Source organism: Doryrhamphus excisus, linkage group LG15 (assembly GCF_037039965.1).
Source record: "Doryrhamphus excisus strain RoL-2023G ecotype Guam linkage group LG15, RoL_Dexc_Guam_v1.1, whole genome shotgun sequence".
Lineage (NCBI taxonomy): Eukaryota > Metazoa > Chordata > Actinopteri > Syngnathiformes > Syngnathidae > Doryrhamphus > Doryrhamphus excisus.
In genome coordinates this window covers 10991512-11269815 of record NC_136371.1, presented here as the reverse complement: position 1 = coordinate 11269815, position 278304 = coordinate 10991512, and the positions used below count along the sequence as shown (strand labels likewise).

General features: G+C 43.6%; 7 protein-coding genes and 2 long non-coding RNA genes across 12 annotated transcripts; 7 read left to right on the top strand and 2 right to left on the bottom strand.

Annotated features, from left to right (window-relative positions):
- Nucleotides 1-45393: 45393 nt before the first annotated feature.
- Nucleotides 45394-76781, top strand: LOC131104738 (Krueppel-like factor 7). The gene is made up of 4 exons (XM_058052235.2): nt 45394-45710; nt 61261-61861; nt 66778-66901; nt 72649-76781. The coding sequence occupies exons 1-4, from the start codon at nt 45609-45611 to the stop codon at nt 72698-72700; spliced, it is 879 nt and encodes a 292-aa protein (XP_057908218.2). The 5' UTR covers nt 45394-45608; the 3' UTR covers nt 72701-76781.
- A 7711-nt stretch (nt 76782-84492) lies between these two features.
- LOC131104558 (putative methyltransferase DDB_G0268948) lies at nt 84493-94601 on the top strand. Its single transcript, XM_058051870.2, has 6 exons — nt 84493-84672; nt 84782-84942; nt 85124-85337; nt 93843-93946; nt 94017-94154; nt 94514-94601. The coding sequence occupies exons 1-6, from the start codon at nt 84565-84567 to the stop codon at nt 94599-94601; spliced, it is 813 nt and encodes a 270-aa protein (XP_057907853.2). The 5' UTR covers nt 84493-84564.
- On the bottom strand, nt 89143-93697 carry LOC144901744 (uncharacterized). Its single transcript, XR_013629835.1, has 2 exons — nt 93354-93697; nt 89143-93246 (listed from the first exon to the last, which is right to left on the bottom strand). It is a non-coding gene; the product is annotated as an uncharacterized LOC144901744 (long non-coding RNA).
- Nucleotides 94602-96689: 2088 nt separating the features above from the next.
- Nucleotides 96690-99608, top strand: LOC131104551 (putative methyltransferase DDB_G0268948). The gene is made up of 6 exons (XM_058051857.2): nt 96690-96989; nt 97110-97270; nt 97384-97597; nt 98971-99074; nt 99154-99291; nt 99468-99608. The coding sequence occupies exons 1-6, from the start codon at nt 96768-96770 to the stop codon at nt 99553-99555; spliced, it is 927 nt and encodes a 308-aa protein (XP_057907840.2). The 5' UTR covers nt 96690-96767; the 3' UTR covers nt 99556-99608.
- A 1901-nt stretch (nt 99609-101509) lies between these two features.
- On the top strand, nt 101510-104496 carry LOC144901762 (putative methyltransferase DDB_G0268948). The gene is made up of 6 exons (XM_078796631.1): nt 101510-101649; nt 102214-102374; nt 102569-102782; nt 103521-103624; nt 103696-103833; nt 104291-104496. The coding sequence occupies exons 1-6, from the start codon at nt 101539-101541 to the stop codon at nt 104376-104378; spliced, it is 816 nt and encodes a 271-aa protein (XP_078652757.1). The 5' UTR covers nt 101510-101538; the 3' UTR covers nt 104379-104496.
- Nucleotides 104497-104998: 502 nt separating this feature from the next.
- Nucleotides 104999-105682, top strand: LOC144901763 (uncharacterized). Its single transcript, XR_013629843.1, has 3 exons — nt 104999-105150; nt 105229-105366; nt 105545-105682. It is a non-coding gene; the product is annotated as an uncharacterized LOC144901763 (long non-coding RNA).
- Nucleotides 105683-107308: 1626 nt separating this feature from the next.
- On the top strand, nt 107309-110555 carry LOC131104567 (putative methyltransferase DDB_G0268948). Its single transcript, XM_078796596.1, has 6 exons — nt 107309-107448; nt 108013-108173; nt 108368-108581; nt 109320-109423; nt 109494-109631; nt 110262-110555. Exons 1-6 carry the CDS (start codon nt 107338-107340, stop codon nt 110347-110349), a joined length of 816 nt encoding a protein of 271 aa, XP_078652722.1. The 5' UTR covers nt 107309-107337; the 3' UTR covers nt 110350-110555.
- Nucleotides 110556-117030: 6475 nt separating this feature from the next.
- On the bottom strand, nt 117031-120822 carry LOC131104478 (receptor activity-modifying protein 1-like). 2 transcript variants are annotated; one of them, XM_078796630.1, is made up of 3 exons: nt 120806-120822; nt 118612-118738; nt 117031-117940 (listed from the first exon to the last, which is right to left on the bottom strand). In XM_078796630.1, exons 1-3 carry the CDS (start codon nt 120819-120821, stop codon nt 117685-117687), a joined length of 399 nt encoding a protein of 132 aa, XP_078652756.1. In that variant the 5' UTR covers nt 120822; the 3' UTR covers nt 117031-117684. The 2 variants fall into 2 exon arrangements, with proteins under 2 accessions (XP_078652756.1, XP_057907690.2); XM_058051707.2 differs by lacking the exon at nt 120806-120822 and adding an exon at nt 120349-120517.
- A 2703-nt stretch (nt 120823-123525) lies between these two features.
- On the top strand, nt 123526-276155 carry LOC144901803 (receptor tyrosine-protein kinase erbB-4-like). 3 transcript variants are annotated; one of them, XM_078796927.1, is made up of 27 exons: nt 123526-123821; nt 200632-200783; nt 215864-216050; nt 230752-230886; nt 232405-232470; nt 233677-233795; nt 234326-234467; nt 236541-236654; nt 238934-239060; nt 239561-239634; nt 240875-240965; nt 241095-241300; nt 241784-241916; nt 246127-246220; nt 247708-247862; nt 248553-248597; nt 250162-250294; nt 255333-255455; nt 255562-255660; nt 257869-258051; nt 268276-268437; nt 269511-269586; nt 269725-269871; nt 271952-272049; nt 272114-272272; nt 273703-273985; nt 274857-276155. In XM_078796927.1, exons 1-27 carry the CDS (start codon nt 123758-123760, stop codon nt 275666-275668), a joined length of 4179 nt encoding a protein of 1392 aa, XP_078653053.1. In that variant the 5' UTR covers nt 123526-123757; the 3' UTR covers nt 275669-276155. The 3 variants fall into 3 exon arrangements, with proteins under 3 accessions (XP_078653053.1, XP_078653054.1, XP_078653052.1); XM_078796928.1 differs by having other exon boundaries at nt 257866-258051; nt 268276-268431; XM_078796926.1 differs by having other exon boundaries at nt 257866-258051.
- The last annotated feature ends 2149 nt before the right edge of the window (nt 276156-278304 follow it).

The following is a 278304-nucleotide window of genomic DNA, read 5'->3' as shown; positions in this document are numbered from 1 at the left end:
AGCTGTCAAAGCTCCTGGCTTAATGCAAGCTTCCCAAACACCATCGACAGCGAGCCCTCTGACACTTTGTATCCCCGTAACTCTCATGTGGCTCCAATATTTGCATATCCTTGTCACATGTGTTTTTAATCATATTGGAAGTAGTGATCCTGCATCGCATTATCGCCTGTGGCTCCTTTCCACACACTATTGAGAGTGTTCATAAGATGCCTGCGTGGACATTATAAACCAAATCATTTTAAACAGCATACCTGCCCCTCAAGGAAGGCATACCTGTGACCAAAGTGTGTCTTGCTGTATGCATGTTTTTCAGAGGAAGTTGAATTATCAGTCTTGTATATGAACACCTGGCAGGGGTTGCCATGGCTACAAGGCCCCACAGGCTGTCTGTCTATATCATCCCCCCTGCACACACACACATCCATAAGCTTGGTTTTCAAATGTGAAGACACCAGTTTGGCAAGATGTCACATTGTTGCATTGAGTCAAGCTGCTGCCGACAGGCAGGAAAGTTATCTAACGCAGTGAGATTGTGCTGACCTGGACCTCTTGTTAATCCATGCTGGAGGCACCGTGGCTTATTAGGCCATTTCAATCAATCCGTCAAGGCGTCTGCTCCGCCTACTTTCCACCACTTTTTTCCACCCATCTTCTAAATGTGTCTCCATCCTGAACAAAACTGTTGTTTCAAGTGTATCCAAGTGAGAGATAAATATGAATTTGCCCTCAGCCTCCAAATCTCCTTCGCCAAAATGCGTCAATTTAACTGTACACTTGTCCCTCCACACTTTGCGCTTCGAACCTCACAGCCTCTCTCTATCATGGCTTTTCCAAAAATATATTTATAGGCAATGCTGTTTTGTATTTGAATAGTCTGTGATTTGTCATAAGTCATATTTCTTTGACCGAATGAAGCATTTTCAAGCATAAAAATAGCTCAGTGAGCTCAAAGGCATTCAGAAGGAACATGCAAAGATGCTGTGAACAGTGTCAACAGTGTTCTGGCACTTGCAACTTTCCTTATCCCGATGGTGGCTTATTTTGAAGGTCTATACAATTAAAAATGTAGATATTTGTGGTGTAACTGTGTTGGTTGGCAAAGAACTACAGGTTTTTTCATACAAACACAGTTGGGTGACAGAACTGCGTCAATATCCACTTGATCAGATGAGAGCTTCCTGTGGAGTGTGTCAAAGCTTCGGAGATCCCAACGCCCTCACCCATGCAGCTTTGTGTAGTTCAGGCTATGTGATGATTGAACAGCCCTGGATATGTCTCTGAAAGAGAGAACTGTCAATCAACCCAGCCCCCACACCTTCGCATGTAGCCATGTAGGTAGGATGCGAGCACGACTGTGAGAGTGTGGTCCTTTCTGTTTCATCAGCGGTCCCAACATCTCAGGGACATGAAGGTCATGTTATTGCAAGCTATATGTTGTGTATGTGTGTGGGTATATACCTGTCTGTCCACAAATGATGCTACTTTTACCATGCTCACTCTCTTCCCTCGCCTCCTCTTGTAGTTCAAAGGTTGCCATGGTTACCAGCATCCCAGTGGGAGCACAAAGCTCTCTGCCCGGAGGCTACAGGAGCAAGCAGGCTTGGCAGGTGGAGAGAATATGCTGACCTTTGACATGCAAAGGTCTTATGCATGCAGAGGAGGAGTGGGGGTAAAGAAACATAGCTGCCCTCGGTTGTAAATGCAGCCATGCACGTGACCTCGTGCCCGCCATTGCCGGCATCCCAGCAGGCCGAAATTGTCGCACTCACTCACCTTGCTTCCCTCATGTTTCTCAGATTTCTTATCTATAAATATAACATTTTCTTAGAACATAATAACCTGTTTATCACGGTAATCATCGTCCACAAGCCTCATGTGAGGCATGAAACATACGTATGTCTTCCTCTCTTGACCGCAATGGGAAACACATTCTGCCAAAAAGCCTTCTGAAAAAGACTCACCAAAGCGGCAACAATGTGCCATTTACGTCTGATGTGACGTACATATTAACCATACTACAACAACATTGTTATTATTCTTACTCCAGTGCCTACAAGAGGGGGCAAATTCTGAAGGAGGATGGCACTCCTTCTCACACTCCAGCCTGTTACAGTAGCCGTTGTTGGGTATTAGTGTGACTATTGTGAGGTAATTCAAACCTGCAATAAAAGCCTGTTGTTTAGTGCTTGTGTGTCTCACCGAACATTACAGAAACGACTGACTCCCAGTGACCAGTGTAGAATACATATGCATCATCGTCTTTGACTTATATTTGAGCACCTAACAGGATATAATGTAAAAAGAAAGGAAAACCAACCGTTCATGCAGAACAGGACAAAATTTGCTTCGATAGGCATATTTCTTTGACTATTTATAGGCCGTATTCAACCGCAAAGCATTTATGAATATATGAAGTGAAGCTGCACAATTTGAAATGTGCAATGGGGAGGGACAGCTGTGTGGCACTTTTTCTATGACTTGTGTTATTGACAGTCACGGTAAATGAAGCATAATATGCTCACTACATGACATTAGTATGAGGGAAGGGCTGATACCCGTATTGGTAACAAAGTGCTGGGACAGCATCAGTATCTCTGATATTGGTAAGAAAGCCAATAGCAAGTATCTCTCCACAGAAAACCAACTTGCCAGGGAATATGTGCAGCCATATATGTGTTAACTTGAGCTGAGGGTAATCCTTACTTCTGCGTGTAATGACATGTACATAAACTCGGTGACATCAGGACCAATCAATGGTGCTGCATTTATTGATTGACACCTAGTCCGCCCAATGATTGCACAACAAAAATGCTGACTGAGGCGATAAAATCCAAGGTTTACACTTTTTGTAGTCCAAAAAAGAAGTTTGGTGAACACAAGGTTCCAATTTCCATTTTAATCTGTCGTACAAACTCCCCACTCCTCAGTTGTTCTCATGTTAAATTAAAACTAAATGTAGAAAAAATATATTTTTCATAGAGGTGTGGAAACTTAAGATGTGTTTGCATGTCTGCGTCTGCGACACTCAGGAGACACGTTATTTACTGCCAGGCCCGGGCGACCTGTCCGTCCTCACGTCCTGCCCCTGCAGATTAAGATGCAGCTGCTGGCGGCTGCCAGAGGAGCCTGAGATTGATGGGGAACACAGGGGCCGCAGAGGCCCCGCAGAATTCTGAACACATCCGGATTGTAGCCAGGCAGACGGGCGCTCCTCCAGTCCTCCCTTGTCACCCTTTTTTCCTCGTCTTTCCTTATCACACAGTTGTTCTTGCTCAAACTTCTCTCCCTCTGCCATGAAGCTGCAGGTGAGTATCAACTATCTGTGTGTGTATGTGTATGTGTGTGTGAGCGGGAATATTCTCTCAATAAATAATGCTGTGATTAAGCGTTTCAGGATGCCGACTGGAGAGAGTTTACCCACCGCAGATTCCAAGCTGTCTGAGCAGATGAAAAAACATTTGACTATGTCAACACATGCCCTCACTGGTTGCTCCAGTATAATTCTGCTGGTGATACGGAAGCGGAGAAAGATGAAGGATACATATGTGAGTGTGCTTGGGCATGAACACGCCGAGCAAACTGCACTGGCAGGGCTTTTTTTGTCAGAGTCCCCTGGGCAGAAGACGCATGAGTCAGCGGGCAGTAGGATTTATAGCCAATTGATTAAATTAGCATTTGTTCTGCTATGAGGGCAGCAGCCTGTCAGTGAGCATACACTGAAGCACACACACGTATGCGAGCCAGGCGCTTGCACGTGGAGCTGTGCAGTGAAACAGTGAGGAAAGAGCAAAAAATGATTAGCAATTATGTCAATAAGTCAACATGATTAACATCAGGATAACTGGGATGTAAACATGTGCAAACACACACTTGCCAAGGCGCCTATTCATATGCAGATGGGGAAAGGGGGTCGCACGCGCCAGCCTTGCTGACAGGCCTTTTTTATGACATTCATCAAAGCCATCTGCCATTTTCTGCTCAATTAATTTGTTATGGGAAGAGGGATCAATTAAGTGTGCACCATAATGGCTTTATATCCTTGTTTCCCTTTTATAGCCCAATATTTTCTGTGCTCCACTCTGGCATGAAAAGGCGAAATCGATATCCCCGGCTATTTTCCTCCGCCGTTGGTCTAATTTGTTTTTGCCACTCTCTTCCTGGCATGATAAACAGACGTAATGAGGGCTGGGGGGGGGGGGCTAGCTGAACACCATCCTGTGCCTTGAATGCACTAAAAGCTTTCTTCTGGGTTTCAGAAGTCCATCAGTCTATGGCTTCATAATGTCAGGAGGGATTGACCTCTGGCCTGTTATGCCCCGCCTCCCCGTGAGTGGTTTAGGTAAGGGGCGCGGGATTTGGACCGTTAAAAGACGGCGACAGGTGAAGCGATGCCAGCTCACAGCGGCCATTAGCAGGAGTGTCATGAGCCTTGCTCACCTCGACCCCTGCCATGTATCGAGCGCTTCGCCCATTAAGCCTGCTTATGGGCTTGATGATATGATGAAGTGGGTGTGTTTAAGTGTGTGCCTGTGCCTGACGTGGGAGCACGGCGAGGCCCCATCATTACTCCCGGAGCAGGCCTGGTGACATTGCCGTATTGATTTTAGCATCATTCGGTTGGGATGTTCTTTAGCGGCTGGCTCTTAAACCAGAGACACCAAAGTGTCACCTTGTTTATGCAAGCAGACCTGAAGGCCCACTGAGGTCCAGGACGTAATCGCATGTTGGGTTTGCGTCCTAATACATCCATTACAGAACAGCAGACAACTCCCATGCATGACTACTCCTCATCAAGACCAGCTGGAGTGGGCTTCAGACTGAAATCTATTGGTAGAACAAGGAAATGTTCCTTTTTGCAAACAAATGTCTTCTTGTTGTAAAAAGACACCTGTCAAGAAGTTATAGTGACCTTTTTCTCTTCCTTGGTAAATTCATGGGGTTGTCTTCTGTGATATCACCTCTTACAGCCGCAGCTTTTGTCAACATAAACGAACAAACCCAAGGGTGCAATTAACAGCCACGTTATGAAAAAAATAACTTATTGCGGGTGTACTTTTCCTCTTCTTTGGTGAATTGCTTGGCTTGTTACACTGTTGGACGTCTGTGATGTCAACCCCTCCATCTGACTAATGTCAAGATAAGTCATTGTCAACTTCAACAAAACCAAAACAAACCATTGCTTGCACATTTACCTGTGACTTTGGCCAGAGACATGATCCTAAAGGATATGATAAAGGATTTTTGAACCCATGGCAGTTTGTTTCCCTCCATTTGTGCGTATTATGATTCCTTTTTTTCTATGCATGGATGGTTGGGAGCTGTGATTCAGGGGGTATTGGGGGTGGTGGTCTTTGACTGCCCACCTTCTGTTAGAGCCAGCCCATCAGAAAAGAAGTGTTGCCAAGCAGCAGTCAGATATACAATGCTATTTTGCAGACACCAGTAAAAGGCTGAATTGTACACAGTCACCCTGCCTCATCATCATTCTGCCGACGTTACAATATTTCAGACTCTTATCTAGCAGATCTTCTGTGCCAATTTTGTGTACGTCTTAATGACAACCTTTCACACGCTTAACATTTCTACATTGCTATGACGCATTTTCATTAACATTTGAGTCACCTACCCTCAATGCAGACTGCATGAAGGACATGAAATCCAGTGATGAAAACATTAAATAGAGGAATTTAATGAAACGGTAATTAAAAATTAATCCTTCAATTTATCCTTTCAGCTTATTGAAGAGGAAGTAGAAGAGGTAGGAGAAGCACTGATTCTGGTCTTCCAGCTGAATCACTAGCAACCTTTCCATTTCATTATTAAGACCACTAAACTGCTTTATTATTACTATTGCTTTCATAGGAACAGATCCTTTAACATGTTCAAGGATACTGCATCGTCCTGGCAGTTATGGGTGGTGTTTTGTAATTAGGACCGTTTTGATGCTGTGAACTTGACAGGCAGAGTCCTGACTGTGTGACTGAGTGTAGGCCGAAGAGGACAGTTGAGTTGGCTGATGTTTTGGTGCCGTAGCAGTTGACAGTAGCTTGTGATGATGAGTGTTGAAACCAAAAGTGCATTCAATATTGGTGGATTTTCCTCCTCTTTTTTATGATGTTCATTTTCACCATGATGGCTTTGCACTGCCCTGTGCCGTACGTACTGTATTCTTCTATATCTAGTTCTCAAGCTCGTCTGGTGTTTGCGGACCAAAATTAAGCACATTCGTAACCACGCTATGTCATAAACCAAGGACCACCTGTAATCCGCCGAACATGCTGTCAGCACTTTTTAACAGCCTCGACAAACAATCACAGCAATACTTCATCCTCACTGGGAAAACAAAGCTTCTCCTGAGTGACAGAAGACAATTGTGATCCAAACTGATGACGTCCACATTAAGCCATGTGCGTGTGAGTGAGCTGCTCCCAGCTCAGCGCACGCCTCTCGCCTCTGCACTGCAATTCATCACTTGATGGATGACGACCCTTTTAATTTGGCCAAACAGGGTTGTGCTGCTCACTAATGTCACAATCATTTTATTTGTATCGGAAGTGACTCCACTCAGCTGGAACTGGAAGTGAAAAAAAATCAATGCACGATCTTAAGTTTTGGTTTTGATGGCTCATGGCCAGTGTGAATGAATGCATAGAGGATGGGGAAAAAATGAATTAGCTGCACGTCCACGTGGAAATGTATTTAATTTTATTGAGGAAAATTATTTTTCAATACCTTGTTCCAAAAAAAGCCCTATGGGGGTCTGGGACGATAATAAATAAATGAATCACACAATAAGTGTCTCTATAATTTTGCTGACTTCATCATATTGCCATGTGCACTTGTCGGTTTTCCTCGTCTGTTGCCTCCAAAAAGGCAAGAAGAGAGTACAGTCTGTGCATCGGTTTCATCACCTTGGCACGTTTGTTCCACAGAACAATGGCATGAACGGAGTGAGCTTTTTTTTAGTCTCTATCTCAATGGGTGGAAGCAGGACGGGTAGCATATGCATAGTACAAAAGACTGTGATGTCGTAGAAATGTTAAAATGATTAGATTGTAATTTTTTCATTGCACTTTTATAAGTCATGTTAAAATCTTGTCTCCTTCCCCTAGACCCAATCTCGCTTATCATCTTGTGACATCGCTATCTGTCAAAAGGGGGTTGTATCGGGGTATGTGTATAATCTGAGGTTTGAGCCAGCAACCATCAGGCTGGGAGACAACCACCCGCTCTGCACAGAGTAAGCAGAATATTACATTTACATTTTTCAATTTTTTTTCATTTACATTTCAAAAATATCTTTATAACACTTTAATTTGAAAATGATTTTATGTCCACAAAATGAATTATGTTTTGTTTATGATGAAAGTTATTGTATGTATTTTTTATTTCCAAGCTTTTCATGCAAGAGCCCAGTTTTGGACAGTAATACAGTGAAGAAAATAAGTATTTGAACACCCTGCTATTTTGCTATTTCTCCCACTTAGAAATCATGGAGGGGTCTGAAATTTTCATCGTAGGTGCATGTCCACTGTGAGAGAGATAAACTAAAAAGAAAAATCCAGAAATCACAATGCATGATTTTTTAACAATTTATTTGTGTGATACAGCTGCAAATAAGTATTTGAACACCTGAGAAAATGAATGTTAATATTTGGTACAGTAGCCTTTGTTTGCTATTACAGAGGTCAAACGTTTCCTGTAGTTTTTCACCAGGTTTGCACACACTGCAGGAGGGATCTTGGCCCACTCCTCCACACAGATCTTCTCTAGATCAGTCAGGTTTCTGGGCTGTTGCTGAGAAACACGGAGTTTGAGCTCCCTCCAAAGATTTTCGATTGGGTTCAGGTCTGGAGACTGGCTGGGCCATGCTAGAACCTTGATATGCTTCTTACGGAGCCACTCCTTGGTTTTCCTGGCTGTGTGCTTCGGGTCGTTGTCGTGTTGGAAGACCCAGCCACGACCCATCTTCAATGCTCTGACAGAGGGAAGGAGGTTGTTCCCCAAAATCTCACAATACACGGCCCCAGTCATCCTCTCTTTAATGCAGTGCACTCGTCCTGTCCCATGTGCAGAAAAACACCCCCAAAGCATGATGCTACCACCCCCATGCTTCACAGTAGGGATGGTGTTCTTCGGATTGTACTCTTCATTCTTCTTCCTCCAAACACGCTTATTGGAATTATGACCAAAAAGTTCTATTTTGGTCTCATCTGACCATAAAACTTTCTCCCATGACTCCTCTGTATCATCCAAATGGTCATATGCAAACTTAAGACGGGCCTTGACATGTGCTGGTTTAAGCAGGGGAACCTTTCGTGCCATGCATGATTTCACATCATGACGTCTTAGTGTATTACCTACAGTAACCTTGGAAACGGTGGTCCCAGCTCTTTTCAGGTCATTGACCAAGTCCTGTCGTGTAGTTCTGGGCTGATTCCTCACCTTTCTTAGAATCATTGAGACCCCACGAGGTGATATCTTGCATGGGGCTCCACTCCGATTGAGATTGACCGTCATGTTTAGCTTCTTCCATTTTCTAATGATAGCTCCAACAGTGGACCTTTTTTCACCAAGCTGCTTGGTAATTGCTCCGTAGCCCTTTCCAGCCTTGTGGAGGTGTACAATTTTGTCTCTGGTGTCTTTGGACAGCTCTTTGGTCTTCGCCATGTTACAAGTTAAAGTCTTACTGATTGTATGGGGTGGACAGGTGTCTTTATGCAGCTAACGACCTCAAACAGGTGCATCTGATTCAGGATGATACATGGAGTGCAGGTGGACTTCTAATGGGCAGACTAACAGGTCTTTCAGGGTCAGAATTCTAGATGATACACAGGTGTTCAAATACTTATTTGCAGCTGTATCACACAAATAAATTGTTAAAAAATCATGCATTGTGATTTCTGGATTTTTCATTTTAGTTTATCTCTCTCACAGTGGACATGCACCTACGATGAAAATTTCAGACCCCTCCATGATTTCTAAGTGGGAGAAATAGCAAAATAGCAGGGTGTTCAAATACTTATTTTCTTCACTGTATATGAGATACTGACGCCATGGCACTGCGTTTTACTTTCTAATAAAGAGACGTTAAAGCGGTTGTAATAAATTGTTTATTCACACTTAATGCCAATTTAGTGGGGGTAAAAAACGTTTGTAATGTTAAATTAAATGTCTGTAAACCAAAGCAGCATTGATTTATTGAGACATTGTGCAGGATTCATTGCCTTTGCATCCCAAGTCTGCTCGGTTGTCCGGGAGCATGAAATAAGGCAGCTTCATGAACAACAACAACGCAAATTAATTGCATTCTACATCAAAATGTGTCACTGAAAAAGGGCAAGTATGATTCGGATTGTGTCCACTTGGTCATATATTAAAGTAATGGATTCCTTAAAAACATTCTTCATTTCAGCCGCTTTAAAGATGCTGCACAGGTCTCCTTCGAAGTGGGCGGGTCTGCACGCTGGACAACAACTTTCATTTATAATCAGGTGGCGTGAGGGAGGAGTCGGACTTGGTCGCCTGTCAGCCACAGATTAAAAGTCAATCGATCTGACTGTAATTTATTTATCAATTCTACTAAAAATTAAACATTGACCTCCAACCCGTCCCCGTTCTTTTAATCTTGCAGCACATAATGACCTGAATACCAAGCATTAGTATGAATCCGAGGGAGCGATGCGGAGAAGGAGCTTTTTATTTCTGCAGGAAGATTTACAGGTTTGCATATTTTACTCCAAAGATTCCAAAGCACACTTGTTACAGATGTGTCTCTTAAAATCCCCTAAACCTGCTGACTGCAAAACTAAATAAAAACACATCAATGTGAAAGCTTGATCCTTGATCTTTGCCTTCCTGTTTGGACGGAGTAGAAGGTCACCGCTCATGGTGATGTCCTCCCCTGTCGCATCACCTCTGTCTTACCCAGCGCCCCTTCCTGTAAACCCCCTCTCTCCGGCACCAGCCCTGTAATCCAATTAAAAGCACATTAAGGGCAAATGAATAGCGGCAGATTTAATTAGCTGCTGACAAAGCCAGGCTGGCTGGCAGGCGAGGCAGACGGACGGGGCGCAGAAAGCTTGCAGAGCCACGTCGCCTCTGACCCGCCCGTGTCAACGGGGTGACGGACTTAGAATGCACTTTGCAAGCGCCGCTTCTCTGTGTCGAATTAAGTCCGACATCAGGCTGGAACAGCAGGAACCAAAAGGGGGTCGCCTGTGAGTTGGCAACATCCTCATCTCGGCTATTTGTGGATGAAAGTGGGGATGTCACGGTTCGTCATGCAGGTGTTGCGATGCGACCCCAGGATGCAGAGATGACGCGAATGGTGCAGGAAAAAGCTTAGCTTTTATTTCTTTGAAATACGGCGAATGCAGCACTGGCATACGACACGTTGCAAAGGACAAACAACAATGAACCAACAAAAGGCAAACGCACCCGGCTGAACTAAATAAGACAAATCAAATTCGAAACAGGTGCGCGTAGAAGGGAAAGTAAAGGTGACGGGACACAGGGCGGCAGACCAACACAGGAAAAACTACAAAATAAGAGCAGGAAAACCGGAACTAAGGCAAACAACGTGAAAAACAAAAACTGTCACACAGGAGGCGATGCAGATTGGGACAGGGGAGTCAAATGGAACTTCTCAGGATGTCCCTTTTGTGACCCTAACATACCATACATACTGTATAGATGCGTATGTCCAACACATTGTCAGTATTTTTGACCTATATTAAGCATTTTCGAGTCTAAAAAGGCCTAAATGAACAAAATAAAAAGGCTGAAAAAAACATATTTAGAAGGTCCTAAGCAGATTTTCTATGCTATTACTACAAAAAAATGTCATTTATGAGTAAGAAATCCTGCTTGGTGGAAATGTACATATCACTTGAACCAGTTTACCACAATGAACAAAAGATTGCTGTATTGCTAATGTAACACACCCAGTTAACCCGTTATCTTGTAAAGCATCATGACCAATATGAGAAAATTTACATTACGTTACCACCGACAAAAGTTGCTGTGAAATTTCCTGGAATATTGTCAAGCAACTCCAAAGCGCTACACTGCAACATCTGGAGCTGTTCCGAGTCAATATTTATCTAAAAACAGGACAAAAGCATCGAAGGCACCAGAGTATTGTAAGTTAGTTGTATCGCTCCTAAGCACTGATCTGGAAGTGGCGATCGAACTCTTTCCCAGACTGAGAAAATCTAGCGAGCTTTGGCTTTGGCCAAAATCACCTTTTCCGGAAAAGTCCATCTTGCAAAAGGCTACAGATTATTCAACTGGTCCAATTTCACTTTCTTTTGCTCCGATCAACCAATGACAGGAGGATAAAATACTGACGTTATTGCGGGTCTTTTGCCTGGGCTTGTGGGGAGAATGTGAAATCCAATTTCTGGTTAACAAAAACAGTCCCATGTCAAACAGTGTTTAAGTGACATGGGCCAACACTCCAGATTCTGAAGGCCCTGGGCAGACCATACAGACATGGCAACGCAAAACAGACTGTTGGGAATAAATTAATTAGAAATGAACTGAAGTTGTAAATGTAGCTTAGTGCTTCCGATGGTGTGTAGCCGAGCAGAGAAGGCCTTGCCGTCTCTGACAGCCCATCACGGGTATACAATGTAAAAATGGATGAGGTGAGGAAGTGAAATCGTCTGGGCACAACTGGAAAGTGTCTCATTTCCCCTTCTTTTCTCAGTCCCTCTTGCATGCTGGATGCTTCAGCCTCCCAATGTGCAGCATCAGCAGAGCAGTCAGTGTAATTTGCTGTGACATTTGCTTCATGCCTGTGTTTGTGTATGTACACGTGTGTGTATATTGGGTCCCAGGATGGAGAGCAATGGTCTTTGCCGCGTTCACCGCACTTTACCCAGCCATCGGGGTCTCTGGTGAGGTGGGTGGCTCCTACATGTACTTGTGTATATGTAACAGTTTGAATGCGTGCATGCATGCAGGGCAGCGTCTGTGTGCATCTGTCCACTTATGGTACTGTATGGGTGTGTGTCTATGTGTAATGAGATCCAGGTCCCTGCCTCTCTATTTCTCTGCAGCTAATAAAAATATAGAGTGCCCTCCAGATCCCTTTATAGAGAGAGTTGAGACCGCGGCGAAATCTAGGACAGGCTCCATTGATTTGGAGGCTGCAGTATTACTCGCCATCACCACCAAGGCAATATGAGAAGCGTTTTGAAAAAAAAAAATCACACAAGCCCAGAGGGACAGAAAGGAGCCATGGAAAAGGAGGATGAGGGAGGGGTAGTTGGAAAACTATCCTTGTGTTGTTTCCTCCTCTGCCATCGTTGCATCACATGCTGGACTTTGTCACAAAGAGAAAAAAACAGAGCATATGAGCGGCTTCAAATTGCAGCGTCACAGTAACTTGAGCGTGACACTGCCTTGGGCTTACAAGCGTCAGTATTGTGGTTTCAGTTGTGTCATTCCAAGTAAAAACATACAAGAGCAGGGTGCATCAAGACTCTTGTGTGGGATTCTACCCCCAGTTTGGACGTCTTCCAGCATCGCTGATTGGAAAGCCTTGCCCACTGTAAAAGCTATTTCTTATTTAAAGCTTTCCTTCCTGATTTTTGGTGAAGTTGTCAAAGATCACAGACAGAGCGAGGTGTTTGGTTCCATTTCTGGACTCGAGCATGAAGAAGGAAGATTGATGACGAGCCCATAATTATGGAGGGACAGTTGTTTAGGGGAAAGAGAAAGTGTTTTGTGTTTCGCTCTTCTCCCAGTCATATCTAAGTGTTGTGCAACTCTGATTGTGCTATGTGCATGTGTGTGTCAAGAGGACCTTCGATAACAAGCCATTTAACTGAATCTTTAAGTGTTATAATAATATCTAACAGAACCTTGCATAGAAGCGGGGGGGGAGCATTTTAATACTTCCTATGCCAATCCCAGATCTCAGTAGAGTGGTGGAGTGTCCCGGTCTGGGCCAGGAACTGACCCCTTCTGTCTGGCTAAATAAGATAAGCTTCAATCATTGTATTGCCTCACTCGGACACCTTCACCCCATTAAATATTCATGGGCTGCAGCCGTCTCTTAAGTAAACCGGCCAATTTGTTGTGGAAGACGTGCATTAAGATTAGCTGGGACGATATGCCACGGGCCCCCAGGGGCCGAGCCAGACTTCTTCTGCCATTTTGGCTCTCCCATCTCTATTGTTGGCAGCCGTCAGAGCAGAGAGCGACAGCGGGACAACATGCCGGCTGTCTGTGGGTAATGGGTGTGCTGAGGGTGGGCGGGGCCGAGAGGCAGGAAGCTCTGGATGATAAGAGGCTGCCTTTCAAGCGGATGTGTGCTGATGGCGAGTTAAGGAAGGGGAGAACAATAAACGTGGGGTCATGTTTGAATGACAAAGGGCATGAAATGGCGAGGGGCGGGAAGCATAAGGATGAACACATGATCATATGAGGAGGACAAACAAAGAAAACACACATGTAGACCCCCCCAAGTATAGATTTCAAGGATAGCTTCTTCTCTCCCTCAGGACTCTGTGTGACAAATCACTGAAGCACTTCCTTATTTTGCTTTATGGTCTCACAACTTGAGCGCTGGTGAGAGAAAGACAAAACTTTACGCTCCAAGATTCCCTGCAGGGTGTCCGATGGAAATGAGCTGAGAAAGCTGTCTGCGAAGAAAAGGAGGAAAAGGGAAGGAAAAGTCGATGATTCTCATAAAACCAAAAGTCGTAAAACTGTTGACTGGATCGGGAAGGGTTCCTTACAGGAGATGATTGGATGGTGGAGTCGGGAGGAGGGCCATACTCTTCAATGTCTGTGCAACCATTAGCTTACATGACATTACCTTAATTTGCAGTACTGCATCAGCCATCGATGCAAAGTGAAAAAAAATGCCTCCTCCCATTCCGTGTGGAAGTGGTCCCCATTTGGCTTCTTTGTCACTCTTCCCCACTCAGTTTCAAACCATTTCTTAAGGTTAGAATATCAAATTGGAGGCTAAATAGTTAGCTCTGTAGCTTGCTAATGCTTAAAGCGGTGACCGCCTGTGGCCCTGTAGAGATCCTTTAGCTTGTACATAAGAGTTGTGCAATGTGGTGTACAAGAGATGAGAGAGGATGGATGATAGACCCGTGTGGATGCCATGTGATTGACCCACATTATGTTCGAGATACTACAACAATGAACTTTCCCAATGCTATGTGTTGGTATGTCTTATTAGCACTTATCATGTCGACTATATTAGGTAATGGGGATGTTATTTCATGTCTAGAAAACTCTAATAATGTTAAAAATGCTTTTTATAAGGCCATAAACTGGTTTTCTTTGCTCTAACTACAAAACTATTCCATTTATCATTATTGAGTCCTGAAATTCACTTGTCGTCAAGTTTGGAAGCAATTAACTGTGATAAACTAGGGATGATGTAGATTATATCATTGCTTCATTTCAGAGATTGAGTATTTGCACCAATTGAAACTAATAAGGGAAGCAATATTTTATTTTATTATGATCAAAACACATTGAGTAACCTCAAGAAGCTTCAATTCGTGTGCTTAGTTATAGATAATCTTTTGTATTGAACTAAATAGACTGATGGCTAAGAGGATACACCTGGACAAGACACGAGAGGAAAAAGAGAGCTGACTGGAATGAAAGCACAAGGACCAGGGTAAGACACAGGTACACTAATGACCAGACCAGGTGTAGACCATGTCACAATGAGCACATTGAAGAGGAACACAGCGTGCAACACATGGGCCGTGACACATTTATAGCTAACTACAAATATTTATAGACTATTTTGTTCAATTGAACGTGTGACATGGAGTAGGAAGAAGCATAGCCGATGTGGGAGGATGCAGCGACAGGATCACCCAGCTAAAACCATCAGCATTTGTGGGCTGCAGTTGAAGGCTTTGAATCGGGACTTCCTACGGCGTTCAAATGGAACCTTGGAAGGCTGGAATCAATGAATTGGGCTTCTGTGCCACACCTGCGCAATTTCATTCAATGGGAAACAGTGTTTGAGGCCAAATGGAAATGAGTGTGAATAATAAGAATGTCAGCGGTGTGTGTGTGTGCACACGTGTACGTATTTGACAGACTCAGAGGTCATTCCCTGTAACAGTTGATGGGTTTTTAGGGAGAATGGAAATCCAATTAGGAGCACCAGAGCAGTCATGCTGGCATTTAACAAATAACTGGCCTCGGCCTCTGTGCCATGGCCGGTGAGCCAGTAGTGTGTGTGTGTGTGTGTGTGTGTGTGTGTGTCTGGGCACGCTAACAACACACTCACTCTAAGTTATAGTTTTATACTTCCCCATGTCTCCAATTTGCCCTACAAGAGTTACGCTTCCATTTGCACTTGTGATAAAGGCATTAGTCAATATACCTGTACACTGTAACGACCAATCATTGTTGCTTTTATCCATCATGTGATTATGCATCGACACATACAGAGGCACCGGCGTTGCCTGAAATGTGTGTATTATCTCAAGGCAAGGGGGAAAAAAAAATCAATGAAAAGCAATATTCCTATTGGATTTAGTTTATGTCATTGACCTTTTCTCTGTGAGCTGGTGTGTAGATCATGTGTCGCTGTGGCGAGGAGATGACCCTGTGACCTCACCTGGCAGTCACAGGATTAGGAACACTTGATTGCTTTGTATAATTTGGGGATGTTTTCCTCAACATGCTGCCTCATATTTGGCGCATCTCTAAAACGACAGCAGAGAGCGTTGATGATTATGCAGACAAATTTAACACAGATTGTCTTATGTCTTTTCGGTGAATATACACGCAGGGGAGTCCAATAATTATCAGATAATATCCCATAACATCAGCAGAGAAATGCAATATGGGTTGATATCGGTATCGGATTTTTCTTGATCATGAAAAGTGATATTTTAAAATGCTGTATACAACACATATGTCTTCATTGCCCCACAGGACATGTTACTGGAGCATATCGGTATTGGCTGATATCGGAAATATCGGAGAATTGGACAATATTGGAATATTGTTTTTTGTCAAAAAAGCCAATATTGGACATCCCTAATATATATATATATAGAGTATACAGTGAAATCGGCCGGTGCCAATACCAATACCAATCACATACATGCAGTGTTAATGTTTCCACATCCTACTGGCGATATTCAGGGTCACCAAGCGCTACTTATACAAAACAAAAACGGCCATGACCTACTGATTTTTGTAACATTTATTTTCATAGCCGGCTGCGGTTACACCAGTGGTTCTCAATTATTTCCTGTCGAGAATCTTTATTTATCTGCCCCGCTATTTGAGAAGCACTGTGTTACACCAATCCCAGCCCGAGTGTTTCTGCGGAGGCACAAGTGACACGGTCGCAGAAGAGCAAGTCGGAGAGGCGAGTGTCTCTGCATGCGTGCGACTTACCTGCTATTAGTGAGATAACAGTGTAAGTTAACGCCTGCAACCGCTAACTTCAAATTGCTCCACCCCCAGCAGGCTTTGGCTGTAATGAGAAATGCGTCTGCTCCCCTTCCGTCGGCTTCTCTCATCCTCTGTCTCGGCTCTCCACAGTTGATGATGCAGACAGCAGATCACTCCCAGGAGAGTGAATCCTAAAACATGATCCATCATGTTGACAGAGGCACAGAACAAGAGTTGAACAGAAGACACTATCATGTACAACACTGATAAACTCCTTCAAGCTCTTTTTCTTCTTTCTGAGTAGGTGGCATGGGAGCCCTTTTAGGTTCGACCACTGAAAGATCTTAAATTCATTGGCATACTGAAGTTTTTTTCCCATAGGTATCCCTGATTCAACACTACCTTAAATCAATATTTCACTGACACCCGCTGGAGTAAAACGCTTTAGGCTAACAACAGCGCAAACACTGCGGCACGAGTCAAAAGGCAATTGTTGGCAGTAAGTCACAGCTGCTGTATATGTCCTTGTAAACATAAAACCACACGCATGTGAGCATGCAAGGGGAAGCTATACGACCGCGTACGGAACGAGAGCACTGGGATGTTGTGAGTGGATGATATTGCTGTTATAACTTTAATTTTTATAGCTTCCCTTCTTATATTCCTCTTAATAGACAAACATAAATATCATCTGTCAAAGCGTGATGTGCAAGATCGTATGCAGACAAAAAGCACACAACTGAGCAAGATTCAGGGTGCATAGTGTTGTACCTCCATAAGGGTCTGGAAGCTGGGAGAGATGCTTTGAGCTCTGTGACGTCTTTGTATGGAATGATGAAGTGACAGACGGAGAGACTGCTGCTTGGCTGCAGCAAGGATGCTTGAATTTATTGCACATCTCCTCATTTAAAACTCTTGAGTTTGGCATTTCCAGCTTCATTATGTGTGGAGCAATACTGCACACCTGAGGATAGCTCTACCGCCGAATGCAGATCCGCGCTATAAATTATGTTTTACACGCTTGGACTTCATTTCACATGCTTGACAAGTTCACTTGCACATTTTAACACACACAAGTTAACTAAAGTCACAAAGGAGACATTTTCACTTGTAGAAAAAACATTGACTTCAGTATAGTTATTAGATCTTTTTATATACTTATATCTGATATATAGTAATCCCTTGTTTATTGCGATCAATTTCAAAGTACGATTCCTAACATTTTTGCAAAAACTATATTTTTTAACATGAGAGCTGGACGGTGCTTGTCACTGCCGTACTTCCAAATTAAAGCCATTTCTTTTGTGGCTGCTGTGCTGAAGGATTGAAGGAATTTGACTGCCAAGATGGAAGATTATACAGCATATCCAAGCTCACCTACAGGTGATCAGACTTTTACAACAAAGTATTGGAGCTTGTACTTCATATGCAAATGTATTTCAGTTAATAAAAAATCTTGTTATGCTCACCAGCTGTGAACCTCACCACACATCACTGTTGCTCTCTCAACGAACTGGCAGTACTAGTTGAGCGTACACTTTGGAATAGGCTCAGCCACTCCAGTAACAAACAAGTTCCAGACTGTCAGCCATGATGTGAGCATAATGAAGAGCTTAGACATTGTGGGGGAGTTCTTTTTCACGGCAGAGGGAGACAAAAAAGAATCGAGTATTCAGAATGTGACTGCGAAGTAACAACCTTGAAACCATAGGTGGGCGAGCGAGGATTCCGAAGGGGCTCAACGTGCACAGGTTGTGAAAGTGAGGGAGCATGGCTCTCCATGCGAGGACACTTCCAACATGACTACTTTGTGCTGATCCCCGCTGTGCAAGACTGGTACCACGCACAGCTTCACTACTCAGCCGCCTTGTCTGCATGCGTGCATAAAGCTGCGTAGCAAAACAGCCTTTTTTAAAAATGGGTTCTCATTATATTACATTTGTTTGCCCATACCAAGCCAATAACATCGAACATCCCTGGTTCTAATGTATCCTTTAGTTCCAGCAGCAATAACACGCAATAACATCTTTTTATGTATATACAGTATGTATATACAGTATCTACCTTTCAAAGGCATGTACCTTCAAAGCATGAAATGCATGTGAAATCATTTCACAAAGAGAACTGAATGGAGGTCAGAATGAAGGTACAGCTTATCGCTATATTGCGTTTTTTCCAGAAATAAATTACTAGCTAAATTATCGCTGTTTCATGGGAGCCCATGGTCTGAATGGTCAATGAATGAAGTGATATGTAGTATTCTGGTCACTAAGTGGTATATTACAAGAAGTCAGCTATGACAAGATAGCATGAAAAAAGTTCTCCTCCCATTACGTGCGGAAGTGGTTGGTTTTTAGCTTATAAAGATTGGAAGCAATGTATCTGAGAGTAACTATTTAGCTCGCTAGCTTACTAGCTAGCAACAGTCCCTGCAGCTTGAGAATTGCACAATATTTTGTGGACAAATTAATAATAGACGTGTAAAAGCTTGTTATTTCATGTCTACAGGGCTTCAATAATGTACAAAAAGAAAGTCATTAACGGGTGTTCTATGCTCAAACCATAAAAATATTCCATTTATAATCCCACTCACTTATCATGGTCAGGTCTGGAACCAATTAACTGCAATAAACGAGGAATGACTGTATATAATTTGCAGTGATTCATACACACGGACGGCCTTGCAAGCGCCAGACTGAGCTCATCACCGATCTATTCAGCCAAAAGTGCAAAAAACCCATATCCGTACAGTACGAAGAGCCAGGCTGTATGATTTTAGAGCACAGTGTTGATACACATACCACATGATGATCCAAGATTTGAGTGAAGTGTTGATCCTTCTGCATATGTAAATATTTTCCTGGTTAAGATTTGCTGATATCTCAGCACAAAGATTTCTTCATTTCCTTCATAGTAGCATCTGCTGGATGAAAGGTGATGCACCCCCACAATCCCTTCCCTCCTCTCTCTTCCAAGCATCAAAAAGACAGATGCAGTCTTCAGAAAGACTCAGAGAGGAGTTAAGGTTGGGGAAAGAATAGAAGAAGTGCCTACTGCCTTATTTATGCCTCATACACTCTACATGCGTGCTGGTGTGATGGAAGGCTTCTCCTGATTAGTATAGAATGACTTAAAGAAAAAAGGAAACCCCCAACCTGTTAATGAAATGGAGAAATGCAGTGATGAAGTCTTACACTTTTTGATCTGAGAGAAAAAAATACCTCCCACGTAGACACCATTAAGGAAGAGCGGAATTGGATTCAAGTTGGAGGAGGAGCGGCGGCTTTTTGGTTCATCATACTGGTGCGTTCTGAATAATGCAGCACATTTGAGAGAAGTGCCTGGGCAACCATAAGGGGTTACAAACGAATAGATCATTACACATTCATGTCTTTTTTTGTTTTTATTTGTCTACCCGTGACATTACTGGGGATTTAATTAATGCACCAGTCAAGGGGGCTATAAAAAGCAAAATTGAGGGTGTGCGCAGGAGTGTAGTTACAAAACAGGCTTCATGCAATATGTTTTTAGTACAGATGCTTGATACTGGCTAACTTATACTGATACTTTTTTCATAGCTTTTGAAGCCTGTGGCTTATAGCATTGTGTGGCTAATTTATGGCTAAATTTAATTTTGCGACATCTCCTTTACTTCAGAACTACTAATGGTTGATCCCTGTGTCATCTCACAGAACGCAAAACTCATCACACAGCTACTTAACACTCAACAGGTGTACCTAAGAAATATACAATCAGGCACAAATACAAGTTCATTAAAAACATTCTTTTTTACATTTTTTACATTGTCCCGTGCATCCAAGATGAGCATTTATTGGTGCTGTCATGTCGGCCTTCCTTTGGCTCCCACTGGTGGACAGAGGCAGCATTGCAACACCATCTGTCCATTTTGTATGCTGTTTGTCCACATACGTATTAAATGCTTTGCTCAGAGAAAAGACATTCAGAGAAAACGTTAAAGTTGTTGTACTTTTAAACTCATATTGCTACTTGTTTGTATATTTTTGGGTGTTAAGTTGCTGTATGATGAGCTTAGTGTGCTTTGTAGGATGATACCACAAGTCAGACCTCTGAAAGCCTATGCCTAACACTCAAAAGTTACCAGTGTGCCTGAACACATCATTAACATCATACATTGATCCTGTTCTGACACAAAGAATTACATTAGTGGTGTAGTGACACCTAGCCACACCGCCATGGATAGCGGTTAGGCCACTCAGGCCACCATAAGCTAGCACTATATTTTGGAGCTGCCACCATTGCTGCTGTGTTCGTTGTGTTAGGTCAATGCACTCAGACATTAAGTTCTTGTGATGCTTTAAATGACAAAAATATGATAAAACACTAAGTACAAGTACAAAGTACATTTTGTGGCTAAAGTATACGAGCTGCTGTTCTGTTTGGTGAAGACATGACTTTATTCAACTTAATGGTATTAACTGGAAAAACGTGGATGGAGAGGAGAGGACACAAAGTCAGGGTGCAATGCAAGAACAAAGAGAAAGACAAGGAGGTGAAATTGCACTCTTCACCGCTCTGCGCCTTGTGCCCTCTTCTCTGCACATAAGAGTGATGAGGTGTTGATTGCCTGTGGGCACAAGTGGTTTCTACAAACACTCTATAAGTGGCCCATCCTCTGATTAGACTTGAGTGTTATAGTGGCAAATAGGCCTCGACACTCAACTATACGTTATGGAACTGAGGCGGACCTCCAGGCGAGAGGCTTTCATTAAAAGCCCGCACAGACCTAAAGGTTGAGAAGGATAAAAGAAATAGTTATGGCGAGCCGTTAGCTGCTCGAGACAAAACATTGTGTTGGATTACTGCAGGCTCATGGATGTACACGGGTTGTGTGCTAAAGAAAAGCATCACTGAGCAATTTATTTATTAAAAAACACTCTGGGGGGGTTTCTTCACATGCAATGTGCTCAAATATGAGAGCTGAGGTGTGTGATAACGAGAGCGGGTTGCATGCTTTTACTGCTGACAGTTGAAATAGAGGAAGATGAATATGTGCAGCCGCACGGTAAGTAAACGGTCCTATCATGTGTCCGTGTGCACACAGACGGCCCAGACAGACAACTGCACAAGACATGTGAATGTTCCACGCTTTCCGTGTATGAATGTCACCATTAGCCCGGCACAAGCTGCTCCCAAGGCAGGGGCTGCTGAGTGGATGCGTGTGTGTCCGTGTGTGTAAAGTGGTCATCTTCATGTATCATGCCGCTCCTCCTTGCCAATAGCGCCGCTTCTGTCAAGTGTGTGTGATGAGCACTCACAAGACCTTTCTGCTCTTCACCTCTGTGTGTGTGTGTGGTGTGTGTGTGGAGGTAATAGCCATTTTGTGCAAATAACATGCTTTCGTGTTTTTTTGCATCTCAAACAATTTGTTGAGCTTCACCATAATGCAGGACAGTGACGCTTTAACTCAGGGGTCGGGAACCTTTTTGACTAAGAGAGCCATGAAAGCCAAGCTTGTCTGCATTTAGTAAAGGCGGCACTCTCGTGTCCGGCTTTCCAGCGGTGCCTCTGACAAAGTGTATCCGACAATGAGTGCTCCTCCTCGGGCAGGCAACTTTGGATGCAGTGGCCACACGTCTGGTACTGGTTGGAGCCCAGTTGTCATGTTGATGTCATTCTTTGATGTGGGGAGCACCATCCACTGCTAGTTCTTTCCACAAGGCCAGACGACCAACCAACACATCTCTAAGAGATCCTGCAGCATTGGACTTGTTTAGTGCACAAGAAGAGGCGAGCATTGTGGCTGCTTCACCATGACAACTGCTCTCAATGACCGGTTTAGACCAGTTCAGAACATTGCTATGCTGGAGCAACCTTTTAATGCACCCGACCTGCATCTGTGTGATTTTTTTTCCTCTTTCCAAAGCGCAAAAGGCTTGTCAAGGGCAACTGCTCGGAAGACATGGATGGCATCAAGATGGAGCTGCGAAGGATCCCTGAAGAATCCTTGCACTCCAATCCTCCTCACTCATGGTTTTTCAAAAATATATGACTTATACATTCATATTGTTTTGTGCTTAGTAGAGCCTATTATTATTACTAAAAATGTACATCTAGTCATTGAGCAGTCAAGCTCAACATGCTAACCTGGCTAATGCTTAACTACCAGATATCTGTTATGAAGCTAATGGATATAGCATCGGCAATTAGCTTCTGGACATGACTGTCAGCCCTCCGATATCATCTCCTGTCCCGTGGCACCGGAACACATTTACAGAAACACACATGAGCATGAGCATTATTTATTATTTAAATTAATTATTATTATTATTTAATTAATTACATTTGTTGTTATTATGCATATATTTTATTATACAAATATATATATACGTATATTCCCGCCCGAAGACAGCTGGGATAGGCTCCAGCACCCCCGCGACCCTCATAAGGAAAAAGCGGTAGAAATGAATGAATGAATGAATATATATATACATATTTATCATATGTATACATACATATTTATTATACGTATATGTACATATTTATTATACGTATAAATACATATATATATGTACATATATGTACAGTAAACCTTGGATATATCGGATTCAATTGTTCCCACTGGTTTTGTCCGATATAAGCAAAATCCGTTATATGCGTATACCAGAAAATGTCCGCCACATTCATTACACGGACGCGCAATGCCATGGGGGAATTTTCTTTGATCCATGTTCACAGCCAAAGCTGAAGATTATAACATCTTTGTATGAATTACAGACATGTACATGAGCATGTACAACGAAATAAAAAAAAAATCTCAAATCTGTAGAAATGCCTTCTTGTTGCTATTAGGGAGGTTTAAAAACCAAACTATAAACGTAAACGCAAACGATAATGACGTCACAGGCTATTGACAAGTCGGCAAGTTCCCATACATGTCAATAGCATGTGACGTCATTATCGTTTGCACTTACGTTTATCGTTTGGTTTCTAAACCTCGCTAATAGCAACAAGAAGGCATTTCTACAGATTTGAGACTTTTTTTTTTATTTCGTTGTACATGCTCATGTACATGTCTGTAATTCATACAAAGATGTTATAATCTTCAGCTTTGGCTGTGAACATGGATCAAAGATGGATCAAAGGCCACGATGCGGCCATCCGATATATGCGAGGGAAACTGGAACGGGACTGGAGATTTTGTCCGAAATAGGTGAAATCCGTTATAAAAAATCCGATATATGCAATGAATTTTTATTGGAAATGCATTACAGAAAAATTGGTTCTTTTTTATCTGTCCGTTGTGAGCGAATTTCCGATATATCCGAGTCCGATATATCCGAGGTTTACTGTATATATATATATATTATTATTATACTCTGTTATGTAATGCAGGGTGACAATGGGGATGTTATTCTAACACTTTTTCTTCATTACACAAGCCTAAAAAGAAGGGAATAACTGCTAATAATATCATGTCAATCCATTTACTTCACTAAACGCCCTGTGTATATTCTTGTACCACCATTCCTTTCTTGAGAGTTGCAAACAAGCCACAAAAAGCCAGAGAAAAACATGAATGCTTTGAAATGCGGTCGGCTTTGAGTAATCCACACGTCATACATGATGGCAAAACCACGATTTAGTTCCGAATGCCTACTGAATGCACTGCATGATGAAGAAACAACCATGCGATACATTGCCCTCACCCGCCAGGTGTTGCTGCCAGAACAATCTATAAGTACTAAGCTGCTGAGGAAATTAGCCGCTCCACCGAGTGGAGAATGGAGAAATCATTGCAGAGTCCGGTTCGCCCGTGTGCACCTGTGTAATTGTGTTTGTAACAAATGTATCCGCCATATAGGGGACTTCATACCTTTCTCGTACAACTCCTCACCCTTGACGGGAACCCCCCCCCCTCCCCCTCAGCCTTTCTCAGCGCGTTGTGGGCCGCCGCCAACCTCATTACTGTGTGATTATGCAAAATCAGCAGAGAGGTGCCAGAGAATCAAAGCAGCCACTGGAGTTGAGCGGATTGTACAGTAAGTGTCCCCCCCCCCCATCCCCGCCTTTTTGAGTTCATTGGGAAGAGATGAAGGAACCCAGAGATCACTTGCCTCCTCCTCTTGAGCGTCCATATTACTTCCTGGATCTATCCCATGGCGCCTGTGGGGATGCAAGAAGGGAAGATGGAGGAAATCCTGACTGTGATAACGAAAGAACTTTGGGAGCAGTGGGACGAAAAAGCCATTTATATTCAAGGAGCTGCAGACAAGTGGGAGTACAATCGATGTCGAGCTGTAACCTCTCTTCATCCGTATTTTTTGTTCATGCTCAGCCGTAGAACGGTGATGGCAAAGGTGCCATTCATACACAAATCCGAACACGAGTACAAGCAAAGACACGGACAGCAGACATCCATGCTGCACGAGATAGGGCAACCATACTGAGGATGTCCACAGGGCTGGAGGCATGTGGCGCAAAGACGGAGGGAAACAGTAAGAAAGTCACGCTTCACTTCCCGTAGCCATGTAGCTGCCCTATCTCTGAGCCGCACAGACCCTCAATACAACCAGCCCCACCTTATCAGCGCCCTCCTTGGTCTAGCTGCCTTTCTCCCCTGGCACCACGCGGAACGCCATGTCGGAAAACACCATGTCAGATATAGGTTGAGTCAGTCAGCGGCACTATCAGGCTCGGACACAACGCCTGCTGGCCCGTGGCCTTTGAGCTGTACAAGGTGCGACTTTAAAAAAGCAGATTGGTGTTTTCCCTTAGGCAGACAGACATGCTCTCATAGACAATGCTAACACGTAGTACAGTATACACACAAACATGCATCGAAGCAAAAAGCCAGAAAAGGTGTCCGTTGCTTCACATGAAAGCAGTGCCTCAAAATGCAAATGTTTGAAAAATGGAGTCATTGTTTTCAGGCAGGCAATATTCTTAGTAACCTTAAACATTCTTAGCAGCCACATGACTGGAGAAGGACGTTAACTCCTACAAGTCTGACTAAAAATATATTTGTAACACACTTCATCTGCCTCCCCTGACCGCACGTCACTGGTATTAAGTTTTCGTTGTGTAAACATACCCAATGACAGCTCACCAACATGCAGCCTCCAATGATGATTGAAGTCTCAGGTAGAGAGCTAATTTACATGCATTTCCTGAACCCAAAGCCTCCGGCTGACACACACTCATGCACAAACACTCTCGCACACAATAGCAACAATATTCATTGAAGCTGACAGGGGCCTCAGCTACTTAATCCCAATTTACATACGGCATTTCCGTTCAGAGCCCCCCCCCCCCCCCCCCCCCCCCATTCAAGAGAAGAGTGGTTAAAAAAGAACGTCTCTGAGCTCTATTTAGCATTTAGCCTTCCACCCTCCCCCAAAACAAATACAATAATCCTTCACGGCTTCACTCTATCACAGTTTAAAATATATATATCAATTAACTGACCCTTTAAGGTACACAGAATATTGTGTTCTATGGCTATATTAGCATATACCTACCACAAGAAAGATTTGACTGCCGCCTTTCACTGAAAAATTCATTGAAAGACGTTGTGATGTAGTATTCTACAATGATCACTCGGTGTCACCAATGTTTCAGTGAGACACACAAGCACCAGACTTGAGCTTGGCTTTTATTCAGGGTTTGGATAACCTCACAACAGGCACACAATAATCTCTAATTTGGGCTACTGTTGCGGCCATGAACTCAACTCTGAACTCCGACGTCGCTTCCTGTCAGCCCCCCACTCAGCTCCCTTCTTGTTCATTCCTGTGTCAACATGAAATATCCAGCTGAGTGGCATTCAGCCACTTCCTCATCTCGGGGGTTAGTAGAGGGGGCAGTAGGGGACCAGACTGCAGACTAGCACAGGAACACATCTATATTAACACACAGGCATATATACAGTATATATTATATGTCTTAAATGGCTTTTCTCTTATTACTGATTATGGCTACTATATTGGGTAATACGATGGTGAAGGTGAATGTAGGGGTGTTATTCCATGTCTACAAGGCTGTAATAATGTTAAATGTTATTTACAAGGTCATAAACAGGTTTTCTATACTCAATTTGAAAATATTAAATTTGTGAATAAGGAATCACGTCACAAAACTTCACTTATCATCATTCATTTGATAATAAATAAAAATACTTATCAAACACATCTGGCCACTCTGCACCATCAGTCCTTCATCAATGCTTGGCATGAATAATTTGGAGTTGTCAGTAGCCTTTGTCGGGATGTGCTCAGCGGGGGTGGGGGTGGCTGCCGAATCAATAGCCATAAGGATTCTGGCTCCTGTTTGCTTTCAAGATCTACAGCCAAAGGACCCGGTCATCAAAAGTTAATGAGCTATTTAGATCACGCTGCTTCCTTTGCTCTCTGCTGAGACAACAACACAGGAGAAAATAGCTCCTGTGCTTGTTTTATGTGTTTTATGTGCCTTTTGCAGATCCGTACAGGGAGATCAGCCATTGAAGGAGAGAACAAGGTAGCAAGAATTGCTATCATGGGGGTGTGGCTTTGCCCCATGAAACTGCTGGACATGAGTCATAATCTCCGTCTTCTGGACACTGATGTGCACACAAAGCCTCTCAGCCATCACATCTTTTTTCCATCAAGTACTCTAACTCGACTTTAAAAAGAAAAAAAAAACACGTGCTTTTTAGCACTTCAGTCTTGTCTGGCATGAACTTTTTAAAATAGCCTTGAGTTCAAATTGTTTTGTTTCTGTAATTTTACAGCAGAGTTTCCCATTTCGCAGCCAAGCAACGATAATGTAATTTTAATCACACCGTTAGCTGTGGGTACCATCACCGCTTTGTTATTACCCTGAAAATTACGAGCAGCCCCCCATTGCCTGCCTCCACCGCCATCGCCTTTATGCGCTCCTCTTCTTTGTTGTTTCCCATCTCCCTTCCTCCACCTGGAATTGGCTAACGAAGCCTGAAGCAACGTGGCTGACATGTCACAGAGACCTCCCGCCAGTTTCCTCTTACTGGCTTCCCAGCCACAGGCTTTGTTGAAGGGATGGCACATAAATGTGGCACAGGTAAAACTTATGGCTGGCCAAATTCCCTGAAGACTAGGGAGCCTTTATTGCCACAAATTGTGCAAAAGGATAAGCTAAGACCATTAAGAAGGAATAAATATATGTGCAGAACTTCATTTAAGACTCTTTTTGAGTTCTTTTCCCACTGTTGCACAAAAACAAATGAAAACTGAGGAAAGATCAGCAGTCATTTGTAAGAGGTATCAAGTGGTCTGTTCTCCACAGAAGAACATCAACATCCAACTTCCACTCTATCTAAAAACCCTGGAGGACTCAATCCTTAGCGGTGGCCATTGATTGAACCTCCATCAGTCTTTAGTCTCGGTTTGGCCATTCCCATCCCATCTCTCTATCAATGAGGCTGCTGTGGCTCCTCGGGTGCACAAGCAGTAGCAGCAGCTGAGGATTGAACTTAAAAAAAAAACCCTTGTATGCCGTCCTCCTTCAGTATGTACAGCGAGGTAAACCGCCCGTCGCTGATCTGGGAAAAAACGACCAACATCAGTACGAGAAGAGAAGTAATACTCCTCCTAAGTTATGGTCACCAGATGATTGGCCACAGGGATAGGTTGGACGATACACCTGATTTCAGTTTTTGATAGTACAGATGCATGAGATGGTGACTTAGCGGTCTACGGCACCCTCACCTTGGTACTAAGACCATGCTTCGGTTCATTTTTGTACAGGCAGGGAAAAAATTTTATGTTTTCATCATTTCGTTTGATAACTATAATAACGATACAACTTTCGGGGGTTGTTGGTTTCTGAGCCTCCTCTGGATGCTCATCGGTCACTGACGAGTACTGGCTGCAGAATTGCAGCAAGAGCCGTTGAATTATTGAAGACGTCATTGTCCCAAAGGTGAGATGGAGCGCATGGAAGTCTCTTTTCTCCAGCCGTGACAAGAAGGGAGGGCTTGATGAAACATGGTGGAATGCCTACAAACTATCCGTCACACCCTTTGGTACGGCCTGGGTAGGAGGGATTTGTCCTGTCAGTCAGGGGTTTGAACAATTGTCTCTGCAGGATGCTATGATAATAGATTCTAAAGTTTAAAAAATCACGACATTCAAAGGTAATATTTTCTAGCTTCACCAGTAGGGACATTTACCCATACGTACAATGCAGTATTTATTTGAGTCTGCTGGCCCTCTGTGTGCTATATTATTACATGCATACATGTGAATAAGTTATGTTTTCGAGCCTGCCTGACTCGTGGCTGACCCAGCGCACCAATAGTAATACCATCCTCTCTCTCCCGCCGAGCTCTTGTTTTATTGCATTACATAGCCATGATCCTCTAGCTGCATATGAAACCTGATAACAAGCCCCAACCTTTGATTTACCCACCGACGAGACCGGCTCAACCCTCACATTGTCACCAAGAGCTGGCCGCCCTGAAATCAATGGCAGTTTAATAGCGCCAGTGAGCTGGCTCCAATACATCAGCGACTTTAATGAATTCTCATTGATCTTATTGCACAATAAACATACTTTGCAAAATACAATGCATGCATCATTTATCAAAACATTATTTCTTGATGCAAACATTGGGATGCAGTTTTTGGTAGTGGAATAAATTCTGTCAAATAATGCGCCCTTGCGTTATCAAAGCACATTTCGGAACGGAAAGAATGGCATCTGGAAAAATGATTTTGGAGCGCATAATTTTGTTTTTTTATTTTATTTTGTTTTATTATGAAATAAATATTTTTATCGGTTATAGGTTTATTTTTTGACAGGTGGGCTGTGTTTTTATGTAACAATTGCCAGCTGCTGCTGCTGTACCAATGTACGTTAGTAAACCTCACTCCCTGAGCTAGTGAGTCGAGGCTAGGGTCAGCGTTAGGTAGGTTTGTTTCTCATTAACTACTGGGTTAGGGTTAGTTTAATTTGTGTATCTTAAAGTGTTACATAGATCGCGTCTTATAATCTGGTGCTCCAGATGGTGCAGAAAATACGGTAATAACAGAAAGTGACATAGCACTGTGCAGGATATGGGTCACCGGAGGGTGGCCAGAAATGGATATACGGTAAGTCCAAATTGTAATATACAGCCAGCCTTCATCCCTTCCTTCTTCTCTCCAACGTCTCCTGTGTGCAGTTGCGTCAGCGGCAGTTTGTCTGAGTGTTGTCATCGTGTGAAACCTCCATGTAACACCGTTGGGTTTCACCCCCTCCCCCCCTCCCGCGCTCCCTGCACGTGTAGGATGTGAGGCGCACTGCGACCCAGCCAGCTGCCCTCCTCAGGTGTTGGCAACAGACAGACGAGCACGTTATACCTGCTGGATTCAGCATCGCCTCGATTGTACTCAGCAGCGTTTCAAGCTGCTCAAGCCGTCACAGGTTGCTGAGCAACAACACCTGGCATTGTCTTTGTGACCCATGGGAGAGTTTGCTGCGCTCAAACACACACTTCCAAACGGAGAGCTACAGGGAAAGATTGCCTCAAACTTTCATGGTAAAAAGCGAAGAGTAAATTGAAAATAGGACTTTTGGTCAGCGAAGCGGTGCCTATTTGCACATTTGCTCCATCAACTCAGCGACAAAATGGTGCACAAAATATGAGGTGTAAGACTGCACTGAAGTGGATAGTCTCAGTCGGTTCATTTCAAAATGGCTCTGGCAGCTTCCTGAATTGTTAATAAACTCTGTGAGAGATGAGCTGATTGATTTGCACTGGCCTGTAACAATGTGCGGCTACTCAGTGAACTGATTTACCTTTCGGTTCCTCTTTGTCTGCACCTTTATCTGCCTTTATTGTCTTTGCATATTGGAGTGCAGCCCTTGTCAAACATTCTACACCATAACTCATGAAGATGAGTGTGCTGGCCATCTACCTACGTTTGCTATCAGCTTACGTTTGTGCTGCATTGCGAAAGAAAGATAGCATCGGTGTGCGTGTCGCATGTGATAAATGGATATGCATGTGTGCTTTCTTCCATATGATTTGGGTTAGCGGCTCACGCTCGTGGTAGATCCCAATCACTGGCAAATGGGTGTGTGCGCACGTTGCACTCTAGACAGACAGGTAGACATCATCCCCTTCATCTTCACTGTCAAGATACCATCTTGTTGACTTCACCAGAGACTCGAGATTGTATTTTGACAAGCGCCGATCATCGCTCTCGCAGACAGCAGACACTCAGCGGCGTCCCACCACCTCAAAGATATTAAGCACAGGGAGAGAGAAAGCGGCGCAGAATAAAAATGAGAAGATGAACAGACATGGAAAAGGTAGATTTTAATACCAGAGCGAGAACTGCTGACTTTTATATGCCAGTTGATACATAGAGCAAAAGATGAGATGGAGATGTAAAGCAAAGGTTAGAAGTGTAGGTTAACCAAAGGCAGAAATTGGATCACAACTGCACCAGTTCCTTTTTGCCTTGGGCTTTTTCTGAAGTACATTTTATGGCAGTCCACCCATCCAATTTCTGTACCGCTTACGCCGGTCAGGGCCGCAGGAGGGCTGCTGTTTAGAGAGGGAGGAAGTGTGGCTGAGAGGCACGGTGCTCCCTGGATAATCACAAGACTGAGAAGAACCACCACTCACTTTCACACAATTTAGAGTGAACAGATTTGAACCGGCAACCATCATTTTAACTACAGTAGAGGTAATAATGACTTGAGCTCCTGGTGATTTTTTAAGACCTATCCTTGTATTGGTGCTGAGACCATTGGTGCTGCCAGGAATTCTGGGCCCCATGAAAAAAGTAGTCACACCCATGCAGGTGTTACCACATGTATTTTTGGGGGCCCATGTCAGTCTGGGGCCCTTGGAATTCTCTTAAAATTCCCTCCCTGTATAGTGCCCATGGGTATGGGATAAAATGGAAACGATACCCATCAAAACGGTGTACAATATTTATTGCACGCAGTAGAGCAGTGTCAGGTTTGAAGGCCCCATCCCCCAAAAATCTTTTTTTGGTTAATGACATCTCAAGTCCCTCTCCATTTTCTGCCATTTATTTCCTGCTTCCTCTCTTGTGTATTAAAGCTGAGACCGATCCATCTCCTTCATCCTCCATCTTCAACCTCTCCTCTATCACGCCTCCATCTTCCGCCCCCGCCTTCTTCACTTTTACCTTTCTAATTTCTTTCTCTGTCTCGCTCTCTGAGGCGCCTGTTGCTGATCCAACATGGGAGTCTCTCTGAGGCAGTACTATCTACTCCAGTGGCCAGTTATTAATTACTCCCGGATACCTCATCTGTTCTCCACCTGCCAACAGAAGTAATTACGTCTCTCCCTATTTTCTCCCCCTCGTCTGCATCAGAAATGACGCGATAACCAGGAACCCAAATTACTCCCACTGATGAGACAATCATTGAGCACCAGGGAGGATGCCACAGATTTTTCAGCCCCACTGTGATTCGCCCGTCAGGATAATGGTGCCTCAATTCAGTTTTGGAGGCTTCCCTCACACATTTGCAGGGCGTTTCCAATTTCCAGCCCGTGGAACACTAGGAGATGAAAAGGGTGAGAAAGACAGAATGAATTAAATGAGTGAATGATTTCTGTTTGTTGCAAAAAGAGAGTGTGATTGGAAGGTGGTTCCAACTCCAATCAACAGTTTGCAGCTGCAAAGGAAAGGTAAAAGAGGAGGGAAGGGATAGTCAGACAGGACAGTTTACTGGATTTCTGCAGTTGCGCTTGTGCCAAGGGAGCAAATATTGTTTTTGCCCAAAAGCAATGGCTGCTTGCTATCACGTAAAGCAATCTGATAAGAGAAGCATTTTAGCAGTTTGCTTGTTTGACAAACAAACATAAGTCTACAAGAGTAAGTATCCCGAATCCAAATGTTATTAATGGATCAGAGAAAGTATCCACAGTATATCCAGCATTTCAGTCAAGATTTTTCATGGCCATGCTGGGTTATACAGTATGTATGATTGGAGACCTAGAATATACAGTGCATCCGGAAAGTATTCACAGCGCTTCACTTTTTCTACATTTTGTCATGTTACAGCCTCATTCCAAACTGTATTAAATTAATCTCTTACCTCAAAATTCTACACAAAATACTCCATTATGACAATGTGAAAAAAGTTTTTTTTTGACATGTTCTGAATTTATTAAAAATAGAAAACACAAAAATCACATTTACATAAGTATTCACAGCCTTTGCTTAATACTTTGTTGATCCACCTTTGGCAGCAATTACAGCCTCAAGTCTTTTTGAATATGATCCCACAAGTTTAGCACACCTATCTTTAGGCAGTTTTGCCCATTCTTCTTTGCAATAAGTCTCAAGCTCCATCAGGTTGGATGGGAGACGTCTGTGCACAGCCATTTTCAGATCTCTCCAGAGATGTTAGATCGGATTCAAGTCTGGACTCTGGCTGGGCCACTCCAGGACATTCACGGAGTGGTTCTGAAGCCAATCTTTTGAGATCTTGGCTGTGTGCTAATGTCTACTGTCTATATGGTTAAGGTACATGACCAGTCTACTGAGGTCAAGAGCACTCTGGAGCAGGTTTTCATCCAGGATATCTCTATATATTGCTGCATTCATTTTTCCTTCTATCCTGACTAGTCTGCCAGTTCCTGCTGCTGAAAAACATCCCCACAGCATGATGCTGCCACCACCATGCTTCACTGTAGGGATGCTATTGGCCTGGTGATGAGCAGTGCCTGGTTTCCTCCAAACATGGCGCCTGGCATTCACACCAAAGAGTTCAATCTTTGTCTCATCAGACCAGAGAATTTTGTTTCTCATGGTCTGAGAGTCATTCAGGTGCTTTTTGGCAAATTCCAGACGGGCTGCCATGTTCCTTTTACTAAGGAGTGGCTTTCGTCTGGCCACTCCACCATACAGGCCTGATTGGTGGATTGCTGCAGAGATTGTTGTCCTTCTGGAAGGCTCTCCTGGAACGCTGGAGCTCTGACAGAGTGACCATCAGGGCCTTGGTCACCTCCCTGACTAAGGCCCTTCTTCCCCGATCGCTCAGTTTAGAAGGCCGGCCAGCTCTAGGAAGAGTCCTGGTGGTTCCAAACGTCTTCCATTTACGAATAATGGAGGCCACTGTGCTCACTGGGACCTTCAAAGCAGCAGAAATTTTTCTGTATCCTTCCCCAGATTTGTGCCTCAAGACAATCCTGTCTCGCAGGTCTACAGACAGTTCTTTTGACTTCATGCTTGGTGTTTGTGCTCTGACATGCACAGTCAACTGTGGGACCTTATATAGACAGTTATTATATTTCCAAATCATGTCCAATCAACTGAATTTACTGCAGGTAGACTCCAATTAAGCTGTAGAAAGATCTCAAGGATGATCAGTGGAAAAAAGATGCACCTGAGCTCAATTTTGAGCTTCATGGCAAAGGCTGTGAATACTTATGTAAATGTGATTTTTTTGTTTTCTATTTTTAATAAATTCAAAACATGTCAAAAAACCCTTTTTTTCACATTGTCAAAATGGAGTATTTTGTGTAGAATTTTGAGGTAAGAGATTAATTTAATGCAGTTTGGAATGAGGCTGTAACATGACAAAATGTAGAAAAAGTGAAGCGCTGTGAATACTTTCCGGATGCACTGTAGGTATGGATATACAGGGTAAAATGATCTGACACATTTGTAGGTTAAATAAAAGGCAAATAAAGTAAAGAATCAAAAAGTGTTTTAATTTTTGTACATATAATGCCATTCTGTTTCATTATGTATTAAAAATTAAATCAGTTCTGGCGGTGCGAGGTCGACCGGTTGATTTTGGTTTCAATGCAGATCCAGTATCTCTGAAGTTGGTAATCCATAACAAGATGGTGTTTCCAGCTGTTCTTGGATAATGTCTACCGTTCTAATGTTCTAACGTTTCCACAATGAAAGCGCGATGCTCACCAGTCCAATTCATGCCAGCAACTGAAAAAGGAAACATAAAACAATGGCATTAGAAACAAAGCAAAATTGCATTATATGAAAAAAGGCATGATATGTACTTTTTGAAATTAAAAACTTTACTTTTTTTCATTTGTGGGTTTTATTTAACCCACAAATGTGTCAGATCATTTTGCCTGACTGTATTTTTTCGTAATGGTTTACTTTTATTTGAACATGCATCAAGTTACAATGGAATACATCATAATTATTGGACAAAATTGTGTTTAGATGAAGTGAAATGTTAAATGCCACATGTTAAATTTGCGCCACTCTTCCCTTGGAAAACAATTATTGTGGGCGTCTATCACACGGTAGCCAACCTAACAGTCATGAAAATCTACAAACCAATAATTTCCACCCTAGTGATGGTGAAAACAGCACAAAAAAAAAGAAGCACCAGAGTAATGCATAAGAACCGCTAATCCCGGTCCAAATCTTGGAATGGCTAGTCCCATCTGTAATGTTTAGATGTGTCTGGAAACCAGTTGAAAAACAAATGAAAAAGTCCTACCAAGGTACGACTGAAATCGTAGAGGCTTTACCACCACATCTCTACACTAGTTTTCAGCAATGAAAACTCCTTGTTGGAGGTACGTAAATAAACATAGACGTAAGGAATATATCCTGTGTGTGCATGATCACCCCGACTAATCCTCTCTTTTCGTTTCCTGCATCTTCAGTTCCCATCAGTCCTCATGTCTCCTCTTTGCTGCACCACCTTGCCAATGATTTGGCCCCTAATGGTCTTTTTACAGCTGTCGGCTAATGTTGCCACGGGAGGGGCGTAACAGGGCCATAACAAGACAATACTGTCCCATGTGCGACGCATACGAGAGTCAAATTTGTCTGCTTCAGTGGTGACAGCAACAATCTGTAGCACCGTTCCAGTGAAGAGCCCGGCGGAGAGACGAGGGGAAAAAACCCTCTTTGTCTTCAGGATTATATCTTAGGAGCCCATTGAAAGTCTAATGGACTAGTCACATCAAATAGTGTTGGTGGGAGCATGCTCAGATGGCTTCATGCACACCGCTGTGTGCACACACACACACACACAAAGAGAAGCCATTACCAGTAAGGGTTGGACCATTACTCTCTGTCCAAAGTGTGTGTGTGTGGGGCCCCTAAATGATTACCGCGGGTCTCGGCAGGAAGGCCGGAGAAGGCCATAAAGAGACCTGTGATATTGCGTTGGGCACATATTGCTGAGAAGAGCGAGAGGATGCATATCAGTTTTTCTGTTACAGCATTAAAATTCATCCAAGATGTTACGTCCCGTAGTGTGTGGGATGCTTCCCCCCCCTTCCCTTTTTCTCTGCAGAGTGTCTGCAGAGTGGTGACACACCTGGAAGGTGTATCCCAGGTGTGCCAATCAGGTGGAGCTGGCATATAGGAGGCAGACAGCAAGCACTGCTCTTTTGCTGCTCTCCTGGAAATGGAGACCCGGTGTCTGTGCTGTTTGCTGTGTGCGCAGCCATTTTGTGGAAACTATTTTTGTTTCGCTTGTTTCTTTCGCATCTTGGTGTGGAGGATTGCTTTTTGTTTCAGTCTCCTGTTTTGTGGGGATTGTTTTCCTTTGCTCCTGGAAATAAATTATTTATTTACATTGTCTGTTAGTGTGCTACCTTTACCTTTCCCTGTTCGGTATTTTCATTCTACACTTTTGTTACACCCCATTTTTGGCCTAGACACCTTTGGGACGTAACACAAGATTTTACCTGTACAGGTGTCGTTCATGACGAGTATCCGAATGTCTTTGCGCCAAAACGAAGCTATCAGGCGCCATATGAGGGCATGAAATGCAGCTGCTTCAGGCCAAGTCGCTCGGGATGCTGCGGCTAATTAGCAGCAGGTGTGCAAGGTGATGGTCATTAGGTTAATGATGTCAAGGCTCTACAGTTTGTAAATGAAACGTGGGCTTCGTTTAACATCTGTCATCAATTAAATCACATTGGCTGAATCACACACTCATCACAAAACAAAATACTCATTTGCGGATGTTTTTCCATTTCTGCTGTTTCAACTTTTGTCTTGTGAAATGTATTCTCATAAATATGACTTTTCTGATATGACTGAAAAAAAATGTTTTTTCTTATATTTCAAGTTCATCTCACTAAAATGATGATGTGTTGTGAGAATTTTCCGTTATTCTTGTAATATTATGACATATTTTCTTGGTAGGTTTCATAATTTTTCCTTTAATATTTTGACTTTATTCTTATTCTATATTCTTATTTTTATTGCCATGGGGCAATGTGGCTTTTGGTAACAACCCCCCGCACCCCCCAACAGCAGCCATTATGTGAGTAAGTCATCCTTGATTAACCCCTGCTGAATGACTTCAATTAGAGCCAACAGACGAAGCCACTCTTCATGCAGATGCATGTGATGGAGAGGAGTGGATGAAGGGACACTGTGAGGTCACAGTGGCGGTACGGAAAGCCAGCAACAGGAGGACAGGGAAGCCAAGATGTGACGGACAGCGTGAGAAATAATGGTGGCTGCGTGAGTTTCTTGCGCTCCAGAGAAATCCATCCTTTTGATAAAATTGATATTGATAAAAGTGCATTGACTCTTGCTACTCTACCTCTCCGTGTGTATATCCACATGAAGCTCGGAAGCCTACCAACCAGATAACGGTGCCAGCCTCCCCCAGCAGTCCCCCGCTATCAACCAGCACCAAGGGTGCAGAGGCCGTGCTGTAGAGCCCACTCAGCCTGTCCGATGATTGCCTCAGTCTATCATCAACCAAACAATTTCTATTATTGCAGATGCATGATTGGCCTGGTGAGATGCCGGCCTGGCAGAGCGAGCTCATTTTGGAGCAGTTTGAAGTGCGAGACCCACTGTACTCCGGGAAGAGGTTGGAAGGGGAACCAATGAAAAGGGGGATTTGGCATGGAGACAATGTAGATACCATGTAATGACAATGCACGCAGGACACGGTTGTTAATGCAACCGACTCTGTGTCCAACAGCAATTTGCCTGTTAATGGGGTGCACTTTCCTGCAAAATAAACAGACGCGCCTCTCTTAGAACAAGGACTTTGTTTACAGTTTGTATGCACTGACACCGGATGTCACGCTCTCGTCATCACTGGATGGGACATCAGACTATTTGGGGGCGCAGTCACAGAGTTAGCTTTTGCTGTAAGCAGCCTCTTCTGCACCAGAGCACACAAAAGATCTAGTATGCATCATGGCACAGTGTGAGGTCATCATCATATGACCATCACACGGCCTCATGTTGCTGTTGTGCATCTAATCCAATTACCACGACAGGGGGACATCTTCAATGTGACTATTGAGAGGCCTTCACGGTCCAACTTGGCCATGCTGCCGAGGCTGGCCTGAGGTCGGTTTGCACAGCCCGAATCAATAGTCTTCAGGGAACTCATAGCATCTGACTACATGGAGACATGCAACACTATGTGGTATTTTTATGGCGTATTGATCTCCTCAACCAGTGTTCTAAAATGGTCCATCACAAATCAGGTTTAATTATGCATGATGCCTTCCTTTAAGAAGCTTGACATTTTTTTTAAATAAAGCCCTACCGGAGTTTCATCTCTCTGCCCGACTGCACTTTGTCCCTTCAGTCATCCTTGCAGATGTAGGTTGAACTGTTGGGTTTTGGGCCTGCTGCCTTTAAGTGCCATCACATAGCCATGGACACGACGTGCCTGAGGCTTTTTGTGGCCCAAGATAAGATTTGGTTTGTGGCCAACCAAATGACACATACTGCTGCTATCAAGCAAACACGTTGCACATCCATCCATTTTCTATACCGCTTATCCTCATTAGAGTGGCGGGGATTAATAGGATTAATGATAATTATTCATTCAGTCCTCAGTCAGCTATGAGGTACAGCCTCTGAGACCGCTACCAAACAATCACATTCACACAGCAGTCTGGGCAGCACTGGAGGCAGGGGTGGGTGAAGTATCTTGCCCAGGATCGAACCACCAACCTTATGGTTTCTAGGCAACCTTCTTTACCTCCTGAAACACTGCCGCCAAAATTAACAATAAGCCACAAATCCAAACAAAATACAGAACTGATGTGGGGGAAATGTGAACTTCAACAAACAAAAGCAATAAATTCTTCTCCCCATGTAAAAAAAAGAACAAAGCTTTACATAAGTCCAACTCTGAAGGTCCTGCTTTTTATTATTCAATACTAGCAATGTAGTGGGTTGTCCATGCAAGTCTGCATTTGATGTGATCTTACAAGATGCTGAATTGAGCCATCTAAAGCCACTATTTCTGGTCATGTGGCCCCGGTCCTAAAGAGGGGGACCCAGAGTGTTTATGCCAGGAGCTGGACCTGTGCGGCACAGCTAAATTGAAACAAACCCAAATCCAAAAGTCTCAATAGGTGGGTCCTCACCATCCTTTAACAAATTAGAGGGCGTGACCTTATGAGGTAGCCCGACCTACCAGTAGCACTTGACCTCTGGCAGAGCTGAGGTGACCTGAAGGCACTTAACCCCAACCAGCTGCCTCCCTTCTGATCATGTGTGTATGAGGGGAGGGGGTTGTCCAAGGTGAAATCATTTTAAAGGAAGAAAAAGGCTCTCACTCTCAGATGATTGTCTATCAATTACGTACAACATTGTCAACATCATCATCTCACAATGTATCGCATGCATTTTCATTCAGTCCAAAAATCTGATTATAATAGCTCTGTCTCCTTAAGGAAAGGTGTCTATGTCCAGCATAGGTCTCCAGAAGATCCCTGCCCTTAAGGCTAAGAACCGTGCTACAGCTCCGCGGGTGAAGGGCCGCAAATACTGGCCCCAGGCAGTGGCAACACACACAGCACCACTGTACTCCAGTTCCTCGGGCCCGCTTTGGGCCATTGTTGGCTCCGACTTGAACCTGGCATATTAAACTCAAGTGAGTTTCTATTAGACCTAAACAACTGTGCTGTTTGTGAGACACAGCAGCTCCCATAAAACCATCACTTCTGACACAATTTGCATGTATTCCCAGTCAGGTTGACTTGCGTTTTGCCGCCATTCAACTTCACAGCGGTGAATGCAGCGTGCGCTAAGCCCTTACACTGATCGCTGATGCGGTGGGCGTGCTGTCAATATTGGCCCATTCACCGCGAGTGAGCAAATCTCCCCTTGACATGGCCAGCCATGCGCGTAATAGCTAGGATTAAGATAGGAAGGTACACACATGAATATACAACTCAGGGCGGAGGAAGGGAGCAGCCTAGGGAAATTAGCGTGGCCATGGGCATGTAGCTTGCATGGAAACAACATGGAGCAGGAGCGAGGACATCAGCTGTTCATTGATGGCGGGTGACACTTTTCCATTTGAAGTCATTTTGAACTTATCGACGCAATTTGATGCAACATGAGTCGGAAGAAAATCTGTCAGCCTCATTAGGACGAGCTGTATAGGTGCTTGGATTCACATAACCTAAATTCCTCCTCCAAGCTCGGTCAGCTGTTTTGCTATGGCGATGTTTGAAAATGTATTCCTGACCTTGTGGCTCTTGTTTTTTGAGCCTCTTTTCCTCCTGATGAAAAATAAAGTCTGAGGAAACAAAGATTTATAGCCATGCACACATGCACAAAGCTCCATTTTTCTTCTTATGAACTGCATGTCGTGTAATAATAGCGGGCATGAATTTGTCCATTCATCTGCTGCTTGTGCCAACCATTGTCCTTTTTCATGAAGTGAGACATGATAGCATGCTAGCAATTTAGTGACTCTGTGAAACCTTAGAGGGTTTAAGCCCCTTTTTGGTTCACTTCCTGCCTGCTTGCAAAAGTGCAAATGGGTATTTTCCGTCTCCCACTCGCGGTAGCCTAATTGGCACTTAACAGCCGCCTCTAATGGCTGCCTTGATGGCTTCGCCGCTGCTCGCTCGCCCCGGCGTAGGAAGCAGAAAATCTCTAAATCAAACCAGCTGAGGGTGCACCTTCTCGTTCACCCTCTGCTCCCATCACTTCCTCCCCCACTTTTTGTGTCTCAGGAAGGAGTTTGCACCACAGACAACCCAGAGTGCTCATTATCTTTTTCCAGAGCCAGCCTGTCGCTCATGAATTCGCCGCTCCTCCTATGCTTGGGTTGTATGCTTCCATCGCCACCTTCTCTCACATCTTTCACGAGCATGAAGAAGACGTCAGGAGATGCTCTGTATCCTGACGTTGAGAGAATAGAGGTTTTTTAGAAGTTTTTTTTTTTTTTCACCAGCAAATTTCTTGTTCTGTGCCGATGGCGAAAGGCGTGTTCGTGGACAGATAATTTTCTCCCAATGTAAAGGTCATCACAGAGGCAGTTTAAACAGGACGAACGCTGTGCAAATGCTCAAAGTCACCCGAGTGTATGCCTGCCATAGTGAAAATGTGTTTTTGCTGGAGGAAGAGACAGTGTCACCGCATGCAATCAGACGCCATATTAAATGTACTTTGATAAGACAGTCCGCAAATGTCAGGACTATTACAGTTTGACGAATCATGCAAAAAAGAGCAGAAAGTTCCTGTTAAATGTATAAGCCTGGCAATGTCAGCTAGCTGCATTAGCATTCCCACATGGGGGCTGGCTGTGAGTCGGAATAGAAATGGGCTGGTTCAGTGAGCAGGGGGAGTAGAGGTCCCATTCGTCTTGTCCTGTTTAAATACACTGGTTAACTCCTGCCAACAGGAGAGCCATTCAGCAAAAGGCCAAGGGCATCTGTCATGTGTTTCAGCACATTGATATTGTCCCAGGCTCTGCATCTCCCCCATTCGGACTCCCTCTTTCCTCCATCACCACCACCATTCTCTCTGTTTATCGCTTACTTTTCCCTCTGTCCTCCCCGTCCACCTCGGGCCGACTTCTGATGAGACAGGTGAATATGCAGAGCTGACATGATTAGCAGCCTCGTAGCCTTGTGATGAATGGCGCCTGCTCCATTATTAATATAGTCAAAGCAGTGGCTGCCAGGTAAAAGCAATCTCAGCATCCACAATATTATGATGCCTACCAGTGGATAACGACCCACACATGCGGTGTTAGGGTAGCTCTCTGCTACTTGCGGAGCTTACATTCACAGAAGAGCCAATAAACGCAAGAAATTGAGATGCCCATAATAATCTCTCGATGGGCAAACTGCGGCCTGCGAGCCACAGCAGGCCCGCTTTTTTTAATGCTTTAACATCGAAGCTGCATGACTTGGAGTGCTTTTGTGGGACACTTGAGGCGTTCAGGAAATAGTCACAGTCTAGCCTTTAGCCTGGTCGTCAGGTTAGCAATACAGCTGTGCTTCGATCTGCTGTGGGGCTACTTCCATATTCATATGGAAGTCACCGGCTGGATGGATCTTGTGACTTCTCACAAGGCTCACTGTGAAGTCACTGTCGGTCTTGGAAAAAGACTTCTTTCAAGGCTCACTTCCAAATGCACAAACTGAAACTTGTTATCTGAATCTTTGGCATTGTTGAACACTATAATACAACATTCTAACAACATTTATAGGTCAGAAGTGGAAGTGGAAAAAAAGTCCCCTTTAATTCCTTGGCATATGAGAGTGCAGTGGCTGCTGCAGTCGGGGGGTCATTATTTGATCTCCTGTGGCTTGTGTTAGTTCACCTCCATGCAAGACCAGAGACTGCTTTTGACATGCTTCCTGAGCCACTCCTTTATAGCCTTGTCTGCATGTTGCTGGAAAAGCAATCTATGACCCATCTTCAGCGTTGTGGCTGAGGCCAGGAGGTTTGCTTTCAATATTCTGCAGTCCGCTGCACTATTCATCTGCGCCCCCCCCCGCCCCCCCCCATGTGTTGAAGTCGCTTCTTATACGCTGAGCTGAGAAACAGCACCAAAACAAAAATATTTCCACCTTCGTCTTTGACAGTAAGGATGGTGTTCTTGGGGTCATATTCAGTATTTCTCTTCCTCCAGACATGATGAGTCTGTGAATCGACAACAAAGGGCTCATTTTTGGTCTCATCTGACCACATCACATTCCCTGAAGCCTTCCCTGGATTATTCAAGTGTTCATTGAAATGTTTGGCTGGCATGTACATGGGCCTTTTTGCCTACTGGTAACTATGTAACTGAGACGGTACAGAGGCGTACGAAATACCCACTACAGGTTAAAAGTGAAAGACAGGAAGCGTTTCTTGAGGATTCTAAATATCAAAGTGGACTCTGCACTCAGTATGCCGCCCTTGGTTGAAAAAGCGTGGACTGGTATTGTCCACAAAAGCAGTGAGCTGGTATTGTTCAGCAAAAAAGGAACTTACATTTCCTGAAAATAAAATATCATTGACATGGTTCAAACTCTACTCTTGCACCTACCTGCATCGTTTTACTCTGCTAAAAAGAAACCTTATAAATAATAATAGTTCATAATTCAATAATTGTATTTATTGGCTAAGTAGTTTTCATACCGTTACTGTACCGAAAATGAACTGAACCCTGCACCATCATTTTCTATGCCGCTTATCCTCACTAGGGCCTATCCCAACTGACTTCGGGCGAGAGGCGGGGTATACCCTGGACACAGGGGCTTGTCCAAAGTCATTGTGGGATTATTTTACCTTTATGTTTGTTGTTTATAACCTAATATTAAACTACATAATTCAAAAGTCATCGTCTTTCCTTCCATTGCCCTTGCTGTTACCCTCACCGCCCTTCCTGGTAATGTTAATGCTGGAATCTTAAGGCTTCTAATTGCCAAAATGGCGTTACGTTAAGGATGACACTGTAACCGGCTGTGGCTTTAGCATGCTGCAAATGCATTTTGTCATGGGTTTGTTTCGTAAATACCTCTAACTGAACAGTGAGGTACGCTGGTCCCCGACAGTTCCCTTTCCTTCATTTCCATTCGGAGCGGATGTGCACTTTCAACCACAGCTCTGAAATATCTTTGTCATCTCTATGATTATTTTCCTTTTCACGTTCTGCTGTCCACAAATTGTCTACTATTGCTCACTTTCATGTCATACGCCTTGTGGTTGTGCTGAACACACATGGTAAAATGCTAAATGTTATGCAGTATTAGAAGTGAAGGTGGCTGCTAGATTAAGTTTGTGATAGTCCTGGCAGTGAGAGACGGATGAGGGGAAAAAGCAGATTCAAAGAGCACTGGGGAGGAATAAAAGCAGAAGCGGCGAGAGGAAGAGGAAGTAGGGGTAGAGTGAGTTGTGTCAGATGGATAAATGTCAGCCGCAGCTTTGTCGTCCATCTGAACCAAACTGTCCCTCCCAAAATGCCATGCGGAAATCACATGCAGCCCTCCCTTTCACAGTGCAATGAGATTACAGACCTCAACAAGAATTCTGCTGCGCTCGTACACGAAGAGAGCAAATCATCTGAATCTCTCGCAACTAAAATGCATCTTTGTCATTCCCAGCACATCCAAACTGGAATTTAGAATAATACACTCCTGATTAACATTTTAACATTTTTCATTGTTGGGTCTTTAGGAGGTTCTAAGTAGAGCTTCAAAATGCAAAAAGATGAAATGGGAGTGAGACAAAAAAAGGAAAATGGCTTCACGGACGGGTCTAGAACAGATGACCTTTTTTGTAAACATCTCAAATGTTCTCGGTTGGATTTAGATCAGAAGAACACGCAGGACAGTCCAAAACAGTGAGATTATTCCTCTGGAAGAAGTCCTCTGTCAGGTTAAGTGAAGTGCAGCGTTCTCCTGGTGAAAAAAACAGACGAGGCCTTCAGTCATGAGGGACGCCCCCTGCAACATCTCCACATTGCAAACTGCAGTTTGATGCCCCCAAAACCTGAAGGATCATGATGGTGCCCCCTCTCCATCTGCTGTAGTGAAAACATCTGGTGGGATCTTCTTGTAATGTCAATAACGTTGGAAGCCATCAGGACCGTCAAGGTTACATTTTTTTCTCATCAGAGATAACATTTTGGTGTCACAAATACATTGGCATGATACTGATTGTATACAGAAAACCCTCCAATTTCAAATCAGGCTGTTTTGTGGTGGAATATGATCTAGGATTAGTCAAAAAATATACAGTATGTTTAAGCCAATTTTAAATATTCTTACATTTGTAAGCATAAAAATGGCAAAATGAACAGAAATACAAATAACTTTATAATATGCAGTGTTATACATAGGTCACTAGGTGTCAGTAATGTTACTGTAATGTTCGGCGAGACACACAAGCACCAGACTTCATTTCCGGAATGACAGACAGACTTTTAATGCCTGCTCACTGAATTAAATTTTGACGTCGCGTCCCCCTCTCCCACCAAGCCAGGTAATGCAAGTGTAACAGTGACTATAGGGGTGTTACTTCATCTAGAGGGCTCTAATAGTGTTATTTAGAGGGCCGTAGCAGGTTTTCTTCAAGTATGCTGTAACAAGGTAAATATTCCATTCCTAGATAAGGAATTTGCCTTTGCAAAAATTCACTCATCACTCATAGCGGCAATAAAGTGTTCTGTAACCATTTTCAGAAGCCTTAAGAAAGTTTAATTTTGGAAGAGGCAAACCAACCAACAATATAGAGACACATTTACATTCGAAATGGTGTTAAAGTCAACACACTAATGACTCAGTCTAGACTGCAAGACGTGTTTGTTGGCCTTCAACTTGTTCATGTTTGTGTATTGAAGTTAACATAGAATGAAGGCAAACTGGTGTTAATTAAACGTGGACTCAGAAGTGGGAGTCATGCAAAGCCTCACATCCTGTATCTCACTCCAATTAAATATTGACTCTGTGAAACAATACCAGCCAGTCCAGCTCAGCTCCCGTATGTTTACACCACCGCTTCAGCTTGCACACTAGCCTGTCAGACGGTCTTCCAAATCTAATATACCCATCCATAAATAGCGCACCTATCCAGCCCATAATGACCATGATTGACGGCGCACTGGAACCAATCCACCTGGCACAATCTGCTTAGCCCCACCTCTCTATGCTCCACTGCCGCTTTAATCGCCCTTCAACCGCCCATTTACCTTACATGGACAAACAAGGGGGTTGATTGACAAATCAAACCACGCCTCTTCGTTTACGCGCACCCCTCCCCTCCCTCCCTCCCTCCCTCCCTCCCTCTCCTCGGCGGCTATCAGTGTCTATTTTGGCAACAGGGATACGCATGGAGCCTCCATCATCTCCACTCTCTTTTACGCACCGAGTCCGGTAATGCGCGCAGGTACCGGGACATTCTGAGCAACCAAAGTGGACTAGTATGAAAAACGTGCACGTGTAGAGAGGCGCGATAAGGCACAGAGAGGCGGCACATTTCTTGTGGAACGGTCTTGCTTTCCCGACAGCGCGCGTCAGCATGGACGTCCTGGCGAACCACAGTATCTTTCAGGAACTTCAGCTGGTGCACGACACCGGCTATTTCTCCGCCATGCCTTCACTCGAAGAGAACTGGCAGCAGGTACGTGTCTCACTCGCCTACACGCTTGAGAGCTCAGGAAGGATAAAACAACTTATTTTTTCATCGAAGTGTAGGGAGGAGAAAATGAGGGGAAAATAACTCGTATTTGTGACACTTTTTTCAGCGGTAGTGGATGGGATGCGGACGCACGCCGGTGCGTAATAAAGCTGTCAAGTGCGATTTGGGAAGATGAAAATGCGGAAGCCATCACCAGGACAGAATTGGTCGTGAATTATACATCCGCATTACCGTGTTGGGAAGCACCCCCCCTTTCTATCCATCCACGTCTTATCTATAATAGATACCTGACATGTCTGTCTTTGCAGCATCTTTTAAATGCAATGCTGAAATAAATATTCCAGGAAGAGATGAACTGTCACCTTTTACGCGCACTTCCTGTATCCAACTTCAGCGAAGGGATGCGGAGGCGAGCATGCTGCCACATGGCATCTTCTCTACAAACCCACAATGTGGCTTAATTCATATGTATTTTCCAAATCTATCAATATTTTGGCTCACTTTTTTCATGTAAGCATCAGCACCATCTGCGTTGGTGATGATGAGTGCCATGCTGCATTTGACAGACCGACATAAAAAACATTAAAATATGTTAGTATTGTCCAGTTTTCTCTCCACTTCTCATGCATCCTCAGAAAAAAAAGGGGGGGGGTGCATGGCGTGTATCCATTCCTTGTGTCCAAGCAGCCTAATTGGCACCCCACTGTTAGCCACAGACTCATCTTTTCATGACAAGTTCTCTCAACTCCCTGCCAACACTGGATTTTGAAATGGCTCGCCCACATCTTACATCTCCAAATCAATACCTATAATGCACATGGAAACGAGTGAGAGCTCTTACCTCGACAGGCTGGAAATGCTTTGCAGCCTGTAAGACACCATCCATTTTGGAATGGAAGAAAAATATCTGCAACTTGTAGCGCCACGATGTGTGTGTTTTGGTACTGCCTGGTTTGTCTGCTTATTTGTTCGCTACTTGTAAACCTCAAAGGTATTTTTAGAATACTAATGCTTTTGCTACCTGATTGAAATGTGAAACAAGTCTTATTAAACGATAAAACAGGAGATAAGGCCTTGCTTTACACTGCCACAGTGCCACCATCACATTTTTCCTGAATGGAGGAATTATGAATTGTCCCAAAAGCTCCAGTTGTGACCCATGCAGTGTCCCCTATAGTGCAGCCACAATTCAGAATCGGATGTTTTAAAAGGCTCGACTGGCGAGATAGTAGGCCGTTGTTGTGGGACCTAAATGGCTCCCTGAGAAGCAAGCACGGCAAGAGTGATGACTGTGTCCCCTGTCGTAGTCTAAGGCGTGATTCAGGCGGTAATGGGGGGGATGGGGAGCAGACATGGATGAAAGTGTTTGGAGGTCTGCAGATGGCACATTTGAGACGTCTATTTGTTCCATTATTGGAGTTAAAAGAGCCAAACTGAAATGTCTCACATCCAATTCCCAGCGTGGTCGCCTGTTGAGGCTGAAACAAATAGCTGGACTAAGCCGGACTAAGTAGTCAAAGAAGCACCCAACTCAACGCCGGCATTTTTAACACTGTTTCTGGAATTTTCATCTTTGAAGCGATTATGTGCATAAAGAAACGAGACAGAACAAACATCAGGATGGGTTCCAAGCTGCAGTTGACTTTGCTCGGTAATGGGACACCACGTATGACTGTGTGTCATTGACCCTGCAGGACACACGCCATACCTTCCAACACATATACTATCCCTTATGGCTTCAACACACACACACACACACACACACATGCATTTGGAGCGAGTGCATGATGCCCACCCAAGCGAAATGTCTGCATGCTGCTGCAGTGCATCATGGGTGTCTAAATGTGGACACAGCTCTCTATATGCGGAAGCAGCAGCGGAGCGACCTGCAAGTTGGCGTGCTCACATACATCTGCTCTCTCGCACGCACATTTCAACGGCGCTGTCTGGGGAAGCTGGTGGTGGTGGTTGGGTGGGGGGGGGGAGCATGGCGGAGGAAGAAGTTGCCGAGCATGCACATTCTCCACTGCTGCAGGGTTTCGCATTTCACAGTCCGGTGGGCTTGAACCCCAAAGGGATGACGAGCGAACATAGACAGACAGATGAGGAGCTTGGGATTAAGATGCAGGGATGGACTCTGGAGTGTCTGGAAAGCGATCCACACGGTGTGACAGCTCTACCATTTACGGGAAGCAAAAGTGGCAAAAAGCAACATCTGCCATCAATCGGTGCAGATTTCTCAATCCATACATGTGAGCGCACATCTTGCCATCTTGTTATGTAATCCTCAGTAGGCCGCCGCTGTTTTCTCACTCATGGCTAACCTTTTTTCCTGTGTCCATCCCTCCTGTTCCAAGTACCTCATGCAGATTGTTCAGCAGTGCAACACGAGTATAAGCCTCCATTCATCGTAACCGTGCAGTGCCACAAGTGTGAAAGTTTGTGTTCATTCCAGGAGAGATCAATCATGAAATTGGAATATTTTAGTGTACTATGAGTTGGTTGGGTACTACTTTTCATATTCTAACTTGGTACTTTTCAAACGCTACAGATGCTTAAACAGTTCTAAAACGGGTACATAGAAAAAGGCAAACATACCCATTTTGTCCAAAAACAATGCCAAAAACAATGCCAAAACCAATGCGCTTGTGCTGACTGTGACTGTGATGGGTGGATCATTAGTAACAAGTGTTGTGGAAAGCATTGGAGAAATGTTTACGGTGTGTTAAGGTGTACTTTTAAAGTGGTTTTTTGTCAGGACAGTTTATTGAAGACGGTACTAGCACAATATTGCTGTCAAGCACACATTGCAGATGGCAGAGTCGGCATTGAAAATGAGGCACCAGTTGCTACTGCAGTCTGGGCACCAGAGAGTCTCGGTATGAATCCCTATCTACGCTTTGCGCAGAAACAGAAAGATGTCATATTTGGGGAATATTCCAAATTCCAAATATTTTGTTATGTGCAATTTTCCAACATGGTGAAAGGGCTGCAGTGCGATGCCTCGTGATGCTCAGATGGCTGATCAGGCTGATGTCTCCCTCCAGCCAAAAGCCAGTCAGGAGATCTTGGTCACGTCGAATCTATTGGACACGGCTTGGCCTGTGAAAGGCAGCCTTTGTGCAATCCGGTTATTCCTCAAAGTATCTGTTTGTAGAGGGGGGTGTCTCTGTTTAAAAATCTGTAAAAATCGCTGTAATTAACGAGCGATGAGTTTGCACATTTTAAATGATGTGATAGATGAGGCGTAGCTGCTAAAACTCAATTTGGAGCGGCAGTTAACTAGACAGGCCACTTGGTGTTTGTCCGTATGGAGGTGCGCTCATCTTATCTGTCGCTGAGGATCCCGTGCGTACGCAGGTTTGTGTAATGAGATGTTCAAGCGACCCCCTGACCTAGTAACATCTCTTCTGACATGAGAGCGCTGAGTGAACTCTGCCACCTCAGTCTCATCATTCAGGCGGCTGAGAGGCGATCACCAGTGATAGGTGCCTGCTACTGCTTTATGGCTGCTGATGAAAAGTCGGGAAGCGTTGATGAAAGAGAGCGCCGCGGTGGATGTATTCATTTGGCTGACATGCCACTGCCTGGCCTGTCAGAGGGAGCGGGAGGGGGCGCGGAGGCGTGTGGACAAGCACATCTTTATGTATAGCTTTCCGAAACGTTCCGCCGTCCCAGGTTTGATTAACAGCCAGCGGGGGAGTCAGTCGTCTTTTTGTCGCTTCACACTTGCACACACGTGGCTTGCCAATGACTTTCGCATCATTTGAGCCAAAATTGTGATGCTGCTGTGGCACCACCTGCTTGGCTGCTACCATCCGGCCTGGTAAGCGCTGGGAACACAGAGCGAGAGAAAGAAGACTCTGCATCAAACCAACTGTGCTGTATAATTCAAGTTGTCTTTTCCTGCTGCAGTACACGACTTAAAGTTGGTCTCTTTGGGGAAATGTTACAACAATTCCAAGGGCTGCAAAAACCATGTGGTGACAACAGCTATCAACGTGTTTTCTTTCTCTGGGACTCCCCAGCAGCAGCTCTGTCTCTCATTAAAGGTAGCATCGGCACACAGTTGAACAAAAGCAGTTGAACGTCTTGAAGGTGAGATTTTAACCAAAGTACGCTATGGATCCACATCCAATATGTACATACTGCATTTATTTAGATTTTTATATGACGTACATATGACATGCACAACCCCCTGAAACCCATGGTCCGTAGGTCAAAGGTTAAGAACTCCCTGTTTCCATCTTTCGAGCGATTTGAGCTTTGGGATGCCTGTGCACATTTGTAAACTTATTTGATTAATATTAACTCAAGCCGTTGTTCCTCGGTTTCTGCTAATTTCTTTAAAAAGTTAGAAGACAACTGAAGCATACGAAAACCGAGGACATTTACAGGAAATCATGTAAATCCAGTTAATCCATTTGAGACACCCAACAATAGTAATGAAAAGTATGGTTTTTTATGATCTGGGTAGCCTGACAGGTTAGGCTCATTCATGTGGCGGACCACATGAATGAGCCTGACACAACATGGTAGTGTTTTGTAAACTAAGTATTGCGGGATTTGGTGTTGGCCGTGTCATCCCAACAAGACGGCTGAACAAGCAATTGGTGGGAGTATCGTCCAACCACATCTTTCAAAGTACCAAAGGTTAAAATACACCATTTGTTATGCTCAATACTGAACGATAACTACGAGAGTGTACGGACACCCAGAACTACCAAGTCAATTTTCATAGAAAAGCTGTGGCGTTGGACTGCATGGCTGCTGCGGTTGTCTGCCTTATGGTAATGGTACAGCACCATATCTCATCTCACCTGTTGCTAGGCAGCCTTGGCCAGCAGTGCGATAAGGCATGTCACGCTGCATCCATCCATTTGCTTGTTTAGCTGTCCGTCCAGGAGGCTAATCCCACCCCAAAGGAAAATGAGATGCCCAGAAAGCAAACATCCAGCAGTACGGTCCTTCTCCCTAGGACCCAAGAACAAGGAAAGAGATGCAGGGCAGAGAGAGACAAGGGCAATTTGCCCTGAGTAAACACCACTGCTTGTTGCCGTCTGAAGCCAGTCATCAATCACATCCTTTTCCGTGCGCTACTGACGGCCGCAAGGACACGGCGTGAAGCCACTTGTTTATAAAGCAGGGTGAAGACGTCGTGTTGACTCTTGGGGGATGCATATGCTTTTAAAGTCTCTTTAGAGGAGATGTCATCCTGACCCAAGGTTGCGATGCTGCAGTGGTGCTGAAACAGTCGCCTTCAGCGTGTTATGTAAGCCACTTTGTGTGCGGTTTGCATGCTTGCTCCACATGCAAAGCGGAGGTGTTTTTCACCTGCTTGGATGACATCACTCCATCGCGTTTGACTGTCATTTGGAATATGATTACAATTGATCGTGTTTAGAAGGCTAAATGCTCGTCGGTATGTGGATTACATCATGTAAAAACACCCTTGAACAGATCTGACATGCAAGATTAAACCTGGCTCCAAATGAAGGAGGCCGGTTCCTGCAGCAGTTGCCTTTCCAGCCCCTGTGGGCCTGAAGTGTTTGAATGAGATACGACTTGCCAAGTCAAAAACGGGTGGATTCAACTCGAAATTGGGATTGGCCTACATGTCAGAACGTGAGATGCGATGTTATTTTATTTTGACATTCAGCCTTGGCGGAGGGAAAGAATGGTCATATAAGTGTCAAATTAGAATGATGACTTCCAACGGGCCTGAGAAGTGGCCTGCGATGATTTAATGAGACCTGCGGGAAGAGCCATTCGTCAGCCTAACAGCGAACTTCTGGTGCCTGTTCTGCTCACCTTGTGTATATGAGGAGTCCAGGGTGCGTTGAAGTGTTAATAATGGGGTGAAAACTCTTGGATTTAAGGAATCTGACCTTTTCTCTTGGGTCATCCTCATACTTGTTACAGTCTTTTAGGATCTACATAGAATTCAGTCAGAAAGGCAATACGCAGCGTCTCTGCTAAGTTGGCAGTTTTGGGGCAGTGGCCCAAGGTGCAGTGCGATCGCTCCTCCCTAGATAGATGACATTCTCCAAAACTGCAGAGCTCTTTACAAGGATCATCTATTCTATGCATATTTTGAAATTGTTAGTCGTAAGTGAAATGGAAATTCCATGGTTGAGGTATAGTGATGATAAGTCAATCTTGGATAACGTTTGATCTTTTCTTGATTGAAGATTTCATCCTGAATATTGGGGGGGAAAGGGACACAAAAACCTGTCAGGAATATCACGGGTTTATTGAATGGGCTCTGATATCAACTGTAATTGCATCTTGGAAAATGATTCATGTGCTGTTCGCAAAGTACGCTCACAATTTACTTTGCACAGATAATATTACAGAAGTACAGGAAATCTGGAACAATCTCCTCGGCAGTAGAACATAGGGTGCTTTCAGCGAAAACACCTGGGTTGAGGTCAGGGCTCTTGAATTGGTCCCTACCTAACTCATCCATCCATGTATTGTTGGAAGTAGGAATGTAGGATAGAAAGGATATATCATAGCAACCTATATCAATCTGGCATGTCGTTGTATCATAATGGAGAGTAAGAAGATGCAACCAACCAATGTCATGTGGTGGCTTTTAATGTCGTTGAACCGCTGTTCGATGCCGTTACTGATCCATCGTCATCACATGACCAGAAGAGAGATTTGACGACAAGCCAGCATATCTGAATCTTCCAACGGACATGACTCACCCCAGTTGACATTCTCATGATATTTTGTTGTCTTTTCCTCCTAGAAGTAATTCCACTTCGAGGACTAGTTATCCCGGTCGTATGCTTTGTTTTAAACGGTCTGATGTGTTCCTGCAGTGATCCCGTAGCCTGCCATTGTGGTATAAACAAAGAATAATAGGAGTGGCATGGGTACTATAGGGGTGTTATTTAATGTCTAGAGGGCTCTCATTGTATTTAGACAGACAAGCAGGTTTCCTATGCTCTAACTACAAAAATATCCCATGTATTTTTTTAAAATCCTATTTCACAGACAGCTACTTATCACGGTTGGGTCTGGAACCAATTAACCGCGATAAATAAGGGACGACCAGAAATGACAGAATACATTGCCAGCCAAAGGAGGAGCAAATATATCACGATGTACTGTATATTGTAATTGCAGTATGGATTTTGGGCCATATCACCCATCCCTCGTTGGAAGCTTGGCATTGGCATACGCTGTGTTGAAGATTAGACTAAGTGGCTTTTATACAACTGGATATATGAATTGAATAGTTTGGAGGTGTGTCTAAATACTAAATTTGTTCTCCCTTCATTCATTCCTGTTCCCAGTGAGGTTATATTACAACATACAACAACTAGAAATAATCCTCAATGGTGCCTGTGGTACTGCACGTACCCCACCAGTCAGTGGTTTTTCTGTCTTTAACTACACTTGTGGTGTCGTATAAATGTTTCACAGCCTGACCACCAACTCCACACATGCACACACACACACACACACACCTTCTGTCTGTATTTTCCGGCAGTATTTGATCAATTATGCCAACAAGATGGGAGCTCCTCCCAGACGTGTGCGGGGCTAGACAGCACATCCTCCCCTCTTTAGTTTACCACTATTGCGTCCCAGATATTATTTCATTGTAAAATGTTGCCAATTAGTAAAGCTAGTTGCCGGTGGCTGTGGTCTGGCTCCATCTATGTTCCGACGGGGAAAGTTATTTGGGTCGGCAGCTATTTTCAGCTTGTGATGTTGCCAGGAATACTTCGGAGACCAGCCACTGTTTTATAAGAGAGCACATCAATAATTTTCACTGGTGTGTGTGTGCGTGTGTGTGTGTGTGTAAGCAAGGCACAGCAACAGAACAAGCTCACAGCAGGAGTTTATTGGGTTTATGTGTGCAGCAAGAAGCGAGTGTGTGTTTGAATATTTTGACTAGCAGGTGCAAGCGTGTGTCTGCGTGCGAGCACAGAAACACTGGATAGAGCTTCCGATGCGTGTGGAGGTAAAGTTCACATGTCAAGCTTCCTTTCGCAGTGCATTCAGCCAGCCTTTGTTGTGGAGCTTTGGGGGTGAAATTGGGGTGCCCACAGTTTGCGCTGCAGCAGCAACGGGGTGACTGGGTTCATCCCGCCTCCGCCCATCTCTGAGCAACATCAACTCACTCCCGGGCTCTCTCGGCACTCTTGGCAGAGAGCCCGGTGGCAAGGAGATGTCTTTCAATATTTTAAGCAGCTTGGGCTAATCTTTCCCACTCAGGTTTGTCTTAAAAGCGTTGCCGTGGGAGTAAAGACGGAACGACAGCGTCCCACCTCCTGCTCTCACATGCTCGCACACACTGTTGCGTACCTGTGCAACCATGCACACGGCCGTGCACCTGAGCTAATCCAACTTGTGAGACTGTGCCACTGACCCGCTTTCACCACCCTCCCTCTTTTTGGCAGAGTAAGGACGATGGCAGCCCGCTGAACAACATTCAAAGTGCTTCCCTAATTCAGCAAGTATGAATGGGCCTTATCAGCGGTGGCACAGCGCCGGGGTTGCACATTTTTTGTGGACGTGATTGTGGTACTGAGCGGCCTTTTCTGCCGGCCGCCGTATGAGCAAGAGTTTTTCCGCTCCACTGTTCCCTTTATCTCTCGCCTCTGTTATTGCCGACCCTCCTCCCCACTCGCTCTCTTTCTCTGCTCACCGTTCTTTTGTTTGGTCATGCCTTTTGCAGCCAAGGCCTCGCTCTTTGGGCCTCGCCATTGTGTGAGGTAATGAAGATTAGCCAGCCTGCCGCACACAATGGGGTCCCCCACATCCGGAGCACAGACTCCCCAAATCCCGCCGCAAGCTGCTAACCCCGCTGTAAAACCGCTGTTGTCGCCGACCCCCCTCGCGTGCATGGGCCATGTTGGAGGAAAATGGCTGAAATGTCTCTTGATTAGATTAGGACGGTTTTGACAGCTAAGAGGGGGGCACTTGGCGACTCATACGCCAATAAACAGCAGCTCACCCAAATCCAGTTAAAGAGAGACAGACTTCCCCTCCTTGGCACGTGAAACACTGCTCTAGTCGCTGGGATTAGAAGTGTACATCCTCCGCATACAAACACCCCAGCCCCGCTTCCTCGAGCCTCCTCACTGCATCTTCATCCTCCTCGCTAGCCTTCCTCTTCTGTCTTGAGCTCTCGATCCGCTTTCACACTCACCTCTTCTCAAATCATCCTCTTTAATACCGTAACAAAGACATTTTCCACTCTGTCACGCGTCTTTCTGTAGGATTGGAGCCTGTCTTTATGTGCTGTGTACTTGTTGTACTTTGTGGCCTGTTATTGAACTCTGCATGCACGTCAAGGTCAGCAGAACCTCACAAGTTTTAATCTGTTTACATGTTGAGCCAAAGACGGATTATCCACATGTGATGTTTCCTGGAGTAGTAAACTAAACAGAAATACTCTGCTTGCATTCTGACATTTTTGAGGCAAAATTGAGGGAAAGGAGCATCTCGGTTTCGCAGCATAAGAAATGCTTATTTTTAGGGGTGGGACGGTACGATTGGTATTTTGCAGTTCCGGTCATTTTCGGTACAAAAACGATATGGGTCCTGGGTATGACACTAAAATGCATCCGGTGCTGGGTTTCAGGTTTTCAGAAATATTCTGTGCGCTATTCCCAGCTCCGTCCCTGCTGGGGGCCCAGCTCAGGGTTACGAGCAGTTGTGGACTGATGGAGTTTCACAGCTACGGTAGTTTGGGTACTCTATTGAGGAGAAGGACACTCACTCTGATAGAAAACCTGCGACCTGGGGCTTCAATGTCACAGTCCCAGCTGGCTAGACCATGGCAGAGGACCCCCAAGTGGAAATGGTCCTTATATTAAAAAGTCTTTGTGCAGACTCAAAGATAAGCACCACCAAAACCTCAAAGAGCTATCGGGATGGTAAAGGTGGAAGCCTCCGTTCCAATATGGCATCAAGCGGCTCGGGTGTATTGGTCGCCTTTCCATTGATCAGGAGATCAGACATCAGCAGTCCTGTTTAGCTCCGATGGTGAAATCGGTGCAGAGCTTTTTGGATTTACATTTTGCCACTACAGCTTCCGGGTCGGTACAGCTGCATATCGAATACAGCTGGTCTTCGATTTACACACAAGCCGGCGAGCGAGAAATAAGTCAGGCCCCATTGCGGTCCTGTGTGTGGAAACACTTTGGCTTTCTCAAACAGGGAGCTGTTTTAAAGAAGTCGCTCGCTGTTTGTACAATACGTAAAGGTCAATTAAAATACCACAGCCACACAACACATCTCTCCAACCACCTAATAAGGCACCGTGGAATTTCACCCAATGCTGAAGTGTCGGTTGCACTTTATTTTGATATTAATATTGAATTATTTTTATGTTGAAAGGCAAAAGCAAAGGTCGCAGTAAACCTACTGTTGAAATGTTGGTTGCATTTACTCTGCATGTATTGAAAATATATTGAAGATTGAAAATGAGAGCAGAAAAGGTCGACCTTCACTTGTTTGTTTACAGCCATAATTAACTGATACCTAAATACCTGCACTGCCGGGATCTGAGTATTTATTTCACAGTCACTGGTTGATTTGGTGGATAAAAGGTTACTGAATCATTTCGTATCGTATCCTTCCAAATGAACCAATACCGTCCTCGAATTGTATCTGCAACCACTACTCATGATACAGATCGAATCGTTATTAAAAGAAACCGTTCCACCACTAGTTGCTAATTAACATGCATATTTTTGGAATGTGGGAGGAACCGGACTACCAAGAGAAAACACACACTCGCATGGGGAGAACGTGCAAGCTCCACAAAGAGATGTCCTTTAAACCCCATCAGCAAATAGTGATTTAACAAGTGGCGATGTGTGTTATCAGCCTGGCGCCTGCACCGTGTGAAAGCGCCACGAGGCTCTGGCGGAAGGGTCTGACGTTGCCGCTGATTATCACTGCCGGGCTAATGTCGACTGATAAGGCCTTGTGTGTAATTAAGCTGTTTCCGCTGTGTTTTATCTGTAGCTAGGTGAGGCTCGGCTACGGCAGAGACGGAGCTGTTAGTCGATGTCTTCTTCGCTATCTTCTACTCCGATCTGCAGTGTAATGTTGGGAGATCTTTCACCTCGTGCGCTGTCCTTCTTTCTTCCTCCTCTACATGTCTCACCTCTCTGACGGCAGATAAATGAGCTTCCTCTCTCCCCGGTAGCTCTTTTCTCTTTGTGTCGTCCTTTTTTTTGCTCCTGAGCCCCATCAGGGCCTCTAAGATCCCTCCTGGCCAAATTGTGAACCTCCTGCCAGTGGATCTGTTGAGAATGGGGGTGACACAAGGGGCGCTCAGATCGACGACGGAAAATGAAGTGTTGCCTCCCTTGGTGCCCTGCAGGCGGGTTTGCCAACGATGACGCCGTGCTGCTCTCTGAGGAGGCTGCAGCTCACAGCGGGTGCATGGGAAGGAGCCTGAAGGGGAGCTTAGGAGGCGAAGAGGAGGAGGAGGGGCGTTTCTTTTGGAGATGTGTGCATGCAGATGGGAGGGGGAATCATCTAAGTATTGCTCAGCGAAGGTATAGATTACAGTCTGTCCGCTGCAACTGCCACCACTGATGAGCTCCATGCAGGCATCATCCCATATTGATTAGTCACTGCAATGCAAACACACATGGAAAGGTTGATGGCGAGATGGTCAGCGCCCAGGGCTGCAGGTCATTTAGCTGTCACCTCAAAGTGATGGCTTTGCCCAGCTCCCCAGATCAATGGGAGGCCTGTAGCACCTCGCCAGGATGAGACACACACAGCGGGAATCCATATCAAAAGAATACGAAAGTGAAGTTGACCCTGTATTCTTAAATAAATAAAACCAGCTGCTCAGTTTCACTTCCCTTTTCCCCATTTGTGGAAAACCGTCTCCAGCTTGCTGCCACAATACATGTCAGAAAATATCCTGTTTCATCTAAAACAACTCTCAAGCTGTTCAAAAAATGTTTTAGAAGAAATTATAGATCTGTGACTTGCCATTAGGAGGATGTCGCTTGTTATGCTAAATTATGTCTAATCAATTTGTCTCAGAATGTACATCAGGAAAAAAAAATCCATATTAGTCAGCAATAGTGCATCTTCTACAAGAACAGAAGAGAACCCCCCCCCCCATTCCATGGAAAGCTCTTAGCATTTATATGCAGTCCAGAGCTTTTTTAGATTATTCATAACACCTTGCCTCTATCACAGCATCTGTAAAAACTAAACATCCTCAAATTAATGAGGCGTATCCATCCCATTACATGTATCTGTTTAGTGGTGTTTTGGGTGCTCCTTTAGGGCATTATACACGCTCCTCTGTTCATATTTATAACCCAGGCTTTTTATTAGCAGCGTAGCGGGGAGCTAACAGTTGGGAGGCAGCCTGCGCTTTGATGGCGATGTCAGGCGGGTGGAGGGAAGCGGCGGGGGACGGGGCATCAGCTGCCAGGCCGAGGGCCCCGTGGAAGATGGGAGGTGAGGGTGAACACGGTTTGCAGGCTGTTTGTCTGTTGCCGTTGTCACACAGACTGGATTTGAAACCTGAGGTGTGGATGTAGAATGTGCCTGTGGGTCATATTTCATGGCTTTTGGAGCATTTGGGGGATTTATTATTAAAGAAGTGTTGCTTAAATGAAGTAAAATGGCTGGTAAAGAAGATTAAATACTATAAGCTATGCTAAGCCATGCACAGAAAAGGCTGGAGCAAATGTCCCACTAAACATTTCTCAACTGCGCACTCATTAATGAATATGCATCAAAGCAGATGAATGTGTTGTCAAAGTGTCCCTTTTGCAGAGCAAATCTTACATAGTGTTTTTTTTTACAGTGTCAAACGTGTCACTAAGTGCTGTCAACTGATGCACAGCTGCAGGTGCTCAAGATAATGAACCTGCTCCACCCATCCAGTGGAGCTGCAGACGACTCACAAATCATATAAATAGGACACAAATGTTGTTGCCTGTCTCTGTGAAAGAGAATGGAAAGCAAAGAATATCAAAGAACATCCAATTGAATCTCCATTTACACAACATGTGTGTTCGTCTCCACGCAAAGCCGAAAAACGACACATCACAGGGTGGGATCCCAAAACCAGTCAGCATATTGAAATACTGTAGACGCTGATCCAGAGAAAGGACTCTCGTAGTGAAAGTGCATGAACAGAAAAATTACTGTAAGTTGAAATAGTTTGAAAATACAAAAAAAAGAGTTTAAAAAGTTCATAATCACAAATCTGAGATGCGGACTATTTTTGGAAATAAAACAGTGTATAAGTATAACTCAATTTGTTATCACGTGGAGATATTGAAGTGTCCCTTGCATCCTTTCATTTTTCAATATATGGTCCTCGGTGCTCCCGTGTTGATGTACGGCAAACCCTGACATGTTGTATTAGTAGATGGATGTCATTGTGTGTTTTGATCAAATTTTTACTATCTGTGTAAACACAAACACAGGAGGATCTGAGGGTTAACTTATGCAAGGAAGTGGGTGCTGAACCAGCACTTGACACCTGAGCCACCAACACATTCTGTGTTTAGCAGCTGGAATAGCCGGCAGATTGTCCCGGCTCATCCTAGCCCTCAAGAAGGAATCATCCCAAAAGCCTTTGAGGAAAATAGAACTTGGCTTGGTGCAGAACCTGTGGACGTCAGCACTCCGGAGGGGCGCTGCGCCAAGGAGACTCAAAGGGGGGCATTAGAATTCCTTTATCTTGGCCATTTTGTGGTACTGCTGGCTCTTGATGCTGGCTCACACAAACACAAACACACTTCAGGGCACCAAATCAGCAAAAAGATTTGTTTATGCATGAGCGTAGGTGTTCACACAAAAACACGATCCCTGAATAATTACACTCGCAGCATAATTATGCTTCTCATACACAGACATGCAAAGTAATGTGCACACAAGTGGGGAGCCACCACCCACACTGAGTTCTCATCGACACACACGGGCTACTGATTAAAAACTTCCCGACCTGCTGTTCCAACAATGCTAGTGTCACCACATATGGATAGAATAAGTTGCCCAGGTTGCACCTTATGCACCATCAGATCGCTGTGGGTTGCAACCTTGTATTTAGCATCTGCTTTTGTACCCATGCATGCTCCTCTGTGTGTGCAAAGGCCCGGCTGACAGGATCCTCTTACACCAAATGTCACACTTACAAAGAGGATTCACTACTCCTTTCCCCCTGCGGAGAAAATGAAGTCAAGACCTTCCTCGGCTCGGCTTGCTTCACCTCATCCCCCCGCCACCCGTCTCATTCGCTCTGCACTCGCTTCTTCCTCCCACTTACTTCTATCCTCTTTTCCTGCCTGCCCGGACTAACTCACACACACACAAAAAAACACATTCACCTTGGTTTGTAGTTGGCGGTGCTTTGCTGAAGAAATTCGTCTTTAAGTGGCTGGTTTAGGCAGATAATTAGTACTCACCTTGGGAGAGGAGGAGGGAAAAATGAGGTAAAAGGGGCTGTTTGTGGAAAATCAATACTTAGAAAGGTGCAAGGAGGGAGCAGTTAGGAACATGGCTTTTTACTGTATGTTACCATCATGTTGGAATGCTTTACTGCCTTTTTATTATGGCCATTTTATGGCAACATCCCGTTATTGTCTAAATCGTTGACGGAGAGGAAGAAATCATGAAGGTGTGTGCTGGAGGGAGGAGACGGATGGTCTCGAGTTGCTTTTTAATTTGATGTCAACATGCAAATGATGTAAACAGTCCCAAAAAAAATCCCTTTTGTTCCTGGAAGACACATTCCCTTAGCAACAGACCCCACCCTTTACAAAAAAAGAAGAGAAATGTGTGACTTTATTTTTAGAAGGTGCAAACAAGGAGGGAAGGATGGAGGAGGGACTGAGCGGGTGGGGGGGTTGTAAATGTCTCTGATGTGTTCAGTGTGTTCAACCTTATTCCTGATAATGGAAGCAGCTACTCGGTGTGTCAGTGCCTATTTACACACAAATGAAGTGGGGAGTAGCGCGCACCCGCCAGAGCTGCTTGCCTCCATCTCAGCTGTCAAAACGGGTTAGTGGCTACAACCATCCCTGGGATCAAACTGGTGCCAGACGCTTGCACATAATAGCTTTATCCTTGGACATTGGGAACCTCTCCCCCTGGCTGGGTTGCCGGTGTGGTGTAGTGTAAGGTAATAGACTCCTCAGGGTGCCAGTGTGCACAAATCAGGGGTCTTTTGTTTGGTGTCTATGAGGAGGTGCGGGAAGTAATTGGGAGGAAGCAGACCAGAACTAAGGAGGAGTAAATCTTCCAATCTTGGCTCGCTTAGAAGCCGGTGTATGCACGCTTGTCAAAGCTCAATGAAATGTTGCTTGATAGGTGTTCCGTGCACTTTAGGACATCTCCTCAACCCAAGCAGTCAATCAGCTTGTAAGCACTGGAAGACATTTCTGGCCATGTGTGAGAGCGAGTGAGTCGAGGATGCTGCATAGGTCTTCCCAACGGTGCATGATGGCGTATTTGATAATGGATGTTGTCACGTGGAATTAGAGAGTGACTGTTCTGTTTTTGTGTCTTCCAGACCTGCCTGGAATTGGAGCGTTATTTGCAGACAGAGCCCAAGCGTCTGTCAGAGCTCTTTGACCAGGACTTGGAAGGCCTCTTGACCCCGGCCTACCTGAAGGAGGATGGCGAGGAAGAACTTGCAGATGTCTTGCACCCCAGCCTACCTGAGCCCTCAAGCCCAGCAACAGTGATACTCTGCCCCACACGCAAAAACTTCACTTTCACCGCGTCAATAAAAAGAGAACCAAAGGGCCCAGAAGCAACAGAAGGGGTTGAAGGGGCTCACCAAGCCCAGCTAAGTGCAGTTACCTCCCTGACGCCACCCTCGTCCCCGGAACTGGGCCGGCACCTTGTGAAACCCAGCCCGTCGCTGACATCCTCCACTGATGGGACGCTCACCCTCAAGCTGGTGGCCAGGAAGGTGGGACTCAGTGCGGCCCGGCTGGTGGCAGCACACTCACTTCCGGTCCGGGTGAAGGAGGAAGACGAGGGAGTACCGTGCGTGATGGGCGAGCTGCCAGAGAACAAGAAACGGATCCACCGCTGTCAGTTCAATGGCTGCAGGAAGGTTTACACCAAGAGCTCCCACCTGAAGGCCCATCAGAGGACACACACAGGTGAGGATTGTCTGCATCCAGAAGATGTTTTGGATGTCTGTTCCTCCTGCTTTCGTCACACATTCACCCATCCATTCTCCTCTGCTTATCTTGGTCCGAGAGAGCAATGTCAGTAGGAAAGGCCAGACTTCCTGGTCACTTCTTCTAGTTCCTCGTTCTCCTTAGTTCAGCCTCCAGGTTTGTGCCGGGATCTCTTCCCGGCCTGGCATGACCAAGCTCCTCACCCTATCTCTTACCCTTAGCACTTACCCTCACTCTTCTCGCATGATCATCTCATCATGGCATCTTTTTCAGTGAAGCAAAAGATGCCATGTTTGCGCAACCTGAAGGTAAAGTGGGTGGAGCGTCTTGATAAGAACACAGCATTGGTTACTGGAACAGACGAAGCAGAATTTTAACCACCGACACTCTTCCTACTGAATGACCCGTTCCACCTCTGGAACCACTGAAAAAAAACAAACAGAAAATGTTCTCTTTCTACCCAAACCCGGTGACAAGGCTGTCACCAAGAGGGGGAGGGTCCTTTTGCCATAACTCTCTCACTCCTCCATCTCAATCCCAAACCACTCAGACCACTGTCGGTGAGCTGTCCTCCATCTGAGTAACGGCTCAGTGATGGATGGATTGACCTGGATAGGCCGGCTGCCATTCCCTGCTTTATTTCCAGTCCCTCATCCTCCCAGCTTCTTGCAGGTCTAGGTCAGAGACTGGCCACATTTTGCAGGTGCTGTAATCATCTTGAAACTACAAATATGTTGGAGACATAACAGTTTATGGAGGCAGGTCATGGCACGTATGTCAGGGCAACAGCATCGCTTGGATGTCCAAGAATGAAATGTGGCTTGCGTTGTGTTTGAGGTGGAGGTTGTGTAGGCAGGATGGAGACAGTCAGTGACATCATAGCAGCTTGGCACAGTGTTCTGTTCAACTTCATCCAGCCATTCTATGCCGCTTATCCTCACGTGGGTCGCGGGAATCTGCTGGAGCCTAACCCAGCTAACTTCGGGCGAGAGGCGGGGTACAGCCTGGACTGGTCTCCAGCCAGTGGCAGGGTTCATATAGACAAACAAACATTCACGCTCACATTCTATGGGTAATCTAACATGCATGTTTTTGGAATGTGGGAGGAAACCATAGTATCTGTTGAAAACCCACGGACGCACGGGGAGAACATGCAAACTCCACACAGAGATGCCCAGAAGACCTCACCAGGGAGGCATCCAGACGAGATGCCCGAGCCACCTCAGATGGCTCCTCTCGATGTGAAGGAGCAGTCGAAGAGAGGTGTGTTAAGAGTGAACCAAGAGTCAAGCAAGGCAGGCGACACAAGGGAGGGAACAAGAGAGCGACCCTCTTCATGTAGCGACAGCGGTGCGCCGGGCTCCCCCATTCACAGTGCTATTATCCTGACACGCTTAAAGATGTCATTACTCAAATCCTCTTTTTCTTACGTGTTATTTCCATAAATTACCGCTGGAGAAAAGACGACGATTTAATCTGGAATTGGATGGGGCGGCATGGAATGGCGCTGCCCTGTCGACTTTTTTGTGAATAGGCTTATGACAGATAAGGAATGGTACAATTAGATAGCGGGCAAGTTGAGGGAATAGCTGAAACACAAGGCCACCCGACTCATTCTCCCTCGTCTTCCTCGGGCTCCTATTTGACATCCTCATCACCGTCATTGCTCCTCTCCTCTGACTTTCTTCCCGAAATACTGTGGTTTACATGACTCCCTTGTGGTTCAAACCTGTTAAACACATGGACTTCCAATGTTCAGGATCAGTTCGGGTCAACATTAGTGTGTAACCATGCCAACATCTTGGTTTTGGCTGCAAAACCGGGACAAAAGCATGACGGTTTGTGTTGTGGTTGTCAAGGTTATTGCCCCCGTCATCATTTCCATGGTCACTCCCCGGGTTTCTGGGAAAGTCATCAGCAGCTAAATGATGTCAGTATGCAGTTATGTTTTCTTACATGACCATTTTAAAGCAGTTTATTGAGAGAAAAACTGCCGTTTTGATATGTATGCGAGGATTGGAGCCAACTCTCTTATGGCAGTCTTTAACATGCTGCACCATCTCTCATCTTCCTAGCGCCATGCAGCCCTGACCCGACTCCCCCCAAAAGCTCTCCTTCTCACTCATATCAAAGGCTGAAGTGGTGGTTGCTGGTCGGAGCCTGTAAAGCGCTCTCTGAGAGCCTCTCTAATGACCTCTGAGACCCAGATGCCCAGCGTTGGCTCCAGTTAATGGAGGGAATGCAATTAAGATCAACACTGGCACCTGAGAGGCTGGAGTATGTTCTCTGTATGTGTGTGCGTGTGTATGTCGAGAGAGGGGGGGTGGGGAAAACGTTTGGAAGTAACAGATTACACATAATAAGATTACTGTGAATCAGGAAACACCCAGTTATCAGATTACGGATGCGAACTGTATAATTGCCTATTTGATTACTACACAAGGCTTTTGAAAGGGAAAAAGCTTTTGGACAGCCCGACATGCCGAAACACATTTTAACAAGGGAGATGCTTATTATTTAGGTGATTTATGTATTGATGGGATATGAAATCATCACCAATGTAATCCGTGACAGTCAAACCGCAGTTTTCACTCGCCCTCGTTGTCGACAAAAATGTTGTCACGCAACTGGGTTTGTTTGTATCAGTGGGTAAAATGGGATGCCCAAACAAATTATGGTTGGAAAATAACTCATGATAGCACCAAAGAAAGTCAATAAGGTGAGAAACACTATTGAATTCGATCCCGTCAGGATGTACAGGAAGTCCATATCAATAATGGCTCCATCCACAAACTAATTTGCATTGTTTGTTTGTAAAAATACTATTTTTCTCTATAAATTGTATTTTTGTGTGTCTCACTTTATAGTCTTCACTTTATGTACGTTCCTATTTCGGAAAAATTGATTCACTTAGAGTACATTTTGATTTTGTCAAAGCTTTTGGAACAAATTAATAATGAAAACTGATATAGTGCTACGTGTTTTACAGGCAAATTCATCCACACGGAACAGAAGATGATCAGAGTTTGAGCTCATGCAATGGATTCGATTACCGACTGGCACCCGGTCCCACCAGATATGCGTCCATGTGTATTTATGTGTGCGCACTTGTCTGTCTGTACGAGGGCATCTTGAGAAAGAAAAGAGCGGGGGAGGGGGCTGTGTTGCCAGGCAACGGGGGGCAGCGTATCATGGAGGATTTGGTAGCTGAGTGGTTATTATTGCTGCAGGCTCTGGTCTCTCAGTGCCCCCCATTCCTCTTTCCTTCCGCACCACCACCGCTACCACCTCTCACTATCACTCCCCCTTTGCCCTGTATGTCTCTACAGTTACCGTTGCTTAGCAACTGCCTCCGTGCTCTGCCGGCGTGCCTGGTAATTGGCCGGTGGCATGGCGCCGTGCCGTCGCCAGATCTAGGCAGCTGCACTGACTACTGCCTCCTCATGTTGCATGCACCCAGCATCCACACACTCCTCCCCCCTCAGCGCCGTTGCTAGGCAACACAGTCAGGCATCCCTGTCTCCCGGGGGTTCATTGACCGGAGCCGGATGGCCCAGACCTGCTGTTCGGAGTGTTTCTGAGAAGTGGAGCAGGAAGGATATGTGTTATTGCTTCTTCTGTAGTTCTTATTTTTATCTTATTGATAATTAATAAGCAGCACAGCAGCACCGTGATGAACACTGAAAGATGTTTCAGGTTGGAATCAAAGCCACTGTACGGATTCGCCGCGCATACTTTGCCCTCATAGTCCTAAAAACATATAAGTCAGGTCCCGTTCCTTCTAAATAGTTTTTTAGGTATGTATAGTCGTCTGCAGGTTCAGTGAAAACTGCAACTCTTGCCCTCCAGTTCCCCACACCGCAAAAGTACAATAAAAGCCGCATTTTTTTTTTATGCGCCCATTTTTAGAGCTCGACTAAAGATCACTAACCATACTAAAAGGTCAAAAAACTTTTGTCTCAGAATTTTTAGGCTCCTTTTCAGGCTCCTTTTTGGAATTTCAGCCTGGCCTTGCTATTCTTCTTGATGGTGTACTTCATGAAGAAGAACAGCAACAATCTGTTACTTCTAGTACTACACTTATTGTCTATGGTTAATGTTTGTGTAATATTTCAGATTACGTTTCCATCTTCTTTTAGCTTCATTATAAATGCAATCTACACAGGAAAAACCTATGCTACCAATCTGAAACTGAGTATTGACGGTTTCTTTTATTTATTGACTGATGAGGTGGCTTCAAACACAAGTTTTTATCTTTTAAGCTGTTGATCCAAGCCAGATGTAAATACATGGAAATAAAAGCTGAAATGTTGCTCTTGAGTCTCATATTCATTTGTTCATGTGGAAACCAAATATTTTCAATCTACAACAAAAATAAAGAAATTGACCAATACACTTTTCTCAGGGCATTGAATCGATCACCACCAGACTGTCCAGGTTGTCTTAGAAGATGTTTGGCCCTCATTTGAGCATACTTCATCATTCCATGCTCAAAGAATTGGTGGGACAAACACTAGTTAGACTAGAAAAGACAGCTCTAGTCTGACAACTTTGTGTGAGACCCAGTGTGATGGTTTCGCTGTTTTGTGGGGTCAAACGACAGTCTTTAGCATACCGTGGAGTGGGGCCTTAGTTAGCATTGCATTCAAATGTAATGCTTAGGGATGAGTGAGTACACCACTATCTGGATCTGGATCTGTAACTCATCTAAACAACCTGTATCCGTATATTTACTCAGGGAGGTAAAGTACATTAGTTAACCAATGAAAGACCGTTGGCACGTTTGCCCTTAGCGCGATTATTTCAGCACAAGGACAAAACCAAAGAGTTATGTGTGTTTGCCTAGCATTTTATTGTGAATGAAACAGGTGTTTTTCTCCCCCTCCCCCATGCAGGTGAGAAGCCCTACAAGTGCTCATGGGAAGGCTGCGAGTGGCGATTCGCCCGGAGCGACGAGCTGACGAGGCACTACCGCAAACACACCGGTGCCAAGCCTTTCAAGTGTAACCACTGCGACAGGTCTGTCAAAGCACCCCAATCACTCGTATCCCGCAGCACACACACAATTTAGCCTTTTTCTTTGTGCCACTCAAAGTGTTAATTGCCGCTCTCATGCCATGTTACATGTTGGAGTGTGTGGAGCTTGACTTTAATCAAGGGGGATGACAAGAAGATTGCTGGCCCACTTGGGGAGCGCATAGGCAGGATTGCTCATGTAACATAAGCCATCATTCACAAACTGTCCCCTAACACGACTCTTTTGATTGCATTTCAATTGCAACATCAAAATAGAAAAAATGTCCCCGGAAAATATTAATGGGCCTGCCTGTTGCTTACCTCTGACCTGGCTTTGTATCCTTGCTGGTTGCTTGCAGGATATGCACGGTATGGCCTGAAGGATGGGTTCCTGAGGCTAAAAGGCTAAAAGTAAATAAATAAGACCCCTCCCCTCATCGAGACCCATCCAGTCATATAACACTTTGGGCACAATATGGGCTTAAGGTTCATAATCAAGTGGCCAATGGCTTGTCCATTCCATCACCATGAAATTGCACAAAATGTTACATACCATAAATGGAACACTATCTGCGATCATGACCTGTCCAGTGATTTAACCATGCTTGCAGGCCCATAATTAAGTATGAGGACTGATACTGTAGAATGGTCTGCTACGCTGTGCTTTGCAGGCCCATAATTCATGTGTATGATGTCTAACAGATCTTCTAACACACTGAATTTGACTGTTGCTTGTTTGTGTGGATGATGCCTTATTTTGTATTTGTGGTGATCTCTCTGATGCCCAGGATGATCCAAAATACAGGTCAGTGTGTTGCTGTAAATACAGCCTCAAGCAGTAGCCCAACCCAGCAAACCTTGTGTGCTGCCCTGATCCCAAGCGTCCTTGAGCAGAGTGAACTGACCAGCTAAGCAGTATGCCCCACACGTTAATTCAATGCCTAAATATTTAATTATTTGCCAGATGGGTGAGGGGCCCTGGAATTAAGCTTTATTTTGTGCTCACTTTCATCTTTCTCTCCATGCTTCGCTATTGAAAAGGCATAAGATGTTTTGATCTGAAGCAAAGATTCTGTGATGACGTGACGTAATTTGTAATTTTGAATCCCCACCTTAATTAGTCACCGCAGCCCCCTGTTTAATTATGAAACACAAGCAAAATGTTAATTTGCAGCCCGGCTGGGCGAAGTCATCAGGCATTCAGGGGCCATTATTTGCTATAAAAAGATCAGGCTCGACTGTGACACAAAAATCTTTAGCCCTGTTTTAATTACAAGCCTCTGTCTGTGATAGGACCCTTGCTGACACCTCAGGGATCTCGCAGCAATTTTGTCTTCTGGGGAATGGCTTCTTGGATGGAAAGGTCATTTTTGTGATCCGGTTGAATTGCGCATCCAACAGTATAAATCTGAGAGAGCTGTAAAGCATCTGCTGCGTCATAAAGCCCGTTTTATGGGGCCATATTGGCCCGTATATCAGTGTCAATGACTATATTGAAAAATAACTGCATTGTTAGATAAGACTAGTCAACAGTATTATGTGCATATGCTGCAAATGTGACAATAAATTAGGCCGTTTTACATCGTGAGTATCAGCACGTCGTAGGACAATAAGAGCCTTTTTCCACTGGGGGGGGGGTCAACTGAAAGCATCCTTATGTTGATGAGAGTCTCATGGTCGTCAGTGCATCTGTCATCAGCAGGTCTCAGCTGGAAAGACTGTAAGTACAGTAAACCCCCACCTCCAGTCCCCCCACCACCCCCGCCCCATCCGAGCCCTCCCGCCACCACCACCACCCTGCAGGCGCATCCCTAATTTGGGCTCATCTCTGTCATGTTGCACAGCGCCCGACCCCTCGGGCCCAGCGCACATCCTACTGTGATGAAGGAAGAGGGGAAACAGAGAAGACAAGATCGAGGATGGGTCGGAGTGTGCTTTGGGAGATGAGTGGTGATGGGGGGTTGAAAGAACCATGGTGTGCCAGCTGGTGTCGTGCCCCCAAGTCGTGACTCATACTTTACCATCTGTCTTGCTGCTCCTAGACACACACAAAAACACCCTTGAGTGTCTCCTAAGTTGTTCTTCCCACGTGTTTGCTACACAGTGGCAAAAGAAGCAACACACACACACACACACATATGCATGCAGGTGTGACAGGAACAGATGACTGGTGGAACTCCGCCCTTCGGCCAAACACTGATTCATCCTGACAGCCCTCTCTGTCTTACTGGAAAGAAGCAGTCAGACGTGTTAAAAAGTCCTGTTTTCACATTATAATGGAATATAAAAAATCTTTTTCTGCATGTTTTAACAACCACTGAATAGCATCTAAATACAAAACCCACTCATACCTTTGAAGATCAGCCAAGACGACTAATGACTTACCTAACGCCAGGCCCATAGAGGTCTTAGTTGCAGACTTTTGAAGCTCATCCTAAAACAACAAGTGGCTCCGTATCATTTCTGGGACACTTTTTTTCCCGTAAGAAAAGATTAATTCCAGGGTCAACAGTCATGGACCTTAGTCTAACAAAAAAGACGTCTGAGTAGTGTCATAAGCAGGACCACCCCTGCCTTCACGCAGAACACGTGCCATGCATAGGCCCCCACGATCAGTGTGTGTGTGTGGGGGGGGTGGGGGTATTATACACAAGGGGGCACGATGCCATGAGGCACCGAGCAGCAAGTCAGCCGAAAGCAGGAGATAACGAAAGGCACTTGTGCCGCAATGATTGCCAGCACACAGCAGAATAAGGCAGAATAAGAGAATAAAGTAGTCCTGTTATTGTGATGTAGGTTCATTCCTAACACCCAACATTGTTTTTAACACTGTAATTTTGCAGTAAAATCATGAAATGAAGAATTTCAAATTCACGGTTCTAATATCACATCTATATGAATATAATCATTTTAAATCTTGCTGTTTTGTGGTTGAATACGACCTGTAGTAAAAATCAAAGTATGCATACTTGAGCAAATTATACATATTTGCTGACTAAATGAAGCGTTTTCAGGCAGAAAAATAGCTAAATCAGCTAAAATACAAACAAAGAAGACACATTGAAATCGTGATATGCGGTACACTGGTCACAAGGTGTCAGTAGACACACAAATGGCAGACACGATCGCTGGAACAACAGGCTAGGATTATCTCAGTGATACTCCTCCCAGGTTGTTGTGTTTTTTTTGGGCCACTAAATTCCTGATGTCACAGGAACATCTATTAGCAAACAGGTTGGAAAAGGCTTGCCAATTTTCAGCTTTTCGTCTGGATTCAAACACATTCCACATAGTTCAACCCCGCTTTCATGAAGAACATTAGGGAACTGTTAAGCATGGTTTCCAGCAGGGATTTTTGTTGGCAAATGAGAGGTGTCATCACACGTTATGTCTGCCTGTTCGTCAGTGTGAACAAGGAAGTGCGAATGCATTTGATTGATTAGACAGTTGATTTATGCCGTGACAGCAGAGAATGAATGGTGATACATAATTTCAGACTACATGCTGGAAAGTTGAGGAAAATAACAGCAGGAAAGAAAAGCTTTGATGTATTTAGGGACTAAATCAGTATAAACTACAACAACAAAAACGAGACGAAAAATCCCATCACTCGAGTACAACTCACACTTCACCAGAGCTGCACAGGATGTTCCTGGAATCCTCTTCCACGCCATGGTGGCATCACTAATTAGTGGACGCCTTGTCCAGTTTTCGAAAGGAGGAGATCACATTGTCCTTTTGAATGTCACAGTACCGTTTGGAATTTATGCTTCCCCCGATTAACCACAGCTCATGCAGTCCCAGACCATGACACGGCCACAATGCGTGACTATATCGGCAAGACAGAATTTGTGTGGCAATCTTGTGTTGAGTAATTTCAGTGGATAACAATCTATACTGCCTTGCAGTCTAGTATGTCTAGTCTAGTCTAAAGTATACAGCCATCCCTTCAGAAGGAGGAATGATGTGCTCAGTCTTTCCATGGAGCAGGACAGTGATAGTAATCTGCCACTTGAACTGCTCTTCTGTTGTGAGGTGATGCTGTGCATTGGAAGATGGTTGTTGTCCACGATGGAAAGGAACTTCCTCAGTGTCCTTTGCTATCTCACAGATGTTGGGCCGTCGAGCTCAGTGCCAATGCCAGTGTTTTGTGGTTGACTATGGCCTTTATTAGTACAAAAATGATTGAAAGATAAGTCATATCATGTATTCTGGTCAGACATCAGTAATGTTACATTGTTGAGACATTACCTTATCAGTGCATGTAGTCAGCCATAGCAGGTCCCAAATGTCATCTTCCCACTCCGTGTGGAAGTGGTACGTTTTTGTCTTCTTTCTTTGACCTTCTTCTCCACTCCACAAGCTACACTTTCGTAAGTGTAGCTCAAGTAAATTGGAGGCTAACCTGTTAGCTCAGTAGCTTGGTATATGCTATGAACAGCGGTCGTCTTTTATGGCCCTGCAGTGATCCCTTAGCCAGCACATTAGTCTAATGTGAGTGTTATTTCATGTTTACAGGGCTATAATAATGGTTACTAAAGTACTAAAGTCTTAAACGGGTTTTCTATGCTCTAACTACGGAAATGTTCGGTTTATTCATGGTGAATCCTACTTTGAGGAAATGTACTTATGGCGGTTGGGTCCAGAAGCAATTAACTGCAATAAACAAGGGATGACTGAATCCAAGTGTCCTTTCTATAGTTGTCCCGTGGGAAGATATATGTACTATACTGTGTGAAATGTTACAACCTGTAACCTTTAGTTTATGCTCTCTTAACACTTTATGTTGAGAATGGTTTTGGTAAAAGCCACACAAATCCACAAAAAAAAAGCATAACCACTGTTTATGCTTTAGTGCCAACTGAAATGAGGCTTTATGAAGTATGCTGAGGTCGCTCATGAGATGCAGTGCAGTGGTTGGAGCTTGACGTTTTGTTAATTTTGTTGTGGTTTTTGACTTTGAGTTTCCACAGAATTTGGGAAAGACTTAAGCTTAGCCAGGATTTTCCAAATAGTTTGATTTCTGTGAGCTTAATTTTCGCTGAGTGAGAACACAATAAAAAAATCAGTGTTTGCATGGAAATGCTGAAGCTGAAGAGAAGAGAGAATATATACTATGTTGACCTCAAATCTGCAATTAAATGCGCTCGACTCGGCTTGTATTAGAAAACAGCGTTACAATTTTCATGTTTATTTTTAGACTTAAATGGAATCATGCCAGCAGCATGTTCAACATCCCTATGTCTGAAATATTCCCCAGCATACTAATCACCAGAGCATACAGCCTGCAATTATCTAAAAGAAAGCACCACTTGCATCCCTCCCCCAGGAGTGCGGCATTAGTTGGGCACACACTCAGCAAGAATAGTGTTCGTCTTGCCGTAGTCGTGGAGAGTATAATGAATTAATGCATGCATGTATGTATGTATGTATATATGTATGTACGTATGTATGCATGTGTCAATATGAGGCTATTACCTTTGCGACACGGCCGCATTTCATCCAACTGGCACGTTGTGGGTTTTGCAGTTTGTCTTTTGTCTGCTGCCGGGAGTTGCTCAGCTCCAATCATTAGTAGAGGCACCTGAAAATGCTGATTGTGAATTTGCTACATGCGCACTAATTGCATCGACGCCCACGGCTCAGCGCTTGCTACGTAACAGCTACATTAGCAACATTGACTAAATAAACCTCTTTGCCGTGCCTCACTTTCAAGCTAACAGCCCGTTTCCCCCCTCTGTTGTTTGCAGGTGTTTCTCACGGTCAGATCATCTGGCGCTGCACATGAAGAGGCACATCTGAGGCATTCGAGGAGAGGTCTGAAGGCAACGGGGGCAGGGATGAGGGGAGAGAGAGAGGGAGCAGAATCTCAGATGTATGGATCTCTGATGACACCACGGGCTTGAACACAGACAGGCAACAAACGGGTCACACAAGACTCCATTCAGTGTCATTTGCTTCCCGGAATTGATGACCTTTAGTTGGCAGCTCTTTGTTTCAACTTCCGACTTTTGCCTCCCTTGCAATACAAAATGTCAGGCATGTTAATGCAGCATTGCTTCACGTGCAGCCAATTTAGCACTTGTATATTTTGGTCCCCTTTGAGCTCAACGCCATCTCACTGGGTTGCTGCAGCCTTTCTGTTCAGTCAAAGGTTACATCATCTCATATGATTTTTCCATTTGACCTCTCCCACCTACCAACTGGAGCTATTTATGAATCATTTTGGCCCGATGGCGCTTGTTTGAATCAGATTTGGAGACTTGACAATGGGAGCATGTTTCAGCCAGCGGAGGTTGACTGAGGCCATTTGTAGAGCTGTGCGGGTCTATGGCCATCATCCAAAGGGTGTGTCCTCTGGATGTGGTCAACTAATCTACTCCTAGGAAAGAGAGGCCATCTCCCGTTGAACCGAAGCATCGGAGACATCCGGAGAGATCGAACAGCTCCTCAGCGTGGCTCTTTGGAGCTGAAACTGTTGCACAATTGACTCTTTACAAACCTTTTGTTAAAAAGTAAGGCCCCGGTGCGTCAGACTGGGAGGCACAAGTCCAAGCATTTTTCTGACTGTAATAGCACATCAGACAGGATCGGATCGCTATGTATGTAAAGGCTATATGTTTCTAAGCAAAGATCTCCTATTTGTTCCGAATAGACCATTCTGAAGAACTCTTTGGGAATGGATGCAGCCAAATACAAACTGCAGATGCCTGAAATGATCTCTCGGGCCTTTGAGAGTGATTGGCATCTGACAAGCCAACAGATTGCTCTCCATGCAGAACTTTTCCAATTTAGCAGACTTCCATTCAAAATGCAGCCGTCTCAGTAAATCAGGCCCTATGCATCACCTAGGACTTTCCTGATGACTTCTTGTGAGATTTATCTCCAGCTGGACATAGAATGGACTCGTTGGAGGACAAATCCAATCAATTGGCGCCGAATCAATGTGAATGTATCTGTGTATGTGTCTGTGCACTTGCATCTGAAAACACAAGAATGCCGTTGCGGTCGCTTACGGTTAAAACCACACCTTTCCACTTTACATGTCATTGTTAAACTAGGAAGTCACGCCTGGTGGCTTGTGTCACGCATTGTTCCGGTGGAACGGCAGGGGGGCCGGGAGAGCAGATTTCTAGAGTGAAGAGGAAGAGAGGAAGGAGCAGATCTGCACACTCAGCAAAGATAACTGCCCTATCAGCTCCTGAAACGACAAAAGAGTAAGACCTCTAGATACAAAGACATGTAGTCACATTTGTTCATGGTGATCTGACTCCTGAATCCCACTCGCCAGCTCCGCGAAATGCCTTTCGACCAGGGAGCACAGACAAAACAGAGGCCATGCCAGGATTCAGGCTGACTGAAACTGCAATCCTTCACACAATTGTCGGTCTGCATTTGATTAGGAATTTGGATTGAGTCCAGCACACCCACGACTCTAGTGAGGACAAGCGATACAGAAAATGGATGGATGAATGGATGACTTGAGTCAAGTGAGGCACTTTTAGGACTAGACTGTAAATTTGGGCCAATGGAGCGCACTTCTAACCTATAAACCGCAGATGTCCGTGTTGCAACACAGAAATACACACTATAAACCTTGGTTCAAACAGTCCAAGCAGGAGTAATTCTAAACTTAATCAAACATACTTAAGATTTGTGAGATCAAAACACAATCTCTCCAAAAGACTTCAAAACATGATGTTTTCATCCACGTTACTACTCCGATACACAACTTCCTGAATCTGCGCCCAAAGCTTCATGGGTACTGAAGTTATTTTCATGTGGAAAAAAATGCCGCTTATCATCCAGAATTTACATTATGTACGACTCCTAGCGAGCAGTCCTACGCTACTTTCAGACTACAGGTCAGTCTCCATTTTCTTTGCAACCTGTATCTGATTTATTTATGTCAGTGCCAACAGGACAATTTTGTTATTTTTTTTCCAAGTCCAACGCAGGCCTCTTTCATATTGAGGTCATAAAGCTGATGTGAGTCCGATGCTACTGCAGTCTGAATGTCGATGTCGCCTACATCAGACTTATCGTTCATTGAAAGGTGGCAAACGTCACAATTCATTCCCAAAATAGACAGTCAGCGGCGAAAAGATGATGTTTTGGAACAGATTGAACTCGCAACGTCAATGTCCTACCGTTCCTCGGAACAGATGTCACGGCAAGTGCCCCGCAAACTGCCATTGCCAAAATTCTTCCCATCTTCCTTCTTAATCTTGAACACAGAGTCATTTTGTTAAGAAAATGTTTACTCTAGTTGCACTAAATTCTTGAAATTGCCATAAGTGCGGCAGGACTGAGACCACGAATTGAGGCCATGTCTACCTCTGCAAACACACTTTTGTGCGCATGCGTGTCACTCCCCGGATGCATTGAGTTCACATTCCACACATATACATATTTTTCGGTGATGTGAACGATCACGTTAATTGAGCGACGATGAACAAAAATCTGAATTGGGCGTCATACCCTAAAGTGTCACCCCCGATTATTTCATATGTAACTTGTATCCGATATTTTTATGTCAGTGTGAAAAGTACAGTGGGACCCAGGCCTCTTTTGGATGTGGATAGAAAACCCGATGGTACCGCAGTCGCAGTACGGGTGGCATACATCAGCCGATACATCATCAAAAAGCTGTGTGAGAGTTAGGGAAAGGTACTGACAGATGGAGGCAAAAGTTTCAGAAATCTGTCAGTGACCCACAAACTGCCACTGGCAAAATTCGTTCTGTCTTCCTTCTTAATCTCCCCAAAAAATGGTGACTCCATTTGCCACAAATGTGCCAGGACTGGGCTTGGTCATTTCCCGGACGCATTGTGTTCACGTTCCACACAAATATAAGTCACATTTGTTTTTGTAATGTACATAAAACCATGGGCTTTGAATACCCTGCTGTGTGAACACAGCCCGAGTGTTCAGTCCAGGTGTGGATTCAACTTGCAAAGCAAAATGAAGTGGTTTGAAGCATCAGTGGCAGCTCTATGTGTGTTCATGGTTGTGTGGCGATGTGGTTTTTGTTTTCATGGACAACCCTGGACTGGAACACCAGGATATTCCCCAAAAACCGGATTGTTTAGAATCGACTCAACTAATTCCTCTTCTCACCTGTACACCAGAACATGTTTGAAATGTGAATGTTTACTTTTTTAATTTATTTTGTTTCTGCTGTTCACTACTGTGTCATTTTAAAGAATGATTGTCGATTCTGCTGTGCCTGTGTGTAATTCTTTTGTCTGTATTTGCACTCATTTTTGGAAAAAAGTCACTATCATGTTTTCTGTCCACTCTTGCATATCACCCCTCCACCTCCACCACCCCACCACCACATATCTGTACAGTTGTTGTTTTATACACACACGTGTGCACATACATGCAAGCACGCCCTCAGCGCCTGCATGCATGCAGACACTCCCTATACATGCAGGCGAACACACACACACACACACACACACACACACACACTAGCTCAGCCTGAGGTGCAAGCTGCATCTCTCCTGAATTTTAAATCAGACCCTTTTTTTCTACCGGCGTCTCCTCTTCCCCTCCTCGCCCTCACTCTCCATCAGATACCAAGCCCTTCTGCTCATATAGTATGTCCCCCTGCACCCCGCCCACCATCCTCCTTTCTCCTCTGTAGTCTTTCTCCGTTTCTTTCTGCTGTATAAAGTGTTTCAAGATTATCATTTGTATATTATGATGTATGAGTACGATAATGTTCTTTATTATGGAAAAATGAGAAAGATTTATTTTTGTTACCGGTTTGTTTCATAATTCCTTTTTTTAAATTGGTATTGTACTATCTCTATGCAAGGAACTGTTTGTTTTTTTATTTAAGAATGTAATTATGTGTAATAAATGGTAGACGCAGTTTGGCATGGAGTATTTATGCTTCCTGGCTGGTCTGTTCAGTGACAAAACCATCTCATGACTGAAACTCTGTGTCATGATGGAATCAGTGCTAACACAAAGTGTAGGAACCAGACCAAAAGCATAATTTTGGTGATAACTTCATACAGTGCAACCTCAGTTTTCATCATGAATTTGTTCCAAAAGGTCAGACAAAAATCAAACCGTAAAGCCAAGGTAATATTTCCATAGGAAAATCATGTAAATGCAATAAATCTGTTCCACACACCCACAAATATTAACAAAATGTACATTTTATAGAGACTACTCATAGTTCTAATGCAGAAAACAAAGCAAAATAACTATTCATGGAAAATGAATGGAAGTTATTGTTCATGTACTGTATATCCTGGTAAGATTGAATTTCTCACCTTCATCAAATTGCTGGAACTCACACCTTTAGCCTCATGGTGCCAAAGTGCAATTCTGTTTAAAAACGAGTCATAATTTTTATTACAAGAGAAATCGTGAAAATTGGGGTGCACAAAGACCAAGTCGAATTTATTAGCACCAACCCCAAAGGTCGAGTGTGTCGTCTATTAACAATGAAAAACAAACACTATTACTATTACTATGACTACTATTTTACTCGTATATCATTTACTTTATAGATGTACAGTAAAGTCTCATTATATCGATAGTACTGCTTATTACAATACTATTTTCATTTCCCGGCAAATTTCTAGTCTTTTATGATATAATTAGTTCCGTTAGTACGATACCCGGTTATTATGATAATCCGGTTACTACGATGCCCTTTTCATCTCCCGCCAGCCAATTTGGTCTGCTTATATTGATACAAAAGCAGCTTAAATCAATCTTTGCTTAAGGATTTCAATACCAAAAAAGAACACGGCAAACGGCTGCTTCCAGTCAACTTTATTTTTCACACTTCCACCACCAGAGCACAGCACACACACCGATTCCCGCACTTCCTGGTTCACAGGTCATGCTCAACCCGCCCCACATAGCTGGCCAAACACATGCCTGCAACAGAAGAACCAACTGACAGCATACACACCTATTCCAACGAAGACACAAGTGTACAAATACATGTATTTAATTGTGTTGTATTCAGATATCTTTTTATCGCTTGCAATAATCACTGTTTTTCATATGTACATGCTGGCGTTTGTGGTTTCTCTCGTGTGTATAGATTCTATACACACGAGAGAAAGCACGAACGCAGTTGGTTCTTCTGTTGCAGGCATGTGTTTGGCCAGCTATGTGGGGCGGGTTGAGCATGACCTGTGAACCAGGAAGTGCGGGAATCGTGTGTGTGCTGTGCTCTGGTGGTGGAAGTGTGAAAAATAAAGTTGACTGGAAGCAGCCGTTGGCCGTGTTCTTTTTTGGTATTGAAATCCTTAAGCAAAGATTGATTTAAGCTGCTGGACATTGTTCTATACTATAGAACAATGTCGAGTGCATTATTGCCCACTTTTAATGCAGTTCGGCGCAGGATCGGATATATCGACAGTCCGGTTATATTGATATTTTTTCCGACTCCCGACAATATCGATATAACGAGATTTTACTGTATATATAATTTATTCATACTATATTGCTTAATTTTATCTTCTAAACATGCACTAACAAGCTTTATCCCTTCTCATCCAAATCACCGGTCAGGTCTTTACACTTTCACTCACAGCCTCATAACTGCCAGGTCACGACACAATACTTTGGATGCCACTTACAAGAGAACTGCACTTTTTTTATTTTGGCCATCATCCACAATCCTCCTTTTTTGTGTGCTCTAGAGGTGTAACACAGGCAAGGAATGGGATGCACCTAATCACACACCTAAAAAGCCACCTTTTAAGCCACCAATGAGGCTTTATTGTACTTACAGGTACATTCATGCTGCACACAGCAGCAGCAGCAGCTCCAACAAGCACTGTACCCCCCTTGTTACCTTTTGGTGGTGGCCTGAGGCACTGTGAGCGAGTGCGTGGTGAGGTGCCATTAACCCAGTTCTTTGGCATCACAATGTTAATAATAATAACAATGTTGCTGTAGCTTGGTTAAGATGCAGGTCACATTATGTCATTGGAACACAGTTGGTACTTTTTGGAAGTTTTTTCAGAATACTTTATAGGCCAATAGATCCCATTATATAGGCGTATTATGTATTATGCGTCCCCCAACATGTATTCATAGCTGCTTCTTTTTAGCTGTTGTTATGTTTTTACTACACGCAGAAAAGAGAAAGACACGTGTCTCGCATGAGGATTGTGGATGATGGGCAACATTTTTTAAAAATGAGATATTGTCAACTGTCATGACTGTCATGTTGCTTTGACCTGCTAAAAAGTTTGGTTGAACTTCAGCTCAAAATATGCAAACGCAGCTACGTGCAAGAAGTGCTGGAAGGTAATATTGTGCAAATGAGGTCCTGTAAGCAGGTGGGGGTAAAATGGATGGTGTGCCAGTGCCTCGAGATTTAGAGATTGTTTTCTTTTATTGAAACTTGTCAATTAAAATAACAGTACTCCACATGGTAAGATTAAATAAATGTATTGGCTTGTTCACACGGAACGCGAAAACCTCCAGGCAGACTGGTGCAGCATCTTCAGTGATGGAAACACTGCATCGGTCCGTTGTGGTCAAGAGCTAGACTGAAAGGCCAAGCTCTCAATTTATAGGTTGTATCTACAGGTTGATACAGGCTCCTACACTGAAATATGGTCACAAACTTTGGGTTGTGACCAAAAGACAAGATCACAGGTATAAATGACTGAAATGAGTTTCCTTCATAGGGTGGCTGGGCTCCCCCCTAAAGGTAAGGTGAGAATCAAGAGAAACAAAGGGTAGAGACCGGTTGAGGTGACAAGTGGTCTGGGTGCCTCCTGTTGTTCAGTGAATGTCCGATATGGAGGAGACCTCGGTCTATGTCTTTCCGGGATTCGCCGGGAAGAGCTGGATAAAGCAACTCGGGAGGTGGAAGCCTGGGCTTCTCCTCTCAGATGGAGGCATGGATGTGATCCTTCAATAATAAGGCTGTTGTCTGAGACTACCTACACCCACCGTGAGAGGATGCAAAATGGTTCATTCCACCTTGTAAGACTTGCCAACGGAAAGAGCTGCTTTCAGGGTTGATGTTGCTAAGCGACTCATCCGTGTGCTTTGCTTTGAGCGACACAAAATCATGTCCCTGCGAGGAAAGAAACATGACTGCCATAAGAGAAACAGCCAGGATACAGTAGAGGAGAAGTCAGTGAAGTTTTCTCAAAGAGGTTATTTCAATCCAAATGTTGAAGCAAATTTTGACTGATGGAATGCCATCGCATTACTTGATGTATGTGGCGAAGTAGCTAACGTGCACAAAAAATCCTTGCATTATTTTTGGACAAAATGTGTAAGGTTTTCTTCTGTAAGTACCAATTGGGCTCCGGTATCTGATACTATCGAAACGATGCCGGACCCTAATTGTCCGTCTTCTCACTTCACCTCTAATACCTTCTTATCAGGTCTTAATCGCAGACTCAGCCACATGGCCAACAATAGAGCGCGTTTACCAAAGAACTTAAGGTTGTGCCCAGAAATTTAATCAATCTGTCCTTTTTTTTGCTCCTTGCATCATGTATTCCGATTGCATCCAAGAAATGCTGAAAGCATCTGGTCTTCGTGTCTAATCACATCAGTAAGCAAACAAGGTGACGACTTCTCCGCTATTCTTGCCTTTTGACCATGACCAGCTGATAAAAGGGTAATCGAATAACTAATGGCTAATTAAGGAGTAATTACTCGCTGCTAAATGGTCCTATGCAGTGTATTAATTCTCCTCGGGTCTGGCACAGAGGAAGTCCCATCAGGGTTTCTTTTCCTTTTTTCGGGGGCTCATTTAATACTCACTAATTGAAACAGGCACCCTCATCAGGAAGCTTACATGTATCTGTCTAACTTAATGTGCTATTATCAGTAATTACAGACGCGTTATCTACCTAACTGAACTTACCGCCTCCGACTCAGGAGCACGTTTGTGGAATGAGAAACGATGGAGTTGTTCTTCAATAAAGGTCGTGTCGTTTTCATTAAACGTGATAAGAATGAGGCCGGCCGTGGGTTCACTGTAAAGCCACGTCCACATTACCAGCGTGTAGGGGGGGGGCTTCCACAGCAGCACAACAGCACGCTTTGTTATCCCGCTATTGCACCACAGATCCCAAGCGGAATATTGTGCAAATAATTGAAAGAGCATCTTGATAAACACGCTGTTAGAGACAAACACTCTTTGATCCATCCATTTATGATACCACTTATCCAGCTGCTCATGCACATCCCAGCTGAAGACGCCTTAGAATGGCCGCCACGACGTAGCAAAAGGTTTAGCTATGTGAAACACTACACCACTAAGTTGATAGTAGGCTACAGTTTAGGTGGATGCACTGGATACAAATTCAAAATGTTCTATGGCAAGATCCATAGAACAAAAGGCCATTCCAGCAGCAGGCCTGAGCAATTATTTTGGATCAAAAGCAAATTGTTCACCTTCATGTTCACTTCCTTTATTATTCTCATTCTCATTTATTTTTCTGAGAAATGCACAAGCGATCATGTGGGTTTTTAGCAGCATCTGAGTGCACCGATAGTTCCAATTATAGGGAATATGTCGCCATGGCCCTCTGTAATTAAAGCCTAATCACACTCGCGGTTGCAGAGAAGCATCCCCATCAAGCTTTCATCTATCAGCCTCGTCGTGCAGTCTCTCAGCAGCCTTGTCAGGGATTTCTACCACTCAGTTTGCAGTGTGTGTTTTCAGAGCATTTAGTGGCTCCTCTTCTTTGCAAACACGTCCATTTTGTATACTCCATTTTGTTGACACGAAGACCTTCAGTTGGAAAATGTAAAATGAGTATAATTGAGACTTCTGCGTAAAATAAGCCTGACAGAGGGCAAAGTGATAAATACAGAACAAGTCGAGCCACTCGTCTTTCTTGGAATCGCCTCCAGACAGTTGTTGGGCAAACAAGACCAGACAAAAACTGGATATGATTAAATCCGTAGAGCTGCAGGCGTTTGAGGGGTGTGGCAGCTGCTCTATACAGTGATCCCTCCTTTATCGCAGTTCATTGGTTATCCAGACCCAACCCCATTAAATGAATTTCCGCAGTATTAGATTCAGTATGAATAAATGGAATATTTTTGTAGTTACAGCATAGAAAAACAGTTTATTTCGTTCTAAATACAGTTTTTGTATTATCAGAGCCCTGTAGATATGAAATAACATCCCTAGAGGCATCTATTCATTATTTACATCACACCCAGGAAAAAAGGCTAAAGAGAATAAGCATCTTAGCTTATGTTGAGACTGGACATACACACACTGTGCAGATGTTCCATGTTCACAATGAATGTGCATTCAATAAAGACCAAAGTTTCAGTCGTTTTGTGCACATGTTGCATTCTGAGCCTGCAAAAAGTCCTGAAAGCTCCCTGATGACCATCGATCCGTGTCTAAGCCCACGAGGTCCCAGACTCCTCCTTCACTGCCAACCCGCTGCTAATTAAACATCAGAGCTTAACGAATTCACGTCGCTAACGAGGTTGGATGGAAAGGTCAGGGCTATCATGCTCGCTTTCAGCTGGACATCGTCAATAACGAGCGTGGCGAGAGAAGACAGGTGTACGGGGAGCTAATGGTGCAAAGGGTAAAGAGGGTGGGGGCAAGTTAAAACGCCGACAGCTTTTCAGACATTCAGATTCAGAGCCTCGCTGAGCTTGTCGTAAAAAGCAGTGTACTCATAGCACTTTACAAAAGCCCTGGCGGTGTTGCATTTTACAGGTCGTTAACTATACATTTCCAACAGCGATAAGAATTCCAGCTTCTTAAGTTTATTCCAGACTTCAACTTGGGAGACTTGATGGCGAAAGGAGGACGAAGAGGAAGTCAGGAAGGATGAAGATAATAGCTGGTGGAGGCCATTTGTTTGATTTGGACTCAGAAGTGCTTTCGGCGGTGTAAATGACCGCCCAACACCCCCATCAACCAAACCCCTCCGTGACCTATATACGCTATCGCCCGTTCATCAGTTATCTTATGGGCACAGAATCAGGATTGATTGGTTCAATTAAACTGGCCTTTAATATAATCTGTTTAATCCATTTCTGCCATCAAAGCCAATACTTACCTCTCTCAGCTGCAGAGCAGGATTACTGGCCTTCCTTTCATATTTGCACCTCAAGTGAAGCTTTAATGGATCAAGATTTGAGAAAGCAAACAATGAACTCACATCACAAGGAAAATAAATTGCTGGCCTTGTTCACAATTTCCTGAAATTCTCACATTTGAGCGGGCAGCTGCAGCACTGCTCTTATACCTCCTGAAATTTCCAGAGGGAAGTGGGATTTGATACTCAATACCATCCATCTAACTCCTACCACCACCCCCCAGCACCCGGCACGTCTCCACGCTCACATTGTTGAGAAATGGAGGAAAATCAGCATGCAGGCATTGTCAAATGTAGAGGATGCCTTTTAAAGGTGTATTGCACAGGCGCAGAAATGATCCAAAACCAAGAACACACAAACAGGAACATGCTGCAGTCACATAAATGTTGTAGGACGGGGGTCTCAAATTGAACTATGGACTGCTGGAGGTCGAGTCTGCGTTTTCCACAAAAAAAGATTTCAACTATTCCAAATGTTACTTTAAAAAAATGTAAAAATATAATGTAGTATTGTCCTTTTTAATGTTTCCCGATAATAGTAGTAGTACTTACCTGTTACATGTTGTGCTGTCATTTGTGTGCCCATGCCATTATTGTAGTTAGTGTTCTGTCTCGTGGTGCACCTGTTAATTCCATGCATAGTAGTTCAACTCTGGTTATTCCAAGCCTAATTAAAGAGCCTCTTCTTTTTAAGCAAGCTGAAGCGCCTCTGGCTGTCTCTTGTGGGGCCCATGACTGCCACAATATATATAATATTCATATAAAACATCCAGTGTGTGCAGACCACGCTAACACGGCACTGTGGTGTCAAGCCGGGGCCATGTTAAAACATCCAAAAGCAAATACAGAAGAAAAATGCTGAAATTGCCCAAACCACCAAAAACACAAATGCATGTTTGTCAGGCTACGGGAGGTGCTGATGATCCGAGGAATATCCGGAAAAATGCAAATAAAAAATGCATATCAAAATTCAGGCCCTCTTGACAAGAGCTGTGAAATGATTAAAAATGTTAATGATAAAACAAAAGAATTATTTTTAGCCCTTTATGCCCTTTTTGGGGTATTTTATGAACAGCAAAAAATGCATGATATTTGTATGTAGCTCCAAATGAACTGAAAAAATAAATCACACGTCTGAAAATCAATTTGCCTCCACTCGTCTCTTTAACACAGAGAGGTGATGATGTGACTGTACAATAGAAGAGAGCATATTTGGTGCAGTTTTAACCCAAATCGTATTGTTCACACAAGGTGCATAAAGGACACGTTTGAAGCGTTTGAACAACACTTTAAATATTGGACAAGTTGGCTATCCATCGTTTCCCCATGGCTCCACAGATGACCGCTTGTGTTAACTTAACCCATTAACTTTGTTTATCTGAGACCTCTTATGTTTGAGCAAACCGACATACACGCTCTTCTACTGCCATCTACTGTTGCTTTCATGCAAATACAGATGCAGGAGGAAGAACAAAAAAGAAAAGAAATCGCCAACCCACTCTTAAGGCTCATTTCATTGGCAAACGAGTCAAGTTGGAGGAGCAAAGGGATCAGTCCGGTGCTCCCGCGGGAATCATGGCGTTTAGAATGTATGAAGGAAAAGATCATGTGAAAGCCTATCTTCACTACAGAGTGACTCCCCAAGAAATGATCAACAGGATTATGGACTTTATGAAACCAAAGGTATGTTTGTCAACGCATGCCAATGGGCTAATGTTATGCAACACATTCAAATTCAGTTCAGCTGCCTTGGAGCTTCTGAGCAAGTTGCATTAAATGTCATCCTATTTAGGCGCAACAGAAATTCAACCTTGCAGTGGATGTTGGGTGTGGTAATGGTAAGGGGACCATACTCTTGGCCCCCTTCTTCGACCAGGTTGTTGGGACAGACGTTAGTCATGCCCAGCTGGAGTTGGCTCGGGCTAACAGTCTTTGCTCAAATGTGAATTACAGGTGAGACGAAATTAGGGCTTGACCAGGTGGACTGCAGTTCCTTAAGATTTTATGGCAAATGATGCCCCTTGAAACTGGTACTGGATATTCTGGATATCTATGTCATGGTGGTGAAACCTCACGTTGCTCTCCGCCAGACTTTCTAACCTCTCCCTACACTGTCCTCCTTCCCCGTCTCTAGTCAGTGTCCTGCAGAAGAACTCCCGTTTGAGTCGAGCACGGTTGACCTTGTGACGGCCATGACAGCGGCCCACTGGTTTGATCGCTCACGCTTCCTGGCGGAGGCCGACCGCGTACTGAAGTCCAATGGTTGCCTGGCCCTGTTCAGCTACACTATGGACATGGAGCTGGAGTATGGCAGTGCCACAAGTGCACTGAACAACATCTGTGATGAGGTGATTTTTCAAATCATCTCGACGGGCATCAAGAAGAGAAAGCTCTGGGGGTACGGCAAGTAGTGCATAGATAAGGAGTGCAGCAAATTGGAACCTCTAAGACTGGGGTGTCCATTGTTGGGAATGGAATATTTTGCCAGTACTTATTAAAAACAGTGGAAAATATTCAATTCCTAACAATTGTGATGGAACTGTATAATGTTTCATTTCACTCTGTTTTGAATAAGTATCTAACACAGTGGAACATATTCCATTCCTAACACCTTTTTTGGCATATTGTAAACGTTGAATTGGCACAAATTCACTCTTGATGAGATATATGTAGGAACTGTAGCTCTCTCCACGACAACAGACACAGGTCGGTTCTTTGAAACGGGCGTTTATTATATGAGCTTGTTTCTCATACATCCATGCCTTCACGCCGTGAGAACTGCATTCAACCGGATACAAACGGTACATGTCACAAATGATCCCGTCATATCAAACATATTCAAATGAAACTTAATATCATAAGACTAATTAACAACTTAAATATACCTCGTTGGTTGCTGGTCATGAAAAGAGGTCCTTGGAAAGTCTTGGAAATCCGGATGGCTGTTAGCTTCCCACTTAAGACAGTACGTGCAAAATACGTGCTGTGCGTTTATAACTTCCTCTTTTGTCCTTCACTTAATGCTGCCACTTAGCAGCACAAACAAGAATACTTAGTTCCGCCATGGGAACAACGAAAACATACACAATAAATTAATTAACTTATTGTCATTTCATGACAATAATGTACAATATTTTAACCTGTGTTAAGCTTCAATGAAATAAATTGTTAATTAACTAAATTCAAGAACTGATTTAATAATTATGCTTAGTGCATTTCTGTAACAGCACTTACACTCCCACCAAATCACTTGAACTGTAATTTGTGATTTTCTTGTAAACAAAACTAGGAATGACTGAAATGCTTAGGATGCGTGTGAATGTGATCTAACTAGCTTCAAGTAGTGTGACCACTTTGTGAATAGGTCTCTCAATATGTACTGATCTGGTATGTGATCTGCCTTTATCAAACGTAGTATCAGTGATCAGTAGTTTCAGTTTTCGCACCATGCCGTCTGGACTGGGGTACGTTTCCACAACTCTGGCGAGCTTCCACTCACTTCTTGGTGAGTTGTCATCTTGTACGATCACAATGTCATCCACTTGTGAGTTCCTTAAGGGTCTTTGCCATTTTTGCCGTTGTTGGAGGTTTAGTAGATATTCCCGTTTCCATCTTTGCCAGAATTCGTTGGCTAGGAACTGCACTCTTCTCCACCTTTTGTTCAGATAGAGGTCTTCCTTGCAAAACTGTCCAGGTGGGGGCAGTACGATCGACGATTTCATGGTCAAGATATGGTTAGGGGTCAGAGGCTCTGGGCCAGTAGGATCATGGAGATGTTCAACACTCAAAGGCCTGCTGTTGATTATAGCCATTGTTTCATAGAGAAACGTTCTTAGGGTTGTGGTATCAAGCCTGCCTGCAGACTTGTCCAGCATGACAGTCAGGATGCTGCGAATTGTTCGAATCTGACGTTCCCATACTCCACCCATATGGCTTGCAGAGGGGACGTTCATCACAAATTCACAACCCATTGCTCGTTGCCGTTCCTGATCCATTCCTTTGAGCAACTCAACAAACTCTCTCCTTGCTCCCATGAAATTTGTTCCCCGATCGCATCTCACTTGGCGGACAGGTCCTCTGATGGCTATGAATGTTCGAAGCGCATTCATGAACGCATCTGTAGTCAAGTCATCCAGTGTTTCGATGTGCACTGCTCTACAGCATAAGCATGTAAACAGCAATCCATATCGTTTCAATTCCTTTCTTCCTTCCTTTACGAGAAAGGGACCAAAACAGTCAATGCCGCAGTATGTAAAGGGAGGGGATGCTTCTGTTCGCTCCTCTGGGAGGTCTGCCATTTGCTGAACCTCGGTTGTTCGTCTGTATTTCCTACATTTAACACACCTGTAAATGTGCGAGGATACCACATTTCCACATCCTATGATCCATATTCCGTGCGCTCTTAACTCGTTCATGGTCATTCCTCTTCCTTGGTGATGTACACGCTCATGATGATGTTTGATGAGCAGGGTTGACACATGAGATTTCTTGGGAAGTATAGCAGGGTGTTTTACATCATAGTGCAGGGCTGACTGGGATAGCCTTCCTCCCACCCTGAGAACATTGTCGGTGTCCAAGAAGGGGTTTAAGCGATGTAGCTTGGTGTACTTGTTTGAGGTGCCTTCCCTTTGGAACTTTATTATGCAGATGTCTTCAGCAAAGGCTTCTGCTTGCACTAGCTTTATAATGAAGAGCTCTGCTCTTCTTCTTTCTTCAAGGTTTGTTGCTTCGTTGGGTTTTGGCTGAAGTCCTTTGAACTCTCTTACAAACCTCTTGAGCCTGGCCACAGCTCTTACTGCTCTGGACCAGTCAGAGAACTTAGTGAGACGGCTTAAAATCAAATTCAGTTCCTTTGTCTTAACTGTGTGGACATGAGTCTTGCGAAGCTCAGGATCTGTGATCTCTACTTCTCCCACCATCTGCTCTTTATATGGAAGAATTTTCTGCCAAAGAAAGTCCGGGCCTTTCAGCCAGTTGGAATCCTTTAGCTGAGCTGCACTTACTCCTCTTGAAGCGGAGTCCGCTGGGTTGTTGGCAGAGCTGACATATTGCCATTGTTCGGGGCTTGTACTGGATCTGATACGTTGGACCCGGTTGGCTACAAATGTATGGAACCTCTTCGCATCGTTGTTCACGTAGCCAAGAATTACCTTTGAGTCAGTCCAGTAATAGTCTTGAATGTTCTCAATCTCAAGCTCTCTGCGAATAACATCCGCGTTGCGGACAGAAGTCACGGCTGATGAAAGCTCAAGTCTTGGGATAGTCATTATTTTGGTAGGGGCTACTCTTGCTTTCCCCATGACAAGTGAGCAGCTGATCTGTCCTGCTTTACTTATCACTCGAAGGTATGAACAAGCACCGTATCCAGTGCAACTGGCATCGGAAAAGTTGTGAAGTTCATGTCGTGTGATCTCATCAAAACTTGCAGGGAGATAGCTTCTTGGGATCTTTAGGGTTGCCAATTGAGGCAGATCTCTTAGCCATGACTCCCATCTTGAAAGGATGTCCTCAGGTAGATCTTTATCCCAGCCTACCTTATCTCTACATAGTTCCTGAAGGATCTGCTTGCCGACTAGGATGAAGGGGGCTACAAACCCTAATGGATCGTAGACAGAAGCAACAGTGGAGAGAACTCCTCTTCTTGTCAGTGGGTTATCCTTGACGATGACCCTGAATCGGAATTCATCTGCTTCGACACACCACTGTACTCCAAGGGCTCGCTCGATATGCTCCCCCAGTGCTATGTCTAGATCCTTGGTTTGGGCACGTTCTTCTGGTGGTATTGTGGCAATGACGTCCTTATCATTGGACACAAACTTGTGTAGTCGCAATTTTCCTGTACTGCACAAGGCTCTTGACTCTGTCACCAGATGTATGGCTTCAGCAGATGACTTTAAGCTTGTTAAGCCATCATCGACGTAAAAGCTTCTCTGGATGAACTTAATTGATTCTTCGCTGAACTTTCCATGGCCCTGTGCTGCCAGATGTTTCAATGCAAAGTTAGAGCAGCCTGGTGAAGAAGCTGCACCAAAGAGATGTACACGCATACGGTACACTGAAGGTTTGGTGTCCAGATCACCTTTGTCCCACCATAGGAACCTTAAATAATCTTGATGCTCCTTTATAACGTGAAATTGATGAAACATTCTTTCAACATCACACATTATGGCTACAGGACCCTTTCTGAATCGACACAGCACACCCACTAATGTGTTCGTCAAGTCTGGTCCTGTCAAAAGATGATCATTCAGAGATGTTTCTTGGAAGCGTGCTGAACAGTCGAAAACCACACGGATCTTCCCGGGTTTGTGGGGGTGGTAGACTCCATGGTGCGGAATATACCATGTTGGTTGGTTATCGAGTTCGGACTTTGGAACTTTCTCTGCATCTCCTCTCTCTATTATGTCATTCATGAAATGGACATAGTCCTTGTAATATTCCTCATTTCTCCGGAGTCGTCGCTCTAATGAGGCGAGCCTGTGGACCGCACACGGTTTATTGTTTGGGAGACTGAGTTTTTCTGTCTTGAAAGGAAGCGGGAGCTCGTAGTGGCCATCTTCCTTTTGTCTTATTCCCTCCTTCACCTTTGACAAGAAAAGAAGGTCTTCCTGTGAGACTGGATTGTCATCTGCCGTGTGATCCACAAAGTCGGACTCTAGAACTTTGATTACATCCATTGGGTTGATCTCTTTAACTCGGTTTCTACACACAAAGTGCACTTTTGTTTTAAGCTCATCTGATGGCTGTACAATGGGAGTAACTTGTCGTATTATGATTCTGTGACTGGTTCCTATTGCATCACTATAATCACTCGCTGAATTTGAGCAACCCACAATGCTCCAGCCGAGATCTGTTCGCTGAGCATATGGATAGTTTTCTTTGCTGGATAGGACCTCTCTTGGAAGAAGGGCTTGCTGGCAGTTATAGCCGATCAAGAGGCCTACTTCACAGTCCAGTGGTGGTGGTATCTTGTCTGCCAGTTTATGCAGGTGAGGCCATTTTTGAGCTGTCTCTGAGGTGGGTATGTGCGTTCTATCAGCAGGAATGAATTCTCGAGTAAAGAGTGGTGGCAACGAAATCCTTTTCTGTAAGTTGTACCCTCTTACTTGTAGGTTTGTCAATTTCTGACAGGGGATAACTGTTGACCTTGTTGACATTGTAGATAGCCGCAAACTAACATTTTCCTTGTTTGTGTTTAGATCCTGGGCCACTTCATCTAGGATGAAAGTCGTGTCACTCTGAGTGTCCAAGAGCGCATAGACCAGGACTTCATGATCTGGTTCCTTTGTTGATGAAACCCAGACTGGAACTATGGAGGATGTTTGCGTGCTTCTGGCCCTTTGTATGACTCTATTAGTAGTCGCTGTTGCATCTATTTCTTTGGGGTCTGTTTCATCCTTTGAGTTGTTGTTTCCCTTAGGTGTCGACCTTTGACTTCCATTGAAGTTGTCATCGTGCAAACACGTTGGGTGTCTCTTCTGACACTTTTCGCATTTGTCCTTGTTGTCACACTTTCTTGAGTGGTGACCTGTCTTTAAACATCCAAAGCAAAGCTTTTCTGCTTGCACAAACTTGACGCGATCTTGGACAGTCCTTACACTAAACTTTCTGCACTTAGCAAGGGCATGACCTGTTCTTTTGCAGAAGACACATAGTGGACTGTCGTTCTGTGTCGTGTTTGTAGACAATGTCTTTGCTTGAATGGCTCGACCTTTGGTGTATTTTGGTTTCTCACCCTGTACGCTCTTAAGTGCATATATGGAGGATATAGGATCACAAGCCAGCTCTGCTTCCTTTGATAGGAAGTTTACGAACTCTTTGAATGGTGGGTAAACAGCATCGGCTTGTCTGACTTTCATTACTGTACGATTCCACCTTGACACTAACCACTCGGGTAATTTCATCAGAATTTTTTGACTCTCATTGCAGTCGTTGAGAACTTCGAGTGTCTTAATGTGAGGCATTGCAGCTTCACAGCTCTGGAGGAAGTCTGCAAGTTCTCTTAGCTCACATCCATCCCTAGAGCTTATTTTCGGCCATCCGTGCAGCTTATCTCTGAAAGACTTCCCGATAATGAATGGGTCTCCGAAGCGTTTTTCTAGCAGCTGCCAAGCAGAGTCGTATGCTGCTTCAGTGCCTACTAGGAAAAATCCTTCTACAGCTTTCCTTGCAGCGCCACCTAGGTACTTTCTCAGGTAATACAGTTTTTCGTTCTTCGGAATGTTTTTTCTGTCTATTAATGTCTTGAAAGACAGTCGCCAGTCTTTGAACTTCAAAGGATCTCCATCAAATGTTGCAGGCTCTGGTATCGGAAGGCGATTAGCACTTATAGCTTCTGCTAGCACGTTAACCAAATCAGAGTTGTTCTGCCCTTGACACATGGATGATAGAGCTGGTGAAGCTTGAGGCACAAACTGAAAGCCTTGGGAAATAGGAACTTGGTTTGTGACTGATTGAGACTGGGGAATGAATGGTGGACTTGAGGGGTCGAGATCTTGCGCTGTGGCTGGCAGAGGCTGAGGAATGAATGGTGGACTTGAGGGGTCGAGATCTTGCGCTGTGGCTGGCAGAGGCTGAGGAATGAATGGTAGACTTGAGGGATGGAGGCTGTGAGGTTCTTTAGTTTGTATAACGTCATGCAGCAGGTCAATTGTATCTGAATTTTCTTCAGCTTGGTGATAGACCTTTGCTCGAGCTCTTGCAGCATTCAACTTCTTAAGTTCTTCAAGACGTTCAAGCTTTCTACGCTTACCTTGCATTACTTGTTGTCTGGCTAGGTTCTCAGCTTCCAACCGTTGTAGTTCTGTTGCCTCCTTTTCCTGTTCTTCCAACACTGCTAACGCCTCCTGAGCTGCCGCAGCTTCAGCCACGGCCTCAGTTTTCTTGAATGAGTGGATGCTTGAGAGAGCAGAGCCACATTTTGATCGATGTGATGGTGGCATTGATAATGAACCTGTTGAGTCCATAATTGATCCAACGTCGGGCCAAGGTTCTTCTTCTTCACCTGCTGTGTGCCCTCTGAGTTGCCTTTCTGCTCTTTGAACCATGAACTCTGAAAGTGCTATGCAAGCATCAACTCTGCGTCGCAAGTCTGGCTCTGGAGTTTGTATGCGACGTAAATCTTCATATGCAGCCTTTACACTCGAGCAAGTACGTTGCATATTTTCAATCATCTCCATTAATTCATCTTCAGAGGCCTCATCAGTCAATATTTCCTTTCCTATTCTTGCTTGAGACTTCCATCTTTCATAAACAATTCTGTACCGACGTTGTACATCCTTCAACCTTTCCTCTTGAAATTCCTTTCCCTTTTTAGTCAGGGTTCGAGCTCTTTCACTTCTTCGCAACTCTTCCCTATCTTCAGCAGCTTGAATGTCAGCGGCATGGGGTTGAGCTGTTCCTTCCGTGTTTTCGTGGTGGGTTTTTGTGTTTGTGTCAGACATTTTAAGTGAATTGAATCACTATGTGTAATGTTAGTTACAATATTTCTTCAATGAGTTGTTATTAACTATGTGGAGGCTGTGTCAAGACTGTGTTTACGTGTGAACCTCAATTTATAGTGTATAAACTGATGTAAACTTAAATTACCTCAGTCCCTTTAAGCAAATGAGAAACTTGCTTTAGCACAAATATGCAAACGTCAACCTTAAATGCTGACCAAATGTGCTAAGAAATGTGTTAAATCACCTTATCTTGATGAAATAAATGTTTGTAGTGTTTTTAGTTTCACTGGTGTTACCCTTTAAATCTAGAGTAAATGCCTTCCTTTTACCTTTAAACCTTAACTTATTAGTTTGCTTGGTTAAATTACCGTTTAGACCTTATGACATGTAGCTACGAACATCTGCATACAAATGAATCCCAAACGTATATGCTTAGCACAGTAAATAATCAGTAAGTAGACCTGAGTTCTTGGCTGCAACTTCCGGGTTTAAGCCCTTCTCACACCACTTTAACTTTAAAACTTTGGTAGAGCACTTCTGGCCTCGTCCCGTTGAATTGCAGCCTTAACGCAGTCTATGATCACCGTTACTTGGAGTCGCTATGCCGATAATGCGCCGTGGGCTTGGTCATCTGACATGGTGGATGTTCGTTGCGTCGTCATCCGCTGTATGCTCCGGTCTCTCCTACCCGCGATGAGCAGGCGAGTTCTCACTGTAGCTCTCTCCACGACAACAGACACAGGTCGGTTCTTTGAAACGGGCGTTTATTATATGAGCTTGTTTCTCATACATCCATGCCTTCACGCCGTGAGAACTGCATTCAACCGGATACAAACGGTACATGTCACAAATGATCCCGTCATATCAAACATATTCAAATGAAACTTAATATCATAAGACTAATTAACAACTTAAATATACCTCGTTGGTTGCTGGTCATGAAAAGAGGTCCTTGGAAAGTCTTGGAAATCCGGATGGCTGTTAGCTTCCCACTTAAGACAGTACGTGCAAAATACGTGCTGTGCGTTTATAACTTCCTCTTTTGTCCTTCACTTAATGCTGCCACTTAGCAGCACAAACAAGAATACTTAGTTCCGCCATGGGAACAACGAAAACATACACAATAAATTAATTAACTTATTGTCATTTCATGACAATAATGTACAATATTTTAACCTGTGTTAAGCTTCAATGAAATAAATTGTTAATTAACTAAATTCAAGAACTGATTTAATAATTATGCTTAGTGCATTTCTGTAACAGCACTTACAGGAACACACCAGTCCACATTATTTCACTTCCAACCCGATCCAGGTACCTTTTTATGGAATTTATGGCCCGTACCTCGGTATTTGAGTGCCAGCTTACACCTTCTTGTTTTTCTGGTCTCCAATTTCTATTTATGTTCAGTTTTATACAGCTCTGCTACCGTTCAGAAACCCTTATCTGGGCACCTCCTCTTTGAAAATCTACTTAGACATGTTTGAATCCTGCACCTATCAGGACAAAGAGTGGTGAGTGTATCAGTCATATCGATCTGTGTTCAAGTTGTTCTCCCCATTTAAACTCCCTTTTTTCATCCAGGAATGGCTGTCTGAGAGTTAACAGGACGGTGACGGTAGACGGTTTCATTGGCATGGTAGAGACTTTCTCCAGCTATCAGAAGCTGATGCGCCAAGACGGCGCTGAGGCCAAACGCCTTTCTGACGACATCAGGAGCAAGTGAGACATTAACACCTGAGCTTGTCTGTGATTGAATATTTACTAACTCCTCCCCTCCTGTCCATCTGAGATGTCTGCGCTGGTCTGCTGTCGTTTACAGTGAATGACCGCTTTATTACTCGTGAAAAGCTTGCCGCTGTTTAAGGCTTTGATAAGATAATGGATATACATTGCCCTACTGAAGGGACAGTAAGACCAGTTTATGGAGGAGTGATGAAATAGGATAAAAACCGATGACCCAAGGTTAAAAAACTACGGCGCTGTTATTAATTATTAGCTGCAATCTATTCACAGTCCAGCACTCTCAGTGTGTGACATGACAGTACGTTGTAATGACCTGAAGCCATCTCCTTTATCAGGCTGCTGGCCGCCATGCAGGTCTCCTCGCCAGACACGGAGCTCACCATGGTGGTCAAGTATTTCTACATGTTGGCACGCAAACCTTGATGCGCAAAGACAGCCAATGAAGGGTCTCTGTGGTGGACACATAAGATCAGCAAGGAAATCCTGACCTCGACTGTAAATAAAATCTGAAGGTTGAGAAGAAAGTGTGTAAACTGTTGTTTCATGTGACATTATTCCTAGTCTTCTGTGTCTTTCTCCAGCTACTATTATATAGATCAACAAATGTCAAGTGTGAACACACCCATAGCAAAAAAAGAGCCATTGTGATAATTCCATTATCGTCATGAAAGAAACAAGCATCAAATAACTATTTCAATATCAACCTGGAGTGGAGTGAGAAGCGAGGTTACAGGCTCTCAATAGAACTTGGCACACATTTTCAGTGTTTTCGAAATTCTCAATTGCCAACATGTGAAGGGAGAACTTTGACAGGCGCTGTCTGAGATAAAATATTAGTTGTTTTTTTTTACTGAAATGATGAATTGACAAACCAAGAATCGGGTTTATTTGTAGTGCTAACTGTAATTAATGTGTTTTACTCACTTTTTTTCCCTCCTATGAGATTTTGGTAAGGTAAGGGCAAGGCAAGGCGAGCCACTGGTTTGCCCGCCCGTGCTTCCTCTGCTAGGCTTTGCGGTAGATGTGGAGCTGGAATATGGCAATGCGGCTGCTTGGCGCGCGAGCGGTTAGCGTACAGGCCTCACAGCTTGGAGACCTGAGTTCAATTCCACCTTCGGCCATCTCATGTTCTCCCCGTGCACATGTGGGTTTCCTCCGGGTGCTCCGGTTTCGTCCCACACTCCAAAAACATGCTAGGTTTGCTTATTATTTATTTATTTTATTATTTTGTGTCGTCCATCCTTCCATCTTCTATGTCGCTTACCCTCGGGGGGTATACTGCTTCCTCGGGGTGTTTCACAAATACCGCTTCCCTTCCCTGATCTGCATACTAAATGAACCACATTCCAGCGCCCCTTGAGTCAGCCAGTCAAGCACCTAGCAAGTGTCATTTCTGTGAATGCTAATCAGGCAATGACTTTATTTGCAAAACGAAGGTGGATAATTGTAGCCCACTGAGTTGTTTATTTTAAACCACCCAGACTTTTGGTCTTGTGTGCATTCGGGTAAGAACACCCGGGGACTTCTTTTAAATGGTATAAATTGTAGTTGGGCCGAATAAAATAACTGGAGTTTGAAAGTAAATGGCAATGCATACATTGCTGCAATTTTGCAGCATAAAGCCAGGCGTGATCATGGTTGAAACATGTCTTGCACTGCACTGTACTCCAGGTACAGCATGTCATACATTGCACACATACCTTTGGAGGGCTTCAGCAAAACTGGTTTACACTTTCTTGTTTGGGGTTTTTTTTTTCTTTCTCCAATTAAAAAAATACACATTTTCTCCACTTGGGTGTTAAAAAAATATTTGAGCCCTGCAAAGGCAGCCACAACAAGGAGACGGAAGACCAAAACTGCGGGTTGCCGACCCCTGCATGTGCTCAGGCCCATTGAACATTGCTTTAAGCAATGTTCACAAGAAACAAATATAGCTCCCTAATTGAGGTTGTGTTTGGTAAAGTACGGATATACAGTATAACTGTCACACCCTGTGTGGGTTCCCAAGTGACAGTTTGGGTTTGAGTTTCCTGTCTGGGCTTTGGTTTCCGTTTTGCACGCTCTTATTTTGTATATGACTTCCTGTTTTTCCTCGTCTGCCTCCGTTGTCATAGTCACCCACACCTGTCCCTAATTTCAGTGTCTATTTAGTTCAGGTGTGTGCTTCTCCCTGTGTGGGATCACTATAGATTGTCCTTCTGCTTCCTGAGTTGCTTCTTTCTTGCTGCTGCAGTTTTTGCAAGAAATAAATATTTTTACCTGCATTTGGTCCTGCTCTCTGCATCCTGGGGTCGAACAGCTCTCGAGACCGACCGTGACAATAAGCATGGGGGGTTTTCACCCGAGATGCATTCAGGGGGAGGACAGCAAAGCACCTCAAGTTTGCACCTCAACTGAAGCTTTAATGGATTTGATAAAGCAAACAAACTGTGAACTGTGCGTCTGTGAGTCCAACTGTGAAACATATATATATATATATTTTTTATCACAAAATGTCTCTGTTAGCAGCTCGTCAGCACGGAACCAGAACTGGAAGTCTCCGTTGACTGCAAACTACACGTTCTTATACTGCCATCTACTGTTCAGTTCATGCAAATGGAAAACAAACATGACACATTAACACTCCTCTCTTTGCTTTTCATCACTGGTAAACGTGTCAACTTGGAGCACCAACAACAAGTCCGGTGCTCTGCTGGAATCATGGCTATAAGACTATATGAAGAAAAAGATTATGTTGCTGCCTACATGCAGTACAGAACAGAAAATCCTCAAGAAGTGATCAACAGGATGATGGACTTTATGAAACCAAAGGTATGTTTGTGAATGCTAACAGGATAGTAATTTAACTCGCTCAAATTGAGCTTATGTGCTTTGAAGCTTCATTAAGTTACATTAAAAACACACATCCACATCTCATGTCATCCTGTTTAGGTGCAACAGAAGTTCAACCTTGCAGTGGATGTTGGATGTGGTAATGGTAAAGGGACCAAACTCTTGGCCCCCTTCTTCCATCAGGTTGTTGGGACAGACGTGAGTCCCGCCCAACTGGAGAATGCCCAGGCTTATAGCCTTTGTCCAAATGTGACTTACAGGTGAGACAAAATTAGGACTTGGCCAGGTGGAATGCAGTCCACTGAAATTTTAAGGTTACTTATGTCTGTTGAAACTAACACACTAATACTTTGTCCGGCCACTGAATCTCCAGGCAGTGTCCTGCAGAGGAACTCCCGTTCGAGTCCGGCCAAGTTGACCTTGTGACGTCCATGACAGCAGCACACTGGTTTGACCGCCCGCGCTTCCTGACAGAGGCCGACCGCGTGCTGAAGCCTTATGGCTGCCTGGCCCTGCTCGGCTTCATGTCGGACATGGAGCTGGAGTACGGGAATGCCACTAGTGCCCTTAACAACATATGTGAAGAGGTGATTTTTAAGTTATTAACACTCACATTCACAGCTATGGACATATTAAATTCTCCATTTAAGCTAACATGCATAATTTTGGGGATGTGAGAGGAAAAAAAGAACAGTGAGAACATTCAAACGTTCCTGGACCTTTTGCATTTGAGACTGCTAACAGTACATCCATCACTGTGCAGCCACACAATGCGTATGTGTATGTCAAAATATTCACATAAAGATACGGCCCCAAAAGACTAGCAGAACTGTAGCATATTTACACGTCATTTCTATTTATTTTTCTATTTATGTCATTTCCGCTCGCTCTTGTTGTAATTTTAAGCTGGGCCTTGTCTCTGGTTCATGTTGGGTTGACGTTTGGGCTCCTGTGAACCGCACATCACAGCATACCTGTCAACATTTGCATTTGAAAAGAAGGGACATTTTCCACAAAATCAGGGAACATAATGGACATTTCCGATGCAAGCGGGGAAGTTATGGACTTGACTGTCAATAAAGCATGGATACTGATGAAATGGGAGAGCAACGGGAAAGAAAGGCAAAATGTGGTTCTTCTCCAGTAAATATGGAGGTTGAGACATATGCTTGCAAGTGGACCGAGAGCCCTTTTTAAGCGTCTGGTGCACACGAGGATTGGGTGGATTGAGCCGAAAGAATTGAACTAGCAGAGCAAAACCACCAGCTGGTTTTAACGAAACCTCACATTACAAGTGCAAACACACCGATAGCAAACAAGAGGAGCAGTTAGGCAAATTTTAAAAACATAATATCAAACTATTTTATGGTTATTCATGAAACAGTCATCAAACAACTGTCCAAATATGATCCGTGTCTGGGGGCTCCACGGTGGACTCTTGTGTCTCTGGTGCTGGGGTGCTCCTCTGTGATAGAGCCAGAGGAGTGGGTGAGATCTGCCAGATGTTCCTTGGGGTACTGGATGCCATCTTGGTTGACACAACTCTGCAGCGTCACGTGGACATGCTACATAGTTGACTGTCGGAGGATGGCATACCCAACCAGATAATTCAGGCTGTTCACTTTCTGTTTGACCGATCTCAGAGCTTGGTTAGCATTGGGCTCTCCCTAAGAGATCGGCTGAGAAGCACTGTAGCTTCCAGGAGCTGGATGAAGCACCCCTGAGTTTCACATCGTTAGTTATTCACGAAACAGTCCTCAAACCAGAAAAACATGACCAGAGTTGATGCTGTGTGAACTTTGGAGAAGCTGCGGTCTTACTCCCTGTGTGAGGTTGTCCATGATTGTGGTTCAAGTTTGTATTGCATCACACTGTAATTACTGCAGTATGTTCTTACATTGTAAACATTGTAAACAAGTTTCTACCGTCATGTTTCTTTGTCTTCACTATTTATGGTCAGTTTTATGCAGCTTTGCGACCCTTCAGTCATCCTTATCTGGGCTCCTCCTTGTCCAAAATCTACTTCGACATGTTTGAATCCTGCACCTATCCGGACAAAGAGTGGTGAGGGGCTCAGTCATATCTTGACTTGCTGAAATTCCCCCCCACTTCCATCCCCATTTAAACTCATTATTTCATTCAGGAATGATTGTTTAAGAGTTAACAGCACGGTGACGATAAACAGTTTCATCGGTATGGTAGAGACTGCCAGCGGGTACCAGAAGCTGAAGCACCAGGAGGCCACTGAGGCCAAACGCCTTTCTGACGACATCAGGAACAAGTGAGACATTAATTATCTCATCGTTAAATGGAATAAAATGAAATGAAATGGAATAAAAACTGAGGACACATTATATAAAGCTGTGGTGCTGTTTTTTTAGCAGCAATTCAAAGCTGACCCCTCAGTGTGTGGTTGGACAGTACATTGTAACGACCTGAAGCTGTCTCCTTTCTCAGGCTCATGGCCGCCATGCAGGTGTCCTCACCAGAAACAGAGCTCACCATGGTGGTCAAGTATTTCTACATGTTTGCAAGCAAACCTTGATCCTTCTGACTGGCCCAGAGACAAAGAAGTGAAAGGTCTCTCCGGTGGACACCCACCCTGCATCCAGATTTCTCAATAAAATCTGAAAGTTGAGAAGAGTGTTGCTTCATTTAACATTATTTTTACTCTTAAAAACTCACTAATATATACATGACGAAGACATCAACGAATGCATGCAGTCAAAGTCTGATTCCTTTTCTCCCTTTCTGAAGACCGGAGTTGCTGATTGCCGACTCCTGCATTGCCATCAGCTTCAAGCAATGTCCAGCACGACCAATATAGCCTCCTTATGGAGGTCATGTTTTCTCAAGCCTACAGGCAAATGGTTGCATAGCACCTCAAGTTTGCACCTTAAGGCAATTGTGCCAACTTGGAGCAGCAAATGTGTGGAGACCAGTCTGGTGCTCTGCTGGAATCATGGCCTTAAGACTGTTTGAAGAAAAAGAGCATGTTGCTGCCTACATGAAGTACAGAGTAGAGAATCATGAAGAAGTGATCAACAGGATGATGGACTTTATGAAAGCAAAGGTATGTTTGTGAATGGAAACAGGCAGCAACCTGGCCTGGTGTTATGTAACTCATTCAAATTCAGTGTGTGCTTTGGAGGTTTTCCATCAGTTTTCTTCCAACATTTAAGTCAGAAAAGTAGATACCGGCTGTCCTAGAAGTTGCTAGATTACATCATAGTCAAATATGCATATCATTTGTATATGGTGATGTGAAATGCTGTAGGAAAAAGTACAACCTCATAGGAGACATAAAAGTAAGTAAAAACACCTCAATGGAGACCTTTTATGCTTTTTCTGATTTATGAATATAGAATGTTGTATTCTCATGTTAAATGATGCCAGGAGGTTTGCGCATTTGGAAGTGAGCCCTGAAAGAAGTTTGGGATGGCTCGAAACCCTCGGTTTCAGAGGGCGTTGTAAAACTGGAGGTTTGTGATGTCACACATGGGCGGTGTGCTGTCCTTACAACACGTGTCTGTATGCTGCTAGAAAGCCAGCGAACTAATGAAAAAAACATTAAAACATTAAAAAACAAGCATACAAGGCTTGCTTTTCTTGCTTTATGAAGCTTTCTTGTAAAAAATAGGTGGTAACTGAAACATACAGAAAAAATAAATTCAAATACTGGTCATGTTGCAGGCTGTTTATGAGGTTTCCCGTTTTGTTTCTGCCGTGAGGCCAGCCTGCTTTTCACCAAGAGAAAACCAACAAAGCTTTTCTAGATGTGAGAGCACTCTCTAGTGGCCCAAAACGATATCTTCTAAAGAAGATGTCTCACTCTGTAAACTTTCTAACCTGAGCGTTTTTAACAATATTTATTAGAACTTTTAGCTATTTATTACTTTCCTTTTAACTAATTTATGAAAATTGTGAATTATTAATGTCTTTGATCCAAAGACATGACAGGCAGGCTTCCTTATATGGGCGTGCACTGTAGGCCCGATAAGCTGGCTGCCCTCCCCCAAGCTCTGCTTCTGCGTTGACGTTGTTAGCAATGGCCTCAGCCTGCTGAAGCCAATGTTACTTGGTCGTGGGGAGAGTAAGAAGTAAGTAATGATTTATCAGTGTCCTACCTGGGTTTGTGCAGAAAGAATCAGCATTTTTCCCACTCGGGTGTTTAAAAATATTCAGGCTGTCCAACTGTGTAAGAGTTGATTTAATCACAAAACGTCCCTGTTAGCAGCCTGTTGTCATGGAAGCGGAACCGGAAGTCATTGTCTCCAGGATCTGTTCCCCTTCAGCGGTTGATGGCTACATGCCTTTACTTTTCTTTTGAAGTTTGGCTAGACTTGGACTTCACAGCTCATTGATTGTTCATTGGAACGTACCTTCATACACGTTATACTGCCATCTGCTTGTCAGGTGATGTCAATGCCGATGCAAAGGGAGCAAAAACAACAACCCTCTTCCTGTTGTGTTTATTCAACTTGGAGCAGCAAGCACAAGCAGACAAGACTGATGCTCTGCTGGAATCATGGCCTTAAGACTGTTTGAAGAAACAGAGCATGCTGCGGCCTACATGAAGTACAGACGAGAGAATCATCAAGAAGTAATCAACAGGATGATGGACTTTATGAAACAAAAGGTATGTTTGTGAATGGAAACAGGCAGCAGCCTTTGGTGTTTTGTAACCCATTTAATCCAGCTGATGTGGTTTGGAGCTTCCTAACAAGTTGCATTAAAGGGGACCTAATATGCAATTTTTTCAGCCCTTTGAATTGAGTTGTGGACTCCTATAGAGCAGCTACACACAATGAACAGCACAGAAAGCTTTCTACAGAAACTGTACCTATTCCAACTGTATTTCGTTGGATTTCGTGGTTCCCGTGAAATCGGTCTGTTTTAATGGATTCCACCCACCGCCCACCTCAAGGCAAGCACACTTCGCTGTGGTTGGCCCGTGTGAGCCATTGCGAGCAACGTAAACAGGGAAAAAGAGCTTGGGGAAGGGCAGGGGAAGCAGAGTTTGGAGGGGGGAGTGGGCTTATCTGTCTTATAGCCACACCCATATAAGAAAGTCTTCACCTTTGTGACACCACACCTTCTGAAACAGAGCGTTTTGAGCCATTCCAAACTTCTTTCATGGCTCATTATGGCTTTCATTATCTGGTCTGCTTTAAAATCACACATTTCATGTCATCCCTTTTAGGTGCAACAGAAGTTCAACCTTGCAGTGGATGTTGGATGCGGTCATGGTAAAGGGACCATGGTCTTGGCCCCCTTCTTCGACCAGGTTGTTGGAATAGACGTGAGTTCTGCCCAGCTGAAGATGGCGGAGGACAATAGCCTCTGTCCAAACGTGACTTACAGGTGAGGCAAAATTAGGGCTTGGCCAGGTGGAATGCAGTCTATTGAAATTTTAAGGTCAATTATGTCAGTGGAAATAATAATAAAAATAATACAAGGTGGTGAAACTTGGACTTCAGCTGGATTTGCAGTGTTGCTCTCCGTCTAACTTTCTAACCCCTCTCCTTAATTGTCTTCTACTATTACTAAACCTCTAGGCAGTGTCTTGCAGAAGAACTGCCGTTTGAGTCGAGGCAGGTCGACCTTGTGACGGCCATGATGGCAGCCCACTGGTTCGACCGCCCGCGATTCTTGACGGAGGTTGACCGCGTGCTGAAACCCAATGGCTGCCTGGCCCTGCTCGGCTTCCCGATGGACATGGAGCTGGAATATGGCAATGCCACAAGTGTGCTTAACAACATCTGTGAGGAGGTGATTAAAAAAATGTCTTCAGTTGTATCAGGTAGCGGGGACCTCAAAGGTAGCTCAGAGTACACCCTGGACTGGTCACCAATCAATCACAGGGCACATCACAACAAACAGCTATTAACACAACTACGGACAGTTTCAAATGCAGTTTTGCACCCCCACATTGTATGCTTATAACAAAAATGTGCCAAAAGTCCACCAGAACTGTAACATATTGACCCGAACATACAGAGACAGCGCTTGTGCCGCATTTTCTCTTTTACAATTGTCATTTCTGCATGCTCTTGTTGTAATTACAAGCTGTGTCGACGTTTGAGATCATTACATTACACTTGAAAGCATCGCACGAACAGAGCAAACACACCAGAGTTGGTTTTAAGCAAATCTCACATGGTAAGTGTGAACACACCCTTCACCAACAGGAGCTCATTTTGAGGTAATGGTTATTCGTGAAACAGTCATCAAAGAACTGTCTAATTGAAATATGCTGATGATCAAGGCACACATTCCCATGCCTGGGGACTCCACAGTGGACTCTCCTGTGTGTGGGTGTGGGGACATTCTCAGCGCTGTTGGTTGGGGGGGCCCTGGATGCTGGGTGGGTTCCCGTGCCTGCGTAATGGCATGCATGATTGTGGTTCAAACATGCGTCACACTGTAATTACTGTAATATGTTCTTACATCGTAACATGCCTTCATTACCTTTTTCTTTCTTTGCCTTCACTTCCTATTTATGCTCAGTTTTATGCAGCTCTGCGACCTTACATAAACCCTTATCTGGCCTCCTCCTTGTCAAAGATCTACTTGGAAATGTTTGAATCTTGCACCTATCCAGACAAAGAGTGGTGAGTGGCTCAGTTATATCTTGACTAGCTAAAGTCACCCCCACATATTTAAAGACACTTTTTTCACCCAGGAATGACTGTCTAAGAGTTAACCGCATGGTGACAGTAAACAGTTTCATCGGCATGGTCGAAACTACCATCGGGTATCGGAAATTGAAGCTCCAGGATGCTGCTGAGGCCAAACACCTTTCTGACGACATTAGGAACAAGTGAGGCATGAATCATCTCATCGTTAATCATCTCATCACATCATTTCTACTGTCGCCTTTTCTGTGATTTAACCTTGATAATGGTCTAAACGTAAACAACATCTCCCACACTTACATACTGTACCTCCACCTTTGCAATCACTCCTGACATTGACATTCCTCTTGCCTGTGATCTTGAATCTCAGTTTTCATTTTGCATCCCATCTTACCACCAGTCTCTGCCTCTCCTCTCCCCATATCTAACAACGCTGATGACAATGCTCTCCTCCTGTCTTAATGACATAGCACCCATCAAAGCCAGAATTATTACAGTCAGACACTCGGCCACCTGGTTCATGTCCACTCTATGACAGATGAAACGTAGAAAGCAACAACTGGATTGCCTACACAAAAAACTGGTCTCACTGCCCAGTGTAGCTTAACAGTTGTAATGACCTGAAGCCATCTCCTTTCTCAGGCTGTTGGCCGCCATGCAGGTCTCCTCGGCAGAAGCGGAGCTCACCATGGTGGTCAAGTATTTCTACATGTTTGCACGCAAACCTTGATCCTTCCGACTGGTCCAAAGACAGACAAGCGGAGTGTCTCTCTGGTGGTCACGAGATTTGCAAAAAAAACTCTACAGTAAATAAAATGTGAAGGTTGAGAAGAAAGAGTGTAAACTGTTGTTTCATGTTGTTTTTAGTCTTCTCTTCTGTCTTGCTCCAGGTGCTGTCATATAGACCAGTGGCTCTCCAATAGTGGGGTGCCGTAATTAACCACATCAAATTTTATGTAAATGTAATATATAAATTTTGCAAATTCCTTCATTCATTCATTTTCTACCACTTATCCTCACGAGGATCGCGGGGGGTGCTGGAGCCTATCCCAGCTGCCTTCGGGCGAGAGGCGGGGTACACCCTGGACTGGTCGCCAGCCAATCACAGTGGCCAATTAACCTAGCATGTTTTTGGAATGTGGGAGGAAATCGGAGTACCCGGAGAAAACCCACGCATGCACGGGGAGAACATGCAAACAGAAAAACATGACCAGAGTTGATGCTGTGTGAACTTTGGAGAAGCTGCGGTCTTACTCCCTGTGTGAGGTTGTCCATGATTGTGGTTCAAGCTTGTATTGCATCATACTGTAATTACTGCAGTATGTTCTTACATTGTAAACATTGTAAACAAGTTTCTACCGTCATGTTTCTTTGTCTTCACGAACTATTTATGGTCAGTTTTATGCAGCTTTGCGACCCTTCAGTCATCCTTATCTGGGCTCCTCCTTGTCCAAAATCTACTTCAACATGTTTGAATCCTGCACCTATCCGGACAAAGAGTGGTGAGGGGCTCAGTCATATCTTGACTTGCTGAAATTCCCCCCACTTCCATCCCCATTTAAACTCATTTTTTCATTCAGGAATGATTGTTTAAGAGTTAACAGCACGGTGACGATAAACAGTTTCATCGGTATGGTAGAGACTGCCAGCGGGTACCAGAAGCTGAAGCACCAGGAGGCCACTGAGGCCAAACGCCTTTCTGACGACATCAGGAACAAGTGAGACATTAATTATCTCATCGTTAAATGGAATAAAATGAAATGAAATTAAATGAAATGGAATAAAAACTGAGGACGCAGGATAAAAAGCTGTGGTGCTGTTTTCAATTCAAAGCTGACCCCTCAGTGTGTGGTTGGACAGTACATTGTAACGACCTGAAGCTGTCTCCTTTCTCAGGCTCATGGCCGCCATGCAGGTGTCCTCACCAGAAACAGAGCTCACCATGGTGGTCAAGTATTTCTACATGTTTGCACGCAAACTGTGATCCTTCTGACTGGCCCAGAGACAAAGAAGTGAAAGGTCTCTCCGGTGGACACCCACCCTGCATCCAGATTTCTCAATAAAATCTGAAAGTTGAGAAGAGTGTTGCTTCATTTAACATTATTTTTACTCTTAAAAACTCACTAATATATACATGACGAAGACGTCAACGAATGCATGCAGTCAAAGTCTGATTCCTTTTCTCCCTTTCTGAAGACCGGAGTTGCTGATTGCCGACTCCTGCATTGCCATCAGCTTCAAGCAATGTCCAGCACGACCAATATAGCCTCCTTATGGAGGTCATGTTTTCTCAAGCCTACAGGCAAATGGTTGCATAGCACCTCAAGTTTGCACCTTAAGGCAATTGTGCCAACTTGGAGCAGCAAATGTGTGGAAACCAGTCTGGTGCTCCGCTGGAATCATGGCCTTAAGACTGTTTGAAGAAAAAGAGCATGTTGCTGCCTACATGAAGTACAGAGTAGAGAATCATGAAGAAGTGATCAACAGGATGATGGACTTCATGAAAGCAAAGGTATGTTTGTGAATGGAAACAGGCAGCAACCTGGCCTGGTGTTATGTAACTCATTCAAATTCAGTGTGTGCTTTGGAGGTTTTCCATCAGTTTTTTTCCAACATTTAAGTCAGAAAAGTAAATACCGGCTGTCCTAGAAGTTGCTAGATTACATCATAGTCAAATATGCATATCATTTGTATATGGTGATGTGAAATGCTGTAGGAAAAAGTACAACCTCATAGGAGACATAAAAGTAAGTAAAAACACCTCAAAAACCAACAAAGCTTTTCTAGATGTGAGAGCACTCTCTAGTGGCCCAAAACGATATCTTCTAAAGAAGATGTCTCACTCTGTAAACTTTCTAACCTGAGCGTTTTTAACAATATTTATTAGAACTTTTAGCTATTTATTACTTTCCTTTTAACTAATTTATGAAAATTGTGAATTATTAATGTCTTTGATCCAAAGACATGACAGGCAGGCTTCCTTATATGGGCGTGCACTGTAGGCCCGATAAGCTGGCTGCCCTCCCCCAAGCTCTGCTTCTGCTTTGACGTTGTTAGCAATGGCCTCAGCCTGCTGAAGCCAATGTTACTTGGTCGTGGGGAGAGTAAGAAGTAAGTAATGATTTATCAGTGTCCTACCTGGGTTTGTGCAGAAAGTCTTCATGGAGCGTAAAGAATGAATTGTGAATGCATTACCCAATGAGGTTGTTTTTTTCCAACTACAGAACAGTGCATAAACCCAATGAGAATTGCATGCAGGCAAAGACCATTTTCTCAACCCGTCCTAAATTTGAACTCTTTAAAAAATCAGCATTTTCCCCACTCGGGTGTTTAAAAATATTCAGGCTGTCCAACTGTGTAAGAGTTGATTTAATCACAAAACGTCCCTGTTAGCAGCCTGTTGTCACGGAAGCGGAACCGGAAGTCATTGTCTCCAGGCTCTGTTCCCCTTCAGCGGTTGATGGCTACATGCCTTTACTTTTTTTTTTAAAGTTTGGCTAGACTTGGACTTCACAGCTCATTGATTTTGACATTGGAACGAACCTTCATACACGTTATACTGCCATCTGCTTGTCAGGTGATGTCAATGCCGATGCAAAGGGAGCAAAAACAACAACCCTCTTCCTGTTGTGTTTATTCAACTTGGAGCAGCAAGCACAAGCAGACAAGACTGATGCTCTGCTGGAATCATGGCCTTAAGACTGTTTGAAGAAACAGAGCATGCTGCGGCCTACATGAAGTACAGACGAGAGAATCATCAAGAAGTAATCAACAGGATGATGGACTTTATGAAACAAAAGGTATGTTTGTGAATGGAAACAGGCAGCAGCCTTTGGTGTTTTGTAACCCATTTAATCCAGCTGATGTGGTTTGGAGCTTCCTAACAAGTTGCATTAAAGGGGACCTAATATGCAATTTTTTCAGCCCTTTGAATTGAGTTGTGGACTCCTATAGAGCAGCTACACACAATGAACAGCACAGAAAGCTTTCTACAGAAACTGTACCTATTCCAGCTGTATTTCGTTGGATTTCGTGGTTCCCGTGAAATCGGTCTGTTTTAATGGATTCCACCCACCGCCCACCTCAAGGCAAGCACACTTCGCTGTGGTTGGCCCGTGTGAGCCATTGCGAGCAACGTAAACAGGGAAAAAGAGCTTGGGGAAGGGCAGGGGAAGCAGAGTTTGGAGGGGGGAGTGGGCTTATCTGTCTTATAGCCACACCCATATAAGAAAGTCTTCACCTTTGTGACACCACACCTTCTGAAACAGAGCGTTTTGAGCCATTCCAAACTTCTTTCATGGCTCATTATGGCTTTCATTATCTGGTCTGCTTTAAAATCACACATTTCATGTCATCCCTTTTAGGTGCAACAGAAGTTCAACCTTGCAGTGGATGTTGGATGCGGTCATGGTAAAGGGACCATGGTCTTGGCCCCCTTCTTCGACCAGGTTGTTGGAATAGACGTGAGTTCTGCCCAGCTGAAGATGGCGGAGGACAATAGCCTCTGTCCAAACGTGACTTACAGGTGAGGCAAAATTAGGGCTTGGCCAGGTGGAATGCAGTCTTTTGAAATTTTAAGGTCAATTATGTCAGTGGAAATAATAATAAAAATAATACAAGGTGGTGAAACTTGGACTTCAGCTGGATTTGCAGTGTTGCTCTCCGTCTAACTTTCTAACCCCTCTCCTTACTTGTCTCCTACTATTACTAAACCTCTAGGCAGTGTCTTGCAGAAGAACTGCCGTTTGAGTCGAGGCAGGTCGACCTTGTGACGGCCATGATGGCAGCCCACTGGTTCGACCGCCCGCGATTCTTGACGGAGGTTGACCGCGTGCTGAAGCCGAATGGCTGCCTGGCCCTGCTCGGCTTCCCGATGGACATGGAGCTGGAATATGGCAATGCCACAAGTGTACTTAACAACATCTGTGAGGAGGTGATTAAAAAAATGTCTTCAGTTGTATCAGGTAGCGGGGACCTCAAAGGTAGCTCAGAGTACACCCTGGACTGGTCACCAATCAATCACAGGGCACATCACAACAAACAGCTATTAACACAACTACGGACAGTTTCACATGCAGTTTTGCACCCCCACATTGTATGCTTATAACAAAAATGTGCCAAAAGTCCACCAGAACTGTAACATATTGACCCGAACATACAGAGACAGCGCTTGTGCCGCATTTTCTCTTTTACAATTGTCATTTCTGCATGCTCTTGTTGTAATTACAAGCTGTGTCGACGTTTGAGATCATTACATTACACTTGAAAGCATCGCACGAACAGAGCAAACACACCAGAGTTGGTTTTAAGCAAATCTCACATGGTAAGTGTGAACACACCCTTCACCAACAGGAGCTCATTTTGAGGTAATGGTTATTCGTGAAACAGTCATCAAAGAACTGTCTAATTGAAATATGCTGATGATCAAGGCACACATTCCCATGCCTGGGGACTCCACAGTGGACTCTCCTGTGTGTGGGTGTGGGGACATTCTCAGCGCTGTTGGTTGGGGGGGCCCTGGATGCTGGGTGGGTTCCCGTGCCTGCGTAATGGCATGCATGATTGTGGTTCAAACATGCGTCACACTGTAATTACTGTAATATGTTCTTACATCGTAACATGCCTTCATTACCTTTTTCTTTCTTTGCCTTCACTTCCTATTTATGCTCAGTTTTATGCAGCTCTGCGACCTTTCACAAACCCTTATTTGGCCTCCTCCTTGTCAAAGATCTACTTCGAAATGTTTGAATCTTGCACCTATCCAGACAAAGAGTGGTGAGTGGCTCAGTTATATCTTGACTAGCTAAAGTCACCCCACATATTTAAAGACACTTTTTTCACCCAGGAATGACTGTCTAAGAGTAAACCGCATGGTGACAGTAAACAGTTTCATCGGCATGGTCGAAACTGCCACCGGGTACCAGAAATTGAAGCTCCAGGATGCTGCTGAGGCCAAACACCTTTCTGACGACATTAGGAACAAGTGAGACATGAATCATCTCATCGTTAATCATCTCATCACATCATTTCTACTGTCGCCTTTTCTGTGATTTAACCTTGATAATGGTCTAAACGTAAACAACATCTCCCACACTTACATACTGTACCTCCACCTTTGCAATCACTCCTGACATTGACATTCCTCTCGCCTGTGATCTTGAATCTCAGTTTTCATTTTGCATCCCATCTTACCACCAGTCTCTGCCTCTCCTCTCCCCATATCTAACAACGCTGATGACAATGCTCTCCTCCTGTCTTAATGACATAGCACCCATCAAAGCCAGAATTATTACAGTCAGACACTCGGCCACCTGGTTCACGTCCACTCTATGACAGATGAAACGTAGAAAGCAACAACTGGATTGCCTACACAAAAAACTGGTCTCACTGCCCACTGTCCAAACCTATACTGCCTTCATCCACCAGTACAAAACTGCCTTAAACTCTGTCCGGTCTTTCCATTAGTCACATTTCACCCACTTGGCTCCTAAGACCCCTAGACCCTGTTCTCCATCATCAACAGACTCCTCAAACCCTGTGGCAATATCTCCTCCATTCTCAGTGTGTAGCTTGACAGTACGTTGTAATGACCTGAAGCCATCTCCTTTCTCAGGCTGTTGGCCGCCATGCAGGTCTCCTCGGCAGAAGCGGAGCTCACCATGGTGGTCAAGTATTTCTACATGTTTGCACGCAAACCTTGATCCTTCCGACTGGTCCAAAGACAGACAAGCGGAATGTCTCTCTGGTGGTCACGAGATTTGCAAAAAAAACTCTACAGTAAATAAAATGTGAAGGTTGAGAAGAAAGAGTGTAAACTGTTGTTTCATGTTGTTTTTAGTCTTCTCTTCTGTCTTGCTCCAGGTGCTGTCATATAGACCAGTGGCTCTCCAATAGTGGGGTGCCATAATTAACCACATAAAATTTTATGTAAATGTAATATATCGATTTTGGAAATAATAATACTTTTTTAAAAAAAAAAATAGAAAGACCATAGTTTTTGTATGTTAGGTACAGAAGAACTGCCGTTCGAATCGAACCAGGTCGACCTTGTGACAGCAATGACAGCAGCCCGCTGATTCGACTGCCTGCGCTTCCTGAAAGAGGCCGACCATGTGCTGAAGCCTGATGGCTGTCTCGCGCTGCTCGACTTTCCGATGGACATGGAGCTGGAGTATGGCAATGCCACAAGTGTGTTGAACAGCATCTGTGAAAAGGTGATTTTTTAATTGTCTTCAAGCACCTCTGATTACACCAATCGATCTCAGGGCACATAATGACAATCAGCCATTCACACCTGGAGGTCATTAAGAAAGGAATTCCAGTCTGTGAGGTCAAATCGGCCCTGCGGCGTTTCAGTTGCTTTATTATTCCAGACTCTGATAGTTTTTGTTAAAAAATTATGTAGTATTGAAGTTGTGACCTATACCGTATACGGGCAGTCGCAGGATAAGTGGTGGGCATGGTTTTGAAATGTATGCAGTGGGGATATATAGCATAGCATAAGTCCAGTTTCACCAGTCTGATTGACAGCTCAGTAATAACTGTCAGCTCTGTGCAGCACATTGAGATCAGGACCTGGTACATAAACTTGTGGTAAAAAAAACTTTGATACAAATGATATAGTCAGCAAAGAGCTTGTAGCTCATGGTCTTAGTTGCCCACTTACTGTTGACAACTATGCAGAGCCAGTCATGCATGCTTTACCACTGCTGCATTGGTTACTGTTCTTCGTTTCTCCTACTCTCTTCACATCCCTGGTTTACTTGGATGAAGGCAGACAAAAACCAAAACACAACCAGAGTTGATGCTGTCTTGTGAGGTAAGTTGCGGTCTTGCTCCCTGCATAACGTCGTACATGATTGTGGTTCAAACGTGCATTACATTGTAGTATAATTACTGTGGCATGTTCTTACATCGTAAAAATGCCTTGGAGGGCGTCAGTGGTTTGTTTTAGTTTCAACCTAAATGTTTCTTTTTCTTCACTCATTATTTGTTGTCAGTTTTATGCAGCTCTGCAACCCTTCCGATGCCCTTGTCTGGGCTCCTCCTTGTCAAAGATCCACGTCGACATGTTTGAATCCTGCACCTATCCGGACAGAGTGGTGAGGGGCTCAGTCATATCTTGATTATAGCTGAAGCCTCACCCCCCCTCCCCATTTAATCCCATTTTTCATCCAGGAATGACTGTCTAAGAGTTATCAGCACGGTGACGATAAACAGTTTCATCGGCATGGTAGAGATTGCCCCCAGTTACCAGCACCTGAAGCGCCAGGATGCTGCTGCGGCCAAACATCTTTCCGACGACATCAGGAACAAGTGAATCATCTCATCATCTCATCACATCATTCCAACTGTCGCCATAACAACCTGTCCAATCTTCGCTCTTTCCCTCCACTTCTCAGTCAACTTCAACTCTAATTCACCTCAAATTTATCAGACTCATCCCTGGTTCCAGGGGGATTTTTTTTAATTTCGTATTAATTTCTTATATTTGTGCCATTTTACTATCCATGGGTTAATTTAACATTTATATTGACAACTCTGACTCCAAGCCTGCCACAGACTTTCTGGATCTTTAATATTAATCAACACATCAATTTCCCCCACTCTCTGTCATGAACCCATCTGTATCTGGTCTGCTCAACTGGTTTCACTGTCAACAACATCTCCAGTACCAACCTCCACCTTTCCGACCACTTTGCTATCACCATGGACATTGACATTTCTCATGCCTGACCTCGATCCATCAATCACGGCATCCTCCTCTTTCGCCTTTCACCACACTCATGTCTCACCGACCACTATCAATTCATCCACATCAACCATTGCTCCTCCTCCACAGCCACCCTCACCCAAGGTGGCCCTCAGAGATTGGCGCTTTGCTCCCTCCTCTTTACTTGCTTTCTCTTGGTGACATCATCCAGCATCATGGTCTCCAGTTCTGTTGTTATGCTGACGATATCAATATAGCTCAATATAGCTCAATATACTGTATACCCCAATTCCATCACTCCAAAACTCAACTGAACTGTGATAAATCAGATATCATCATCACTGTTCCTAACATTGGTTGTTTCTCATGAAAAGCTCACCCCTGTTTAAGGCTTTGTGATAATGCAAAGCTCTAAGTAATGGCTTTAAGATAATGGCTATGAAGTGCTCGACTGAAGGGACAGTGGAACAACTAGTATATGGATATGGAGTGATGTAATAGGATAAAAACTATGGCCTTCCCGGTGGATGGTGGGGTCCATCGGTGGCCTTGCGCTGGTCTTAACTCCTCGGCTCTGGTGCTTGGCCTCCCCATGACTTGGAGCTATGGCTCTCCCTCACGGGGGTGAGCTGCCCGGCGGGTGTCGGCCGGCGCGGTGGAGCGCCTCACCACTCGCCTGCTCGCCCCCTCCGCTTGCTCATGTGCGGGCCTCCTCCTCTCACCCGCTCTTTTGGCGGTCTGTACCTCCCTGGGCTCGGGGCCTGGTTGTAGGTCTGGGACCCCTGGGTACCCCGCCCTGTGATGCCCCGGAAGCCCCATATTGAGTGGATGGGGTGTGCGCGTGTGTCTAATAATTATGTATTTATTGTTTTAAATACTTACATAAATAATGATTAGTTTTATTATAATTATATATAGTATATATATATATATATGTGGGTGTGGGTGTATATGGCCATATAGATATACGGGGGGGGGGGCTCTGCGAGGGTCTGGCGCAGGGCGTTCCATCTCTACCGCCCGGTCCTCCATGGGGCAGTGTGCCCGGGCCTCTTCTGTCCTGGCCAGGGCGGTCCTATGTCGGTGGTCAGGCCTGGGGTTACCTGGGGCGGGCCGGGTTCGGCTTCCTGGGGGTGTGTGGGGGGCGGGGGGCGGCGCCTCCGGCCGTGGACGGGCTCCCTTCCAGCTGGCGGGGGCGCCCCTGTGCCCACGGGTGTGTGGCCTTCAATGCCCTTCTGCCCTAGTGGGGTATGGTCTCCCGCTGGTCTCGGGGGTGCGGCTCTCCTCCGGCCTGCTGGCGCCCTGTTGCCGGTTGGGATTGCTCCTCCATGGCCTCTTGCTGGTCTCTTCGGGGAGTTGCTTCGGGGGCGGGTCTTGGGGAGTCGGCCCTGGCTTTGCCCACACCCACGGGGCCGGAGGATCTCTGGCGGTGGGGGCTTGACCTGGCTGCGCGGAGCGGGGTTTGCTGGGTGGTAGAAGGCAGTCTCTCTCCTTTTGTCATTCTCAGTGACAAGTACACATTCACACACTCGCATTCACATACACAACACACCTCCATATGGACACTCACAGCACATGTGTGCCTCTCTATACAATCTACCATCTTATCCCTGATGTTTATATGGTATTGGTATGCTATTATTACAGTAATAATGATGTCAAGCAGTGAGATTTTAATTACTGTAATTGTATGGTTGTAATTGTGTTTACTATCATGGGTCATGTCTTCATTGTTACTATTGCTACTGGTAAGTTGGACTGTTTCATTTCACTGATATCATCTCCAGTGTGACCCTTAGCCATCATTGACATTTAACTGTTCTGTTTGTCACTGTTGTTGTTATGGGAATTCTTGTTGCTGCTGTTTTTGTCTCTCCCTCTACTGCTCCCCCCACCCCACCTTTCTCTTCTTCTTTTCTGTTCTTCTTCTTGCTCCGGTCCAGTCGCTCCAAATGGCATAACAAAAACATCAAATAACGGCAAATAAAATTTAATGGTACAGGGAAGTTGTAGCCAACACCTTTCCTGACACAGAGCAAATCTGTCTAGCATGTAAGGGCATTTAGATCAACAATACTATCTGCCCCAATGGCTGGACGGGACAAAAAAAAAAAAAGTACTTCTACATGTTTGCACGGAAACCTTGATCCTTCTGACTGGCTCAAAGACGTCTGTCCCCTCAGGGGCATGACAGAAGATAAATGAGAATCACTCATACAGACAGATTAAATTTTAGAATTTATTTTCTGACATTTTAGGGTTTTTTTGCTTCTCTCCATTTCCAGAGCTTCTTGCATAATTTGCAATAATTACTCATCGCACTGTTCTGCAGAGATCAATTAGAGTTGTATGCATCCATAATTATGACACTTGCCTGGTATAATATTTAGTAAGTGAATGCAGCACTTCCTATTCTCCACAATAGCACACACATGATGTTGATTGGAAGGTTTGTGTTCTCCAGGTAGTAGTTTAACACGTTACCCCAGATGTTCCCCAACTTTTAGAAGCAATGACAAAAAAAAAAGAAAAATTCTAAATACAGTGCATCCGGAAAGTATTCACAGCGCTTCACTTTTTCTACATTTTGTCATGTTACAGCCTCATTTCAAACTGAATTAAATTAATCTCTTACCTCAAAATTCTACACAAAATACTCCATTATGACAATGTGAAAAAAGTTTTTTTTGATATGTTTTGAATTTATTAAAAATAGAAAACAAAAAAATCACATTTACATAAGTATTCACAGCCTTTGCCATGAAGCTCAAAATTGAGCTCAGGTGCATCTTTTTTCCACTGATCATCCTTGAGATCTTTCTACAGCTTAATTGGAGTCCACCTGCAGTAAATTCAGTTGATTGATCCACCAATCAGGCCTGTATGGTAGAGTGGCCAGACGAAAGCCATCAGACCAGAGAATTTTGTTTCTCATGGTCTGAGAGTCATTCAGGTGCTTTTTGGCAAATTCCAGACGGGCTGCCATGTTCCTTTTACTAAGGAGTGGCTTTCGTCTGGCCACTCTACCATACAGGCCTGATTGGTGGATTGCTGCAGAGATGGTTGTCCTTCTGGAAGGCTCTCCTCTCTCCACAGAGGAACGCTGGAGCTCTGACAGAGTGGCCATCGGGGCCTTGGTCACCTCCCTGACTAAGGCCCTTCTTCCCCAATCGCTCAGTTTAGAAGGCCGGCCAGCTCTAGGAAGAGTCCTGGTGGTTCCAAACGTCTTCCATTTACGAATAATGGAGGCCACTGTGCTCATTGGGACCTTCAAAGCAGCAGAAATGTTTCTGTATCCTTCCCCAGATTTGTGCCTCAAGACAATCCTGTCTCGCAGGTCTACAAACAGTTCTTTTGACTTCATGCTTGGTGTTTGTGCTCTGACATGCACAGTCAACTGTGGGACCTTATATAGACAGTTATTATATTTCCAAATCATGTCCAATCAACTGAATTTACTGCAGGTGGACTCCAATTAAGCTGTAGAAAGATCTCAAGGATGATCAGTGGAAAAAAGATGCACCTGAGCTCAATTTTGAGCTTCATGGCAAAGACTGTGAATACTTATGTAAATGTGATTTTTTTGTTTTCTATTTTTAATAAATTCAAAACATGTCAAAAAAAACTTTTTTCACATTGTCATAATGGAGTATTTTGTGTAGAATTTTGAGGTAAGAGATTAATTTAATACAGTTTGGAATGAGGCTGTAACATGACAAAATGTAGAAAAAGTGAAGCGCTGTGAATACTTTCCGGATGCACTGTAACTAAATCACATTTTATGTTAAGACATATCAATTTTAAAGTTCATGGTTCACAAATGTTGATATGTAACTGCATAAAAGTGAGGTCTCGTGACATTAAATTGTTTGTCTTGACTGTTAGTGTTTGTATTTATTTATTTAAAAAGGGACAGTGCATATTCATGAACACTTACATGTAAATAAGCCAGAATTATCTCAAAGGCTACTTTACATCTGTAGTCCTCTTGGGATTGAGGCGGGGTACACCCTGGACTGGTGGCCAGCCAATCACAGGGCACATATAGACAAACAACCATTCCCACTCACATTCATACCTATGGACAATGTTGAGTCACTAATTAACCTAACATGCATGTTTTTGGAATTCTGGGAGGAAACTGGAGTACCTGGAGGAAAGCCCCCCCCCCACACAGGGACAACATGCAAACAACTTATTAGATAAAACATTATCGTAAAATGAATGGCCACAGATTTGGTGAAGTCAATGTTTGAGATGGATTTGAAATGAATTGAAGCTAGCAGAGTCTCTTATATTTCTGTACCGTTGACATTTTGGGTGAATACATGGCAGATACTACATGGCACACATATCGTGTCTGCTGAATGCCTTATATTTATTCATTCATTTATTCATTTTCTACTGCTTTTTCCTCACGAGGGTCACGGAGGGTGCTGGAGCCTATCCCAGCTGTCGCCTTATATTTATGTTTTTGTTTATTTAATAATAATAATAATAATAATAATAATAATAATAATAATAATAATAATAATAATAATAATAATAATAATAATAATAATAATAATAATAATAATAATAATAATAATAATAATATAATATAATAATACATTTTATTTGTATAGCGCTTTTCAAAATACACAAAGACACTTTACAGAAAAATGGAGTTGAATAAAAGCAAGTAAACAGAGTAAGAGATACATTAAAATACAACATTCATTCGTTTATACACAGCTAAAACAAGAGTAAAAGCGGTGCACAGCAGTCAGGTATAAAAAGTTTGACATTAAAAACAGATTTAAACAGGTGGGTTTTGAGTTGTTTTTTGAAGGTGGGAAGGTCAGGGCAAGCACGGAGTGAATGGGGCAAAGAGTTCCAGAGGATGGGGGCAGCGATGGAGAAGGCTCTGTCACCCTAAGCCATTCTCGGCCATTTTTATGCTTAGAATGCATAATTTTTGCCAATAATACGTACAATTTGGTTAAGTATGCATTTTTTGTCACTGATGGTATAATAATGGTAAAATAATAACTCAGCCACAAAAGAGAAATGCATTCATTCATTAATGAATTCATTAAAAAACAGTATAGAGTGAGGGCGCAAAGTTCAAATTGCAATGTAGAATAATCCAGATTTACCATTCCCAAATCTTCAGTGGAAAGAGTAAGAGTAAAGAGTGGCCTTTTATTGTGGCCAGCCTAAGGCACACCTGTGTAATGATGAATTATACATTGTGAGTGCTCACTGAAGCAATATTTGAGGAAAATGCCCAAGAAAAATGGGAGCAAAAAAAGTGTTGTGTTGCGTATCTCTACGTTTGTCACTATAAAACGCCCTCTGTGCGTTTACTCCTCCACACCACAAGAGCAGTCACAAAAAGGGTGATCAATACCGGCACACCGATGAACGGCGCAAGGACACTGGCAGGCGGGTCGTGGATGAGCCGGCCGGTCAGCATGCAGTTGTGGAAGTAGCTTTGGTGGATTCGCACAAAGAAGTGGTCGACAATCTGATCCGGCCAGAAGCAGCCCATTCTCACTGCCACCTGGTAGGTACAATTGGTCAGTCCTTCGTAGATCCTGAGGCAAAGGCAAAAGCAAAAGCACAGAAAAATGTAGCTGAAAGGTGGCAGGTGGAAAATGCAACATAATTCAACGGGACGGTGGGGGCCAACATTTGTGCTTCCGCTTCTTAGACTGATTAGGAATCTACTGTCATGGTACCTTTCTGAGTTGACATTGGAGGACTCTCTGGACTTAACGCTGCTAAAAATACAAAATGCAAGAGGCATCTGGACTGGATGACTGAGCCACCAAAAAGTTAAAATATGATGGGAACAAAATAAAAATATTATGGGATTAAAGCCATAATATTGCGAGAAGAAATTCTACAAAGATTACTGAAGAAAAACAACAGCAAAAATGGGACAAATGGACCAAAGTTCACACTGTTAGGCTTTTTCACCGATATCACAAAACTGAGATGTTTTATTATTGAAATAGACATAATTTCTTAGCACTACAAAATATGAAAGGGGCCTCTGCGTCCTTTTATTTTTCAGCCTTCAACTCTCAGTGGAAAAGGTTTAGACACCCCTGATGTAGATGCAGAAGACCCAAAGGGTTCGTTGCATTGTTTGCTGCTCTAAAAGTTCCAGGATGCAACAAGGCCTTCACAAGCGTATTTACACTGATAACAAAACACTTCTTATTTTAACGTGTTTTTATACCAAACCGGTCAGTCTACTCACTTTCTGGTGTCCGGCCAGCTGCACCACAGACTGCGGTGCACTGACCCCATGTCGAACTTGAACTCATCCAGGCAGAGGGTATCAATCACTCTCTCGTAGAGCCCTCTGTTGCAGCCAGACACGGATGCTGCAGAGCAGGAGAAGAGATTATAATGATGACCAACTTGCTGTTCTCAACTGGTGATAGGAAGATATAAATAATTCAAGTTCATATCCCGGCTAGCCCTCCTACAGCTCTCAAGTATTCCCAGGAGCATGGTGCAAATACCTTGTTTCTGCAACCATGAAACACATTCAACCTGTGTCTGACCCGTGTAGAAGACCCCCCAAGGATGTTGCCATCACATCAATTCACACAAATTCAACCAATCCCCTCACATTACGGCCAATCAACATCATTTTCCCTGAGCAATGCTCAAACGTGGACGTGTTTCTTAGTAGTTTGTGCCACAGATTCACATTCACCCAAAGTTGGTATCAATTCTTAAATTAATTAATTAATTAATAAATTCTATATCATACAGAATATATATATATATGTGTGTGTGTATGTATATATATATATATATTATGCAAATTTCCTTGTTTTCCAAAGAACACATTTTCATGCATTTCACAAACAATTTTTTCCATTTCAGATAATTTTCAAAGAATGATCTACATTTTTGCATAGAGGCCTACTATCAACAACTGTCAGTCCTCTGCATCAATCTCCTGGTATGGCTGCTAATCCAAGTTAATCATTTTATAAGGCTAATAGATTATTAGAAAAGCCATCTAAAGATCTAAACTAAAACTAAAATATCTTACCATGCTGTTAACTACTCCCTTCAGAGAGCAGCATAAACTGGGTCTAAAAAGAAGTGGGAGGCCCCGATGCACAACTGTGAAAGAAGACAAATATCTGAGAGTGTGTAGTTTAAGACAAAGACGCCTCACAGGTCGTCACCTTGCAGCTGCACTAAATAGTACCCGTCAATCACCAGTGTCAGTATCAACAGTGAAGCGGCGACTTCAGGATGCTGGACTTGCCAAGAAAAAGCCATATCTCAGACTGGCCAAAAAAAATTCCAAGTGATCCCAAACTTTTGAGCGGTAGTGTATATGTATATATGCACAGCATATATGTAACACTGTTTAAAAAAAATCCCACTTTGATTTTAGAACAGCTCAAATATCCAAACAACTATATCAACCAAAGAAAGTCAAAATAACAATTTAAGTATTACACCATTAACTATTTTCAAAGTTGGAACTGGACTGTGTGTGTGCGTGTGCACGTGGGGGTGTGTGCCTATGTGTGAGCAGTGCATGCACTGAAACCTCCCTACAATGTGTAACCTTATGTAAGCTACATTGGCAGATGTGAAACATACAGTATGACTGAAAACATGACTGAGTTCATTCTGACAGACCTGCCAAGGATGTATAAATTCCAGAGAGCACTGCAGATATTATGTTTATTTTGTCAAATTAGCAGCTGTTTATGCCTGCTAAAGCTCCTCATTCTTCTTTAACAGATTCGGCGCTATTACTGTTGCTTAATCAAGTGAAGGTACAAAACACCAGAAATAAAAACAAGGCCTTATGCTTGTTTTATTTTTTTCATGCAGTGTCAAATGCTGCTGGAAAAGCCCCACACAATGACACAATGACTATGAAAAAAAACATTTGGAAATGCAAGATGGGCACCTTTTAAAGAAGTGAAAGTAACATCCTTTTACTGCAAATACGCACCAGTGATCACCATCACAACACAAGCTGCCCTCAGTAGCGATGTGCTCGCCATGATGAAAGGAAGCCACTCCAGCAGCCTGAGATCATCCACGCATATTTCCCTCTTCCTTTGTTTGTTCAGGTCGAATAAACTCCAATAAACTACCGGTTCACAAATGTGTCGTCAACAAGGGACGGGGCCAAGTGACTGTGGGTAAAAGTGGTTTGACCTTCTGCAGTGGAAACCCATCCCCAATCATAGCAGCCCTGACTGTCATTCGATTCCTTCTACGGCTGCCTTCTCCCTGGTGCTGCTCACAGGGGACACAACAAAGTCAGAAACTAAAATTAGTTGACTGCCAGTCATTGCCAACTACGAGGGGAAGTCATGTAGAGTCGCTCTACAATGTGGTGTCATGCAGTGTTTCATCTGAAAATGCCAGGTTATATTCCTTTGAAACATGCACATTTCAGGTACCTGGGTATAGTCCCATGTAGTCGTCCCATCGTTGTTAAAAGTTAAATTTTCACTGTTTTCTACTTTCCAAAAGTTCACCATGAAGAGTTAAAAAACACTTCATAAAAATGTCATTTAGCATTACAGAATTACATTTGTAGCCTAAAGAGGCTTCTTGTGGCTGTCAATGGTAAAGTTCATCGAACAACAGACTGAAAAGGTGTCTGGTATGTTAACGTCAACATTTTCAGTTATTGACGATGCAATAGCATAAAGAACATACTGTACCTGGGCGACTGAATGGGTTAAATTAACATAACGAGTCCAACAAGCAAGTTCAACAAGTTCACGAAGCTCCCGATCTCCTTTTGCACACTACTTTGTTACATGTAATTTTTGCAGTTTTCTTCTCAGCAGACAACAACTAACGAAGGGTGAGAGGAACAACAGGAAAGGAACTGCCACTTTGCTTCAAAGCTTCAACCTAAGACCAAAGGTACTTTGGTCTTTCACAGTAGATTTATTCAACCCCTTTTCTGCAATTAACAAAATGCCCCTGTCCAAATTTTGCACAAATGGAAGGACTCGACGTCGGTTGAAATGTCGGTTGCCCATTCAGTCCCTGTCTATTTTTGGTTATGTCAATGTGAGCCAGCCAATCCTAAAAGGGTTCCACTGTAATTAAATAAGCAACTGATTAGTTGTTTGTCTTGGTAAGGAGTGCAATGTAACAAGACAAAAAAAGAATAACACACATGAAAATGTACAAAGAAGTAGAGTACTGCACAAGTATAAAGAAAATATAGTAAGACTATTCTACTTACTGCCGTTTTACCATTCTGTGTTTGGAAGGGATACTGTGCCCACAGCCAAAAAAGAAATACATAAAGTCTAGCATTTTCTATCACTCGGGTCAAGTGCTGATGTCACAGCAGGTCACATGGACGCTCCTGTCTCCCAGCGGTGTACTGAAAATACTTGTTGAACCAGTAAAATCAACTTGAAATGTGTGTGTATATATTTACTGTATATGTATACAGTATCTACAGTATATATGCTAATCCCCGTTTACCACATTTAATTGGTTCCAGACCCCATTGTGATAAATGACTTTCTTCCAAGTGGGATTGCTTGTTTTCTGTTCAACAGAAAAAGTCAACACATGAACTAACACCCCTATTTTCATGTTTGGTGTTTGTTACTCGGCTGCCAGGCTACCACAGGTAGGAATGTGGGTCGGAATGGTTGTTTGTCTATAATTGGCTGGCGACCAGTCCAGGGTGTACCCTGCCATCGCCCGAAGACAGCTGGGATAGGTTCCAGCACCTCTCGCAACTCTTGTGAGGGTAAGCGGTAGAAAATGAATGAATTAATACTCTGCTGCCACCTGTCTGCCATTCTGTACACTCCTATACTGCAGAGGCACACCTGCAACTGATTACTCTTTTGGCCTTCATAACCAGGCAACGGCACTCAGTTGACGCCAGATTGTTGCTTGCTCCTATCCTCCTTTGTAAACATACAAAAAAAAAAAATCAGGTAGGGGGCAACCACTTTTGCACACCATTTATTTAAACCTGCAATAAAGGCCTGTTGTTGCTGTTGTCAAGGTTGGCCATCACAGTAACATTACTGACACTTAGTGACCAGTGTAGAATACTACATGTCACTGTCTTTGAATGGCTCTTCTGTTATAGTTGAATAGTTGCATTTTAGTTCATTTAGCCCCTTTTATTGTTAAAAGAAATTACATTTATGCAAAAATGGTCTTTAACATGCCTGTTTGGACTACCAATAGGCCCTATTCAACAACAAAACAGTATGATTTATGAGTGGATGTATTTTTGATAGTGACTGTAAATAATTCTAGACATGTATTCATGCATGAAGTGCTGAATAGGATATAATAAGAAAGTTGTCTTAAATTTAGAATCAATGTGAAAGCCAAGCACAAATATGAATATTATTTATCATTGCAACAAAAGATGGATCACAGTAACAGTTCAACTTAAATCCTTTAGGGGGCAGCGGAGGACAAGGGATGTGCTCACATTTTATTGAGGCGCCCTCCTCTGTTCGTAATACATAACAACACCGTGGGGTGGTTCTTTCTCCACTAGATAGCAGCAGATGACAGTAGATTATTGATGCATTATTATTTCATAGTCTGGACCTTGGTGAATTGAACTGGAGCCACACCGGATGTGGCACCTCACATGGCTCACACATCAGTGTGGTTGGACCGGTTGATGTGCTAATGAGCTCAGTTCTCACCTCACTTCCGATTTGAACATTAATATTGGTATTATTGTACAAATATAACCCCTAAAGGGAAGTTTTGTGCTTTTGTGTTAATTACATTCATTTACTTTTATTGCATGCGCTAAAGCACCGATACAAGTTAACTAATTCTGCGCGTTTTAATCTCGGGAATTGAGTTTAATTGGCTTGAATAAAAGCATATTACGAGTAAGGCATTCGCTGAGTGTATTTGAATAAAATATCAGCGAGTGGTTCGCTCAGCTTGTGCACACAGGTGAGAGGAGAAACTTCCTCCTGAGAGTTATGATGGAAATCTGACCAATCAGGAGAGATGATATGTGACGTAGGCGGATATTCCAGGCGAGACCCGACGCTTCAAAAAAAGATAAGATGTTTGGTAGCCCTTGTAATTGGCTGCGGGAGGTGTCTATCACATTGCGGAGGCGTGCTCATACCCTGCGCGCACACACCCTCACGCACGCACGCGCGCGCCCCCCAGGCACCAATGCCGTGTCAGTCTCTCAGTGTCCACAGTGGTAAGCGATCCAAGCGGCAGCCTGGGAACTAGTAAACAAACACAACCAAGCGGTGCGTAAAAGGCTGCGGTCCTTTTGGGTTGGTCGTTGCGCGCGTGAGAACGGACCCGGGATATCTCCATTGGACATGTGAGTTTCAGGACTTTGACAAGACTCGCAGCCCCCGCTTTTGAAGATGAAGTTCCTCGCCTGCGCCCTCGCTACTTTATTGCTAGTCGGATCCAGCGCTGCACAGTCAGGTGAGTTGCACCTTAATCACGTTCTCGGTGCGCTAATTGCGCTAATTGGCTCCTTATCAGTTAACCCGCTCGGAAAGAAAAAGTTATCCCAACTGAACGCACGCTCTCTTCTCAGCCATCGCAGCTCATCCTCCAACCTGTGCGTCAACTCTTCTCATCTTATTTGTTTTGTTCAGATCTCCTTTATGGAACTTTTAGTCAAAACCTCACCCAGCTCTTTGATATAGTTCGTGATTTCTTTTACTTCCTGAATCATTTATGTGCATATTTAATGAGAATTGAGCTTTCTGTTTTTCGTTTTCATCATCCAGAAACCCCCGCTGGGTCAGTTTATGGTCCAGCATCTCCTTGATGCTCATGCAGGATTCCTCTACACGAACAGCTCATCCACACATTAATGGCCTTTGGCAGCCTGCTGGATGTTTGCTGATAGTTTGCATGTTACTAATTGAGGTTCTCCGTGTGTCTTATCCATGTTGGGTTTGGACTCAGCCCTTAATAGCCTCGGTGAGCCCCTTCCTGCTTGCTCAGACCTTAATGACTTCGTTTCCTTTCACTTTTGGGTCTGATGAACCAACAGGATTCCGTTTCAGTGCTGTGGCACAATGAACTATGTTACAAAACCAAAAGTCAAGCAGAAGAAGTGAGACATGTTTGATGTCTTTCAGTCGCTCTCTGAGGAGTTCTCAGGCGCCCCCCCGCAGGCCTTCCCTGCACATCTTTGGATGGAAGCAGCTGAATGTTGGCTATTTAAGACATTCAGCAATGGATGGATGCATAGTGGGACCGGCGTGCATGTGGAGAAAAGAGGCCCTCTCACTGCTTTATACGCACACCCATCTGAGATATTTGTGATGCAAATTCGGCCCAAGAAAAATCCGAGCTATGCCTCTCGGGAGGTTTGTGGGTGTTAGCGAGTAGATGATATGTCTGGTAAATTCACTTCTGTGATCACTGTGTCGCACTAAATGAGGATTTGAGGAAATGAGGAGTGTGTGTCCACGCATAGATGATTTTGACATGATAAAGGTTCAATTTAGGCACTTGCTTTGATTTTTTTTTAAAGGGTTAAAAGTCCTCGAGACATATTTTTAATATTAACTGACTGTCACAAGTTGTTATTTCTCCGTTAGGTGTGTTATTCTTTTTCTCATTTATATATTTATGACTCACACATTCAATTAAGTGCATGATTTCCTCTCTCCTGCTCATTGTGTGTGTGTGTGTGTGTGTGTGTGATGCTGGGACAAATGCATTGGCATGTGTGTGTTTGGGTGACATTTGAAGACGCCTGTGTAGCGGTCCGGGAAGTGGGGGTGGGGGTGATGATGTGGTGTTGGGGGTGCACTTGCTGAATGCCAGTATCAAATTACTGTCCGCTCGTCAGCTGGCCCACGCGGAGCTGGCGGAAATTACAATTTATTACAAGCTAATTAAGCTTTTTTTTCTTGATAGTATCAGTCTAGACTGTGAGCCCTTTATGTGACAGCATGAGAGATGAGGGGGAGGCAAGGGGGCTTCAATCTGACTCCGAATTGCCATCATAACTTGATATCTGCTCTTTATTAAATAGAGAGATGGAATGTGGGGGGAAAGGCCCAAAATAATGTTCATTCCAGGGTACGAGTGAAATTGAGGAGCGGTCATTTTGTCCAATCAGATGCCTGATAATGTGACGCACAGGCCCGGTACATATTGGGCGATACAAGTGCAACGGAACTATTGCTGAAGCAGTGTCTGAACCGCTACTTAAAAATGAAAAAACATACACATTTTGTCATAAAACATGGACTTTTGTGACATGGATGTAGAATAGAATAGAATAGTATTGTGTGTGCAGTCTGTTGGGACATTGTGTACTCACAAGGTGTAAACTTGGACAATATCACCTTTTAAGAGTCATAAGCGGGGGTGCTGGAAGGAGAGCTGGAAAGCAACAAGTCCAATGCATGAAAAGTATTTTTATGCTTTATGATGGATTATATCTCCAAGCTCACCAGAAATCGATCAGACAAAGTAGGGCAGCAATTCCCCATTACTTTCTTAGTTATTTAATCTGCAGCTCTTTTTTTTCGATGAATCCAGTAATCGGTGAGCACTGCCATTGGCAATAAAGTTTAAAAAGGCAGGTCGACTGTGTGTGTGTGCGCGCACGTGTCGTTCGGGATGTTGCATACTTACGAGACGTTGCTTGCACAATATCACTTTCAAGCACTTGTTGCATTCATTTAGCACTTCAACATTTTAGGTCCTGTCTACATGTGCAGTCCCAACTGCACCAGAAAAGGAGCATCCTCTCACTTGCCACTGTCAGCGTAGGGCTGGGGACAAAGTAGCAACCACAGTTGATAGCGCCTGATGGCGGGTGGGGCGGTCGCCTCCCAGTGTCAGGGGGGTAGCCTGGCACCTGGCAAAGTCTCAAAAGGTCACAAGATGCATTTGGTTTTAATTGGAGGTCATCAATCCACTTAAGCTGCTTCACAAGTCCCTCACGCAGACGCAGAGCAGGAAACGGCCGGAAACACAGAGGAATCTTTTTTGTACCCTTTTTCCGTTCTTTTTCTTCTAGACCACAGGGGTGTTTGTTCGGCCCGCCACTTGTAATTCCGCAAACGCCTTCATGCTCTGTCCGAGACAAACACACACACACACAGAATGGATGAGCAAACATACTTTTTTCTCTTGTCTTTGCAAACATATAGCCATTCCTTTGTGTGTTGTTTTTCAATTTCTTAATCTGCTATATTGGCCCTAATCAAGATGAAATGAAGCACAACCACAACAGTCTCTGGGCATGGTTGGAATCAGTGACATTTAGATGACATAAAGTCCATTCAGTGTATTATATTATATGTACTATATATTATATATATGTGTGTATGTATGTATATATATATATATATATATATATATATACACAATATAATGTGTCATTCAAGTCATTTTGTAACAAATCTCTGAACTTGCACATTTGAAAATCAAATCCAGGGCAGAAACCAAAAATGGGTGATCTTCTCGACTGTGCGGTTCTGCACCGTCTGAGGGCACCAAGCAAGTGTGTGCCAGTTTCTGATCATCAGCATGTCACCAATAATACTAATAATGTAATGTAAACGCAGTCTGTGCAGTGTCTTTCATGTATGGAAGTGAGATATCCTTATTTGTGCTAATCGGACAATAAAATACACATAAATGTCATATACGGAAGCTGGAAGGAGAGCAATACCTTTTTTTGACGGCAGCAGCACCAGCTGGAGAGCAGCAAGTCCAATGCATGACATGTATTTTTATGCTCTGCTGGATGAATGGATGAAGTTGACTGCCAAGATGGAGGATTATTTATCCAAGCTCACCAGAAGTTGGTCGGATGCTTGCAACAAAGTAGGGCTGCATCTAAATTTGAAGCTTGTCGTAATCGGTTAGGCCCAAATCGATATGAACCAAACACAAGCAGTTAGTAGAAATATATGAGAAAAGAGACAAAATGAATGGTTTTCATTTAATAATAATTATTTAAAATGGTTCTAAGAATTACATTTTTAAAATAAAAGTACTTACTTATACAGGTTTCCTGTTTTCTACTTTTACTTCTACGTTTTACTTCTACTTCTACGGTATATTTTTACTTTATATGTCACGGTGTAGAAATCTTGTTGTAATATATATCTTTGCCTTTGAAGTTGATCTAAGAATGTTTTAGAACCCATAAAAAGACAGGCATGAAAGCCAGGTATCAGACAGGTATGAAAGCCAGGTATCAGACAGGTATAAAAGTCAGGTATTAGACAGGTATGAAAGCCACAACAGTAAGTCTGCTATGTATATTACATTTAAAAAACAGTCCATGTCTGTGTGCACATGCGGCCTTCCTTGAATATAAAACAAATAGCATCAGCGGTGACTTTCCCTTCACGCACATTTACTCCGGCACGAAGCCAGCGCAGGAAGTGGGACGTCGTTCAGCTTTGTTTGACTGACAGCAGCTCTTTGGCGAGGCTGCCTCGACTCTTTCAAAACAAGCTTTTTCTTTGAGTCGCTCTCCTCCGATGGCGTCCCCGCTGCAGTGGCTCTCTGCTCCCATCTGGGTTCAACGGGGCCTATTAGAATCGCAATAGCTTGTTTTCTTTACTCTTTAACCTTGACAAAACCATTTTCATGAAAAAGGAAGTGATCGCTGGCTTCTAATCCCTTGTGTGCACGCACGCATTGATGCACCAGTTCCAGCACCATTTGTACTCTGTACCTTTGCCACAATCGTACACGGACCGTAGCACGTGTGTGTGTGTGTCTTAATCCCCGCTAAGATATTCAAGACAGCTAATCTGTTTAATTACACTACAAATGAAGGATATTTACCGTTCCAAGGCTTTCATGCAACAGACGCCTTAATCAGGCCCTAACTCTGCCTGGCACGGAGCGAGTGTGTTTTATTCGGTCTCGCGAAGTGTGTGTGTTTGTGTGTGTGTGTGATTGATGCTCTGTATGCCGGAGCATGTGCGCATTTATTTCTATCAGACAATTTCTGCCAGAGTCTGCCAGTGTCCTCCTGCCTTGGCCCCTTATTGAATATTTGCCACAGCGGAAGAGATTATTGTTTTGCTGTGCCGTCGCCATGACAGAGAATGACGAGTCTCCAAAAGGCCGAAATGTAATATCACCGAGCATTCATAAGCATTAAAAGAGCACAAAGACGTATTGATATTGTAAATCCTACAAGGACAACACTGACGTTGGATGTCTCCAGGAATAAAATCGCTTTGTTTCCAGAAACCATCTCAACCCAGAGTTTATTGACTGTAGTATAAAATTGTTTCCAATTGAAATAAAGCCTCAAAGTCGCTTACAAATGAGCGTGATGTTGGAAAGCTTTGCAGCTTTTTAAATGGCAGCTTGGCTCCGGCTCCTCGTTTACTCCGGAAGTTAATTTCACATTGAAGTTAGAAGTGGCTGGGAAGACCAACTCTAGGGAAGCGGCGTCCTCCCCACTTGTGGGTTTGTTTATGCGTTTGTTTTCTCATTTGGCTTGTGTCAGCGGTTCTTAATTAGAATTTGGTCGTGTGAAATGAGAGCGATGGATGAAATTGGCACCGGCAATTACGCGGAGAAATGATTTGTGTGAAAGCCATGCGTGCATGTCTTAAGTGTGGGACTGTGTTTCTAGGTGGTATTTCTGCATGGTGCAGGGGGTGTCCAATGGTCATTTAAAAAATAAGAAATAAATTAAGAAATAAAAAAATAAAATATTTATATACTTCTGTTATGTATTTTATTTCTAGTTATTTATACTTTCATTTAAGAATATTCTCCAATCAACATTAATGCACATAATTGCATGGCCAAGGTCAAGGCAATGACAAATTGCCAAATAAATCCAAATTCAATATCAGAATTGCACTAAATAAGACAACAAAATATTATATTTGATTTATATCTGTGCAGTGAATATAAAACCAAGAAGGAAGATGACAACAACCTTCAGTCAGACATGAGTTGTATATTACATATTTTCATGTCATTTTTGACTTGCAGTTTGCGAGCCACCCAGAATGGATCCGCGACCCACGAGTTGAGAATCACTGGCATAGTGGACGAGTCCCATAAGGGGACGGGGACGCTTTGTCCTTGCAGAGTGGCCTCTTGCTTGGTGTCGGCCGGTAATAAATGAGCGGGTGCCTGAAAGTGGCAGCCTTGTCAGCTGACCGGGGATGGCGGGGACAGGTGGGAGTTGCGTTGTGCGTTTGTCTGAGGTTTTCCATGAATATGGGATGACCAGGATGTTGCCTATCCTCATCACTTGAACCCCGTACCCAAACTTTGCTTTGTCTCACTGAAGTGACCTTTCAGTTCAACACAAATATGGCCACCCCTCCAGTCGCTTTAAAGGTACATTAAACGTGTGTGTGTGGAAGGACCTTGGATTTACTGAGTCTGTGTGTGCATATGGAGGTGTGTCACCTTCATGGCCAAGAAAGCTGAGGAAAAGCCACAAAAAGGACCAGGTCTTAGTGTTTTTGCGTCTTGCTTCATTAATTGTGCACTGGCCAGTCAAACACACACCCCCTCGCTCCCCTGCGTTTTGGCCTGGAAGTGACCACTTATTGCTCTTGGCAAGGGGAAAGCAGGCGGATGCTGGGGTTGTTGGTGAGACAAAAGTACCTGTGTGTGTGCATGTGGGGGTGTGTGTCCACGCGAAGTGAAGGTGGAGTAAGTGAGACGTGTGCTGTCTCTGAGGCGTGGAGCCATTGTATTTGCTGAATGCTCCAATTAATCAATATAAGCCACACTGTCATAGTGTGTGTGTGGTCTGAGGTTTGTGGTTGAGTTTGTGAAGCATAAACTGCGAGGATTATGTACTTTTAAATAAAATATTTTCATAGTGAAAGCTTTTAAAACCTGTTTATGACCTTCTAAGTATCAGTTTTTAACATTATTAGGTCAACCATCAAACCTGCAACAAAAGTCTGTTATACCAGAGATAAAATCTGGTGCTTGTGTGTCTCACTGAATATTACAGTCACATTACTGTCACCTAGTGACCATATTACATGTCATCGTAACATAGTATATTATACTTGTATTTTTCTTCATTTTGGAATTTCTTTCCTTAAAAATGCTTAATTTACGCAAAAATATAGGTGCATTTTGCTTTGATGTGTATGTTTTTTTTACTAATGGGTCCTTTCAACCACATGATTTATTAATATGCTGTTGCATTCAGACATTTTCATCTATTTATTCATCTTACTTCTTATTCCGCCAAATGTCTGTTATTAGAGCTGTAGACAGTCATCAGCTCAAAACATTCCACTGCACAATCCAAGGTTGTCAACATTTCACTTAACATCTCCTCATCATGACTTTCTTCTACAGCACGTTGAGTATCATCATTTGTCTCCGTTGCAAAGTGAAGGAGGCGGTGTGGAAGAGGACAGCACTGGCAAAGATACTTGTTATAAAATTGTAAACTTTATCTTAGAAATTGCATTCATTCATTTTCTACAACCAGCCAGTCTCCTTACTACCACAAGTCTCCAAAATTATTGAGAAGCTATTCAACAATAGTCTGGATAAATTTATTAATGCGAACGAATCAGAAAGTCAGTATGGATACAGAGCTAACATTTCTACCTCCATGCCACTGATCAAAATTAGGGAGGAAATGACTAACACTATAGATCATAGGAAGTGTGCAGCCGCAGTATTCATGGATCTGACAAAAGATACAATCAATCATGACATCCTTATAACTAAATTAGAAAGGTACGGAATAAGAGGATTAGTTCTGAACTGGGTCAAAAGGTACTTAGCTGACAGGAAGCAATGCGTAAAGCTAGGAGAATACACATCTGCAATTACATATATTACGTGCGGAGTTCCCCAGGGGTCAATACTGGGACTAAAACTGTTCAACTTGTCCATCAATGATATCTCCAAAGTCACAAAAGACTTAAAGCTGGTATTATTTGCGGATGATGCCACTGCTTTTTGTTCTGGAGGGAGTACAGATGAAATCATTAGGAAGGTCGTGGGAGGAAATGGTCACACTAAAAAGATGGTTTGATGACAATAGATTGTCCTTGAACCTAGGTAAAACTAAGCTGTTTGGTAACAGCAGAAAGGACACGCACCAGCAAATGCAAATAGACGGTGTAGACATTGAAAGGGTGAAGGAAAATACATTTCTGGGGATCACAATAGATGAAAATATGAGCTGCAAGCCTCATATTACAAATATACAACATAAGGTGGCAAGAAACATTTCAATATTGAACAAAGTAAAATTTGTTCTCGATCAGAAATCACTCCACACTCTTTATTGCTCTCTGGTTCTACCATATCTTACTTATTGTGTGGAAATATGGGGTAATAACTATAAAAGCAATCTTCACTCACTAAATATACTGCAAAAAAGGTCAGTAAGGATAATTCATAATGCCGCCCACAGAACATAGTAACTCCTTATTTCTAAAATCACAAATACTTAAACTTGCTGATATAGTTAATCTTCAAACAGCTAAAATAATCCATAAGGCTAAAAACAACCAATTACCTAAAATGTCATCCAATACTTCTCTACAAGAGAAGAGAAATATGATCTCAGGGAATAACTCAATTTGAAACACTTACTATATGCTAGGACTACGTTAAAAAGCCATAGCATTTCAGTATGTGGAATCAAACTATGGAATGGATTGAGTAAGGACCTCAAACAATGCACAACGATGAGCCAATTCAAGAAACAATACAAGCAGTTGATGTTTGCTAAATACAAGGATGAAGAGTCTTGAACCAGTCATGATGTACATATCACTATATTGGTTACTATGCAGGGCTCGACAATAACGATGTACCGATGGCCCGGGGCAAGTTAAAACAAAATTCGGGCAAGTAAATCCAATCATTAATATTCCCGTCGGGCAAGTGCACTTTGGCATGCCATACTGCCAAGAGTTTTTTTAAAGCGGTTCTTGTTGGGTGTTGGTAAAACACGGACTGCGTAATTCCGGTGGTAATTTGCAAACCAATCCTTGCAAATCTTGAAATGGACCAATCAGAATCGTTTATTTAGACCGCGGTCCGTAATCCACAATCCACGTTTTAGCCACACCCGTTCTTGTTCGCGATCAACCAATCAGCGATCGTTTGACTAGGAAAAAATCTATCATGGCGTCCCTGCCGACATCGTCTAATTCTTCAACAACTTCTGAAGGAAAACAACAAAAAGTGATGAAACAGTGCCTCCTAAACAAATATTTTATTAACGGCAGCAAATCAAATGATGGCACAGGTGAGTGAATCACATTGCTGTGACAATTTGAAGTGGTCACAATGAAACACCACCGATTAGATCCAATACCAAGTGCTGATTTTGCACAAGCTACAAAATCTAGCGGTTCAATTTCTCTGTGTATTTTTCTCACCTTTGCTTCACAAAAAAAAATAAAAATTGTTTGACACAAATGTGTCAAATGTTTCATTGTGGTGCACAACTTATAAATATCACTGCTTACTACGACTGTGTGTAAGTTAGCATGGCTTGCCATGTTAACATACATCTCCACAATTTTTCAGACATTCTTCAAAATACAATGCATCAGTACTATTATCTGTGAAATTTTCAGCATATATTGATATATGATATCATTATGGCAGTCTTTTCATTTTACATGGGGCAAGTTCGGGCAAGTAGTTCTCACCTTAAGGATTCCCCATGGGCAAGTCATTTTTGTTTTTAACGTAGAGCCCTGCTATGGTACCCATTTTGTCATTGTATGGTCATATCACCCCGTACTTTGGTACGTGATAAAAAAATCAATAAAAAAAACCCCAAAAAACAAACTATATTAGGAAAGCAGGAAGTGAACAAACGGTTACTGATTGTAAAAGTACCAGATAGAGGGGTAAGAATTAATGAACTTTGCTTCTTCCTACTCCTTTTGGACACGTGGAACTGTGAACTGATTATGTGATGCACTCAATTGTAATCTGATGCATGTTCAAATGAAATAAAACCATTACCATTACAACCACATATGCAAGGACAGAGACGTGGAAGTCAGAATCATGTCCAGACACCCATGGCTACTTGAACCAGGTGATAAGCATGTGGAAGACTTGTCTTAGAAGACATCCAGTACATATATGTATGTATGGTGGTGCATAGTTAAACAGTGACTAATAATAGTACAAATAAATGGAATAATGGACACACAAAAGGTGCAATAACAATATAATATTAAATAATATTTTCCTGACAACAGAGAACAGAGGTTTGGACTAAAGTACAGTCAACTACCCTATCAACTAAAATCACAGTGCAATGCAAGAATAGCCAATAGACACTGTTTGGTTGAAATGTTTGTTGTGCAATGCAAATAAAAATGTGTGCTAAAGGGAAAAGTAGCCCACTGGTGGGGCAGCTCACATCTTGTGGCTCATTTCCCCAAGCCCAGCGAGTCATCTAAATGTCTCTGCTGCACCGAAACACATCACAACGGATACAGGAGTTCAGTATTCGGTGATATCACTTATTCCTGACTGACAACACTCTTATTTTTGTGTTTTGCACAGTTATTTACGTCAATGTTTATGTTTCTCAGTCAGTCTCCTCCAAATACAGAAAAAGAGCACACATTTAACGCAGAAAATATGCCCTCATGGCAGAAAAAACAAGACCCGCGTGTTCAGTAGTTCCAGTAGTAGTATCCTCACTGCTGGAGCCTATCCCAGCTGTCTTTGACCAAGAGGCGATGTACTGGTGAACTGGTGGCAGGGCACATACAGACATTCCTACCTATGGACAATTTGTAGTCGCCAGTTAACCTAACATGCATGTACACTTCCTGTCGGACGCATTTGGAGGAGCCTTCGTAGACTTTCTAATTCAGACAGCCTTTGTGCAGCACGATGACATCGGCAGCCGACAAATGTATATGTTTAGGATGCAGACCCCGAATTCAAACACAGCCACAGATACAGATAATTTAGATGGGTGAACCAATACCATACCGATAGTAGTGCACTTGCTCATCTCTAGTGTTCAATGTCATGAGCACTTTATACCTACAACTATTATTAAACCTATTGTTACAAACCATTAGCATTGCTGCTAGTTACATGAGATGACAAGGTAACAAGGACAAGGTAACGACATGTAGTTTGGCATATATTCACAAGAATGACATAGTGTATTGTATCTATGGAAGCATTCAGTGAATAAATATACAGCTTGCGTGTAGATGGTTGAGTAGACATAATGTACGTAATGAGTGTATGTGCAGAAGAGGCCGGCTCTTCTTCCAACCTTGAAGGGTGTTCACACATACATAGCCTCCCCTCCATGCCAAAACACTGACATTAGCTTGAAAGTGAAATCAATTAAATTGAATGTAAAAACCAGGCGACACTGAAAAACCACAACCTGAAAAAAAGAAAAAAAAAAGGTGGACACGGGGAGAAAAAACACATCCATCCCTCCATCCATAATCCAAATATCCAAACATAATGTAAAAATATAAATACATATTGTACATGATTTTTCAATAGAATGTTTTCTCAGTGGCAATACTTGTTTCTGTGTGAGTACTTTTACTTCAAGGCCAACATCTATTTTCAATACCGAAGCCTAATGGCAGCTTTCTGGCTCCATTATTGCTGCTAAGCAGTGAAATTTCAGAGGATTTTATTGCTTTGCGACTAGCGACTCCACAACATAATAATACTGTGGATACACAATAGCACACCCCAGTATGCTAATGTCACGCGTTAACACAAAAAGTTACACAAAGTTACAGGACTTAATGAGGAACAAACCTACCCAACTTTAATCAGTCCTTATTCATTACTTATTAGTTTGTAGTGTACTGTATTTTTGAGTACCTGATTGTAAAGTGGTCGAGTGGTTAGTGCGCAGACCTCACAGCTAGGAGACTTGAGTCCAATTCCACCCTCGGCCATCTCTGTGTGGAGTTTGCATGTTCTCCATGTTCATGTGTGGGTTTTCTCCGGGTCCTCCGGCCACTCCAAATTGTCCACAAGTATGAATGTGAGTGTGAATGGTTGTTTGTCTATATGTGCCCTGTGATTGGCTGGCGACCAGTCCTACCTCTTGCCCGAAGACAGCTGGGATAACCCTTCAGCACCCCCCGCGACCCTCGTGAGGATAAGCGGTAGAAAATGAACGAATGAATATTGTAAAGTGACACCAATTAACGGATCCAAAAGCAAGTTAGCCGTAAGCAAGTTCACCAAGTTCCCAATCTCATTCCACTTCAGTGAATCCAATGAATTCATCATCTTGGGACACTTCTGAACGACTGCCCAACTCGGGAGGCAGATGAAGCGCCGCCGACTACATTTTACTTTTACTCCCTTTAGGCAGAGAATAGCATTGCTGAGCACTGAGCACTGCTGTTAGCGTGTTAAGGTCCGCCATAAAGTAAAACAAGAGAGTCAGACTTTGTCAGGATGCTACATTTTTAGGTCTTTTTCCTACTGTTATGATACCATGTTTCGGTTGGCAACCCTGTTCAGGTCCTTATTTCCTTATTACACTAGCACATCGCCCTGTGATTGATACAGGAAAATAACAGGATGCAGAACGCTCCTCATTTTATGTCCTATTCATTATGCAAGCCCCGTGTTCAGTGAAGTTGTAAAATTGCAGTTAAAGTCCAATAGACTGTTGTATAATGGAAACATTAGTAGGGCCATAGATACCCAACCCGAGGGGGTTTGTTCCACATACAGACATTTTATAAAGAGCACTAAGGAAGCCCAGACCGAGCTGTAGGTATTACTGTATATACTACTTCTGACCGCCACCTGGAATGTATTTCCCTAGGAACCACCCTGCATGCAGATATACAAATGTACATTATTTCTGTGCCACTTTTTGACATTATCCTTGGATGTAGAAATAAACAGCTAACCCCTTTGCAGCGGTAATGTGTGTGGACAGCTTAACTTGGTGATTTCATTGTCAGTGCAAAAACTCCATGTTGTTCACGACTATCCCACAATGCAATGCACTGACAGAATATTGCACTTTATTTACACGTTGCCGATTGTCAGGTTCATTTCAAGTCCAGTAAAGTCTTGACCGTGCTTCCCTGCAGATAAGTGCTGTGAGAAAATCCTGGGGTGGTATGAGAAGCGGAGTCAGAGTCGGAGCAACAGAGAGACGGTTAGACTTAGGGAGATAATACAAAGGCAGATAGAGTAGCCGCATTTTTATTGTCCGGCTGTCCTCCTGTTATGCTGCTACTCTCTGTGCTCTCTTTGCTCCCTTCCATAATGATGTCACCAAAAGACTTATTTTACAGCAGCAAGCCTTGCACAAAGATGTATGTATTCAAGTCACAGGTAGGCCGGACGATACACACACTCTCACACTCACACAAGTGTGGCATATGTAAGACTCGTGGAGGTGACGTTGGGGTTTCAGCATTGAGTTTTAGCTTCACGTGGGTTGCAGCCGCAACATTTTAGGGATTAGTGTGTGAGATAATTCAAGCCTGCAATAAAAGCCTGTTGGTCCGGCGATCAAGTCTGGTGCCGAACATTCCAGTAACATTACTGACACCTAGTGACCAGTGTACAATACTGCATATCATCACAACATTTTTCAATGCTTCACCTGAATGGCTTATATTTGTATTTTAGTTTATTTAGCCTGTTTTACTTACATAACATTTGCTTAAATATGCATTTGTTTTGACAAATAGTAGGCTGCAGTCAACTACGAAACAGCATGATTTGGCTGTTCTGTAGTTGACTGCAAGCCATAAACTTGGCTTGTTTACATTTATCATTTATAGCGGTATAAGTCATTTTCAGTCCAATAATCATTGGAAGACTATACCGGCATATTAAAAGTATCTACACTAGCCACGAGCTGTCACTAGTGTTACTTTGATGAGACAATAGTCACCACAGGAAGTAGACTGTCCAGAATAAAGCAACAATGAACTCTCCCAATGCAAATGTGCGAGTTAGGGTTACTATGGGTGTTATTTCATGTCTAGAGGAATCCTACTTCGGTCATCATAGTCGGATATGGAACCAATTAACTGCGATAAATGATGGCTTATTGTTTTGCCAAATTTTCTGAAATGCTTTTGGAGATGATTTATGGACGAGAAATGAACATTCACTTCACTGAAACAGCTCTGGTGGGCATCCCTGCAGTCAGCATGCCTATTACACACTCCCTCCACACTCGCAACATCTGTGGCATTGTGCTAAATATGTGATAAAACTGCATATTTCAGAGTGACCGTCCTAAAGCACACATGTGCTATAACCATGCTCGCTCATCAGCATCTTGATACGCCATACCTGAGCGGTGGATGGATTATCTCGTATTTGGACAGATTTGTGAACACTATTTGAGAGATAGACATTTTGTTTACATAGTAAAAGTTGAGCTCAGCTCATGAAAGATGGAAGCAAAAAAAAAGTCTTGCATTCATTTTTTTCTCGAGTGTATCTTGATTTCCCCTTTGAGCCGCAATCTCCACCTACGTGTGCCCAGACGGTGTGATGGAGGTGTGGAGATGTTGAGGGATGAGGATATCATTCCAAACACATCCTGACAGCAACAAAGTGTGTTGTGTGTTTGTGCTAATGAAGCGAAGCCAGCTTGCAAAGGTGAATGCGAGCCAAAGCGTTGCAACCCTGCAGGCGCCTCACCCCTCCCTTCTTCACCACTTCCTTAATTAGGGCGCCGCGTCCTTAGGGTTCCTGAAGGTTTCTCCTGTGCTCAGGACCATGTGAACATGTGGCATGCCTATGGCGTGTAAAGTGCCCAAGCATGCATGTGTGCGTGCGCGCGTGTTGGCATGTCTTGCTTCTGAGCAGCAGGGGCAGGTGATGCAGATCGCCGCTGCTGTGCTTTAGTAACTTCAGTAGTCGGCTGTGCAGCCTCCCCCAACTTTCACCATAACTTCAACTAAGTGACATTTTGAATAACTTCCCACTGTGGTCCCCCGAGCCATAATTTCTCTTTCTCTTTGCACAGTATCTTATTTATAAACAATTTTTAGGCAGTTTTGCAAATGCAAACATAAAGTAACGTCATATTCTTATGGAAATTGCTTTCGACAAACAATTAAAAAAACACATTTTTGTTTTACAAGCGTTTCCAGGAGGAACAACTAAGTTCTGGACTTTATATGTGCTGAGTCCCCAATCAGAATGCTAAACATAAAGTATCCTTTGATTGGAATATTAACAGAACAACAGTCTTTCATAACGAAAACTGAAAGCAGAATATTAGAGCTTCTGGGTGTGTTATGTGTGGGAGATAAGCACGTCAATAAGCATGTTGTCGAAGACAAAGAGGAGAATAGTCATTTCCTACCACACACCATGCTGCTTAGTTATTACTGTCACTTTCATAAGAGCAGATCCTTTAACACGTTAACATGTTGCAAGCCTTGTTTACACACATTTGTCCCTGCATCGGTGTGCAATTTATCATGCCAATGAGTAAATAGGTGGAAAAAGGTGTGAAGTGTGTTTCAACTGTATGAGACATCATGTTGAAGTTCTACTTTTGCAATGAAGAGCTTTGGCTGACCTTTGTCTGCTTGTCAATTTTAAAAAATACAGAAAAAAATACAAAGACTTTATAATTACTCTCACCTGTGGTATTTGAGTGGCTAAGATGAAATTCAGGAGGGGCTTCTGTTTCAACGCCGCTGAGGAGGAAAATCCATCATAAGTTGCACAAAGGACACTGACTGTCTTCTATTTTATTAAAGGTCTGTGAAATGACAAACTATCTCACCCTACACTGTGATGCAGCATTCTTCACAGTCTACATCTAAAACATGTTAAATATCATTTTGGATGAAGTAGTATATGAGTGGGGGAGTGTAGCGCATGGATGCTTTTGGTCCAGCAATCAATTGTCTCTGACTCAAATCGTTTTAGAGGTTTTTTGTGTTGAATGCATAAAATCTGTAGTAGTCATTCCCACTTCAGGGCTTTGGAACTTGTACAGTTTACAGTTGGTACAAATATGAAAAAAGGTTATGACAGGTAGCGCTCATTTATTTTGAACTGCTTAGTCTGTTCAGATGAACTGGAGCTTACATTCCAATGGTCACTAGTCCATCACAGACCACATCATGTCGAGAAACAACCGTTTATACTTACATTCACACCAAACCTGAAAGGAAACCATCTCAGGTTCCTTGTCGTACGTAACAATAGGCAACAATAGGCAACAATAGACCACAATAGACCACAATAGACCACAATAGACCACAATAGACCACAATAGATGACAACAGATGACAACAGACGAAAATAGACGATGGAGAACATCCCCTGATCTGAACCCCCATCCGGGCAATGAATAACTCAAAACCCATTTGGGGAAAAAAGAAACCTTGAGAAGGGACTGCAGGGGGGGCGGTCTCCAACGTGCAGGATGCTTTGTTTGGTCACTCGATTCCGTGGAATGATGCAATACAGGGCAAACAGACAAGTTTGTTCCAAGCAATATCATCCTAAAAGCAAGGGAAGATTTTGACTTCAAGCTAGCATTGTTTTGGACGACACCACTTTCATTTAGAACGTACAGGAGCTCAGTCAAACAATCACAGTGGTAATGAACAAACCAATGAAGTTAGATAAAACTGAACTTCACTGACCTCAAGCAAATGAATGAATGAATTAAATGAGATGGAAATATGACATTAAATATTTACAACACAAAGTGAAAGGAAACACTTCAATGCTGAAGGAAGCAAAACATGTTTTGGACCACAAATCACTCATACTGTTCCCGGTATTACCATATCTGAATTACTGTGTGGAGATATGGGGAAGTCATTTCACGTAGGATGATATAGAAAACACACAAACCCTAATTAATTAAATGGCAAATATTGAAATCCATGGATTTGCTACATTTTCATCAGGAAGAGACTTACCATTAGATAAACACAGCCAGTTGCCTGAGGCCCGCAGTTATTTCATAGCATACACTGTTCTGCACTGTTTTAATAGTCGTGTTGCTGGCACGAAAAAGGAACAAAAATTGTTGTGTAATGTCTTCCTGTGCACTCAATATGTGCATGTTTTTTTCCAAACAGAGCATTTTCAAGCATACAAATGGCTTAATAGGATTAAGTGGCATAGAAAACGAACTCACAATGCATTTCTTTCTAGTCGTCTCGCATTATTAACTGAAAATCTGAAAGAAAAGCAGGTTTATCCACCACTGCTGGACCCCTCCTGCTGCACCCCGGGCCCTCTGATGCCGCCGCCCTTTTTTCTGTGTTCTTGGAATCCCGGAGAGGAAACAAAATGCCGGCACTCATCCGGGTCCTGCGGTTTCCTCCCACATTCCAAATACATGCTAGGTTAATTGGCGACTCCAAATTGTATGAAAGTGAGTGTGAATGGTTGTTTGTCTATATGTGTCCTGTGATTGGCTGGCCACCAGTCCAGGGTGTACCCGCCTCTCGCCCCAAGTCAGCTGGGATCGGCTCCAGCATACCCATGCGACTCTAGTAAGGATAAGCAGCTTAGAAAATGGATGGATGGACCCCACTGACAGTTTCTGTCAGCTTGATCTAGTAATATTTATAATATATTGGACATTTATTTTTTCATTATAAAATATTTCTGTCAGCTTTTACTCCTTCATTTACAATATTTATTTTCATGACTCATATTCTGTGCAGTACACCTGCTCTCGTCGAGTAACTCCACTCCTTTTTCTTGTCTTCTTTCTCTGTAACCTGGAAACATGTTAAACACAGAAAATGAATAGACTCCAAACTAGAATTCAAAGTCTTCTTTCTCTTTTTCTGACATGTTGACACATCATCTTATTAACTGGTTGAGAGAGAATCTGCAGATGACGGACAGGAGCTGCCTGCCGTCCCCGTTGAAACCGTGAGGCCACATAAACATCATTTAAGGCAATTGGGAAAAGGAAGTCAACATTATGAGGGTGCTAAATTTCCAGCATTTGAACTCAATGAAGGCCTTTTATCACCTTAGAGAGTTACCTTAGTGCGCCTGATTTATGCTCCCAGCAATGAACCCCCTTCTCCCCACATCTTCTGAGCGATGACTGTGCCGCACAGAGCCACTCAAGTAAATCCACTTCAAAGTGGGAGACGCCAATGAAGGCGACTGAAGGCGGACGAGACCATACTAAACACTGGAGGCGACAAATGATTGGAAGTATTACCCCTCTGAATGGGTCTGAGCATCGTGGTGGACATCCACAGCAGGCCGCGAGCTCACTGAATGGGGCCACAAATGAAAAGTAATGTTCACATTTGCAGCGAGTGTATGAGATAGTGCAGCTGCGTTCATGTCAGAGTTATGGCTATGGCTTCCATTCTCAGTATAAATACTATACTGCAGGATTAAACACTTCCTGCTCATTTGAAGGTGCATGACTTTATAATGAGCATCTGTGCTTTTGGTTTTAATGCTACATTATTGCCTTTAACGGCACACCTGTCTGCTTTCGGAAGGTCCCCCCGCTTTTTCAGCACCAGCCTGCCGGCGAGATAGCAAATAAGCAGCAAATGCATGCGTGTTTTGAACCAAACATTCTGCTGGAAAAGTAGTGCGACTAATTAGCTGAATTAGCCACAGATCAAAAGATTCAATTAGAAGGCGATGTGTTTGCCCGCAAGTGTGGTGAGCACTTCTCTGTCTCCCGCCCAGTGGACTGGGCGTCATGCAGGGATTAGACACAAATATTCCTTTGCTGACAAGTTTGAGTGCGATAACTGGTGTTTGGAAGGCGTGATGTCAACTTCCTGTCATAAAAAGGCACCTGTAAAGCCGGATGGATGCCCTTCTAACATGCTTGTGAAGCTCCATGAGGAATGTCATTCATTTGTTCAAAGACTCCCAAATGGACATGGGCAAATAAAACATGGCTGTTAATTAGCAACCAACACACAAATGAGAGACTAAATCAAACACTTGATTTTCCTTGTGCTTCTGCATAGTGTGTAGCGGAGTTACAGGCGTAATTAAGAGCATAATTAAGTGTGTGCTGTTGCTGCTTATCTCATTGGTGTGTGTGTGTGCGTGTACGTGGGCATCCCTGAAGCTCTTTCACAGCTTGGACCAACACGGCCAATTCACAGCGCCTCTAATTCACCATTTAAACAGCACATGTTTGACTTCTAATTAAATGCAGCAACAACATCGCAGCACGGTGTTTAATAACCACAAAGCCTAAGTGTCAGGCTGGACGGAATATATTTCTTTTTGTGTTTTCAGATGATGACTCCATTTATAAGTATCATGCTCATCTTGTTTCTCGGTCAAAGTCACCCGTGTTGCTTTCACTGACGCCTTTTTATCAGTGACAGATTGGGAGTGTCAACTTTAAGGCCAACGATTTGTTTCCGTATCTTGTCTCTGCGTGTGTTTTTGTGCGCTTGGTAGGTATGCAGGATGGTGTTTGTCAAAGCCGTGGAAACAATCAAACCGCTCTCAAAATAGAAAAGGAATCACAAAGATAATTGCTTTCTTGCTGTCAAGTGAAGCAGAACTGCAACATTAATAAAAGGTAGCGGCCCTGACAGAGAGAAAATGGTGGAACCTTTAAAGTCGAATTCCCCTGAGTTCAGACAATTAGGAATGCAGCCAGAATCAAGGGGGTGGGGGGGAATACATACAGTCAATTGGTGTATCGATATCAGCTGCCTTGCATTATCACAGATTAAAAAAAAAAAGATTATTCTTATTTTATTTTGTAGAAAACCCATCTCAATCACCCCAAGTCAGCATTTTAAAAAAAAAAAGATAATAATTATGTTTTATTACATGTAATATTATCACAATTATTATTATTATTATTCCATTCATCCATCATATTTTATGCCGCTTGTCCTCACTAGGGTCACTGGAGCGTATCGCAGGTGGCACACCCTGGACTGGTTGCCAGCCAATCGTAAAATCGTTGTCATAAAAATACATAAGAACTCAGTTGCACTCAGTGTATTAATAACATTGATATATATTAATACCATGACAAACTGTGGAATTTTGTCCACTAACTGGAAGATGTATGCAAACCAAGACAAAATTGTTGACTTTAACCAAGGTCTACACAAACTGAGGTTTCATTGTACATATTACATTTAAAAAATAATTTTATTTGTGTGTGAGGCATATTATAGGGTTTACAGTGTCAAAAATAGCTTTCAATTATTCGCGGTTCTTTCTGGGTGGGGGGTTCGAACGCAACAATTCAAAGTAATCCACAGATATATGTATGCACTATTTGTTTTAAGGTTAAGGTAATTCTCCACAACTTATTAGAGGCCACAAAACCACAAAAAAATGCCCCCCCCCCACCTTAAGTGTTTGTTAATCTCCAATTATGAGAATGAACAACTCACCCACCAATTGAAGGTTTACAAATTGTGTTGAAAATAAATCAGACAGAATATAATCACAGTTTTCAGCCTTCCGGGCTAAATGTCTCTTCTAATGTCCTCCTGCAACCTCGCGAGGAGAAGAAGAGTCAGCCCGCAGCAATGGGCTTTTCCGCCTTTTATGGTTGTCTTCCCAGACCATCAGCACAAAGATATCTCAAGATACCTCGTCCCTGGCATTCTTTGGTGGTGTGTGTGCCGTGACAACAGTTGAGAATTGCGTTGTGTTTGTCTTTCATTAGCACCTTTTTCTGTGCAGAATAGAACATGCAATCCCAGCACAGCACATCCTATCTTTGGCCTTGTTTCTTCATCCTGTCACCATAGGTGACTGTTTATTAAGTGGATGTTCTTATCGTAAAGTGTTTCTTTATCCTACGAAAAGGTTCTCTTATTCAGCTAACTCATCAATAAAACAGTATAAACTACTTGCAATAAATTACCCCAGTTAACACATCAAAAAAAGAGTATTTAGCCTACAGTAGCATGTTATTTTTCGAGATACAATGCAAGTTCAACATTAATAATAATCATAATAATAAAAATAATACATTTTATTTGCGCTTTTCAAGATACTCAAAGACACTTTACAGAAAAATGAAGTTGAATAAAGCAAGTAAACAGAATAGAAGACACACCAAAATACAGCATTCATTGGTTAATACACAGTTAAAACATGAGTAAAAGCGGGGTGGGGCACAGCAGTCAGATATAAAAAGTTAGACATTAAAAACAGATTTAAAGAGGTGGGTTTTTTAAGAGTTTGAATGGGGTGATGATTGTTTTATTTTTAGTAAAGTTCCTAGTCAATAGTTGCAGCATGCAGAACTGTTGTCATCTTGACTGAATAATGTTGTTTACTGAGGTGAAGCATTCAACAACAGTTGCACCGCACCTCAACGATGTGGCCAGGAGGCGGGGCCACTGGTGGGCATGGAGCTGAGATCTGCCCAGTCTGTGTCGAATGCCACAGCTGTTGTCTCCAATAGTCTCAAATATATACAGTCCTATTTGTCCTTTTAGGCAGACTGACCCTCACTTGAATTATGTATATATAGTGTGGGAAATAGGACGTTATGTAGCAAGAACCACGGTCCATAAGGGCCGTTATCCCGTGCAGGGTGGACTAAGGCTTTAACCGTGTACCGTACCATCCCCAATCTTTGTACACTCAGGCGAGTGACGCACGCACGCTTAAGTGTTTGTTAGTTTTTGTGTATTCCCCGGCTGCTGCTGTCTGCTCCTGTGGAGTTTTGTTGTGTTGCGCTGTGTTAAATGGGAGCATCCACTCTGCTGTGGGGCCTCATTCATCAGCCTCACAGTGGAACGGACCTGGCTGTTAGGAGATCCGCCTGGGACACGCTCACAAGGACGCACGCATACACACAATTCAACAATATTGAGGCTAAATGCTTATACATGGCGTCTTTGGACAGATGTGCGGGCGCAAATAATGGTTCTGACCTTGTCTTTCGACATTTAACACCATCCTCCTGACTTTTTTTTTTGTCCTTCTCTGGTTTACACGCTCTTGTCTTGTCCCCACTGTGTATTCTTTTCCACGCCTGTATCCATGTTGCTGCCTGTCTGGCGCTGTCATGCAAACAAGCGTTGGTACACATCCAGCAAACATCCTCTGATGGCACTGACATGTTTATATTTTTCCAAAGTGGAAGAAAACACATTTTGTCTGAAGCTCAGTGTTCAGATTACCCAAGAGACTACTCACCTGAAGCGGGTGTTAAATGGTTTTCAAGAGCTAATTTTTTTCCCCAGGTTGAATGCTATACGGCTTAAGATCTGTGAATGTTTGCAAATTCAAGGACGTTCCTTTTCTAAAGGTACTCACATTGTCTGAGTGGGATTCTTCCTGGAACAATGATCACATCTTTTGGTGATGATATACATCCACCACGTCTGGAGAACGGCCCTTTAATTGGTTTTCCTCCTCAGATGGTCCTCTTGGAAAAAGGTGCAGTTTCACGAAGACGTGATTCGACTCACTGTGTATTGTTCTTAGGGCCCTTAATCTCAAGGCTTGGCCATGCACCGTACATCCATACACCTTATGTACCCTGATGCTGCATAGCTGACGAGAAGATTCAAACTCTTATGGAAATGATTTTTGTGAGCTGAAATTGTAATGTAAGTTGAATTATGAACCACGTGTGTACAGGTGATCCTGTTCATGAAACGTGATTGCCTGATTAACCTCAACCTAACTGGGACACTTCCTCCATTTTCTGCATAAAGCTATTTACGGATTCCGTCCAACCCTCTTATGGCTCCAAGGTGGTGCATACATCCGCACTGGCCTGGCTTCATTTTCATCCCGTGCAGTGTGAATTAGTGAGGGAACAACACGTTTCCCTGGTGGAGTGGGATTTGTTTAATTCATTTGCTTGTGTGCCATCCTGGATAATGTCCACTTTACCTCAGTTCTCCGGGAGCCTGTATCCCTTTGCTAATTGGCCATCCGTGAGTCCCCTGAGGGGAGGCGGAGCCTGTGATTGACAGGGGTGATAATCTGGATAATGGCGGCAGTGGCAGCTGCCTGCTGAGGTGTTGAGAAACAACTGCAGGGAAACGGTGAGCCGGTGGACATTCCCCATGCCTAGTCTCCCTCGGAAACCTTCCCGTGCATCTGCTCACCTCGCTTGCCGTCATTTGTGCAAGTGTCATCATTCGCGCCGAGTCCTAATTAGCCCAGCACCAGCTAATTGCGTTTGTGACGCGGCATCTCTGGGGAAACAGGCCGTGCTAATTTTAATAAGAGTAAACAAGCAAACTGCTCCCTGGTCACGACGGATTAATTAGAGACCATCCTCCACCAGTGCCGACTGAAAGAACGCGAGTGGGAGGATGCAGAGGAAGAAGTTAGCAAGACACACAAAGAGGGTGGGGTCAGCGAGAGTTTGCTTGCATTTTCCTTGGTGGGACACATCCAGAAGATGACGTTTATTTTCCATTTGTGCAGTCTTGAGGCTCCCTAAGCACTACGTTTGGAGAACTCCTGTGAAGGTTGAAATGAGGAAAGCAGGTGTTTGCCATTGTAACTTTTTCCTGTCATTAATCGACCACTTCCATCGCTACAACAGCAATGTACGACACGTGTTTGGAAGTCAGAACTTACTGTATGTACAATGCTATCTTGGTTTTCCTATGCCTCGGTTTTTGATGAAAATCGGATGGATGGGGCGTTGCAAGGGTGGGAGAGACGGGCGTCTTGGGAGGAGGGCGTTTCAATAATGAGAGAGACACACAAGATTGGGTCGATGAGAATGAAATGAGACAAGATTTTAACATGACTTACAATGAACATTACTTCCATGACTGACAAAAGGGCTCACTCCGTTCATGCCTATGTTCTATGTAATAAATGCAGCAAGGTGCAGAAACCAATGAAATCTCTTCATGCCTTTTTGGAGGCGGGAGATGAGTAAAACAGATGCATGCAGAGGCATGCACATGGCAATATGGTCAGGTTCATTTTACTGCTTGATTAATTCATGAATTAATTATTAACGTAGTTATTGATTATCATCCCGGACTTAGTGTCCACGAGACATATTTTTGGGAAAGAGAGAACTCTTGTCATGTTTTAATCTCGCGAGATCTTGTGACAGTGAGAAATGTCCATTTCATAGGACGGGGGTGTCATAATATTATACTGATATCAAACGTAATATTATATATTACGTTTGATATCAGTATAATATTATGATTTTATTATGAATACATATGTAAATGTTGTCTTTGTATTATTATAGCTTCATTCACATAATAACTTTTTTAACCAAGCATGCAGCCAATAAACGTCGATTGTCATTTCTCTCCTTTCTGAGCATTTTCCGATGTGTAATTTTCATCATGTTTCGCATGACAGGTTGGACTGTGATTTTCCCTTTTTTTTTTCCATACATCACCGTTTCTTTCTGTTCAAGCACACCCACAAGAGATTGGCTTGTTATTTAATTCCGCGTTCTCCTCCTCCGAGTTGCTGAATTGTTGCCTTGTCAAGTCTTCTCACTCACTGGAAGCAGTTTTTTGTAAGGACCAATAGTCTGAGCTCCGTAGTCACTCTAATGTTATCATTTTTACTTTATTGTACTCCAACCATTTGCTTCTTGGTAGTTACCCGTTCAGACTCCATTCATGGCACTCGCTGCCATGTCTCCGCATTCTGAGGTAACACCACTCGCTAATAGCAGATTGTGACAACCAGCATGATTGGACAGCCAGCAGGAGGACACAACTGAAATAAATAACAAGCCACCTGCCAGAACTCAGGTTCCTCTCTGAACAGAAAGTAATGTTGATGCATACGGAAGAAAACCGATCATTGAAACAAGAAATACCAGGTTGAAAGTCCATTCTGTCCCATGGACATTTCACTTTTCACTTTTCTTTTCTTGGAAAGAAAAGCCTGCCTTACTTTTTAGAGACATACTGAAGAGAAAAAAGTTAACTATAAAGAAGGAATCCGACGTCCTTCCTCTTCTTTTTTTAACTTTGTACTGTATTAATAAATTATGGTAAAGCGTACGTAACCACAAAACGTGGTCAAACACCGTCTGCGCTACTTTTGTGAAATGGTTTTGCTCAAGAGTGCCACGTGAATTCTGCGTGGCAAAGTCACAATTACATAATTCAACCATTGTCGAGGGATAATCTGCTAAGGACTAAAATAGACAAAAGACCAGACAAGTTCTTTGAGATTATTGGGAGGTAGAAATAAAACTTGAACACAAGGAGACAAATATAGGAATTAACATATGCGATGGGAGGCCACTTGAATCAAGTGATATGCATGTGGAAGACTTGTTTTAGGGGTGTGTTGGTGCATAATTATAACTAATATGAGTCAAATCCAAAGGAATAATGGACACACAACCTTTTATAATTGCAATAAGAAACTTTCCTGACAATCATTTTCAAGCATCCTAATTAACTAACTAATGTTTCTCATCACATGCAATTTATTCCGGGGTTTCGGAGTTCAGGGAGGGAAGCAGGTGTCCAGCTGGCCCGCCGCCCCCATAAGAGGAAGTGACAGTCACAGCAAGCGCTCAGTGTGTGATGTACCTTCCTGTCTGTCTCCTGCGTGCAGACACATCGCACTTCTCACCTAATTAATCACGTTATCGAACTCAATGCCGCTCAGTCGACTTTGGCAAGCTTGATTTGCCTTCCTGCCAACCCCCACTGCCTCCCCCTCCCTGTCCCCATACGTTGAGACTTGACTGTCTGGTATGTTTTTCATGGTCTAGATGTTTGATGGCACCTATTGTTTAATCAGGTTCCCAAGGAGCCCTTCTTTATCACCGTCGGATATGCCACGGGCACTTGTCATCAGCTTGGAAATCTGGAAAGGCCGCACAGGATGAACTGAAATGATGGCATTCATTCTCTCTAGATGTAGATGTATCCGAGGCATTTATAGATGTATTTGAGACATATGTAGATGTATCCGAGGCATATGTAGATGTATCCGAGGCATATGTAGATGTATTCGAGGCATGTATAGATGTATTCGAGGCATATGTAGATGTATTTGAGGCATGTATAGCTGTGTTTGAGGCAGGTATAGATGTATTCAAGGCATATGTAGATGTATTCGAGGCATCTATAGATGTATTCGAGGCATGTATAGATGTATTCGAGGCATGTATAGACGTATTTTTCAGGGGAAAAACAACTTGGGGGTGCTCCTCTCACACTCCTTAATGGCTGCAGTGCCAGCTGCCTGGGGGTTTGAGGGGCACAGGTGTTGATGGTCGATTAAAGTAAGTGGCCTCAGTTTTGCCACTCATGTGGAAGGGGTCATGAGGCTGAGGAGTGGGGGGGGGGGGTGCATCATAAGGATTTATTGATGCAATAATGGAATCTCAGGGCGAGTAGCATAAAAGCTGAGGCCTTTTCGCTCATCTTCTACCCGCCATGAGACGTACAGCATACGCATATACTAAATGATTTCGTTGTCATAGAATCCATTTTTATTCGGTGTGGGGTTGACTTCATATTTTATTGCATGCACACGTGACAGTTATAGTCTGATGCTTTCTATTGATTTGCAGCACTTTTTATAGTCCATAGGGTGTATTCATTTTATCATGGCTGTAAATGAAAATTGTCTTGAATGTATGCACTTTAAAGTACTGTAAAACCTTGTGAATTTTATGCACATTCTAACTGGTTTTGGATTTTATTTCATAAAAGCGTATTATCCACCCATACATTTTCTATACTTCTTAGCCGCATTAGAGTCACGGAGGTATGCTGGAGCCTATCCCAGCTGACTCTGGGCGAGATGACTGGTGGCCAGCCAATCATCGGGCACATATAGACAAACAACCATTCACACTCACATGGACAATTTGGGGTGGCCAATGAAGCTAACCTCGCATGTTTTTGGAATGTGGGAGGAAACCGGAGTACCTAGAGAAAAGTCACGCAAGCAAGGGTAGAACAAAGTCAGCTGGGATAGTTTCCAGCCTCACCACGACCCTAACAACACTGCGTGGGGTAAGCTTGTGCTAATGTAAACCTGTAAGAAATGTGAATGAAACAAGCAGTGAAAGCATGCATGCAAAAAAGAAAAGATGAGCTCATAAAATATATATTTTGCAGTCTTCATGTGTTTTGTTTGTTATGGCGGCAAAACTGGGGTTTCACAAAGATTGCCTACCCATCATAAAAGATTGATTTACCAGGAAGTGGACTGTCAAGTCTAGAAGAATGGCATTTTTTAGAAAGTAATGTAGACTTTTAGTTTTAATTTAAAGGGATTTAACAAAACATTTTCTTTGGACATCATTTTGTATTGCAGCGTACTCCTTGTCACTTTATGGCTGATTGTTTGCCCCCTGAGTTTTGTCTTTTTATGTTGATGTATTTGAGTTTATGTGGAACATGGCTTGCAACTGTGCCACATTAATTTTTTGTTTTGTGTGTGGGAAGCTTGCTTGTTTGTGTGTGCTGCTTTGATATGTGGGAGAGCTGTTCTCGTGGCGCTTTTCATAGTTTTGTCGTTGGTGTGCAACTGTATTGCTTGTCTTATGCTGCCCAAAAAGTCTTTCTCAGTCCTGATTCAGTGCTTGGACGAAGGTCAACGCGTCCAATTATCCTTGCTTTCGTTGCTACGATCAGTATATGTATAAATCAAGTAAATCCACATCTTCATTACATCCCTTAAACTTCTTTCCCGTCAAGCAGCTGTCATGTCACAGTCCACACTGCCAGGACAATAGGCAACCTGCTTTTTGGATGCCACTGTTGACTCTAATGAATAATTAAACGCACTGCTTTTTTTTGTCAACAAAAGAGCATCCTCAGCATTCATCGCTGGGGCATCCCGGCCAAACCTCATTTGCATAATGAGGACTAGACGGATGTGTATGTAGAAATTAAAGGTCACTAACTTATTGGTGCAAAATATCAGCGTACACTTTGGGCATTCAGCAGCCAAGTTGCAAATGGGCTGTAGGTTTAGTTGAGTGAGATTGTGCAGTGTTTGAAAAAGGAGACTTGAAAGACTTGACTTGGTCCTTGAAAAGTGTGAAGTTGGCCTCGTTTTCACCCGCCATTATATTCCAAACAAGCAAGCAACAGAAACATATGCTAATCCTCGGTCGAGCACATATCTCCAAAGTGATTCTTATGTTTTTCAGGGAGATTAAGGAGTTTGGAGGCTGCATCGTCTGACAGAAAGTGCAGAATTGTGTGTGTTTGACTGCGATGGATGCAGTCAGTAACGTAGACGACTGCGGGAATCCAGATGGGGCACCAGTCACAAGCGAAAGCAGCCTCAGAGAATGGGGGTGGGGGGAGATGGAGATTGGTTCTGCGTACGTTTGATAGCTCAGTTTCTCACTGTGACATGTTTGGCTCAGAGGCCCTGGCTGTTGTTAATCAGTTTCTGTAATTGTGTAAAAATGGTGTAATCAAAAGTTGGACAATAACCAGTGGACCGCAGTGTTTCTAGCAAGACACCGGTCAGGCAATGGCCCACATTCTACACTACAGTTCTGAGTATGATGCAGCACAGTTATATACCACTCCAAACTTACAATAGTGGCATGCTATTATGACTGGTATTAATGTAAATGAAAAGAGTGCAAACACGTGACTTGGAGACAGCGTTTACGCTGATTAAAATGAACCAGATTACAAGGAGGAACCAGTTACAATAATTTATCAGACCTTGTGCCATTACAATGTGAAGTTTCGGTATTCATCCCGTAACAAAAATCACTTATTATTGTGTTGCCATCTGCTTTCTTGTTGACTGAAACAAGCTTTCTCATCACTTCAACCAACCAGGGTCAAAGTGTATTCAGTCGCCTCTTTAAAATCCCTTTGTGGGCAGGTCAAACCCATGGAGGGAACTTTTTTTGGCCCAACCTCTCTTGCTGTGCCTCCATCCTCCACGCATCGATCGCTGTCTGACCTTTCACCTGCGCGGCCAGCAATGGAATTGTCTGTCGTCGACACAGGCCCTGGCCAAGGTCTAATGTTCAACGCATGTTTGCACAAACCTGCCGATCGATGCCTGACCTGCTCCCATGTCATAGAGGATAGAGACTTCCGTCTGTTAGTTGTGCCGCCGCCTTATCTTGGTTTCTTAAAAGTCCTTGAAGGAGGAGGGAGCAGAGAACAGAGCTGCCATACTCAATAGCGACAGGCTTCTGGCAGAGGAGCCTCAATGCTTTATTGATAAGGTTTTAAATGCCTGCACAACTTTCTGCAGAACACTGGCCATTCTATCATATACGCTGATAGATTAATGGCAGTATTGCTGCCATAAAGGGAAAAAAAAGAAATGAAATATAGGTGTAAATGCCGTTGTGAGGTTCTGTGCACTTTGGTGACTTTCAAAGTTCAGCCAACACGCATGGAAAACATCTACACATCGTTATGCCATTGCCAGGAATCAGGGCCCCCTTTTTTAAATAGCTGAACCCCTCCTCCTCCTGCCCTTAACCCCCATGTGCTATGTTGATGCCACAAAGACAACCAGAATAGAAGCGCTGCGTTCCACTGGCCAGCTGACACGCTGTTGTCATCTTACACCCACTTACAAAGCTTCAGTTGTCAGCGTATACATATTCACCAAAAGGGAAACCTCTCTCCTGCCCCAACACACATCAAGCCTTTACCCTTATTAGTCTGATTTAATGCAGAGTGTTATTTAATACTCCCCCCAGTCCACATCAGCGACATGCCCACAGCTAATCCCTCAGCTGTTTTGCAGAGGTTTGGCTGCTCCAGTCGCTACCCTCAATGCTGATCCTATATCATCAGTTCGCCCACAGCGGTTGGCGGTTTGGTCCGGAGGTCGCTGCCAGTAGGCAATCTGGCTCACCAACAAGCAACTGTAGATGGTCCAAGTTATGAGGAAAGATTGCAATACACTCTTTTGGGGGTTTGGGTGAAGCTCTGCTCAGGTTGAGAGCATCTAATCCAGCATTCCTGGCCTCTAATGCTTTTCTTCTCCCAAATGTTTTGGTTTCGTTTTTTGTGATTAATCTGTGCCAAAGTTTCCATCTAAAAGCTAAAAGTACAAAAAGTAAAAGGATTTCTCCCTTAGCAAACATGTAATGAAACTAGTAAATCTATGTTCCAGACACCCCGTAATGTTAACACAAAACACTTGTTAGTTTTACAATGTTCGGTTCCGTACTTTTAAAAGAGCGGGAACCACCCACATTCTTGAATTCTTTCAACTGTGAAATAACTATGAGGAAAAAAGTCAGTTTAACAATTGTAATGCCAGCACTGGAGAGAATGGTCAGCCACCCAGCCAAGGAAGAGCAAGAGTACTCCATGGACATGGCCGCTTTTCCTACTCTGAACTACTTTGATATCCCCAAATTCCCTCCACATCTGACATACCCATAACAGGCACATATCATAATAAAGACACGTTACAAACACAGGTGGACTCAGGCAGGGTACTAATAAGACAGCAAGGGATTCTTTCTTTGGGGACTCCAGTCACCAGGCAATACTGGGGAAAACCACTATATAAAAAAAAAAAAAATATATATATATATATATATATATATATATAAGTTTGCCAGCTACCAGTCCAGGGTGTACCCCACCTTTCGCCCAAAGACAGCTGGGATAGGCTCCAGCACCCCCCGCGACCCTCGTGAGGACAAGCGGTAGAAAATGAATGAATGAAAGTTTGCCAGCTAAATGTGCGTTACAGGATCCAAGATGCCTGAATCAACAAGTAATGCAGGGAGTAGTCCATCCACATCATGACTAACACCGCAAGCTCCAACATACCAAAGGTTTGTAACGGGGAATATTAAACAAGAACAACATTTTCTTTGAAAACTGATTCATATAAAAACTGAACTGAAAAGTTGAGTTTCTTCTGTACTTTGTCTTAACATCCATTTTTCCATTTCAGCTTCTTAAAGCAGGTAAATTGTGCCTTGAGTATTTGCTCCACTTCAGCTCTGACCTGTCATGGCTTTAAATGTGCCTTTGTGGGGAAATTACCTCATGTGAACTTTTTTTTGACTTCCCACCAAGGCCTCCTTTCTCACTGGCCGCTGCACATAGCTGAATTAAAATCTATTATGGAACGTGACAGGACCATTAAGAAGATGGATGGTTAGGGCTCTCTTTGGGTTTGGCTTGCTCTTTGTCCATCGGGCCCTCCTTCTTCACAAAGGCTTGCCCTCTGGCAGCCCCCTGCTGGGTCCCGATCTTCATCCGTGGGGTGGTGTTCCTGGAAAGCATGTTTGTACATAATAGCTGTATTTTGCGTGTGCAGACACACATGCTTGTTGGAGGGTACGAGGTGAGGGACAAAAGCATGATGGATGACAAGGAAGAAGGTGGGCCCTCACCACACAGAGTTTTAAAAATGCAAAGATTTAGATTTAGACGGTGAGCACCTGTCAGCCTGTTTGCGCCGACTCGCGTTCATACGTTTATCTTTCCACTATCTTGGGAGACGTCTGGTCGCCATGGATATGTTTGGTCTCCACACACTCAATATTCAGCCACAAGCCCGTTTTTGTTTCTTCCCCTTCTTATGAAATGTGACACATGCCCCCTCCCATCTTCCTTCGCTGTGTTCCCAGCCGCTTGTTATTTATCTCCAGATCAGGTGCATCCGTGGAAGCAGCCCAACATTTCGCCAACGATTTCTGCTCCACCGTTGTTGTGATTCAGCATAATATTGTGATGTTTGAATGACATGAAGGACGCCTGCTTCAATTAGAAGATCTATTGAGACTTTCAGGGCTTCTCAGGGACAACATCGGTAACTTCTTTTAGCTATTTATCCATCCTCTTTGCTTCATGAGCAGAAATCCTCCCGTACCTGCCAAGAATAGTGTCAGCACATAATAAAGTGAGAGGAAGTTGCAGAGGGAATAGTTCTTATTCCATTTTTGCTAAAGATTTCAGGAGTTCATGCGCAGTGGTCATCGATCACCCCTGCTGACCAATTACTGTGTCGGCCTTCGCTGGCCGACTGGCTTCTGTGCAGGCTGCAGAGAAAACAACACAATCAATCGATATGTGTAAATAAATTATTAAAAGCATGTCTGAGATTTCTATTTGCCCGCTTGCAGCTTGGCGAGAACCAAAGGTCTACCAAGTAAGTGAGGATGATGCTGCTGTGTTATCTGACCTTGATCAACTCTAATGTGGTTCACATATGGACGGAAGGCGGTACCACGTAAATTGATAAGCTACCTGTAGCTGGCCAGCGGATTTTGAGTAGCTCACCAAGGGGCTAAATTATATTTGCTTCAACTCTTGGTATATTATTCAACTGTTCGTTTTAGACATGATTTAATGAAAAATGACCATAAAATGGCAGAAATAGCACAGCTGAAGTATGTCCTTCCAGAGTCCAGAGCAAGTGCACAATAAAAGATGCAACATTTCATGTCGTTTGAAGCCATAAAAACGGCCACAAGGTGGCCGAAGAACATTTGATAAGAGCCTGGCATGGATCTTTTGCATGTATTAACACGCCTGACAGCGGGCAGGAAGTGAGAGAGTGTGGAGTGTAGCGTGCAGAATGTTACACATTGTAAGGACATTTGAATACATACAAAAACAGTTTACTTCCAAATGTGTAAATTGTAAATAGTCCCTGGTGTTATATTTTTAAATGAATTATTTTGTGTTGTTTGCCTTGGTATGGTTGTTTAGCAAAGTGTCAAATGGAAAGTTATGCTTGAAATGTATATTTTAACAAAAAGCTGTTTTTGTCACTTTTTTGTTGGGAACTGATATTTTCCTGAACTAAAAAAATGAAAAAATGTGGAAAGACATTAGTCTAATTCTGGAAAATCATTATGCAGTGTATCAATAACACGACAAGACCATATTGTATGCTAACTGGAAAATGCACATACAACATATGACCAAAATTGGGGGCATGAGGCATAGTTTCACTATACTTTTATTCATTTTCAGTCGTAGTTGTAAGCCCCTAGTTTTTCAGTACTTATCTCTAATAACTAAAGCAGGATCTTCTCTGCTTGTCCTTGACCAGACACTGACCTTTCAGCAAGTACTATAAGCTCCACACGTCACTAATCAGGTAGAACTTGCAGGCAATCCAGATGGAAAGAACTTGTGTGGGTTTTGTCTCCATGTAAGGCGGTGGTTTCACACAGGAGGGGGAGACGCGCTGTTTCAGGCCTATTTGGCAGCGATAGCGTCATCCGATGCCGCGTGACCTGTAACGGCTGGCCTGCTCTCGCTTGCTAATTGTCTTTAACTTTGAACATGTCTTGCTGGGCTGGTGGCGGACACGCACACACAAATGCTTACACACACATACACGCCCATATGGCATCATTTAAAACTCCTGGCAACGTTTGTGTTTTTCGGGACAACAAAGCTCGCTGCTGGCGCTTCCAATGAGGAAGACAATCCCGTTCACGTTAGTAGTCATGCTGACCGTTAATTCCATGGCTATTGTTGCAGCCATACGAGGTCTGGAGGTCTCCGTCGGACTGGGCACTGTCTTATATTTAGCGCACATTGTTGTCTCTTGTATTGTGTCCAAAGCCTTGATAGTCAAGGATAGCAATAGGACCTATACGGTGCTATTTGATGCCTGCAAACCAGGAGGTTATGCTTCAGGTTAATCCCCTGATAAGCAGCTACAGCACAGTCTCTATTATGAAATAATTAGTGGATTAGTCTTGTAAATAGTGGTTCAGTCTGCAGGAACATGGGCTAGTCTTATATTTGTGTGGTTCTAGTTGTTGGTGTGTTCGATCCCAAACTAAAGTGTAGTAATGTTCCAAATAAACTCTACCTTTAGACCCCCAGGCTTTAAGAATGTAACACTTTTTTGTATGCTTTCAGGAGAAGTAGTGTTGTTTTTGTCCCTTTTGTGGAACTGCAGACCAACTCGACACTCTTGGCAGGGTCCTCAAGGGTGTACGGCGGTTTGCCAAACCGGTCTTGTGGACTTGGAGGAGGCATTTCACCTTGTCTTGGTCCACATTGCTGGCAAACTCCTTTCCAGTGAGGGTAGGACTCGGCCCGGGCTGCCCTTAGTCACCAATTCTGTCCATTACCTTTTTGGACAGAATTTCTAGGCCTAGCCAGGATGATGTGGTTTCATTGGGCTGTGAAAACAAGCCTAAAGTCACCTTTAATAAGTGGACCTGGCAACACTAATGCCTTTTTGTTCAACTTTGATCAGTAGGTGAAGTTCCGGCAATGCTGTTATCTACAAGTGAGAACTGTATGATTCTGATATGTCTATTATGATAGAAAAATAATGTGGACCATGTCTAAAAGCCTCTGACAGATGAATGCATTTACTACAGGGAGGGTTGGCTCCAATTTTCTGCCAGGTAAAGAACCCCCATTGAGTCTCGACTGCCCAAATTGTAATGTGGAAATTCATTCTGTGAAAAATCACATCAAGGTCCAGCAAAATGTATATTTCAGGTCGGCCATGCTTGTTTTTATTGACGCCTGCTTCCTGGTTGCTCAATCCGCTTGCTTATTGATTGGTGACATTCCGTGCCATGTCACAATTCACAGAGTTGGGACTCAGTTGTTAAAGGTAGTTGACCCTGATCTGGTTACATTAGGACAAATTCACTGTTAGCATATCACAGACCGCATGATAATCTTGTCTGATAATCTTAAAATACATAAACTAGTGGGGTATTTTCCATCTTTGGTCGGGAACTGGGAGAATCGGGACACAAAACAGCCTGAATGTTTTTATGTGTCCCACCTGCCGTAGTTTCTCGGAAACAAGATCAATGAAGCACTCGGACTTTGTAAGGGTGGCCTCCTTTAGGGGTCGGCCATGTCAGCGTTAAGCCCTTCGGTTGGTTGGCCTCATGGCTCATGGCCTCTGCCTCTGCCGTCTGACTTTTTGTGCATGTTCCATTTAGCCACCCTCGTCCCTACAACTGCACCCCCCTATGCACTCGCGCCCCGATCTCCGCTTGCATCCAAGCTGGCCGCCAAGGGAACACGGGGAAACAATCAGAGGAAAATTGCTGTGCAGCCGCGCACAAGTGGAAGTGCTCTCTTAGGGCCGTGGCTGGCGGTCGACAAACAACAACTCGCTGATGGATGTAAAGCAGAAATGATACACGCTGATAGCGGCGTGCCTCCTTCGGTCCCCTGCAAGATAAATTGAGTGCAAGTGCTGCTGCCACGCGAGTCAGGGACGATGCCATTTTGCATAGCATCTGGCAGGCGCCCGGCCCAACTAATGTTTTCATGCAAGCGATCGCATCGACTGGGGCGCAGTTTAAAGCACTTCTGGAAATAGCCCAGAAAGACGAAGCCGCACAATGTAGTGAATTGTGTACAGCAGTTTTTTTTGTCTATTTGCAGAATAAGTAAGTGAGAGAACAACTGCGCACTTCAGGTGAAGAGTGCTTCTACATGGCGACTGTCAGCATTTTGGTGCTAATAGAAAGGTGCTGCTCACATTAGCCCAGGTGAAAGAGCAGGGTGTTTCTGCTGATTGGCAATTTGCTGTCCAGCTTTTCTTTTGTGGTGAGCTGACTGCAATGTCTCCATCTGCCAGCTCCCCACATCACTCGGCATCCCTGTGAATATCAGCCTGTTTGACAGCGATGATGTAATGGCGTGCGTGTGTGCAAGTATGTGTCAGAATGGGAAAGCAGCTGCTTTGAGATGGACACCATTCTCCCACCCACTGTTGTGACAGGTAACACCTGCGCGTGGCCAGGTGCCCCCCCCCCACACCTCCCCGCTTCTTTCAACTATCTGCTTCATTCTGTGTCAAAGTGCTGGCGTGCACACATCCACTCACCTTTTTCGGATGTTTGTCAGACAAATGGGTGAATATTAACTAGTTGAATGCATGAATATTTGCACATACATATGGGATTCAGCATTTGCTACACTGCAAATTTGCAGTTTTTTTTAGTTATTTTTTTTTCTTCAAAAGTTTTCTTTTTCTGCAGAAAACACATCTTATTCAATAATCTAGTTTGGCAACAATTTATAAATACTCATGGTGCAATGAGACTTGGATTGATTTGATAGTTTAGTCAGGGTTTGATATTTTTTCTGGACATAAAAATTCTTCATCCAGAATTTGGACGCAGATGGAAAAATACTGTTTTCTTGCGACTTATTTTCAATTTCTGAACAGCCAGGACGGCGATGTGTTGCATTAAATGACATTTGTGCCTCAATTGTTTAGACCACGGGTCGGCAACCTCATTCATTAATTTTCTGCTGCTTATCCTCACAAGGGTTGCGGGGGTGCTGGAGCCTATCCCAGCTGTCTTCAGGCAAAAGGCGGGGTACACCCTGGACTGGTCGCCAGCCAATCACAGGGCACACAACTAGACAAACAAATATTCACACCCACATTTATACCTATGGCCAATTTGGAGTCGCCAATTAACCTAGCATGTTTTTGGAATGTGGGAGGAAACCAGAGTACCTGGAGAAAACCCACGCATGCACGGGGAGAACATGCAAACTCCACATGGCCGAGGGTGGGATTGAACTCGGGTCTCCTAGCAGGGAGGTCTGCCTGCTAACCACTCGACCGCCGTGCAGCCCTCGGTTGGCAACCTTTAGCATCAAAAGAGCCAGTCTGGAGCCGCAAAACATGACACAGATTAGAAACTTTGTTACCAACATAATTCAACCATCAGAGGTGCAGAGTGCATTTGTACACCTGCACTTAACTATACAGGCCTTTTTGAGTCTTTCCTGTATTTATTTAAAATGAAAACAAGACGTAGACAACTTTAACATGAAAAGCCTATCAGAGTTGACATATCTGTATATCAGTGCTGTGTGTTTATTACCATTACATCACTTGACTCATCGCAGGCATGGACGATGTGCTCGGTGATGGCTTTGCCCACCGGTGATGTTTGTTGTGTACTGGCCCTGTCCTTGACTGTCTTTGCAGAAAGAATTTTTGAATAATTTCCTGTTTATTTTTTTTCCTTTGGAAAATAGATGCTGTGATACTTTCATGAGCGTTCCTGTATTCTCCATCTGTGAACGGTTCCCCCCTTCCTAAGCTCTCCAGTGCAGCGACAACACTAGCAGCTGTAGTTGAGTGCGGAGCATTCATCCACTTCTTGAAAGTGTGTTGGCTCTGCTCAACCTTCCGTAGTAGTTCTGAAATCACTCTCTCAGTCGTCTGCAGTGGGGTACTTTTCTTTTTTAAAAGCTGAGTGCTTGTTTGGAAAATGTCTTTCAATGTTACCTTGATCATATCAAGCATGCTGGGTGGGTAAGCCAGCATCAAATAAATATATCCATTCAGAATTAAACTCTGTTTTCGTCTAATATTTGTATTTATGGTTATTTTACAGCGGGCAGCACACTTTAAAGACATATATATTTACAAGATATTTCAAACTCTTTTGGGAGCTGCAACAAGGAGGCTGAAGAGCAGCAGGAGGCTCTGAGTCGCAGGGTGTTGATCCCTGGTTTTAGACGTTCATGGATCTAAAGTCTCGCAAGATTGCAGAGAACTTTTTTACACAAAAACTTGAATGACAACTTTTAGAACTTCCACTGCTTTAATGTCCGTTTTAAAGGTAGAATGCGGCAACTATTCAGTGATGTTTGTCCTGGAACATATTGGCGAGCCAAGGTAGTAGCAATAAAACAAAAAATCTTTGTGGGCGATGCCAGAGCACAGGGGGTCCCCTCGAGGGGAGACGAGCGCAGGTGTGTTCAAATGCGAGGCAGCGGGGGGATAAAGAGCGATATTATTAAATAGCAAGCAGATAACTTGTCACATAAGCTCGTCTGTCTTTAATCTCTTGCTTTGCCTTTCTGTTCAGTTGGAGCCGTTCTGTGCTCCATCATCCTTCTCTTGCAGTCATTGAAGCCACGCTATGTATGGTAATATCCTGCAACATACTTAGACTTTATTATCTGGAAACTGCCTTATATGTTTATGCTGTTATTGAAGGCTTCAGGTCCCTTGAAACCAACTTGGTCCAAACGTTATTACACTGTCTGGTTATATTCATATTCAAATATCTGTGTTATTTATGTCAAAATGGTCCAGGGACTGTTTTTGCTTTCCTCTCACATTAGTTTTGGGGGCACATCATGCATGAACTCAGCATGAAGGCAACATGAGATTAGAAGTATTAAAGGGAGACACCTTACTCCCCTATGGTATATTTAGCACTTCCATTGCAAATTGCATATTCTGTGAACCTTGGTTGGAGTCCAGGGTGGAACACGGGGCTGGCTAAACCAGGTGGATCACATGAAGTCTGGGACCCCCTTGTGTGCCTTGTGTGTTAGTGTATCTGCCTTTACAAGCAGTAGAAGCAAAGCAGGGACCTGCAGAACGTGCATGAGACCACGAGGCATCGGTTTGTAAGTGTTGAAACTTGAAGCAGCCGCTTGAGGGCCGTGCATGAACTAGACCCTGGATGGGGGGTGGGTTGGTGTTAAGGGGTTTTGCAGTTGGGCTATCTGTGCTATGCAAGGAGCATGCAGACCAATGTTGGGGTAGTGCTATTTTTAGCAACACACACTCGTGATCCCACAAATGTCATGTGCCACCTGCTGGACTCCGTCAGCTGGTGAATAACGGCTGGGCGGCGAGGGTTGGGCGGCGGTGGACGAGATGACTATGATGATGTTTGAGAGGGATGAAATGTTGCATTTATTGATAGTGAAAAAATATTTACCGATCATTACTTTCTCTCATAATGGCACTCCATTTGACCTTCTTCCAAATGATCAGAGTCTTCTCTCGCTTCTTCCTCCTCCAACTCCTGGTTGCAGCTGCTCCCAAACACTCAGGTTCATATTTCAGCAGCTGGGTCTTCCATCGCCCTCTGCTCTAAGACATTCACTTGATTTGTGCTACCGCGGCGTGCAGCACGCAACGGATGTGTGTCGCCCCATCATTGATGTGATAAGTTTTCTCCTGAGCTTTCCCTATAAAAAATTAATTAGATACATTTTAACATACACTAACATCCCCTTGGTGATCGGAGTAGCCTTTTCCCCTCTCTCTTGAGGTCTTGTTGAGTTAGCCACTAAGGATGTGAAAGGACCGGGGGCAAACAAACCATGTAAGAATAAAACGCACAACAAATGTGCTTCAAGGTTGCAGCTTTGTAACGTTATGTGTGTGTGTGTATGTGTGTGTGAACACATTCTTTCAGTGGTGAAGTGAGACATTCAATTCATCAATAGTGTTCTTACTTTTGTGGTTATCTGTTGATTGAAATGTCACAAGTGCATAGTAGGAGATAACTCATGACATCTTTGTCATTTCTGTGCGTTGTAAAGATATAAAAACGGATTGAAAAATGGCCATGTAATTGATGCACATAATTGAACATATATAGATAAGTCTTTTTTAGCTATTTTTATATCTTTAGAACACATAGAAAAGATACAGGCATATGAGTTCATGCCTCACATAAGGATTGTGGATGATGGGGCAAAATTCCAAAAAAGTGTTGTTTTCCTTTCAGCCAAGCTGACTTAATTTTGGGTGTCACTCTTGACTAATCGCCAGCAGTCAATCACAGGGATTTTCACGTTCTTGTGAAGTAGAAAACAACAACAGCTGTGCAGTTGGATTCAATCCAAACATATACATCCCATTTGAATTTAAAAACAAATAGCTCATCAATACAGAAATAAGCCGCATGTATTTAACTCCTAGCACTGCCTGTAAATCGCAAATTATGCAAAGTTCCCCACCATTCATTTGCTAAAAATGGTGCAACCAGCTTAGGGTACAAAAAGTGTCACCATGAATCTAAAGAACGTGTCAGCCAAACCTTGATGGAGAACGCACGCATGTCGCTGGAGCTGCAAACGCTCCTACTCAGCGCCACCCGCACTGATCCCATGTGACAAGGACAAACACAATGTTTGCTTGCCCCTTATCGGACAGTGTTTTAGTGTCTCACAGATATGGAGGCTGGCAGCGAGCGGAACGTGTCCCCGGCACCTGTGGCCCGTCGCAAACAAACAGAGCTGCGAGCCACTGGCAGTGGCAGTGGCGCTGACTTGATTTGCTGGATGGTTTCCAATCAAGTTGATGCTGTAAAGGCCAGAGTGGGGTAGGCGCTGAAAGGGTAAAGTTATGCAGTTGTATGCTTTTGTACATTTCTGCTGTTATTTCTGACATTTCTATTAGCTCGAAAGAAGCCAAAAACAAAGCCTGTCTTGTCGAAAGAACAACACATTTACTGATCCTTTGAGGTCCTTTTTTGGGTCACAATCCTCTTCTCTTTTGAATTCATGGAGAAGTTACACAATAGCCTCTGCATAGCTCAGGCCAATTACATTCACCAATAATAATGATTGACACATTGAACAGCCAATGAATTTGTGATGGGTGAGCTTTTGTCATAAAAGCAACCAACACGCCTTCAATATGAATGTAATATTTTCACTGTGCTTTGAACAAGACATGTTGAAGGCTTGTTGAGAGCAGACGGAAAATATTCCATTCTTAACAAACCCCTGCATAATGGAGCAAAGGGAAACTTGGTGTGTGGACTGTGCATCAATGATGGATCAATGTCATTCATCCATTTTCTATGCCGCTTGTCCTCACTAGTGGTGCCGGGGTATGCTGGCTTCCGTCCAATTCACACTAACATACATGCCTACCTTATATAACAGTCATATTTTTTGAATGTGGGAGGAAACCGGACTGTGAGGAGAAAAAACACGCATGGGTAGAGCATGCAAACTCCACAATGCCCGAAAGGAGAAACAAAAGATCTTCCAGATCTCCTGACCGTTTGGCCCTGCATCCATGTGATGGCAAAATGGTCTTGAAAGACAAGACATTGTGTCAGGAAGTAATTGGGTTTTTTTAAGTCAATTTTAAATGAAATTAGGACTAAAGTTATGGTCCCATTGTGTTTTCTAGCCCATCAACAAAATTGTTCAAAGATAGGTTTACTTTTGTGACTTTGGTGGGCATTTTGGCCCAAAATAACAAAAAAAAAAACTGCAAGGTAAGGCTGTCATATAAGGCTTTTACTAACAATATCGTACGATAAGGAGGGAAGTCATTATTTGATCCCATGCTAATTTTGTGAAAAGGCATGAACACTCACACAACAGAATACTATCAGCATAAATGCACAACAAAATTGACTAATTGAATTATAATGAATAATAATTCATTTCGATTTAATTGAGGGGAAAAAGTATTTCATCTCGAACCAACCAGTAAGCATTGTGCACACGAGGCAAACAAATGATCCTGTCTATTCAATAAGAAGCTTGATGATAAAGGCACCACTGTTGGTGCTAATATAATATGTGTATTATGCTATTTAATCACAAAAAATCAATCAATTAATGTGACTCTGATGTCCCCTCGGGTTGGCCAGTTCATACATGAAGTGACTAAGGTTAACAAGCTTTGTCACTAGGACTGCTGACCACACCCCCACGCCAATGAGGATAACTGGAATATACAAGACCGTTTTATGACAGCGCCTCATTCAATATGGTTTCCTCACAAACAACTTGTGTGACTGTTGTGTGCTGGGAGAAGTCATTTTATATTAACCGCAAAATAAAGTACAGATTAGCCCTCTAGAGTCATTAAGAAAGTAAACAAGTGTTCATACGCCAAACAAAGTCAGTAGTTTATGAGGTTGATGGCAATGGGCCCGAGCCTGTTGGACTGTCTAATGGTTTTTGTTCAAGGTTCTGTAGCACCTACTAGAGGGAGATAGATGGACTGTAGCGGCTACAGTGTGAGAGGATTGTGTGTGCCCACAGTGTGCATGTCCCCTAGACTGGGCAGGGGACACCGATAATTACTTTCATAAGACAGTAACTGTAGTTAGAGGTGAAGTCTTTGGTGTTGCAAAGTTGTCCTCTGTATGTTCCTCTGTTGGGAAACCAACATCTCCTGGCAAGCCTCGCCCAGATGGTATGTCCTGATATTCCAAATCTCAGGAGGAGTGGTTATTTTGCATTTCCTGCCACCTTCACAAAGTAGTCACCTGTGTCAGCCCAAACAAGATAGAAGTCCAACAAAAGGAAGAGGAAAGTCCCCGGGAGCCAGTTGCTATCGCGGTTATTTGTTTTCCAGCGGCTCATTTTTTATCCCGAGGCGGCGTGCCTCCGTCAGGGGAGGCTTTGTCACTGGGCTATCTCCCTTCCAGTGCTGGCTATTGTTATTCCAAAGTGCAGGCTGGTTAACATTCTCCTGTCAGCGTTCTAAGATGCTGCCCGCTCGACTTGTCCTCCTTTGTCTCCCCTTGACTCCTTGCAGACTCCTCGTTCCTTTTTATTGCCCTGAAGCGCCGCACACAATAAAGAAAAATAGCCTTTTTTTATCTTGTGCTTGCGGCTTAATAAACCAGGTTTAATAAAACAAAGCTGCTTGGAAGGAACACTTACTGTACATATAACTCATGATAAGACTCTACTGCTAAATCAGTGCTGGGGAGTATTCATAAATACGGATGGATGTATGTCCACGATGGATCAATTAGGACATTACACGGGGGCTGATGTGTGTGGCCCCTCCAAGGACCTTTTCGACTTCACCAATGCCGTGTGTGTTTGTGTGTATTTGGTGCCAGCTTGTGTGGCTTTGGCAAACTTTGACGTACTTTGGTAAATTTCTTTCCTTGACACCTTAAGAGTTGCACTGGACGCCAAGTTGCTGTAGAAGGCATGTCAAGTCTCAACTCTATAGTGTAGCAATATAGGGATTTGTTTCACCAAATTACAGTAGGACATGGTTATTGTCATTAATTACTTCCTAAAGGTCCAACAAACACCTGCAAACTTCATGAAACTGTTACACTTCATTAGATTTAATGTAACAATTGACAAATAACAATCACCCCAAAAAATGGTTTAAAATGAATAGACATGTTAAAATTCCTGATATAAGGACTCCAATACAAGCGATTAATTCCAGACGCTGCCCAAGCACGTCCATCCGGTGGCACCCTGATCCACCATGCAGGGGCCGTGTGATCACAACAACTTCATAGTGTTGCCCCCGGTTTATCACCGTTCTTTGGTTCTTGGTCCGACCACGATAGGGGAATTTCCACCAAGTAGGATTCAATATTAATAAATGGAATATGTTTGTAGTTACACCATAGAAAACCTGTTAAGGAATAATTTTTATCACGATTAGAGGCCTGTAGACACGAATAAGACTCTTATGTTTGAACTGCGATGTTGCAAGAGATGACTGTAGCAGGGACAAAAGAGCAGGAGCGCCATTGGCAGCAGTTCTCGCATCCGAGAAAGGCTTTGCAACCGAGTGCAAATCCCACCATGCACAAGTCCCCCGCAGTGGCATATAACCAGGAAGTTCTGCTTCCTTCCAAAGCAGCACCACAAAAAAAGGAGGATCTTCACAAGACTGGAGGTAAAAAAAGAGGGCCCATCAAACAGGGTAAACATTTTGAGCTATTCTTTTCTTTTTTATTTGAGTCCTTTCTGCACGTTATTTCTAAATAAAAGTTTTTGTCTGCAGCGTTTTGCAGACAGCTAAGCGCTTCTACATCTTTTTCAACATCATGCTTGGCCTTCCCATCTCATCCTCTCAGAATAATGAGAGCAAGACTCACGGTTCTTATCTGTTAGGTACACCTGCATTGGCTAATCATTATCACGTCACCATCTTGAGATCAGAGAGTGAGACATCCTTAACGTCATGTTTTGAAAGACCTCGTATCTTTCACTGCAATGTTTCTGCCCTCTTTTTGTAGGGAATGGGGCTCCGCAGCCTGAAAAATGAAAACATCTGTCCATTTCTAATGAGGTTCTAGAGACATAATGTTCTTGTGCTTTGGAAAGATGTTGATTTGTGATCTTAGTCTTGCAAGCATTTTCCCAAATGCGGCGCTACTGTTTGAAGTCGTCTCCACAGTCGCTGTCTGCAGGATCACACCAGCTTTGCTCGTCTGATGCTCGCATTTACATATCACGGACGCCATATAGGATATCTTTACTTCTCTGCTCTTATCTGCGGCCTGGCATAGGAAGGCATGCTATTTATCTGGTGGCCGCGTGGTTTGATGGGTAATTGCAGTGGGTGGACAGGAGACATCGGCTGACCCCTGCTTAATGGTGTAATCTCTGTAATTATGACAGTGGGGGATAAACAGGGTGTTCACTGACACATCAAAACGTACAATCACGCCACCACATCTAAGTCAAGACATTTGCCAGAAATAGCCCTTATTGGGCCCCTGAATAATTCAGTGTCATCCCCCCCCTCCCCCCAACTCCCGTTTCCTTTTCTAAAAGGACCGAGGGAGCAATTGATGAGAGCAGATGAATATTTAATGGCTCGGAGTCACTCGGACAAGCTGGGTTGCCGATGACAAACTCAGAGAGCAAACACGAGGTGGGGGTGCAAGGAAAGGAGGCTGCACAGCGAGGGGGTGGCACAAAACAGAGGGGTCGCTCGATGTTATCGCGACATTCTTCAGTACTTTAAAAGAGACATTTTAATGACACTGCCGTTGCAAGACTTCTTTCTGCCCTAAATAAAACAAATGAGATGCAAACAAGAGCATTGCACTTTTAGCGTTGTTGAAGATGGAGACACAGAGCTCTCAGGGATGTTTGGCCACAATGGAAATCATTTGAATTACATACTTGGAGGTCCCATCTGCCTTGGTTAAGTAATCCAGTGATGCTGTGACATCCAGTGATGATGTCAGCCGATACCTCAACACACAATGTCGTCTTCTTGAGCAATTTTTGGCAATACAATAACCAAAACATTACCAAAATCCGAATTATACCTAATCAGGGGCCTACGAAAACCCAGGTACTGCTGTGGCATCAACATCAACAATGTCATGTGACGAACATACAGTCAACTGCAGTGTAGTCATTAAACCTCATTAAGTTCAAGGCTGTGGCTTGTTTCCCGCTGAATGAGAGAAACTTAAATTAGTTTCATTCCAGCTACAAAGACGAGGAAAAAGGTGAGATTAAATATTCTGCCCTCCGTGTTGATACTCATGTATATTCACAGCGCTGAGCGCACTTTGAAAATGAACAATCGCAAACGGAAAAGGTCACCGTTGTGCTGGAGTAGTGCATTATGGGAGTGGAATAATTGCTTTTCTCACATTAGTTCCCATTGTAATGAAATCTTGTGGGCGACACAGAGTACCAGATTACGCCACGGTTCAATCATACACGTGTGGTTGGGGTGGAGGAGGGGGGGTGGCTGGCGCGATAGCGTGGGTCATTTAGCTTTTGTTGGAAAGTGCACTCCCCTCAAGTCTCTGCATTAATCAGGTGCATCATTTGCAGCCTTTTTAATGCCGCCGCTCTCATCTAAGGATTTGTGTCATTGCACTCTAATTGTTGTCAAGTGAGAAGGAATGGGCCGCACAACCATTCATTTTAGCGCTCCATTTTCCTTTTGTCTGCTCTTGGAACCTGGCTGTGTGTGTGTGTGTGTGTGTGTGTGTGTGTGTGTGTGAGAACTGTTAAGCGTATTTTCTTGGCATTGCTGGGATCTTTGAAACCCAGCTGTGTTAATCATGGTTTTACGTGTGGGAGACATGAAACCGCTCGCCACTTCAGCTTCCTCACCCAATGGGTGGCGTGCTCACACACACACACACATATACACACACAGGTTTCAAGGGCACCTTCAGGCGTGGAAAGACAAATCACACGTCCCTCAGTGGGTTATCAGAATGATGCTACATGCTGTATTTTTTGTAAAACCTATTACAAGTCGATCTGTCAAGTTAATTCTGCCCACTTTTTCACTCTGGGAGGATCTAAAAACCTGCCAATTGGGATTTGCCAGCATTTATTGATTTAGGGTGATTAAGCCCCAGCGGGTGTCCATTCTGTTCTTCCCAAAAGTGTTGAACGACGTTGAACTTTCCACAAAAAAAACTCCTTATTTTCTATGCCAATGCTAGCACTGCCATCCGATGTGAACATTTCTTTATAGAAAGTATCCATGACGAAATTAAAGGAATGATGAAATAAGAAGAGATTAAAACGATGACATTTTCCCAACGACGCCAACTTTGAAACGACATTTAAATCCGTTGCAATCTTTGAGGGTATTTTGTAGCATTGCCGTGATTAGTCGCTTAGTGGATATCATTGGCCAATCAAATCTGTGTCTTGGCGCTAAGCGTTGCGACTCTTAGCTACAGTGGAACCTTGGTGAGTGAATTTTTCAGTTGACATCAAAGACATTTTGCCTCCGACATTTCCCACTTCGTGTACAACATGACTGACTATTATACGTTACATTATACGTCTTCCTAATGTATTTTCATCACAAAACGTCCTTGTTAGCAGCCTGTCACTGTTGGCAAGTAAACCGGAACCGGAAGTCATCGTAGCCCAACATGGTTGACTCTGATAGTGGTTTGCTAACCAACACAGTTACCTGGCAAGCCTCTGCCTTTCGTTGAATAACCAGAAATGATAAAATAACCAACAATGCCAAAGAAAACGTCAGCCTTTTGATAAAGGTGACAAACATGATTCAATTAAACAAAGCAGTCAACAATTAAGTCTTCAGTCAAGGTAAAAGTGATGTTCAATATTCATTCATCCCTTTCATTCCTATTGTATTTTATATTTCTATTATAATTTTAAGACTAGAAAAGAAGTGTTAACATTGGATGTGTGTGTGTAATGCATGAATTTGATTTGAGTGCGGTTTGATCCCGTGTGTCAAACTTGAACCTGTCTATTATTGCACAATTGCAGATATATTTGATTGTTATATTTTTACTTACATGTTGATGAATAGCTTGCTTGAGTAGTGAAGTGAAAATATCAAGGTGAAAAGCATTTTCTTTCATTTATTTTTATCGTAAGAAAAATCTATTTTCTTCCGCTTGTCCGAGATGGGACCACGGGGGCCGAGAGCAGCCAGACTTCATACAGCTGCTCTTGGCAGATCCCGAGGTGTTCCCGGGCCAGTGGAGAGACATAGTCCCTCCAACGTGTTTTGGGTCCTCCCCGAGTCCTCCTACCGGTCGGATGTCTCCCGGACACCTCCCCATCCTGACTGGATGCCCGAGCCGTTCCTCTCATGTGGATGAGCGGTGGTTCTACTCTGTGTTTCAGAAGGTGTTGGGATTTCCCCATTGGGTGGGGCGCCGTGGATGTATTTTTTGTGTCAACAAGTAAAATTGTTGGCCATTGGACCTGCTCTGCTCTTTTTGGAGGACCTCTGCTCTACTAATATACATTGTATCAGCCTGGGGCCAAAATGACATCGTCTTTTATCTGTTTGATGGTGTTGATGCACCACATATGAAACCTGCCCAGTAATAACCCTCCTGATGTTCGGCTTGATATTGTCTAATTCCAGCTGCAATATATTTCCAAGATGTCCAAAGATGGGCGCCTGTTTTCTTCCTTCACAGATAAAACTTTAATCTCATAAAGTGAAATAAGACCACCAGCAATTTCCCCTCAGTGGCCGCTCGGTGGCATCTAATGAGGGTTCAGTCCAATTTGCTGAAAAAGGTCTACCTAACCATCCATTGGTTTACCTGGGGATTGTGCATCATTATACCTGACTAGACTATAAAACTGGCTGCCGTGTCTTTCTGCTTCGTCTTTTTACACTCAGGAGAAACGGCTAATGAAGCATAAATCCCTCCAGAAAGTGTCACTCCCGGAAAACAGCTAATTGATTTCGGACCTGCACTCCAGAACAGGGAATCAAGATCATCTTCCTTTTCTAATGACCAGCTAAAGGAGTACAGCAATTTGTCCCTGCTGGTTAGACGTAAGACTGAAGAGCCCGACATGGAAACAAAAGTCTGAATGAGGATTCAATGAGTGCATGGGAAGTGCCTGGAGGCTGCCTCTCTGCTGCTGTCTTCCTTTCGGAAAGATGATCACAGTGGTTTATTTACTATTTACTTGGCCTAGTTTAACTGCAGATGTTCCACAGTGTGTGTGTGTGTGTGTGTGTGTGTATGTGTGACTCTGTTATGATCATCTTGGTTTTAGCAACATGTATACTTTCTCCACTGTGCTGATGGAATCATAAGCAAATCTTTATGAATGAAATGTTCCCATAAGAAATAATGTAAATCCAATCTGTTCCAATGGCCTGCAAATACAAATAAAACGTAAATACATTTTATAGACAAGTAAAAATACTTGCAGGTTGTTAGTTATATCCACTTTTAAATTTCCCCCCAGGGATAAAGTGTTGAAATGAAAGTTATGGCCCAAGCAGTGGTTCCCAAACTTTTTATACGTAGTAGCGTTCTGAAGCTATGTTCCACCCCGTCCTGCTCACTTAAAACATAAACCTTTCTTATCTGAAATGCAACATAATTAATTGGTTAATTAATTGTACAGCAATCCCGGGTTGTATTTTACATGGTCACATTTTGATGAAGTATGACATGAGCACTGATAAATAGATGACTTTTATTACAGTTTGAAATTGGCATCTTTCCATTTGAATGGGTAGTCCACTCACAGGTTTAAGTCCGTTTATTAATTTAATACCAAATTGAAGGCGGAGGTTGTGTGACATACTAAGTTGATTTATCTTTTTTATCTCCCCGGTAGGTAAGCCATGCAATAAAGCTACCCACCCCCACCTACTCCCTCCCAGCAGTTATGGACTGGGATTGGGCGCTGCAATGGTTCTGAGTGATGAGTATGGCCTTAGCTGATGTGTTTGAGCATGATGCACGCACGTTTTCCAGTTGTTGTTCTTTTTAATTGTGGTTCTATGAAAAGAGGATGTCAAATGATTCATGCAGAGGAACACTTCTGACATTTAGTGATTGTGCATCTGACAAATGTGCCTCTTAAGTTGCTGCAAACCGCTGTCATGAATGGCATCGGAAGGTGGCATCACAAAGGCATTAACTCTGTGTGTGCTTTGGTTTGGATTTGTGTTTGCTTATGGGTGACATTTGTTTTAAAAGAAGAGGCAGCCTCAACAAAGGTTGTTGGGAGAAGAACATAAGAAGGTTCTTTTTACACTTGTGTGACAACTGGGAATGTTCACATGACCAAAGAAATGTGACTTGTTAAGGTGAAGTGCAAGTTTACGGGCATTAAGATTGCTGCAGTATACGCTCCAGTGATGTGCGATACCATTGATTTCATTTCCAAGCCAATTCTGGGCAAAATTTAGGCTGGTTTTGGCAATACCGATTACCGATACTAATTCACCTAATGTGTCTGGTCCATTTTAAGAAGTAGTGTACAGGAGGTCAATTCACTCACCCATCCATCCATTTTCTATGCCGCATATCCTCATTCTGGTCACAGGATGTGCGAGAGCCTACAAAACAGCATTGCAGTTCATTTATTCATGAATCTTTCTGTGTTTACAAATGGTCAAGATGGAATGGACTGCATCCAACCATGGATGTTCCACTGTAATGTTCATAAAACCTGAGGAAAGGATCATTCTATCAGAACCCAAAAGACGTACATCTAGCATTAGTCCCTTAGAATTCCTGAATCATCCCTCAGCAGTAGTTTTTTCATGAATAAAGGGCCATAATGGTTCCACTTTGAAGTGATTAGAGACATGGCATTAAGCGCTTGCTTTGGCACAGTCCCTGCAACGTGGGGCCACTGCGGCCACCATCAATACACCATTAACGTCATTTAGCTGTGCGCTTCCTCTTCTCTTTAGCAGTAAAGATCACGCCTGCGGGCGGTGACAGCAGCGCCCATATTTCCTGTTAAAGGTGCTAGCTCGCCACAGCATTTGTGGAGTTAATGAGGCTCTAAGTTGCTGTCTGACAGGTTCTTGGCTCAGAGTCTTTCAACTAGTGATCATCATTTGTCACCTTTCCCTTTTAAGTTGATCACATATTTTATAAACACTCATTGGTGTTTTATTGCGGCTAAAAGATCTTATCGTTTGCCTGCTGTGGCTTTACAACTCTCATGCACTGCAAGCCACGCTGATGGTCCCGGACAGCAATGGATTGTGTGGAGTTTTTCATTGCACTTAAATTCAGTACCAAAGTTTCATTTGTGGATATCTCCAGTCATCAAGGGTTTCTCGGCAGCTGTTTCCTCCGCTCAGCATGTCTTCTATTTGGCATAAGAGGTCATTGTTATTGCAAGGCAGAAAGCTATTAGTTGGCCATTTAGAAGGAGAGAGAAATGGTGTTCTGGACAACCTCCAAATCTAGCATCTCCAACGCTTGCGCTATTCCTGCAGCATTTGCATTTAAAAATGAGGAATCCAAATGCATCCATTCTCAATGTTGCTTGTCCTCACTAGGGTCATGTGGGCTACACCCTGGACTGAGGGCCAGCCAATCGCAGGGCACATATAATATAGAATATACAATATATATATAGACAACTATTCACAATCATATTCACACATTATTGGTCTGAAAATAAGGGAATTTTAGGGAAATTCCAATGTGCTGCAGATCAAATGTGGATATCATCACTATTATTACCTGCAGGGCCAGAAATTATTTATTTTTTGATCAAACTTAAAATATGGGAAAGTGCCAGGAAAGAAGGACAATAAAAGGTCGACCGGTAAGGCTCACTCCCAAATAGACAGGATGCTAACAAAAAGACCGGCATAAGGCGAGGATTGATTTGGAGTCCGTCATTGTGGTGCAGAGTGAGAATTTAATATCATCAGCTTGATATGAAAGAATTAACATAAGTGGTCAGAGATCTTTTTCTAACTGATAGTTGTTACTTTGTATGGAGCAGCATGGTGGCCTCGTGGTTAGTAGGGCTGGGTATCATTTGCATATTATATATTATATACATATTGAAACCGTGCTGGTGCATAATCTGAGCTGAAACAAATCCTACCTACAAATGTTGTCCAAAAACAAATGTGTTTTCATTTTTGACAACATAGTTTGAACTTCTGGCAAGGGTGTATATATATATATATATATATATATATATATATATATATATATATATATATATATATATATATATATATATAAACATAACATAAACATTTGCTAACTGGCTGTTTGCCCTGGGATTGACAGTCCAGGATCTAAAGTCAGCTGGGACCCCAATGAAGACCAGTGCCATAGACAATGCTAAAGTCATCCAATCATGTCTTCATTGATTGTAATCCACAACAAAAAGGGGCCTTCAACAACAGCCTATCGATATAATATACAGTAAATGTTATCAAGACTTTTTGTGTAAATATTTCCAACTTGACCTCTCCTCTGCCTCAAAATCAGCACGGAAGAATAAGCGTGCAATTGTAGCCTGACCCATGACAAATCAAAAGATGTCCGGCAGCGTCGGGAAATCTTCCAAATCACTATTCCATGCAACTGCTAAGGATTCCTCCATACTCTCCCAGAGGGTCTTTAATCTTAAACTGACGGCATACAACATTTGGTCCCACCTCCATCTGATTGAAAATGGTATTAATGACTATCAGCATTGCTAATGTCCCTATTCACATTATTCACATTTTTCCAATGGTCAAGTTTAGCTGTTCACATTATGACAGCGACACAAGCAGACTCCCTTGACATCACGCCATGACAAACACACCCCCTCCAGGAAAACCACATGCTTCATATCATTGCTCTCTTGTGTCCAATTCACTGGAGGACTTGTGAATGTTCCAGGTAGTGGCGAGCTTATGTTCCGCCAGTTAAAATGCTTGGCAGCAAGCCAATAATGGCAAGGCACCACCGAGAGGCTTTCGGCTGTTTGTGCAGCAGCTACACTTTCACTCTCTCAGGATTTTCTCGCCATCCTCACCTTGTCATCGTTTTCATACCCTCTGCAGCCATCTCAACTCCATCATCCCATCACCAGTCATCTTTTGCCATCGCCCTCTTTCCACCCTTTCAACGCCTTGCCATCCTGCCCTTGTTGCTCTCCACTCTGTGGCCTTGTCTGCCCATCCTTCCCATGCCACCCTCTTTACCCAGCCATGCTTTCATTGCTGGCCTCTCAATCGCTCCCTCACCATCCTCTCAATGCCTCTTTCATTGCCATGGTCCAATTTCTAGTCTCTCCTCACCTTCACTTCCATGCCACCCCCCGTTATGCTCTTCTTTTTATTGCCATCATAGGCATGCTACAGAGTAACCATCTCCCTGTTTTTGTCTCCGTCGCCACCCCCCCCCTCTCCCACAGCCCTCCAGGCTGCAACAGCCAAGGCATTCACACGCCACATAATCGCTTCCTTTCTTGTTTGGACCCGATCCCTTGCAAGGCAATTTCTCCACTATTGTGTTTCACTCTCAAAAGGCCCATTCAGATCTGTTTCAAGGCTTTTGTAAATATTTACTGAGAACTCTCATGTACATACTAGATTTCCATCACCTGAGTAACTGTTATCACTGCTTTGTCTTTGCTCTTTGCAGACGCACTAATTGTAAGTCCTATCAATGAAGGCACCTTAAAGGTTCTGCCCCATACTAATACGTGCAACAGGCGTGCAGTGCCCCTCCATCCAGCCCCGTTCTTCTCAGCCTCCTGCTTCCATAGAGGTCAAGGGTGCACCAACTACACTACACACACAACCACTGAGATGTACGCACTGGCAAGCACCAGCGGGGGAAGCCCTTGTTTATCCTGAGTCTCATTAGTCACTGCTTGCATTGTAATTCAGTTGGCCACTGCTGTGTCATCCACACGTGCACACTCGCAAGCTGAGGATAAACACACTGGCATTGTGAGAAAAACATAGCAAGGGAATCCTGGGTGAGAAAGCCAATAGTATGTTAATATATTTCAGTGATGCATTATTATGCAGCAACAAAGCACAACAATGTCTTGAGTTTGTTTGCTGGCAAATTCCTTGTTGCTGACTTCCGCTGGCAGCCTCGTCGACCCGCCACGCTCGTCAGCTGCACCACACTGTGTCACCTCAGGGATGCACTCGCAAAGCGAGGCCCTAATGAATGTGCAAAATGAGAACAGCAGTTTGATGAACACTGTGACTCAATTAGTGCAATTAATTTTCTAGCGGCGCCTCCGAGTGAAATGGAGTCACGGATGAATGAGCCACTGCTTCGCTATCTTATTTTATTTTTAGACGGCTGCCTGTGTGCAAAGCAAATGTGTGTGTCTCGGTGTGTGTTTGTGCTGCGGGTGGTAAGTTTGTGAGTTTCATTATGTTTGCATTGTCGTTCTTCACTGCGCTGCTAGATGATAATTCACTACTTGTGTGTAAAAGTATACAAGTGCAGCTGAAGTGGATAACCATGGTTCACCACAAGTCAATTAAAAGAATATCATCATATGAGACAACATTGGGATTTCAAAATAAGGGACATTTCTCAGCCCTGCCAATGCAATAAACATTTACAGACTGATTTTTTTTTTTTTTTTTTTTTTTTTATGAAATCAGTGTTCTGTGTTCTGACAACGCCATTTGGCAAAGAACAGTCCAGACCGCCCTCTCAGACCTGTTACCATGCAACCACGTCAAAGTGCCTGGCACAGGAGGGCCAACAGGCGGGCGCCTGGTATGCCCGCAGATGGTTGGGTGGTCAGAACAGGCTGTGAGAATGGCACCCCTTGTTGCGCACACACACACAAGAACACTCCACCACGGCTTTGTGTGCTAACAGCCTGGCAGGCTCGACTCTGTTCTCTGATGGGCTAATTACAGTGGGGCCGTGCTGCTGGAAGTCGCTACCCTCAAGTCTGTGCATTGCGTTAGTTCTCCAGGTAGACACAATAGCTAGTGTCGGGTAGGTAAGAATGAAAATACTTGGCTAAACAACTGATCAACAACAAGATTTCCTACTACCCACCCTTCTCCAGACACATTTTTAAAACTGACACACAAGGATTAGTTCTTCTGAGGGTCTCATTCCATGCAGTGCAACAGTCAGCCTGGAAGTAAGACAAACAAGGCTTTGAGTGACAGGTGTATGCCGTTGGCAGGCGACGGCGACAGTCATCCTGCTGCCTCTCAAGCTGCTCCTGCTGCTGCTCTGCTGGGCACGAGCAGGCTGGCCGCTTGTCGCCAGGTGCCACGCATCCTCTCTGGCACCCGCTAGTCCACCTGCTCTTCCTCCTTCCTGTCATTTCGCTTTTCATTCTTCACTTCCTGAATATTTTGAAAGTCATTTGTTTGGCTTTTCTGTCCCACCAAAGACTTTAGTTCACATGGGAAATGATCCATGGTTTCCTCACATTTGAGCATGAACAGACGTTGTCTAGAAGTGGTCTGTTGAGGTTGTACTGGTCTCTCTCCTGGCATCCGAATGATATTCTCTCATAACTCCTCTCTTGTCTACTTTGGGCTTAGCAGCAGAGTTTTCCCCGACACTTGGAATTGCTGTCTCTTGCACTGTATGCTACACGTGTACTTGGGCTTGGGGGCACTTGGAGCGCACCTGTGTTACCTGGGCACTATTTATTTCCTTGCATTTGCTCTCACTTGATGGTTTTGTTGGACTGTTTGTGTGTGGACTTTTCACCAGCCTGTTTGATGCGTTCCGCTGCATCCCTGCATGCGTTATTCCTTGCTCTTGTAATGATTTTTCCTTTGTTGGGGGTGTTACGGTTTGTCCACCATCCATGGTAGGTATGCCCTAGGTAACCCTAGCAGTCTCTTTCACTTTATCCCTTTTATCTGCTTTTGTGAGTCATGTTTTGTTAAATAAACACTTTATTGATTACACCATCCTCCATGCCTTTGCATGCTGGGCTAAAAGCTACACATTTGCATACCAAACAAAACAACATGAATTAGAAGGAAAAGGACTTCTTAAAGCGCATTTGTATCTATTGCAACGACAAAGACAACAGAAGCGTAATCCTGTTTGCTGTGGTTGCTGATGTGATGTAATCATATTTCTGTTCATATATCTGTGTGTGTGTGTGTGTGTGTGTCGGTTTGAGCCTTCATGATGAATGTCTCAGGTGCTGTTTTCTCTCCTGTGCTCTGTGGCCAACCTAAACTCCTTTTGGAAACCCATCCATCCTGCGTGTGTGTGTGTGTGCTCAAGAGACCCACAGGTTTGGTACTTTATAGGTCCTGGCTTATCTTAGTGATTTACGAACCGACACATTGAGCAAGAGAGGGGAAGACAAGGCACGCCATCGATCGGCAGACGCAGCACGGGTGGGAGCTGTATGAGTGTGTTTCCATTTGTGTGTGTGTGTGTGCGTTTGGGTGTGTGTCAGACAGAATATTGCAAACATGGCTTGTGTTACTCAAACCGTGTTCTAATTGTCACACTGGAAAACAGATGGCGATAACTGTAACACCCTTGTGGTTCCCACAAGTGCCACTGACACACACACGCACACACACAAATGTAGAACATGTAGAATACATTACACTCCATTGGCTCCCGTTATTGCATTGGTCCGCTGTGTGTGGATACAGAGAAAAGGTCTGGTGAGGAATGAAACAACCATAGACCCGCATCACCGGCAACACTGATGTCCACAGTGACATCCTCTACCAATTGCTTGTTGATTGGATGAGATTTCTTGTGACATGTGGTTATGACGTTAATATGAAATGGCAGAATACTGTCCTGCCTTACTTGTGCAACAGAATACACCTACAATGTGGGATTTCTGTTACAAGGAAGCAAATTATAAATGTGTGTGTGTGTGTGTATGTACATGCTGGCAGCCAACCACTGCCTTTTAGGTTCCAAAGTGTTTCATTTAGAGCCAAATAAAATCTCTCCTACATCAGTGATCTGACAGCTTATCATGCCGTCGTCGCCGCGGGCTATCGCACCTGTGTGTGAGTGTGTGTGTGTGTTTCTGTTTGTCAGTGATGTGGCTGAGGAGCTCATTAAGCAGCCCTGGTTTCCCCCGGTTCGTGGCGACCTTCGTCTCTCTCACAGTAAAGTGTGTGAGACTGGTGGTGGCATGCGGGAACGTGGACTTCCCAAAACCACAATTTATATTTCAAAATAAATAGGATGAGTCACCAAAGCCATTGAAACAATATAGCTATATATAATCAGCTTCAGGGTTAAATGATGTTGAGGTAAATATTTTATGTTCTCATTCATTCTTATTCATATTCTTAACTTATAACAAACATTACACACAGGTCATTGATGTTATGTATTACATTTCTGGACTGTTTATTTAGTTTGTACCGTGACAGATTGCCTTTCTGTTTGATGAGCCTCTCTGTCCTTTGGCCATTACTTTGCAAATAAAGAGCCTATCCTTTATGAGGGTATTATATATCTTCATTTACTACCGTCTTTGCAGTGATCTGCTGCCAAAAGTTACAATAATATAAATAAATATCATAGCAATAAAGTCAAAAAATTACAGAAGTGATTTCGGAAGATTATTGAAGAAGACAGAAACAGATGGGAAAAAATCTTTTTCACCTACATCACAAAGCTGACTTTTTAGCATCGGTCCTTGTGTTGTGGCCCTGCAGCCTTTCATTGTTCAGCATGTGGCCCTTGGTGGAAAAGGTTTGGACACCCATGATGGAAGTGCTTCCCTTCCTTATGCTGCCATTTGCTTTAGCAACGATCCACGTAGTAGACTCCTCCCCATTTCTTTGCACAGCTAATACATTTGCGCGTGCACATGTGACGTGTGTGTAAATAACGGTGTGCGGATGCATGCGTGATGTGCACGCATGAAAGGCTCCCAAATAATAGCCAGTGGCAGGTAGGAAGGTGATGGATTGCCTGATTAGTGGCCTGGCAGGCCCCCTCTCACAGATGGGCTGTTAGATATGGGCATCTGGCCTTGACACGCACACACACAGGCTGATTTGGTAAGATACACATTGCACTTCCTCATATGGACTGGTCAGAGACGTGGAAGATGCGAAGAAAACTTTACTTCACCCATCTGTGCCTTGTCTTCCCCTCTCCCGTTCGCTCTCTGCCCTTCCCGCTTTGCTGACATGCTTTGCTCGTTAGTTGGCGTAATTATCAGGGAAGGGGAGCAAATTAGTGCCGGGGTGTTTACAAGATGCTGATATAACTTTGCAAGAGATTAAAGGCTCTCAAGTGTGAGTCTGCGAGAGGGGCAAATGCTTTTTGGTGACACGAGCAAGTTTTCAACCGAGGCCCAAGACAGGCAGATTACCTGTGCCGACTGTGAGGATAATGTCAGGTGTCATATGCTTATTCAGGCTGAAGGTAATATCATTTGTAGCGTTTTCCTCTCTGCTTTCAGCTTTCGCTCCATAAAGCTAATCACCTCGCTCAGCTCCAAATCGGGAAGGGCAAAAAGGGCAGAAAGATGGTGGGGGAAGAGGGGAGGAAGACGGAGCTAATGGCATTTTAAGGGTGGGGAACCACTCCCATTACTTATTATAATGAAAAGCTAATGTGAGTACCTTCAGTCTGGAGTGTGTGATGCCGCCAGCCGCTCATGTTTGCAGGTCATGTGGAGCTGTGGAATGTTCCACCACAGTTAAAGTGGCGTTTGGGGTATGGAACATGTCCTGCAGGTGACATCACGTGGGGGGGCAGAGTCCTCGTTGAGTTAATTAAACCTCAGCCACCAAACCGATGCCCATGAAGCGGCGGAGCTGTAAAAATGCAATTTCCAGGTTATGGGCTTGTTTCATGCACCAGGAGGAGTTTGGTAGGAAATGAAATATTATACAAATGCAGATTTATAATAAAGTGATAATTGGGCCATGGCACCGGCACTAAGGTCAAAACACACATAAAGTCAAACCTTGTTGGCCTTCCAGTTATTGTTTTATTGCAGTCTGTCTTTTTAAAATGACTTTAAAATAGTGACAACATCCCTACAGGCTTCACTAATCCGTTTGTGAACATGTGAAGCATACGTATGCAGCAGCATTACAAGCTAATACAAGCATGGAACATGGTCCCACACACCAGCCCCTCCTTTGAGTTGGTGTAAACAACATGCTGCAAGTAGGTGAAATGTCTGGAGAGATAAAGCAATGTGATGACTTCTCATCTATTGTGTTCCTTGCCTGTTTGTGTGCTTATGAGAGGGAAACAATATCTCTCCTTTTTCTGAGTCCGCAAAACATTAGATTTGGGTTTTGTTGGTATTTTTGTCTTTTTCCGATCAGACAACTTCTGAAATATTTTGCACAGCCCATGCACACAAGGACAAAAATATCAGCGTGTGAGTGCCTGGTGTGTGGGAGGGGTGGGTGCCTGCCTCCTTGTCCTCCCAAGGTCGTGGACCACACCGTGAAGAAGATATGGGTGGTCTTTACACACTTGGCAGGGCACCCTGCCTCCCCTTTGTGCCTTTGTCGTAATCTGCTTTCCTCCCATTTTTTCATCCTGGTTTATCTCCCCTTCCCCAGCAAGCTTTCTAGCTCTTCTCCTTGTTCTCCATCATCTTTCTCTGTGCCGTTATTTACCACTTAATATGGCCTTGTTATGTATGCCCTTTATACAATACAATGGGCCTCTCCCTATCAGGAACATCAGACTTTTCCAACAAGGTATCAGCTATATGCACGTCTTCCAGGTAAAAGAGTCCATCCATGCCTCACCAGCCATTAACCTCCCCACACGTCACTGGAAATTCCCCATACTAACTGCAGAGATTTTTCGACTCTTAAAATGACTCCACAAGCGCTTGCCAGCATGTTTGCAAACTAGTCGTACAACAAACTTATCAAACATGAACATGAACATCTCGTCGCCGTGTGGGACATACAGGCATACATTGTTACGTCCATACTCACCTGTAGACAGAAGTTAATCACAGCTTATAAAACAACAATACAAAACAAAGACTAGACGCTAGGGTGAGGACTGCTGGACATATCCATCCTTCCATCACCTCCATTAGTTAGCTATAGTTTGTGTAAAGCTGTAAACAACATTGAGTGGTCTCTTCCACTCCACGAAACTTGAGCTTTAAAAGGCGAGGGGGGGTCCACCTGCCTTCAGAAGAGGTGCCGTTGGTCATCATCCTGATCAGTTTTCTTACACCAAGACTCATATCACAGTTAAGAAACAGCCCTTATCCAGTGCACCGCCAGTGCACAAATAATGCAAAATAAACCGCCCAATTCACTCACACACTCACAAAACATAACCTCTTTCCTTTCATTTTTTACACTTGTACATGTCCATGTTTTTATTTCTTAAGCTGCTTGTGACTCTCTGGATATTTAAGTTCCAATGTATTTTTACAAGAATAAAAAGCCCATACGTGTTTGCTGTATTGCTCAGGTAGTAGCTGAGTGAAGCTGGACTGATGAGTGAGCTGGCAGGCCGATGTTTGGAAGGTAAAGCTAGGAAAACGATTGCACAGTGCCGATGGGCAAACCCAAAGTGATTTGTGATTCTCTGATCAGCCCTGTATCTCTCACTATTTCGATCGGTGCCCTGACAACGAGATAGAGACTTTGTCATACTCCAAAATTCTTAAAAGAACTTCTGGCTTCGTGTACCCCTTCAAAGGCTGGACTAATGGTGTTTGAAGCTGCCCTCAAAGCAGCCCTGGACCATCTCAGGGCTTGGATGACATCCGTTGCGTTGCGAGTGAGTGAGCAAAACACCAAAACATAAAAGAAGTCACATTTCCATCTGATCTTTTTATCCCTCTTTCATTGCTGTTCTCTTTAACACCACCGCACAGTTAAATCTCAATTTTGTCTCATTAGCAGTCTTCTTTGAGTGCAAGTGAGATAATAAAAGATCATTCATCAAACCCAATACAAGTTATCACAAAAAAAGCGACTCTCATCAATTTTTTGGATGAACAATAATTTGTCAGGCCGCATTAATTAAGGCAAAGAAGTGACAATTCAATCTGGTTATTGGGCTGTGAAATCACAATTTTTCCAGCGCAAATTGTACCATGTAGCCCTTTCACCCTTGTTCAATGATTTGGCTGACTTGAATTTAGCAATAGCTGTATTTTGATGTGTTTGTGCTTCAAGCTGCTAGCTCTCTTTAATTGTGTAATTACCTTTCGGTGGAGTGGAATGGAATGTGTCCTCCACCTGTGACGTCAGTCAGCCTGCATGGACGACACAACTGAACACTCAGCTTGTAGGTCAATGTTATTAGATATTAGGGATTAGCTGGATACTTGTTAGAAATTACTATCCGTTACGGATAATGCATTTTTGCTGGATCCGAGCATGAAGTGGTACATATAGTATATAGTATATAGAATATAGTATATAGTTAATCTGCATGTATTTAATGATTTGTACACCTTTAAACTCATTCAATCCAACCCGTTTTCCAAAAGTCAAGTTCTGTAGCGGACATTTTAGACAATTTTGACAAGCAGCATACAATATGATGATGTTACATGAAACCTGTTATTCAGCAGATGGGTACCCTCCACCTTTCAGTTTTTTCATTTTATTTTTTTTGTGAGAATTCTGGACATTTGGTGTTTTATTACCCAACCAGTTATGAATTACAGGAAAAATGATCACACTGGTTACAAAATTTAACATGTTTTTTATCTGCAGTTCACATGAGTAGGTCATTATGAAAGTATTTCTGGGGCAGATTTGGATTAGTGGTGAGGAGAGACACGAGAGGGTACAGGGCTGTGAGGCTATAGAAAGTGCTGTCACGTTGGAGTGAAAGCTCATGAGAAATAAAGGAAAGCAGAGATCACGAAAGAAAGAGCAGGAATGGATTTGTGTTTTTCCTTGCTGTGGGTGAAAGTGGAGGCCACTTTTTGTGTTTTGGAGGAAGTAGATTGATTTCCCCTCCCGTGACCTCCCTCTCAATTGCTGCAACTTGATACAAAGTGTTTTAACAAGATGTGGAACTACACAGGCTGTTTGTGCAGGTGAGACGTTTGTGTTGTCGTGATTCACAAAGTTGCCTTTCATCCAGATTCCTGCTCTGTGCCTGAGCGAATGAATGTGATTGTTGACTTTACATCAGTCCTTGGCCTATCCTATCTCTATCCCAGCGGAGATTGACTCCAGCCTTCCCGTGACCCTAAACAGAATAAGAAATAGAAAATTCATGATTGAATGTATAAAGTACTTTCACCAAAATGGTTTTTAGTCTTGTGGAAATACTACATACACCAAATGCTAAACAGTGTAACCTCAGATTTTTGATGATTTTTAATACTTGGTATTGTATTACCCTTGCTGTATATATTCCATAGCAAGAAATGATAAATGCTATCAATTATTGATACTAATTAACATTTGGCCGTTTAAGCTCCTCCCTTTATCTTGTAGGCTGAGTCCAGTCTTCCTGTTGAGGAAACTCATTTCGGTTGCTTGTATCCATGATCTTGCTCTCTTGATCACAAAGCTCTTGACCATAGGTGGGGGTGGGACATAGGTCGACCAGTATATTGAGAGCTTTGCCTTCCGGCTCAGCGCTCTCTTCACCATGACGGTCCGGTATCTGCCTGTGGGTCTCACACTCCAGCCATCCCTCACTCATGAACAAAACCCAGAGATACTAAAACCCATCCATCTGGGGTCAGACCTCACTCCCAACCCAAAGGGTTCAATCCACCCTTTTCCAACTGAAAACCATGGCCTTAGATTTGATGGTGCTTGTGCCTTTTGAAAAGGATCAAGGACAAAAACAAGGAATGTATAAATACTGCCCAGAAAAACATAACCACCTTTGAAACTGCTACACTGTGTAGCTCCATTACTCAAAACCATCTAAATTTCAGTAGTTCTGCGTTGGTAAATGACTTTGTCACACCCAATTTATCTTCCTGATATAGAGCACACACAAGCTAATAATGAAGGCAATGGGATTTGACTGAAAACATTCTCTCAAGGTCACTGATGACCTTTCAAGCTCAGTTATTTTCATTGAAGTAATAACTAGGGATGAGCGTGTACACTTGTACCTGTACCTGTATTTTTTCACCCATCAAAATGATGTGTGTCCATATCTGCACTCAGGATGGTTAGAGCATAAACTGGAAGTGGGCGTAATTTTCTCAAAATGAGCCGGACATGAACTGGACGTCTGTGTGGTTACCTGTTAATGGGCGTGGCTTACATCAGTACATTATTTGAAGTCTGAAATGGTAATGGTAATGGTTTTATTTCATTTGAACATGCATCAGATTATAATTGAGTGCATCACATAATCAGTTCACAGAATTGATGAGAAGTTTTATATTTATGATTATTCAGCTATACTATGTTTACTGTGTATGTGTGGAAATGATCTATCAGACACAGTTTTTAGTATCAACTCTTCTACTTACTTTTAGTTGTACTTTTTCCACAAATGGCCCACCAGCCCCACTTTGGACATCTCTGGTTTACAAGGCGCAGCAGACACACCGGGTTGAAGTGCGCTTCAACAGCAAACCTCTCGTGAGCGGGACAGCACTTACGTCACAGAGCCTTTCCTGTAGAGTATTTGCTGCAACTATCCAGTATAGTGTGACGTCTTGTTTGGGTGCTCCCAAATCTGCAATGAGGCTGTACTCACCACAGATCCCCAAATTTTGCACACATTTGGACGTGCGGCATCTTTGGGACTTCCGTGTCCAGAAACAAAATCCAAGACAGACATGCTGGCTGCAGTAGCGGTCGCCAATACCCAGTGAGTTGTTGTTTTAATAAACTTTATTTCTAACAACTGTAGAGTATCAAACACAATGAGGGTTTCCCTTATGGATAATTTACAGCTGTAATCGTGAATAATTAATTGGCAAAAATACATTCCCCGTAACAAATACTGGTTTGCAACGAGTATCCGGCTCATCCCTATAGTAACAACTATGTTCTCACACTTCCTACGAGGGGTCAGATCAGCCAACCATAATATTAAAGAGACTCTCGGCCTTTTGACGTGTCCTCACTGGGCTTTGAAAGTTAATCTCTCCTTTGCTGAATTGAAATGAACTTGCGGTTTGGCTCCCGTGTGTTCCACTGAACCTTTGAACTGGCAAATGATGGCCTGCTGCCGTGTGGGGAAAGGACACAAGCCCTGTGCAGATGCACACGCAAAAAGGAGACGTGAAGGCGAGCAAGCGGTGTCTCAGGTGAAGGTCAAGCGGCCTTGCTCCTTCCACTACCTCAAAACAGGAACAAAGAAGCCATGAGTGGCCTTAAATCACAGAGCTGTGATTCTGTCGACATAGCCGTGCTCATAAATTGGTGTCTGCCCGCTGCCGTGGCCCAACAGCAGCCTCACACATGCTTTATGACAAGATCAGGCTTCTCAATGAATGGCAGCGAAGGGCTCGTTAATCTGGTACGGTGATACACTCAAGGAGGGTGAAAGACAAAAAGTGAACTTTTTAGCGGAACAAACTTCCCTCTTGGGCTGATTTGTTTGTTTGGTGAAATCAGATTGGAAAGATGACAGTTTAATAAATGTGACCATGTGATCCGCTTAACTTGGGTTTATCCTTAGAATAAGACAACATAGTCATTGAGGCTAATGGATTAAACGGCTCAGACGATAATTAGATCAACTGATTGAATGAGGTACTTTTCTTTCAAAAGGTATTTTTCTTCCCTGGTGCCAAAAGTGTATTCCGTGATGACATGCAGGTTTTTAGGGGAGTGGTCTTAAACCCAAGAAAAGACTAAGCTCCTGCGATAATATTGACCGACCTATATGATTGGCCAATAATAGCATAAAAATTAGCTCATGGTACGGCTCAATATGTCAGCAGTCTGGAATTCAATCTGGAAACACAGTAATCCCACGTTGATCGCCATTAATTGATTCCAATGAAATTTTGCGAACTAGGATTCCTTCATAGGAATTCTACATAGAAATCCAGTTTATAAACTGTTATGAAATCATTCAAACCTGCAAGAAAGCCTGTTTGTCCACTAATGAAGTTGGGTGTTTTTTTGTGTTGCACCAAACATTACAATAACATCACAGTGACTGACACTTGGTAACCAGTGTAGAATACTGCATATTATCATAGCGTATATATATATACTTTTTTTGGGTGGCGTGTGTAGACTCCATTAGTCCAGACTCCAGCTTCAAGGACGAGTCGATGACATAGCAAAATCCAATATCCAAACCATCTTGTCGAGTGTCACATGTTACATTTTGACATGATATGAGCAAAATAACAACTGGTAAACTGCAGATCTGGGAGAGACACCGGGCTTCGCTGTGTGTATGAGCCGCCATCTTGCGTAAATGTTGATCTCCTGTTAAACACCCATTATATTTTACTCTTCACTAGTGAGGCTGAATATGTATTAAAATTGGTCATTTTTAGCAAAAACAAATGTATTCTATGTAAAAAAAAAAAAAGTGTGCTCAGCAGCAGCCGTGGGCACCCCCATGTAGTCACAATAGTACAATCCTGATGACATACATACTTGGACTGCGAGATTGACAGTTGAATAAGGGTCTTGTGAATGGAATCGTCAAATTGTTGACTATTCTAAGCCACCGCTGGTGCGTACTGTATGTGTCTTGGTGGCATGCATGTTCTGATATAATCTGGCAGTTGTTTCAATCACCGTGTCGGAACCAAGTTTGTCATTTTCAGATTAAGTGCAGATACAATGAAAGATACCGTAGACTGCCGCGAAACAAGTCTGCATGCAAATCAAACGCGGCTGTTGTGAGATAAACTGTAATTTCATTCAGTCCCTGCAGCTCCCAAAGGACTCTCATGCTATTGATTTACGGCCCTGAAAGGCTTCCTCTGCCTCCATCGCCATCTGTATTCTGGCAGCATCCCAGATCAATAAAGCTTAAATTCTCATACATGTGTTAGATGACAGATCTGCTATTGATTTCTGTCTGCGATATTAAGGGCCGTAAGTCAGCGCTGTGCCACCACGCACCAGCGGCTTCTTTTGTTTTGGCATCCACACGAGCCGCCAGCCCAGACTGGGGGAAATGAATTTAGCCACACAGTGCGATTGTGCTCACGCAGACGCTTTTCAGACACCGTTCGTCATTCTTTATGGGGCCATTTTGTCAAAGCCCCTACTTGAAAATAGACAAACTCCCCCATGTATTTCAGGATTATGACACGCTCGCTGTTTTTTGGTTTGTTGCTGTCGACAAACTCAGTTTTCAGGGTCTTCTTTATCTTACAAACCTCGTCATGGACACTAGATGCTTCCAAACATCTTTGACCATTCTTTGTCCATGCAGCTTTTAATGTGATAAAACATGAGATGGAAATGACTTGGTTGTCAGATTATCTTTGCTTTCTCTCAGCGCCGCTAGTTCAGTCAATGCAGTTACTAGTTTTAGGACTGTGAAGAATGTGATGCTCGACATCATCATGACACTTTCACATTCAGTCTGTTAGTTCATTACATGTTCAGCCTAATGTCTTCTCAGAGAACCCTTCGAGACACTCGCTCACATAGCCCAACTAAAGTTCCACAGTACTCACAGATAACCCACGGGGAAATACTGGGGGATATACAACATTCATCCGTCTTCTTTGTTGACGTAGAGTCCAGCGTTCTAATCAAATATATTGCTCTCACTTTTTAAAATCGTTTCAATTGCATGATCATTGATTACTTCTCAGATAGCAATGAACTGTGAAGAATGGCTAAAGAGTGGCGTGTGTCCAACAAGCCAAAGGTTTGATTCCTAGGCATGCAAACGAAGCTCCTGAACCAGTGTACCACTAATGGTGTCTACCGGTTGTATTCACCGTCATTTGTGCACATCCAGTCTCCCGTACATTTTTTGAACAGCCCTCTTTTCCCCAGTGACTGTGTGCAGTCTCTGGGGCCCCACTAGCTTAAACATCTCCTGTCGTGTCCCCTTCACATTGCCGCCTGGTGCTGCAGAGAAAGGAGAGCGTGCTGCTGCAGCTTGACACAGTTGTGTGTCAAGCTCATGTACTCTGGCAGACATTAGCTTAGCGTGGCAGGCTCCCCCACAAAAAGACTTTATGATGACAAGGCAAGCCCAGAAGCTCATAGATGGACCCGAATGCCTGGCCCACTTGACATTCCATCACTTTACCAGAAGCTGACGTCCTCTTGAACTTTTCGCGCCCTGATTCACATGTTTGATGTTGACGGGGTGTCTTTAGAGAGCCATGTGAAGATGCGCTGGAGTGCCGTGTTGCCTCTCGACGGCGAACCTCATCAAAGGTGTGTGTTTGTGCTGCAAGAGCCATCATTAAATAGGAGTGTGAAGAAATAACTGTGTCATTAGCGGCATGTTCTCCCATGTCCATCAGTGCTCCTTTATGGCACATTTCAATCCCAAGCAGATGACGCTGCTTGCCATCATCGAAGATCCATCATCGAATACGCACACATGCCAACCCCTTGTTTTTGTGCACCCGTAAATCGTAAATGTGCACCACTCTTACTCATTTTAACGTGGGAAAACATCACGATCACCACTGCTGTCAAAGCCCCCTAACTCACTAACGCCGTGACAGGCGCCCTCTTCAGGTGGAGTAGGGTAATAACACAGCAGCACCTCTGGCAAGGCTAATTAAACTAGCACATCTGTGCTTTATTTTGGTTGCAGCAGCGCCTGCAGAATTCCGCCTCCTTGCCAACTTTGTGCGTGCTGTTAAACATTGACAACAGCAAGGCCACCGGTGCATGGACCTCCTGTTCTGTTTATACTTCACTCAACTTTGAAACCCTTTTTCATGTAAGTTGGCACTGTGTCCTAAAATAATGTGTGTCGCATGAAGAGGAAGTGTCTCGACCTCCCTTTGAGGGTTTTTCAGGGTGCAATGACATGCCCATAACAAGAAGCTTAGTGTTTGGAACGTACCCAGGAGATGAATGTGATACAGAAAGGTCCTTGGAACTGTTTCTGCATCAGATCACCGCGTGTATTGCGATGTAGTACGTATACCTCATCCTGGATGGACTTGGCTTGGGAAGTGGAGGTTTGCAGGTTCATAACTCATTGGAAGACAGTGATTGAGGACTGGAAGATGGAAGGATTTTGAGACATTGAGAGGAGCCAAATGAGGCGGCTTGGGCATATGCTTAGCATGCAGCTAGTTAGCGTGCTGCAGATGAATGTTCCGTGGTCAAAATGCATGCCTATTGGAAGTCTGTTGGCCACTCACCTGGAGGCTCCGGGGCAGAGATGTGACCAAGGAATCTTTTAGTCATCTCTGTGTGTGGTTTATTTGTTCACAAACTGAACAATGAAAAAGTGTGTTTTTGTCTTCTTCCGTTCAAGTGTTCTGCATATATCTGAGTGTTCTGTGAGAAAGAAGGGGAGAAACACTAATGAAAGTAAGAAGTTGTAGCCACGTATGAATTTAGCGTTGGTTACAATAAGATTTTAATTCCCATCACAGTTTGCAGGGGGAACAATTTAAGGGCGACACTTAACAGAAAGTGTGTGTAAAGATGATTGCACCTTCTGCTGAAGTTTCAAATAAAGATTAACCATCCACTCTTTAATGTTGAGTTTGTAAGGGACTAGAATGAAACATCGTCTGGGTGGCTTTCCCATCTCTTCCCCCCTCGCTCTACTCATCTCACTTTTTGCTGGTCTTCAATAAAGGTAAAAGTGATGGAAAATGTATCCATTTCATTCCTCATTTATACATATTAAGCATTGTTGTCTGCATTTCAAATGATTATTATTCACTATAGTATTATTATCAATTGGAAGAATTAATTGGATTTATATTATTCTAATTCATTAGTTGGAAAAGAGATTGAAGATGAAAACTGAGGTTCCACTGTATATACAAACATATACTTTGACTACAAACACTGCACACAGAAAGCCAAATGCTATCCCTACATCTGCAAACGCAGGTGAGTCCTTCAGGAGCTCCTGACAGCTCTGCCCTGAGCTTCCAGTCCTTCTCTGGGAGTGCCAAACACCCAATGCAATTACTGCTTCTAGCTGACTGCACCTGTACAACATAATTGAGAAGGCAACTTGGGGCTTTGTCACTTAAGGTAAAGATTTTAAAGGAAAAAAAGTGGCCAGGCTAAGCTGCACAACTGCAGTATCTGGCTATTAAACCTCAAACACTGTGTGCAAGGGCATCACATTTGTTGGGGGGTGGGGGCTAGGGGCTACCAGAAATGTCAAATTTTGCAGCGTCACTCTTTTTCAAAAAATATATGTTAATAAATCATGCTGTTTTGTGTTTGAATATGGCCTGTCAAAATGTATGCATAGTCAAGCAAATCTTACATTGTTATGCTTAAATTAATCATTTTCACCTGAATAGCATCTAAATATAAGTAATTTAGAAGACATTGAAAGACACTGCAATAATGTGTAGTATTACACACTGGTCACTAGGTGTCAGTAATTTTCCTGTAGTGTTTGGTGACAAGAAACATACTTGATCTCGGAAGAATGGCTTTTATCGCAGGTTTAAATGATCACATAGCAACAACAATAATCCCTAACACAGGTTACTGTTCTGTCCATAACCTAAACCAAGCTAAAACTCAAATCTGAAACTTGTCGATGTCATTCCGATGTCATTCCGATGTCATTCCCTGTCCATCTGCCCACTGAGCTCCAATAGCCTCAGAACACATTTGCAGCAAAACTACAAACACATTTGATTCAGGAATTAACTGCAACAAAAAAAACAAGAGCTTACTGTATTTTATTCCAGGTTTTGTATTTTTCTAAAGTATGTTCTAATAAAGGGCGGCACGGCGGTCTAGTGGTAAGCGCGCAGACCTCACAGCTAGGAGACCAGGGTTCAATTCCACCCTCGGGCATCTCTGTGTGGAGTTTGCATGTTCTCCCCGTGCATGCGTGGGTTTTCTCCGGGTACTCCGGTTTTCCTCCAAAAACATGCTAGGTTAATTGGCGACTCCAAATTGTCCATAGGTATGGTTGTTTGTCTATATGTGCCCTGTGATTTGCTGGCGACCAGTCCAGGGTGTACCCCGCCTCTCGCCCGAAGACAGCTGGGATAGGCTCCAGCACCCCCGCGACCCTCGTGAGGAAAAAGCGGTAGAAAATGAATGAATGAATGTTCTAATAAACAGCAAACCCATCAGCAAAAAAATGCTCCATCCTCCATTTGGTCTCATCTGCACCAGAGTACTTCCAAGAAACACATTCTCTTAAAGAGACAGTAACACAGACCTCAGTCCTAACCAAAGCAACATGAGCATACGAGTGATAAATGGCAATTCCAGTGGATCAGCATCCTGCAGGACCTTCACAGCCGAGTGTTCCATTATAAATTTGCAAGAACGGCAACCTCGGAAGAATAGCAGAAAGCATCTAATATTCATGCATTGTCCAAAGTCGGCTCACACAGGAGCCCGTCCAGAGCAAGTTTTAATGGTCACAAATTTAATTAAGCTCCAGTGGTGTGACTGCGGTTGACTTCTCGGGACTCTGGGATGTGGAGAATCCCCCAGTCTTGCATTAATGAAAGCAGCTGCAGGTCATCGTCTAATGAGGAAATTGAGTCCGTTTTATCTCATTTTGCTTAATGCAGAATTAAGCTAACACCGGATCTGTTAAACTGTCTGAATGTTCATAATGACTAAAATTGACTTTTTTAAACGATTGCTGTTCTTCTGAGTCGGAACCAATTGATAATTTTGTCATGTAAGCTGCCTGCTTTCATATTCGGTCATCTATGGTCAGACTTTCTGTCATCTGGGTGTCAGCGAAGCAAAGATCGTTACCTTCAAGTAACGTTTTTTATGCCAATGAACAATGACACCAATCTGCCACCCCTGTTAGCGATTATGCAGTCTAATAGCTCAGTTCATTGTCAGTCTAATAACTTCTCATAGAGGCCACACACCCGCCATGGTACACACACATTCACCTAGCACAATCAGAGTTGCACAACATTGGGGATATGACCTTATGGAAAATGACTAGGAGACACAGATGAGATACAATGTCCTCATGCTAAACTACACTTTAACTTTCCAGGCACTCAAACTTAAAGGGGACTTATTATGTTATGCTATGTTATTATATAATGTTCATCGAGTTTTGGACTCCTACAGAGCAGCACAAAGCTTTCTACATCTTTCTACATCAGGCAAAGCGGGATGTGAGGAGCACTCATTGTCGGACACACTTTGTCAGGAGCACCGCTGGTGCCATGGAGCTCATTAGAACTAGGACGTGAGGACGCTGCGCCTAGCTTACCTGCCTGAGGAGAAGCACTCATTGTCGGCCACACTATGTCAGAAGCATGTAGAACATTTATGACCATTTTTATGAACTGTATAGTTTTTGCCATTATGACAGCCATGTAGACATTAAATAACACCACTCTAGTCACCTTTACACTTGTTCCACCCAATATAACATCTTAGATGTAAATAAAATAAGATTCAGACAGGAGCATTGACAGCTCTTGCGGTGCCATATGTGAGTGACAACCAGTATAGAATACTACTGTACTGAATACACTGTAGGCGAGGGGCGAGAGGGGCGGTCCCCCACTGGTCTCCGGTGCGGGCGACGCGGCCCCGCGACCCTCGTGAGGAAAAAGCGGTAGAAAATGAATGAATGAATGAATGAATACACTGTTTGTGGTTAAGGAGAGCCTCACGATGGACTACAATTGTTTCATTAACAAGCAGAGAACATGCAAGGATCATTCACACAGGAGCTGCTGTCGGACGCTCTCTATTTACTGTACATTGCTAACCTGCTGCTGTGACCTTACTGAAATGTCCCGATGTATTTATTTATTAACTTCTTTTTGCTGATTGTAGATTGTAGTATTGTTGCACTCTCCACTCTTAGTTAATTCAGCTAAGTTGCAACTTGGGTCCTGTTAAGCCTGCTGGATATCAAACTAGTCATTGTAATGTAGTAATTAACTATTATCTTTCCTTCCTAGTGAAAATACATCCTATCACACCTCCAACCCCTGACTCATCGTAAACATGCACGCCATTTGCACTTCCCCCATGAAATTATTGCCCCTTTTTAATAAGCCTATGGATTGTTTGAGTAACGGCCCTGCCCAGCTGTTGATTATATTGAAGACCTTTTGTTTTATTTGCGACAAATGTCAAATTTTTGGTATTTACATCTCTCAACTTTGGCATGCCTCTGTAGGATTATTGATCCAGCCTGAGATGGATGGTTGGAGGGGAAATTGAGGATTGAATTTAACAGGCAAAGATACAGACGTGTTATTTTTGATGGCTTCGAGACTTTTAGTGTCACAGAAAAGCCCGATGCTGTCATCATTGCAATGTTTTTCATATTTCTTCGGTCATATTGTTATTATTACAGTTGCCATTGGTAGTGTAGTAGTGCACACAGCCCAGTTTTGTGCAGCTATTATTTCCCAGAGGAAATCATTTGAAATAGAAATCATCTGTTCCAGGCTCAAACTGTCTCCATCATAAACCTTTATTAACTGCAAAGGGAACATTTAATGTAACATTCTTAATAGTTAAAAGTGCTAAACTCTTTGCTCAACGAGGATTTTTGGGCTCCATGGAGGTATCGCTTGGTGTCATACATTCCAGTGGATCACAAAAGTTAAACAGAAAAAACATAAAACTGAATTTGGTCAAAAAAAAAAAAAAAAGCTTTCCGAGGGTATGGAGACTATTCCGTCAACAAGGCATGTTAATAGGCGATGGTGGTGGATGGTGAGAGGCAGGTACGAGTGTGAAGATTGAAGGTGAGAGCTGGGGGAGAGCTGGGGGAGGGTTGGTGTTTGGGAAGGTGTGCAGATGGATGAACGACATTTTGGATTTTCTCTGCAATAAAGTGTTTCCCCCGACGCGGCCTGTCTGGGGGTAGATACGAGCCATCACACTGAAAGGCTCATTTGCCTTTCACTTGTTCATTACATCCAACTCAAACTTATTTCCTCCTCTGGGAAGCCCCTCCCCCTACCCCAACCCTAGTTCTTTATGCGTGTGTGTCTGTTTATTTGGGCATGCACGCTGCATGCCAGAGTTTCATTACAAACATGTCACTCGACTTTGCACACAACCTGACAACAGATGGTGTTTGGAAAATTTAGAGAAGCTGATGTGATTCATAATAGGAGGGCGTCGCTAAACACATACGCATTCTATGCATATTGTTTACGCTCGTATTTTGATACACACGGCCATTAATGTACTCAAACCTTCCTTCATTGTTATGTCTCCCATATGGTTTCCGACTAATATTCTGCTTGGAGCAAAAACACTTAAATGGAAACACGCTTGCGCACACAAACACACATGCATGATCACAAGTGGCCCTTCTGTGCTACATTAACTACAAACCCCATTTCCTCGCATAGAGAAGCTACCGGCTGAAAATTGGCTGAGAGGACTCATTAAACCTTTCACACGTGCACTCTGCCGCATGCCCACCCACCAACACACACACATGTTTCTTACACAACCACTTCCACACCCACCTGTGACAGTGGAGCGGCACCTGCTGAAATATGATTGGCCTTTCCATGCAAATCATCCAGCTGTGTGTGAGGGGTTCGAACCTGCAATAAAACCTGAAATTAAGTCTGGCGCTTGAATGTCTCACCGAACATTGCAGTCTCATCACTGTCACCCAGTGACCAGCATGGAATACTGCATCTCCTCGAAGCATCTTTGAATGTGTCTTCTGAATGTTTTATATTTGATATCGTTGGGCTTGAAAATGATGAATTTAGGCCAAAAAAGATCTATTTGTATGTTCCAATCCTGGCACTCACTGCACGCACGGGGAAATGTTGTCTATGCTGCTTACTTATTACTATTTGTCAGTATAATGCGACATTTTCCCAATATCTGACCCTTGTAACACCTGTTTTTTCAGCGTGGATTGCTGGGGAATGTCCTGTCATGTTCGCCAAACGAGCAACACCAAACCTGTGAAATGAGCATCTGATGTACTTGGACTTCCTTCACCAGTTATGTTGGCTAAAAGGACAAAACGGTTTTAACTTTAAGACTTATAATACTTCCAGTATGCAGAAATATGGACGTGTCGATAATAGGCTTGGAGGTTTGCACCCCTGTTCTAACCCTGCAGAGGCTGAAAATGTCCTGGAAAATACTTTCTGGGAAAGAGTATGGGAATCAGTTTTTGTCATATTGGCCGATAGAACAGGACAAACGATTATCAGTGATAGAGAGAGAGGGCAAGATTAAGATGCGTGGGGATTTGCTGTGGGAGGGGGGGTAAAGGAGGCACAAGAGATATAAAAAAAGTGGAGGTCAAAATAAAAAAACGGGCAAGTGAGGAAAAACAAAAGGTTAGAACAATCAGAGAAGGATGCAGACACTCGAAGTGAAGAACAATGGATTGCAGCAAGTGAGGATGAAGAGGAAGAATTTAACTGAAGGGTGATTGATGGGTCTGAACCCCCCCAGGACTTGATCAGCTGCCTGGAGCGAGGGACATCACCTTCACATGTCATACTTGTCCTTCTGTGTCCCATCTAAGATTGGGCTGGTTTAATTTGTGCTTAAAAGTCTGAAGAAGTGCATCATAAAAAAGAGCAGACATGACATGGTTGTCCAAAAAAGCCCCAAACCTGATGTTTGCTTTACTTTGCTTGAAAGGTTGATAACCACTGAATTCATCTGAACTGCATTCATATGCATACTATATGCCATATTCTCTAAATGTGCATAGAATTGTTTAACTCCGCCACATAAAAGCACTTGTAAAGGGCCACGCTCTGCCGCTATATTGACTGTGCAACTTTATCACCATTAAGCCCAGACTTGCCTCTCCCCGGCTACTTCCTCCAGCTCCTCCTAGCAGATCCCGAGGTGTTCCCAGGCTAGTTGAGAGACATAGTCTCTCTCTGGCTCCTCTCAATGCGGAGGAGCAGCCGTTCCACTCAGAGTTTCCCTGGGATGTCAGTGCTTCTTGGACCCTTGGATCTTATTTTAGTCATTACCATAGGTCAGGGTGGGAACGTAGATCGACCAAAGCCATCAGACGCTGTCCCAACTCCAGGCCTGGCTCCAGAGGGGCGCCCCAGTGACCCACGTCCAGACAAGGGGAACTTTGGTCCAGTGATTAGTTTCTCCATGGGGTCTATTGAGCCAGTCCTTGTCTGGTCCCTCACCTAGGACCTGTTGGTTATGGTTGACCCAACTTAGCTCCAAGGATCATCAGGACACACAAACTCCTCCACCAAGATAATAATGTAGCTCAGTGCGGAGGAAGCGAGACCTATAGTCCATAAATGATTTAATCCATCCCAATCAAACTGTGCATTGGGGTTATACATTGCGACTCGAAATGCAACAGAGAAAGAGGAAAGAAGAAAAGGAAGTGACACGGATGAACGAATGAGACATACACGGAAAGAATATAGAAACAAATGATAGATACATTTAAAGAGGACAGGAAGACGAGTGAAAGTTACACAGAAAGAAACAAAAATAAATACACTTCCACACTCTAAGAAGAGAAAAGTGGACTGTGCTTTCAACCCAGAATGGACACACTTATTCGTGTTCATTGTTCCCTCTGGAAGCACAAAAGCAGTTATATGCTCAGAGACTGTGCCACTCATAAAAAGGGCCAATCTGAAACTATGAGACAAAGTTTTTGACCCACTCATGTCTGAACCCAGGTCACAGGAAGTAAGCGGTCTCAGAGCACGATGTGAATGTTACACCCAAGTCCCGTGATCTAAGTTCAATACCTAATACCTAATACTAAGTTCTTGGTTTCGCGGCACCATACAGTACAAGGCAGACTTGAAACCAAGACAGTGTGTGAAGAAAGAGTATTTTTTTGTGTGTCAATCAAACAGAAACTGGGGCGTACAAAAACCGAGGTTTGAATGTATACGAAGTGCTGCCTCGTAAGCATCAATTTTGGATGAGTAGCAGAGGCGCCGAGGATGATGTTGGTTGTATCAATGCAGTACTGGGGTGCCTTTATGTGAACCAATCCGTGTGTGTGTGTGTTAAAGATTTGTAACACTGTTTGCGCCGTGTACTGTATATGAGTTCATTTTACTGAACTTGAGCAGAAAGTTCCATCTTTGCAGGATAAAAATAAGCAGTTTGCCGTGAATAGGCCCCTGTGACCTTTAGCCACAGCTTTGAACCGTTTCTGTTATTCTTCTGGTTCATGTTCACGCTGACCCCAGCCACCCGTCGCCCACTCAATTAGCTTCCACATCGCAAACCCAGAAAGGTTGACACCTTTTCTGCTTCTCCTTCATCTCCTGTCCGGCTGCCAGTGTCAACCTTTCAAATGCGATGAAACACGTGGAAGATGGCGGTGGATGCTGCGGGACAGTTTGAGGCTGAAAGTTCAACAACACCACAGTGGGATGCCGGCGAGTAGGCAGAGAAAATGGAAGAGATGGGGTGAGAAATGAATACAGCTCAATGTGTCGACGCGTGTAAGGCAATTTTTCTTGATGGCTGGGTGAGCTCTGCAGCCAAACTGCTTTACAGGCTCTGGGAATGGACCGGTTCTCCATTCAAAATGTTGTTCCTAATCTAGTTTACGCTTTACCTTCATCAATCATAGCCATCGGTTTATTCTGAGGTGAAAGTGTAGCGCAAATGCTGTATAATCTTCATTATGCAGGCCTGTGTTTATATTCCTGCTTATGTTTTTGTAACATTTTGGTTGGTTGTGTATGTTTTAGTTGATTCTTTAAACATTAATAGCAATGGGAGGCAAATTTATCAACATCATGTTTTATTCATTTTCCTATTTCATGATCCAATCTCTGCTGTTGTGTTTGAATGACAGAGATTTGACTGTGTATTAAAGGCTCTGACATAGTAGCTGTCCACTCGGCAGCAGCCTAGGTGACCACCATGTGATTAGTAAACAAAAGTCATTGGTAACAAAAGCTGTGCTGAAGAAGAGCGCAATCCGGACGAAAGAGTATCTGTATTAATCAGGTTGCATTCAAAAGAGGCTCGGAGAGCTGATTTACATGATTAAACAAAACCACGCACACGGGAACTCCCCCACTTGCTCTTCTTTTCCTCCTTCAAGTTAAGTTCTGTCCCAGAGGCCTGGGAACCTGAGGGTTCTGTTAAGTACCCGGGGTCTTCCAGGAACTTACTGGAGCCACACAGTTTAGGGGTCAAAGCCCCAGGGCCCCAAGTGCTCCATTTACCACTGGCACTGGGGTGTTTTTATCTCCTCTTTTAGTGGTTGGTATTCTTCAAGCTGCTTCATCTTCCTTCCTCTTGATGATGTTGTCACCTGAGATCACAGCTTCCTTCTTGTGTTGCATGGCAATCACCTCCATGTCGGGTTGGTTGATCGGCCATCAAAACGTAATCAGCCTGGATGTGGAAGTAAGATCTTAGCTCGTCTGGAGGTGTCTTCAGTCAAGATTGTTGAACTTTCACAAATTAGTAGATTATTGTTTTTAGGAAATTAGAAATCTGGAAAAAAAGATCTGATGGAACGTTGTGTTTCTGTCAAAGGAGTCATTTGAAGGAACAAAGAAACAAACAAATCCAAGTCCGAGGCACCCATGGCCTACTGTCTATTTGACTATTCATATCATAAATATAATAGAATATACATAATAGTATTTTACTTATTATTAAATAGTAGTTTATACTTATATTCTCATAAAATGGATCTCTGCTGTTTTGGTTTCATGAATTTCATCTTTCTTCTTGTCAATTTTATTTGTCATTATGACTTAATTCTCATAATAATCTAACTTTTTCCACAACCTAAATTTCCCCCAAATGACTACTTTATTTGTTGTTTTTTTATGTTTCAAATAATATTGTGCCTGTCTTTTTCATTTCAAGGTTATGCTAGTAAAATAATTATTTCTCCTCATAACAGTATGTTATTTTTGTAAAATTACAACTATCTTGTTATTACATTTTTCTTAATACTTTTTGTAAAATAATTGCTGCTTTTTCCATTTTGTGGAATGTGCTGTGAGCCAAAAAAAAACCCCAAAAAAACACGGCTGCTGGATGGAGCATACATGCCCTAAATAAGAAATTGTGTCTCCCTTTTTCTGTGGCACAATTTTTCTGTCACCTGGCTTCTGTTACCTCTTGGTACGCCTGAATGTGTGTGTGTGTGTGTGTGTGTGTCTGCTTGGTTAGCTGGCTTTTGACGGTTGTTTTCTCCTCACTTTTCACCTGTGTTTGGATGGTTCATCCCCTAGTGAAAACACACACACTAGCGAGTTCCAATAACACATTATTACACATCCCTGCTCACTGCTCACACACACATATACACGTTCATCGATCGGACACATTTTATATCCTCGGTCGGACTTTCCTTGTAGCCGCTCTCAAATCATTCTTTCTAATAACTCATCAGCAGGCTTTGTCAGCAAATCTCATTTATCACCGGAGCTCAGGTCCCCTCGCCACCATTCCGGCCGGCACCCGAGTGCCCACAGCAATATGGAGCATCACAAAGCCAAGAAAAAGAGGCACACTAATCTTTGCGGTGCAAACAATCTATAAGGCAATATGGGATTTTATGAGCTCTGGATGTTGTTCAATATCACAGCTAGTTCAACTATTCAACACTTTTTTTTAGGATGTTTGTGTTCAGAGTATGGAGTGGCAAAGTCGAAGTCAATAGTTGATATTTGCATGTTCTTGTCTCCAGTTTGTCCTGGTACAGAGAACAAGTTGAGCACCCTCTCGGACCTGGACCAGCAATATCGCACCCTGAAGAAGCTCTATGAGAATTGTGAAGTGGTCATGGGAAACCTGGAGATAACCAGCATTGACCGGAACCGCAATCTCTCTTTCCTCAAGGTAGGGAGCCATGTCTTGATTCATGTTTCACGGTCAGAGATGCTGGAAAAAGAATGTGAATTATAGCAGTCAGGGCAAGACCCAAAGTTAATTTTAAGTTAATCTTCTCGTGATGCTTCGACTACCGAAGAAGAAAGTATTACGCTTCCACAACATCACATGTTTTGAAGTATATATATAAGACTATATAGATATATATGACAAATCTTAAGTAAGTTTGATCAAGTGTAGAATTAGTACAGCTTCTGCTTGGACTTATTAGTCAAAATATGCATATTTATAGAAATTGTCTATATTTTTTTGGCCTAAATTAAGAATTTCCAAGCTAAATCAACTAGTCCAAGTCCAAACATAAGGCAAAGACACAAAGGCATTGTGATGTGAAATACTCTACACTGGTCACGAGGTGTTACAAATGTTATAAATGTTATATTGCTGAGACATTAGCCACTGCAGGAAGTATTGTCTTATTTATTTATATTATGTCTTATTGATGTCTCTATTGGGTAATATCAGTGAAAAGATGATAATGGGGTGTTATTTCATGTCCAGAGGGCTCTAATAATCTAAAAAAACATATTTATGAGGTCATAAACAGGCTTTCTATGCTCTAGCTATGAAAGTATATGTATTAACATTGAATCCACATTGATTTACATATAGCAGTCGGGTCTGGAACCAGTTAACTGTAATAAGCATGTAAGGATGACTGTAAAGAACAAGAACTTTCCCCAGTGCCATTGAAGATGTTGCTACTCGACCCAAGACAAGATGCTTGGCGACCGCCAAACAATGGATGCAAAAAACACACATTAAACGACAACGTTCTAATCTTCTTTCTGGGAAACAAACCCCACACTTTTACCAAGCCTGTGTTCATTTGTGCATGCAACTTGATGTATCGCTTGTCTTTGTTTTATACACCATACGTAAATAAATAGCATTAGCTTTGGATAATGATTGTGATGGCAATAAGCAGATATGAAGTATGACATTTGACATTTGCGTTATCCTTTTTAAAATTGATTTCCGAGGTTCTCGAGGAAGAGTCATGGTCCCCTCTAAGCACACGTGTAAATTTGAGTGACTGACCACAAACAGTAATAATACCATAGCTGCTGTAAACCTTTATGATGGCTCTATAATTAACATTTGATATGAAATGGTTTGTTGAAATAAATCACAATAGTAGCGTCGAAGGCACATTCAACCCACAGGTCATTTTGTGTGTGTTTCAGCACCAGTGACAGAGACATGATGTGAGATTCACAAGGTTTAGCACCACGGACAGAGAAATTTGTGCACCATTCACTCCCTGCTGTTTAATGAAGTGCGTGCAGTCTAATTACTGGGCCAGCACAATAAAATGAACACCATAAACAGTCCCATTAGGCTCAGCATCATTAGGGAAACAATTAGGCATCTGGGGATTGTTAAGTGGATGCGAGGGAGGTCAGGTCTCTGGAGTTTAGGTGGTTACTATGGAAACAATTTGTCGAGAGAGATCAGCAGAAAACCTCAGCGTGTTTTTAATGCACAGTGTGTCAAACAATTTCATGTTATGTGATGTCTTTTTTCACAATGTGATATTTTGGTCATGGGAAAAACCCATTACATTACATTTACAGTATAAAGGTGGTGATAAATGCATGGTTGGATTTCATTGGCCACTAACCAGTGTTCCATCCAAAGTCTTTCATTCTACCAGCTGCGAGTAAAAGTAAAGTTTATCATTTAATATTTAAAGGAGTAGAAACACGCAAATGCAATGCCAGCGCCGAAGAGAACAGCCAGCCCACGAGCCAAAGTCTAGCAAGTTTCAAGTAGTCTCGAAAGAGAAAACGAGTTTGTCTTCCTCCAACATGCTTGTGGATCCCTCAAGTCCTGAAAGATTCACTCTTAATTCTAACAAAAGAACTAAACACATGCGTCACCATTCTGTATGCTATTGCCGATGTTTATCACAAAAGAAAGCCATCTTCTGTTTTTGTTTGTTTCTGTTATATGCACATTCAGCATATAAACTTGGGGGGAACTGGTGTGGGGGGGAAGAAGAGTTACTGTGATGTCACTTTTACTGCAGGAAAAAACAGCTGCTGTGCTAAAACTCTGATAGTGAGTGTGTTTTGTGAGAGTGGATGGTTTCACTAGAAAGCAGCGACGGAGTCTGTGAGAGGGAAGCCTGAGACAGACGCTGACAGTTAGATAGATGTGAACGCTCAGAGACGACTTCGGGTTCAAAGTGGATCTCTGACTTTTTCACAGACTCCATTTGCAGATTGATTTTATTTCCCCGTCGGTGTGAGATAATACATCAATCTGAAGGGGCAGGGCTGAGCTCAGTAGGTCATCCTGATGCAGTAAAACGTACCGCTTACAACATTGCTTCTTTTAAAGTTGGAGTCCTTTGACTGATTTCAGCCAGCGTTGGATCAGTAAAAATAATTCTGATACATTTCATTTATTAGCACCTTTTGCTAATTCAAGGACACTTTACAAGTTACAGATAAACAAAATTAGTTGTAATTGCCATTTAGTTAAATGATAATTTACTTATTTGAAAAAAAAATTTAACCATGAATAACTAACTTACTGTATACTCTACCTCGGTCGAAACCTTTTTTTGTTTTTTGATCCTGTTGCCAACGATGATTATTACCACAAATATATCTCAGTTATCATATTATCAAACAGTGTGCCTACCAAAATAGCCCAAAGAAAGCATCCACGCCTTGATAATTCTGTTGTAGAACGGATCGTGGTTATATTTTAGAGTTCGGGCAACATAGATAGATTCCGTCCAGAATCCTTTAATCATGTTTGTTGTGTGCATGTTGCTGGTTTTGTCATAGAATGCACACAGAAGAATTGGGGTAGATATATATGTACGTATATATTATTTGGGATGGCTGCAAGTGCCTGGGTCTTTCCCCTTCTGCCACCAGTCAGACATGCCCTGAGCACCTCCCCGGGGAGGCATGCAAGAAGCATTGTGACCTCTCATTGTGGAGGCGCAGCCGCTCTCCTCAGAGTTTCTCCCGAATATCAGCGCTTCTTACCTGTCACCCATCGAAGGGTGGTACAGCGAAAACCCATTTTGGCCGCTCGTACACACGATCCTTTCTTTTCTGGTACGACCCAAAGCTCATATCCTAGGTGAGGCACAACAATCCGTCTGTCAGTCTCACCCATTCTTCCCTCACCTGAATAAGACTAAGAGGTCCTTCAACTCCTCCATTTGGGGCAGAATCTTATCCCAAACCATGGAGTTGATCTTGGAGGTGCTGGTCTCATCCCAGCCGCTTCACACCCGGCTGCGAATCCGTCTACAAAATGTGTGATGTGAGGAGTTACATGATTTCTTACGGGAAAAAGTGATTGGGTTTTTGCAGGTCTCAGTTTTCTGCCTCACATATTTTCCCAGTTATATTAAGGATGAAGAAAGTGAACGTACCACGTAAAAGCAGGTACTGATTGAGCACCCACTGGACATGAGCCTCTGTGTTAGTCGGCCATTTCACTCAGAGTGACCCATTTTCCCAGAAGTGAATCAGGGATCTGCGCCAAGTGGCCCACAGTGGACACCGACCAGGCAATGGACTTAATTAAAGTTGACACAATCTGGCAGCCGGAGATACAAACCATAGGCTAGGATGCCAATGCTGCCTCTGAGGGCGTTATGACGGGGGGTCTTCCTGCATTACGGCCATGTTGGTATCCTCGTGCACAGGAGGAGTAGTAAAGAAAGACGACTGACACAAGCACAGAGGTGCACGGACTGTCGCAAGCAGACAGCAACATGTTTTACTCACTTATCTGTGGGAAACACCGGCCGAGAGTGAGACAGAGAGACAGATGATGCTCTCACGTCCATGTGCTACTTGTCGGAGGCGGGTCAGAGAGGGAGATGTGTGACAAGTCCTTCTGCGAATAAATACACTCTTCTCATACAGTTAGTAATTGTTCCATTCTTCATTTTCTCTTTCATCACCCGGATGTTTTCCGTGATAGATGAGAGGAAGCACACTTACTATCAAGCTGCAGTCTATCCCAGCTGATCTGGAGTGGGAGGCAAGCTCGACCCCAGACTGGTCGCCAGTTAATATGAGGGCTGGAACAATAGAAACATCCATAAGATAAAAGATACTAGATACTACTAGCAGAAGACATTCTAAGGAGTTATGTATCTGTTCCTTTTGTCATACATCACTGCAGTATGTGTCAATATTCAGGGCTTACGTGATCACACTCCTCTCTGAGTGAGGAGCCTCCTGCAAATATTTGCGTGAACTCCTCGCAGACAGCCTGTGCCTCGTGCTCCTCGGAAAAAAACTTCAACCTGTACCTCTCAGTGGAAGGATTTACAATGAGTGACTGACATACGGTAAGGACAAGGCCAGCCGACGGGTCAAGAGCGTCTCATCCTCCTCCATCCCCAGTCCAGCACTCGAGATTAATTTCTTTGTGCGCCGTGCAACCCGATGGTTGTCACGGGGCCTCTTCACTGTATAATGGTGTCATAATAGCGAGCTGCGGTTGAAGAGGGGTGTGCTCATCATACAAATCATACACTTTCATTAGCCTCTGAACCAGCTGAGAGGCTTAGAAAAGGTTGGAACTATCGGCAGTAACCAAACCAGCCGGCATAATTACAGCTCTTATCGCTGGGAAAATTAGTACCCTGCTTACACTAGGCTAGCGTTGCTCTTGTGTACTGATGCATCTGAATGCTGTGTAATTGTGGGGGGAGTCGCTAAACACATACTATGTGCAGTGTATTGTCTAGTTCTCCTGATGTGTCGCAGGTTTCCTGCAGCTGGGAGAATTGAACAAGAGAAAAATGTCATGTAAAGTACAAGGGCCTTTGTCCTGGACGAGATTCATGACAAAGACAAACAATTGTATGTTTTTATATTTCCAGGATTCTAAATAAAATGTTAACAGAAAATCATGAGGAGGGGAAAAAAGCAGAAGAAACTTATCTCTTGTTAAGTAATTAATAGTTATTAACTAATTCCACACCCGACCGTAACAAGTCAACCCCCTCATTCTTTGAGTGTTAATATTGTGGACACCATGGAGGTAAAGTAAGCAGGGTTTTCTTGGTGAAAATAGGTCTTAATATCAACAGTGGTTAAGTTGTGTTTTGAACCTACACGGCAGTAAAGAATGATGACATTTTATTTAAAAGATTAACCTGCATGGGCATGAGAAAATCATGTTTGGTTACCGTCTTCCGTGTTTCCATAGCTGAATAAATTGGAGGGGTAACTTGAAAGGTAGATACAGAAACACAACACCTTGAATATGCACTCAGATCACGTGTTTTGTCTGGCCCTGTTCAACCATTCATTTGTACACTATCATGTCTGCCTCTTTGTCAGTTTGATGAAAGCAGACGTGCCGCACGGGAGAGGTCTCAAAGGTGAAATGAAAGTCTTGCAGCTTCCGACCGCAGTGGGTGGAAACTGATTACCATTAAATTAAAAGGTATGGCCATTAAAGCACGCTGCGATCAAAGCCTCGCAAGTCATCAAGATGATCCCTCGGTGCGTCTTTTGCTTATCAAATTGTAAAATATTGTCGGTGACACCTCGTAACAGGGCCCTAATTAATGCACTAAATCAAATCGGAATCGCTCAGCACAGTGCAGAGTGGCCCGTTGGGATGGCGACATTAGACACATCAGATGTGTGCCGCCGAGAGGGATGGTTAAACCTCTCAGCCAATCGTGGCTAGGTGATACATCACTGATTATGGACGGCTTGGACGGTGCAAATCGTAGCTGGACAATATTTATGGTGTGGTCAGATAAAATTCAGGTTTAGAGGAATGCCGTGCAATTTCTCTGTCAAAATGAAAGAACAAATACATTTAGAAGAAAAAAGGTGAAGTGAATTGACACATTCTTCCCAGGCTTTCACGGACCAGATACAATGATGTGGTGGCCTTGAGGCTGTTGACTGTTGACGGACAAGAATGAGTTCACACGTTTGGTTTGTGTAGACTTTCTAGACCAGCTAAAATTCAGATTTTCTCAAGCTAAGTTCCGCTCCTCCCAAGTGTTACTTCAGGGATCACATCAGAGATCACAAACTGGAGGACCGCGGTCTGGACCCAGACCAAGTCCAATACAGATCTGAACTGTGGCGGGTGCTTTCAGAATGTCACCGAAACGGAGGTGGAAATCTTAGTTGGAGAGCTGCAGGCCCATAAAAACACAATATTTGGAGGACATAGTAGTGTCATAACAAAAGGAGGACGAGCGAGTCCACTGTCAACAGCATCTAACCGTGTTAGACCTAAAAAAAAAAAAAAGGTTGGCTGTCAAGGCACACATTTCCATTTTTCGTGAGCATGTTAGTACATCTTTTAGATGAATATAAGATCAGTAAAATATTAGCTATATTGTAGTAATTTTATGAGGAACTAGTCACAAAGTCAATCATTAGTTAAAAAGTTACGATTGATGACATCAATAGACATCAACTTCCCACAAAAGTGAGAAACGGAGCACTAAGAATATTTCTTAATCTTGTAAATCTCTACAATGATTTAATTGACAACCCACCCCGCTTTACATGTCCGCCCAATCCACCTAAGCTCAATCAAACTGTTACAACAGCGACAGTTGGCAGTCTGAAACAGAAGCTCTTTTAATTCAATTGATCCAACTTACTTAAGATTGTCAGATCAAAATGTCATATTCGCGTCCACTTCACTACTTCCTGGAGCTGCACTCTAAGCATCATGGGAACTGCAGTTTTGGCCATGAATTAGCCAGCGTATGGGTCCGTCCCACCAGTTACTGAAGCCTGTTGTAAGTTTCACTTCTTTTGGAAACAAGAAGTTCAAATATTTGGCATATTATGAATGCCTAATCTGTCGAGGAGATGCGTCTCACTCAAAAAGGGAAGCTCATTTATTTGTCACAGTTGCCGTGGCTCATCATACTTACATAACAATCAGATCATCAAAGTGAGTCCTCCTTTAACTGTGAAATGTGTTTTTATCTTGGATTTCATTGGCCTAATTGGAACACCAGCCAGGCATAAACGGTTTCACACCTCCACACATTTGTGCACAGGAGCGTGTGTGCAAAGACACACGCTGTGTCGCTACAAATCAGGACATCCATCAGCGATTAGGACAATTTGATTCAGGGGTAATGAGGCGGCTCAGCACAGCAACGTGGTATGTGTCACAACCACACATGACAAAAATGGCCTCCCGAACAGCACATATACACCCCCATGCATGCACATACTGTACACACCTCACAAAAACACTCTTTTAATTCACATCACACCTGCCTGGTTATCCAGCCTGAATGCATTTGCTGTTTCCAAAGCGCCCCCTCCCCCACCCCACGATGGTGACATGAAGGAGAAAATAGAAATGTGCTCATTTAACCTCTGCACCCAGCGCTCTTGTGCCTGTTTCATTTTCTACATGTGAAAAGGTGGTGAACTGTGAGCACATTTCTCCACAAAAAGGTTGACAAAAGAAGACGAAGACTGAACCAATTTTTGCCAGAATAAATAAAGCAAATCAAATGAATCTGTTCAAGACACATAAAACACCTTTTATATTAAAATGCAGAAAGCTAAATGCATATAAATGACAAATTAAATGGAACTTCAGCGGCAGGTGCAGTCAGCATCACACACACTGGCCCGGCTCACTATCTGGTGTGTGTTTCCATTAAACCCTTCCCCCTGCAACCGGTGTTAACTGAGAAACCGTTACAATACAATGATGTTGTAACACACGCTATTTTTCTTCCATGCTATGATTTATTTCATGAAGTCAATAGTCTCAACTTTTTTTTGTCAAAGAAAGGGCTGCAACACCCCCAATTCATAATAATATCATTAAAATATTATCCGACCAGAATCTGTCTATAGTGTCCCAATGCTAAAAGAACCACCATTCATTCTTCAGATGCTTTATTAGGGCACCATAACCCAAGACTGTCTACAAAGACAGAGACATACTGTCATGGAAAAAATGATTAGACCTCTTTTCTTTCTTGTATCCATTAGGGATCGACCAATATGGGTTTTTTCGGGCCGATGCCGATTTTTTCCATCACCCTTAGCCAATGGCTGATTTTGTTTGGGCCGATATTTGTAGCTGATACTGCTTTTGCTCCCTCAATTTACATGAAAAACGACAATGATAACAAATACTACAGGTCTCAAGTTTAAACAAATGTTTATTGAAATGTAAACACTGAACACAGTAGGATTCAGTTTTTTTAGACACACATTTAAACGGCATTATCAACTCTAAAAGGAATGAATATTCAATCCTGTGCAAAACATTTCTGTCGTAGTTTAAGTTTTATCTAGCATCGATGTGATCCTCCGCAGTGAGACGCACACCCCCCGCCTCCACACACACACAAAACACATCACACTGATACAATTTGGTACGATATATGAAAAATTTCTCTCATCATTAAAGTTCGTGTTGTGCACGCTAAAGATCTCTGATAGTAGACACAGCTGCTCCAATTCATTCTGTGTGTGTGCGTGTGCGTGTGCGTGCTCGGAGAGAGCGTACACGCATAACACGACACGCATTTAACCTCAGCCCGGCGTTGGCTGAATGAAAGTCCTCCAAACACCATGGGACTGAATTGCCAATGTTGCCATTACAGCGGTGTTGGTAACTGTTAGCTGTACATATTAACCTCCAACTACATCAACAGCTCCCTAATTCCAACGGTAGGCACTTTTAAAGATGAAGCATTCAGCAGCATTCCTGGTTTTCAGACCCACAAACTAAACTATATTTTCAAGTGCGTATATTGCATACACTTGACGTTCATGTTTCCTATTTCAAACAGGTGGAAATATTTCAACTAAGTTTAACTGTTAGAGGCTAATTTAAAGTTGAAAACGTACCCTTATTGTGATTCACCACTCTTGCAGTGGGGAGGGGTACCGCGACTGTGTGTGTTGCAGAGTCCTCAGGCAACACAAAGCTGCCCGGCGGATGCCTGTCTGTAAATCGGCGGCCAACCCACACGCGTATCTGACCGGCCGATGTATCGGTCGATCCTTATTATCCATCCATTTTGATGCTTGGTACAACGAAAGCTACATTCATATTCTTACATGAATAACTATGGCACTGTCCTCCAAAAACAAAACTCTTATGAGCTATTTTTGTTGTCATTGTTGTATTTGTCCAAACAAAAGTACCTTTAGTTGTGCTAGACATTAAAATGAAAAGGAAACTGAAGAAACAAAGTGGTCGAATAATCTTTTCTCTGACTGTATTTGTTACAAAAACCAAGGCTCTACAGTCTGTGCTTTTTTTTTTATACCCTCCACAGTGTCGTGTTTTTGCCTTTGTGTGACAAGAATTGATGATCCCCGCGAAGGCTGCGTTTCCTAGCTGTGTAGCAGCATCCTGCCTGTCAAGCTCCATCATCCATCAATCTGAGAGGTTTATAGAATCACCCTTTCTTCCACAGCAAGGGATCTGACACTGCAGCCATTGAGATGGCAATTACAGTGGTCAGCTCTGCGGTCCAAACTGGGATGGGAATGAATAACCAGTTAGAGAGAAGAAATAATACGTGAGGTATGAAGTACGAGGTTTTACCATGTAGGCATTGTCAAGCCACCCACAACAAGGCTTCAAACAGCTTTGGCTCATGAGTTACGTATGTCCACAAGGTTCTTCTCCAGTTTGTCGTTTCACCACGCACTCCATTTTGCTGAATTCAACTCCAGAGTGGAGGTTTTTATTGCAAATGTCTCCTGACAGCCAAGATGGTTGGCACTTGTAAAATGAGCCTACGTGATGTGGTCAGCCTGTCTGAAAGGTGTCAGCACTGCAAGCAAGAAACTCAAGTTACCGCTTCAGGCGCACCCCTGGTTATGAACAGGCCCAACCTCAAAGTCCCATCATTTTATGAAATGTTTGCATGCCAGAACAACCTGTCTGACAACAATTGTAGACATGCAGGTAGAGGGTAACTTGCTAACTTGAATGGCATGTTCCCTTTGGGTAAGCTAGAACGAAGATCATCACTCAAGACCACAAACCGACAAATTCTCTCCATCAGTGATGCTAAACTAGTGGACTCAAGTGGGTCGCGGACCCATTTAAAAAAAATATGACTATAAAAATTTTAATTGGGGTGAGGTGAGGTGGGGTGGATGTTAACCGAGGTACCACTGTATAAGGCGTGCAAAAGCAAGCATGTTACTGTCATGTTTGGTACGACACACAAGCACCAGACTTGATCGCTGAATGAGACTGGAGCAGATACAATAATCCGGAACAACGCTACTGGTACAGCTGTAACTCAGCTAAAATGAGCTAAAACGCTCAAAGATGAGGTCAAAGAGAGGTGCTGGGGGGTGAGCTTGTTTACCCGCTCCATCCGTGTCCCTTTAGTGTACTTGCTCCATAATTAAATCCTTTGCTTATTTAAGCAATGTCAACACACTAAAGAACCTGGCGTTCATAATAAATGTCCAGCAGGAAGAAATAAATAAACACCTGAGCAGTCATTTTCATAGTGACATTTCATGGATTGGGGTTTCATTCATTTCAAAGTCAATGGCCCTCCTTTCGATGGCCTTGATTTCTTTTTCGACAGGATTTCTCCAAATCTTGAATGTCACACACAAGTGCTCTCAGCATACTTAATGGCCAAATAGCCACCGCGTGGGGTGAAGGGGTGCACGGCGCTCTTGCGCAGCTCATTGAGGCGAATTGGTAAACAGGTCCCCGCCCGCCCATTGACTTTGCCACCACGTGGAAGAGTCAGATTGCACCTCCCACCGATCCATTCAGCTCAAACTGTTGAGAGTCTCTGCTGACATGCGTCACTGCACTCTCCTTGACTTGCTGGCGGAGTGCTCTATATGTATGGAAATGAGCTGTAATCACTATAATATGTGTCCCATCTCTTGTATTTTATAACAGTGTTATTATATTTTCCTCAGCTTGGTGCCTCTGTGCCCTTTCTCTATCAAGTTGCCCTCACTTCCCCAGCTTTTGAGGTCCTTTCCTCCTCCTCCTCCTCCTCCTCCTCCTCCTCCTCCTCCCGTCCATGTTTACCTTCTCTCCCATCCAGATGACAGAAGCAGGTGTGCTATTAATTATGCTTAAAATACCTCCTGAGTGTGCCGCATTTCCCTCGTCAGCTTCACTGGTCCTCCCATCCGCAAACCCCTCCACTTTTTGGGACTTCAGATCCTCGTTATGTAATTATGCTAAATTGTTTAAATGAGTGTGTCATAATAAAACTGCAAGGTGTGTTTGTTAATGCAGCATCTTTGCACTAAGCCTGACTTAAATATCTCATTAATTTCCCCTGATAGTTTAGATAGTAGAGGAAAAAAGAGTGAGAGAAGATAAACGAAGGCACCCTTTGCCCCCCCTGCGTCCTTACTGGATAAGTCAACATTAACAATTGCTAATGGTGAGCTTCCCCTCAGAGAAAAATACTATTTTTCTCTCGTCCCAAACTTTCTGCACACCAGGGGCAAAAATCAATTTAATTGCTCAAATAACAGTTCTTTATTTTTATCAAGCTGCTTTGAAGTCTTCTGGAACCCAACACTTTGCAAACTCCTGGCCTCGTCCAAGCATTTTTATTTTGCAGGGTCATTTTTTTAAAGCTTTTAAAAATTATTCATGCATGCCTTTTTTCAAAATCCAGCATGCTGCCTAGAGGCAGTTCCTTGGAAGAATTCCGAGGAAAAGCCTCAGCGCTTTCTTTGCATTTTCACTGTTGAGGTGCCTCTAAAGCTTAAAAAAGCTGGATGGACAAACGTTTTGCTCAGGCAATACGCCTGTTTTATTCTCTTTCATGCAGTATGCGTCTGCTAAAAACTGCTATTGAGACATTTCTCAAGAGAAGTCCAAGTGGGATTCAAGAAGCAATGAAACCAGTTGAATATTTAGCGGCTGTATTCTTTCCTAAACTACTTGCTAGGATCCTCCTTTGCCTTTAGCACTGTTCGATATTATTATTACACCATTGGATTCAGTCTAATAGCTCCTGTGAGGAGGAAGCAAAGTCTTGCGGACAAACTTGGAGAAGATCGCCCAGAACCAAGTGGGTTGGAAGACAAGACGGTCGCTAAGGTGCTATGTTCCACATGAGACCCAAAGGAATAATAATAAGCAGAATACAATGTAGGCCAACATTTGAAGCGTATGTATGGCAGAAGTCAGTTGAGTGTAGAAAGTGAGGGTTTGAAATCCTGTGAGGCACATCTTTTTCCGTATTTATGCCACATGACTGACATCATGTTTATTTTGCAACAACATATCAGTAGAGGCTGAAGGTGAAACTCCAGCCTCCTCACATCCAGCACCTTCTGAACTCTGATGATTACGTTATGTGAAGTAAATAAAACTTGTTTGGCCTCAGTGCATTTACCCACATACTGGTTGACCCGCTGTGGAACGGTCAACCGAAAAGACTTTTTGCTGCACAAGAGGGCACTTCTTTCATGAAGATGGAAACATAGAATGTGTAATTCATCACGGGGAGCTGATCTGTGACTGGAAAGTTTGTTCTAAGCTACACAGCAGGTCTGATTGTTGCAGTTTTTGAAGGTAAAGGTGTGACGCATCAAAAGATCAGAAGTTAACACTTGATGCAAGTAGTTGTTGTCTAGGGTCTGATTTGTTTTTGTCCAAAAAAAAAACCCTCTGAAACGTCTGAAGGTTTTCCTACACTGTCTGTTTTTTTGAACGTGTTGCTCGCTCACTCACTTTCATCCATTTGTCACTTGTAATATTTCATTCATTCATTCATTTTCTACCGCTTTTTCCTCACGAGGGTCGCGGGGGGTGTTGGAACCTATTCCAGCTGTCTTCGGGCGAGAGGCGGGGTACACCCTGGACTGGTCGCCAGCCAATCACAGGGCACATATAGACAAAGGATAAAGGAGTCGGCAATTAACCTAGCATGTTTTTGGAATGTGGGAGGAGAAAACCCACACATGCACAGGGAAAACTTGCAAACTTGCAAACTCCACACAGAGATGGCCGAGGGTGGAATTGAACCCTGGTCTCCTCGCTGTGAGGTCTGCGCTCTAACCACTCGACCGCCGTGACGCCCACTTGTAATATTTGTTTGTTATTTTTTTGGGTGCCTGGAACAGATTTACATTATAATAAATGAGAAAAATCACTCCAGTTTTTGTACATTTGTTTTCATCAGACCGATGAATGACGAAAACCGAGGTTCCACTGCACATTGTTTCATCATTCTTCCCCAGTCCCAATCCCTATCATGTCTTTCCTGTCTATATACCCTGTCCCTTAACTCTAGAGTGCTGGAGGCACCGACTCACACACAATATCTACCTTATTGCCCTGTAGTCTGTCTCTCTTTCTCAACCCAGGAAGTTGAGACAGAGCACAGGTTCTGTTCGAAGCTTCTTCCCCCGATTGAGGTTTCCCTCTCCTCTGTTGCCAAGTGCTACCCATGTGGGGTTTAGCTGGTTTTCTTGAATGTATGAACAGCGTCGTTCTCTGTTGTGAATTGATGCTATCTAAATAAAATTGGCTTTACTTGAGTACATATCCAAAACATTCCTAAAGCATCAACCCCACCAGCCCACCGTTCGACTTTCTCAGCACAGGGGTACTTCAGGTTCTGGCTTTGGTTGTTGGAAATGAAAAGCATTAAAACAATTAATACAACAGAGAGAAAATGCAGATGCTGGCCTCCACACTGACGCCCGCCTCCTACTTTTGGATGCTTCCAGGATGGAGCAGTTGTGATGGACGCTGACGAAGGAAGCTGGAATCTCTGCATGCGTGTGTGTATGTAGCCACCGAGGGAATTGAAATGATGTCAAAGCTATTCAACTGACTGGGAAAGGGCAGCGTAATCCTCTAATTTAATTAGGTGATTTACCAGAAAATCTTGCTAAGTCTGATTTTTCTTCCTCCTGTTAATACTTTCCTCGCTTCCACTTGAAGGCTTTTCCTGTGGTTACTAGGCAACAGGAAACAGTTCCATTTCAGTTTTGCTGTGGGAGCCCGGGGCTGGCAGGGACAAGGGGGCACCGTGGGAGCAGCGTGGATCACGGCAGCCAGCAGCCAGGTCGGGTGGCAACGCATGCACCCTAGGCGGGAACGCGGGGCTTACCGCAGACTTATGATAGCTGGGTGAGCTCAGCAACCCCCCCAGCAGTAAACATAAGGCCACAGTGGGGGTCAAAGTGATAGTTTGGTATGACTTCCAACCAAGGGATCAACAAACCTCTGGGAGAATGTGGCCCGTTTTAGAAGCTGAGTCACAATTTGCACCAAGTACCACAACTTTGTTTGCTCGCCAACTAGGACTTTCTGACAGTCTTCACAAAAGGGATCCTCTCTCTGAAATAAGCATGCTAATCAAAGCCTTAGCTGAAATGAATGCTGTTCTTTTATGATGCGTTTCTTTCGCTCTCGGTGATTGATGCGCTGTAATCAAGCTAATAAGCACCTCCACTTTCCGCTGGAGTTCTATTGTGTTCGTTTCACAATAGCCCTTTCTGGCAGGTGAGCAGTACCGTTTGAGGACTCCATATGGAAGCGAGTGTCAGATACCTGCTATTATCCCCAAGCGGGCACTCATCAGGCTGCATCCCAACTGTCACCCTCCAGTAGAAAGCCCTTCTTCCAGATTACTCAGTCCACAAGGATACTGTTTCATTAATAAATGTATCACACTTTATTAAAACTGTTGAAAGAATGTGGCAATTTGTTGAAAATCATAATACAGGAACATCATGTGATAAACCATAATGGCTGCAATCAAACATTTGGGCTGACATTTTAATCATTTTGAGCTGTGCGTCCACATTTGTCACGTGCTTGACATTTGCAAATGCAAATAATATTCCAAATAATGCGCCGCGCTACGGAGATGACAGAAATGCTTTTATACCTTAAGTGCAGCGATGAAGAAAACAACGCAAAGAATAGCACTGAAATGAAAACCCAAGATAATCACTTTGAAAGAAAACAAATCTTCATCTTCACCCTGCTCTTTAAACGTATCTGCAGCAAATACCAACTGCATCCTCCTCTTCCCAATGCAGTCCATAAGAGAGGTGACAGGCTACGTGCTGGTGGCCCTGAACCAGTTCGACTACCTGCCGTTGGAGAACCTGCGGATCATCAGAGGCACCAAGCTGTATGAGGGCCGCTACGCCCTCGCCATCTTCCTCAACTACAGGCGGGATGGGTACTATGGACTACGGCAGCTGGGCCTTCGCAATCTCACAGGTTAGTGTCCCGTACGTCGCTGCTGTGCTTGATGGTTTGAAATAAAATGTAGAGAAACCTGCGAAGTCATTCAATGACAGCCGAACTGAGATCACAAACGAGGGCTAGAAAAACAACGTGTCCAGGCGCTGGCTATGGTGGAGGCCGCTTTGAGCTACTGTGATACAGCCAAATGTATAGGGCTGCACCCCCACGATTAGAAACCTGCATGAACGCCACAACATGACAGGCTGAGTGGACGATAGACTGCGTCGTCGTTACTTCGGGTTGCAACACCTGCGGGACCCCAGGTGTTCCCCAGGTGCAACGAATGCATCATCATTATTTCCTCTTTTGTATTGAATACGCACGGAAGCCGTGAGGCACATACAACTACTAGTAAAACAGCATGGAAGTTCTCACACAAGCAGCAGCGATGCAGTTTCTATATTTAACCCCCCCCCCCCCCCCCCCCGCAACGTTTAAATGGTATGTTTGGAAACACTACGGATTTGCAAAGAACAGTGGAAAGCTGGACAAAACGTCCGTCATTTGAAAAGAATGCCGCATTAAGAAGCCGTCCAACGGCAGCACGACAACATGCAGACCCCCTTAAAAAGGGGACACCACAAAACGGACAAGTCTACCGCCACCCCCCGTCTCGGTCCTGGTCGGACACCGGGGAAGAACCAAGCAAATCAGGTCAGAACAAGTGGATCTTCCGCTGCTTTCCAAATTGTCCTGGAGCTATTTGTCCGTCCCCGTAACAAGTGTCCCTTAGAACAGCAGAGCAGTTGGCTTCCTCCTGAATTTGGAAACAATTTTAAAAGGGTAAAAAAGTTGTTTTCCACTTTCTGCTCCTCACTACTGTATTAGCCTACCTGTTTCATTCATATTAGCAGTATGTTTAGCAGACAGGAATATAAACAAACATTGATTCCACTGTAAAGTTACACTTTAACTTTGTGGTTGCTGTACTGTATTTTTTACAGCAGTAATTATTGTTTAATTGTTTTACTCCACCATTGAACCACTGCTATTGGAATTGCATAGCTGATGTGAAAGTAGGGAGGAAAGTTGTTTTTGAAAAGTTGTTGCTGTTTTAAGATGGCAAAAAGAATGACCAAGAAGTGGTGCATAGTAAAAAAAAAGACAAACAGCACTTTAAGTGAATTTACGAGGGTGGGATTGAACTCGGGTCTCCTAGCTGTGTGGTCTGCGCAATAACCACACGTCCACCGTGCAGCCGTGACTTGTATCAATTAAGGAAAATAAATTGCAAGATTAATGAAATAAATTATGTAGCAGCCCTAAACAAACATATCAAATTAGAACATGATCTTTGAGATTTGGGTGTGAAATGGGATTATTGGTGTTGAATTTGAAATACTACAGAAATACTCAAAGCTACAGATTGGGAGGAACCTTGTTAGACACGATTGCTTTTGTTCATTTCTACACAACATCCTTGGAAGTAAACATACCCATCCTAAAAAATACGGACTGACACATGAGAGTCCATGGACTGGGAGATGCACGCAAACAAACCTCTGCCGATCACAACAAGGGCACTACACTGAAGATAATGTAGCACATCAAATATTTCAATGAGTCAATGGAGGTTCTTGGAACTCAAGCCTCCACTGTCAGTTGTTTCCCTCTGAATTACAAATGTTTTTTCCTCATTTAGAAGTCATCACAATTTCCTGCGTGTGTTTGACTTATGCATATTTAATAGGCCCTTTTAATTCAGGCACAAAATGAGGACTCGGTGTTTGAGGCCACGTCACTGCTACCAAATTACTTTTGTGTGTTGTTGTATGAAAGGACCAAATATCTGTGAAAACCGTATTTTCCTTTTAATTACATTTCTGTTTACGCACTCAGAAGCAGGCTTCTCACGCCGAGTGTTTTCATGTATGTGTACTACGTGCACACACAGACTGTATTTGCAAACGGTAGCTTTTTTCGACTTTTATTTTAGGTCATACTCTTGGAATCAGCTCATCTTGGCCATTTAGGAGACGCAGTGACCTTCTCACCCTTGTCGGAATAGTGCAACATTATGCTTTATTACAGCTTTAAAACGGATCTTTTCAGTGTGCGGCCACGCTGCCATTTTATCCAGCAGTTCATTTACCCTTTATGGCTTTAAATGAGGCACTCATAGAACGAGCGGCGGCGGGTCAACACAGCATCCGGCTTAGCGTGAGTCAGGATGGTGTGTCTGGCGTCCCGGTGTCATCGTTGCCAGCAGTCGCGGAAAGCAGAGCAAGCTGTCGATGGAGAAGAGCTGGCGGAGGGACAACTGTCACATGCTTTCTGAAGAGAAGCATTTGGCGGAGGTTCACTGCATCCTCCATCCTGTTGGACGCCACACTTTGCTTACAAGATCATAGACAAATGTCAGCGGTTGAATTCATCTTGGAAGTTACATACTGAATTGAGCGGGTGGACCAAACAGGAAGTGAGTCTTTGGTGTCATCCTTGAGCATGCAAAAAAAAAAAAGATGCAATGATGTTTGTGAAGTGAATGCACCTCACTACGAGGTGAGCGCCATGTTTAGGGTTGACTTTTTTCCGGCCAAAAAGGAAGGACATCAAGGACACACCTGCAGATGTCTGCTGGGGGAGCGCTTATTGCGTTGTGTTGCGTGGGGCCATTCCGCCCACTAGTGATGTGCGATACCACTGATTTAGTTTCTGATACTGAGTTGAAAAAGGACCGTAATTTGGGTCGAAACCTGTGATTGCGTGGCGATGGCAGGTCCCACAACTAAACCAGTTGAGAACTACACATCTAGACCGTTTGCCCTTATCATTCTAGAATCAATCAAATCATTGGCAACTAACTGATACTCAATACATTTTTTATTGAGTGAGATTGCTAAATCACGCCACATAGACTCACGGGGGGGTTATGCAAATGTCTCAGTTCTTTTATTATTCTGGGCAGCTTAATAACCAACAGTACCTGCTGGCTGTCGCCTGCATGTCACCATCGCTTTTTGGTGCATGGATGATTGTTTCTGTCCTACTGCCAGTGTATCAGCAGCATTTGGATTGTCAAGTTTCTGGCTTGGATTTAGTACTGTCTGCCAACTCGACCAATGAGACAATGTCTACTGATTAGCGGGCTAACTCCAACGGCACCCGCAATTACTACATCTCTCAGCTGCTCAATCGGCAGTTCCCTCCACTCGTAAGACAGCTCGGACTTCTACATAGAATCTCCCGTAAAAGGTGTTAGAATAATGGTCTATTAAATGCTACGTGTCTTCTCGTCCCGATGTCAGGGCTGGAAGATGTGACTTTGATCTTCACACAAGACTCTAGGCTCTCATTTGTGAGGTGGGAGCAATATTTGGACTTGCATAAGTATTTTGAACCAAAGATGGACAGGACTCCAGATGCATACCTTTTGATGTTTTGACTCTGGAGGCTAGACTGCATGGAGGAGAAGTGAGGGAGTGTACCGTTCTGTACTGTACATCTCTGGCACAGACTGTCATCTCACGCTCAAACTCCAGAGCATCCTCCGGCAACCGCAGGGCTGTGCTTCCCGCTCCCTGGAGATTTGTATTCAGTTTGTTTAAATGGCTTGTCATATCTGCGATGGAAACACTTTTCCAGACCATTGAGGTCCCACATTTGATACCTCTGCTTCCAAACAAGGCACATCTCCTCCTGACAGCCACTGAGCTCTGCTGCACAGGACTGGAGTTCTCAATTGATATCAACTCACATCCAGTTGCAACTCACTTTTATTTAAATCCTTTAAGTCATGTTAAAGTTATTTCTTTTATTACGTTATTATGTATTATGTAAAGTGGATTTAGGAAGGCATTTCATCAAGGAAATGAGGAAGGACATTATAACTGAATGTAAATAATGCATAAATTAAAATTACATTTGTGAAAAAAATGCAAAACCATAAAATCAGATATTTCACTTGTACCAAAAAGGATGGTAACATTTTCTTAGCCATTAGCCATGTTTACATGAGGAGTTTTTCTCTTTCCGAATGGAATCTTTCTGAATGACCTTTCCGTAAACAATGGTATACATGGAATGGAATATTCCCATCTCTTCTCCACATGCACCGCTATAATCAAACCGAATAGTCAATGGGGCATGCGCAGTAAATCATAAACATCAACATCACGTGATACCGACTTCCCCGAGTTTTTCTTTCACTTGTTGGAATAACTCCGTATTGCCAGTTTTTCATTCGTCCAGTCTTGAAATTAGTTTGGATTAAAAAAAAAAAACTTTCTGCAGGAGTCCAGTACCGATTGCTCACCTCCATTTTTAAAACTCAAATCAAATTCAATCTTGCTAATATTTTATAATTAAACTCGGGACATGTTTTATATAGATATATATTTTCTTTTTTAATGAAACTGGACTTGTGAATAAAGTATAGAAGTGTTTAGATTCTGTTCCTCAGGTGGCGGTAATGCACACGAAAGCTTGCCAACCGCCAATAAACAACAGAAGAAGAAAAACACGACGAAGAAGAACGCACCCTGACAACTTTTTGTTTGAGCGGGTACAAGATACCTCAATCAGATTGGGGAAAGGAATATTCCATCTCTGCGAATCCGATTATATGTTCATTCGGATTGGCACTTTTCTTTCGGAATGAGGTGTATACAAAGGTTACATTCTTTCCGTTTGAGCAAATAAACCAAATGCAATTGGAATATTTGGGTCCATGTATATGTGGCTACTGATAAGATATTACATATTTTAAAATAGTTTTTAAAATAGTTTAGACGCACATTTTTGATCACCCAATGGATCCGTAACCCCCTTTTGGGTCCCGACCCACCAGTTGAGAACCACCGCACTAGGAGACCTGAATATGACTTAAACACCCGTTTGCAATGAGTTTGTTCACTTATCTTCAGACCCAGGTTCATCACTCCCACCCATTCAGAGGGAAATGTTTGAGAGCATGGTGCTTCTTGGTGGAAGATGCAGTGAAACGTCGATCAGCTCTCCATCCGGCGACTTTTGAAGTGAATTCATTGTCATTCTACATTAGATTTTTGGGTTATTTGCTGATTTCCTGCCACAAATCAAGCACCGTTGGCAGTGAAGGCAAAGGAATCCATCCATGCAGAATTAAACACTCCATTTGCTTGCCGTGGGAGTTGCACACTCAAGAAGGTGGATGAGAGGCATACAGCATGACGATGCTGTATGCTGTATAATAACCTTATGCTAAACATTTGACCTGAAGCTCTAATGGACATGAGCAAATTAACAAAATAATGTATGATTATAATGAATAATGCTAAAATATCCCATGATCTAGACCGACTTTAGGGCAAATTGGCTGGAACATGTGGTGGCGATGTTCTTCCAGCAGGAATAGAACAATATTCCCTTCTTGTGCCCAATGCAACATCTCACTTCCAGCATGCATGGCCTCAACAGGACATCCAAGGAGTGAACAAATGTCCAGCAAATCTGCCAAAACTCTCCACATTTTGTCCCTGACTTTGTTTGGCAGCAAGATGGAGGCTTCGAGCCACAATAGGTCATTTGAATGCTGCATGTCAGAGAGTTGTTGCTGCCTTCTGTATTAGTGTCAATGGAGATAAGAACAATGTGCTTAACTGCTTTTAGGGTAGGGGAGCTCCGAACTTACTTACTTTAAAACACCGATTCTCTCTGTCGGTCAGCCCCGCCCCCGGTGCCGCATCCAGAACAAACATGTTGAGTAGCTCTTGGCCATGGATTATTGTTATTGGCAGCATGAAGTCTTGATCAGAACATCTCTTTTTAAAAGTCATGACAGATTGTGTCTCATGAACAGTGTGGATCAAGGCCTCTGTTGGTGTTTTTAAGAGCAAGCTGAAAATCTGGCAGTGTCTGATATTTACCTTTGTCAATACTTCTGTACTCGTCTATGAGTGAAGGACTTGGACCTTGAACCCTCATAGCTGAAAAGCTCATAGGTACTTCCAACCAGCTCTGCCATGTTCTATGTAACTGATGGAGTTGAATAGCTCCGGAGAACATCACTACAGCCTGAAATAACTTCTGTTCTGTGGGCCGTGGTGGTCCTCAGAAAGTCGTACAAATACCGGAAATTATGTTTCAAACTGTGCAGTACAAACCCGTATTGCAGAAGCTGAATTTTATCTTCCAGGACAAAGTCGCTTCACTGCAGCACATGAAGGACATCAAATATTTCATTTTTAATGATTATTGATTAAAAATCACACATGAAGTGAGGTCAACACCTCCAGTTTTTGTCTTTTATGAACATACCTAACATCAGCATACACACAGCATGTTAAATGTGCACACATCAATTGCATAAAACATTGCTAGTAAAAAGGGGTTAGCTTGTACCCAATGTGGGCTACTGTGTGAGGGAGAGAATCCAGTGCTGGAGCACATCAATAATGGATCTTGTGTCATCATTAAGGCGCCAATAATTAGAATTCAAACAAACCTTGTGGCTTCAAACACTGCTTTGCTACCACAGAAAATGTTGCAAATTGCAAGGCAAGTAAAAGCATCTGTGTATTTAAGGTTTTTTGTGTTTTTTGCAGAGTTGAATAATATGTAAATAATAAGTGTTCCATTAAAAACATTCTTAAAATCACTCTGCATAATAAAGTCATGCTCGTCTTCAACTGAGGCTGCCACCTGCAGTAAATGTAATCAAATTAGCCCCAATGATCTGCCGCCTGTTGTAGTTTCCATTCTCCCCAGATAAGGGGACGCTGCAGAGCACATTTATTAAAAGCATGTTGACATTCATTGGCATGCACGTCATGCTGATTTATCGTTCCCACTTCCCTTTTTTTCACTGCTTTATTTCCAATTTCCTCTTTTTGTTTGCTCTTGAGTCCTTTTGAATCAAGATCGTGTGTTCCGCATCAATAGGGCTTCGCACTCAAATTTTTTGAGGAGGTGATGTGAGATCAAGGTTCAACTATGCTGTGCCTGTTGAAGGAGAACAAAATGATAACAATACTATTATAATAATAACAATAACACGCTGCGCCGCGTCCATGAGCTTGTCTGTTTGATGTCTATTTTATTGTATTATGGTAGCTTTATTTCAACAGTGTGATTCTCACAGACAGGTTATGTGCCCATGAAGTATGCGATTTTATTCTGTCCCTTCAACAAGAAGCTCTGTGAGAAAGAGGAAATGGAAGAAATGCAAGGTAACAGTTAATCTCCCTCGCTCTGGAGCTCCATGCAAGATCTCACCACGTGGTAGGGTAAGGATGATCCTCAAAAAGGTGAAGGATCAGCCCAGAATTACACGGGATCACAAGGAATCTGGGACCGCAGTCAACAAGAAAATCATTGTCAGGGTAAAACAAATCCATCTAATACAACAAAAAAATAAAAACGGAAGATGTAAACAGTCATTAGTAACACATTGCGCCTTTTTGGATTTCGGACACATCTTCTGAAGCCCTTCTGAAGTTTGCCAAGGAACACCTGAACATTTCACACATGGTTTGAGACAATGTGATATGGTCAGGTGACACCAACATGAAAGGGATTGCCATGAAGTTGTACGACATCCCCATCAGCAGGATAGCAAATCAGTAGTGGCTTAACTCCAGCCACTCCCTCGTTGCACGAGACCCCCCCCCCCTATCAGTCAGTGTTTCCGCCAAATGGAGCAGTTAAGAAGTATTGAGGACTGATTGATTGGCAGTTGACTGTATTGCTAGCCTCCATGATGCTCTTTAGCAAGACAATGTTCAACAGAACTTTGATTTCAACCTCAAATGAAGTTTCTAGATCTCTCTCGACTGTCCTTACCAAATTATTCCTAGGTGCTTATAATATCTCCTCCGGTCCCCAGCGGAGGATCCCCACTCATTGATCAACCTCTATCGCTTGTTACCGTAATTAGTATTCAGCTGCAGGGATCTCTTTGGCTGTTTTTTTTTTTGTGTGGCGCCTGCTGATTGGAGGGCTGCTGCTTGATTTCCATGCAGAGAAGTGGAGACAGAAGAGTGCTTATTCGGCCGCCTTAAGTGCGACGTCCCCAGTTCCATTTTCCTTCATTATTGAATTTGCCAGCTTCTCGTTTTGCCCTGATTGCATTCAGTGTCACCTCTGAGTTGGAAAAAATGTATCTGCTCAGCAATGAAGAGTTTAGAGGCCGAGTATGATTGTTTCTGTCTAATCATGAATAGTGCCGTCGCCTGAGGGGTTCCTTAAGGTTGGAAAGACAAACTGGGTGCAAGGGAAGATGCAGCAAAGGTGGGCGGCAAAGAGTAGTGAGAGTGATGGCAGGGATTTGTTTAATGTCCGCTGAAGCTTTGGCGTTTACAGAAAGTGTCATTTCAGGCCTCCTACATGGCCTCCTCAGTGAACAAGCATTTTTCATACGAATTCATGGCAAAAACAATATAATTGGAGACTGGAAAATGTAATCAGGGGGTTTAAAACACAATTACCAGGGAGGAAGTGTCGGTGGCTGGTTGTGTGGAGGTGTTGGGGGGGGTCTACGGTGAAAGGGACCACCCCCGCGCTGTCTGCGCCTCGCCGCTCCTCTCCCATTTGTCACTGAGCACAATATCTCTTTGCTGGCAGAGCTAATAATGCAGAAGTGGAGAAATGGGACTCCGGAGATGCACCTCTGCGTCACTGTGAAGATCAGATAAGTTCTTCTCGAGTCTCGGCTCGCAAGGATGGTGACATTTATAAAAACACACAACGCTCAGTTGAAATTGTGTAGATGCAGGAGCATGACACTTCACTCGGTCCCGGTCAGTCAGTTCTCAGCCCATTTTGCTGATGCTTCACTTTTGATGTGGTTTTTGTATTAGCGACTAGCGCCTTATATCTGCTGTCAAAGGAATGATTCATAAGATATGAAAGGTTGGACTTTTGGTTTGGGCTTTTTCTCTTTTCCACCACCATTTCCTGTTCGGAGCTTTTCAATTTGTCTTTTGCACCATATACTACACCTTTACCTTTGTTTGGGGGGCTGTGTTATCTAGTACAGCTGGGGGTGCAGCTTCTTTCCTCTTCATTGCTTTTGCTATTATTCCATATTCTCGACTGGACTCGTGTTCTTCCGTGATACCATCCTGATCGATACCTGTAAGCTTTACATTCCTAGCTTCTCTAATTATGGTTTCCTTTGTTGGGTACCTTGCTGCTCACTACCTTCCATGGGGAATATATGCTAGCCCGAGCAGTGCAGCCTCGCCGTTATTTTATGTATGTTATATATATCTATGTATTAAGAGCTCAAAATGACTTGAATGTGTCAATCAAACTGAAAGTCCAACACTAGTGTCTTTAATAGGAGTAGAATATTTGAATCCCACTTGAGCAATGGGGGGTTGCGCTCACAGACATCACCTCATTTAAGGTCAATTTATTTTTCAGCGTGGTTTCCCGCATGCTTAAATGTAGTAAATTGTACATCTGAAGGTTTTTTCTTCAAGAAAATATTCCGTTTTGATATTACTATTTCAAAAAGTTGTAGCTTGAAAATGTTTCGAGATGAAGACATACTGGTAATGAGAAACAAATCATCAGTATGATGATAGTGATATGAGTAAATTCACTCTTCTAATGTGCATGTTATGATATTTGTTTATTGTTGTTTATTGTGTTGTTGTTTATTGTTTATTTACACACATGCACAGGCATTATTAAGCAGTGTTGTTGATGTTCAGAGTGTCCGTGAATGCATCTTGTGTTCTTGTAAGGAGAATGAGAAGGAAAGGATGAAGGAACTGGGGATGTGTAGGTTGGAGATACAAACACTATACAGTGTTGGAATTGTAAAGCCGAGAGTGTTCCGGTCAGAATGAATTTAAAAAACAGTGTCAGGCTCCGTGGGACTGTGAGGACGCTCCACTTTGCTCCACTGTGCTATGACTCCAGACTCGTCGGACCATTAATTACACTGAAAAAGTTAAATAAATGAGTTCCCGCCATAAACTAATAATTTTTGACAGTCCTAGTGAAATTGAATGTGGATTAGAATAAAATGTTACAAGGTACACAAGTGAAACAAGGTAAGAAGCTGCTCCATTACAACAATAATCAACAGTTCCTATGTGGCTGTGTAGGAATCAAAGCCAGTTGACCACTCGGTAATAAAGTTGTGTCTAATATTGTGGTGGATTTGTGTGCTTCATGTCCAGCCTTTACATGCAGCAGTACAAGTTTTACCGCCCAATTATAAAGACATTTACCCAAAATGGCACATCCGTCTTCATTTGGAATTCAAAAGATTGCACATTTGCAGAAAAACATGAAATACAGTGTGCTCTTCCATCTGGAGTGAAAAGCGATACCGTGGCCGTTCCAGCTGTATGTGGAATGAAGGAGCTTTTTAGAAGAGACAGCAACTGAACGCTGTATCACTCATAGAGTTTGCTTGTTGCCTCACGTGTGTAAGATCCAAAGTGAACACCCAAGTGTTAAATGCCAGCTGTTGACTGCGTGATCAGTCCACGCTGCACCGTCCTCAAGCCCTGAGTCATGATGGGAGAATGATGGATGGGTGCCAGTTGGTTCATGGCAGGGCTTGAGGCGCTGTGTTTCTATTGAATGATTGACCCATTTGATGCATTCTATTCTGCCGCAATAAAATGCCCTCCTCCAAGCTAAATGCCACATCCCCCCACCCCCCAGGCGGTGTCTGGTCCTCCCTGAAGAGAAAGTCTCCTAAAATGAATGCAATTTGTTTGGTTTCCCTGCACTTATTACCTTCAGTCACATCAGCTGTGCGTGTGCAAGCTTGTAAACAAAGGCTATTTTTTAAAAGTTTGAGCTGTATTACCATTTTGTGATGGCGCTGTTAGTGACTGAAGGAGCAAGATTGCGAATACAAGCAGTCAAAATGGCCTCTGGGGTGCTTCCCTGGTGAGGTGTTCCGCGACCTGCCAGGGGAAGGCTACAGGGTAGACCTCGGACAGGCTGGACGGATTATGTCTCACTGGAAGGATTATGTCTCCCAGCTGGCCTGGGAAGGCCTCTGTGTCCCCCCGTGGAACTGGAAGAGGTAGCCAGACACCAAGAACTTTGAGCTTTCTTCCTGACACTGCTGCCCTCACCGGATAAATTGAAGAAAATGGATGGATGGGTTCCCCCGACATTTCCTGGATGGGAAAGAAGGATTTTTGTGTATTATTCATTCGAGAAACTCCTCATTGTTTGTATTAAATTACAAGGTTCTCCTGAAGACGATCCCAGAACTTGCTTGTAGACTAAGTGATTAATTGCCATTTAGGAGGTCAACCCTCAGTTTATTTCTCATGCTCAGCAGTCAAATACATAGAGTAGCTTTGCTTTGTAGGCCCCATCCAACCAAACCCTACCAAAGCCTTTTGATGTCAAAAAGGAAAGTTATTATCAATGGAATTTTTTCTTCACAAACACATTTGTATGAAGTAGAATGTGTATTTCCAAGCAATTGTACATTGTACATGGGCTGGTTTGTCAGGACAAAGAAGTGTAAAAAGTGATCAACCCCTCTTCTTGCTCAGCAAGTCGCCTCATCAGCAGGACACACCCTCGTAATCTTCCACAGATAGTCCTACACCTCTCTAAGAAAGTATTCCAGCTCACGCCCAACAAGACAATACAGAGAAAGGACCAATCACGATCAGATCTTTATTCATCGGTGTAATTGGGGCAAGGCAAATATGTGGGACAAGTGGCTAGCAGCACTGATGAAGGCTCATCAGCAGGCTCCCTGCAGAGCATCATGGCAACGGGCTGCTGCCGGCGCCATCATCGCCCACAAACGGCTCTTTGCTTCGCTGAATGACAGTCAAATGAGCATAATCACCTACTGATAGCGGTAAAGGAGGCTATTATTACTTTCTTAATATTCTCAGATTTTTGGAAAGCAGTCCATACAACCGTAGACACACGTTGCATCACCACTTTGTATGTTTTATCCTCTTGTTTTGCTTGAGAAAATAATGCCTCACTGGATTATAATTATATCTATGTGCTGAAAGATGTAAATGGAGCAGCAGGCTGTGAACACGTTACTTGGTCTCCCCTGATGTATTAGGACTTTTCAGGTGTTTAATTGCTTATATGTTTTCCTCTCAGTTGTTTATTTAAACTACTGTAGCAAAAAACAAACTTTAAATGTGCGGATTGTGATGTAGACCATTTAGGGAACCCACCACATGAAGCTGAGAATGCAGGGGTTTCTTCTCAATCGTATACTCTATCCACATTTAGAAACCCTTTTTTGGACTTTTAGTTTTGGACTTTTAGTTGTGGCCCATCCAATTTTTTCACCACTACTCAGGCGGAATCTTACTGCTTTGCAGAAATTTGGGCTGTTGGTCAGGCAAACAACATTTTATATCCTCAACATATCAGGTGATGATCTGACCATGCATCGCTGCACCTCCCACTCTTCTTGATCTCACCACATGACCTTGTCGCTGCAAAATCGGACTAGTAAGTTCTGTGTGGTGAAGGTTTATTACTTGACACACAATTTCTTATCAGGACTGATTCTCAGAGCTTAAGCAATAATACCTCCCTCCGCCACGCCTCAAATCAGTCCGCTCACTCTCCTCGCCTCTTCTTCCCCATCTCTTCCTTGCCGGGCCATAGCTTTTATGGCCACCTTGTGAATCACAAGACTCGAGGTGACGATGGAATGGGGCGGTAATGGAAGGGAGGGACACAGCGGTGGTTGTAGATCTCCCGACCTGATGGGAAGATCGAAGCTCGGGAGTGGAAGTGTGGCGGGGGGTGCTGTAGGGCGCTAGACTCTCAGCAATCATGAGGGACACAATGGCACAATAAAGGCTTGTCATCGCCCCAGAAAAGTTCTTTCCATCACTTGGATGGTCATCATTAGCAAGGGATTTTGTCTTTCTTCAAAGGCAGACTACCTCCCCTCTTCCTGGTATTTTGATTATTCATGCAGTGTACTGCACACCCAACATGTTGCTGGGCTGTTTATGCCATGATGAATATAACCACCATTACAGCATTCTCCAGCAATGTGGTCTTGATTTGAATAAAAGCAGAGCCTGTGTGTGTGTGTGCTTTTCCTTCCCCCCCGTCCATGAATGTAAAACACCCCCTGATAAATTGTCCATTGTGACGGGAACATGATTACACGAGGCCGCGGCTGCGGGCCGTTCAGCAGGCAGACAGAGTGACATGTCACCTCTAAGAGGGCTTTGAATAAATGTCTTTGGCTCTGCCAAGGCCAGCTTCCTTAATCATGATGCCGGATGGTAATGATTAGCTTCCTTGGCGTGCTGGATCGTGCGCACTCACACACTGTTAATAATCCGCCCAGAGAGATAATACCCCTTTAGCTAATCCAGCTTTAATCTACAGAACATTGTTACATTTTATATGAAATTTAATTCATACTTCATATTCCAGGAGAAGAGGATTCGAGGTGATTGCATCTAAATCCCTAAACTAGGTTAAACAACAGTCTGAGAGAAGGACACTGATGTTGTTTCTCCTTCTCATACGGGTCACGCTTCCTTGCGACAGGGGCAAGGGATTACTACAGCATCATTTCATCCTAAAAACCGTCAGTAGTAACAGAGAGAGGGATTAGGATTCATTATTGTAGTCCATGTGCAAGCATATATTAAGGCTGGCAGCTCCTGGAAGGAAACTATTTTGTTATCAAGCAGAATACAGGTGAAGCGGGGCATTTGGCGGAAGGGCTTTGCCGCTTCTTTGGACTCGGTAAGGTGATGCAGGTCAAGAATGTTTAATGATGACACTTGGTGCTTTGGTGATGATTTAGCGAGGCAGCACACCAATAAACTAAGTACCTTCAACATCTTAAAGCTGCTGTAGTTCGGCTCAGTATTAAACCAAAATGTATGCAGTATGTGTATGTACAGGAGTCTAGCTCAATGAAACTCAACAGTTTAGGTGATGAACATTATAACTTAATTATGGGACTGATTTCTGAAGTATTCATTATGCGGCCCCTGTGACAAGACCTTGACCTTCTCTCTGATGTTGATGATGGCGAATCAGATCTTTTACCACCACATCAGCAGCCTTTGTCTTTAAATTTGACGTACCACGTCCATGTTTCTTCAAGGTTTTTCCAAATTTTGGACAGTCTTGGGTGAGTGCGGGTATATTTCGCAAAAAGATGCAAAAAGAGTGATTGGCGTGGAACAACCTGAACAGAACAACAACTGAACAGCAACAGTAACTATAAAACTTTGATCTGTTTCTACACATTTGAGATTTGCCAAAATTATTAGCCAGCAAAATGTCAAATTTATTGAGACACCCTGTATGAATACTGTACAATATACAGTATATGTATATGTGTATGTATATGTCAATGGCAAATATTAGTCAATGATAACTGATCAAGGAGTGACCAGCCAACCCAAATTACCCCAGGAGCACAGCAACAACTCATCGCCACAACAACATCAATAGAACTGCTATTTTCTAAGTTAATGAAGTTAAATGAAATTATGAAATAATTCAACATTTCACATGTCAGATCAGTTTTCACAGTAAAATTCTATTCCGTTGTATTCTATTGGTATGAAATCATTGTGATCATGACTGGCTCTGCCAATGACATTTGTCTTCATGGTCAGATGCACTCTAGCGAGCGCTGGATGTCACGACTTTGAGATCATTGTGTTAACTTGATGTATTGATTTCCTGCCATTTTGTCCAACATATGGGCTAACTTCCCTCTTCTGCTCTTCTCCTCTTGCAGAGATCCTGAATGGAGGCGTCTATGTTGACCAGAACAAATTCCTGTGCCATGCGGACACCATCCATTGGCGCGACATTATCAAGAACCCACAGGCGGAGCTGCTGGTCGTGCCATCCAATAACAGCAACCTGGGATGTGAGTAGCACACAAACGTGGAAGCCAGTGTTCAGTCACCAAGCAGCCACCGGGCAGGTGTATATCATAACGCAGACCGACTAACTCTTCCAGTCTAAACTCTAGTCTAGCCGCTCCTCAAAGAGAAATGGGCCTCTTTTGAAAAATAAATGTCCGTATTAAGAATATGTTGGATAGAGGAGAGAGGGAGGCTGTTGATGTCATGGTTGAGAAACCATCTATGAACAAACACACACAGTTGCGTTGGGGTCACTATGAGATGGAATATTAACGAGGGGGATTCCACCTAAACGACTTGGGCTAATTGGCTCGCGATTACTATCGTTTTGCACCACAAAAGAGTGAAACTATTCATGTTTGAGGACAAACACTTTGGATTCTCCACCATCTCCTCTCCTGGAGCTGACCTATATAGACTTTGAGCAGTAACTGGTGAAGCCTGCTCGGATGAGACAACTTGAACAGTCCAAATGCCCTGAGAAAACAATGACCTGCAATGCGAATATTCACAAGCACGGAAGCCAGTGGTTGATAATGCCACTTTATGGAGGCAATCCACAGATGCCAAGATACTGTGGAAATGCACAAACACAGGCGTACTCTAGGGCCTTCCCCTTTTTGGTCAACTGGGGGCAAAATCACTTGGTGTTAGATCAGCGTGTGAACCTTTGCCGTGGCCGCTGTGCAGCAAGGCCCATGGAGCCGCCATCTCACTGTGCTCTTTTTAAGTCTCAACCAATTTGACAGCTGCTGCAAAAGGTTCTGCTGGTGCTGCAGCCACTTGTCTGTGGGCCCTCCGGTGGACTCCTCTTCTTTACACACAACAGCACCGCTGTCTGGGGGACATTCAATGTCATAAGAAGTGGCTGCTAATGGCACATTTTCGGATGAGACTCTGCTCATTTCAAGGGGAATACGTTTATGCTGTGCCATCAAACCCGTCAGGATGAGCAGGAGGGACAGCTGCAGCGCCAAATCGTGAGCATGCAACAGGGGTTGGGGGCTCATTTGAACTTGACTTCACTTGACAATAAAGCCTGATGGTGTGGTCTTGAAATCCGGAGCTGCGTATCGTGCAGAGTTGCCAGCTTAAGCAGGTTTAAGGACACGCTTTTAGAGTGTGAAAAATATTTGTTGATGAGATAGTCACTGATGGAGGAGAACGGGGAGAAAAGGAACAAAGACCAGAGGGGGTGGGCCAAAAAAATGACAATGGAACATGTGGGAGTAGAGGTTGCCAAATTGGGGCCCCTTGGCAAGCAGTGTTTAGAATGTACGTTAGCAACCCCGCAGTGGGAGTGGATGATGGGCCTGGTGACAGTCTGCTCACAGTGTTCCACTTACTCTGTTATTAACGCTAGTCAATTAAGCCTTGATGACGGGCCAGAGGCAGATGCCATCACATCCAACTTGCCAACAGAACCAAGTAGAAGCATGTCTTCATCCCCATCGAGGCTTTGGCGGTGTTGTGGAAGTTTTGCACAAGTGGCTAATTCATGTTGTGTTTGCGTTACGCAGGCAGGCGATGTCATCGCACCTGTAATGGACGCTGCTGGGGTCACCAGGACGACCAGTGTCAGACCTGTGAGTATGTGACCCAAATTACCCAAATGTCATCTAGCTGGTTTTTGTATCAAACCCCATCAGTGCCCTTCCCCTCCGGGAGAGTGACCAACAGGCGCAGATTTTGACACTGAATACACGTGTGCGCCTCACCGCTCGCTAAGCACACACTCCGGCAGCCCTTCGCCCACTCCCCGAAACACTGAGGTGCCAGTGCCTATCATACTCTTGTCCCGCAAGCAACAAGCAGTGTGTGACATGCACCTCCAAATAATCCTTGCAGATCCTATTGACACCAACAAGCAATACCCATTCATGGACAAGACACATCTTGGCCTCAGAAGGGTTGGTGACCACTGCTAGGTGATCACCTGACTCCCATACAGCCAATAATCTTTTTAATCTTGTCCTCTTCATCCGGCACATGCACTGAAATGAGGGTGCAGTTGAGATTAGACTCTTTTAATCAACAATTTGCTATAATCTGATTTAATATTTTTGTTCGGCATCTGTTATATTCTAGATTTGACTGAATACTGAGAATAAAACATCTCAGTTGAGTGCGTAGAATTAAGAGCACATTTTAAAGTTTCTATTTTTTTAATGTGACGTTATAAATGGGAAGAAAATGTCATAGTTGTTTTACCGGAGTTGGCATAGCAACAACTAGGTTTACACCAGGTCTTTGGTGATGAACAGCGCAGCTGTTTATAGAAGCACAGCTGTAGTGTCTGGAAGAAATGATTTGCTAAAGCACTGGATGCACATACGTGCATCTATGAAGCAGAGTCCGTCATCATTGTTAATGCTGCATCATTTATTCCAAAGGTTAAACTGACTTTCACTTGTACGTGTACGGTACACGGTTTACGACATTTACGGACTCATGACGGAGCAACCGAGGGTTCAGTATCTTGCCCAAGAGTACTTTGACATAATCACGGGAGGACCGGAGAGTGAACCAGCAAACGTGAGGATTGCAGCATCTATGGTATACATTCAAAGCGGCGAGTAACTTCCAAAAGATAAGAGTCTTGTTCAAGGGCAAGAAAAGAAAGTTTCAAGTTCTATTCATTTTAGTCATAGATGGACTCAACTGACCTTTTGCCTGCGAAGCCCCTAATTTGTTTCTGCCCAAACTTCATATCATCGTGCCGAGGGTGGTGGTATTGTCTCTTTGAGTGTATGTGTGTCCCAGACCTTTAAAGCTCTTCTCTTGGCGGACAGTGACGAAGACGGTGTGTGCGGAGCAGTGTGACGGTCGATGCTTCGGACCCTACGTCAGCGACTGCTGCCACCGCGAGTGCGCCGGCGGCTGCTCGGGTCCCAAGGACACCGACTGCTTTGTACGTGCACACAACCGCATCTTTTCATGTGCAACATCTCTCTGTCAACTTTGGGAATGATTTACTGTGTTTGCTCCTTGATACATTATTTGCCGAAGCAGTAAGAGCCTGCTGCGCCAACTCTCTTCAAAGAGCAAATTGGTGATTCATTGTTCCAATTAATATCCTCTTATCAGCTCCAGTCGGTCCTGTTTGGACCACCGCTGCTCGGTGTGCACTCTGAGGTGTGTTATTGTAGCGGTAATTCATATAAAGGCGCATCCAATTCAATTACCAAGGATTCAGCCTGTTGCCACTGGCGACAAAACACTTAAAAGTTTTATGGCAAAACATTTCAGCATTTACATGGTAGCAGTGGATGGATGGGTCTCATTTGTCTCCCATTTGTGGCTGGAAGTGTGATTTACAAGTTGTATAAACATGAATTACAGATGTAATAGGCACACACACAGCAGTTATTACCCTCCCCTCATGTGTGAGCCTCCCCCCCACCTTTATTCTGGCACTCACATTTCACTTTTTTTTTCCAGGCTTGCACCAATTTCAACGACAGTGGCGCCTGTGTGACCCAGTGCCCTCAGCCGTTTGTGTACAATCCAACATCATTCCAGCTTGAGCATAATCCCAGGGCGAAGTACACCTACGGAGCCTTTTGTGTCAAGAAATGCCCACGTATGTCTGCTTTGCATCTATAAAAACACTGCATGCAAGATGAGGATGAAACATTCAAGTAGTTATTACCCAAGAGAAGGTTTGTTTTAATCCAGAATTGCTTCTGGAGCCAAGGAAAACAAAATGCAAACAGATTCTGCAAAGAGAACAAATAACGTAATCTTATGAAATACCAGATTTGTTAGCCATCCAGTGGTACCTTGTTTTTGTTGTGAATTCATCACAAAAGTTCAGAAGAAAGCAGAGACAACTTTTTTTCCGTATACAATAATGCAAAGCCAATATATTTTATAGAGAATAATTGTGGTTTCACAACAGCAAACTCAAACTGATGAATGCATGCAGAGTGAGTCAGCAATACATCCGGGATATATACTGTGCTAGTTTTTTACGTTCAATGTTGTAGAATATTAATAATTAATTAATATTAATATATGTAGACTATTTCATGAAAACCGAATCATAGGACAACCGGGTGTCCGAAAATTGAGGTTTGACAAATGGTATTGATTTTGATTTTAATTATTTTTATTTTTATTGGGTTGGGTGCTTAACAATCCTCAGTAGGTCAGTCGGTGAATCCACATCAACATTTAATGGGAACACCCTTTTTTTAAAAGCCATTCATGTCATCAGACTCCTGGGTCCTCCGCCATCTCTTCTTGTCCCATTGGAGGGACACCGGTGCTTCTGAGAGTAGTGGTGAAGCCTGGCCTGCCACTTGAGAGCCTTGCCGTTTGGCTCCATTATTTCTTCGCCACGGCTGTGAATGCCACACTGATCCATCTGTCCATCTCACTGTCCATTCTTCCCGATTTGTCAACAATATTTGAATTGGGAGATCATTTCATCAGATTGAGACCAGCTGATTTTCTTCCTGGCAGCTTCGCACGCTCAATGAAGACAACATGGCCACATCATCTGCAAGTGGCTGAGAGATATCCTCAGGCTCTAAACTGGACACCTTCCACGCCTGAAACTACACGTGGAAACTCTGCACATAAAAATGATGCATGAATCCAGACAAAACAAGCCACGAAGATCTGTTTGTTATAAACTCAACAAAAGGAGGATTTTGCTCCCATTTTTCATGATCTCAGCTTCTAAAACACCACGCAGTTTTACCGTATTGGTGTGCAGAAATGAGTGGTTGATGCAAACCGATGCAGCAACTGTCCGAGTGGAAGGTCCCAAATGATCTTGGAGGGCAAGATGCTGGATGATGAGGTGCTCGGCTGGTGTGGTCACACGTCGTGTGTGGTTGTGAGATCGGTTGGATGTAAAGTGGTCCCCCGTTTATTGCGGCAAAATGGTTGCAGGACATAGAATTTCCATGAAATAGGATTCCATTTAATAAATGGAATATTTTCATAGAGCATAGAAAAATGTTTTATGACCCCCTAAAAATGTTTTTTAACATTATTAGAGCCCTGTAGATATTGAATAGAACCCCTATAGTTACCTTTACAATTGTATTGCCTCATTTATTAGACATGATAAGCAAGACAATAACTTGCCATTGGCATTGGGAGAGTTTCTTGTTGTTTTAGTATCTCAAATGTAACGTGGGTCAATGGCATGGCATTTAAAAAATGATGGACATCAGCCATCCTCACCTGATTGATATGCAAGACAGCCAGTCCAACATTAATCTGCCAAACATAGGTATACGTACACTTCACTGCTATCTTTGTTCACACCACGTTCTCTTATGTGCGGGCAACAGGGTCTCTGAGGCAACACACTGAAACCCGCCACTCCTTTTTTGGAACGTTCTCAGTCATAAGTACAAGCCGCAATCACATACAGTACGTTGCTTTCAGCAGCTGGTACAAAGCCAATCAGCATGACATCTGCCAACAGAAAGGGGTGGCATGCATTGAAACATAATCATTAACAGATTTCACATTCAGGTTTTAACATTATCATATGTACATTTGTGCACACTCTCTTCGCTAACCGACACCAACACCTTCTGCATGACTTTGCAAGTATGATTAAGATATCATCTTCTCACCCATACCATCCTTAACGTGCCAGGGGATTCTAACATCTTCTGTATGCTGGTTTCAGATAACTTTGTGGTGGACCACAGCTCGTGTGTCCGAGCGTGTCCTAGCAACAAGATGGAAGTAGAGGAGAACCGCATCAAGATGTGCATTCCCTGTACAGACATCTGCCCTAAAGGTAATCCAAAGGAGGATTATGTTTTATTTAGATTGTACATTGATTTCCTGCTAAGTGTGACCAACAAAGCAGCCAATATGCTCTGTTATATCTGACTTCTCCGCCATGCTGGGAGACGTCAAGCTGAATGTGTGAGGTGGTCAAAGCAGCCATTCTTATTTTGGGTCATCACACTGTGGGTCGCGGGCCTTGCAAAAATAAAGACCCAAAGTCAGTGAACACACCTGTTGGTCTTATGTTTGGAGGCAACTTTGTCAAGCTTGGGTGGGAGAGGAAGGACGTGGAAGAAACACACTGAGAAATTTGAGGGTCATTTCCAAAAACATATTCATACATTTCTTAAAACACTCACTTCCGAAGATGTATTTATAGTACGTCTTTTATGTTTTGGGCAAATAGAGGTGATGACACAAGTGCACAATGAATGGGGTTACATTTCATGGAGTTGTAAGTCCTGAAAAAGCCACAAGTTGGCAGGAAGTGCATTTGGTAAGAGCTCTGTATGGATCCTTACTGTGTATTAATGCGCTCGACACTAAGAAGGAAGTAAGAGAGTGTGGAGAAGTGTCGCGGACAGAAATATACTCATCGTAGAACAATTTTAACCCAGGCACACACAGTTTAGCAAAAGATGCATTGAAAAATAGACTGCCCAGTGATTGCATGAAGAGCAGCCAGCCATTGACAACATAGTCAGACGTGGGGGGGGATTAAAGACACGCCAATGCAGCAGAAGAACAAATGAAGACAAAGGTAATGATATCCCAGATGTACGTTCCAAGAAATTGACATCGACTATAAAGAGAGGTCCTCTTTTTTGAAGCATTTGATTGTTGAAAACGGTCTGGTGGTTACATCGTAAATAAAGATCAGAGTTTGACACTTCCAGTTTGATGAAATAGAAAAGACACCCGGGTGGTGTCTGTGTCAAGCTGGTCTCAGGACTAATGTGTTTTATGCAGCTTCACACACTCCCCTGCGTTTGTCTGCTTGTCAACCGCTTAAGCAAGCACACCATTTCAATCCAATATCGCTTCATGATATCGGATCAGCGCTGGCTCACAGGAATTACCTTGAGAGCTTTAGATAAAATATGATTTCATCATACGTGAGCCTTGTATTTGACAGAATATTGACTTAGCTCGTCTTAGTCAAAATGTTGTATATGGAATATACTCTTAACTTGGCCATCTGTCTCGTCTACCAGATGCCGAATGCAAATGTAATAACTGACACATTTTCCGAGTGATGTGTTCATTATTCAGATTTTGGCTTTGCTTCCAATCTGGCAAAAGTAGAAATGTTTAGAGCACCTCCTACTTAATGTATGAGTGTGTCCATAAATATCTGTTTGTGAACAAAGTGTGGTAAAAAGTCATGTCAATACCTTTGAATACCTTTAGAGACGCTTGATATTAGCTTTCTGACAAATATTGTGCAGCATTAATTTTTTTTATTAATTTAATGAAAAATAAAATCAATTTATAAGATTTTTTTAAATCAGTTTTATCAGTTTTTTAAATCAATTTTTGGGAATCAGCATGAGCCCTTTTCACTTCAGTCATTTGGAATGAAGTATTTTGGATAAGTAATGCAACATAGTTGCACTTAATCATAAAAGAGAGGTAACACATGATCACAAGACCTTTCAGTTGGAACAAATACACACTGTTCTTTGAATTACCTCTCTCTCACACACACATACAGGAGTTTCATTACCTTAGCTGGGTGTATGACCGTTCTCTTCAGTGCTGGCGTTGCAATTGCTGGTATTCACTCCAAAAAGAATGAATTATTAAACTGACTTTTTGGCTCCTCGGCTCGTTATTTAACAGTCGAAAGAATGAAAGAACCCGGATTGTCGGGCCCTCATCAGCACCCCGAGTAACAGCCCCCAACAAAGCTGCATTATCCTCACTGGCTCCCCGTAAGGGTTAATCTCTGGGTTCCATCGTCATGCAGCAGCGAGAGGTTAATGAGGGATAACCAAAGGAACTGTGGGGAATGATAACAAATTAACATTTCAGATATAGAATTGGCTTGTATAAATCATGATCAAAAAGGGGTTACAACACTTAATGCCAGCGCTATTTATCATCGCCCTTGACTGCCTTGGTCAGACACACGCCACGGAAATTGTAATTAATGCAGATGGGTTGTGGAGGAAATGCAAGGCCTTACCGGTGCCACCAAATGACATTTAAAATAAAGTGACACGCGTTTCATCACTTCACATGCAGAAGAGCGGAATGATACATTGATTGTATTTGTCCCAACAGTGTGTGACGGCATCGGGACGGGCAGCCTGCAAACGGCTCAAACGGTGGACGCCAGCAATATTGATAAATTTGTTAACTGCACAAAAATCAATGGCAACCTCATCTTCCTCATCACCGGGATTAAAGGGTGAGTGACAGCTTCAAATCGCACACTTTTCACCTGAGAGAGAGAGAGATTAACTGGACTGAGGGCTTGAGTCCTGATGCCAGAGAGAGATGGGACTTAGATAGCCAACTGAATCCAACGTGTAGAATAGAAATGTATCACACTGCATGCAAACATGTCAACTATTGTTCATATGTGGACCCGTGAGAACCTGACCACAAAGGACCGTATGTGCTAGCTTGAAAAACATTCAATGATGGATGGGGGGGGGTCAGTGAGAAATGTTATCCAACAGTTTTGTCAAAGTGACCTGGAGCTCTTGAAGAAGACCAATAGACGCTGATGGAAGTCAGAACACATTCTATGAGAGGAGCACGCTGACTTTGGTGGACAGAACACGTTTCCCACGTGTTGCCTTCAGGTTCACAGTGTTTGTGCCCTCATAGCTGCTTTGTAAATGGGATTACCTTGCAAAGTTTGTGAAAGATTAGTGTTGGGTTCTCCTTGTGTTTCCACATCAGGGACATGTATCATGGAATCGGACCGATGGATCCCGACCGCCTCAACGTATTCCGCACCGTGAAAGAGATCACAGGTGAGTGAGTGACTTTGGAGCAACACCTGAAGACACCCGAAGACAACTGGGATAGGATCCAGCATACCCGTGACCCTTGGATGGATGGATGGATGGATGGGTGGTGGGTGGTTGGATGACTGAATGGATGGATGGCATGGGTGGATGGGTGCATGGATGGATGGGTGGATGGATGGATGCATGGATGGATGGGTTGGTGGGTGGATGGATTCATGGATGGATAGATGGATGGCATAGATGGATGGATGGATGGCATGGATGGGTGGGTTGATGCATGGATGGATGGGCTGGATGGGTGGATGGATGGATGATGGGTGCATGGATGGGTGGGTGGTGGGTGGATGAATGGATGGATGGATGGGTGGTGGGTGGATGAATGGATGGATGGGTGCATGGATGGATGGATGGGTTGATGCATGGATCGATGGGATGGATGGATGGGTGGATGGATGGATGGATGAATTGGTGGATGGATGGATGGATGGGTGAATGAATGGGTGCATGGATGGATGGGTGGTGGGTGGATGAATGGATGGGTGGTGGGTGGATGAATGGATGGATGGATGGGTGCATGGATGGACGGGTGGATGTATGGGTGGGTGGATGGATGGATGGTGCATGGATGGACAGATGGGTGGGTGGATGGATTGCATGGATGGGTGGATGCATGTATGGAAGCATGGATGGGTGGATGGGTGCATGCATGCATGGATGGATGGGTGGATGGATGGATGTGTGGATGGATGGCCAAGCATCACAACAGAATAGCGTGTGTGTTCATGAGGCAGGAGAGGCCCTAAAGGGATGAGCGATGCCTCGTATACAAACCCTTTGTCATATTAAAGTGTGGCTTGCAGTTGAGCCAAACAGCTAATGGAGCAGAGCTGCATTTTCATAATGAAAAGCCAAGCAATAAGAAAGAGCAATAGCCTCGCTGCCTCAGCCGTCCTCTGCTCTGGAGCTTTAATGTCATTTCCACACATGCTGATGTGATATTATCTGTCATTAACACTCAATGCAACTCAACAAATTGTGCAGAATATCAAATCCAGGCTTTTAATTAGCGTATATTGTCCATTTCCTTCAGAGAATTAGCTCTTGCTTGAACTTCGCAGGGACACCCAGACTCTCTTTTTCCAGACCTAATTAGATTTTTATGTTTCCTCATCAAGTGCACCCTTTGTGTGACACTGCAATTTTGGCAATGGTTAAAGAGGTGCTTTGTTCACAATGTCTTTAGGTTACCTCAACATCCAATCTTGGCCCGAGAACATGACCGATCTGGGTGTTTTTTCCAACCTGGCAACCATAGGCGGGAGATCCCTTTACAGGTACAAACACCAACACACACTAGACAAACTAAAAGCGTACTCGCAATTTCAGATGAGTTGAAGATGTTTTTCTTCTTCTCTTTTCCACTTCCCGGATGTCGCCTTACTCTGTACGCCAACCCCTTTCAGCGGAAGCGGTATCTCTTTGCTTATCTTGAAGCAACGCTGGATCTCCTCCTTGCAGTTCCAGTCGCTGGATGAGATAAGCGCCGGCAATGTCTACATATTCAACAACAGCCGTCTATGCTTCTACAATACCGTCAACTGGACGTCCCTCTTCCGGACACCCAGCCAGAAAGTGCTTATCCGCAACAACCGTGAGCCGAAGGAGTGCAGTGAGTGGCAGCTGGTTTAGTATGTACACGGGGGGGACATTACAGCCATTTTGAGCAGCATGACATTCACCTCGAAAAACATCTAACCTGACGCCAAAGGCTGTGATTGGTCGTCTTTTTCACATGATTTCCTCAAGGTATACAAGGCATTCACAGGGCATCCAGCCCACCTTTGCTAAAAAAAAAAAATCACACTACCTATGATAAAAAAATAATGTAGCTTTGATTAAATAACCATAGTTTGGATGAATAATAAGCCATATTCAACCACAAAATAGCATAATCAAGTCATATATTAAATAGATTAAAAGTAATATATTCCGTTGTGATAGCACGAAATGGGAAGGGTTTATTCTAAATGCAGTGCATGTTGCATTTTCATTGGGCAGCCCCACCCCTTTCTTGACTGTTTGGGTCACCGCCTCAGGAGCGTCAACACAAACAATGCATGCCTATCCTGAGGTTCCTTGTTTTTCTCTCCAGCCCAGCAGCGCATGGTGTGTGACCAGATGTGCTCCGACGAAGGTTGCTGGGGCCCGGGGCCCGACCAGTGTCTCTCCTGCCGCTACTTCAGGCGAGGCCGCACCTGCATCGAATCCTGCAATCTTTTTGATGGGTGCGTCATTCATCTAAAAATACTTTATGATCCTAGCTATTGGTTCACAAGTATTTGAGCTGCATAAAGGAGCATTTTTCCATATTGCCAGATCTTTATGGTTCCTGGAGACACATTAATTCCCTTGCAAACAGGCACACATGACAAGTGGAGGCAATAAAATCAATTTAACTAGCTCTGATGTATGAGAATGAACTCAAACTGTCCCCAAGGCCTCAGAAGGAGCGTCTAATTGCCATTTGGCGTGAATGTAATGAGATGAACCAGTAAGGAATTTCGCACAGTGAGTCGGTAATGTGCTCGGGCCATTGTGCCAAATTAATTTGAATATATTGCAGAATTAGGATATTTCATCAAAAATTGCCAAAATGAGGTGTGAAGTGACTGACATTTACGACAAAGGCCCCACAGTCCAGTTAATGTTGTACTGCGGCATGAATAATTGCATTCAGGTCGTTGCTCCCCCCTGCCAGAAGGCACATCAAACAGATGACTGGCAACTCAGCTGGGAAAAGAAATTCTTCTTCCTTGTGAATGAAGGGGGAGATGTTGTGAATCGCAGCACTTGAAAGGATCAGTCTTAAAATAAGAATATATCAGCAATTTTTTTTGGAAGCGGTGATGTCAAGCTATTGTGTCTCCCCCGGGGACGAGGATGCTCATATATGCAGGTAAGGTTGGGAGCCTGAGAGAGAGAGCAAACCCTCGGTCATGTTGACTTGTCGTCGGTCCTTCTTGGCACCGTTTGTGGGAGGGAATCTTTGAAGTTGCTCGGAAAAACACCTCACTGCGAAGGCTTTGAAAGAGACGGGCGAGGGAGAGTGGGATGGCAGGGAGCGGCAGGAGTTCCTTGTACTGTAAATACAGTCAGCCAATGAGATGCATCGCAACTTACTGCTCACTTCCTCATCTTTCACTCGGAGGTGTGAAACCTGGGGAAGTTTTTTTCAGGACAATGCAAGGTGCAAGATGTGAAGAATGACTTGGTTGTTTATTCTCTTTATGAATGCCTCATTTCCACTACAGCAGCGCCTTTTGAGCAAGGCATCAAACTGTTTCAGGTGCATGACGCTTGACTGGTGAGGAGTCGAGTTCACACTATAAATTTGTTCCAGACAGCCACTGTATTAAAATACGTAACACTTTTTCTCAGTAGAAAACAATCCTAAATGCATATAATGCATGATGACGGGAAATAATGAAGATTTAACCCTTCACTTTTATCTTTATTTATTAGTTATTTATTGAATTCAGAATTGTTTCTCACCTTCTTTGCAACAAGGCGTATTTTGCAGCCGTGATCAAGAAAAGCAATCTTGTCATGACTGTGTTAGTTATGATGATGACATCATTGACGCGTGACAGAGCTGGAGGACAATGACTTCTAGTTCCAGTTTCCGTGCTAACAGGCTGCTAAAAAAGACATTTTTGATTAAAAATACATTATTAACAGTTGGTCTCACACAGTGTATCAATGACATGACAAGACAAGCCATATTGTGAGTATTCCTCGAAACAGGATGTCCACTTGTAAATGTCAGCGTTTTACAAAACATGGACTTTGAGACTATTTTTTTACATTTTATTTACTCATTCTCATGTTGAAGCGCACACAAAACGACAACATTTCATTTGCCCTGCCCTCCGTCCATCTTCTTTCGCTTACCTGAGGTCGAAACCCGAGGCATCCCCAGGCTGGTCAAGAGACATAATCTCCAGTTCAAGTACCTCAGGGTCTTGTTCACGAGTGAGAGAAAGATGGAAAGAAAGAAGGACAGGCGAGTCAGTGCTCCGTTTGTACTGGTGCGGACTCTGCATTGGTCTGTTGTGGTGACGAGAGAGCTGAGGCAAAAGGTAAAGCTCTCAATTCACCCGTTGATCTACATTCCTACCCCCACCTATGGTTGTGAGCTTTGGGTAGTAACTGGAAGCACAAGATGGCTACTACAAGCGGCCAAAGTGAGTTTACTCCGTAGGGTTCCTGGACTCTCCCTTGGAGATAGGTTGAGAGGCACTGTTATGCAGTTAACTGCTGCTCCTAAGGATTGAGAGGAGCCAGATGAGGTGTGCAGCCATCTGGTCAGGATGCATCCCTGGGGAGGATCCCAGGACACGCCCGACTGGTAGGATACCCAGGACCCAGGTTTTTAAAATAAAAAGGTTTTGTATAAACCTTAGTTCAGGGAATCGTGTATACTTACGTAGACTGGAAGGGGCGTTGCAAAGGAGGGAGAGACAGGCCTACTGGGAGGAGGAAGTCGCATCAATGAGACCACCATACTGTGTCTGTCGTCTTCCTTGATGATGGTTGCATTGGTTGTTGATTGGTGTTTCTCTCCTTTTCTGAGCATTTTACAACGTCTTCACTTTTCACTTTCCTTGTCTTTGACACACAGCCATCAGAGGAGACTGCCTCACTGTTGTCACCAGGAGTGAAAAAGTTAACTAAAAGAACAAAAGTTTAGTGACTCTTTGCTAGTATTCGTCCACACGTAACAAGTTGCCTGTTTCTTTTTGTCTGATATTAATAATTTAAAGGAGTGTCATAACTATGAAATATCGTAACACGAGGACCATCTGTATACACTTGTTTTTTTTTCTTTTGACCAATTTCTCAGCTTGCCCTTGTTGCGCGTCTTCATTGTTAATGAGAAAAGGCGCTAATTCCCATTAGTTTTTACGTCTGTTGAATAAAACAAAGAAAGAACAAAAGGGAGAGAAGGAGCGCAAGGAGGGAAATGTCTGATAGTGTCCACTGAGGGTTGGAGGGTGGATTAGAGAGCCGTTGAATGTGTTTAATTAAAAAAGTTTCTCTGGTGAGTTGACCATTTTTTTTTTCATTTTTGAGGTTTTGCGGGTGTGAATGCTGGCCACAGTCGTGTTTGAATTCTTGCTAAAACAGGGCTAATCCCTCATCAGTCCAACCCCCCAGTGGGGCCTTGGTGCAGCCGAGAAGGGGCCAATCAGGAGGACGACTCAGACTGAATGGAAATGACCCGAGAGAACATTGCCGCTGAGGACTTTGTTGTTCTCCTCAGTGTCATTTCCCCCTTTGTTCACCCAAAGAGCTATCTCTCCACTGCTGGAGCCCTTTTCTAAAGAATAGCCATACATGCAGCTTTCACGGGAGAAATATGGGAAAAAGGGGAAAGAGACAAATATGTAAAGATCAATGTGAGAGGTTCCTTTGACTCATTGGAAAACACGGACATTGAAAACATGAATAAAAAAGACAAGCCACTGCATGCACTCTGACGAGCGCTGGAATCTTTAAAAAGGAACACTGGTGAACTTTTGAGTCTCTAGTTCTTTACTTTTAGAGCCGGCACGACACCAAAATTGTCAAGATCACATGACAAGTGTTTTATTGAGTTCCTCATCTGCCATAATCAGCCTTCCGCTGCAAGAAAGGTCGCTTGTTTGCAGCGTTGTGAGTTTTCCTCACAGGGTGTCCGTCAGCCCATCGATCGCTCTGATGGGGAAAGTGTTTATTATCAGTGGCGCTCGTTATTGACAGTTGCAGGCCTCCTTTGGCCAAAGACGCAGCACAAAAAGCAGATGATAATGTGCTGATTTGGACACAAACAAGATGATGTTTCTGGATTGACTCAACACGCACGCATGGCGTGGAATGTGGCGCGGCCCCTAGTACCGAATGGAGAAATGGAAAAACAAAACAATTATGAACTCCATCGCTCCGTAAAGTGCCTCAACTTACAGGGAAAAATGTTCTGTACTTGTGCTCACCATTTCCTTCCCCCTTCACCCCATCCTAATCAAACGCTTCTCTCATTCCCTCCCAGCAGCTCTGCCGCCTCCCTCTGTGCATCCCTTTGTGTTTGCTGCGATTTAAAAAGCTGTTCATTATTCATAGGACTTTCTCTGGCCGCCTATTGACCATTGTGCGCCTTTAACTTGATCAAATAGTCGGTGGCGGGATGCTAGCCTCCATGCCCTCAAACGGAGGGCACTCTGGCAGCCGCTGCAATTAAAAGTCTGGGAGACAAGCGTGAGTAAATGAAGGCTGATCTTTGCTTTCTGGCTGCGTCATAGCATGTTGGTTTAAATCAAAAGGCTCCTATGTATGACTTGTGCTCATGTGCGCACACTGTACTTGAAAATCCCTGCTCAGTGTGCTCTTAATCAATATTTCAACACGCTCTCAAATCTATTATACATGCATCTCAATCTCTTCCCCTCTCTCTATCAGGGAAGCGCGCGAATTCGCCAATGGATCCGTGTGTTTGCAGTGTGACAGCCAGTGCGAGAGGATGGACGACAACGCCATGACATGTGTTGGCCAGGTAACCGATATCATCTTCATGTGAATGTGCTGCACGATTGGTTGCAGAGACTAAAAGGCTTCTCTGTGTCTCTTAGATGTTCATTTCCCCTCTAAAATTACAGTCATGGTCAGCGTATGTGCTTAGGAGGAAAAAAAATAATAAGGGAAATTGCAGAAATCATGTAGGACTCATGCATGAATGAGCAAACTCATTGTTTGCTTTGTACTTCACATACATATTTTACCCATAAGCAGAGTGCCGATTTTTATATTTTTAACAAATCCTTCCGAGCCAAAATGAGCAGGAGCTTTTATTCAGTTATAAATGTACGATAATAAAAGTAATATGGAAGTGGTAGCGTGCAGGGCCTTCTTGGAAGCACACATTAAGTACTCTGCACACCCTGCAATCGAACCTACCTTGGTGTCCCCAGCATCATGTCAGGGAGTTTGTTTTTCCATCAAATATCTAGCAGACAATGTATAGTGGGGTGCAAAAGTATTCATACCCAGGGGCAACACTTGATTTCTCGCCTCAGAACAAAGGAAATTTGTCGAGTGGTTAGCGCGCAGACCTCACAGCTAGGAGACCAGTGTTCAATTCCACCCTCGGCCATCTCTGTGTGGAGTTTGCATGTTCTCCCCGTGCATGCTTGGGTTTTCTCCGGGTACTCTCGTTTCCTCCCACATTCCAAAAACATGCTAGGTTAATTGGCGACTCCAAATTGTCCATAGGTATGAATGTGAGTGTGAATGGACCAGTCCAGGGTGTACCCCGCCTCTCGCCTGAAGACAGCTGGAAGACAGCTCCAGCACCCCCCACGACCCTTGTGAGGAAAAGCGGTAGAAAATGAATGAATGAATGGTTGCACAAATGGGGCGGGACCATAACATGTGTTCACTTCTGTAAAACACATCACTGCGTGGGACATCGTGTTTTGTGCGTATGCGGATCACTTCCCTATGTCCTTCGCAAATACAAGTCTTACTTTTCGTCAACAACTACCGGTACATAAAATCTTATTTGGGCATCAAACACTGCAGTGTTAACGTAGCCCTAGAAACATTCACCCACGTGAAATCGTTTCATGAATGCACATTTGTCAAACACACCCATCGTCTAAAGCCGTAACGCTGCTGCAGCTGAGGATGTTCCGTCTTCCTTGTCATCTGCAACGTTGCCAACCCGGCACGCTACTTTGACATGATCTGATTTTGTTGATTGCCGCCTTCAACACAGAGGTGCGCTAGAATACACTCCGGGCAATTTGCACTCGACATGTTATAAATCACATGCCCCGCCAGCCACTTTAGCCATGACAGGAAGTGAGCATGTTAACAGGATTTGCCAGATGTCTATTTGATTCTGATATGCTACTTTTTTTGTGATTTTCTGTGTGGCTGGTTTCTGTCATCTCTCGGACCGCGATTTTGTCTTATGTCTCATTCATCCGTTTGTCCCCATCCCAATTCATCACTGGGTCACCATCATGCTTCCCCGTCCAGGGTCCAGACCAGTGTGTGAAGTGCCTCCACTTCAAAGATGGCCCCAACTGTGTCGAGAAGTGTCCTGACGGCTTGCAAGGCGCCAACAGTTTCATCTTTAAGTACGCCAAGGCAAACAACGAGTGTCACCCCTGCCACACCAACTGCACCCAAGGGTAGGAGAACCTTGTTGCATACCAATGAAGGTCTGATTTACTCCGATCACCCCGAGTAGCAGCACCATTTTGTCCCGCTTTCATGTTAAGAAATGTATCTGATCATTCAAGGACATGGAAAATAATAAGACAATGGGGAAAAAATCTTCAGAATCTGTCATCGGCATGACAACAGCTGCATCACGCCTTTCATCTTCTAACCCAGCCCCTGACTGCAAGGTCTTCTGGATTAACATCAAAACACAGAGTAAGACATAGCAGAGGTCGCAGGTCAGCATGGCGGAACAAACTGGCCTCTTTAGAGCCGCTAAGCAGTCGGGCTCAGCTTAGGGACACTTTCACAGGGCCCTGATTAGACTGGATCAGCTGCTGAAGGGCAACAAAGCAGGAATCAGATGAGGATGAAGTGTAGCCGCTTCACTCTTTGTTGGCAAGACAGCTGCCTTGTTCTCCTACACACAGATCAACATCTCCTTGGAGTCCCCAAGAAAAACAAGAGTGTTTCTATCATGTGAAACAAATAAGAACAGCGTTTCTCATCCTGTCATACTGTGATGAGTGGTCAGCCGTGTTCGAATTTCATTTGGTGCTTGGTGACAGCTGAGTGACGCGGGAGAACAACAACCTGGGGTTTACTCATAAGGTCTTCCTGCTTTAATGGATGACATCTCTGCTTTCTCTGCCCTGCAGGTGCGTCGGGCCAAGACTCCAAGATTGTGTTGGGATGATGGACAGGTAAGGGATCTCGGGAAACATTTATCATGCAGCGGCTGCCCAAATGCACGAATACAAACAGACAAAAGTACTGAGTCACAGCTCATAGTTGAGTAATGAATCAGAGGTTGACCACATTAGATGAACGTAATTAAATACCTTCAAAAAATGATGTATATTTTCCTGGGGGAGTGGAAGTTGTTGTACCACCAAATAGCTTGGCCAAAGTCATATTTCTTCCATTTCTACCTTGTGTAGATATATTGGTCATTTGTCTTATCTTATTTACCAGCTAGTACATCAGGGGTCTCAAACTCTGCTTACCTGGGGGCCGTTGGAAGAGTCTGGGTGAAGTATTCTCTACTGAATCACATTTCAACCAAGTGACTGATTTGTCATAAACACCACTGGAAGCTGTCACAAGTCTGCGCTGGGGCAGGCTATCGTTGGAAAAATATATAAGACATAACTTAAGCACTTCAGATCGCTGAAAGCAAAACTTGCTGCCATCCCATTGGAAGAGTTAGCCAAGCCTGAAATACTGGGAAAAATTGGCCAATGATTTAATATAATAATAAAATAATAATAAAATTATTTTAATAAATAATAAAATAATTTAATGTCAATTGTAAATGTGTAATAATAAATAATGTAAATGTCAATGTAAAGGCGAAGCCAACAGCACAGTGGACAATGTGACCCCACAACTTGATTAGCGGGCACATAAAAAGAAGTTATTTCAGCAATTCCAGCAAATGTGACTCATTAGAATGGAGCCAGAAATGGGACAGTAACAGGGCATCCGTTAAAGTACAAACAAGTACTTCTAATTCGTCTCAGGGGGGCTTCTCGGCTCACACGACGGTGTTCCTTCGTTTCATCTGGCGGCGACCCCGCGTCCTCCGTTTGCCTATAAATTCTCTTCCTCCTAATTAGAGAAGCTCTTCCCGTTGTCTCTCACCTTCCTTGGTTTGCTCCTCACCCTTTCTGTCTTCTTTCTTGTTCCGGGACCCTGCCCTTTCCGCTGTTTTTTTCCTTGTTGCCAAGGTCTTTTTTTCCTTTACATCCCATTTTTTTGGTTTCTTCCTTGTCCTTTTCACCCTCCTTTCAATTCTTTTTGTGTCTCCTTGCTTCTCTACCCCCGTCGACCTAATCACTCCAAACTGCTGCATTACTATTCACCACATGGCTGTATATCTCATTATGTTGAAACCCAAACCCTCTTTGTAAATTTCAAGCTCCCGATCCGCTCCCCCCTTGCTTCTTTCGGGCCGCCGCAATCGATACGGCACCTCGCTTCGCCGCCGCAGTACTGTGCTACACACATCTTCCATTACCCGCTAATGGCTTCTACCACTAATAGAGTTTTGAACGTCAGGTATGAGGTGGGACCATTTTTTTCTCTTTTTGTATACGAAGCTGCCACCTTTGCCTAACACGGTGGCGATGAAATAAGAGGTTTTGTCAATGATGTATCACACCCTCCTTTTGACCTTGACAATAGGTGCCCCTCAAGTATTCTTCACATTCAGGAAGTTCTTTGTAGATTCCAGCTAATGGAAGGCCCTTTCATCTGTTGCTATAGGACGCCTCTCATCGCCGCTGGAATCATTGGTGGCCTGTTCATTATTGTCATCGTGGCGCTCGGTGTGGCTGTGTACGTTCGCCGTAAAAGCATCAAGAAGAAGAGGGCCTTGCGTCGCTTCCTGGAGACAGAGGTGAGGGAGCGTTTGGCAGTATTCTGTCTGAAATGTTCAGTTTTGTGCGCAAAGTTGAGTATTTCAAAAAAATGTGCATTTAACCAAAGTGAATTCTATTCTACACTTGTTGGTTATCCTCGTAGCAACCTGTATTAATGTAAAAAGGTCAGTGCCTCACCATGGAACATATTTACAGCAACACACACAAGAGGGAGTCTGATCTACGTCTTACATGGGTTATTTCCTTCTATGATATCTTGATGATACCATATTTGGTAATATGAGTGTAAAGGTGAATTTATGTCAAATAAGGAATCCTACATGACGAAAATTCACTTATCACGGCTGGGTGGCATGAACCAGGGATTACTGTATTGGTAATTCCATCGGCCGTTGTCGTCTATGTGAGGGCATTGCAGTCTTTCCCCTGCCATCGATTCCACCGATCACCTCAGTGCGCACACTTCAGGTTGGGATTCAGTTGTGTCATCACTGCAGGTCCCGCCAGTGGCCCGCAGGAGTCGGCTTGTCATACCATGTTAGGATCATTTTCAGGTGGAGGCAGCAGCTTGTAGGCAGCTGTCAGGCCGCAGGCAGGAAGCAGTGTAGGGCGGTGCTGGGCACTTTCTGCCTCCTCCCAGTTGCGCACATCCATCTTAATCAGTTTGTGACAGCCTCTGTACAATACCGGCAGGCTGACAGACAGGTAAAGATGAATGTTAGAAAAGTCCTGACTTTTAAGTGGATGTAGCGTGTAATAGCAGAGTGGGTCATGTGATTGGTCTGATCTGGAAGGTCAGTCCAGTTCACTTCAACCCGAAGGTGTTTGATGGGCTTCCATGCCAAACTCCTCCAACCGTGCCTTGCTTTGTGCACTGGGGTGCAGTCTTGCTCCTGTGCTGAAGCATTGTACAAAAACTATTTGGTTTCAGGGGCTTCTTCAAACAGCACTATAGACATGTTTCAAATATACATCATCAATGGATGCTCCTTTCAAGGTGAAGATAGGAGAAAGGCTGAGTTAAAAGAAGAATGACTCGCAGGGGAGAAAGAAAAAAATAGGTTCACGGATCAAAACTGAGCAAAAAAAAAAAAACAGATGAGATAGCACAGAAAGACAGGGAATGCAAAACAAAGACACGGAATAAGTGTGCTTTGCAACTCAACAGCCTTCGCATGCTTGATATTGAAATGGCGGCTGCGTCTTTAGATCCCATTTTGACAGCGTGTACCGGGGGCATCTTTTTTCCTGATCGTCACAAGGGGTGATGAGCTTCCCTCCACCAAATACAGACACGGTAGGACGTCACTGAGCCTATAGCCTTCATCCACACTCTTGATCTCTCTTCTCAGGGTCTTTTTTATGGTTTGAATTGAGGATCGAAGCCCGATGCACAGTTTCATCAGCCTTAAAAAGCGCCTCGGAAAAGCGACTGTGAGAGCGACAGTCTGTTTGACAGAGTCGTGCGTGTCCGGAAGCTTGAATAAGCGGAGGAACAAATTCAAGGAAAGAAGGCGGTTGAGTTGTTTATTTCGATTTCCAGGAACAAAATGTTCTCTTGTTGAATGAACTGCAGTGGGACCCCCAAATTTGATCACAATCCGTTCTGTGACACCAGTCAAGCTGTTCTATAGCAAATATCCCCATGCTTTAATTAACAGTTTAACTGTCCTTTAAGCCTAAAACGTTGAGGTGAACCAAAGAATCAAATATACTCCTGATCAAAAGTTGAAACATTTTTTCTGGATCTTAAGGAGGTTCTTAGTAGAGCTCCAAAATGCAAAAAAGAGACAAGAAAATGGAGTAAGCAATTTATTGTTAGCAAGCATGAAAGTGACCAAAAGTTTAAGACCGTAGCTCTAAAAGCTAATAGAAATAAAATATTCAAAAAAAGAGTCAATAATGAGTACCCACACCATTCTTGTTCACCACCTCAGAAGTGGGATGCTTGGATGCTTGGATGCTTGATGCCGGTGTTTCTAGGAGGCTCGTGGGAATGTTGGTCCCTTCACGGAGGGCATCCACTGTCTGGAGCAGATGTTCTGTAAGCTTCCCTTCCATCCATCCCCAAATGTTGTCAGCTGGTTTTAGATCAGGGGAACACACAGAATGGTCCAAAAGAGTGAGGCTATTTCTCTGGAAGGAGATCTTTGTCGGGTAGGAATTGTGGAACTGTCACACAGACAAGGGCCTTCAGTCATGAGGGATGTCCCTCATGATCTTTGTTGCAAGAGGTGATATATCCAGGTGTTACACAAAATCCACCTGTGCATGATGACAATGACTAAAGCCAGTTTGCATTGCTTGATTGGGAATCAAACTCACCTATTTCTCTCCCAAAGAACATTTGTTTTTCTGTGCTCATTCATGTCAGAAACTTATTAATTCTGCAAGCGTATGAGATGCCGCTTATTTGTCAAGCAAAGCAAAGCGTCTCCTCTTCAATGCGGCAGCGGCGAAGCTCATTTGGCAAAAGGCACGGTTTTATTAGCCGGCAAATAAAGTGCGCGAGCTCAGAAGAGCTGGAGAGAGTCTCATCCTCGGCCATGGGTGTGCATTCTATTTACAGCTCAATCCTCTTGCTCTCTGGTTGGCTCTCCTTGTGGCTTCCGTCCAGCCGCGTCCTAATGAAACAAAACAACTACGGCCTGTCGTCATTTGTTCTGATTACAGCTCCATCACAGTGTCAACACTGCGTTGCTTCCCTCCAGCATTTCTCCATTCCTCTCGCATTTGCCCTGAGTGATCAAACATGTGGATGCTAATCATGCTCTTTCTCCAAATACCAGACTGATATGATGGATGGAAACCAGCCTGAACATACCTTCTCCCATTTCAATTGCACATTTTGGAGCGGTAACAGCTTGCACTCTTCTGAGAAAACCTTCAAATTCAAATGCAATCTGTTCCGGGATGCTGATTGACCTCAGATTTGTTTTGATTTACAATAAGTTTTTGCATAGGAAGTATGGAAATTAAATGAATCCATTCCAAGGTGAAAGGGAATTAATACTTTCTTAACTGTGCAGGCAAAGTTTTAAGCAACATTTAAACATCCTTGACAGGTCTGCCTGTGTAAAAAGATGCTAACTACTGTTTGGTCGGGTGACCGCACGACAAGACCCGACTTCACGGTCCTGTTCATATCCTATCCTAAAACTATCCTGGGTTTCATTGTCTGTCATCGGGCCATTAAATTCGGTCGAGACCGACAGCCGCCCCACAGAGCCTGGCTTCTATTCGAGGTTTCTTCTCCAGAGGGAGATTTTCCTGGCCTTTGTCGCAAATCATTTGCTCGTGTGGGGTTTCAGTTGGTTTTATTTTTTTCATTTATGCGTCATTGTGATTTGTTGCTATATAAATAAATTGCATACAAATAAATCAATTAGGACACTGCTGCATGGGACATAATCTCTAAGAGGCTGCCGTGTGGGCGCTTTCTGTAAGTAGGGTTGACACATAGCCAAAGAAAACAGCTCCTTTAATTGGTGTTGTAAAAGAGCTAAAGAAAAAGCTAATTAATGAATCCTCTGACGCTTCCAGGTCGAAATCTGGTATCATTGTGGATGTCACAACGATGTTACAATAGGATTGTTATGTAAAGGTCAGCCAGTTAACACAGGTTGCGGGGGAATGGTTTTAGGGAGGCACATTACACATAGTGAGTCGGTCCAGTGTGTGTAATGACATTTGTACCTGCTGCTGAGGTTTACAATACAGTTCAAGCGAGCGAGTATACAGCTCTAACTGTCCACTCTTTAAAGTTAAGTTTGGAACAGGCCTGCAAGAGTTTTTTTCAGTTAATTCGCAACCCTTTGAATTGGCAGAGAGGTCTTGCCCTGGAACAGATTTATTTCTTCATAAAAGAAAAGGAAGGGCCTTTCCCTGACTTATTTCCGCAAAGTATGACGCATATAATTGTCTACAATGTCCCGGTAAAAGATGAATGAAGAATTAAAGCCAAGCTGTTTTTTATTTCATTGATGAGGTAGGTGTGTCCCGACTCAGCCCACTAACCTACTTCCTGCAGCGGCGTCCCACTAAGTCTCTGCTTTAGTGCCGAAAGCCATGACACAACAAATCACGGCGGGCTGCAGACGTCGTCACTCATTGTGTGCAGTGGGCGGGCAGCGCGGTCACAGCTCTTATTGTGGTGATGGTTTTATGTCAGGTGGAGTGAGTGCTTGAGCGGCTGACCGGCTGATGTATGGTCTCATTATATTGTTTGATGGCCGTGGTTGAGGGGCGTGATTATGCCGCTGATAAACCGCAGCACGCTAGGGCTCCGATAGGCTCATTAAGGCGTGCATCGATCAGACACATTGACTACTTGTGCTCGGTGATGTGTGTTTTGTGCTTCAATATGAGCTTCCATTTGGCTGCACGCTGAATGTTGATGCGACTTTGCCGATATTTGTAGGTACGATTGTTCTATTTGCTGTCTGGTTGAATTTCTATCTGGATCTCTCGGTGAGACACTGCCTTTTTACGTTTCGAGGCTGTGGCTTTGTGGGTGGCCAACGGATGGGATGCGGCTTGGTGTCAGCTGTGACTGGATGCCAGGCGGTTTCGAGGGTGCTCGTCATAAGCCTTGGCACAAAATGGTTTTGTATGTGCACAGCTGGTGAGCAACGAGTCTTTGTCTGCTGTGATAGCAGCTGACACCAAACTGCTTTGCTCAGGGTGGGCATGCTGCAGCTCACATTGGCAATGTTGACACCCCAGAATTATTTGTATTCCAGAGAAATGCGTACATGCTTTGCAAAACCATTGGTATCAGGAAGGGGCAGGCATAGATTTTGGATGTTTTTTATTCATGTTTGCCACAAATCGTCCTTCATGTTCACCGCTCAAGATTTGCAAGACGTATTATTGCTAATGGGACATGCTGAACGCTTCCAGCAGGTCTTAAGATGTGTTGTTTTGCATTCAGAGCACGAGAGGAACTGTTTTTGACTGGAAGCAAAGAACGTCCAACCAGCCTGTTGCACGTGGGGTGCAGTGTTGCTGCAAGATGAATAGTTACAACATTACACCGTGTGTGTGTTATGGCAGCTGGTGGAGCCCCTGACCCCCAGTGGGACAGCCCCCAACCAGGCTCAGCTGCGCATCCTGAAGGAGACCGAGTTGAAGAGGGTCAAGATTCTCGGCTCAGGGGCTTTTGGAACCGTCTACAAGGTAACTTAAAACCACAGCAGTTGATTTGTGTTCTTGCAAGCACTTCCATTGAAATGTTTATTGAGACCAAGAGTCACACATTTATAGTAATTGCTTCATTTTCTAGGGCATCTGGGTCCCAGAAGGTGAGACGGTGAAGATCCCCGTGGCTATTAAAATCCTAAACGAGGCCACAGGTCCCAAAGCCAATGTGGAGTTCATGGACGTGAGTATTCCTGTCGCCTGCCACTTTGTTGGATTGCACACACGGCTGTAATTTTTTATGAAAGTAGCATCTCAGGGATAAAAATGAACTGCCAGGCCTCGATGAGACTATTAAAAACACCACTTGTTTATGATATGTGGCTTCTCTGGTGTCCAGCCAGGCTCGGGAAGTTTTTGTTTTTATCACCTCTTCCCACCTCTCCTTCCCTCTCTTTTACCAATTTTTCTCTTCACACTCTCTTGATTTCCCTGCTCCCATTTCAGAGTCTCTTCACCTCCTGCCTCTCCTCTCTTTTATCCTTCCTCTCTCCTTTTCCTCCATGTTTCTCCCAGCGGGATTCTCCGTCCATCCAGAGCCAATATGCTCGCTCTGTCGGCTTGTTAAACAGCAATCTAAAGGCAGGCTCACGCCTCGCCACTGGGAAGCCAGTCACTGGTGTGCCAGCTCCAAGCACACACACACACATACTTGACAACAACAAAACGCTCCCCAGACGGTGGTGGCAGAGGTAGCATGATTTGCTTGCGTGGGCATATATGCGAATATGACCAGGTTGATTATTTGATATGAAATGTAAAAGTCTAATAGACTTATTCAATACACTTGTTATGATACACTTATTCAATGTCTTTGGATACTGAAATATCGAGGGGAAGTGTGTGCGTGTGTGTGTAGGTGTGTGTGCGTGGGTGTGTAGGCAAGTGAGTCAGATGGGGATAGAGGGTCAGCTGGCAGAAATGGAGGTCAATGTTCAGGAAGATGGGAGAGAAAGTAAAACACACATCAGCAATCACATGGCGCCCATTCACACACACATATACTGTACATACAGTATGCTCGGGACTACAAGTCACTCCGGAATATGAACTGCATCACTTAAAAAATGTGCCATCAATGGGGAAAGTCACATCTACTGGCTGTTTTGATGGAGCTATTATCAGAGCGAAGCCAGAGGGAGGAGCCAAAGTTCTCACCAAGAAGAAGATTAAAACAAAAGCTACACAAGCTGGGATTAGTCTTTGTGATGTATATGGCTACAATGAAACCTTACCTGTTTAATAAATGTTCTCCAAGAAGACACGTTTCACATGTGACATGACGCCTGGTTGCATCTTAGGGTGTATAGGTATGAAACAGCTGCATTTTAACACCAAAACATGTTTGTATTCACACATGAATTCAAATATACAGAAAATCATACCTATGTATGTACGTATGTATGTATGTAGTCACTGGCAGATGCAGCAGTTACAATCTCCAAGCTCGACACGATCAGTGTGTAATTAAACTAATTTGCTAAATGTTTCATTTCAAGGAAACACACCCAGACCAGCCAAATTCTGAGAAAAAGTGCACCTTAATGGTATTTAGGAATGGGCCGGTGAGATTCCGAAGATATGATATCATCTCTCCACAGTTTTGTAGCTACAGCTCTAATGTTTTTTGAAATGTGGTGTGAAAAGTTTGCCCCCTTCCTGATTGTTATTTTTTTGCATGCAAAAAATACGTGCCCGAGAAGGGGGCAAACACTTTTTCACCATATGTACACGGTAGTTGTAGGTAGTTTATACTGTAGCACCACATTTCTGTCTTCTTTCACCTCCCTCGTAATTTTTCATCTGAAGTGTGTTCGTACTTGGAGGTCCAAATGGTGTTTTGATGGAGATGAGATAATGGCACCACTCTTAAATCACTCTGGCCAGAAGCCCCCCTGTGTTTTCCAATGAATCTCCTGGCTCCGCCAGCTCCTCTATTTATAGCGACACTTCATCTGCGTATGCGCCACACTCAGGTGAAAGGTGTGCATGGCCTACATTTAATTGTGCCACAGCAACATTTAGGATCCTCTGTGTGAAATATAGATGAAAACGTCCATAACTGTGCAGCTTTGAAGAGGTTCTCTGCTGTCTTTTCTGAACTGTGAGAATACTCCGTGGACACATTCTGCATGCAAATACAGTCGGTAACCCGCTAAGTCTTGATTTATGCATCCAGCTCCACCTCCAGTTGGATCACATTGCGCGAGTGTTCATGTTTAATTGATACACATAGCGAGGGAAAAAATAAGCTGATGCTTGTTGATAAATGTACTGTGACTCGAACAAATTATCAGGTAAAAGTACAACCTGTGAGTGGAATCTGAACACCGCTCTATATTCCATACGTTGCTCCAGTACTCTTAGTCCCTCTTTGTCTTTCACCCAGGAGGCTCTGATCATGGCCAGCATGGAGCACCCTCACCTGGTACGCCTGCTGGGTGTGTGCTTGAGCCCTACCATCCAGCTGGTCACGCAATTGATGCCACACGGCTGCCTCCTCGACTACGTGCACGAGCATAAGGACAACATCGGGTCGCAGCTGCTGCTCAACTGGTGCGTCCAAATTGCCAAGGTAGGTGAGCATGGAGAGAGGCCGCTCTTCCTGTCGTATGTCTTTGTAGCTTCTCAGTCGTTCAAGTCATGTAATCTGTAAACAGCTGAATGGAGGCCACTGGACTCTTCTTGTTGGTTATGGATGTTTCACTAGAAATCCAAAAGGATGTTTATATGTCCTTGGACCTTCAAGGTACTCGGAGCATTCTGACACAGCATCAGTAGCAACTGGGGGTTCAGTATGTTGATGTCCCATCATTTGTATGAAATTACACTGCAGTCATCATCCCGAATCCACACAGCAAACAGCTCAGTCAGCTCAGTTTTATTGTTTCAAAGCACGACAAGCAAAACTGAGTATAATCGTTTTATTTTGGACCACCGAAGACTTATGATGGGGTTGCGGGATACTGGCTCATTCTCAGCGTTGAAAGAGATTGATTTTGCTATCATTGTTGGATTTCACATGTTGGTTCTGCCGATGAGGTCCGTGTGGGAGGGCTTGACCCTTCATTCCCTCATGACAAATGAATCTAAGTGCCTGAATAGCAAGTTACTTAACTGGGTATTTAGTGCTGTAATTGGATTCGATTGCGGCAACTGTGATGGGGGATAGTAAGATACTGAGAGCCGAGGGCTCCATCATGACTCACTTTGTTCCCCTGCGGGTGGCTTGTACGTGAAGCTGGCCTCCTCTTCCTGACTGAATGGATGAAAAGTGACTTTTTATTGAGCAAATTAGCTAAATGACAGTTAATGTAATGTACAATCAATGTGGCTCCTTTTCACCTTGGGAAGCCATTGCAGCGTGAACACATAAACTATCTGTCACCAGAACTTTTTGACTGATATTTTAGCGAAGCAATATCCTCTTAAGGGTCGGACATCTGGAGCCTATCACAGCTAACTTTGGGCAAAAGTCAGACTGCAGCAGTCAATCACATTGCAGATATCAATCCCAACTCTATTAATTGCACTTCACCACGTCATTTGCAAGATGCAAGCTGACCTAAAATGTTAACCTTTCCATAAACTGTTATTTTAATACTTTCCCTCAGCTGCAACCACTCCCCCCACAGCCTCCACCATGACAACTGCAAAAATACAAGCCGTATGTGGGCTCTGACCCTGGCAGGTGACCGCTGTGCCGCAAATAGATTGTCCACAGCCCGTCGCCAGGCACTGACTCTGTATCACTGAGTGTTTTGGGCATTGAGATAATGGCTGCCATTAATCTACAGCCACACTCAGGGCTGCCACACACACACACACACACACACTGTGACTGACGCTTGCATCAACGCAGAGCTGGCCCTACCCAGTGTGGCGCTCTAGGTGAGATTTTGTATGGCACCCTCCTTCATCACCGATTTACATATACGTACTAAATATAAGAGTTCATGGCACACAATTTTTTATAAAAAAAATAAATAAATAAAGCAATAGGAGGGCAGCACGGCAGTGTAGTGGTTAGTCACAGCTAGGAGACCAGGGTTCAATTTCTGTGTGGAGTTTGCATGTTCTCCCCGTGCACGCATGGGTTTTCTCCGGGTACTCCGGTTTCCTCCCACATTCCAAAAACATGCTAGGTTGATTGGCGACTCCAAATTGTCCATAGGTATGAATGTGAGTGTGAATGGTTGTTTGTCTATATGTGCCCTGTGATTGGCTGGCGACCAGTCCAGGGTGTACCCCGCCTCTCGCCCGAAGACAGCTGGGATAGGCTCCAGCACCCCCGCGACCCTCGTGAGGAAAAAGCAGTAGAAAATGAATGAATGAATGAAAGCAATAGGACTTATTCAAAGACGCCGCGATGATATGTAGAAGGAGAGACGGGGCTAGTTGTCACTCAGGTAAGTTGTCACTTTGCAATTATCTTGTCCATCAGAAGGTGCAACTAAAACGTGGAATAGTAGTTTCCTTCCTTTACACGGTCACGTGTCATGTCCTGTCTGGAATGAGAGTAGCACACTGTGAAGTGAGTGAATAAATATGAATTTGAATAAATGGGCACTATTTTAAGACTTAATTGTAATAATGAAAATATTTATTTTTTCTGGAAGCCATGGCACCCTTTGCCTTGGCCTCTATAGCCTAAAAGGCCAGCCGGCTGTGCAGCAACACACGTGTCACAGCTGAGTCTCTGTCAGTCCTTGCTGTAAATGCATCTCTTTTACAGGTGAAGCCAAGTATTGCATTCAGTGAAGTTTGCCGTTTAAAGTTGCACTGCACACCCTCAAGCATGTGTGTGTGTGTGTCTATGTGATTTCTCAATACAGTACATAAAAGTGAACCAGCAATCACTCATTTGCTGATCCTCTTGTCTGCTTAGTGTTTCTCCCTCCGCTTTTGGAATATTAATGGAATAATTAGGTTTGCAATGTATTTTAATGAACAAATCAATCACTGAATTAAATATGGCATTGGGGCTGAATGGGTTGAGGGGCTAAGGGACTCTTTTAATTTGGCTCCCCTCTCGCGTTTCAGCGCTCTGTCTTCCTCCCACAGCCTCTCCTCAGGCCTCACAGATCATGAAAGTAGACACGAATGTGCGGTGCTGATGTGGGGGATACGTACTGACCGACGTCACTGAGGCCTTGCAAGGGCAGCACTTCCAGTGGCGAACTGACATGTGCGCAACATGCCCTGCTGGAATGCCCCCCCCCCCCCCCCCCCCACCCCACCCCCCAAGCTCCCATCTTGTCAAGCTGAGCTGTCACACTCTGCATGGCGTTTTGATGATTGACAGGGCTAATGATGCTGCCAAATATTGACCTTCTCTGAGGCAATTCTGATGCAGTACTGCATTGTGGTGAAATATTAATGGGACTGCATAAGCGATGGTGTGACAATTTAGATTTACTGTACTTGTATTCCGCTGTGGTAAAGCAAGGAAAAACATTTTTTGCCTGCAAAATCAGCAGGGAAGGCATCATTTTGATCTACATTATGCACTCTCATGTAGGCCAGCAAAGCCTAAAGACTATCCCAAGCACTGACCTACATTGGCAATTTAAATTGTAATGTTTGTTGCATGAAATTGTTTTCAGTAATTCCAGCCTATTATCTTAACTTCAGTGAGTGGTATTGTTCAGATGTTTCTTAAAAAGTAAACTTTGGGGTAGATTGGAGTGATCCAACACTTGATTGGCGTAGAAACATTTGAGGTTTTATAGATGAAAGGTTGACTCTTGCAGCAATACGGGACAAAGTGTGTTTCTTGTCTACTCCGTATGGGAGTTGGCACCCTTACGTGACACCGCATACATGCACATTCATGTCAGGGATTGGCATTTTGTTGTCGCACAGCAATTGGTTCTTGTGATCGGCTGGTCCTAATCGGCAGCTGATTGATGGGAGCATCTCTACTGTTGAGTGTTGATGCTTTCATCATCTTGTTACATACTGTACATGCATTCAGAGCCGCTCCAGATGATGTTGTTGTGTAGTTGGAGTTGTCTGACGCTTGTTACAGCCACCGGTGATTACAGAAATGTAACTCGGGCATATTAAGGATGGGTGGCCTGGGATGGGTGCTTTAGTAGTAATGGTATTCATCCGCACTGTTCAAAATGCCTCTCTCTGTCTCTCTCTCTCGCTCTCACTCTCTCTCTCTTTTTTTCTTTTTTTCTTTCTGCAATGCCAAACCTTGATATATTACATGTTTCGATGTTATTGACAGGTTATATCATTGTAGCAGGATAGTGATGGGTGAATGATATAGCCCCGACTAATGATGTGGTGTATGTGTGTGATTTTCATTCTGTAACAACTCCACTGAAACCCCCCTCCCTCAATTGCTCCGATGCTCTCCTATGGCCTTTTGCACCCCTGTACAGCTTCTCTTTAACCTAACATGGACACTTCTTCGCCTTATTATCTCTTGGCAGGAAATGCTGTGGCAGGACGTCATACAGTATTTCCCCCATGACTGATGTTTCAACCAAGGAAAGCGTGAGGGGTACCTCCGAAGCCAAACACAGTCTGTTCCGGGACGCTGCTCAACCTCATTTATACCAATTTAGAACAATTATTTCATCAAAATCAATTAAAATAGAAATAATGTCTTCCATCTGTTACATTATAAGACCTCTCCTAATGAAATGTTAATGCCAGTTGCAGCAATGACATTTCAGGATCATTTTAACATTCTCAAGGGTCATACGAGCGTTATAATAACATAACATAACATCATCCAATGCAGGTCATTGTGTTGTCAGGGTGTTGAATCGATCATAACGAGACTGTTCAGGTTGACTTCCAAGATGTTTTGCCTCATACCTTTTTGAAAGGACACAGAGTCACCGTGAGTTGTTGCACTATTAACTTGTTCTGCAACTTGTTGTGTATGTAGATTCACACATTGTAAACAAATGTTTGGTGACTATTACACTGTACCTTTTCATTTCTTTGACAATGTTTTAGCTAGTTAATTAATAAGTGGATTAGATTTTTTTTGTACCCATGGGCCCTACACAAATGGGCCCCAGGCTACATTGTAGATTGGGCCCTACACGAATACGCCCTACACAAATGGCCCCTACACGAATGGGCCCCAGGCTACATTGTACATTGGGCCCTACACGAATCGCCCTACACGCATGGGCCCTTCACGAATGGGCCCCAGGCGACATTGTACATTTGGCCCTACACAAATGGGCCCTACACGAATGCGCCATACACAAATGGCCCCTACAAGAATGGGCCTTACAAGAATGGGACCTACACGAATGCGGCCTACACGAATGGGCCCCAGGCTACATTGTACATTTGGCCCTACACAAATGGGCCCTACACGAATGCGCCATACACAAATGGGCCCTACACGAATGCGCCATACACAAATGGGCCCTACACGAATGCGTCATACACAAATGGGCCCTACACGAATGCGCCCTACACAAATGGCCCCTACAAGAATGGGCCCTACACGAATGGGCCTTACACGAATGCAGCCTACACGAATGGGCCCAACACGATCACCAAATCAATATGAACGATACCCAAGCAGTTAGTGGTTTGGTCTGCATAGAATAGAAAAGACACAAAAAATCATTGTTGCAGCGCTATGGATACATGAGTTTGGAAAAAATATGAAATTATGGAGGTGAGTCTGTTTCGAGTTGACTTTGTGGTGGACATTCCATTTATAGTGCAGAGGTCTCCCGATATTAGAGATACAATGTCGGATAGTAGCACAGTTGCATTCTCGCAGCTGTAAATAAAAGATGCTGTTGTAAAGGCAGTTGAGTGAGTGTGATTAAGGCACTTGATTATTATTGAAAGACAATTACGACTAGTTAATTGTGGACTTGTTATTGCAGCGTCCATATAACGTATACGGCAGAGGTTTACAAGCGATTGCAGACTGTGGGTAGAAAGACTTGACACCAATAATTATTCCAAAATTGAAATCATTTGCAATAAATAAGAGCTTGTGAACTGATGCTTTGTTATGAAATCTACCGTTAGACAATTTACAGCACTGTCCATGGAAAAGCTGAAACAAATGTGCCTTTTTTATCCTCCAATATATTCTCTGCTAATGATGAGAGTATGAATTCATGGCTGGCTGACAGCAGGCAAACAGTTGTGATCCAAGCACTACATTTTCCCATTAATAATGCACCCCCATAATTCTTTGCATCTCCAAGTTTGTCAGAAAGCGCATCCTGCTTACCAAACAGTGCGGCCCACCGTAAAGGCTGAGATGTGCACACCAACAAAAGCACATACTGGTCCCCAGGAGTACGCGTGTCCCTGCTGATGCAACAGAATGAGTGAAGGGGGCTCTGGGAGAAGTGATGGGGAGAGCGGGCGGAGGAGGGATAAGCCCCCTGGGTCTTTCTAATTATCTGTAAGGATCAGCACCGCTCAAGAATGCGTAAGGGGAGGGATTTGACTGCCAGATCCACTGGGTAAGAATGCCTGATTGGATCGGTCACCTCTCTCGCTGCTCGGCCATTACTGATGGTGCCTGCAACCGAGGCTCATTAGACACAGACCTGTGCACACATGTAGATGATTGGTGATGGCAGAGATTTTAGCCATTCTGCTGCAACGCTGAAATCAAAGTCTGCCATGTTTGTGTTTTACTATTCGTGCACAAGGTGGAACTGAGGGAGGTAACCTTAATCAAATGAAACTAGACCTCAATGGAGGGAAGACCTCCGGTGAGACCAAATAGTACGAAACACATCCGTCTGATTCAATGTTTGACTTTTTTATTGTCCCTGTACCCGCAACTGGGGCAGATAGTATTATAGTGTTATTACATGCTAAACAGATTTGCTAAACAGATTTGCTCTGCCAAGGAAAAGTATAAGTTACACCTTCCCTGTTATATGGAGTATTATTTGGTTTTATTTGATATTTTAATGTTGTGCAAATTTGGCGCAGCCATACCGGAGCAGGAGAGGATAGACAAGAAGAAAAAAGGAATTAGGCTAAAGGATGGTTTCTTCATCGTGATGGTGTTTCATTGACTCTAATGAAGGCCCTCTTGTCGTATTTCGAAGATGATGGTGTCCTGAGCTGTCAATGAAACCCTCCATTACCATCCTCGCCTCTCCTCCAAGGCTAAGCCCATCCTCACAGGCTGTGGCCATGCACTAGTAATTAATGCTGAGATAGAATGCTGGGCATCATTTGTGTTAAAATGTTCTATTGCTGCATAGTTTGATTATATTTACCAAAAATTTATGGCCATTTCCTTGTGGGAATTAAGCAAATTTTGCCCATGCTGGGACATTGGGGAAGGATCTCTGTACCCTACACAAGCTAAGATGGTTTCGCATTTGGTCGTGGCATGGTGGGGGTATATGCCAGCAGTCCGAATCATCTTTTTAAAAATCAGAAAATGACCTTGATCGGAAAAAGGCGTCTCTGGGGTATTTACTAAATTTTGCTTAAGAGAGGAATATATTGTATTAATAATATTGGGTAAACTGGGCTGCCATGCTTTTATAAGCTTTCACCTCTCATCGCATCTGAAAATTTCTCCAGTTGGCTTTTTACATCTCACACATGGACATTTTACTTTCAAAAGAGCATTTTATGGTTATTATTAAAATTAGCGCAATAAGGCAGACAGTCTCAGCGGGATTGCCTTCCATCCTATCACACGCAGAGCACACAGAACATGACTGACGACCTCCTGGGCCACCTGGGCGGACCCATTGTGCACGCCGCTTATCTCGCTGGTCCCAGTCCTCGGCGCGCAGACAGGCTCATATTGCTCACATTGTTTGGGTTTGCAGACGAAGCGGGGGATTCAGAGGCAGATGGACGGTGGAAAGTAGCACCTTGTCTCCTGGTTTGAAACCAAGCCTCCTGCCATTCGTGGCTACTGTGCAAGCGTCGACCTGCATCAATGTTCCCCCAAGCAGGACATGAGGGTTTCTTTTTTTATGATAAGCTTTTCCATGAAACAACAAAGTAAAACAACAACTTAGATTTTTCATTTTGCAGCAGCAGAGGGGTTGCAGATGTTTAAAGATCGGATTAACACATACACACACACACACACCTTTTTCATGCGTACGCTTTGATTGTGAGAGCATCAGAGCGAGCTTTCTATGCGTGTATATGTACAGTATGTCTGGAGGATGATGGCTCTGCTCTTCATACCATTAATTATAAGAAGAGGAACTCGGTTGGAGAGGAGCAAGGTTTACACCAGCAAGAAAACAAATTAGAAGTATAAATAGATTTAGATTTTTTATTTTTTTTTTTTTTTTTTTGCTGTGTGTATGCTAGCTGCCCCGCCTCTTCCAACACATAGACAAAGCTTCTCTAGACTGGGGAACATGCTGCAGGTCATCCTCCCACCTTTGGTTTGGTTGTTTTGTTAGCGTAAGGTTTACATTCCTCAACATGCATTCACACTTCCATGCATGTTAGTTCATATTCAGATTTGGTTTTGTTGGGTTTCCTTTGGTTTAAGTTGTGTTAATAAAGTATGTTTTGCTAAGCTGTACCCCTACTCTGTCTCCTTTTGGTTGCGTCCCTTGAGCCAGGCCGTAACATGGTGTTGAAAGAAATGTACCTAAATAAACACGTCTTTGGTAGCAAACGGGTTAAACAAGCACTTAAAAAGAAGTCGGTCTCAAACTTGATATTTATGATGAGTGTGTTGCTGCCAGATGCACATTTCTGCATAATGCACAGTGAAGTGGTGACATCAGCAGAAATTAACCGTTCTTCCGCTTTGAGGTTGTGACCATGTCAGTGGGATCCTCGGTTCGACCCCCTGCCTTCATCCTCCGCTGGGACTCTGCTGTTTACCGCCCGGAGTGGCTGAAAGTTAATTGGCTTCTTGAGCTGCTGTACATTGTGCTGTCAGTGCGGTGGCCTCCCCTCATTGCCCCGTCACGTTAAGTCGAAGTGTATTAATGCACTGTGTGGCCCATTGATTCCTAATTCCTCACAACGTCGACATTGGGGATAAATATTGCTTGGCACAGATGTCTTCCGGCTTATTGTAATCAACATGGCTATTGATCGCCTGCCTGAGTTCCCTTGAAGTAATTTATTTTAAATCCACTTTCAGTAAAAGGGGGCATTTTGGAAGAATGAGGCCAAATAACCACAAGCCTCCAAAGAGAAAGCGGTGGACAAGCGAACTCCGAGTGGTGAAATATGTCGTTCTTTTGTGTATCGCTGGTCCCTGTCAGCGTGTCTGTCTCAGTGAGGCCGGGCAGATGATGGATGAGGGTTCATCCAGCGGCAGACCAGCCATCTATCGATTTTATCCTTGCATTTGTCTGGGGAGTAGACGGCACAGGCTTTCTGGTCGTGGAGAGCATCTCAACACAATGCGCCCAATGCGGCTTGACGTTAACACACATATCCAGTATTTTCCCAGTGCCTTGTGTATTCTCTTGTGCCAGCAGAGGCGTAGTTGACAGTGTCCATTGTCTGAGCAGCACAATGGCGATCTCCCCGCTCCCTCCGCTGCCTCCTCGCCAAGGTGTTTTTATTGATCCGCCTGCAAAGTGGCGTCCACTTGTTTAACACCGAGGCTCAAACACTTCTATTGGCCTCATCGGACTCGCCTGGCTGACCTCTCATCTGCTTTCCTCCGTCGTGAACGCACAGAGGAGTGTGGGTCTGGATTGTGTGTATTTACCGGTCTGCAATGATGACTGTGTGTATTCATGCTGCAAAGAGGCTCGTGTGTGTGCATTTCTCCTCCGTCCAGCCCATTGATCAACAAATGATTTCATGTGAAAGTTGTCATTTCTCCTTTCTGCCTCGCGCAGGCTTTGCTTGTCACACACTCGTCTTCCATATGAACAAGGTTCTGGAACAAGGTTCTGCCTGCTTAGCCTTGAAAGCAGCTGCTCAGAATCCTACATGGTAGCATCCATTTTCTTCTGCTTATATGGGTTTGGGTCACGAGGGCAGTGGTGCCATTAGGGAAGTCCAGACTTCATGGTCTCTGGCCCCGTGGAAGGAAACCAAGGCATCCCGAGGTCCTCAAGTGTGACCTAGGTCTAACCAAGGGTCTCCTCCTGGCTGGGCATGCCCACAACACCTCACCAGAGAGGCGTCCAGGAGGCATCTGGACTAGATGCCAGAGCCATGGCAGCTCTTCCCAAATGACCAAACTCTGCACCCTATCTCTTAGTGTGATTCCACACTAAGAGGTAAGGGTACATACACTAAGGGTCAGTACGTAGATCAAATGGTAAATCCAAAGCTATGCCTTCTGGCCCAGCTCTCTCTTCACCTCTCTTCGCCCCCGCCACAACACCCCCACCACGGGCATTCCCTCACTGGTGAAAAAGATCTTGACATACGTGGACTCTTCCACCTCGGACGCCACCCCCAGTCCTAAGGCTGCAATCCACCTGGTTCCAGCGTAGAACTATGGCCTCAGATTTGGATTTGCTGAGCACCAGGGAAGAAGCTTCAGAGTAAACAGCTTGATGAGGCCATCAGGACCATATCATCCACAAATAACAGAGATGAGATCCTAAAGCCCCCAAACCGGCCAGCCTCAAGAAAATCCTAGCCTAGAAAGTCTGTTCATAAAGGTTATGAACAAAAGGTGGCAAAGGAAGGCAGTCTTACTGCCAGTCATGGAATTCTTTCCTTCCTGCTTTACACAGGCCTGTAAAGCAGGAAGGTGTGCACAATATTGTTATTATTGTTATTGTCCATACTAAGCATATCAGACATAAAACCCAAGTTGTAACATGACATATGTTGTTTTTTGACAACCCCCCCCCCCCCCCAGGGTATGATGTACCTTGAAGAAAGGCGCCTGGTCCACAGGGATTTGGCCGCCCGCAATGTGTTGGTGAAGTCGCCCAATCACATCAAGATCACTGACTTTGGCCTTGCACGGCTGCTGGATGCCGACGAGAAGGAGTACAACGCAGACGGGGGCAAGGTCGGTGTAAGTCTGCTGCACCTACCCTTATCCGCACGCGTCTACACACAGGTCACGTAAGAACGTTTGACAAAGGAGGTGAATATCAGGAGCCAAAAGTAATAAAAGCAAAGGTCACTGCTGGTGACCAAGGAAGCTTGCAGAAAGAAGCATCGTTTGGCAGAGGAAGTATAACAAATAGACACAAAATCCAAGCAAGTGTTCATCTGCAAGACGCTTGTGATTTATTAGCTCTGCCAAAATATAACGTATATATATATATATATATATATATATATATATATATATATATATATATATATATATAATAATAACGTGTTAAATATTTTGATAACACATGAAATACACTCATATTACTCAATGTAGACATAATAAGAAGATGCCATTGCATCAGAAAGCTGGCGGCGCTAAAGACAACCTCAACAAGACTGAGCGTGTTGCAGACAAAACAAAAACAAGTAGTGAAGTTTTTTTATTGTTTTGGTGACCAGACAACATCAGTCAGGAGCGCCAAGTGCATTGTCTGGATCATCTCGCTTACCGGGCTCATTGCTGATTTCTTTTCTTGTGGCTGTAGCATCATGAGCTGCAAGTCTTTTAAGTGAAAGCACAAAAGGAAGACGTCATTCTGCTTCCCAAGCAAAGCATTGCCACATGCATCGCTCACTCCAATCCACTGCTCCACGCTTTTGGGGAATCTTACCACCATTTTAATGCACTGATCTGCACTGAAGGCCCACACAGGCTGCTGCAGACGGGCCGTCTGCTGAGATTGCGTGCGACAAATGACCACAAGCATCTCATTTAGCTCTTTAAAGAGCGTACACAAACTATTGACAATTGTTGGGTCAGGCTGAAGCTATTCACTCATCTCACTTGAGTAATATCGAACAGAACGGCGCTGCCTCAGAGCTCCGTCGATATGCCAATATCTCACAAAGAGCAGCTCAAAGGATCAGGCAGCTGTTGCTAAAGCAGAGGCAATCAACTACAATCCAGGTGTAAATAAACTCAAATATGCAGTACATATAACTATGCAATTTGCCTTTTTCCTTTTTAATGCGTCTTTTCATCCTCAGATGCCGGTGAAGTGGATGGCTCTCGAGTGCATCCACTACAGGAAGTTCACTCATCAGAGCGATGTGTGGAGTTATGGTGGGTGCAGGGAAGCTTATTCTTCATCTGTATGCACATGTCAATCAGTCATGTGATCACAGCTGTGGGTGAAATAACCCTAAATCCTGTTGTTGTTTTGTTTGTATTTACATTTGCACTGTGCCTCTGCATCCCCAGGAGTGACTATCTGGGAGCTGATGACGTTCGGAGGCAAACCATATGACAATATCTCCACACGAGAGATCCCAGACATCTTGGAGAAAGGGGAGCGCCTACCGCAGCCGCCCATTTGCACCATCGATGTCTACATGGTCATGGTCAAATGTAAGAAGATAGCATACATGCAGTACACTTGGGAATGCCAATATCGACATAAATGTGAGATATCGGTTCATATCAGTCATGATAATGGCAATTTTGAAATACACTCATAATATTATAAGGAAGAATATCATTTTAGTTGCATGGATTGAAATATTATAAATAAATATTATAATATTACATTGAAGTCATAATAACACAAGAAACAAGCAGAGCAAATTAATGTTGTGGTTTTGGGGAAATTAGGTTGGGGAAAAAGTTATAATTTGATGGGAATAAAGTCATGATATTATGAGAAGAAAATTTACGATGGGAAGTATGTTGAAATATTTTCAAAATAAATGTTTAAAAAAACGCAAGAGCAAAGTTCATCCCAATATTGGACTTTTTCACTAAAATGACAAAGGTGAGATGCAGTACAAACAACACATCATCAAAACACCAAAAAAACAAATCTAAACTCAAATGTGCAAAGATGAAAAAATCAGCATCCATCTAAGAGTTTTTGCAAGTCTTTAGTGAGGATTGGCATTCAGGGTCAACACAGACGGAATCACACAAAAGACATGACGAAAACGACTGCTTGTTCACGTCAAAAAGCCATCTCCTGTCCTTCACTTCAAAGAGCCGCTGTAATTGTGAATTTATTAAGACTAATCCATCTTACTTGTTGATAGTAGACCAACATGTTATTTTACTTGACTGTTGGCCATGATTAATGATCATGACCCATAATCATTAAATGTGGAACTTTTTCTATAACATATATTGCATATAGCAGTATTTGTCCTTGCACAAGCAGTGTTTATATGTGAAATGCATTTCAAAAGAAGCATGATGTGTACTGAGCTATCGCCATGCAACTTGATGAGGTCTCACTCGCATGCCAATATCAATTTTGGCTGAAAAACCAATACCGATGCATTATCTCCTATTTAGGCCAATATCGGCTGATAGTGTTGGTTTGTCGTTATTATCAGACATCCTTAAGAAAAGTGGTCAGATGGATGGCATTTCAAACTCATTTTGGTTTCCATCTGGAACGAAAAAAACCCAAGGCTTTCTGCCTCCAAACCACCCATTGCTTCATTCAGCTCAAATTCTGCCATGGCATGTCTATTGTTCGTTCCTTCACCAGCATGATTGGAAAACGGGGGCTTCAGCGGGGCTCTTCCCACCCATATTTCCAAGAAGCCATGAGCACCAGTCCAAGCTTTGGGCTCTGCCAACTATCGGCAGCTTGGCCGTCCCTCACATCGCACCAGCCTGGTGGTCGCTGAGCCCAACAATGATGGAGTGACTTTTCTCTTGGCTTCAATTATCTGACATGAACTTCTCTGCAATGACTCTCTTTATTCTCTGATTTGAAATACCAACAGAGAACTGATGTGACTCATCCCAGAGCATGACATCAAAACATATTCCCAAGACGGAAATGTTAATCCAATTGAAATGTCATGGCATCTAATATTTATTCTCCTAATGTAAAAGCAGCATCAGTGGCTTTTGACAGCTCAAAAGCAACAATGCCCTGCAGCTTTTTTTTCCTGAGTACAATGCCCATAGAGTCCAGCTTCTGGAGAGTTTAAAAAATATATTTTCAATAAAACATTTCTGGACCAATTTTATTCTAAGGTCAAAGAGCTCCACCTTGAAAAAAACTCTGACTTTTGTTCCTGATCTGCGGGATTCCCTCAGGGTGCACGTGTTACATCGGACCTCATTGGAATTAATATTTGAAATGACATGTTGGAAATAGCTGCTATGACCAGGATGCTAACAATGAAGTCAGTACCTGCGTGTGCCTCCCGTCTAATGAGAGCAGACACACCACCTGGCCCCTCACTTCACCTTCAGGGGTTTGCTTTGTGTACGCCAGCTGTGGCCTCAAAGAGGGAAACTGGGCCGAACATCCACAACACCAAGCCTGCTTTTCTCTTACCCAATAAATACATTGAGTTGCCCTTGAGCAAGGCCCTCAGCAGGGCTTGGACCAGATGGGCAGTCGCCACTTGTAATGTGCGGCCCATTTAGCCAATCTGATCCCGTCTATAATGTATGGTTCCATATTTGTCCTTTCCAGGCTGGATGATTGATGCTGACAGCAGGCCCAAGTTTAAGGAGCTGGCTGCTGAGTTCTGCAGGATGGCACGGGACCCCCAACGATACCTGGTCATCCAAGTAGGTTCATCACCGCAGAACCTTGTTCTGCGCTTTTCTTTTTTCTTCATGTTGCAATTTTCAGGGAGACGATCGGATGAAGCTCCCCAGCCCCAACGACAGCAAGTTCTTCCAGAGCCTTCTGGATGAGGAGGACCTGGATGACCTGATGGATGCTGAAGAGTACCTGGTACCTGGAACTCATCCATCACACACAGCAAGACCTCGGGTTGACTCAAACAGAGTAAGCCTGCCCTTTAATCCCTTGCTGTTTTGTTGTCATCAAGCTGGGGTATAACTCTGCCTCCATTTTGTGCGCCTCGGCATTTTATATGTCGATGGAAACCTCGGTTTGCTGATACTGGACAGATACGCATGACTCCAACCACCTGCAAAGCTTTACAGTAGGAATGCAACTATTCATAGATTAATCGATTGTTTATCGATTATCTAATTAATCGACGTGAAAACAGGGATATTGTGGTTGATGGATGTTTTTTGTCACGCTAGCAAGGAACGTCTGTGAAAATGAGGACAAAAATGAGGACTGATGTAAACAATGTATTTTGCCTTTGAAATTGTTATTTCTGACTTTATTTTCGAAACAATCACGGCAAAGCAGCGTTGAAAGATGAAGATACAGTGCCAGGAGGCCAAGGAGCTTTATTTGCATCCAGGTAGTGAAGACTGTCCAAGTGTGACAAATGGAACACCTCTGGAACGCCTGGTCCTAACTTTGGAAATACCTGTATAAAAGGCTCAATTTTTGGAGTACCATTGTAGGGAATAGGTAAGGACTCAAGATATGGCTCCATTGTGTTTTGTTTCGAGTTCATACCTCCAAACTATTTATTTTGAGGGTACACTTGTGTGAAAAAAATATGGGCCAACCAAAAAAAATATTTCTGTCGCAATTCGGAACATTCTGACTTCTGGAAAAAAAGAACCAGCTTGTTAGCTTTCAAAAGAGCCCAAAGCCATGCCTCTACACCAAATGGATCAAGGACAGCTTGACTGTACTTCTGGTATGGCTTTTTCAGGCATTTAGCCACCAAAACCCTGGAATGTTAAGGGGTTAAATATATACAGCTTGCTTTGTCATTTACGGCAAAGTGGGTACAGTCTAATTATCAATTTTGAGATGATTTCTTCCAAAGCAAGGCTTTGAAGAACAAACAGAAAGGTTTTGAGGAGGAGGAAGTTGATTGCAGAGAAGAGAAGAATATGATAGAGTGCTATAACCCCAGGATGTTTCCTTCCTTGTTGTGTTGTTTGTAGCTGCACTTCCTGTAATTACTGCTGTAGTGCGTGCAGTTGGCGTGAGTGCAGAGGAGTGGGCCGGGGTTAAATAGCCTGCAGCAAGCTAACAGAGCTCCACAGGAAACCCTTCACTCTGCATGTCATGTTTTGTTTTCTTTTGGGGTTTTTGCTTCTTTTTTGAGGCTCAGGTGTGTGCATTGTTGGCTGCCCCTCACACTCCCTTAAGGCTGATGACTACACCCGCAGAACTTTTCACACAATCTTACTTTTAACTGGCAGCTGCACAGGTTGAAAGTCTCGCGAAGTTTGCCGCAGGTGACACACAGCTGGCTCAAGCATCATTATTTTTGGTTTGAACACAATTTCAATCCAATTTATTTTCTTTCTTTATCTATTACCCTTCCTCTTCTCCAGAACCAGTTTGGCTATCGCGAAGGAGGGCCAAATTCTTCAGAGGGTCACATGGTGGGGGCCCAGGCCTGTGTGAAGCAGGAAGGAGCCGGGGGTCAGGGACCCAGCCTGGAAGACCAACGCTGCAACGGGAACTTGCAGAAGAAGAGTCTGAGCCAAGCCGGAACCGAAGATAATGGAGGACAGCGGTACAGTGCTGACCCCACCATCTTCCTAGGGGAGAGGGTCTCCAGGGACACCGATGAGGATGGATACATGACCCCCATGAAGGACAAGAGCTCATCAGGTACTGAGACCAAAAGCACACAGAGAGGATGACATTTGAGGTGATCACATCAGCATTCCAAGAGAAAAACCGGGAAGCTAAAATACATTGAAGCGTGTCCTGGAGGGCATATGGTCTGGAGCATTGACAGTTGCAAGTCAAAATGCAGGCTACACACGCGTAGACGTCAAACCCAATGCAAGTCTTCATGGTCGCAATAGAAACATTGAAGGATGGGAGATCCCCCCTGCTGTGGGCTTCTAGGTTGTGAAAGGAAAGTAGATGATGTGATTACGGAACCAAAATCTACACCAAGACGAGCAGGAACGTACAGGTTGCTCACACCAGCGTAATGTAATCTGTAATCTGTAGCATAGTCACTCGATAATTGAATGTGTTCATGTCAATTGTGTTCAGTGATGAACGCAATTTGGCGCTTGTGCGTCAGCCTCTGATCGTAATTCAGCCCTGTTCTTTTGCCTTTGATTTTTGAGCTTCTCAAAATATAACAAGGCCCAAGGCGAAATGCATCTGATGCAATGTCAAGGAGCGGAAGAGTGGGCAAAATCAATAGGTTTCACACCCTGCTATAATAGCGCTTGGAAGCAGCGAAAAGAGGTCATTTGTTGGCATTTTCACCCCCCGGCAGATGGAGTTTCCAGTGCCAAAGAACTTCTGGCAAGTTGCCTGTCTGTTCCTGAGTGGTTCCCATTATTACCATTATCATGTCCCCTTCTATCTCTGCCTCTCATTAGCAAGTGACCTCTCTTTTCCGACTTTTTCTTTCCCTTTCCCTGATCTCATTTCTGATTTTACTAGTTGATCTGCTTTATTCTTTCACAAACTCCTCTTTATTCCTTTCCGTCCTTCTTCTTTTCTGATGTGTGTACAGAATACCTGAATCCAATCGAGGAAAACCCCTTTGTCTCTCGGCGTAAAAATGGGGAGATCCATGCGTTGGACAACCCAGGCTACCACAGCACCCCCAGCAGCCAGCCCAAAGCAGAGGACGAGTACATCAACGAGCCCCTCTACTTCAACACCTTCCATAGTGCAGCTGAGACCCTGCGGAGAAACGGTCTGCCTCTTCCCACCCAGCCGCCCTCTTCCATCCCAGCCACCACCTCAGGGTCCCACCTCCCACTTAGCATCCAGACCAGCCTGCCTCACTACCCTCTCCCCACGGCTCAGCCGTCTCCATCTGGCATGCCCTGCCGCCATGCTCCGCTGACCCACATCCTCCACGCCCACCACACCATCAAACCAACAGCACAAGCTAGCATTCTCAGCGTTGGCTCCGCCAGCCAGGGCCAAACAGGAACTATCGCTCATGCCTCAGCGTGCCATTCAGGTGTACCATCCACCGCCGCCCCCGTTGGGCACGTCAGCTTGCCAGCCTACCAGAGCCACATAGCCTCGCAGCCTGCCAGCCTGCTGAAGCACGGGGGACAGACAGCGGGTAAAGTCACCGGGAAGAAGCTGAAGGTAACCTTTGACAATCCGGAATACTGGCAGTACAGCTTGCCTCCCAAACCATCTGACAGCACCCAGGGCGGGTCCACCAATGCTAAGCTCTTCTACAAGCAGAATGGACACATACGGCCAGCAGTAGCCGAAAACCCAGAATACATGTCTGAGTTTTCCCTGAAGTCTGGCCCCGTTCTGCCACCTCCTCCGTACCGGCAGAGGAATACTGTGGTGTAGATTGATCCTCAGCCTCTGGAAACATCTGCAGTGACCCAACCAGAGCCTCCAAAAACTCCTACCCCATCCATTTAATTCATCATAGACTGTAGCAACATACTGAGATGGAAAGACCCAAACCAAGAAGAGACTGCCATCCGAGACACTGGGAATGTGGACATACGGTCATTTCCAGCAAAACACACGGTGTCTGAACCCATCGCCAGCCACCCCACTGTGTCGCTTGGAAGAGCAGAACAAGAATGGTTTCTCCTTTTTTCCATACAATTCGATGCGGCTGACAGTAACCTATGAAGGACTTGGAATGTGTCTTTACTCGGCTACAAAGAGAAATTAGTATGAAATGGAGGAAACAAGTCTGAAAAGCCGATTAATTATAAATTTTTGCCTGTAGTATTTATACAGTACTGTAGATTTCTTTCCAGAGGACTGGTGAAAAACTGCAACTGTGCTACTGTGACAACATTTACATTTAGACCTATTGTCCTCCAAAACACAAAAGGTCAGCTGCTGGCATCCTGTTTTGTGTGTTAAACCTCCACTAAAGCAGCGGAAAGACGAAACCAACCAAAGCTTTGTCAAAATGATCTGATCTGAATTTGGAAAGAAATGGTAGAAATAAGTTAGCAGTATATTTTAGAGCCATGTCACAACACAGTCTATAATCTTGTGAGACGTGCTCATCAGAATTAGTCTATTTTTTACACAAAAGCTAATATAATTGGCCATCATTTTTGGGCTAGGAACTCCAGGTATATTTGGTAACTTCGACTGGGTGTTCAAAAACCTTATGAGGTAACAGGTCCACGTTCGTTCTACTTGCCAATCATGCAGTTTTAAAATAAATATACTAAAATAAAAATAATATATCTTAATTTCCGCACTGTAAGGCGCACCTGATTATAATGTGCAGTCTCAATTAAGGGGGCCAAGGGAAAATGGTCCAACAATCAAGCGGAGTTTTTTAAGTGCGCTTTATAGTGTGGAAAATACCTTAGCAAAATCATAAAATATAACACCTTACAAATGTTAATAAAAGGGGGTTTAAGGAATGGGAGACATTTCCAGTACTTTTTTACTGTTAACATGAAAAATAAAACTTTATTTTCCGTAAGAAATTATAACAAATGTTATGTAGAACAGGCTTGAGAAGGGTTCACGACAAAAGTTCACACAGACCTGGGAATAAAATGAAAGACTGAAATCGCTGTACAGTGGATCCCCGCACATTAGCCAGTCGTTCTTGCGACCGTGCAAATTGGACGATTTTTGGTCAAATCATTTATTTTCTCTGAAAATAAGCCATTGTTTCCACAGAAAGCATATCTCATTCACCCTAAGTTGGTCATAATTTATAAATACATCATAAAGGGACAATGTACAGCATATGTGTACCGGCCCACAATTTTTTACACCTTTTTGTCTGTATGCTTCACTTATGTTTTTCCGCCATGTGTTAAGATGTCACACTTTGCTCGGCATTCCTTGAATGCACCATAGCAACATGAGCTGGAGCAAAGATGAAACTTTCACATGAGTACCTCAGGTTTTGTTATGAATTTGTTCCTAAAGGTCCAACACAAACCAAGCGAATCAATTTATCTCAGAGGAAACCCAATGAATCCATTACAGACACCCAAAAATATGAACAAGAATTACGTACATTTGATCAAGAAAACAAAGTGAAATACATATAAATGATGAATGAAATACGTTCATAAGTGAACGTGTAAGAATGAACAGTTAGAGCTGTATACTTGCTGGACTATATTGTAAACTTCAGCGGCAGGTACAATCTGGACCGACTCACTATCTGTTATGAGTTTCCCTTAAACCATTCCCCCTGCAAACCTGTACCTTCACATTCCAATCCTTTTGTAAAAGACATTTTCCTGAATTCAATAGTGGTTTTCACCTTCTGTATGAAAGTTCTGACACCCTGTGCAGTAAATGCAGGAGGGTTTGGAGACTGTGGGTCAAAATAGCCGTCTCAACACCTCATTTGTTCTACAACTACTTTTTACTTTACTTTTTCACCATTTGCTGGCAAGTCTGGACATGGAACCCGCGCAAAAAGCGGGGATCTACTGTAATATGCATTCCGGGCCACAAGTTGGCATGCTAAAGAAACTCACACCACACACCAATTCCTTCTGGGTCTTATCCCTTTTCTGTGAGGTACTCGTGCTCAGGCGATGTTCGATGTTTTTCCAGATGACCCTTTTCAGCATTTGGATGACAACAATATGTTCTATGTTTTTCAGCTGGTCAGGGCTGATCAGTTCATGCTCAAGGACTAGATAAGATAGCGCTAGTCTGAGGGTTGGGTGGATTTTAACCAACTGAAACTGCTCTTGTCTGGGCATGCCTCGGATCCTGCATCAACTTCTCCGATGAGAGCCGTCCTACTTAGTCCTGAGCATGAGCTGATGATGCCTGCTCGAACAAGAGGGGGAACGTCCAAGAGAGAACCAGTTACCCTGAGAATACAATGACCCGGATGAATGAGAATGCAGTAATCCCTCGCCACCATGTATGTGTTTCATGGTTCAATAATGGCGATTATTCGTTTTTTATGCATATTTGAGGACATTTGACATGTTTTGCCTAAATTAAGCAAATATAAAAACAGCAAA

What these genes read in the sequence shown, in the direction of transcription:
- LOC131104738 (XM_058052235.2), top strand. Translation starts at nt 45,609, where the DNA reads ATGGACGTCCTGGCGAACCACAGTATCTTTCAGGAACTTCAGCTGGTG. An exon ending in CCATCAGAGGACACACACAG is followed by an intron (nt 61,862 to 66,777) that starts GTGAGGATTGTC and finishes TCCCCCATGCAG; the next exon opens with GTGAGAAGCCCTACAAGTGC. An exon ending in AAGTGTAACCACTGCGACAG is followed by an intron (nt 66,902 to 72,648) that starts GTCTGTCAAAGC and finishes TGTTGTTTGCAG; the next exon opens with GTGTTTCTCACGGTCAGATC.
- LOC144901803 (XM_078796926.1), top strand. Translation starts at nt 123,758, where the DNA reads ATGAAGTTCCTCGCCTGCGCCCTCGCTACTTTATTGCTAGTCGGATCC. An exon ending in CCATGACATGTGTTGGCCAG is followed by an intron (nt 246,221 to 247,707) that starts GTAACCGATATC and finishes TTCCCCGTCCAG; the next exon opens with GGTCCAGACCAGTGTGTGAA. An exon ending in GGTGCGTCCAAATTGCCAAG is followed by an intron (nt 258,052 to 268,275) that starts GTAGGTGAGCAT and finishes CCCCCCCCCCAG; the next exon opens with GGTATGATGTACCTTGAAGA.
- LOC131104567 (XM_078796596.1), top strand. Translation starts at nt 107,338, where the DNA reads ATGGCCTTAAGACTGTTTGAAGAAACAGAGCATGCTGCGGCCTACATG. An exon ending in TGTCCAAACGTGACTTACAG is followed by an intron (nt 108,174 to 108,367) that starts GTGAGGCAAAAT and finishes CTAAACCTCTAG; the next exon opens with GCAGTGTCTTGCAGAAGAAC. An exon ending in TTAACAACATCTGTGAGGAG is followed by an intron (nt 108,582 to 109,319) that starts GTGATTAAAAAA and finishes ATTTATGCTCAG; the next exon opens with TTTTATGCAGCTCTGCGACC.
- LOC131104558 (XM_058051870.2), top strand. Translation starts at nt 84,565, where the DNA reads ATGGCGTTTAGAATGTATGAAGGAAAAGATCATGTGAAAGCCTATCTT. An exon ending in TGCTCAAATGTGAATTACAG is followed by an intron (nt 84,943 to 85,123) that starts GTGAGACGAAAT and finishes CCCCGTCTCTAG; the next exon opens with TCAGTGTCCTGCAGAAGAAC. An exon ending in TCTGACGACATCAGGAGCAA is followed by an intron (nt 94,155 to 94,513) that starts GTGAGACATTAA and finishes CTCCTTTATCAG; the next exon opens with GCTGCTGGCCGCCATGCAGG.
- LOC131104551 (XM_058051857.2), top strand. Translation starts at nt 96,768, where the DNA reads ATGCAAATGGAAAACAAACATGACACATTAACACTCCTCTCTTTGCTT. An exon ending in TGGACTTTATGAAACCAAAG is followed by an intron (nt 96,990 to 97,109) that starts GTATGTTTGTGA and finishes CATCCTGTTTAG; the next exon opens with GTGCAACAGAAGTTCAACCT. An exon ending in ACCTATCCGGACAAAGAGTG is followed by an intron (nt 99,075 to 99,153) that starts GTGAGGGGCTCA and finishes TATTTCATTCAG; the next exon opens with GAATGATTGTTTAAGAGTTA.
- LOC144901762 (XM_078796631.1), top strand. Translation starts at nt 101,539, where the DNA reads ATGGCCTTAAGACTGTTTGAAGAAACAGAGCATGCTGCGGCCTACATG. An exon ending in TGGACTTTATGAAACAAAAG is followed by an intron (nt 101,650 to 102,213) that starts GTATGTTTGTGA and finishes CATCCCTTTTAG; the next exon opens with GTGCAACAGAAGTTCAACCT. An exon ending in TGTCCAAACGTGACTTACAG is followed by an intron (nt 102,375 to 102,568) that starts GTGAGGCAAAAT and finishes CTAAACCTCTAG; the next exon opens with GCAGTGTCTTGCAGAAGAAC.
- LOC131104478 (XM_058051707.2), bottom strand. Translation starts at nt 120,400, where the DNA reads ATGGCGAGCACATCGCTACTGAGGGCAGCTTGTGTTGTGATGGTGATC. An exon ending in TGTTGTGATGGTGATCACTG is followed by an intron (nt 118,739 to 120,348) that starts GTGCGTATTTGC and finishes CCTGCTCTGCAG; the next exon opens with CATCCGTGTCTGGCTGCAAC. An exon ending in AGCTGGCCGGACACCAGAAA is followed by an intron (nt 117,941 to 118,611) that starts GTGAGTAGACTG and finishes CCTTTGCCTCAG; the next exon opens with GATCTACGAAGGACTGACCA.